General features: G+C 33.2%; 2 protein-coding genes and 1 long non-coding RNA gene across 5 annotated transcripts; 2 read left to right on the top strand and 1 right to left on the bottom strand.

Moving 5' to 3' along the window:
- Positions 1-33,139: 33,139 nt before the first annotated feature.
- On the top strand, positions 33,140-193,350 carry side-VII (sidestep VII). Its single transcript, XM_070638179.1, has 18 exons — positions 33,140-33,399; positions 43,129-43,366; positions 83,834-83,966; positions 95,266-95,402; positions 99,262-99,333; positions 133,930-134,247; positions 134,337-134,454; positions 137,022-137,061; positions 141,297-141,441; positions 152,461-152,591; positions 152,868-153,027; positions 154,642-154,743; positions 154,961-155,029; positions 156,322-156,444; positions 187,688-187,996; positions 188,145-188,327; positions 188,900-189,015; positions 191,571-193,350. The coding sequence occupies exons 2-18, from the start codon at positions 43,297-43,299 to the stop codon at positions 192,084-192,086; spliced, it is 2,742 nt and encodes a 913-aa protein (XP_070494280.1). The 5' UTR covers positions 33,140-33,399; positions 43,129-43,296; the 3' UTR covers positions 192,087-193,350.
- A 33,334-nt stretch (positions 193,351-226,684) lies between these two features.
- On the bottom strand, positions 226,685-253,270 carry verm (LDLa and CE4_CDA_like_1 domain-containing protein vermiform). 2 transcript variants are annotated; one of them, XM_070638229.1, is made up of 6 exons: positions 252,987-253,270; positions 243,995-244,130; positions 238,091-238,203; positions 228,916-229,065; positions 227,595-228,656; positions 226,685-227,084 (listed from the first exon to the last, which is right to left on the bottom strand). In XM_070638229.1, exons 1-6 carry the CDS (start codon positions 253,042-253,044, stop codon positions 226,993-226,995), a joined length of 1,611 nt encoding a protein of 536 aa, XP_070494330.1. In that variant the 5' UTR covers positions 253,045-253,270; the 3' UTR covers positions 226,685-226,992. The 2 variants fall into 2 exon arrangements, with proteins under 2 accessions (XP_070494330.1, XP_070494329.1); XM_070638228.1 differs by lacking the exon at positions 238,091-238,203 and adding an exon at positions 242,297-242,427 and having other exon boundaries at positions 252,987-253,265.
- Positions 253,271-263,026: 9,756 nt separating this feature from the next.
- Positions 263,027-272,038, top strand: LOC139088888 (uncharacterized). Of its 2 annotated transcripts, XR_011544261.1 has the most exons (3): positions 263,158-263,381; positions 271,020-271,281; positions 271,836-272,038. It is a non-coding gene; the product is annotated as an uncharacterized lncRNA (long non-coding RNA). The 2 variants fall into 2 exon arrangements; XR_011544260.1 differs by lacking the exon at positions 271,836-272,038 and having other exon boundaries at positions 263,027-263,381; positions 271,020-271,319.
- The last annotated feature ends 2,137 nt before the right edge of the window (positions 272,039-274,175 follow it).

Below are 274,175 nucleotides of genomic sequence, written 5' to 3'. Positions count from 1 at the left end.
CAAAAAGTTCTGAAATTTATAATAATTTATTCTAAAAAGATTAAAACAAAATTAAGTTATACTTTCAAAAAAATATAATTATTTATTTATTTATTCACTGATATGATAATGTAAAATATTCAAAAATCTAGTATGTAATACAAAAAATATATATTATTACAGTATACGCAAAAACACAACCTCAGAATTATGCAATTACAATTCACTATTTCTTATCATATTTTTTTAAATATTATTTTCAATTTAACCCAATTTACCACTTGTTTGTACAGACAAAATGACAAATGAAATATCCTGAGTTGAATAAAAATTTGCAAATAAAAAAAAACTGAATTGTAACTGTTAAGTGATGGGGAAAAAGAATTCATAACTGTACAAAAAAGAAAAAAATGCCGCTTTTTACGGTCATTAACGTTCCTCCGTATGTTCTTTAGAAATTTCTCTCATTCATTCATCTCCTCATCATCATCATCAACAACAATATTTTTCAGCAATACAAATAGAAATACATAACATTATTGTATAAATTCTAGTGGCCTTGACATGCGGGTTACACAGAGACATAGAATGAGAGAAATATAAAAAAAAAGAATGAATGGAACTCCTACTTTCATAAAAACGTCCGAGATTTTTAATGCACAATATGTTTACATGAGCACATTTACTTCCTCCACCCCGTATAAAAAGCAGCAGCACAAAAAGAAATTTGTAAGTGAGGTTTTCGGGGACCAGGAAATATCAAGCATTAAATCATTAAAGACCAGTAGAAAAAATTTTCATTCAATAATAATAAAAAGTAACAAAAAATTTTCTACATCCATTCCATAACAAGCATTCGGTCACTTATACATATACATTCATATTCTCTTAATTGTCAATTGACCCTAAATGTTCCCCAATTTGGTTTAATAAAATAAAAATACTTAACCCTTATTATTCAATGATGCTTTCTACTACATACTACTGGATATTATTGTACTCCATGTATGTATATTGTTGAAGTCATCACATTTTCACTGGTAAAGTAAATTTTTTTTTATTATACAGAGTTAATTGAAAACTGGTGGTTGTTCTGTGTGCAGTTTGATCGAGGTTGGGTGACTGGATTTGTGAGCTGTGTGATAGATTCAAGTGAATGCTGTATTCTATGATGAAGTGTGGCTAGATCAGTATTTTCCAAACACTTTTGCGTCACGGCACATCTTGTTGGCAAGACTCTAACAAAACTGCATACTACAACACTGAGCTAGATTCTTACTTACTTACTTACTTACTTACTTACTTACTTCGCTGGCCGTACAGATCAAGTGTGATCCATGGCCTACCTCAGTCAGCTCTTGAATCTGGTTCTATCGCTGGCTACCATTTGCCAATAACCAATTACAAGTGTGACACTATCTCTATTGATAGCTTCTTTCCATGTGTTCTTTGGTCTACCACGCGATCTCTTGCCATCTAAAAAGTCAGAGCTAACTTCATACTTATGATAATGTATCAAGAATGCAGTTATTAAAATGTAAGTTTGGAAATTTGGGATGATCATGATTCAGTTTTAAAATGTTATGTTTATAATTTAAATTTTCAAATAAATGTCAAGAATTAAATTTTTTTCTCAAATTTTTAAATTTTGGAAGAAATTCAAAAATTCAAATTATTTAAGTAAAGTATCTTAAAAAATTCAAATATTCAAAGATTGTTAAATTTTAAAATTTTTAAATAAACGTGAAGACTTTAATTTTCTTTTTTTTAAAAAAAGTCAAAATCATAAATTTTTAGAAACTCAAATTTTAAAAAACAATAGAAAATCAAATTTTAAAAGAAAGTCAAAATTTTAAATTTTTAAAAATCGTTGAAATTTCAAAATTTTAAGATTTAATTTAAAATTTCAAAATTTTAAGATTTATTTTAAAATTTCAAAATTTTAAGAGAACTCTTAAATTCCAAATTTTAGAAAGAAAGTCAAAAATTGAAAATTTAAATGAAATTTATGAATTAGAGCAATAAAAGGTCGTTAATTCTTTAATATTGTCTTAACAAATGGCAAAGTGCAGTCAGCGACAGAGCTAGCTTTAGATATCAATTGCAAGAAGCCATTGATCACAGTTGATCTGTAAGAACAGCAAAGGTAAGTAAAAATGTAAGTAGTTCAAGAAATAATTGTAAAATTTTATGGAAAATATAAAAATTTGATTCAAAATTGATTTCAAACACATTTATACAAACCAACTCATTCAGCTTAAGACTACATAAAATGCGCTTAACCCCCCCAATCAACAGCACAATGATTATTATTATATACATATACAGAATTTTTTCTTCATTTCATTTCATTTTGACTCTATCTGTGAACACATATCTGCGATATATATGAAATTTCTTTTCTCCGTTTCAGGCAACTCCTTCGATATTTTTTCCCATACAAATTCTCTCCTTTTCTTTACTGTTCTGCAATTGAGCACTATTATGTCCTCCTATTTTTATTGTGAGAAAAAGAAAGAAAAAAATAAATGTTTTTCTTATCGGAAAAAATTGGAGAGTTTATCAGGTTAAATGCAGTGAAATTGTTGGAATATAAAAATAGAAGGAATGGAAAGATTATTTACTGAAAATAGGAAAAAAGTATCAGAATTAAGGGCAAAAGAATTGAAAATAAAGATTACTAAAAGATTTAGATAGAGAAATTATTGGATTATTATTGCTTTAGGTAAATTAGAAATGAAATAATAAAAAAGTTATTTTTAGATATTTTCTACTTCCATTATTGGTTATTCTGCTAGTTGCTGCAATTGCAGTTAGTTGAGGGAAATTGATATTTAATATCGATTTGGATTTGATTGAATTTTTTTTATCGTTGATCTTTTTAATGCTCAATTTTTCCTTAAATCCACAATTTTAAAAACGTGAAAAATACGTCATTATTACTCAATTCTTTGATCTTCCTTTAAACCTTTAAAAATTGCTATTTTTAAATTTTGTCAAATGGTTCAAATTTCCTTTGAGTTTCAAGTCTAGACACTCGACAAAAGAGTAAATTTTATTTTAAAAAACATATATAAATTTAAAATTAGTCTTCAGAATTACCAATGTGTTATTGACACACAGTAGAACAAAGGAATCATTTGCAACCCGTGGCAAAACCAGCGAGTGGGAGTTTGAGGTTAGACAATTACCATTGAAGAAATAAAGTTCTTTTGAAAAGGTTTTGGAGAATAAGCAGCAGAGGCGAAGTGGTTGAGTGTCTTTAGAGGTTGAAACAAGAAAGCAATTGCTGCAAATATCATGAAAATGAATAAATAACGATATAAAAGGCTATGAAATGCTCAGTTTAAAAACAAGTGAGTTTCGGTCGACCGATCCGAGTTTGATTCTAAACAGTTCTGACTTTGAGCTGCCAACTCGGAATGTGAGAAGATATTGTCAAGATTTTGGGACGTAAAGAGAGGATATGCCAAAGTGCATTACGTAATTAGTAACGTTGGTCCAAAAAATGCGAGAAGGACCTTCGGTGATGCCTTACTTACTTACTTCACTGATCGTATAGATCAATTGTGATTCATGATCTCTTCATGTCATCTAAAACTAGATCTATTGCTGGCTATCGCTTACCAATTTTCGATTCAAGTGCAATACCGAAACAAGCAAAAGCTTGCTCTCAAGAGCAGAGTAAAGCAGAGCAACGCTCACGAGTATGCAAGAGAACTAGCTTAATTTGAAAAAAATTCCAATAATTCGATGGAAAATTTCACAAAAATTTTTATTATTTTGAATTTCAAATGACAATCCTTAAAATATTCACAAATATCCATAAATTTGTTGAACATTGAACCATAAATGTCATATGTGCTGTCACAAATTCAACCAAAATTGATACATTTGTTCACAAAAATCTATATTAATAAATTCATACACATCTTAAAATGAAATGTTGTCGAGTCAGGTATTGTTGTGTTATTGATAAAAATGAAAATATAATTCAGTATAAAAATTCATAGACGCAACAGTATCATTCAGAAAAAAAAAAAAATAATCATTAATTTATCACGTAGACTAAACCATTCAGAGAAAATAAATTATTCGTTTCGGAATTGGATAGAATATATCAAACCACATGTAATCTTTCGGTAGATTAAATGTTTTGTAATTTTTTTTTTTTTGCTTATTACATGTGAAAGGAATCAATAAATCTCTGCATATTATGCTGAGAGAAGCTATCATGTTCATAACTTTCAATACATCCGACAAAATTGTGATTGGATTAAATTTATGTGGAGATGAAATGGAAAATTTTTTGTTAAAGTTAAGGAGAAATTTCACATTTTGTAGAAGTCAAGGTAGAATATGAAAATGCATCAAATATCATACAAATTGACTGATTGGATGGTATTTTTGGTTTTTGGGTTTTGTCTAGGCAAATAGAATTTAATTCTCTTGTTCTTGAGCAATTAAGCATAAAAACCTCAACAAAGGATTTAAAATCATTCAAATTTTCATTGGAAATATTGATGATTTTTTGTTCAGGAACTGGAAAAGGAATCGGAAATTTGTTAGATAAACAGAATTTGAAGAGAATTAGGGATAGTTTTTAGTAAATAACTATGAAATGGAGTGGAACTCTTGTTTTAAGGAATTCAATTTAGAGTTTCATATCAACTTATTGAGGGTAAGACTTAGAATTTGATTTGAGAATATACAAATTCCGAGCGACACGATGTATTTTATATTAATAAAGCGACGTTATCTACTTACTTACTGGAACCATGCTCCGACTTGGAGCCTAGGCTGCTGCAAAATGCTTTCCATCTGACTTTATTGCTGGCTTAATCACATAGCTTGCATGAATTTTCAGATTTTGCGATCATATAGGCATTTCTACGCCGTGTTGGTTCGTTGCAACCTTGCCGTAGCTTAATGAACATGTTGTGCTGTTCAAAAATGTACAAAAAGTCAATTTTTCACATTACGTAATAAGTGAACAATCCCTTAGAGTTAATATAATATGATGAGCATAGCAACACAGACAAAATGTTATTAAATACTTCATCAAATGAGACAATCAAGTCAGACGTTGTAGATCATGTAGGCGGTTAAGAAATACTCATGGAAGGAAACTGTCAATTAAGATAGTATTATATTAGGCATAAGAAATTGGCTGAATTTAACTGACTAAATGCATTGTCTAAGTGAGATCATATAGAGTGAAATATGAAAGTACTACATATAAATCACACTTTAGGGTCTGAAACTTTCATAAAATTGAGATTTTTAGAATTGATTGAATGAAAAGTTTGATTTTTGAATTGAAAAAAATTGTGTAATTTATAATGAAATTCACAAATTCAACGATTTAACTTGATAGTTTCTAACCCTTGAACACACCATTTTCTGTGTTATATGTGAAAATTTGTACTTCAATGATGCAACGAATCATTTGATGGGCTTCAGTTTCGACGAGACCAAGACCTAGTTTCAACAGGCAAAGTCACCGCTTTTAGGTTTCGTAGTGGCCTCTTAGGGCCTCTTAAAGCATGATTCTTTGTTTAGGGATTGAGTCTGAATCCGATTCCAAGACTAAGATCGAGAACTAGATCAATTCTTAAAAGTCTCGTACTTGACAAATCCCGACTGTTTAATCTTATTCTCGGTGTCATGAATCCTTATTTGACTAAATTCTAGTTATGTCAATTTCAATACCCTTTACGTTTTTGTGCATCTCAACAGCATACACCCAACAGGTGACTCACCTGAAGCACATTTCAACTTCCCTCCCACAAATGGTTCTAAAAAACTTATTTTTTATTGAATTAACCCCAACAAATAAAGTAATACACAAAATATGATATAAATTTACTCTTATTTCTATTTGATTATTCCATTCAGCTAATCTTGCCCTCAAAAAATAAAATTTTCAAAATACATATTCCATCCCACATCTCAAAACTTCTTCAACTAATAAATATCTTTAATTTTTTTTACATTACATACCATCAATAATTTGTCTCTCGCTTCTCATGTAGAAATTCATTGAACTATAGACACTAAAGTTCAACAAAACTTATTCTACATACATTCTCGAATAATAAAAATATATTCTTTTAAAAGAAAATGATATAGACGAACTTTAGCAATGAACGAAAAATTTCAATGTGTCAGACTAGATCGAAGATATTAAAAATTCAAATTGAAATATTATGATAAATAAGATGTTGAATCAATTGATCAATTTAGATGAGAAAAATTTAAATTTTTAATCAAATTCAATTCAAATATTGAAAATTTTGAGTTTTGTGCAATTAGTCAAAAAAAACAGGAATATAAATTGATAGTTCGATGAAAATTATGTTAGACATTAGTGTGATAATCATGGTCAATTTTGAATTTAATGATTTTATTTTATTTTCGTGTTATTGGACTTCATTTAATTCAAGTTTTAAGTTTTTCTGGTCAATTTGAAGGCAATAGGCTTGAACACTATTGTTAAAACATTGTCCATGAGTTGATTAAACAGGGCTTAGCAACAAGCTGAATGCTGAATTTTGACTATATTTGGAGACTACCGAATCCGAGTCGAATTATACTGAATCCTACTTCAAGCTAAGACGCTTGAGAGACCGAGACTAAAGACCCGCAGAGCTCGAATTCGACTCAACTTTTGTACGAAAAACGCAATTTTATTCGACTCATCTTCATTTAAAATTCAAGTCGACTTCGAACTCGGTTTCTCATTTGAGACTTTGAAGTGTAGTTTCCTGGTAGTTTCGTCTCGAAAATTCGTCGAAACCGAGACATTCGGAAACCCTACTCCATCTCACAGTCACACCGACCTATCAACACTTTTTTTGGTTTTTAATACATCGTGAGCCTTTCGGGTTAACTGTTGACGTGACCATAATATGGTAAATATTTGAACATATTCTATGCAACAAGATGCAATTCTTGATAGCATTTAATCATAGACTCTAATATTCAGGAGGTTTTGTATCAATTTTCAGACTTTGTTTCAGAGTTCGAAGTTTTTACACTTGAAGTCGACTGGAACCGACTCGACTAGTTTCAAAACTTGAAGTCGACTTTGAGCTCTGCTTTACCTTGCCTTAAGAACAGAATATATTGAAAAAGCGCTCATCAACTGTGTAAAATTAATAAAAATGACACAAAAATTGATAATAACTGATTCAAAAGTTCCAAATTCTGATTCTTAGCTTATTAAATTTCAAAATCCTACAACTTGCCCTGCTGGCCTTTTTGATGAATCCAATTTGCAAGTTTCAATTACTCAAGTAATTATTTACAATGTCACTGAATTTAATCTGTTCACATTGACTACTCACATGCAATAATGCAACTTAATTGCAGCATATTCCTACTTTTTATATATCTTAATGACCTTAAATTGATATTCATGACTACATTTTTTTTTTTGGATGTACAAACATGAAAAAATTGTGATATTCTCTATTTGCACAACATCCTTGACATAATACGAAATATCATCGTAAATTACTGCATCCGCAAAGCATTAAGCAATAGGAATAGGCGAGATCTCAAGATAAATTTATTCTTTAGTATGTAGAGTCGCACATTGGCATCCAAAAATTCAGTAAATCACTACCCCAAATATTGATCTGACATTCGCTAGCCATTTCGACGCCATGGATGTATGCAATCGTTATTGATGGCCAGCATTTAAATACTCCTAAAACTTAGTCTCAAATTGAGATAAGAAAGATTCAAGTTCAGAAAATATTTTTTTTTTTGGGTGTATCTGTTGATTTAAATAATTATTCATCCGTAAAATCCTCATCAAAAGAATTTTATTTTCTCAAAAAATATCAAAAGTATATCCACAATGACTTTAATACAATTAACTTCAGAGAGTTTTTGAAAAAAAGGAATGAAGAAGAATAGACGATAGTTTTTTATAGCAATTTAAATTTATAATATATTCTACTCTCAATTGAAATGAAAAAGGAAGAGGAAGAAGAGAAATTGAGAAATGGAAATGAAAAAATTTTTTTTTTTTGTTTTCATTTTTTTTTCTCTTTCTTTAAATTCTTTGAATTTCAATTTTTTTTCCATTAAATTGATGAAAATTTTTCTGACTTTGTACTTATACTGATTGCGAAAGATGAAGGAAATAAAGAGAATGAGAGAATGATGAGGAAGGAGGAGGGGTTGGGTTGTAAATGATGTCCATTAATTGAGGTTTAGAATGTTGTCATAGAATAGTGACAGAGTGATGAACTGCTTAGTCAAATTTCAAGATTCTAAAGACTCGACTTCATATAAAATTCAAGACTACTTCGAGTTCTAGTCAAATCGAGTCATAAATTTAACGACTTTTTGAATTTTAAATTCTAACGGTTTTTAATAATGCAACACGTAGACTTTTCACGACTTTGGGAATTATGTGGAATCTACATATATGGATTTAAATAAGAATCTTTTTCATACTCTTAGTCGGTAGAATAACAATTTCATGCGACGTTAGGCACTTTTTGACATCTATTTTGAATCGAGTGTGTTCTCAAGAGCGAAGCCAGATGAGAGTAATGCTCGTGAGCATGCTTATTTGACATAAGGAGAGTAAGCACTCTAGAGATGTTCATTGTCTGTTAGGGTTCTATACGGGGTATTTTCCTATGTGTGTGCCTTTAAGATCATTATTCTCAAATATCAACCGCTTTTTACCTCGTTTTTCTTAACTTGTTGTATTTAAAATTTAACGGCTTTGAAAATTTTGAATTTTTTCAGCGTCCAAAATTTGAATTCTAACGCTAATGATTACTTAATTTCATAACCTCTTGGAATTTTAATTTTGGAAATATTAACTAGAAGCATTAGAAACCCTTAGATTCAGAAAATTAGGCACTAACAGGCACATTGGCTGCTTAGGTACCGTAGTGGTCTCTTTGAAACATGAAAGCATGCTCTTTACATATTAGGGAGGATTAATAAACCACACTTTATAATGGACACCATTCCCCAACCAACCCCAAAAACTGAAACTTTAGTTTTTTATGATTTCATTATACATTTTGTTGTCTTATGCCTGAATGTCATTTTATTCTATAGTGATACAGAAAAGAAATAAAAATAAAAAGAAAGTTGATGAATAAATAGAATAAACAATCAATATGAATCAAAAGCTACTCACAGTTCCTTTTACTTATTCTATCTTCTTATTGCTTCATTCACCATCACTAACATCATCATCATCATCATTTTCATCTTTTCATATCAAATCTAAAAAAGATGAAAATGAAAAATGATTTTGACATAACCTTTTTTCAGATAAAAGGAACCGACACAGGAGTGAAGTAAGACGTTCTTTTTTTTTGTGTATTATTTAGGATCCATAATTCTCGTACTTATTGCTGGTTGCGATGGCTTGAGGAAACACAAGATCATCCATTCGTAAGCACTCTAGCAGCAGGTGCTGGGTAAATGATAAAAATCTCCCTACGGCATGAGTACTTAGAAAAGAATGCTTGTCCATATCACTCGTACTGTGTACGTATATACGTCCATACGTATATGAATAAAATGTTATCATTTTGCGTTTGTACATTGACACTGGTCAATCTTCTCTTTCTCTCTCACTCACTCACTCTCCCCAAAGGCAATGTAAATGTGATGGCACAGCATTAAGCCATTTTCTATTACATGACTGTAATGTTGAGGCTTAATTTAATAATATTTTATATTATATTATGTATACACATATTATGTTATTTTTATTGACTACGTCAAAGATAACTGAAGCAATTTTTGTGCTGCTTTTTGCGGTTTCCTGAGAGGAATCAGAACTGAAAGTCGAGAGGAAGTGATGAGAACTTGATTAATACACGCGATTTTTTATTTTTTGTATTTTTAATCACTTTTTTTTGGTTTGCTCAGCTTTTTAATGACTTAATTGAGAGAATAAGATGTGGCTTGTTGGTATGCAACTGTCTATTTGGCAGTTTTGAGTGAGAAATTTAAAAAATGTTCAAAAAATTGAATTTTGTTGTAGCTGTATTGAGATGCTTGCTATCACTGATCACTATTTAGTATTAACTCCTCTATATTGACATTAAATGACTATAAATGCTCAAATAAACCAAAAACTTGTCACAAAACTCAAAATAAATCCACAAAAAATATTTAAAAAATTCTCAGGAACTGTAATACTGCACCATGTGATCACTATCACGGTCTGAGATGGAATAACTCACGAGAAACCAAAAAAAAATTATCACAAAAACTAATGTGAAGCAATTTAGATTTTTTTGGGAAATAATATGAGGGTTCAACGTCAATAACTGCAGTCACTTAATAATAATTTTGCTGTTGATGAGATGAAATTTATAAGGGTACTTATGTCGTTCCCCCACCCTTAAAATTACAACAAATGTGTGTTTTTTTGGTGCCAAAATGAAATTGTTTAGATTAAGTGATGAGTTTCTAGGGGTGTAGTTGGGAATTTTGTGAAGGGGAGGGGATTAAGTGATGTGTAATAAATAATAATTTTTGGTACTTTAATATGTGGAATGTCATCCGGGAAGGGACAATTGACAAAAATTCGGATATTAGGTCAGTTAAATGACACTTTAAAGTCGGTCTCTGTGAGATACTAGTTTCAAACTGTCTCAGAATATCTCAAAAGGCACTCAACATGTATAAATCGAAAAATAGTATCTTCAGACCTGCATATGCCGAATTTTGACAAATCCGACTCGAAGTTATAGTTAATCTTATCTCACTAAACTATTTTCATCCGGGTTAGGGAACGGATTTTGTCAAATTGATTTAACTGCCATATTTATTAACCGATTTTATATTTTTAAATGCTTAACCACTTGGAATTGGTTTTTGGCAAGCGGTAGCCAGCGATAGTGCTAGCTTCAGGAGCCGATTGAGGGAGACACACTTGATCTGTATGGCCAGCGAATTAAGTCCGTAAGAAGAATGCTTAATCGGACAACATAAGGCTAAATTAGGCAGCCATTTGGAAGCCACAATAAGTTTAGAGTCCATTTTGACTTTAACGTGAGTTGCTCAGTTAAGAATACTCTTGGAAAAAGACTGTACAGATACAGTATTGCATTAGTATTGGAAATTAGAAGACGTTCTAGAAATAGATTCGTTTTATGCGTCATCTAAAGCAGTCTATGGATTAAAGTCATGGAGCCATGCATTTACGATACAGCCTGACTCTTGCAAGCCACTAACTACACCCTTACAAGAATTTTTCATCATTTAATTTAACAAGTAAGAACACCAAAAAATGCGCTCTAACCACAAATCTCTCAAAAGTCTTCCCAACTTCCTCATTTCTCATTCTCAACTCCTCTCACATTCATCTCAATATCATAATTTTTTTTAATTACGTCATGAATGCAAAAAGTTACATCACAACACAAAATTTTTCATTATGTTAATTAATGAGCTGACTAAGTCTTATTTGCTCTCAAAACATTAAAATCTGCTGAAGCATCAAATGAGAGTAAAAAATAGGAAATAAATATGTTTATTTTGGAAGTACATGTGTGTGAATAAAAAAGCTATTAGTCATGATTTTAAAAGAGATTATGTTTCGCGCTCCTTTAAACAATATTAACGGTGAACCTGTGCCTTGAATTTAGAGCTTTTTACTAATTCAACGGTATTTTTTGGAAAAATCTCTCAGATTCATTTAATCAAAAGCCAAAAAAATCTCTGGAAGCGTTCACAATACATGAATTATTCATTCAATGTCTACAAATATTACTCTCTTTAGACAATCAAGTTCATTCTCGTATATATAACAAAAAAGATTTCACTAAATATTGAAATTCATGACTCCAAAAATAAGGCAGTATTCCTTCTATAGTGGGTTGTTTGTAAGTGACGGCTGTCAACGAGAATCAAAACTGGAAATGATACAATTTTTGTATGATTTCTAAGTTTTTACAATTTTTTCATGTGAAAATATCAAAACTGCAACTTTAATTTTCTAATTTATAAAAGTCTCGATATCTCATAGCTCTACAGCCTATTTTAATCTATAATATATTTCAAACTATTCCGTAGCTAATTTCGCCATACAAGTGGCAGGTATTCTGCTAAGGTTTCTGTGACCTAGTGGAGCTGTCTGTGATTAGCCGACATTCTATCTAGTTATAAAGATGCCAATTATGTAACTTACTTCTTTAATGTCAAGTTTATAACTAGATATACGGCCGACTAATCGAAGTTCTATTCTACTAGATTAAGACATTACCAAAGTCCTATTCTAATCGAGTACGAACATACTCGTAACACATGTAACTTATTATACGATTACCTTGGAAGTACCGAGAAATCGGCCCTTGATTGGGATCTGAATCTTTTGTGGGAGTTGAACTTTTGATAGGAATTGAACTGTCAACCCAATGCTAAAGTTTTCTCTCTAACCACTAGAACACAGAAAACTTTGCCCTAGTTCTAGCAATGACCCCTACATTTATGACCAAGAAGGTACTACTAAGTACTTTTACATAAAATATCTATATGACTATGTCTATAGCATCCTTGCCCGACCAGCACAAGACTTGATGGCAACCAGATGACGGCCACATGTCATCTAAGTGACAATTATTACGCCAATTAACATGAAAATTGTCAATGTTTAAGGTAGTTTACATAAGAATTGCGTAAACCACTTTATTGCCATGAATAATTTGTGCTGATCGGGTTGAGATCTTTCACTTATTATATGAATGAATAAGTCATGAATTATATATCACACATGGGTCGTTAACTTGTAATATTGCTTAACCTAACAACTGAACAGTCCCCTCATTTCCCTATCTAAATTTAAACATCATTTCTAAACAACCCCCAAAGGAAATTTGTGCAATGAGGCTTTATTAGAAAAAAGAGAGAGATTCAAAGTATTATCTCATATGAAAATCGAATCGCTGATATATCACGTTTTATATGAGGAATTCACTTTCATGTATATAATTTTTTTCTTTGCCAATTTTTTCAGTTGCCTTTTTTTTTGTTCCTTCCATTCATGTGTAAAGTCCTTGTATGTGTTATTTTAAAGCACATTTTCATCTTTTTTTTTTGCATGCCTACAACTCCCAATGCTTGAAAATTGACACACACACTTTCAATAAATATCCATATAAAGTGGCAAGTAGGAAAAAAAAAATACTTTTATATGCGAAATCTTTCGGGAGTAAGTGAGAGATATGATAACTTGCAGGCACAACACTGAGTTACAAGGCATTTTTCGAGCCCATATGCATAAATTACTGAATTTTTTTTCACTTTTTTTCCTCCTTTTTTTGAATAAAAAAAAAATATTCTTTTTTTTGAACATTTCACATTGTAATTCTAAGAGGATCAAGCAGCACAGCAGCAAAAAAAAAAAAATATAAAAAAAATCAAAATCAGAGCACGATATTCACTAGAAACGTGACCGTCAAACAGAAGTCTGAATGCATACTGATGAACTGATTAATATAGACTGTTTACACATTTTTTCCTCAATTGGACTTATATACTGAAAGATACATTTAAACCATATATTTTCATTAATTTAAGCACATTGATATAGTCAATTCCGTTGAGGAGAAAAAAAAAAATTTCATGTTTTTTTATCACAAAAGAACCAGCCAGTACAGTACAAGAGCATAAAGAATTTTATTTTATTAAAATTGACATTTGTATTTGTTTTGTCTCGTACTTACTTATGTGTACAGGCATTATATTTCATATTTTTATTATTATTATTATTATTGTTAGGATAGATAGATGTGTGTGCATTTTGATGTCACATAAAGTGAAAATTATTTACGAGATAATTCAGTTCGAGTTGGAGTTCAAGAGTTTATGACTCTCGAAAGCCCTTATCGTTCCTGCTTATTTTTTTTTTGTGTGTATTTCTCTCAAAAAATTGAATTTTTACTGACTGTTGTGTATTTTGCTAATGTATAATTGCCTTATTCACAGCACTAAGTATCTACATTTTTACATTCTTTCGCCTTTTTTTGTTGTTGTTGTTGTTGTTGTTCTCACTCATAGCCTATGGGCCACACATTCATTCATTCACATACCAGTATAATGTTGGCATGATTATTGGTATTGTTCATAATCTTTCTTTTTTTTTACATTTTTTCGGATTCCTTTGTCTCATTTGAGTGACTAATAAAATCTCTATTATTTGACTTTTTCGGCATGCATTCTTATGTTCTGGACAAAAATGCTTAATTTTCAAGAGATGGTGGTTGGTTGGATAGATTGGTGGGAGAATAAAAAGTAACTTTTGAAAAGATCGTCGATCTTTGTGTGCATGAGATGTGCTGTACTTATGGACAGTTATTACTTTTAAGTGATCTTTTCAAATTTTCTGATTAGGATGTCAGTTAAATTTATTTTTATCAATTTATCGTTTAGAGAGATATTTTTAGGAAAATAATGTATTACACACTTAATTCATGGACAATGATGACATATGATGAGCTTAATATTTGAAAACTGAATCATCTGATTCTATAGCTGACAACGAATGTCACAATGCATAATAATATGTATAACATGCAACGCAAATCAACCCTTAAAGGATGAGAATTATTCAAAAATAAAGGTAGATTTGCAGAGACATATGTAAGTAGAAGAAAAGGGAAGATAATCTAATCCGTAAGAATCTTCTCATACCTAAGCACAGATCTGCATAACTATGCAAAGTAAAAACTTTTTCCTTTTGGCGGCTCAGAAATTTCAGAAATTGGGGAATTGTTCGAAAAATTATATTTTCTGTGTATAATCGAATAAACTTCTTTGTTTTCTGGAAATGAAGGTAATAATGAGATAAGATTTCTGACGTTACGCGATAAGAATTCCAAAGCGCTGGCTGGATGGCATTGCGACCCCGAACGATGATCAAATATATTGTAGAATAGAATCGAATATAATGTAGGGTTTGCGAATAACAACGGCACTGCGATGAAAGAAACAGTTTTAAAGATTTTTAAAAGGTAAAGACAGCAATTCCCATGAAATGATCGAGAACATTGTGCGAATCCTTGCATTATCGACAATAGATGATTTAAAAAGCGATCTCTGTTGAGAATCGAACCATCGTATTCAGGAGATTTCTGTTGCTAATCCACTCGGCTACAGAGGCCTTTCTGTCGCATTGAAAATTTTTCCTATACATTGCTCGATGAACCAGATCACACCCTGTTCAGACACCACAGCCAGCTAACAAGTCATTCCGGCAAAAATTTAAACTGTGAATCTAGATTTTAAGTAAGATGGATTGGAGATTCTAACCTGTTGAACTATCATTAACCTTAACTAACATTAGCAGCTCGATGTGTCAAATTAATCATTTAAATAACCTGTAAAAATTTGGACAAAAAGTCATCATATTTCCGTTAAGACTCTTTCAAGTCTTGTCGACAACGCAGCATCAAAGGGACAATATAGATTTGATAAACACAATTGAGCTGCTCGGAGAACCACTAGACACCTAAGCTCAGCCATTAAAACTTCATTCAATCATTCATATTTGCAGCAAAGAAACTTGAAAATCCTCAAAAATTCTACAAAACAGTTTAATTGATTCTGAAATTGTCATTTAGTCACACAAAAAGAAAAGATCACATTCATATGCCCAAAAAATCAGCCTATCTTCACACAAGTGATAATTAATTTAAATACAAGAATTTTACATACTATCAAACTCTCATCATTCTACATATATATTTATTTCACATTTGTGTTTTCTCGCTTTGTCAAACAAAACTACTCTTCTTTACATGATTTTGCACTTTCACATCCTTGTCCGAGAACGGCAACAACAACAACAACAACAACAACAAAAAAAAAGAATCTTTTGTTTTTACTTTTGTGTCCTTTCGTATAATCATGTTATTGAGGGCAAATTTAGAAGGACAAGGATATAGAAAGAAATGAAATTAGATTTTGTTGCAAAATGCAATTTACCAAACAACAGCTTTATGCTCTTCTAATAGAACGTGTCCAAATTTACATCAATTTATTATTCATGTTCTGTACTGTTACTCATGCTTGTCTATCAGCTTAACTCCATATACTTATTCCTTATTCCTTTATATTGAAAGATTTTTCATTTCTCTCTCTCTCTCTCTCTCCACACATGTGATATGCTCTCACTTCCTCCCTTTTTTGGTTACTCTATTCATTTTAAATCATACTCTCATTTCATTTATACATTTCTGCCTTTTTTTTATTCTATACGAACTGACTTGACTGACTTGGTTGAAGCATCCAATTGAGAATAATCATTTCATGTTATTCAGAACTAATTTAATATAGTTATTTTGAATGATACCGGATATTTTAATCAAACTCATTGTTCAGACATTTATTTATTTAGTAATTTTTATTATTATTATTTTGAGGAATGAAACGAGTGTGGATGTGGTTGAATGTAAGAGGTGAGAGTGCATTTATCAGCAAAGAAGAAGAAAATAACGGTCAAAATATATTTGAAAATTAACGATTACAATGATTTTGAAATTTAGTTACTGCAATAGTGTAGCACTTGGCATTGCCAATTAGCAAAGAGCAGCCAGCGATAGAGTCAGTTTAAGACGTCAATTCGGAGAGGCTTTGAATCATAGCTGATATGTACGGCCGCTGAAGTAAGTAAAGTAGTTACTGCAACCATGATCTTTTGTTCAGCTTTAGTTACAAGAAAAGCCTTTCGATCTGACTTTACTGTTGGCTCTGGCACCCTTTAGACAATCAATGTTCTTTGGATAGGCTTTTGCTACATAATTTGATGTACTTCTTCCAGCATATAGCTTGGTCGTAAACAGTGTATTTAGCGATGTCAGAGAATATCATAAGAAGGTTTACACATGACATTCGGTCAGTTTCAGAGTCAGGCTTCGGCTTCTCTAATTCCCCTCTTACTTACTTCTTTCGCTGGCTGTATAGAAAACCGTAAATTGTATTGAAAACCGTTTGCCAATTACCGATTCCAAATGCATTAACATCTCTATCAACAGCATCTTTCCAATCTCCATAAAATTTTGAAAATTAATGATCATGAAAATTGGTTTTTTTGCATCTTCTAGTCTCATATTCTAAGATCCAGTAGCAAAACAGCATGTACTAAGGGTTCCAGATGCGGAGACCGAAACCAAAAACGAGACCAAGACTTTCCGGGTTGTCTCAGTCTCGTTTTCGGTTTCAAGAATTTGCCGAGACCAAGACTTCAGGAAGCCTTAATATGTATGCAAGCAGCAGACATAAAGACAAAATTCTACCATTCAACACGTCGCCATAAAAAATAGCTCTTAAAAAACACACATGAAACGTAAAAGAAAGAGAAATTGTGATTGTGTGACTATGAATGAGGAAAAGTGACTTAAATTGCTAACTTAATATGTTGACAAGTAGTTACTCTTAATAGAATATAATACAGAAAAATACGAACAGAAATAAGAAGAAAAATAATAATTAATGAGATTAACGACTGGCATTAGTTGGAAGTGAATTTTTTTCTACACAAGAGTCATTATGCTGACACATTCATGTGGGTACTGTGATATAGTGAGGGGTTAACTATGGTGGACATACTCATCTACGACCATTTATTATAACTACTTCTGTTGCTTGCAAAACTTTATTTCTGTTCTGTTGTTGTCATCGCATGCTTAACAATGATGGTTTTATAATTTTATGATGCTGATGCTGATGATGGTGGCGGTACGTTCTCAATAAAAGTGTCTCAATCTACACTTACAATACTCTGCTACACTACTTGCATTTTTAAATTTTTTTTTTTGTTTTTATTCTCTCACAAATATAACTTTTTTTTATTATATATGACAAGAATAATTGAGCTTCTGCCTTGTATAGAAATTTTACATATTCAACACGAAGATGAAGTTTTTCTGGTAGTTTATTACGATATAGAGTAGAAGAGGAAAAACATTTTATGCTTTTTCCTTTTTTTGGAGTGCTTTTTTCGGTAAATAACTGAAAATATGCTTTTGTATTGTCTGACTGCTTGGCAACTGATTTTTTTAGTTTGAGATTGTTGGAGATGCTTGAAAAAAATATGAAATCAAATTCTGAATGATGCAAAAGGATGGAAAATTACTACAGAATTTAGAACTCTTTGTAGTCTAATCATATTTACTATGAAGTAAACAATCTAATAGAAATAGAGAATTTAAATTGAAATTGATAGAATTTATCTCTACGAGGCAGCCATTTGAAAGGTATATGAACTTTAAAGTTATATGTAAGTAAATTTAGGAATTGATTAAACAGCAATTAACCCAGTTTCAAACGGTGTCAATATCGCTAATTTACAAAGACTATGAACATATTAAGTATGTTCATCTGAGTGACACAAAGAAAGAAGGCTCTGCAACAAAACATTTAAAGTTCTGCCGCGATTAACGCTAAACGGTGGCGGTTTCCATTTGGTGTTAATAAAACAGATTTAGGAAGGAGCCTTTTTCATTTGTGTCGTTCGGATCATTAATATACTTCGAATACTCTAATGTTTCATATCTTTAGCAACTTTGTTCATTTCCATTAAACCGTTACCAATGAGAACAAGATCAGCGAATACTGCAAGATCTTTTGTTAGAAAATGGATCACAACTGATTTGTACGATCAGCAAAACAAATAAGTAGACTCTGTATAAACTCCACAGAAGTAGGCTTATTTTACTTATTTTATGTACTACTTACTCTTTGTAGCTTCTTTATGAGATTAAAAAGCAACTCCTGTAGAGTTATTGGTAAGTTAATAGGTTAAAGTTTGTTGTGTTGACTTGAAAATCGTCGGTTTGAATCCTGTCATTTCCAAATTTGAGTTGTTTTCAGAAGTTTTAGACCCGAATAGCACAAATCGGTTAATCTATCTTTGATCAACCGTTTTATGCTGTGTGGGAGATGCATCAACTGTTTAACTTGTGAGATTAAGGCGGAAATAGAGGTGCTAGATGAAACATTCTACTAAATAACGAGTCTTGAACATAAAGAGCTACAGAAAAGAGCAACAATAATTATCCTTTGAATGCAATATTGATGAAATGGACTTGAGAGTTTCAAGCCTGGTATCACGTTATTTGAACATCATTTGATTAAAAAAGTAACAGTTAATTCAAATTTATACTCCTGAGTCTCTAGTCAATGATCGTTCAAGTGTTATAGTGTATTAAAATGCCTAGAACTTCTCATCATCGTGGCATCTCAAGACTATGCATGTTAGATGAAACTAGAGCTCAAAATGGACTCAGATTTTGTATAGAAATGTCTACTCAAGCCAATTCAACTTGATATCAAATTCTATTCGACAACGAGTACTAAATAGTCATGAAACCAATAAATTGCATTCCTTATTAGACTTGAAAAGTCCACAAAAAAATTCTCAATGCGCTTAAATCCAATCCAATCTCTAAAAAAAAATCCAGCAATCCTCATTTCACACAATTCCGTTATGCTTTTATATATTTTTTTTGTTCATCACAATCATGTGTATGAAAATAAAGAGAGCAAAGCGAGAAAAGAAGCACGAGACACGTCCTTTATTTGAATTCAAAAGACACGACTGAGTCATTACTTTCAAACTTGATTTCTTTGCCATAAATAAAAAGCTTTTAAATCTGCGATGAAAATGAATGCTACATATTTACATACAGCATATATAAAGTGCTACGCATTCGTTTAGCCGAGACAAGTTTTTTTAGAATTTCTTCTTTTCTATTAATTTTTACGAAACAACTTTTTTACTATATTAAATCTTACTAAAAATGCCAAATAACAAGCATAAGTTAAAGACTGTTAAGTTAGGATTTTCACGGAAAACTGAAAAAAATTGAAAATTACAACAACAACAATACGCATTCGTTTAGCCGAGCTCACAATTTTGTTAAATTTTGATGAAATTGCATAATCTAACTAACGTTTTATATTCTTAAACACTAACTATGAATACAACAATGCTTAATCATACTTAATACTATAGCAAAACTACATAGTTATGTTAAAAATTTAAATTTCAAAATGGCGGCAAGAACCTCATGATTTTTCAAGATTTTGGCACGATAACTATATATTTTCTTGAGTTTCTTCAATAAATCTTACTGCGTTTTCATTAATCTTTCAGATAATATATAACTTGTTACTATTTATGTAGATTAAAGGGAAAAATTTAACAAAAACTTTTAGTTACTTGAAGTTTTGTTCCAAAATTTTTTTCTTTATCTTAAATTTTTTGTTATATATCAGCATTATGCAATTAAAACTAGCTTTTTCATATAGTATTTTAACTAATAAATCAACTTCAATAAGTTAATCAATGATGTAATGAGGGATTTTTCAAAAAAAAAAAATTTATTTGATCTTTGTCTATACTTATGAAATTTAGTGAGTTTCCTATGAAAAAATTTTTTTTTCTTCCATGACACTAGAATTTTACTTTTTTTTTGAAAAATCCCTCATTACATCATTGATTAACTTATTGAAGTTGATTTATTAGTTAAAATACTATATGAAAAAGCTAGTTTTAATTGCATAATGCTGATATATAACAAAAAATTTAAGATAAAGAAAAAAATTTTGGAACAAAACTTCAAGTAACTAAAAGTTTTTCTTAAATTTTTCCCTTTAATCTACATAAATAGTAACAAGTTATATATTATCTGAAAGATTAATGAAAACGCAGTAAGATTTATTGAAGAAACTCAAGAAAATATATAGTTATCGTGCCAAAATCTTGAAAAATCATGAGGTTCTTGCCGCCATTTTGAAATTTAAATTTTTAACATAACTATGTAGTTTTGCTATAGTATTAAGTATGATTAAGCATTGTTGTATTCATAGTTAGTGTTTAAGAATATAAAACGTTAGTTAGATTATGCAATTTCATCAAAATTTAACAAAATTGTGAGCTCGGCTAAACGAATGCGTATTGTTGTTGTTGTAATTTTCAATTTTTTTCAGTTTTCCGTGAAAATCCTAACTTAACAGTCTTTAACTTATGCTTGTTATTTGGCATTTTTAGTAAGATTTAATATAGTAAAAAAGTTGTTTCGTTAAAATTAATAGAAAAGAAGAAATTCTAAAAAAACTTGTCTCGGCTAAACGAATGCGTAGCACTTTAGTATGATGTGTATGTGTGTGCTTAAAAACTGAGAAAATTTGTCTCTCATTCTTTGTTACATATGATAATCCTGCTTAATAAAAAATATGTGAAGAATATAGCACTTCTAGCATGAAGATAAAAAAAAGTGATTTTTTTTTTGTTCTGGTACACTCATGGAAAAAATTTGAAATTTTCATTTAAACCCTATGTATTTAAAAAAAATTTGAATTTTTAAAAACTGTTATAAAAATTAAAATTTTTTAAGAATAATGCTAGGAATGAAACTCATGTCCTCTTGGTTACTTGCCTATTAATTTCCCCTTTAAGCCAGTGTAGTCCTGTGCAGCGGAATACTTACTTACTACTTACTCCTTTGGCTGGGGTGCACGAAGGCTCAGAGTCGCGCATAGAGAATGTCTAAAGTCAGCTCTATCCTTCGAAACCGTCTGCCAGTTCGGTTGAACGAGTGTGGTTTCGGTCGAGGCTTACCTCTAAGGTGTGCTTTGCTTACTTACTCACTTCGCTGCTTGAACTGATCAACTGTTATCCATTTTCTCCCTTAGGTGGCGCTTAAAGCTGGCTCTATCGCTGGCTTCCATCTGTCAATTACCAATACCAAATACAATACTGTCTCTATCGACAGCTTCATTCTAAGAGTATCACTAAGGCCATTAAGGAGTGTCGTGGCTTGAAACAGTTCGAACAACTCTGTTCTAGTCCACAGAATCATTATTTTATTACAATTTAATCATCTTAAATCATGCGACAATGTTTTTCACGTTAAATCGCTACAAATCATGTGCATTTAAGTGACAATTCCTTAATTTAAATGATCGAGTTCAAGAAAATTTTGATACATTTTTTTAAATTTTTTCCCTGAGTGTTTTCACACAAGGTCTGGATGTTTAGAAGTTTCGAGGGGCAATAAAAAGCGCTGAAAAAGGATTAACTCAGATTTCGACATGATAACATTGACATTTTTATATATTTTTTTCGGATGTCACAGTCACAAATATATATATTAATACTATGAGTTATATCCAGCATAAAACTATTTTCTACAATTGACTAAAACTTTATTATATATGGTTTTTTTTAGAAAATTGAGGAAATGGATGTTTTGGAACATTTTATGTTACAACCTTACATATACCCTTGAGGATTTTTTTTTTGCCCGTAATATACAAGTTTCTCATAAATCAATGATACATTATTATTATCTGTAGCTTTTGAATATTCATTCATATTCATGTGTGAATGTGGGCATATTTTGGTTTTTGGCATTTGATAGGCTATTACATTGTAATAGACATTTAGAGATTTTTTTGTTTTCTGTTCCATATTTCCCTCTGGACTTTGAATTGCTTTTGAAATTTATTAATAACAGGAAGGAAAATAGCAATAAAATTTCTGAATTGGCACGTTTTAGTGACTTTATAACATAATTATTTAGGATCAATTTAGTCTTCTGGGAAAGATTTAAGAAGTTATAAAATATTTTCATGCCATTAGGATTTGGTGTATGCTGGAATTAGAGGAATTGTCATTTATCCAGTAAGCTGCACTAGTCTAGGCACTCTTTTCTGCATTATTGGTAAGAAAGTCATCTAGGCATTTGCTAATCTTTAAACCCTTGCGAACGAGATGCATACGAACAACTCTCAATGTCTTGGTCGATGAAATAGACAATAAGTAAATCTGAACAGCACAGCATGTGCGCCAGGTCATTGTTACGGAGTCGCATTATCCGTGGTGGTTAATGTCAACCCATTATACGGTGAAAAACGCGGATCGCCGAATTGAAACGCTCAAGCATTCGAGTCGTCAGTAAACGTCAAATGGCAGAATCAAGTGACAGCAACATGGCATAATTGGTTGTTTTTGCCAAGTACCAACTTAACTTTGTCGTTGAAGTCCAAAGAACTCATGGAAAGAATCTGTCGATATAGATAGTTCTGCACAAGAATCGGGAATTGGCAAGCGATATTACAGCGATATGAACATGATTTTCTACAAGATTTGTGATGTGGCCAGCAATAGAGTCAGATGAAAGACCTTTTGTGGTAACCTAGGCTTCAAGCATATTTACAGAGCATCTTTTCAGTAAGTAAATAAGGTAAATAAGAAAGGTAAGTAAGTAAGTAAGTAAGTAAGTAAGTAAGGTAAGTAAGTTAGTAAGTTAGCGACATGTACAGCCGACATGTACGCCGAAAAGGAAGTCAGAAACTCTGCTTTCAGTAAACAGCCACTTCCTCGCCGTAGCGGCAACATTTCAATATGCACCGATCAGGATACCTACAAATCCTCATCATATATGATCACATCCATCTCTAAAAGACACTTTTACCTCTAAACCTCTACTTCCAACGCAATTTGAAGCTTCTTCACTTAAAAAATATTACCACTAACATCGAGCACTCATTAAAATCACCTTCAATTCCTTTGAAAAGCTCTTTACGAGTACATTAAAGTTTAATCACATGTCCTCAACATGGAAATGTTCCTTTTAACATCATATCATCCTCGACTCGTTTTTTTTTCACACTTTTTACCGCTAGAAATACATTTTTTTTCTCTTCGTATTTTAGTTTAAAAAATCGCAAAGCAAATGAAATAAAATGAGGAAAAAAAAGAAGTATAAAGTGTAAAATGAATGAATACGTGAAAAACACACGTTTCAATATGTGTTCTATCTTCTCTTTTATGCAGAGAATAATTGCTTTCATTTGTCGATAAACACGTAGGTGATTTTAAAGCTACATATTAATGATTACTTACATGAATTGAATTCATAAAAAAATTCTTTTACTCTCTCAATTTTTATCAGTGTTACATGACGTATATTAATGTAAGTTGTGAGTATGTAGAGGCAGGTATGGATTTGGGGGTATGATTTAGGGTTAGAGTAACATCCCATTGATCGGGATAATAATTCGGGTATGTAAAATTTGTAAAAGAAGTACTAATAAAAAGTAGTAAATAAAAAAAAAAAAAAACTTAAAAAAATGTTCTAAAAAGTAGGAAATAAAAAAAATCACGCTTCTAAAATAAAACATAAAAATAATAAAAAAAAATTTGAAATTAAGAAAAGAAGCTAAAATATTTTTCCAAAATATTCTTGTGTAGTACAAGAACACTATGACTTAAAAGCGTGGGGCGTTCGAAAGAAGAAGTTAGTGTTAAATGCATAGTAATTTCGCCCCACGCTTTTAAGTCATAGTGTTCTTGTACTACACAAGAATATTTTGGAAAAATATTTTAGCTTCTTTTCTTAATTTCAAATTTTTTTTTATTATTTTTATGTTTTATTTTAGAAGCGTGATTTTTTTTATTTCCTACTTTTTAGAACATTTTTTTAAGTTTTTTTTTTTTTTTTTATTTACTACTTTTTAGAACACTTTTCTTTTAAAGTTTTTTAGTTTTTTTTAAAAGCGTGTTTTTTAAAAAGTTTTTTTTTAACTTTTTTTTTTATTAACTACTTTTTAGTCTCGTTAATCCAAGGAAAATTTTTATTAAACTATTTTTCTACAATCAACAGAAATGTTCAGTTTTCAAGCGTGTTGGAAAATTTTCACGCCTTCACTCGCTTCGCTCCGTTCAGGTCGCAAAAATTTGTGAGCTTCGCTCAACCAAGTCCGAACTTCGTTCGAACTACTTATATTCGAGCTTCGCTCGAACTATTTTACTACCGATGATGCATAGAGTTTTCTTACGTGTTGGAAAATTTTCACGCCTTCACTCGCTTCGCTCCGTTCAGTTCGCAAAAATTTGTGAGCTTCGCTCAACCAAGTCCGAACTTCGTTCGAACTACTTATATTCGAGCTTCGCTCGAACTATTTTTTTACTAACGATGATGCATAAAGTTTTCTTACGTGTTGGAAAATTTTCACGCCTTCACTCGCTTCGCTCCGTTCAGGTCGCAAAAATTTGTGAGCTTCGTTCAACCAAGTCCGAACTTCGTTCGAGCTACTTATATTCGAGCTTCGCTCGAACTATTTTTTTACTAACGATGATGCATAAAGTTTTCTTACGTGTTGGAAAATTTTCACGCCTTCACTCGCTTCGCTCCGTTCAGGTCGCAAAAATTTGTGAGCTTCGCTCAACCAAGTCCGAACTTCGTTCGAACTACTTATATTCGAGCTTCGCTCGAACTATTTTTTTACTAACGATGATGCATAAAGTTTTCTTACGTGTTGGAAAATTTTCACGCCTTCACTCGCTTCGCTCCGTTCAGGTCGCAAAAATTTGTGAGCTTCGTTCAACCAAGTCCGAACTTCGTTCGAGCTACTTATATTCGAGCTTCGCTCGAACTATTTTTACTAACGATGATGCATAAAGTTTTCTTACGTGTTGGAAAATTTTCACGCCTTCACTCGCTTCGCTCCGTTCAGGTCGCAAAAATTTGTGAGCTTCGCTCAACCAAGTCCGAACTTCGTTCGAACTACTTATATTCGAGCTTCGCTCGAACTATTTTTTTTACTAACGATGATGCATGGAGTTTTCTTACGTGTTGGAAAATTTTCACGCCTTCATTCGCTTCGCTTCGTTCGTCCGACTGTTATTAGGTCACAGGAGTGTCGGACTCCACTTCGCTTCGCTTCGTTCGCCCGACTGTTATTAGGTCACAGTAGTGTCGGACTCCACTTCGCTTCGCTTCGTTCGCCCGACTGTTATTAGGTCACAGGAGTGTCGGACTCCACTTCGCTTCGCTTCGTTCGCCCGACTGTTATTAGGTCACAGTAGTGTCGGACTCCACTTCGCTTCGCTTCGTTCGCCCGACTGTTATTAGGTCACAGTAGTGTCGGACTCCACTTCGCTTCGCTTCGTTCGCCCGACTGTTATTAGGTCACAGTAGTGTCGGACTCCACTTCGCTTCTCTTCGTTCGCCCGACTGTTATTTGGTCACAGTAGTGTCGGACTCCGTTATTATCTCTGTTATTAGAACACAGTAGTATATTTTTACACTCAGTTTACTCGTGATTTGCGTATATTTATAACGCTTTGCGTATATTTATAATGTTTGGATCGGGTTGGAATTTCGCTCGAAAGCAATATATAAAACTCCAAAACAACCTGCTTTGTCTTGTGAAGTATAATCAAATTTGTATTAAAACCGTACAACAGTCTTATACTTATTTCCATACTTGATATTTATACAGTATATTAAGATACAGTAACATCCAGGACCATATTTATGCAGTATATTAAGATCCAGTAACATCCAGGACCATATTTATACAGTATATCAAGATCCAGTAACATTCAGGACCATATTTATACAGTATATTAAGATCCAGTAACATCCAGGACCATATTTATACAGTATATTAAGATCCAGTAACATCCAGGACCATATTTATACAGTATATTAAGATCCAGTAACATCCAGGACCATATTTATACAGTATATCAAGATCTAGTAACATCCAGGACCATATTTGTACAGTATATTAAGATCCAGTAACATCCAGGACCATATTTTTACAGTACATTAAGATCCAGTAACATCCAGGACCATATTTATACAGTACATTAAGATCCAGTAACATCCAGGACCATATTTATACAGTATATCACGATCCAGTAACATCCAGGACCATATTTATACAGTATATCAAGATCAAGTAACATCCAGGACCATATTTATACAGTATATCAAGATCCAGTAACATCCAGGACCATATTTATACAGTATATTAAGATCCAGTAACATCCAGGACCATATTTGTACAGTATATTAAGATCCAGTAACATCCAGGACCATATTTTTACAGTACATTAAGATCCAGTAACATCCAGGACCATATTTATACAGTACATTAAGATCCAGTAACATCCAGGACCATATTTATACAGTATATCAAGATCAAGTAACATCCAGGACCATATTTATACAGTATATCAAGATCTAGTAACATTCAGGACCATATTTATACAGTATATCAAGATCCAGTAACATTCAGGACCATATTTATACAGTATATTAAGATCCAGTAACATCCAGGACCATATTTATACAGTATATCACGATCCAGTAACATCCAGGACCATATTTATACAGTATATCACGATCCAGTAACATCCAGGACCATATTTATACAGTATATTAAGATCCAGTAACATCCAGGACCATATTTATACAGTATATTAAGATCCAGTAACATCCAGGACCATATTTGTACAGTATATTAAGATCCAGTAACATCCAGGACCATATTTATACAGCACATTAAGATCCAGTAACATCCAGGACCATATTTATACAGTATATCACGATCCAGTAACATCCAGGACCATATTTATACAGTATATTAAGATCCAGTAACATCCAGGACCATATTTATACAGGATAGCAAGATCCAGTAACATCCAGGTTATTGAAATTGAACAAAATTAACGAATTTTTGAAGATTTGAATGTAACGGTTTTTTTGGAATTCAAATTTTTGCTAAGAATATCCGCGAGAAAATCACTTGTTATATTTTTTGTCTTACTTAAATATCCTGAACAGATTGATATTATAATATAATTAACAATTTATATTATTAATCGATGTTTAATTAATCATATGAATTATTTTCCAGTTTCATAAACAGTCTGGTTAATGTAAATTAAAAATATACATAATTGACAATGGATTTTTTCAAATTTTTTCCCATATAAAAATTTAAATTAATTAATTAAAATATTAGGAAGCGAGTTAGCGATTTAATGATGACAAAATATCAAATTGCTCTCCGGAACACATACGTATAAAAAAATTCAGCATTATTGGAGCAGTAGAAGTGGTCGAAAAAAGGGTCACAAATTTTGAACGTGACAGAAGGACAGACAGAGCAAGTCAAATAAAAGCGTGTAAATAAAAGCGTGTAAAAAATTATCCCATTTATCGGGATACTATTCGGGTATGTAAATGTGTACTAAAAGAAGTACTAAAAGAAGTACTAAAAGAAGTACTAAAAAATTATCCCATTGATCGGGATAATAATTCGGGTATACAAAATTTATAAAAGAAGTGCTAAAAACTACGACAAATGTCTTAATCTGTTTCTTTACTCCCTGAATGTATTAATCAACTTGTAATGCATTTTTAAACATCAATCCTCATTCCCAAAAAACGTAATCATCCCCAACAAAAATAATTGAACCATTCCCTGACTCCTCCGCTGTAAAAAAAAGTAAGAAGATATAAAATTCATGTGACATTTATTCTCAAATGCATAAAACTTCTGTTGTTATCGATATTTATTTGTTTAAAAAGGAAAATGAAACAAGTAAGAAGGGAGTGTGGGGGTGGGGGTATGATAAAGAGGAAGCAGCATTTGAGAAATCACAAAAGGGGATGATGAGTTGCTGCATGAAGATGGGATTTTTTGTATTTAAAAAATTAATGAGTATGAGTATGATGCTGTGGGGGATGCAAAATGAAGATAGGATAAAAAATACTTTTTCGGAATTTTCTTCACCTCGTTAAATTTAAATGTGCAATTAAAATAATTAAAAGTAGGAATTGAGAAGCACTTGGCAAATACGACAACTTCATTTAATCACTTTCTTTGTTGTTGTTGCTGTTTGATTTTAAAAATTGATAAGAACAATTTAGTAAAAGAATATAATCTGCTTCGATTTTTTATCCCTCCACTTAATAACGATTAAAGTCCCTCTGTCTGTGTACAACAGATTATCACTGAATAAGAAGCAGACATTTAAGTGCTTTTTTTGGTTTCTCGACATTTAACAATCTGTTTTGTTTTTGGGTATCTATAGCCTTTTGTTTTGATTAAATCATTATTAATTGCTATGATGAGGAATTTGTGGAATGTTTAAAATGGATTTAATTTTTTGGATGGTTTGCCTTTCCAATTGTGACAGTTATTTGTGGAATCGATCATCTGCTATAGAGTTTGATTTAGTGAAATTCCATATCTATCCCGAGTAGCACAAATGACATAGGGTCTATCTATTGTAGACATGTAGTCAGAGCAAGGCTAGACACGGAGCGAAGCTAGATACGGAGCGAGGCTAGATACGGAGCGAGGCTAGATACGGAGCGAGGCTAGATACGGAGCGAGGCTAGATACGGAGCGAGGCTAGACACGGAGCGAGGCTATATACGGAGCGAGGCCAGACACTGAGCGAGGCTAGACACGGAGCGAGGCTCGACACGGAGCGAGGCTAGACACGGAGCGAGGCCAGACACTGAGCGAGGCTAGACACGGAGCGAGGCCAGACACTGAGCGAGGCTAGACACGGAGCGAGGCTAGACACGGAGCGAGGCCAGACACTGAGCGAGGCTAGACACGGAGCGAGGCTAGACACGGAGCGAGGCTAGACACGGAGCGAGGCTAGACACGGAGCGAGGCTAGACACGGAGCGAGGCTAGACACGGAGCGAGGCCAGACACTGAGCGAGGCTAGACACGGAGCGAGGCCAGACACTGAGCGAGGCTAGACACGGAGCGAGGCTAGACACCGAGCGAGGTTTGAAACCGAGTGAGGCTAGACATGAAGTGAGACTAGACTCCCGGACTTGTATCACTCGGGACACAACTTAGAATGCTCAATAATTTTCATTTTCAAATTTCAAATGTTCATAAATCAATAAGTTCAGTCAATTTTATGAATTTATTTGTAAACATAAAGCCTCTGGATATAGTTCTATACACATTCAATCATAGATTTTACACCATGGTAATAGTTGCACTTTTGATGAATTTAAATGCTTATAAAAGTAGTCAAAGGTTTGAAAATCCACTTATGTAGGCAAATGCTAACAAAATGATGAAAATTTCTGATAAGCTATGTATATTTGTAGCTATATTCACACATCAATGCGCTCAAACATTTGCAAATGCAAAACATGTTGCGTGTCCTTTTTTATCATGACTTATTGGAATGGGAGTTTGAGATTTTGTTTTGTCTATTTTGGATTGCTGGGATTATTGGAGTGATTGGTGGAATTTGAAGAGATTTGAGGGGAATTTTTGAGATATGTGATGTCTCATTTGTAAGATATTTGATAGTTCAGACCCCATGCAGTCAGTTCAGACCCCGTGCAGTCAGTTCAGACCCTGTGCAGTCATTTCAGACCCCGTGCAGTCAGTTCAGACCCTGTGCAGTCAGTTCAGACCTTGTGCAGTCAGTTCAGACCCCGTGCAGTCAATTCAGACCTTGTGCAATCAGTTCAGACCCCATGCATTCAGTTCAGACCCCATTCAGTCAGTTCAGACCTTGTGCAGTCATTTCAGACCCCGTGCAGTCAGTTCAGACCCCTTGCAAATGAGTTGACTGATTCAAAATACTGCTAGGTCGACGTGGCTCTGAAATCATGTTAGATTCACTTAAATCCGTAACTAAATCAGAATAACGCCGGCTGTACAAGCTATTTTACATACTTGTACATAAATCCTAATTTATAATAATTCTGATTTTATCACCAATCTTGTACTCAAGTTGACATCAGAACATGCACATAAGCATTTATTAAAGTAAAAACAAGAATATTAACATAATTACAGTTTAATAAGGTTAAAGCAAGTTGTTGTCAAGGCTTAGACAACTATCAAAAAATTGTGAAAATTTCTGCAGCTTCCATAATTTCCAAATTTCTTACCCGAGCGATACAAACGAAGAAGCAACCTTTTTTGGCAGCCATTTGGACGTCAAACGGAGGCGGATTCCATTTGGTGTTAATAAAAGAGGTTTAATCGAGCCTTTGAGGTTCCGTGGCTGTGACTTCTTCATTTGTGTCGCTCGAGCTAGTTCTGACAGAATCACACAATTCCCAATTCTTACAACAGTGTCTCATCCTCAATTTATCCTTGAAAAGCAAGTCGAGTTCCGTTGATGATAAATTTTTGATAAAGGAATTTTATTCATCGCATTATAAAACCCCCCATGGATATTAATACAATTAAATATGAATGATTGTAAATATTTTAGTTAAAAGAAATTTTTGTGAAAATAAATGAAACATTTTTTGATAATTTTGAAAAGGAATTTCTTCCTGGAATTTGTTTCAAAAATATACAAATTTTTTTCAATCCATTAAGTAAATTTTAGGAGAGTTTTCTTTTCAGAAACTCAAACATAATTTTTGGAAATTGAAATAAAGGAGTTAGCTTTGCATGTTTTGATTAAATAATTAATTAGTTTGGTTTAACAAATGTGTTGATTTGTGTTTGGCTGACCAAGTATGTAGCAAAGGATCCAACAAGCAATGGAACCAAGAAGCATCTAGAAATCAAATCAATTTGCAACATTGTAAGCATAAATGTAAGAAAAATTCCCATGCTGAGTTTCAAATCGACTGTGTAAATAAAGCTGTGTGTGGTTTCTGAGCAGAGTGGAAGCTGAAGTAATGAGCCATGTATTGATGATTCTGTCAATGCTAGAGTAAGACCTCTATGGGCAATTGGTTGGATGGAAGGTCAGATATCTATATCAGTTGCTTTGCAATGTCGTTGGTTCGATTCTCATCTGAGACTGATCTTCTCAATCGTTTTATAGAGTTATATCGATATGTCAAGAGTTCGGGTCTTACTTTAGCCATTATTTATTAACTTTACTTACTTCCTTGGCTGAGATGCCTGTCGGCCTATTGCCAAGCCGAGATAAAATCTATAGCCGGCTCTATTCTTCAAAACCTTCTGTCAGTTTGGAATATTAAGGACTTTAGCGTTCTATTCTACACATTCAATCCAAGAACTCTTTGGTCTACCTTAAGATATTTTAGCTTAATGCATTACAAAATGTAATAAAGGACCAAAGCAGACCAAAGTACAAAGCCCTACTACAGCTTATTATCCAGGGTGGCATATTATTCTATTTAGCTTCCATTTGGAAGCAACATTGAACTCGGTGATCATTTGATATCCTTATGCCCGATTGCCACACATTGAATTATTGACACCACGTTCTAAATTTACCAATTGGCTGCTGCTTGATTCTAAAAAACAACATTCCAATTTGCATCGATCAGGATGGGCTCTATATAGAATCCTAAGGAAGTTTGTATCACTCAGTGCATCGCACTAAGTAAGCAAATAATCAAGAAGCTAATGTAGTTCACAAAGATGCACAATTCTAACCAAAAAGCAATCTAAATGCCAGTATATTCCATCATCACCACAAAACGACATTCAAACACTCCATTGCATTCAAAATAACACCAAAAAAAGGTAGGTGCATCAAACTTATTGACTCAAAATGTCACAAAAGATACAGTCAAAGTTTCAGACGACAACGATGCTAATTTTATTATTTTCACAAGACATTTTTGATGACATATTTGGAAGTAATATCAGTAAAATGCATATAAATATGTTTTTTTTGGATATATGTATAATAAAGCCATGACACGAAGCCATAAATTACAATATCTTTAGAAAAAAATAATCGTTAAAGAAATTATTTGATAGTAAAATATATATTTTCATGCATAAAAAAATATTTGTGTGACAAAAGACGTAGCTTAGTAGTAAAAAAACCAAAGTAATAATAACAATAATAATAAAAAAAAGGCAACATGTGGATGCATGGATGGATGGATATATAAAAATTACATAGTAGAAAATTGTTATTAGAATATTTAACCCATCACAGTTCACGGGGGTAGGAAGCACACCAAAAATTCCTGTGTATGGACATAACAACATATGTATAATAATATAATGTTACAACGGGCACAAGCAAATGTGTCAGAGTTCAAAATTCCATCACATTACTATTCCTACATACTTTCCCATAACCATCATCAGCATCATCCAGCATCATCATCATGTGACATTGCATTACAAACAAAACACACACATTTTTCGGCCACTTTTTTTTATTCCTTGCTCTCAATTTTCTCGCTCACGAAAAAAGGATTTCCCACGCGCAATGAGCAAGCGCATTGGAACATGATTGCATAATCTACCCACAAACATTCCTGGAAAGACTTCCATATTTTTACATCGGCAAGGTGGGGTTGTGACTCCCAATTGCATTATTTTCACTTAGTTTTAGTAGTACAATTTCGGTAATCAGACGTGTTACATAGTCGCGTCGTACGGATAACAAAAAAAAAAAGAAAAAAAATAATACACACAGAATTGAGAGCACACAGCATAAAAAAAAGGAGGAAGCAAATGAGAAGAAAAAAAAAATTTGTAAAGTTTTTTTGAATAAATTTGTGTGAAAAGAAATGGAAAATTAAAGTGTTTTGAGAAATGATTACACGTTTTATGGAGCACTATTTACATCATGCAAATGAATAATGAATGTGAAAAGTGGTAAATAAGGCTTAAAGTATGAATTGTCTTAGTTTTTATCTAAAAGATAACAAAAAAAATTGTTAAAAAAAAATAATAACAATTTGCAATTTTTCAAGTGAAAATTTATGTGGACAACAAGAAAATAAGAAATGTAAATTGCAGGAATAATAAAGGCATTGCAATTTCTCGGTGGAGCATCTTACTGGATTTGTGATATACTAATCCTTGTGAATTATGCATGTAAAATTTATCTGAAAAATGGAACAAGAAGAAGAATAATTTTTTTTTTTCGGGTATAATGTGTATTACCTCTCATATACACAAGAGAGAGACCTGATTGAGATTATATATATTTTTGTGTCTTGTGTCTCAAGTTTTTTTTTTTGTATATTCATCATAAGATATGTGTGTTGGGGTGTGGGTGGATGTCTCGAAGAATTTTACATTAAAAATTTAATTAAATCATGAATTTTTTAAGGAAGAAAAAATACAGAAAAAGCTCTTAATAACCTGTTTAACATTCTATATGGATTTTTTTGTGCTTCATACTTATCCTTTTTTTCTTCACTTTCACGTATTGTACATTATCTCATTGTATATAATTTCACTCTGTTTTTCTTTCACTCGTTATTGTATTTTTTTTTGTTTAAATTTAAGAACAGAGTTGTCAGAATGGTACATAGTTAAAGGAGATGGTAATGCTTGTGATTATGTTGGCATTGCCTTAAATAATAATGTACGTATCTAAGTGATGTGAAGTGCTTTTACATGATGTGAAAGGAAGAGGCATTGTTGATCTCGTTAAAAATCATTGTTTCAGTCTTATTAAACTAGACCGAATAGCACATGTCGACTAATTTATCCAAAATCAATCCAAAATTCGGCACCAGGCTGACGTGACTCTATCGCAGTGTTGTTCAAAATTTCTTTGCGCCAAGGCATAGATTTGGTGTTGATTCCTGACCGAAATGCATTCGGCATACGGTTCATGGTGTTTTTTGAGCCACAACTCACAGTTTGAACTAGACTGTTATGCTAAATTTGCTTTAAATCTGGCTCAATTCCAGAATTACACCGGCATCTACGTACTTTCTTTGTTTAAGCTTATTTGAGACAAATACGACAGATGCAACTTAGTCAAATAGTTGTTGAACAAAATTAACTCGGCATCTGTTCTCTACTTCCTTTAATGATCGTACCAACCAGTTTTGATTGAGGTTACCCGATACCGAGACTTTCTTGTAATCTCGATAGACCAGAACTAGGTCTCGATCTCATCACTGTTTAGTAGATAAAAGACACCCTTTCAACAACTTGTTTCGAACGAGAATCGAACTCGTGGCTTCCAATTTTCGGTAAGAGCTCAGCGGTTCAAATTACAAACCTATCAGGGTTGTTTGAAGTGTTTGACAGAATGTCAATTTAAACTATTATTCTACTCTGAAGGTTTTTAGACATATATCTTTACCGTTGATGATGATTTACATGATAATTATCAGCGCTCGAATCGACCCAAATATTATTTGGTCAAGTAGAATTTTCCATCCAAAATCCGAGTCGAGTTCAAGCTCTGGAAACTCCATTATAGTCCATTTGTATTAACATAAACCCCAGAGTTCGTTGCTTCTTCAAGGCCTATACTTACTTATTTACTTACTTACTTCGCTGATCGTACAGATCAGTTAAGATCCATCATCTCCCACAGGAGTCGCCTGAAGCTGGCTCTATTCTTTAATTTCCCACATCTTATTGACAGCTTCCTCAAAATCTCAATCCACAACTCTGTTCACAAATAAGCAAAGCGTAAATTTCTAAAAAAATATATATATAATTTTTTAATTTTTGAGAGCACAACCGACAAAGAATTTCATCCCTTTTTCTTCTCTTCTTATGCATACTCTTTGTATAATGAATTTTACTTGTTCTCACAACAACAATTATGATGATGATAATTTCCATACTTTTATCAACTTACGGCCAAGCGGAAATTTTCATATTCAATGTGGATTCTTTTTGGTACACAATCATAAGCTGCTGGACCATTCAAAATCTCCAAAATGAATTAATAATGTAAAGTTTTTTTGCAAATATTTTAATTTCTTTAATGGAAAGTGAAGTGCTAAAAAGGCTCGCAATTTAGGATTAAGGAATTTTCTTTGCATAAATGAGAATGAAAAGTTTTATATTTGTTAATGAGAATCTCATTTCAACTGGTTTGAAACTTATTTATGTTGAATATGACGAAAAAAAAAGGAAAAGGAATTTTCTGTTGAGTGAGAAAGAAAAAAAAGTGTTTTAAAAAGTTGTTTATCATTTGCCGGTTGAGGAAGGAAATTGAGGTGTTGCTAGTGATGGAGGTTTTTGGAATGTCTTGGACAACGATCTAAAATATGCAAATGCATGCTTTTAGCATGCTTTTAGGCTATAGAAGTTCTTCAACAATACCTAAAAGCGGTCTTTGTCTGTTGGGATGGTGCCTGTGGGATTGTGTCTAGGATTGTTCCTGTAGGGGATGGTTGGATAAAGTGTGTATTTAGAGGGGACTTGTGGGGTCAGAAGCACTCCAAGGTGATTTTCTTGAAGAATATTTTGTGAAAATGTCCATGAGCGTTGTCTAAAATCATCAAAATATACCGCAGATTTCTAGAATTTTTGACTAAATTCCCACTAGACTTCCACAATTTAACGATCCCCAAAGACTTTCGGCACTTAAGACGGTACCAAGACAGGAATTCCCACAAATGCTTATGTCTTTCAATCCTTGACAAGAGTAAGAAGTAGACTTAGATTTCATATGCAAAAATCGATTAGAATCCAAGTAAAAATTGAGTCAACTTCAAGATCTTACTTTCTAATTTACTTCACTCGCTTAACTGATCAATTTTGATTCATGTCCTGCTTCAGATGATTCCTGAAGCTGGCTCTATCACTGGCTTAAGTTTGTCAATTTCTAATACTAAGTGCAACACTGCTGAATAGCTTAAAAATAAATTAGCTTCTCAGACCTTAATCCATAGCTGCGATCGCGTTGAATAATAAATTGCCTAATAGAACATCAAGTTCCACCCCAAGTTAGAGTGATTCTGACTTAGAACCGGATTCATCTTGAATCAGGCAGCATGACAGAGCCACACCAACTTGATTCTAGATCTTATAACAATTAACCAAATTGTTGTTACTTACAGGACTGTTCCTTTCGCATCTTGCAGTCCCCATTCCAAGTCAATTTCCAACTCTACAACCATACCAAAAGGATTCCTACCTGCTTCAGTTATTTTAAAAATCATGGTCAAAATCACATCGACAAGCTATGATTTAATTTGTGGAGATGACGAAGGAATTTATCCTTGAAAAAAAAATTCCATCTAAATACCATTAAAATGTTCAAGAAAAAATATGAAGAATATTTCGGAAGCAACTCGTCAAAAAAAAAAAAAAAAAGTTCAAATCATTTCCCCAATAAGACATTAAACATCTAAATTAAGTCACAAGATACTATTTCATTAATAAATAATCGAACTCAATAGGCACGAGACATGAATAATGCAGTATCAATACGAAATTATTAATTTACATTTAAATTATTAATTAACATAAATTATTATAGCTCAAGTAATGACAACAAAATTCCTGCATTCAACGGAAATTGATTTTGAATTAGAAAATTTTTTACTATTCGACTATGCGGCAATTCGTGGAAATTTGAAACGATTGCAAATGAATGTGCAATTTTCAATTGACTTCTGTATGTCGTATCTGTAAATTTTTTAATAGAAATATTAAAATGTCCTTTAGAATTTCAAATTATATATGTCCAATATGCATGATATGTCTGGATTTTATGTCAGAAAATTGAATATATCAATTTAGTGCTTTTAAATTGATTTGATGTTTATTTGCAGTTGTTTTGTATGAATAATAATGAAGTTTTAATCAACGGAAAATTGAATTTGTAAAAATAATTCAGCTATGTGGATTGGTTATCGGATTTTTATTTTTTGGGAAAAGTTATGGACAAATTTTATTCATATTTGAAATTCATTTAAATTTTATTAAATTATTTTTTGATTTTCTGCATAATTTTAAACGAAATTTGATCTTATTTACTTTTTTAAATTGTTTTAAGTTAATTTACTTTTTTATTTTCTTCAATTATTTAAAATTCAATTTGTCTATATATCAATTTAAAAAAATAACACTCAAATTTTTTAATTTTCTTGGAGATTTAAAAAATTTTAATACAATTTTATTTCAAAGTTTTAAAATTTTTTCAAATTTCTTCTAAATTTTAAAATTATTCAAAATTTTAAAATTCTTCAAACTTTTAAATTCTTTTTTAAATTTTTCAAAAATTTAAATTTTCAATATTTTAAATTTGTTCAAATTTTTAAATTTGTTCAAATTTTAAATTTGTTCAAATTTTAAATTTTTCTTTTCAAAATTTTAAATTTTCAAATTTTAAATCTGATCAAACTTTAAATTCTTTCAAATTTCTAATTTCAAATTTTTGAAATTGTTTAATTTTTAAAATTTATTCAAATTTTAATTTTTCTTTGAATTTTCAATTTCAAACTTTTAAAAATTTCAAATTGTTCTCAAGATTTTTTCAAAAATTTATTTTTATTTTCTAAATTTCAAAACTTCAAAATAAACAATCCAACTTCCTCCCAGACATTAAAAATCACAACAAACCACTTCAAATTAATCGCATTTTCCCACCAAAAATTTACAAGCACATAAATTAACACAAAGTGAATCGACATTCAGTTATGCATTAATTAAGATATAAATATACCGAAAAATTAATGATTCGTTTACAAACCATGTCCTGACAAATGAATGTATTACGATAATGTTTCCGTTTCCAATCGAGCATTGGATATCCTTTCGGACAAAATTTAGCGCGAAAAGTAACGTAGAAAAGTCATTTTTCCTTTTTATATTTCCAAGGATGTGTCAAGGTTTTGGAGATATTGAGCTTCCTTATCGGCGGTGCTTCCTTTGTTGATGGGGGGTTGTGGGCTTATTTTGTGATAATTTAGTCGATTTTTGGGTGAATTTAGTGAATTTGAATTTAAATTAGGATTTTTTGTAGAAAGTTTGATATCAAAATGACCGGAAAAAGTCAAAGCTTTAAAAATAATGTTGAAATCAATGTTCGAAAGCTTCATAAAATTCAAAAATTATCGCAATAATATTGCAAATGAATAATCAAAAAATCCGATTCATTTTTAACAATTAATTCAGTTTTTCCGGTGTGACTCTGACTCGTTACCGGATTTTGGGTCGATTAACCGACTAGTGCTGTTCAAATTACATTTAAATACACAATATCATATTTATAATATGACGTACATCCATACGACATTCACAACATTCATTTATAATACGACAATCTCAAAATAAAACGAGACCGAAATTTCTTACATTATTTAAAAAGTAATTAAAATTAAATGAAAAGTAATAAACGTACATGCATGGTAACCAAAATGATATTTAAATCCATATGCCTCAATCCTTTACAAATTTTATTCAAACAATTTTGATTGCGAAAAATTTTGTAATCAACAAAGAATTCCTCAGAAATTTTCCATTTTGATGCTCACGGGGTGTTTTTTTGTGAAATTTTAGAACTTTAATTAAAATTTGTGATTTTAGCTTTGAGCCAAATTATGCTCAAGTTCTGTTGAAATCACGAAAAGTTAAAAAGGTGTTTAATTAATAGTTTTAAAATGAATATTGTGTGTGAAAGCTTATTTTGACAGTTTCGTGCATAACTTTATGACTTTTATATTTCCCCCACCCGACTGAGGAAATCATTACTCATTTATTTTATGTATTTTTAAAATTATCCACGAATTTCTTCATTTTAATGCACAATATACCGAGCGACGCAAATGAAAAAGGGTCCGCAACGAGCATTTAAAGCTACAGAGTTACCCCTAAATCTTTAATAATACAGTCTGTTTGGCAGCCATATGAACGTCATTTGACCTCCGTTTGGCAGCCATATGAACGCCATTTGGTCTTTTCGTTGGCAGCCATATGAACTTCCATTTGGTCTCCGTTTGGCAGCCATATGAACTTCCATTTGGTCTCCGTTTGGCAGCCATATGAACTTCCATTTGGTCTCCGTTTGGCAGCCATATGAACTTCCATTTGGTCTCCGTTTGGCAGCCATATGAACTTCCATTTGGTCTCCGTTTGGCAGTTATATGATCACGTCATTTGGAAGCCATGAACTCTGTTTGGCAGCCATATGAACGCCATTTGGCCTCCATATGAAAGCTACTTCCATTTGGTATAGTAAAAGAGGTCTTGAGGAGCCTTAAAACCTCCATGACGAACCCTTCTTCACTTGTGTCACTCGGGTTTTATATATTTTTTGCAATTTTTTCTTTCGCCGCTTTTTTCGCATACATAAAAAGAGTGAAAAAAAAATTAATGCAAATTTTCTGTTCCGATTTTTTTTTAATACTTTTTTAAGCATTTAGTAGAAAAAATTATTCATAAAAAAGAGGCAGGAAATGTTATTATTATTATTATTTTTTTTAAATTAAAAGAGACTTTCCATTAACTTTATTGCTTCAATTATAAAAATCATGACTCGGTCAAGTATGGAAATTTTTTTAATTAATTTTCCGATCAAGCGAGATGCACGAGTGAATGAAAAAATAAAAAATAAAGCAGCATACGAGGAACAAAAAAAAATAAAAAGTTGAATATAGTATTGTATATAGTGATGCGGAATGGATGAATGGAAAATGAGTAACATAAGCGCCGTCCCTCTCCCCAGAAATGATACACAGCAGCAGAAAGGCTATGTAGGATGGAAAAGAAAACATACAAAATGTTGCGAACAAGAGGTTCCATTTTTTTGGGGTGTGAGAAAAAAAGGAAGCACTGAAATTATTTTTTTGAAAAAGGATTCCGGTTAAGCTTTAAATTATTAATCAGGATTTTCATTTAATTGATGCTCATAAAATTGGTACAGAATACGTTTTGTACACATGCATGTTCACATATCCACAAAATAAAAAGTGATTTAGAGACACAGATACACAGACTTTTGTTTCTTCTTGAAGAGATAAATTGGCGTCGAGATTTGAAGAGATATATATTTTATTTTGCTGATTTTGCTACATGACTAACCCATTTTGATTGTATGTCGGGGTTGTCTCTGTGGAGCTATTTTTGGTTACTTCTAATCCACATTTATATATCTCATCCTCACTACGCTCATCTCGACTAATAAGTAGTAAAATATACAATAAACATACATATATATATGTATGGTTAGTTGAGAGCATTACGGTGCTTGAATGCTTCTGCATAAGTAGCTGACATTGCTTGATATTTCCCCATTCCATTCATGGTATAATATTGTTCTTCAATACCTCAAAATGCATGTATACTAAGTACTTCCATTTCTTCTTTTTCGTCATCGTATGTATATAGCTAGACTCTTAAATATACGTAAATATCTATGTCGGGGAAATAGATGGGTAGGAAAATAATTGAGCATGGAAAAATGACATATCTTCAATGCATCATCATAATAATAAGTATAATAATAACAGTAAAAATGATAAGAGTCCATGGGGGTGGAGTTTTGCATTGCAATGCATCTACATGACTTGATATTCATATCCAACTTGAATATCCCCCCACATCACATCACATCCCCGAGAAATTGAAATGAGTGTAAAAAGTGTGATAACGATAATAATAATGCTTTTAAAGTGAAAAATGCAATTTACATTTCATTTCATTCTTCCACTATGACTATTTTTTTTTGTGTGTGTATGTCACTTGGAAAAAAAAATGTATATAAAGCTATGCAGCATAAAAACTTTTCTTTTCGGATTAAGTGAAAAATGCTCTTTTTATGGTTCAATGTTGGATATTTTATTCAAGGAGATGAAACTCAATATAAATTATTCACGTATATTGATTCTTGTGCACTACAGGGGTTGCTATTAATATGTTAACAGATGAAATCTTGGTGTTTGGGAGGGTTTGACTCCTCTGTTGATGGAATTTCTTGTCATATGACTTCAATTTTATTCAAAAAATCCTCAATTGATTCAAAAAGTGGCATTGTCCATCTGTTTTTATAACTGTCTTTGTTCTAGGACAGTTACAACAAAGTGTGCTAATCCTTGTTGTATCAACAGCTCCAGAATTTTCTGGGACGTCCTAGGATAGTCTAGAATAGTCAATAAGAGTTGTGCTAATTATTGTTGTAATGCATTAAGGATTTTGATCTCAGGATCAGCATTTCCTGGAATCCCTGGATTGATCCTGGGATGATATACAATTTGATCTGTCCAGAGTTGCAAAACAGGAACCTGTGACAGGCAAAACTGTACAAATTCTTAATAATTCAAATTCTTAGAAATTCATTTTAAAGATTTGTACGAATATTGCCTGTCAAAGGTGCCTGTTTTGCAACTCTGGATCTGTCGATTGAAAACCCTTATGCAACACTCAATGTAAGAATTGAGAAATCAGGCCTATGGTGGGAATCGAACCCTTGTCCTTTCAATATAGGATTACAGATATTCGACCTTGTTGTCTAACCCTTCGACTACAGATGCCTTACAATTAAACCGGCAGAGTCGCTTACATATTGTTCGATTCCCAAGATTTCTCTTTAATCCGACTACATAGTCCTCTATTTCCTTAGTGATCAAAAATACGTTAGAGACATTTACTTGCCCTCAAATAGACATAACGTCTTGGGCTGAAATAGACATAACATCTTGGGTTTTTATCCAAAAAGCAGTCAAAATCACCAATTCTTTTGAGAATTCATGAATAATTTGCAACTAATTTGGTATAAAAAATTGAAAAGCACCTCTGAATATGTTTTAAGCTACAAGATCACATGACTAAGGGTTTTAAATGGATTAGCAGATTCTTTAGCTTGAAACGATCCTGAAGTATTCAAATCTAGTCTCAAGAACCTTTAAACATGACCCCATAAAAGCTTATTCTCCCCAAAAACAATAACTAGATCACATTCTTAATTTCTGGACACCACAAAATTCCTCGTCCTCAATTAACAATCCCTAGTGACTTGAAAAAATAATTAAAAAATATATTTCATTATTTTAATAATTGTAGAATTCAGCACATTGCCCTAAATTCATACACCACCATTCCCCCGTACTATTATGATAATTGTGATGTTTTGTTTTATTCAGATTATTTTTCGTCAAGACATTTGTATGTCAGATTTTTGCAACAAGACCATGCACAGATGCTTCTGGCAATTTTAAGCTTCGGATATATTCATGCTCTCAAGTACATTTAAAATTCATTGAATTTTTGAATGGAAGAAGTCAACTTCTGAAGAGTCATATCCAAAAAAAAGACGATAGCTATACAATTAAATCAGACAGTAAAGCTATCATATAGTTCCGTTACGGAATTGTTGGCAAACTATTAGGATACTCAAATATTGATCTTTCCATTAAATACACAAAATAGCTGAGTTGGAGCTTCATCTCCCTTGATAATTTTTCTTTTTTTTTTGCATTGCGACTATAACAGAGCACTTTCATTACTGTATAGCCAAAAATATATATACACACATTTTATTATCATATAATATCATCATTATTATTAATTTTAATTCCTGTTTCTCTTCCTCTATCTCTGCTGTGAAGTATAATGGGAAGGCGAGTAGTGGTGAAGATGAAGATGTTAAGAAATGTATTGTAATAATCATAATAATATCCTAAGAATTAAAAAAAAGAAAGTGATTACATTTGAGGAACTATAAAGAGAGTTTTAATAAAAAATAAAAAATAATAAAAAATTGTTAACAAAAAAAAAAAGGAGTAAAAAAATCAAGAAAAGTGTATGAAAGTTTAAGAAGTAAAAAAACAGATGTGAGGTCTGTTGGAGCAAACACATCAGGAATATGATGGGTTTTATTAGAGTGTACTATCTTTTTATGATTATTGTGGATATCTCGACAAGCGTTAAAGACGGTAAGCAATAATATTAGTTTAATAGTTTTGTAAATGTAGACACTGAGTGAATGTTTAAATGGATTTTTGAGAGTGGCTGGGGCTATTTTTGGGATACTGAAATTCACATGATTAATAATTGATATTCAAGCACTTGTGGGAAAAATGTTGAAAATTGTTTTTAAAAATTGTATGGAAAATTTTAAAAAATTTAATTAAAATTGTGAATTTAAAAGCTTTTTTAAATTTTTGAAAAATATTTTTAAATTTTTTGAATTTTTAAATACTGTTTGGAATGGTAATGAGTTTAAAAAAATAAAATTTATTTAAAAATTTAAAAAATTTGAGAACTTTTAAAAAATTGAAAATTTTACAAAAATTTAAAATTTTACAAAATTTGAAAATTTTTAAAAAAAAATGAAAAAAAAAGCACTGAAAAAAAAAACTGAAAATTTCAAAAAAAAAATGTAAACTATAAAAATGAAATGAAATTAAAAATTAAAATTAAAAAAAAATTGAAAAATTTAAAAAAAAAACTCGAAACTCAAACATTTCAAGAGCCTTGTATGTAATACAGTTGGTCGGAATGAGAATCGAACTCGTGTTTTCATAATCAATTTATACTTTGTCGTCTGGGCCATCGAACATTGCAAATTTGATTGACAAATTCTTTATTTAGATTATAAAAATGAATTAAATTTTTAAAATCAAGTTTTGAATTTTAAAATATTTTCCAAATTAAATTGATTTTAAAAATAGTTTTCAATTTGATTCTAAAAATATTTATCAAATAGATTTAAAATTGAACTTTAAAATATATTTCAAATTGAATTTTAAAAATATTTTTCAAATTGAATTTTAAACATATTTTGCAAGTTGATTTTAAAAATATTTTTCTAATTAAATTTTAAAAATATTTTTCAAATTGAATTTTAAAATCATTTTAAAGCATTTTTTCAAACTTTTTCCACGAGTGTTTAAAATCATGTACATTTTTATGTTCACAAATATTCCATTAATTTATTTATTTTGGCTTTCTGCCTTTATTCAGTCGAATAAATTCTTGGAATTTTCCTGCTGCTCATCATGAAAAAAAAGAGAGATTCTCTATCTATAAAATATGTATTATTTTTCGATCAATTTGGTAATAAAAAAAATGTAAAAAATAATTTTTTAATAGCACAGCATGAGATCAAAGGACTTTGAGTGAACTTTAATGTTCGAATGGAATGAGAATCATTTTTAAAAAATTGAATTGAAGCCAAAATGGATGTGAATTTTTTATTTTTAAAGTATCAAATTTCCTCATCATATGATAACCTTATGGATGGGGTTTATTTATTATGAATGAATTCAGTAAACGTGCTGATTTTGTGTGTTTGAAAATTAATTTAAATTATCAAGTTTCTACAAGCAATGAAAATTGGTTTGTAAAGTAAATATTAATTTTAGATTTTGAAAGTTTGTCTATAGACTGTCAAATATGGAAAATATTGGAGTGATTTGGAATTTTAGTGGGAATTTTTGGATTGAATTCGGGAAAACCACAAGTTGGGTAATCGATTTTGACTGAATGACTATGGCATGGTGCTGGATTTAAATTGATTTTGGCTCGAGACAGAGTCAACCTCGACCTTTGTCAAAGTCTGGATTTTTGATCAATTAACCCGATTTGTGCAATTCTGGATTATCATTTGATCTATGAAAATTGAAGAATATGGTAAATGAGTGCCTGATATGCTAAGTTGAACAAGTAAGAATCGAACCAAGCCTTACAATCTTCATTAACTCAAAGACTATCTTTGACTATCCAAACATCAAATTTCAACCTTATTTTACCTCAACAATCCAAAATTCCCATTTAAATCTATCCAAATATTGTCACTAAAAATTCAATAATTCCATTGAACTGACTAAACCAGACTAAACCATTTAAAAAATGCAAACAAAACTTTCCAATACCAACAAACTTCTTTGAAACTATTGAATTTTAAATTTGTAAAAGAAAAAAAGAAATCTGAATCACGTTTTATTCTCTTTACATTGATTTTATTATAAGCTCTTTCCATTCTAACTGCAATCTTATGTACACATTGAATATCATTATTCCAAATTACATAGCAATTGAGTGCATAATGCTTACTTTTAAGTTAGTAAAAAAAAGTTTTTAAATCTTTAATTTTTCACTTTGATTGATGACAAAATCATCGACTTTTTGATTTATTTAAAAGAGGAACTCCTTTAAACTGTGGATTTATCGCGACTTTTAGAATGTTTTTGGGGTTGGAAACTGAAAGTCGTTTCCGTATAAAGCGTTAAAAAGTCATTAGCAAGTGTATTGGGTGGGGATTGAGGGCCTTTTTGAAAATGTTCAATATTTTGCTTTAAATAAACACTTTAGTCGTGTCAAACATCGCTTTGAGCCTCAATCATTAAACTATCATTATTTGCTGTTCAATCAAGGAGCTCGAAAAAAAAAACTTTCACATGACAATTTTCCAATTTAAATAAATTATTTCGATGTTAACATGAAATTTATATAAATAGACTCATTATATGCTCAGTGGTGACGCTCATGAAATCTTATTATATTAAAAACATCACTGTTTATATTGTCTACGCTCTTATTATGAATTCATTGACTATCTTTTTTGATTTTTATCAGATAATTTTATAAGCGACTTATAATGAAATTTGCATTTTGATTTTCGATTTTCTCTTCGAAGAGGCGTTAGGCAGTGGTTCGTAAATGTTTTTTTGGATATTGGTCGATATTGAGTTTGAAGCTGGTCTGATGATTATAATAAGTATGAAACATCAATCTCCATTTTACTGAGTGGACAATTAACATAATGTCTAGTTAATAACTAGACCTAAGACCGACTAATGACATATTTTATGGAAATTTACGAAGAAAATATCGACTCAATGTCTATTTATTAACTGGACATTATGATGAGCTGTCCACAGGGTTTGGATTGTTTAGAATTTAACATATTGAAGGATAGCACTGATAAGTCAAGGGTCTGATCCTTGTGTCTATTCTAGGATATTGTTTTGGTACAGTAGGACTGTACCCAAAGTATGATTCATATATTCCTAGTTTAACTCAAATATATCACCGTATAGATTCGAGCTTTTCAAATTATGTTCCGAAATATGCAAGTTTAATGCTAAAATGTTTTAGAACAAGACAAATCGGCTAACTGATTCAAAAATGCACCACTAGATCGACTTTTGACTCTCACCAAGACTCTGGATTGGCTTAATCGTCAAAAACGTAACGCGACCCTACGATCGGAATTTGAAATTCAGTTCTGACATGTTTGTGTCTAATTAATCCTTCTAATCCTGTCTATATCACTTGTATTGTTCAAACTGGTCCAATTGTTTGAATAACACAAGAGGTTAAGCGATTCAAAATCTGGGACCTGTCCGTGATGACTCTGGCTTTGAACCATATTCGAATTTTGCATCAAGTATCAGAAGCACTGTGGTCTTGAATTGGATCCCTAGAAATGTGGTTTACTGTGCTTATCTGTGTGTATATCTAAGAAGATATGAGCACATTCTAATGTTCCACATTACACAGCATTAGAACCACTGCAAAATATGAATTTTTGAATATTTCCATACAAAATATTCTGTATTAAATTGACTCTTCACGAAATTTCTATATATAAGAAAAAAAGAAAGATATTCTGTATTGATATGAGTGGGCTTAATAATAATCATATGCATTCGAGAAACTGTCATAGCTGTCGTATCGTTAAATACGATACTGAATAATTTATAATAAAAATTGTTTCATGCAAAATATAAATGTGAGGGAAATAAATTCGTGTATTGTCCATTGTTGTGTACTAATGAAACCTAAATTTGCTCAAATTGTCACATAATTTTTCCCACAGTCGAGCTTATCATTATAAATTTTTCCATTAAAATATTCCTTTTGTCCGTAAATATTTTTTGACGTGGTTCTATAAAAAGAGAGAATTTTTTTTATATATTTTTAATATTGGAAATAATGAGAAGCACAAGCAATGACTGTAATTCCTTAGAAATCTATAAAAATATGTAGTCGCTCTTTATTATTTATTCAAGAATTTCAGTTTCAATTCAAACATTGTTATGAAGATATTTTTCAATCATACAATATGATTTGCCATTATTGTACATTGAATACATGATTATGTCAAGTATTACGGAATCAATTCTGAACAGCTTTTTTCTATATTGGATAATAATGGAAATATTTATATGAAAAACTATTTATAGGGACAGACAAATTGTATAACAATGCTAATATTCCTTCCTTTAAGAATATATTTATTGAATTTTTTTTACTCGTAGCTCTTTTTTATTGGAAACCGGGTTGGGTTGGATGTAATTTGTCAGGCTGTGATGTGAATTTATGGAATCATAAAATTTACTTGGTGGCTTATTGGAATTTAATATTGACGATAATGTCCTGAATAGCAGATATAGGATAATCGATCAAAATTCGGACGAGATCCTTCTGAATAGATGCTGAATTTGAATTTTAGTTGAAGCCAGAGTCACGTCAGCCTGGTGTCGGATTTTGGATCGCTTAACCTGCTCCTGTTATTCGGGAGATTGGGCCAGTTTGAACAATACAACTGAAGCAGAGTCAAAAGGAGTCAATAAGGAGTCATCTAAGAGAGGACAGTAATCTGATTTGATTTGCAAGGCTAGCGACTAGTAATAGGAATATAATTTGGACAGTAAAGGTTGCAAAAATGCTATAGAATGTGATGTTGAACTAGAATCATGTCAAATTCATACTAAAATCTGCTTAATGCTATTCTTTAGTCAGCAAGGTACTGAATTATTCAATTTATACATTCTGGGAAACGTGTTCATTATTTATCCAATAATGCGTCAGAATATTTAGACTTCTGATCTACTGACTTATTAAATAGACAAAAATACACTATAGGTAGTTAATTGCAAGTTATCGTTCACTTCATGTCTATCTAGTCATTAACTGGACATTAACCTGACTTTAACTGGATATAACGTATTTTTGTCTACTCGGAATTTTTATATCCGGATATTTTTCTTCAAATAGGTTACAATTTTCCTACAATTCATATAGGTTACAATTTTCCTACAATAACATAACAGATCAGTTGTGATCCATGATCTCCTTTAGATGCCATTTGAAGTTGGCTCTATTGTAGGCCATCAATTGAAAATTCCCAACATCAAATGCATTCCTTCTATGAGGTCTACAATACTAGTTTTTATTAGAATTTTTATAATTTTTTCACAAAATGCCTCTTGGCGGCAATGCTTGTGAGTAATCCTAAAGGTTGAACTCAGCCGACAATCCTATTTTGACCTCACAGTTGTGTTCACGTAAGCTAATACAAAGTAACACAAAATAATAATAATTTTCTATTTAAATAATAATACACTTGAGTGACTATAGACACCCTGTGCACATAATTCTCACATCCTATACCATAAAAAACGAAAAATTCTGATGACTCAAACGACATTCTCACAAGCTGAGTCAAGCCAGACCGAAAAAAGCATTCCGTCATGTGAAGCCTTTAAGATTTTTATGACAACATTAACATAACTCGAGGCCATTGTCACCAGCTTTTAATGGGTCTCAAACGATATTATTTTTTTTTGTATCATAATTCACACAATAAATTCATCAAATTCTCTGAATAGCAATGAAAATGCGTTTTTAGTGCTCAACATGCTTGCTTTCTTCTTCGAATACTTTCTCTGTCGTATTTATCGATGATTATCGCGGAACGGAAAACTTTTTATTGTTCTCACCTAAAAAAAATTGTGAAAAAATAGAAAAAAAGTTTTTAAGAATGAAAAATAAGATGAATGGATGGAACTACATGTTGCTTGCTCTTGCTCGTCCTTTCACTTAAGCTTAAAATCACAACTTCTTCTGTTCCACTGCCATTGACATCATTTTTTTCCTCGCTCAATCTACAAAAGTGGAAATTTTTCTTCTTTTTCGGATAATAACCTTATCATTTATTTATGAACAGAGGCTTACATTCATAAGGATGAAAATTAAGCGACAGATTTTCTTTAAGGAATGAAACACAAAAAACTTTATCTCTAGCGCATTTCTGGGGAATAAAATTAATATTATGAAATTTTATGCGGCACACAAAAACATAATGATAAAATGCTTTGAAGTTTTGAGTAATGAATGGAGCATGAATGGAGGTGTATTTAATCATTGTCAGCCATTTTCATTGGTGACTAAAATGGAGGCTTAAAGCTTGGAATGGAATTTTGTGTGCTTTAAGGTGTTTTTGGTATTTGAATGCTGTTTTTGGTGAAATCAAGGGAATGTGTCGTTGAAAATTTGAAGAAAATTGGATTTTTGGGAAGATTTTAGAGATTTAAGGAAGTGCAAGTTTTGAGGATCTGAATAAGAGGAAGTCAATCGGTTTAGTTTATAGCTCGGCCAAGAATCGCAATCTAGCATTTTCTGTGTCTAAGGCTGTAAGCCTGCATTTTCTGCATTTAAGACTGCAGGTCTGTCTTTTCTGTCTTTTCTGTCTTTCAGGCTTAAGCCTGCATTTGTTGTGAGCAGGCCGGAAATTTTTGACGATCGATTATGTATCTGGAACTCATCTTAAACGCAAAAAATTGACAAATTTTAAAATTCTTGATAAAGAGGAATCAGGGTTCCAAACTGTCTAGTTCAGTGCCTTTCAAACAATGCTTAACAATCTTGTGATTAACCCCAAATGTCACCAAATCCTCCAGATGAATCGCAAAATGGTGATTCAGTATGTTTAGTGCCGCTTTTGAAAAAATTTGAGAAACACGATTCTGATTGCAATCTTGAGTGAATAAAAATACATTAGAACCAGTCATCAACTGGACGTTAACTTGCCATCAACTAGTAATATCGTATTTTTGTCCAACTCGAGTATGAATAATGCTACAAATTATATTAAAATTTAAGAATAAAGCATGCCAGTCATTTAGCTTCTAATTCAAAAAGCCCATAAACTATCAATAGAATGAACCTGATTAATAGCTTTTGTGCAGATAAATTAGATCAAAACTTAGAGAATGTGTTCTAGTCCTACATAAAATCTATTAGAATCTCAACTAATAGCACTCAATTCCGTATGCTTGTCAAATTTATAGCATTCGAAAATGTTTTAAAATCTCTCATAGTCCTTAAAGCAAACACCTACACTCTATAATATCTCCCAAAAAATTGCTAAAGATAGACTTCAAACTTCAGCATAGACTCCCCGAACCAGTACTTTGTCAAAATGTATCATCATTGCTTATAATGACTACAAAGTGAATGCCGTAAATAAATTCTCATCCACAAGAGACTAATTACTTCAAAAGAAGCAACATGATGCACATAGACTGACAGACAAAGATGAAGACAAAAAATTCCTTTGAGAAAATGCGTTTACAGCATAAACAGTAACGATACTGTGAATGATATGGGCTTGGCTAAAATTTTTGAGATATGTTCTTTGAAGCTTTTTATTTCAGTTTTTGGAGAGAAAAAAGTTTTCGTTCCATTTTCTTCTTATAAAAAATTATATAAATACATAAGCATAGAAGGGAAATGGAATGGCAAAAAAAAACGAGAGAACTGCTTTTTCAATTAATTATTCTTTTTGAAATGAAATGGAATGAACAAGAAATTTATTTACATTCATTTTTTTTCTCTAGATTTAATTAATAATATTCCGCCATCTCCTGCTGTCTATCTCTTAGACAGTGGTGGGCAACATTTTATATTTCAAGGCACAAATCATGAGCTTCAACCAAAAATGCACAAGGCATACGGTTCATACTTACGGCATACTGCTCAGATCAGTTGTGATCCATGACTTCCCACAGGAGTCGCCTGAAGCTGGCTCTATCGCAGGCTTCCACTTGCCAATTTCCGATACCAAATGCAATACTATCTCTATCGACAGCTTCCTTCCAAGAGGGGTTCATGCTTCCTTAATTACTTCGCTGGCCGCACAGATCAAGTGTGGTCCATGACTTCCCTCAGTTGGCGCCTGAAGCTGGTCCTATGGCTGGCTACCGCTTAACAATATCCCATACCAAGTGCAATACTATCTCTATCGACAGCTTCCTTCCAAGAGGGGTTCATATTTACTTACTTAATTCGTTAGCTATACGGATCAAGTGTGATCCATGGCCTCCTCAGTTGGTGCCTCATGCCTGTTGGCTGGCTACCGCTTGTCAATTACGAGTCCCAAGTGTGATACTATCGCGTGGACGGCCAAAGAACTCATGGAAGGAAGCTGTCGATCGAGATAGTATCGCATTTGGAATCAGAAATTGGCAAGCGGTAGTCGGCGATAGAGCTAGTTTTAGGCGGCATCTGAGGGAGGTCATGGATCACAATTGATTTGTACAGCCAGCAAAGGAAGTAATCGTAATACTATATCTATCGACAGTATTATTCCATAAGCATACGGTTCCGAAAATTCCAAAGACACAGTTATGTGCCGCATCTTACAGCTTGTCCACCACTGCTCTAGGATGAACATTTTTTTTTCATAACATTTTCGGATATAAAATCAATAAGAGATGTTGAATAAGTAAATAAGAAAGAATATATTTCGTCCGTTTATATTTCGCTTGAGGACCTTCTGAATGTTACATAAGGGATGATAACTTCATCATATTGATAAGTAGCATGAAATAAATAAATAAATAAATGAGTCAATAATCATCAAAAGAAGAAGGTACTTTATATCCAAAAAAATTTATAATGCATACATTCTTGGCGCATAAATTATATTAAATTGAATTTGAAGCGGGGCCTCGGTGCTTAGTGAATTATGCGTTTGGATATGACATTTTAATATTTTTTTGGAGAGTTGTTGGATAGTCTATGGGGTCGTTTGCATATTATGTTCATGTATTAAAGGAAGGTGGGATTTGTGAGGTTATTTGATGGTTCAGAACAATAGTGGTCAATCTGTGTGCCGGTAACAATTTTATGCAATACCATGGATCGTATGTCGTATCCGTTTAGGTGTAACGTCCACATGTATTGAATGAACATGGCATCTCTTGCCATTAAGTTGCAATACGAGTAAATCATAGTATATCAGCGTTTTGGTGATGCCCGGAGCTAAACTTTCTCGAATTCCAGATACCTTATTTTTTTCGGGACGAGGATTGGGACGAGAACCGTTGTAGATTACCCTGAACATACAAGGTACATGCTAATGAGTATGTTCACATAATTGAACATTCTTAATCATATTGATACTTATGAGCACATTCATTTAGGTGAGTATGCTCACTGTCCGTCAGGACACTCACATCATAGCAAGTACCAAGCATCGGCTTGACCAAACGAACATTCCCAAATAACTTTACATAATTCAAATTCTCATATTTTTCCGAATTATGTAAATAAATATTTTCTGAGATGAACCTCCACAGTTTCAAGTGTTTTGATGTTGGCAATAATTTTATCGCTATTTACAGACACCCTCAAATTATTCTTGAAAATATGATTTGGAATTAAATTTAGAAATAAGCTTACTTTTTTGTTGATTTGAAATTTTATTAGGCTGATGGTGTTCCGAGTGACATAAATGAAGTGGGCTCGAATATGGAGCTTCTAAAGGTACTTGAAAGCTCTTGTCATGACATGTGGATGTCATGTTCAGTCATGGAGCTCTTAATTTGAATCCAAATTGGATCTGCCTCAATTTGGCAGCCATGTGGACGTCAAATGGAAGCAGCGTCTATTTGGTTCTACTAAATGACCTTTGACAGAGTCCTAAAAGCTCCTTGACAAGTCCTCCTTCACATTATGTCGCTCGGGGATGCTCAAGACACTTGTTTATCCTCAGATGTTATGTCTATCTAGATATGGGCCGCTTGACATTTTTTGTCAAACTTTTATTTCTTCTAGTTTGTCTAATATTTTTGTTGTTTGCAGCTCGTGTCTGACCTTTAGATAGTAAAGTTTATGATAACTGTTCAGAAGGACTATAAAATATTATTTTGATTTAAAACAACAGCAGATTTTGGTACCAAAACCATAGGCAGTCTTTAAGGTTAAGTCGACAGAGGCTGAAATGTAAACAAAAGTTGGAATCTGGTAGAAAAATTGTTTACAAATTCATTAAATCAGCATCAATAATCATTTTGTAATTTTTGAATTTTTTTAAGAATTTCCAAATTTATGTTCAACAATTTTGTGTCGATTACGTCATAGTATTATATAAGCTAATTTATTCACTTTTAAGGGTTGAAAAAAAAATCCTAAATATTATTTATAAATATTTTACAGCTATATTTATCCAGAATTTTACGCACACGCTTTGACATTTAAGATCATTTAATTTATTTTAAATTGTGTGTTTTTGAAAAGTTCAACCCTAAACAAAAAAAAAGTACCTTTGTTGAGGCTAATTACAGCTTTAACAAACAAAAAAAAGAGTCATAATTTTGATTGCCAGACTTGGCAACATGTTGAGTTGTGAATGGTTAAAGTGGAATTTGAGATTGTTGGAATTTAAATTGACACGGAAAGTATATGGCGTAGAAATGGCTGAAAATCGGATTTTAGGACGATTTGACAATGGTTATGGTAACCGAAGGCCAAATTTCATCGAATCCGTCAGTTCTGGATGATTAAGACTATATGCTTATTCTCTTTGCGTTTAATTAAGGAATTTTGAACGATAACAGCAGTGTACAACCGAGTTGAAAAGACGGCGATTAATCGACCGTGTGTTCAGTAAGAAACCACATATTTGTGGAATTTGCATGGGTATGCCATGTTAATAGCTTGTCAGATTGTCAACTGAATGTTGCCTGTCTCAAATGGACTACTGCTAGTTCTCTTACTGATTTTGATTCTGGGCTCTATTCCTGATTCTAATGACATGACTAGAACATAATAGATCACAAGACCAGCACCGAGAATTCGAGTAGTTCCTTAAAGTCTCAGCCTCGTCTTCAATTCACTCGTCTCGACAATCCACCCAAACCAAGACTTCACGCTAAACTCTTCATAATACACCAACTCTGATTCCGAACACTTTAACAACTATGAAACATTTTGAGTGATCTCATTTTGTGTGGGGAGTCAAAAAAGTAATTAAAGTTTTTGATGAATGAATAATTAATTTTTTTTTCTCTCTCATGGGTGGTAAATCAGGTATCATGTGTGAGAATGTAATTATGTATATTCAATTCTGGGTACTGTATTAGAATTACTTAATACCATGTAGAGTAAATAAATGATTTTTTTAAAATTAAAAGGGGATAATTTTTTGGAATTATTGTTAATTATGAATTTTAAATTAGTTGGTCTAAAGCCTTGCTAAAGCCTTTTTTGATGGGATTTGGAGTCAATTTCAGAGTTGTTAAATGTTATTTGTGCTTCGGGACACCTTGGTGATATTGTACGACAAAAATTGCACTTGTTATGTGTTTCATCGCATTTTCAAAGTATTAGGCAACACACTAGCGGACCGCGGCACATAATTTGGACAACACTGCTGTATTTTGATAGAAAATGTGTAAATGCAACTAAAAACTGATTAACAGAGCTAGAAGTCGAATGAAATTGACTACAGACTAAGGAAGTATTTAGAAGGGTTTCAGGGGTCAAACACCCTTTGCTTGCTAATTCCCTGCTTGGGTCGACTCAAAAAACACTAGAAAAGCTCCAAAATAAGTCGACTTCAAAAATGAATCAAACTTAATGAATCTAACCAAAAATGATTCTAAAATCAAAAACATGTCAAGAATGATAAATATTTGTAAACAAAATGCTTGAAAGAACCAAAATATTTGAATCCAAAACAGTATAAATATCATCTAAATATAATCTGACACACAATAAGGTATAAACAGAAATGAGTTAGATCTAATTTACCTAATATAGATCCTAAACAATTCATTCCACCTACCAACAACTGTCAACTGATGACGCAAGTACTACTTTAAGAATAAGAATAAGTAAAATTAAAAATAATTCCCAATCTCTTGTGCAGGCTCTTGTGCTTATTAATATATAAAAATATCCATAACAACATAATTTTCATGTAAGTAATAAACAAACACATCCTGCAACACTAGAATATAATTTAATTTCATGAAAAAGTAATAACAAAATAACGTCAACCATTATCGTCATCATCTAGAACTACATACATATATAGTTCTTGAAAATAAATTACATTTAATATCCGCTTGCGCTCATAACGTAATGTTACACAAAAAAACATAATTATCACCGCATCAAAGCATAAGCAGTAGCATAAAGTACCCCATCTAATATCATAATAATTTTTTTTTCTCTCTCGCACTGCTGTTTGTAACGTTATTAAGAGCTTTTAGTCTAATTAGGGTATGATGAAGAATTGTGCAAAAAAAAAAAAGTAAAAATGTGAAAATTATAAATAATAAAAATGAGAATATGAAATGAAAAATTAGTCGCTTTTCATTCTCAACTGAATGAGATGAAGAATGATGGAAAATTTCAAATTTTGTTTTGTAGTTTTTTGATGAATGGAGCGCCGTTAAAAGTTTAATTTGAGATTTTTTGGGGGTTTTTTGAGAATTTTAGGTATCTTTCAAAATTTGAATTTTCAACATTAATTTGTTAAATTTAAGAAAGACAATCCAAAAATAGAAGGTATGATTTTTTTTAACTTGAAGAAGCTCTTCCAAAAAATATTTTTTGAGAGGCGATTGAGCCCAAATCCCTTCCCTTCCACTAAATATACCACTGGTTTCAATAAATTCTTGCATTTAGATTATTGAATCATATCTTTGACATTTAAAAGTAGCGTAGGAAGGGGCATATAGAGCTGTAGTTTGACATTCCCTATGCGCGGCAATGTAATTAGGAAGGGGTACTAGTTGATTAGTAAATAGTTGATCGGTTAACAGTTTTTAATTTGAATTAATGTAAACAAATAATAATTTAGCATAAAAATGACTGTAATCTAGTTAAAATTAGATATACTTTAGAGATTATTTCCAAGTAATAGTAAGAGTTAGGATGCAGTTAGAAATAAAAGGTAAAAGACTGCCAAACCACGGCTTCCGTAGGTAACCCCTTCCATTTATTACCACCATCCTTTTTCGCAGGTTGCTGACATTTTTTGATGGCAACTGAGGGACTTTCACTGATATTGACAAAATCGACAAATGGTAATGATGGAAAATGGACTTGTAAGCGGCAAAACTTGCCCAATTCTAGTTCCAGTAAGGAGGATTTGACAGTTGTTTTGTGATAATGTCTTGTGGCTTGTTTCTCAAATATTTCTCTCTGATTTTGACAATAATACAGCCTTAAAAATTCAAAATTCCTACAAAAATTCATAATAATAATTCCAAAATATTTTTCAATCTAAATTCTCATGTCAAAAATCTAATATCTAACAAAAATAACTTGAGAATTACTCGAGAAGAACTACAATCACTTATCAAATCTCTCCCTAGTTTTGTGAGCAACATAACAACATCAATAAATCATAGATAAGAAGACAAAAGAGCATATTGTAGACAATAGAGCGTAATATTCAAGAAAATTGCTTCGAAATAAAAAAAAGTTGAAAAAATTGAAAAGAAAAAGCTCTTAAAACTTAAGAGTATATACACCACTTTTCTTGTTATTTATGAATTGAAAAGACGATAGCTCTTGTTCTTTCATTATTTCTATCATAAAAGGAGAGAAAATTTCATATTTTATGAGAAACTAATATTAAAAACTTTTTGGTTTTTTAACCGACAATTTATTGCCTTCAATTCAGCATAAGTTTTATAAATAAAGTGAAAAAAGATATCAACACTTGAGAATATAAATTAAATAATAGCTGTGTATGTGAAGAGGATGAACTGCCATGACAACTCACACTCCATTCATGCTCACTGTTATTTATATTAACATTTCTCACATAAAACTTGAAAAAACATAAAAAATTTCACTATTTTTTTTTTTATTTCGAGGCATTAATTTAACATAAATTAAAATTTTCAATTTCAATCAGTTAAGTGTTGCTATAATAACAATAACAATAATAATAATAAAAAGCATATTTAAATATCCATCGAGACAGTAGGATGATATTTATTTATTCGATTGGATGCTAATTTATCTGATATCGTGAAACACAAATTTTACAACTTTTTTAGCCGATTTTTTGAAAGGAATGGCGGTTATAATTTCACTTTGATCGGCTGGGTGGATGACTATCTGGCTGGTTGGCTTGCTGGTTTGCTGGCTTGCTGACTTGTTGTTTTGCTGAATTGATGGCTTGCTGATTTGCTTGAATTGATGGCTTGCTGGCTTGCTGGCTTGGTGGTTTGCTGGCTTGCCGTCTTGCTGGCTTACTGGCTTGCTGGCTTGCTGAATTGTTGACTTGCTGACTTGCTGAATTGTTGGCTTGCTGAATTGATGGCTAGCTGAATTGCTGGCTTGCTGAATTGTTGGCTCGCTGAATTGCTGGCTCGCTGAATTGCTGGCTTGCTGGTTTGCAGGCTGGCTGAGGCGCGATATTTCAGCAATGAGACAGCGTAGAGAGCTCTAGTTTGAAGCATTAGCTCTGTGCCATCAAGTAAATGGCTTATCGATTTGTTTGGTAGCTTAGAATCAGAGGTTCAGGAACTAATAATCATCATCATCAAATTCTGATCACTATGCAAAAAATGCGCTTAAGTCACTCAATCAATACCTCAACGACTTTTAACATTTTTTTTCTGTTTCACATTAAGCAGCCATTATTCTCATTCACATTGTTTGTAATAGCATAAAATTATTTTAAATTATGAAAAGATTGATAATTTGGTAATGAAAATAAAATACATTTTTTTGGTTCCCACTCCTCCATCGTTCCTGCTGTTTTACGAATTTAATTCATTTTAATTACTTTAAATGCATGATAATATAGTCAAATGGCAATAATTTACGTTCCTTTTTTTAAAAAAATAAAATAAAAATACAAAACTGTGTACAATGTTGTGAGGAAATGACGGTAAATTAGTTTCATTTGCACATTTAATTCGAATAATATTTTAGTGCATCTTCACGTTGGACATAAGCTATAATTTTTAGAATGACTGCAGTGAAAATTTATAGGTTAAATGTGCTGGCATGGAGAATTCTTGGTGATTTAGGAGGTATTGTTTGAATTGTTTAAATGAAGTCCAGAGAAATTAGTGCTATAAATTGAAAATTTAGTGAATTTTTTTGCATTTTTGTCATTGATGACCTAGTTGTATTGTGGAAATTATAGGATCAAAGCTACTACTTTAGATGAATTTCTAGTCTACATCTGCGAATTTCTTTCTCACTTACTTCCTTAGTCGAACTGTGCAAATGTGATCCATGGCCTTTCTCACTTGACGGCTGAAGCTTGCTCTATCGCTGGCTGCTCTCTGCCGATTGCCTCTCTTAATTGATGTTTGACGTTGACTCTATAGTTGTCTGTCCTCTTGCAAAGGCAATTGTTAGATCATAGGCAAGATTTTTTTAAAGGCACCTTTGTATCAACACTGCTTTAATTCTCAATATCAAATGGAGCACTTTCTCTATAAACAGTCTCTATACAAGAGTTCTTGAGAGATTTCAGAATCATTTTTGGTTTATTTTCCAATCAATTTTGGGCAGTTTAACGTCATTGATTCCTACATAAAGCACTAAAGGAAGCTATTTCGGCTTCATTTTTGGTAGATTAAGTGCTTATTGAGCCTGAAATTCACACATATCCTTAACAGACGAAGAGTATGTGCTCATGGTACAATATAGCTCCTACGGTACCTAAAAGCGTTCTCTTTGTCTCGTTGATATTCATAAGCTTTAATCGACACTTATGTCCTGATCTTCAATTCTTCAAAGGTTCTATAGAAAATGGACACTTTCCAACAACACAGATCAAGTGGGATTTGAACCCACGTCTTACGATTTCCAGTTGCATGCTCCTATCACTGAGCTATCGGGGGTTATTATGGAGCGTTACATGAAGCACACTTAAACCTTCTATTCTTATCCAGTGCTCATTACACAGCTCTTATTGTTACATTGAACCAACGCATAAATCCAACAACATATTTAATCAAACTTTCAATCGTTGGATTCAACACATGTGCTCCATCAAATACTCTAAACTAATAAACAAAGCAGCAATAATGCGTTTTATTAGGCTACAAAATTCACATTAAAATTTAAACCTTCTTCCATATCGCATCAAAAAAATCTGCTGGTATCACAGAAAGCTCCTCTTTATTATCATTAATAACAATTTGTCGTAAAATTTCTAATATCAATTATCGACTATCAGAAATCAAAAATCTCACACAAAACAAGCAGCACAGCATGAGAATATTGAAATTTTAATGATTCAGTGCGATATGATAATGAATGTAATGGCCATATTAATCATCAACAAAAATCGTATTATGCAAATTATCAACAGCGACATGAGCTGAATTGTTAATAATGAAATTGATGTTATGTTTTAATTCAAAATAATTATGCAGCAATTTGAAATAGAATTGGACTTAATTATCTGCTATTTTGGAAGTATGCGTTTTAATTAAAATAAAAAATCACAAAGGATTGAATGAACTTGATCGAAATTTTATGTTTTTTAACTCAAGGCTATTATGGTTACCAGTTGATGAAAAACAATAGCATGATGAGCTTGCAAATCCCAAATGTTTAGTAATCTCTGATAATTGCATGATAAAAAAATGAGAAAATTAAAATTTAATATATGTAGATTGTGACCGTAATTTTTTGAAACTATAAACGGGCTTATCATTTAGTATGAATTATTCTGGGGGAACGAGAATGACTGGCTGATTGGAAATGAGTATGGCAAACTTTTTTATTGGCAGTAAATGGTTAGGGAAGTGAATTTATGAATTAAAGTCATAATTTGTTGAAAAGTATGGGAATGAAACTGAGATTGGAAACGACACTGAGTCTGAGGTTGAGAGTGAGACTGAGACTCTGAGATACTGAGACACAGTGACACAAACACTGAGACACTGCGACACTGATACACAGAGACATTGAAACACTGAGACACTGATACACTGAGACACAGAGACACTGAGACAGGGTTTCTGAAACCGTTAGATACAGACCTAAAAATGACACTGAAAATACACTGTTACAGCATGAGACAAATAAGAGACACAGAGACACTTTCTGACACAGAGAATGCGATTTTGGATGAAAAGTGAGACAAAGATTGAACTTTTTTTCAAGACACTGAGATTAATTTCTTTACAGAGACACTGAGACACTGAAAAGACCTATCAATGAGACACTGAGACAATTGAGACACTGAGACACTGAGACACTGTTTTGACACCGAGACACAGAGACAATGAGACATTGAGGCATTGAGACACAGAGACACTGAGACACTGAGACACTGAGACACTGAGACTGAGACACTGAGACATTGAGACACTTTGAGACACTGAGACACTGTGACACTGAGACACATGAGACATTGAGACACAGAGACACAGAGACACTGAGAGACACAGAGACACAGTGAAACTAGGAACGAGACTATAAATGAATCCTTCAAAATCTCGATCTCGACAGATCTCGAGACCAGAAAGTCTCAATCTTGACAAATCACAAAACCGGAACCGAGAATGGAATTCTTCAAATCCTTACCCAGAAATTAATGATGAAGACTGCAAACAGACTCTTTCATAAATTACATAATCTTCTCCAAATTGCCAAGCCCGAACCATAACTACTGCTTACTTAGTGCCAATATTTTAACATTTTCCATTCCCCACCCCATCTCTTCATCATTATTCGAGTGAATACATAAATTCAAGTATGCATAGCACAAGTGAAGCTATGAAGTATAATATTATGATTTTTTTTCCGCTTCCTAACGAGTCATAAAAGTAAAATAGTACTACATGTCTGTAAAATGTTCAGTTAATTCAAAGTTAATTTGATAACGGAACAGCACAAAAAAAAAATTCTTTTGTGTCATTTCAAATGAAACAAGAAGAAGACGAGATAGAAAGCTTCACTAGAAACAGCTCAAAGCGCAACATCAAGAATTCTTATGTCAATTAGGGACGTATAGTCGTTAAAATCTGGGAAAATGTTGCTGCCGTTATTCAATTATGCGACATTTTTTTTCTCCTCTTTCTTTTCCTTCTTTTTTGCCTCTTCTTCATCCACAAGTAACTTTTTCTCTTCTTGTCTTGCCTCTATCTCTCCTTCGTCCTAATGGATATTTTTCTTTCTTTCTTTTTTATCACATAATGGACGAAACAACATTATCTTCGATTTTGTCTTTTTAAACATGAAAAGGTTTTATGGGTCATTTCATCGTTTACGCGATTTCATTTATGTACATCATGTTTAGCTGCTGTCAAATTAAGAGAAAAGAAAGAAAGCCAAAAAAAAAAAATTATTTTATGTGTGCTGTCTATATGTTGTGATTAGTCCTTTGAGGAGGCTTTATTCTAATCTTTCGACAAAATGCGAACGAGCATTTCAAGATTTTTATCAAGCGTACGTCATTTTGTTGGATATTGAAGTTGTTCTTTCTCTCGATGGAATTGTACTGTTGTAATTCCATTGTATCTACATTTTTATAGACCCCATTCACTCTCTTGTTTGTCTGAAGGACGGATAAGTTAAGGATCACTAAAGTCTATGATGAAATAATGTCATACATATTACCTTCATACATCAAAATCTAGAGTCGTTTAAAGATGACATCCAACGTCCAATTGACCATTCTCATGTTCACTTATATATAGGGTGGCCAGAGGATTTTCGCAAAATATCGGGTCACTTTTGGGTAAAATTGGAAAACTTCTAAGTTTGGCACTTTTTTGAACCATTTTAAGTCTTGTTATTCAAAGGTTTAGTTAAATTAAGTTAGGAACTTGCAAAAAAGTGAAGGAAATAATTGAAATTCCAATAAAAATATTTTCAGTCCTGGGCTTGAACCCGGACCTTCAAAACGAAAATGTTCAAAATTTGTCAAAAATTCCAAAATTTGTATGGAGTTTCCGACTTGTTGAAAAATCGGGACATTTTGTCGAGACACAGCAGCAAGGCTGAAAAGTACAGCAGCGTCCCGGAAAAAATACAGCAGATGGCCGCCCTACTTCTACAGCCTCAAACGTAAATTGTGAATTACTCCTGTGCAAAAGCACTCGAAGCATTCTTTTGAGAACTTCCTTTCAGCTTTTTTCTAATACCCAACATTGTTTACATAACATCCAACCATACATATTGCTCATTGTTTCCCAAACGCTCCTGAATGCTGATAAGTTATTTGCCTCTCGTGTCTCTCAAATTTTTGTTGTATTTTTCAACAAATATTTTGAAAGTCAAGTTTGCGTAGGTTTGACTTTGCTACATGGATGAATTTGGGGATTGTAAATTTTTTTTTGTTGATTTTCTGATGTTTTTCTCATCTTTAGCTTTGTGTACGTGTACTAATTTGTACATTTGTGATTAGAATTGTCAATATTTTCACCAATTTTCTTTGAGCTTCTGTCATTTTAAAAGGTTTTATTGGGAGAAGATTAAGGTATGATTGTTGTGCAGGCATGTCAAATGGATAAAGGATGAAGATATTGTATTTAGGTAGAAATGGAAAGACTTAATTAATTGATGTTGTTGTCAATTGTGTATCTATTGATCGGTTCCATACTTACTTACTGGAATTAAGCTTTGACTTAGAGTTAAGATTGCTACAAAAGGCTTTCCATCTGACATTTATTGCTATAAGCTTGTAAAATTCTCATTTTTGATCTAACTGGCATTGTACTTCTTTATACCTTAGCCATTTTTCTTCTTGAGTTTGAGGACTTGAATCCTTGAGTTTGAGCTTGAATTGTTGAGTTTGAGCTTAAATTAATGAGTTTAAGCTTGAATTCTTGAGTTTGAGCTTGAATTCTTGAGTTTGAGCTTGAATTCTTGAGTTTGAGCTTGAATTCTTGAGTTTGAGCTTGAATTCTTGAGTTTGAGCTTGAATTCTTAAGTTTGAGCTTGAATTCTTGATTGATGTCTTCCTGACCAGCTTCTCTCAACAGAACTTGCTGTTTTGATTCCGCTAACAGCTCCAGCATTTACGAACAAACGACAAATGCCCATTCATTCCATCATGTAATATTGGTCCACTTTACCTCAAAAAACTAAAACTTTATCATTGTCCAACAAATTTGTACTCTCCAAAACTTCCCATTATAATTTTTTACCAAACAACAAAAAATATTTCATTCAATTTATTTGACCAATAATTGACATTATTTCCATACAATGAACACCTGATGTCTCGATAGAAACCTTTTTTGCAAAAAAAAAACTTTTTTACTTGATTAATTGAAAGTTCACAAAGGATGGCAACCTAATGTATGTCGAAACAAATACATAATTGACTTTTTTTAAAGTCCAAACTTTAAAGTAGCATCCAAAATGGTCGAAAATTATGTAAAATGTTTAGGATCACTTTATTTGCTCGAGCAAGCCCCAAAACGATAAAAAAAGGCAAAAAACAAAGACTCAGCAACTATTCTTTATGCAACCTTCCGTACACAAATAAATTGAAAATCATTATCATCAGCTCATTTCACATTTTAATCAAATTATTTATTATAATAACCTTTAAAATTTATCTCCGTCGACTTTAAGATCGGATGACAATCTCCAATAAAAGAATCAGATGGGGAGAAACAATGTTAATAGGCGTGTCATTGCTGTCATGGAAATAAATTAGTTCTTTTACTTTACTTTAGCACATAAAAAAAAAGAAATCTTTTATCAATTAATAAATCAAAAGGAAAGAAAAACTTCAACCCACAATAAAGGGTTTTCTCAAGAGCTGAAAAAAGACTTTTGAAGCAAATTTAATTTAAAAACTATTGAGATTGAGGTTGTAACGTAGCAACAAAATATGTACTTTTTTGTGTCAGGAGTGAAAGCAGGAGTGGAAAATATTGATGCAGATGGGAATTATTCCTAATTAACAAAAAGAATGCTTTCGTGGTACAGAAATACCACTACGGTACCTAAAAGCAGTCTCTTTGCCTGTTAGGGTATCTAATTCGTTAAAAAAATCAAATTTTTTATGAATCCCAGGAAGGGTTTCCCAAGTCTGCACTTACTTACTTTGCTGGCTATACAAATGGTGTAATCCATGGCCTCCCTCAGATGACGCTTATAGCTGACTCTATTACTGGTTTCTGCCTACCAATTACCATTACCTAATGCAATACTGTCTCTATTGACAGCTTCTTTCCAGGACAAATTCTCAAGACTTAGACTGAGACCACAACTACCCGATAAGTCTTCTGCAACCTTTAGCAACAGTGATTAAGCCAAAAAACCTAATATTTTTGTTTCCAAAACCAATTCAAAATGAAGACTTCTCCCAAAATAAGCATAGGCTTCACTTCAATCAGTGCTAATACAGCTCTGAAAGACAAAATGTATTAAAAAGCAGCACGTTGCCTAGCAAAGTTTTATCTTTGAAAAGTCTAGAACAAGATTGCTTTTTTGCTTCAGATTGCCTATATCAGAACTTTTCTTTTTTAAGGTAGTTGATCAATATCACTAATGAAAAATGGTATGAATCAATGGAGGTTTCAATATGCTATATTAAGCAGTATTGTCCAATCTTTTTGTACCATCACATACCCTGGTAGTAAGCCAATACTGAGACCGACGTACCACAGTTTGGACAACACAGCCATATAGCATAACAATCTAGAACTTATAACTTGTAGTGTAGCTTGAAAAATCTCTTTTGATGACTTCTAAACCTAACAATCAAAGAGACTGCATTTAGGTACGGTAGTACCATAAAACCATGCTCTGTTAGGGTAACTAACAGAGAACGCTTTTGGAACCATAGCTGTATCATGAAAGCGTCTCTTTACTTTGCTTGTTAGTAGACATAGTCAGTCTGTTCCATTTTAATAATGAACACAATTTCCACGTATACAATGCCATGAGCCGGAGGCATTAATTGACTGAATTGTATCATTGTCATTGTTGTCTGGATGATTTCAGTTGTATTTTTAGAGTACAACGTGATAAATAATTAAATTATATGCAGAACTTTAAGTCGACTCAAATTTTGTATGGAACCGAGTCGATTTAGAGATCTGGCTAGTTCTGTTAATCCTTGAATCCAGGATTATTAGTTAGATGACTCAATTATCAAGGACAAACGCACTTGATTACTGTAGTAAAATAGTCACATATTCTCATTTAACCAAAAATGCTCTAAAATACAGAACAGCCATAATCATCTCCAAAACTTCCATACCCTCATATCCCCCTAACGTACAGCTCTGTACTGTATAAATTTCAAAATAAATTGTATGCACAAGTAAAGTTTCCATTCTTATTTGTTAATAAAGCTCCGGTAAAACTTTAATTGACTACTTGAAGTTATACATTCTTCATCTTGTTCCTTGTTTATGCTCATGTATTTTGATTTTTATGGTATGAACTGAAAAATAATGAAATTTAGCTCCGAGATAGTAGAAAAGTTTTATTTTTCTGTGTCTGTCTTTCAGATTTTTTTTAAATTTGTGGGAAATTTATGAGAATTTAATAATTTTTTAACAACTTTTCCATCAGTTTTTGTAGCTTATGTTAGCTATCATGTATTGTTATCTTTTGTAATCTGAGATCTGGATTTGTTTTTTGTTTGTTTTTTTGATTTCTCAGAAGGTGTGGAAATAAAGATGGATGTGATTATTTATAAACAATTTTTTCAATTTTTGCTCTTCTTCTTTTGTGAAAAAGAAGTGGAATTTTTGAGGAATTGTTCATTTATGGACCATGTTTGAGTGACTTTCCAGAACAGCACCAATCAGTTTATTGATTAAAAATCCGAATCCAGACCGACGTGACACTGACGTGGGTTTGGCTTAAATCCAGTACCATAACAGAGTCACGCCTGCCCGAAATGCTGGATTTTGGATCGCATTATGCTATTCAGGATGAAGTACAAAGGAAAATCCATTATTTATGCTATTTTTTACATCGTTTTTCTTAACTTGCTTTCTTGTCTGTTTGTCTGTCTGTTTGTCTTGTTCAAATCTTGCGATCGATTTTTCGACCACTTCTACTGCTCCAATCGAGCCGAAATTTTTTATGGATGTGTATTCTCGATGACAATACAATATTCAAGCATTTGTGAATCATAAAATTGCTTAGTTATGCTATAATTAATTAATTTTTAAAATAAGCTTACGTATTACGTACATTTTACGTACGTAATTTTTTCGTAGGCCTAAAAAATTTTATTTTTCAGAAAATTCCAATCCGGCCATGTGTTCAAGTCTCAAATTTTCCAACTTTTTTTGTCGTACTTTTTCAATTCTTTTTTGTACTTTTTTGATAGTTCATGCTATTTTATGATAAAAATTTCCATTTTCACACTTCTCTAAGCTATTTCCAATGTTTCCTTGGAGTTTAATATTTTTCATCTCGCATTTTCACAGAAAATTTTAATTTTTTGAAAAGTGTCGAAAAAACTATTCCTTAATTATTAGAAATCAAATTTATATTAAAGTTAATATATAAATTTCTTGATAATAATTATAATAATAATATCAAATAAATACTTTTTTATTAATATCATAAATTGCCATTCGTCAAATATTTATAATATGTCGTGGTGGCGAAATGGTCAGAGTGCAGGTTACAGTATACATTAGGTCATGAGTTCAAGCCTAGTCATGAGCAAACTTTTTTTTAGCATTTTCTTTTTTTGGATAATTTTGTGTTCTTTAATCATAAAATTCAAGCGAGGTGGAGTCCGACACTCCTGTGACCTAATAACAGTCGGGCGAACGAAGCGAAGCGAAGTGGAGTCCGACACCACTGTGACCTAATAACAGTCGGACGAACGAAGCGAAGCGAAGTGGAGTCCGACACTTCTGTGACCTAATAACAGTCGGGCGAACGAAGCGAAGCGAAGTGGAGTCCGACACTTCTGTGACCTAATAACAGTCGGGCGAACGAAGCGAAGCTAAGTGGAGTCCGACACCACTGTGACCTAATAACAGTCGGGCGAACGAAGCGAAGCGAAGTGGAGTCCGACATTACTGTGACCTAATAACAGTCGGGCGAACGAAGCGAAGCGAAGTGGAGTCCGACATTACTGTGACCTAATAACAGTTGGGCGAACGAAGCGAAGCGAAGTGGAGTCCGACATTACTGTGACCTAATAACAGTCGGGCGAACGAAGCGAAGCGAAGTGGAGTCCGACACCACTGTGACCTAATAACAGTCGGGCGAACGAAGCGAAGCGAAGTGGAGTCCGACACCACTGTGACCTAATAACAGTCGGGCGAACGAAGCGAAGCGAAGTGGAGTCCGACACTACTGTGACCTAATAACAGTCGGGCGAACGAAGCGAAGCGAAGTGGAGTCCGACACCACTGTGATCTAATTCGAGCGAAGCTCGAAATTAAATATTTCGAACGCAGCTCGGACTTGGTTGAGCAAAGCTCACAAATTTTTACGATCTGAACGATAATGCTAAACTAATCGAGCTAATCGTGAAAGGCTGAATGAAAAACAAAAAGACAAACAGATCGATATTTGGACTAAAAATTTGAAAATAAAATACTTTATAAAAAAAAACTTTTTAAAAAATCATCGTTTTTCGCGTGGACTAAAAAGTAAAAAATAACTTTTATTTTGTGATTTAGAGAAATTGGTTTGAAAGTTGAGACCACCCATGAATTACAAACATGCACCTTGACTTTATCGTATAGTTCTACAACAAAAAACGAGGGCGCCTGGTATCAGAACTTCATCAAAGATTCGCGCCCTCGTTTTTTGTTGTAGAACTATACGATAAAGTCAAGGTGCATGTTTGTAATTCATGGGTGGTCTCAACTTTCAAACCAATTTCTCTAAATCACAAAATAAAAGTTATTTTTACTTTTAGTCCACGCGAAAAACGATGATTTTTTAAAAAGTTTTTTTATAAAGTATTTTTTAACAACAACAATCCCAAACTCCCTAAAACAACAGAAAATTTCTGGAAAATTACATTTTTATAATATAAATTTTATTTACTTATCCAATGTTCATCCTCGTTGACGGCACTTCCGGTTTATTCTCTTCAACAATTTTAGTTCCATTTTGTGTAATTCACCTCAAGGGATGAATTTTGCTTCATTTCTAATCCATTCTGTGCTTCAACATTATCCATTCTTTTGGAATAAAAATTTAGGAAGAAGCAGTTATTGTTAAGGATTAGACTATGAGTGCAGTGTTGTGAGCTGAAATGGAGTGATTTTACTAAATTCTCCTACACGTCACATTTAAGCTTACCAAGGGACACTTAATTGATATTTTTTATGGCGTGTTCCTTTCTGGTGTGTATTTAAAGACATTTGGGAGAATCACACACTAAATTACATGCTGGTTTTTTCCTGATTCAATCAATTTCAGTTTCGTGCTGAGTTGTGGTCTGATTCAATTAAATTTAGCTCCAGATTTGACTTAAGCCGAATTTTGGTTAAAATTTTGTGTTTTTTATCTATTAATGCTTCAGAAATTCTAGTCTATTAGCTGTAAATGAAAGGCAGTCTTCCATCGAGGATCTGGAAACTAACTTGATGCTGATAGATTTTAATGTAATTAAACTGTCATCAAACAACCACAAACGACAATGAACAGCATCTTACTTCATATTATAGCTTCTCATGTGATAATTTACTAAAATCTGATATTTTTAAATCTGAAGCCACAACTCCATAGCGTCTATCCTTTCAAATTCTCAGAAACAACATAATTCCTTAAACACACTCCTTTTTTCCTTCTCGTCCGGAATGCCGGAAATATCCTTCAAAGTTTACATCAAATTTAGTCAGTAAATAAAGTCTTAAAGAACATATTTTTGAGTAGATACACGATATAGTCTTGACAATCCACAATTTCTATGTGAAGAAGAACTCCAGGTCTCTAATGATGAGAAAAAAAGTAGAAGAAATAAAGTTCAAGAATGACCAGAAAATTGCCATTTCATTAGAAATAAGGTACAAAAATAAAAAATTTTATTACTTTTTCCAAGGACACAAATTTGAGTAGATATTGTTGACTTTTGGCCTTTTTGTATTGAAAAGTTTGATATGAAATTAAATGACTGACTGTATACCAAATTCTATGAACAGAGTTGTAAGACAGGCACCTGTAACAGGCAAAAACTGTACAAATTCTTGATAATTTGTGTGGTTTTTCTTACAAAACCATACAAATTGAACAGTTTCTGCCTATGAAATGTGCCTGTTTTGCAACTCTGGTATTGAATTTTTCTCATGGGGTGAATCACGACCCAAAGAACAATTATACCAATTCCGCCCCACCCCTATCCAAAAATATTCCAATTTTCTTGATTATTCTGCAAAACTCAATCGAACATCATATGATGTGCTGCATTATTCATTTAAAATTCCAAACAACTGTCAAAGAAAGTCGTCAAGAAATGATTACAATAGCAAATTTGCATTACGATTGGAGCCTATTTCTTGCCAATCTCATCAGTATCTTAAAGATCTGCTCGGATATTTCATAAAATTTATTTCAAATATAAAACCATCACAGCATGATAATAAAAAAATTGAGCAGAACAGAACAAAAACCATTCACGATAATAATAAAAAAAAGTGGCTTTAACATTAAAGTCAATAAAAATCTCAAAATTCAATTGAGGAAGCTAGAAAAAAAAATTTGTTTTATAGATGCAGGGGTGTAGGTGGTATGGGGGGTGATGACTTGCGAGTTTATAGTGTTTTGAGATGCAGGATCAGTGCATGGGAACAGGGAAGGGTGCGATGCATGGAGACAGGGAAGGGGAGACTGTGCTAAGTTTGTGGGGATCCAGGAGTATAGTCAGGCATTTTTTTGGAATTTCTGTCTCAAATTAAACTAAATAAATGAAAAATGTGGTCTAAACCGGGGATAAGACGGATCTTGAGAGCCTGTGGATACGCCCCGGAGTAAATAATCCGTTTGGCAAACTAAAGCACATTTTAATTGCGCCTATTGCATGATATGGTGTTAATTTGATCCAGAAAACAAATTGATCGGAACAAAACGGAAAGAAGAGGGAGCTTGACAACCTCTGGATGCGCCAACGGGTAAATCCTCCAATTTAACAAACTAAAGCATATTCTAATGCAACTATTGCATGAATTGTTGTCGATTTGATCAAAAAAAGTCCAACAACTCACAACAACTCACGAACCCACTCCCATATCACCCCCACACCTCCCCCAACTCCCACCTTCCATTTTAAATAATCCCCCCCTACACTCCTGCAAAGACATATACATAACACAAAAAAAAGACGCTGATGCTGAAATGAGATGATGAAGAAAATGTATTGTGAATAAATGTCAATTCGTTGACTAAAGATGACATAAATTCGTTACATTACTTGACTTATAAGATAACATTAATGTGAAATGTGATAATTTTTATTGCTGCGTAAAAGTACATTATGATAATAAGATAACAATGATGATGGTAATAACTTTTTTTTTTTTTTCCCTATACTCTCATCTTACAATTTATCATGAATTACTCTTCATAATCGCTGATTGATCATCGTTGGGGAAATTTTTTGACAAATGACGCCAAATATTAGAAAGTTTTATAAGCACAAAAAATTGTCTGTTGTTTTACCGAGTGACACAATGTGGAGGTGTCGGGGGTGTTTTGCGTATTATTGGTAATATGTTAAGATACTGTTGCCCATTCTAAACAGACAAATAACATGCTCTTGAGGACTCAGCTTAAATATACTAGATTAACAAGCTATTGAATGTTTCTCTCAGCTTATTCTGCTCTTGAGACCATGCTCTTTGCCTGTTAGGGCATGCGAATACTTTGAACTGCTTGGGTTCATCACATAAAGTGAAGTCACGTCTTACGATTAACACAGCAACTGACTAATACTTATGTTAACACATTCTACTGCTCGGGTTCATTAATTAAAGTGACGTCAGTGAATTCAGCGCCACTTAATGTACCAATACCCATGGGTACATGTTCTTCTGCTCGGGCACATCACTTAAAGTGACATTTGTGAAGCCAACGCTATTTTACGTCATATTAATATCCGATGACGGATCAAGTGTCAAGCCCCGCGCGCGAAGTAAACAAAAAAAATTGTAGTTTAATAATTAAATTTACCGGTTAAAAAGGACTGTAGAAACTCAGCAAAGTTGATTCTGCTCTTGAGACCATGCTTACAATGCCGGTATCAGCCAGCCTTCTAGAAACAAGAAATTGCATCAAGGGAAATGAAGCAAACAAACAAACAAGTACGAAAAACTCAAACAAAATTCAAGATACCAACAATCTATCATATGACACAAGCAAGAAACTCTCAAATGATGTTGAAGGAGAGAAGTATCTTATCTTACATAGAACTGATGTTGGGCTTACGAAAGACATTAATTCTTCTTGCACAGCACTAAAAACGGTCACGACAATGAATACATGCAGAACACTTATGTATTAACACATTAGACAAGCAAAAAGTCTACTTGACACGAATCGGAAGTTCATCTGAATTAAAGTGACGTCAGTGAAATATGAAGACGAAGCGATGCTTGAGTATTTGAAACCACAAAATGTTACGAAAATCGACTTCCATATGAAGAAAGTAGGAAACGAGACAATCAAATCTGGTCTCGCCTTTGTGACTTTTGGCAAAAATGAGCCACCAGAGTATCTAACAATTGGTTATCTCAAACTGAAAGTACGGCCATATATACCGACACCAATGAGATGTTTTACATGTCACAAATTTGGGCACATTACGAAAACCTGTCCGAGTCAAAACACGCCAAAGTGCTACAATTGTAATGAAGACAAGCACCTCCTGACAAAAGAAGAAAAATGTACAAAACAATCATCGTGTGTAAATTGTGGCTCAAATGAACACAACAGCTACATGCAGCGAATTAACAATCCAAACAATAAAAGTCACACAGAAAGTTTCCTTTTCTGAGGCAGTCACGATCCAATTTAATAAGAAATACACGCTCAAGTCACATCAGATGGCACAACAAACGCATCAGAATGTCACTGTCCACGCTTGTTCCACAGAATAAGCCAAAAGCAACGAACAATAATTGATTTTGAATCATTGAAACGGATTCTCCTAATGAAGATAGATGAAGTACCTCCGGATCAACATGACCAGCACACCGACAATTCTTAATTGGAATATTCGTGGCTTTTTTGCCAATCGCAACGAATTAGAGGTATTAAGTAATGATATTAATCATCGTTTATTTGCTTGCAGGAAACCAAACTCAAAGTATAACTTTCAAAAACTATAAAGTATACAACAAAAATAAACAATGTAACAGTGGTTATAGTGGACTACTCGCGGATAAAAATATACATTCGAAGTAGTGACTTAAATACGACACTCCAAGCAATTGCTATATGTTTCTACTCTGTAACACTTAGACCATGGACTTAGAATTTGAAATACAGGACAAACTTGAACACTTAATACTGAACTGGGACCAAATTTCAACTGGGGATTTTAACGCTCAAACATAATCTGGGGATCACATAAAACAGACGGAAGAGGCAGGACAGTAGAAGAGATTATAGACAAGCATTTGCTAACAATCAAGAACGAAAACAGACCGACACACATAGCATCCTCTAACAGTAGACTTACTGCAATCGACTTAACACTCTGTTCCCAAACTTTTTTGAATGGACCATTACATGGCAGTTTTCCCAATATTTCCTTTCCACAATACTCATATAACATAAACAGCACGAACTGGACTGAGAATTCAATTTACAGCCTAAATAACACAAGCATAGACTTTAGCAGAGTCCTGGACGCAGCCAAAAACTCAATGAAAGTGTCTAAAGCTTTTCAAGGCAAAAAAAGCTTTATTGGAAACGAAATTAAGAACAAAATTCGAAAGGAAAAAATTCATCAGAGAATTTAAAAGAACTCTCGATCTAAATTTAAAAGGGATTTCTAAAATACACGAGCGTTGGAAAAATTCGTGGAATCAATTCACCTTTCCATCAACTTAAAGCGACATTCTTTTACGTACTTTTAATCAAGACATTATACGACGAAAACAGAAACCAAGTACACGACCAAACCAAAATAGCAAACATTCTAAAGAACACACTAGCAGAAACATACAAAGACAATACTAACAATCATGAGATATCACTACTTGAACTCGAACAGGCACTTGATAAATGTAGAGGCTCATCACCCGGAGAGTCAACACACTTTAAAATTTATTCAATTACTCTAGTTTTATTTTTGAGCCTGTGGCCTGAAGCATCTAGAAAAAAAATTTATCTAGGCTTGTGTGCTTTGGACCGACGTAGTTATTGCTTGCTTATTAAAATTGGGTTTTAAGGGGAAATTAGTTAATTATATACAAAGTTTCTTAATACATTCAATTAGGAGGGGTAAATTCTGACAAGGGAAAAATGGAAAAGGGATGCAGGGATTTATCTCGTGCAACTGTTTAACATAGTTTCAATGAGATACTGAACTGCATTGACGGACCGATCAAGCTTATGCTGATGACTTGGTGATTTTTTCAAAAGGAAAGACCACTTTGAAGCAAGCCTGAATTAAGGACTGAATGAAGAAGAAAGGTTTAGAAATTTCTAAAGACAAGACGAAGTTTTTCAATTTTATGCATCAATTCAACAGCTTTGAACAAGTTTGAATGTAAAAAAATTGGAATCATCTGTGTAAATTATGGAGCAATAGCATTGAACAACCTGACTAAAGAACAAGACAGAAAGCTGAATACCGTACACTACAGGAGCCTTAAATTTGCTATTGGAGCATTTATAACCTCCCCGAACAAAAGTGTAGAAGTAGAGGCAGGAGTGATACCAATTAAGCATCAAAGACAGTTGCAGAGAACATACGCTTGTAAAATTCTAACAAACATAAATCATCCCATATACAGCAGCCTTATTAACACAACCCAAGACCATTACTCATATGAGACAAGACCTACAAACCTTGAACATTAATAACAAAACTAACATCAATCAAACCCTACTAACTCGATTCCCACCATGGACAAAAACAAATCATAAATTCGACAGACACACCAAAAGAACTCTAAAAGTAAATAGACAAATACAAACAGGAAAATTACGAAATTTACTACACGGACGGATCAAAGACAGAAGATGGATATGGATGTGCTGTAATAGGTAATGGCAGCGCTCAGAAATATGGATGTCACACCTACAGCTCTGTGTATAGTACCGAACTCTATGCGATATATAGAGCTCAGAGATATAAAAAGACAAAAATAGTCATTGCAATCACTGAGCGCAGTATTGGGAATACAAGACAAACAGACAAAACACTCATTAGTACTCATACAAGGCTAACAAAAACCAACATGATAATAACTTTTATGTGGATCCCTAACATCGGCATTATCGGAAACGAGAAGGCTCGAAGCGAAACAAGCAACAAAAAAACCATGTTGCAGAAGTAGTTGACAGAACTATAAAAGAAAAGATTAAGGATAAGTGGCAGTCAGAATGGAATTTGGAAATAGGCAGCCAAAACAAGCTAGGAATCATTAAAAAGACTATTGACAAATGGAAAACAATCAACTCTCTGGATAGGAAGGACCAAACTGTAATTACTAGACTTAGACTTGGACATACAAGACTGACACACGGACACTTAATGGAACGGACGAGCATGCCGACTTGCAACTGTGGAGAGACGATCACAGTGCAACACATATTCAACTGTAGTCTGAGGACACCGCACTATAAGAAAAAATTGCAAAGAGTCGACTTCGTATAGATATCTTCGATAAAATTTAATCCACACTAGCTATCAACTGGATAAGAAAATTAAAAAGCACTGTACATAAAAAATGAATTGAAAAAAAAGGTTTTTTATGCCGTTTGAAACAGTTTAAGTACTTTTCAGACGGCTTTTTCCTTGAAATTGTGCTATTAAATTTTGAGTTGACTGGTACCTGAATATCACAAATCGATTAATCGATCAAAAGTTCGGTTTAAAGTCAGCATGATTCTGAATAGTTGCCGCATTCAGTTTAAATCTATCAGACACCATATCAGAGTCCTGATAGCTTGGTATCTGATTTTGAAACGATTAACCATGTTGTGCTTTTTTGAGTACCTATAACTCATCATATCATGCAAGAATCAATTGAAATTTGATACATTGTTCTATAATTATTATCAAAAGTGGCCTAATTTGAGCATTTATCAATCCCAAATCCAGATATTGAAGAATAATAAAACTGCATTTAACAGACTCTTTTCCATTTCCTCCATATTCCCACTTAGCATTTCAAATTCACAAAAACCAAAAAATCCATTTGAAATGAAACAAAAAATTCCCATTCAGTCATTCTTCCTTATTGACTCACTATATTCAGTTTACTGAACACTTCAAACATCCTCAAAATATTCTCATTCTACTTTCAAAATATAATTCAATATTTGAGATGAAACTTGAAAACATTTCCGAATATTAACTTTAAAATATAAAAAAGTCTTCATCTTATTAAGTTCCCTTTACCAATAACCAATTTATCATTCGTCAAAAATTATAATGGCAAATATAACGAAAATTGAATTTACAAACAGTTGCGGTAAAAGACAAAATTATTATGATTAATCTCAAATAATATTAAAATTTCGATAAAAGCTCTTTAAACAAAATAGGAATGAGGACATGACTGTTTGAGGGATTTTAGCGCATTTTTGGTTTGATTAGAATTTGATTCAAGATTCATATCGAGTCAAATCGACTTTTTCACACAAAATAGAGTTGAGTTCGAATTCGATCAAGAAATAACGGTTAATTTGGTTTTGAATTTTAACGGTAAATTTTTTTCAAAATTGCAAAGAGAAAATTTCACGTGTTTTTACATATTTAAGTTAAAAATCATGAATTAAGGCATTTAATCATGATTTTAAGCTACAAAACCAACAAATAAGTGAAAAACTCGATGGCACAGAGCTAATGCTTCAATTTTGAGCTGTCTACGATGTCTAATTGCTGGGATATCTTGTGTTACTCAGCTAGACAGCCCGCCAAACCAACCAAAGTGAATTTAACTCAACCAAATCTCCAAAAAATGCGCTAAAAATATTCAAAATCACTTTACATATTCCGTACAGAATATATATTATTTTTGGATGAATGAGGAGATAAGAGATGGAAATTTCATAAAAATAAAAGAAAGTCAAGATGAGAATAAGAACAGCAAAAAAAAAAAAAACCGAATCATGAGAGAAAATATTTGTAATAGCTTTTACGTGGATCAGGAATTTACAAATCGAAATTGCTGAATAAGTGATTTTTTTTTTGTGGAAGAGTGAAAGAACAGGCGGCAGTGAATGTTGGATGCTGAGTGTGATTCAGGCAGAATTGAATGGAAAGAAAATTTCATTTTCCAAAGTGTTTTTTTCCTTCTTATTTTTTTCACCATACATTGTTATTATTATTATAAATGTATCGTACCACAGCTACACACAAAAAAAAATATAACGCATGATGGTATATTGATTGTTCGAATATTGTTAAAGTGAGTGAATTGAGTAAGTAAAACAGGAATATGTTTAGATATACATTATATAAGATATATAATATTGCCTCCAAAAAGAAGATGGAGAAAAATATGTAAGAATAATGCGTTATTTGAGAGGAGGGAATGAAAAAAGGGGCAAATGAATAAAGATAGGGTGAGTGAGATAGAAAGTAATGTGTGCGGAAAATATATTGATCCGGAAAGCATCTTACATTATATCCATGATATTATAATGAGCCCATGAAATGTGTGTGTATACTTGCGTTCTACATTCAGTCAGTGGTTCTCAAACTGTGTGATTTTCACTAACTCATTTCCTTAGTAAGTAGACTGTGGATTGTTTTGTGACTTTTTTTGAGGAAACCTAACAATTTAACGATATTTTTCTAAAAGGGTGATTTGGGGGTTATCTCTTTCCTTTGAATACGCCCTTTTTCTAGGAATATATTTGAAATTAAGGAACTCGAATGATTAAAATGCTGTCCAAATGTCATGTTTATTCCTTCTTGTGGTTTTCTCAGATATCACTTAATAAACCACTGGTGACTAGGGTTTCCAAAAACGGAATTATCCCGAGAATTCCTCCGATTCCTGAAATTTCACGGGAATGGGAATTCTGGAATCCCTACTGGCGATCGAGCTATATACCGGGATAAATACATCAAGGCAAGCTTCAAATATGTCATGTTTTCACCAAAACTTAGGATCAGCTACTCTCAGCATGCTTCATTTGGGATTCCAACTATGAAATGTTCTAATGAACAGCTTAGCTAGTCACACGATTGTAGATGATGAGTCCATTCATACCAAGAGTTCTCGAGACCGACAATTTTGTAGTAATCCCTTGTTGTATTGGTATCAGTGCCTGTAAAAGCATCAATCTCGGTCTCGAAAATTTGTCGAATCCAAAACTTCGAGAATCCATTCTTCATACAATGTACAGTTAAATTAGAACTAAGCAATGCCCTGTGTGAACTGGCTGTATACAACATTCAAAGAGCCATAAGAAAATTTCAGCCTTAGGTGAGATAAAGCAAACAGGACGGAAAATTAAAACCAAAGGCTGGTGTCACTAGTTACAAACTAGTGTATATCCTTGGCGAAATATACTAACAACTTCTTAATTGCATTAACAAATTAGTCAAAAAAGTGATTTGCATCAAATTTGCATAATTTTAATTGAAAACTTACAAGTTTCATGCTAGCTTACATATCGAAATCAATTACACGACTGTAAGTAATTCAAAAAGTAAACATTTCTACCTTAAACTATGAATTTTACAAACTTTACACCACAACCAACGGAAAGCTTCTAAGTATGTATGTCTGCAAAAAAAAAGTTGTCCAGACATTGCACGAAGGCATGTGCAAAACAAGATATTTACATAAGCAATATGGGAAAGTAAACTTAACAGCATACTTCATGCAAGAAAGCGTATTGAAAAATTGCTAAATTGCCCTTACATTTCATTTAGCGCATTCTATAGCTGTAAGTGAATGAGACTACATATTTTTTTTGTTCATTCCTTTCTTCCTTCATTTCACCCCTAAAGCTTTTTACTATAACAAAAAACACACACACGCTAAGTTTAAAAGCATTTTTTTTTTAATGCTCGCGAAAAAAAATTTCCTTTTGTTAGCTGCACTTTGTCAAAATTCATTCAATTGTTAAGGATTATTTTGTTCATAGAAATAATTGAACTAAATAGTCGGAACAAGGCACTTTTGAATCATGATTACGCGCATTAGTGGGGAATTTATTTTTAGTTACGATGCTACATTTTTCTTGAATTTTATTATGTATGTATTACGTTTTTCTGGATAATTTATTAAATAATTTAGCTTAGTGAAAAGGGTGGAGTAGCTTGAATTTTAGATTTAAGAGTCTGAGAGGCACTAGTCGGTGATTCAAATTTATTGACATAAAATGGGTAGAAAACAGTCCTCATGGTGTCGTTAGTGCCACTTCGCGCATTACCATCAATATGTCTACTTAGTGATACCTCTAGCGGTGCCCCTAGTGAGCAACGCTTTGCTGTTTAGTAAAGTCAGGTGAATTTACGTTAAATCAGTGAATTTGAGCTCAATAACCCGATCGACACACATTGAAATGTTTCCAAATTTGGTTTTTTTTGCCAATGATCTGACAGTTGGTTCTAATCAAACTAACTTGAGGGCTGATTCACATACTGCGGTCATAACGGTCACTTAGTGGCTCCCTAACTGTGCCCATGAGCTCATGGAATTACTGTGTGAGATTACTGGGAATAAGAATCTCACAGTCGTTATCTAAAGACAAAGCCAGCTTTCGATGAACTCTAAATGCAACAAAGGGCTCTCGTGTGCCTTCTCTAAGGAAGTAGGCAATCGACTGTGCTATTGCGATTACATTTCAGTCACCCTGACAATTAAATTGTACTGCGTGCTCGAGCTCGTGCGTCTATTTTGCGAACATGTGGGTTCAATTCTCAAAAACAAATCTCTTTCAGTTATTACATCGATTGTTGTCATAGGATTCACAAAACTCTCAAGAAATTATGCAACCTAATCTATTTTCATATTAAGGATCGAAAAGCAGTTTGAGCAAAGCACCTACACGCATGTTAATATGTAAAAAAAATGAAAAATGATCTTAAATAACATTTTTTCTGATTCAAATAGTTCTAAAAATATATGAATAGCTTGAGGCGAATTCTCAGTCTTGAATTTACTTTCGATAGAAGCTATCAGGTACAGAAAAGAACATCCTACAGTATTTTTATGAGAATTCTAAAAATAATACTGACCAAAAAATTATATGCTTCGTTAGTCTGTTACTACATTATTATTTCAGTAAAAAAATATATATATGAACAATTTGACCAGATGATGGAGCTTAATTTATTGTAATAAATGATAGCACTATCCACTTTAAAACATATATATAGTGGAATAATACTGTGTTATACTAAGACAATGAATGATGTAGATAAAAATATAGTCTTGGGGATTGTTTGTAAGTTATGGTCAGGAGATAATGAGGATGTTGATCTTTTTTACTGGCAATATTGCTTGTAAGAATGTCTGTTTAGTTAGTTTCCTGGATGTATAGATCAAATATGATCCATGACGTCCTATAGATGTCACCTGATGCTGGTTCTATCGCTGGCTTCGACTTGCATATCCAAAATGCCAAGTTCAACACTATCTATATCAATAGCTTCCTTCCATGAGTTTATAGGCAACCTATGTGATTGCTCACAAGGATTCCTTACTTACTTCTTTGGTTGGGACGCAAGTGAGCCCATTGTCGAGCATAGAGAGCGTATAAAGGCTGCTCTACCCTTCTAAAACCTCTGTCAGTTCAGAATTTTAAGGAGTTTAATACAGAGCTTCAAATAAAATCCTAGTCGATTTCGAACTCTGCTTTACCATCCTTTTCCACACATCCAATCCAACCTCACGAGTATGAATACCTTAAAATCCCCAAAAATAAATCTCCATTTTCAATTAACATCATTAATTCACAACGCCCACACAATGTTTGTTCAAGTAACATTCCTAACTGTGGGATTTAATGCAGGTGCTATAACAAATATTTGCCATTAATTAATTAGTAACATCACTATACTATCATGGAAAACATGTTTTAACGTAATCTACGCTCTATTTTCTCATGGTTATATAAATTACACAAGATAGAAAATCTAAAGCTAAACCGTATATGCCGAGTGTTGATGAAGTAAAAATAAAAAAAAAGTTTAAAATAAAATTTACATTTTCAATAAAACATTCAACATTGACTTCCTTTCAATTAATTTAAACGAGCTGAAAAACAACGCATTGAATGTGAAGAAAGTAGATGAATAGAAAGAGAGGGGGAATAAAAAAAGGTTGAATGACAGCATAAGAGAAGTGAATGTGAGGAAAAATGCCAATTAAATTGTATTAAGTACTACACTTAATGGCTTTTATTATTCAAACATTCGCTTTTGTCATCAGAAAGTAAAGAGAGAGAATCACGTTGAATGGATGAGTAGACATCACGGATATATTTCAGATCAGTGGTTGTTCGTTAGTGATGTTCGTGTTTTAAGATATGTAGATGGATGGTGAATGAAGAGCTCTGGGTCGAGGGCATAATATGAATGTAGATGATTTCGATGACTTCGCTGAACAGTTTAAAGTGTTCGCTAGGCTATCGTATCAACGGTAAGATGTGAAGCTGCCCTGATGACACCATAATTAATTTAGAAGATCTCGATGACTTGCTAGAACAGCACAATGTGCTAGAGCATTGATGAGTAGATCATCTGGCAGAAACTAGTTATTAAATGGAATCCATAGTTTCTGCCAGATGATCCGGACTCAGAGCATTGCGTCGCTGTTGATATCAACGTAAAGACGCGAAGCTGCCTTAATGACACCCTAATGAGCTCAGAAAATCTCGTTGATTTACATGGACAGCACTACTTGTTCGGTAGGACATCGATATGCTGTCATATCCATGATAAGACTGAAAACTGCTTCGGTGGCACCGCAATGACTGATTTCTGCCTATTTATACTGCTAAAAATGCGGTTTGCAGCAGTCATTTTCATACAAAACCCTAATTCATGCTCTTTTTGAGAACGAGTTTTTGATGACTCAAGCATTTCTTGAACTCATACTCTTATCACATTTAGAACATCAATGGAGATGGAATCATGATAATGATGACCAAAATGCCTTTATATTGTATCAATTCGGCATCGAAGCCAGTTTCATGAGTTACATACTCTTGTCACATCCTGCTTAAGCTAACACATCGACTCCTACAATGGACATCACTTAAAAACAACTCCCATAAGAGAAAAATTGAATTTAAATATTTTTCCTCTTTTACTCTTTTATGTTACATTGTATGTTCGAGAGTTATAGAAACTTATATGCTGTGTGTACATTCCTGCTTTTTCATATTCGCGTTCAAACTTTTTGAATTTCATTCAATATTTTATGCTTGCAGTTATGTGACAAAAAAAAAGTATAAACTTTTGTACTGTTATTCAATTTTCCTAGAAAATTTTCATTATTTCATATTTTATAGCGAAATATTCAATAACACGCGAGATTCTTCAACAATTTTTGTGCATTGGATTTGAAAGTTTTATTGAATGATATTTGCAGTGGCTGTTTACAAATGAATATATAATATTAGAATTTCTATGAATGTTACGAGTTTGACTTTATAAATATGCAGCATATATGAATTTTATAAGAGCCTTTCTTGTTCCTGAACACATAAAAATGCTTCATTGTCCTAAGTTATATAATCGCATGACACGAGGCACAAGAAAAAAAATCATTGATGAGAGTAATAATTTATATTAACTTCTATCATCAATCTGGTATGCCTAGCATAAATTATTGCCTGGATCAGACGTTATATACACAATGTCATGACTTGAAGAATTTGACTTTTGCTTGAGATGATTCTCAATCATTACTTGAGTGATTTTGGTCATGTTGGGGAATGGAAATGGAAATTTTGTTGGATGAGGTATGTAAGGAAGTTTGAATTTTGTGTGTTTAAGCTATAGAACGTCTCACAGTTCAAAATTGAGTAGAATCGATTTGATTTTTTTCAATCAACTTCGAGTCGACTTCAAGTTTGTCGACTTTGAGTTCTAGAACGTCTTAAAATTACTTAGTTCACTAGTCGTGTAGATCTCCCATTGCTGATGCATATCCTCCCTAGACATCTCGTAATGCTGGTTCTATCCAATTGTAATCTGTCTAAAGCTTCTCACCATGAGTTCTTGAGCCTTCCTTGTGTTCATTTGACTTCTTATGGTGATGCAAAGTAGATAGCTCATTCTGTACAGCTTTTCCGAGTAAAGTAGCTTGTGATTAGTAGACAGTATGGCTTGACATTGCCACCACACTTAATACCGATCGAAATTCACAAAAATCAAAATCTGGAAGTGATAAACGCTCAAGATTCTATCACTTATCCATTCCTTTGTCCATAAGAGATATCCTCAAACACATCTCATCACATCTTCAACTACAAAGACCAAAATATAACCTAAATCCCATTCGACATTCAAAAAAATTAAGCATGAACATCTCCAGACATAATCTTGAAAGCATTCATTTGTAAAAGCACCTCAATATCACTAAAACTAATGACCTCATCCACAAAAAAACCCATCCTCGATTAAATTCATGTCATCCTTTAGACAAACGTTATAGTCCACCCCGGATATCGATCCGAAATGCACACACAATATTCTGTGTCTTTCAGACACTTTAAGCCACTTTACTGGATATGCTTACATATAATCATACATATTTCACTCGTAAAGTGGCAATAAAGTTCCTAACAAATGTGATGCATTAAATGAATATTACCCATTACATATTAAATGAATATTTTTTTGTTTTTTTTGTTCATCTTTTTGGCATGACTTGAAGAATGAATTACATATCATAGAAGTGATGTGACTTGACGAGGCTTTTCTAAGAATTCTCAATGAATATATATATCGTGTGTATGTATATCGATATACAAATAGTTGTTCATGGAAATGAAATGAATGGAAATGGATGGAAGAAGATGGTAAAGAGAATAAAAAATAACAAAAAAGTCACGTAAATGCTTGTAAGCGTAAAAAGATGTACGCATTTTGCTGAGATGTCGCGTCGCAAATAGGATATATTATGTAAATTGGAGGCATGTATGAGAGAAGCATTTTGAAACTAAATTACCTCTTGAGCAGCATAGCTCTTTTGTGTATGTGTGTGTGTATTTGGGAATGAGTGAGAATAAATTGAACTTAATATTGAACTTTATACATTAATTTAACATATATGCTTGTTATTTTCCAGTTCCTTCCTTTTCAATCGAGGCACTGATAGGCGAGACAGTGTATCTTCCATGTAATATAAGTACACAGGAAATAAATGATGATATTGAACTCATATTATGGTATCGAGAAGACAAAGGAACTCCAATATATAGGTGAGTCTTAATATGAAAAGTTTTTTTACATCGTATATTGATACTACATGTATTAATATAGTGAATGAAAACTTTTTTTCTGTTACTTTCTTTTATTGTTGTATATTTTTGTTATTCTCAGAAATAAATTTCGTATATATACACAGACATGAAGGGGGAATTATGGTTGAAATTTAAGGAATACTTACTTTGAATGAAATTTACAAAGCAATAAAGCTTTTTCAAAAACCGCGAAACCGCACTTTTTGACCCAAAAATTAAAAAACCGCGGTTTTTGAAAGAAAAAAGCGGTTTTACAACTTTGTAAAAAAGTTTTTTCAAAAAAAGTTTTTGAAGATAATTTTTCAAAAAAAAAAAAGTTTTTCAATTTAAAAATCTGAAAAATTTGCAAACTGGTAAAAGTTCAAATTTGAAAATTTTTTTAGACTATTTCATCAAGCAATTTGAATTTCTCAATTGGAGGAAAATAGCAATTTTTTTTATTCAAAAACTTTCAAATTTCAATTCAAATTTCAGTTCAAATTTCAATTCAAATTTCAATTCAAAATTCAATTCAAATTTCAATTCAAAATTCAATTCAAATTTCAAAATTCAATTCAAATTTCAAAATTCAATTCAAATTTCAAATTTCGATTCAAATTTCAATTCAAATTTCAATTCAAATTTCAATTCAAATTTCAATTCAAATTTCAATTCAAATTTCAATTCAAATTTCAATTCAGTTTTCAAATTTCAAATTTTGATTCATTTTCTAATTTCAATTCAATTTCAATTCAAATTTCAATTCAAATTTCAATTCAAATTTCAATTCAAATTTCAATTCAAATTTCAATTCAAATTTCAATTCAAATTTCAATTCAAATTTCAATTCAAATTTCAATTCAAATTCAAATTTCGATTCAATTCAAATTCAATTCATTTTTCAAATTTGAACTCAATTTTCAAATTTCAATTCAATTTCCAAATTTTAATTTAATTTTGAAGTTTCAATTCAATTTTCAGATTCAATTCAAATTTCAAATTAGAATTCAAATCTTAAATTTAAAGTTAAAATTCAAAATTTCAAAAAGCTAGTTTTTATCAAAGAAAGCTTGATTTCCACATATTTCCAATCTTATTCACCCCCTTGATAAACACACATTTACCTAACAAATATTTCGTTTATAAAAATGTACTTTTTTATTCCATCTCTTCGTTAGCTTCATTTCGTGAAACAAAGTTTATGTTTGTTGCTACAAATTGTTGACTTGAGATTTAAACGACTAAAAGATCCTCACAGCGATACGTGAATTTAATTTTTTTTGCATTTATTTTTTCAATTAAATATTTAAGTAGAACGACAGCAGAGTAACCTTCTTGATTACAATGACACTAATGGGTCTTTTCTTTATCGTTTTATTTCATGCTTGTTTTTCTGTTTTTTCTTAAAAAAATTATATTTTTTATTATAATTTTATTCAAAAATTTTGTGCTTCTGGAAAATGCAAATATAAAATGCAGGTGGGGGATGTTGATCTTTTTAATTAATTTTTTTGTTTTTGGCAATTAGAGTAGATGAAGAATTGTCGAATTCACCTACAATGTTGGCATTTTCAACCAACACATTGATTTAAGATAGAAGAACAATAATATTTTTATAATTAATTCAAGTGGCCATGCTGGTGATATAAGCTAATTAAGTTAAGTGTATCGTATATCTACAGAATCTACAGGATATTTTAAATACTAAAAAATATCAGTTTAAGACAAATTCATGCCAGTTTGGTGACTAATGGTAGTTTTCATAGCACAGGCTACAACAAAAGGGTTTCCACCTGACTCTGTTGCTTGCTCTGTCACCTAGTTTGTACAAATTCTAGTCCCCTCTAACATACCTAATAACCAAACGGCTCCTGACATATCAATGAAACCATGAACATAAAAAGATTCAAAGTAACTGAAGGAATATCTTCATTTCTAAGGAATACCAAACTTTTCAAAGTATTTTAAGGTTTCATGCTTCCAAGAACATATAATAACAAAATATCTTTCATTGTTACTCGATATCAAATTTTCGGAATCCAAATAAGTTCCATTCCATTACGTCACATATTATAAAAACAGCTTTTATCCTTCTGGGTTCATTGATGTCGTCACGAAATTGTTATGAAGTCTATTTTGATGGTTAACCTTTCAAAAAGTAGGAATTTTTGGATGTGTTGCGTGGGATTTAAAATAATAATGGATGATAAGTTGATGGTTTCTGAACTTTTCATCCCAGAATTTGAAAGCCTTCAAAGGGAGGCTGTGAGCCGCGTTTCCACTACATAATTATGTACCAAAGTACTAAACCATTCCGCAACCGAGCCACTTCGACTCATCCGAAGTTCAACCGCTTTATTAATGCGCTAAAATTCACAGTGGACTGGAACTAATCATCATCGCCAGCAGACAAAGAGCTTGCTCTCAAAGGTAGAGTAAATTGAGGGCACGAACGTGATCATGCTTTTCTAGTATATTTAAATAGAGCAAGCTCTTGACAGCATGCTCTTTGCCTATTCGTACATTCAAAATCAATCTTCGTATACAGTTTATTTTTAACTTTTATGCTGTACTACTCATTGTTGCAAAGAACATCATGTTCCTAATACGTGCAACCAATGGGCTGACTTAAGCCTTCTCAAGCCAAAGATCCGTTTCGGCGCTAAAGTAGCGACATTTGAACGTTCATCGACCGGGTTACCTAAAAATTGCGCTTTACATACCAATTACACATTAGCATTCCTCAACATACTTATTTCTACTAGAATAACTAGATAAAGAAACTCGCTTATTATCTCATTCAGTCTCTTTCTCCCGTCAACACACATAATACATACCTTTTAACATCATAACATTGCATCCTTCCCTCCCCACCTTCTTACATTCATTTCAGTGGAAAAACAAAAACAGTTTCTTTTACATTACAGCTTTAACTGCTGGTTTGTTATTCTTTCCTCACTTCTTTTACCCTACCTCATCATTCCCACTTCTTTTACATTATGAGTATATACACAACTTTTTTTTTTCAGTGGATAAAAAAGTATAAATTATGGTTTTAATTATTCCTGAAAAACAAAAGGTGAAAAATTCATGCACTTGCATTATATTCATAAAACGAGAAACGTGATTATGTTTCTATGCAACAATGAGTGAGTAAGGAAAAAAAAGGCACAAACACACAGTTAAAGAATATATATATTTTTGTCCCTGGCATAATCATTGTCGTTGTTCATAATAAAAAGCGACTTTTATGAATTTGAATGAACGGCAGATCCTCAAAAGAATCTCTCATCTCTCCCCTTTCTTTTTAGGTTTTTTTGTGTATGTTCAAGAGATGTGATGTTCTCCACCTTCGCCAGCCACAAAAGACAGTAGGAGCTGGTGCACATACATAGATAAAAACAATATAGCAATCAAAAAAAAAAATTTCATTTTCATTCACATGCAGAATACCATCCTACCTCGTACTATGCATGCATGCTTTACTTTATTGTCTCTGCTATGTGAATATTCGTTCCTTTCTTCCCTTACGTTTATTGTGCAATTATTTCAATCGCTGTTTTAATGATGATATTGTGGCTACATTGTCTATAGTCGTAATGTAATTTTGTCTGGATTTTTAATTGGTTTTGCAAGCAGAGCTTGAAATTTACTTGACTGATCTATACATATGAGCCGACTCTACAGAGCTCTGTTTGCAGGGAAGAGTAGATAGACTTGAAAGTTGGGAACTATTGAAATATTATGTGCCAAAGAAATGGAAAAGAGCTTCGTAAATCAGACCTGGGATTGAACTCCGGATCTTTGGCAAGTAAGGCCAACTATCTAGCATTTAGGCCACTAATGTCATTTCACTGCTTCGGAGTCATACTTTCCAATCATCAATTCCCAGATACTTATTTACTTACTTCTTTAGCAGAGCGCTCAGGGATTCATTGGTGCGTTCAGAGAACGTCTGTAGACAGCTCTATATTTCGATAACTCAAGCGTCCTTATCAAAACATCCAGTCCAGGAACTTTCCTGTTTTAATTCCCCATTACTAAGTCTTACTTAATTCGCTGGACTGATCAATATCAATGCATGAATTTCCTTAGATGCCTTCTAAAGCTGGCTTTCGATGTCTTTGGTCAACTAATTACCGATACTAAATGCAATGCTGTCTTTAAGTCTACAATACTTTACAGATGTTCTACTGGTTGAGTCCTGGTTAGGCTTATGCGAAGACTCGCTTGGCACCCCCACAAACAAGCTAGGGATAGCAGGCTTACAACTTGCTATCTATGAACATAACTTGTACAAAGAAAACTACAAAAGGATATTAGGGTTGGAACAAAAATGACAACCCAATTCAATCAAACTCAGCTTTCGACAAGCCTAGAAACCGAGAAGTTTTAGTACTGCTATTGCAGTCGTGACTGATAAATTATTTGATCTATGCAAAAGGAGGTATAACAGGCTAGAAGTGTTCATACATTGCAGAAATTGGCACATTGGCATTTACCTTATTAGCTAGTTAATGCAATAGTCTATGACTCTAAGGGTAAGCTCTTTGCATGGTATCTAGTCTAGTCAGGAGACTTGCTTAATAGATTCTATCAAAATGCGCTTCCTTACCCCACCGTCGCGAATAAAGCAACTATTTCATTGTATGTGCCATGAATCAAAAGAGAGTAAAAGACACACACAAAAGGAGACAGCTTCTTTGAATAAATATGTAGGAATATATATATAAAAAAACTTTTATTTTATTCAACATTCTTTTTATATTTATCGTGAACAAACATTTAACCTCTTGGCAATTATAATGTTGGTTTGCTTTCAATTAGAAACGAATAAAAAGAAAGAAAAAATAAAATAAAAAAAAAACTTTTCATTTTCAATTGGAAATAATTTAATTCAACATCATGAAAATTTCTCTATATATTTATGTTCTTGTTGGGGTGGCACACGAAGTAGAAGGAAAGAAAAAAAATCAATTGCAGAATGATGATGAAAATCAAGCAGTTCAAGCTTTATTAATTTTTCCTCCTTCTTCCTTTTCAATTTTTTTTTTTTTGTCTACATGTGATAATATCACGAACAGTGAAATAGATTATCTTTTATTATATTTCAGCTATTGAGGAATAAAAATGTAGTTAGTTAAATTCTATTTGTGTTTTCAATTTAATTCTCACAATGAGTATTGATAAATTAAATGTAGAATGATATTTGGGAATGAGGAATCACAGATACTCAAAGAGTGCAATTTATCGATTGATTAGAGCATTGCAACATTGTTGCTAGAGTATATTTACGTCGCGTGCTACCGGCAAGTCTTTATAAAGATATTAAGAGACTCTGATGTCTTCTTGAAGACTGTACGTCACTTTGTCTTTAGAAAATGAGTAAAACTCAATTAGTTGCTGAAATTTGATCTTCTTACTTCATTTTAGCAATATACAGCATAGCATAATTGTCTCTGATCCTAAAATATCTGTGTCTATTTGATGAATTTGGGTTTTTTTTGGTCGTTGACTCGTTCATTTCTTAAAGTTTAATTTCTGCTCTGGTTAACACACTGGATGTTGTCATATTGCCTCAACTGAGCCTCATTTGCCCTGTTCTTGGCCATAATATTATGTATTTCGTCCTGAACAGTGATTGCAATCATATTAACTACTATTGTCAATTGTAGAACCTTTGCTCACACACAAACCTTTACCCAATTCATTAATAGATTTTAATTAAAATTAACAAGCTTTTTTTCCTTAAAACTCAAATTTTGACTAACACACTAAGTAATTCCTACTCAAATAGACGCTTCTGTTGCATAGGATAGACAGAATAATTCTGCAGAATTAAACTGATGAGCAGAATAATTCTGAAGTATATATATTTTGAGAAATATACTTCACATAGAGCTAAATTTTTGTATATAGATTATATACTTCACTCAAGAGGATATTTTTACCTACATTTTGTAATGAGTATTATCATACTTCACAAGAGGATATCTTTTACGTAAAATTTTGTTATGAAACTTATATACTTCAAAAATTCAGGATATTTTTTGTACCTTTTAAATAAAAGAAATTTTGTAAAATTTTGACTTCTCAAAAGTAGTGAATGCGGAACACATGGAGCATAGTGCATCACTTAGATTAACACCACTAAGTATTAATCCCATCTTCTCGTGGTGAGAGGCTTTAATCCAAGCCACATAGTAATGAATCAGGATTTGTCAGCCCAGCAAGCCGCCATCTTTAAGTCAAAGCTACGAAACCCAAATAAAGGAATTACGAACTGGATTTAATTGGATAACGACCAAGGCTAAAATAACAGAAAAATTATCGTTAAATAATTTAATTGCTAAACTTCTCCAGGTGGCACTGAACTAGAGGCAGTTTTGGAACGGGATTCATTGTGAACCCGAAGTGGTCGAAACATGTAATCTACTAGAAATTTTTAAGGTTTTAAAAGTAATTTTTCTTTTAACAAACAATTCAAAAATAATACCCTCTTGTGAAGTATATAATTTCATACGAAATTTACGAAAAAATATCCTTTTGTGAAGTATATAATCTCACACAAAATGTACGAAATTATATCCTCTTGTGAAGTATATAATCTCATACAAAATATTTTAAAAAATTAAATATCCTGCTTGAGTGAAGTCATATAAATTTCATTTTTTACAAAAGCTGTTTTTAAATATGTCCTCTTGTGAATATTACGTCTAATTTCATACAAAATGTACGAAATTCAAATATCCTTTTGATGAAGTATTTATAAGCTCATACAAAATGTATTTAAAAATATAAAATTTTCTTGTTCAAGTATATGAATCTCATTACTTATTAAATTGTACGTATAGGATAATATCCTCTTGTGAAGTATATAATTTATACATGTAATTTGAGTCTCTTGTGAAGTATGTTTCTTAAAATTATGATACCAGAATTATTCTGCTCATCAGTTTAATTCTGCAGAATTATGTTGTTTAAAAGCTTTTTAAAATTTGTTGCATTTAAAATATTGTGACATTCATTTAGAATACCTTCTGCAAATAGTTCTATTGAAATAAAACAGAATAATTCTGCTAGTCCTAGAATTTTGAAGACCTAATTCTGCAGTTTATTGTAGTTTCAAAAAATTCTGCGCAACTGTGTTTCAGAATTCTGCAGAATTATTCTGTCTATCCTATGCAACACACCCAAATAGACACTTCAAATTTCATTCTAAATATAAATCAAGTCTCTATCTTCACCCTTTACGTCAAACAGAATCACTCAACCATCTGAAACACTTTCATGTTTTCTTCCTTTTAGAATTTTTCAATAAAAAGTATTTCAAAGTCAAATTACACCCATCCTCAACAATCGCATTCTCCAGTAGGCTGGAATATTCTCTTTTTTTTTGTAAAATTTTACAACCCCCGTTACTCAACACCCGCAAGCAAACTTGCTAATGACGGACGAATGATCCGATTTTTTCCAAGTAGATGACCCGAGCAGAAAACATTAGAGCCTCTGTTGTCAACCCCAAAAGAAAAGTCGCGATTGTATCCTCATCATTTACTTTGCTGTCGAAAATGTGGCACATTTTTTTTTCGGGGGGCCACGGATGAATAAGAAGATAAGGAACAAATTTAAATGACAATACAAAAACTGAAGATTAAAATAACTTTTTTAGGGTGATTTTAGGGATTTTTGGAAGGAATTTAGAGTCAAAAATATTGTCGTATTTCATATACAGTTCATGGAGTCAAGCCAAAGTTCATGATATTTTGTTAAGCTCACAAAAAGAAGGGGAAGTTGAGGTATTAAGTTTCATCAACATGGTCATATGTACGTCGGGAATACAAAGTTTTGGATAACAATATATAATAAAAATTCCTCATGGGGATCATCTTCAAATGACATTTATTTGAAATTGGATCAAAACTAAACAGTATGTAACTAGAACTTTCTATTTACATATGTACAATAAGTCCATACATTGAGTCCATAATCATGTCAAGAAAATCTCCAGAGTAGAATAATAGTTTTAGTTTATATTCTGTCAAGCACGTCAAAGAAACCCTAATAGCTCAGTGGTAAGAGCATACAACTGGAAAGAGTAGAACGTGAGTTCGATTCCCAGTTCAGACAAATTGGGAAAATGTTCTTTTTCTGCTAGATATGGTCAATATGAATCAGTCAATCTCAAGTTGATAGTACAATCATGTTTACACTCTGCTACTGCCCATGTTGGGATCGTAATTGGTAGATTGTAAATCTTACCATACCTATCAGTAATATTTATGGAATTGGCTGCCATTAATCCTCAGTACAGACTTAACAGGCAAAGAGGCTTCAAATCTATCCTTTCAAGTAAAACAAAAGCTTGTTAAGGGCCAACACAGAGCGTAGTCGACATCGGTGCAATTTAGTGGTGCAAAGACATACCACGAGAAGGGGTATGAACTTGAAATTTGGTCAGCTTTGAGTCAGACGTCGGTTTTCTCAATTCTCCCAAAGATTCCAATTATTTGAGTATCAAAATGAAGTTTCAACAGTTTTGGAGAGCGTTTAATTGAAAAAGCATGTACATGCTGGGTTTTTTAAGATCTTTGGGAATTTTCGGGAATTTCTTCAGTTTTTGGTGGCTCATTACCATTCTCTAGCTTAGTGTTACCAAAACTCTTTTGCACCACAGCACAAATTAGTGGACTCAAGGCATTGCCACGCGTTTCATCCGAATGAAAGATTGTATGGGCCGGATGAAAGCGAATGAACTAGTGTCAATGCTTTGGTGGTAATCCTTGACCAAAAACACATACGACATACGGTCTTACATACTAAAAAATTTCAGCAGCACTCAGTTTTCAAAGCACTGCTCTAGCTACTCACCTATCATGAATACACCACCATCACATCATTTACAAAACATTCCTTACAATGTTCCACTAATAAAAGTGTAAAAAATTCAAAGAATGAAAATCAATGTGGGATCATTGTCTATACATGTATGGCGAGAGAGAGATAAAAAAAAATAAAAAAACTTGAAAAACTACATGAGAATTCAACTGTTAAATCCAAAACATTGTGGGATATGGTAGTGTAGAGAGTACAAAAGCATTTTCAGCATTCACCAGTAAAAGCATGTAGGATGGTGGCACACAGCAAAAATAGGGAGAGAGATGAGAATAAAAAAAACACAGTTGTCATGTTCACGACTTCATTTAACGAAAAAAGAAAAATGCTATATCTGTGAAAAAGAATTTTTCCAGCAAGCATTTTTCATGTTTTAAATTGTTTTATAGAAAACTGAGCTTTTTTGAGGGTACGAGATACAAAATAGTTACACAGTATATACAGATTGAAATTAAGGCAATAAGAGAGTTAAAAATGAAATTAAAGACATAAAAAATACTAAATCCTTTTTGTGTGCATGTGTGGGGACAATTTTATTTTTTCAGTGATTTTTTTTTTCATCAACATGTTGCAGTACTGCAGAATATAAAATACATGTAATTACTTTCTCTAATGCTTTAACAAGCTCTTTCTATTTTATCATGTAATTTTCTGATGCATTTCCGGATTATCATTTTGAAAATCCGATGATCTGTCATTTTGTCTGAGTGTAGGCTATGTTATTATTTATGTGGTGGATGGATGTGGAATATGATGATTCATAATGGAGGTAGCTTAGCTTGGCATTCATCAGTATTCATTAAAAATGAATTTTATGTTTATTTGCTATTTTTTATGTGCTTTAAAACTGTAAATTATATAATTTACTGTCAAAGTTGTCAGGAGGGTTACTTTGGGATGTTGAACCTAAATTTAGGTGTGTCTGGAAAAATGATGTTCCTTACCATGGCTGCTACGTTCGAATGAAATTTCTACTTCCTTATTTCTTGGTCCATCTTGATCCATTTGACCCATGCTTCTCTAGACGTCTCCTAACGCTTGCTCAATCACCGACTTCCATCTCCCAATCCCCAACACCAGATCCAACCCTATCTCTACCTAAACCTATCTCTAAATGCGCATCAATATCTCCAAATACAATCTGTCAATGCATTGCTCCTTACTCTCTGCTACCAACTAAATTTGTATGTGACTAAAAATCTAATTCAAACTATTTCATGCACAAGAGTGAGCAATATATAATTTCCATAAATAAAATTACATGAAATTGGTTGAAACTTTTACAGTTCAGTCATGCAATGTGCTTAGATTTCCTTATAATACCTTATAATGTATGAGAATGCTTGTTTGTTAGTGGGATCATCTGGATATTATGGGTATGGTGTCTGATTGAAGATGATGTAGTGTAGGGAATTTAAATGTTGATCAGCGGTGCTAATTTGACCCAATGTGCCAAAGTTAATCTAGTGCTTGCCAAAAACTGTTAATCTAGCTTAAGAGCCTTATTAGGTGGCTTGGCGAAGATTCTAAGGTGTATAATAGCAAGTTAAACATTTTTCTAAGCATCATCTATGTTATCCTAGACATTTGCAAAATATGTTACAATTCTAGTAGATAACTTCGATACGAGGAAGGCACAATCCATATGAATTTGTTAAAATCCGACACCAAGCCGATTTTACTCATACCTGAGGCCTTGACTGACTGGTCTGACCCTAGACTGTCTATAATAGCTCTAGACTGACTAGACTGGCCCTAGACTGACCCTAGACTAACTAGACTGGCCATAGACTAACTAGACTGGCCATAGACTAACTAGACTGGCTCTAGACTGATCCTAGACAAACTTGACTGACCCTAAGCTAACTAGACTGGCTCTAGACTAACTAGACTGGCCCTAGACTAACTAAACTGGCCCTAGACTACCTAGACTGGTACAAGACTGACTAGACTGGCCCTAGACTGGCCCTTAATTTGACTAGACTCTGACATGAGGACAGATTTTCAATCATTTCTATACCATGTGCTTTCCGGGTTACTTAAGGATGTGCAAAAATTGAATTAGCCATTATCATCATCACATAACATCCAATCTACCCCCAGTAGTGTAAAATTGAAAAAAAAAGCAATACAGAATGAAAAAACTTTTTTCAGGAAGAAAAGTACCAAAAAATGGTAATAAGAAGAAGGAAATGAAGTAAGAGAGAAAAAAAAGTAGCAAAAAAAGTTAACTGCATATATGAAGCAATAGCAGACTAACCACTTAGATGCATGATTCCTTTACAACATATATAGATATACACACATATAATACATAAAAGAATAAATTTTCACTTACAATATAAATTTATATATCTTTTCTTTTCCTCTATTTCCATTTCAGCGTCGATATACGTGATCGAGATCCAAATGCAGCAAAAAGATGGTCCGATGAAACAGTGTTTTCCAATAGAGCATATTTTTTATTTGATAAGTTGCCTGGTGAATTAGCGGTACAGAATGCCAAAGATTCAGATACAGGTATAATAATTTATTATATCAATTACCACAATAAATGTTCATGTGAAATGAAAAATAATGCAGAGATGAGATGTGAAAAGAAGAAGTGCCTGCTCTTTTTTTTCGGGGGGGCAGGAGGATGTACGGAGAAATGAGATCGAAAAAAAAAGTGAATTTCATAAAAATTTCATTTACATTTTGAGGAAATAAAATTTATTGCCAGGAATTTGGATAGAGAGCGGGATATAGAGGAATGGAAATGGAAGGATGAAAAATTGCGAATATTTTTCAATTTTTTTTTTTTTATTTCATCCCCCAATTGCTATGTTGCTCAGGAATTTTAAACAATGCTGTTGAGTCACATAATGGAAACTTCTGCTTCTGTTGATTCCGGAATTCCATTATCTCGGCTCTTTTATTTCAATTTTTTGGGATGAGATTTAGGGGTGTAGTGAGGGGGTGCAACAGTGGATTTCCTATATCCTTGTCTGGCTTTGAACTGCGCAAAAATGGCGAACATCTGGACCATATTGCAACTCTATTTTCATCTTGGTCCTAATTTGAATCTTGGTTCTAAATCTTGGTGCTGATTTGGGTCATCTTGGTCCTAAATTTGATCATCTTGGTTCGTCTTAGGCCATTTTGGCACTAATTTGGGTCATCTTGGTTCTAATTTGGTCATCTTGATCCTCATTTTGTTCATCTTAGTGCCTAATTTGTGTCATCTTGTTCTTAATTTGGTCATCTTGGTCTTAATATGATAATAAAACTCAACAATGAGGACAATTTATACAAAAAATCACAAACTCAACTTCACACCCTCTAAATCTATTGATTCACACCCAATTCCTAGCTCCATGACTGCCTACACCTCCCACGAGACTCTCGCAACATTCAAATATTGAATTTTCTTCTTTTTTATATTAATTAATGATAAATATGCCAATTAAATTCACATTGTGAGCAATGTATAGCCAATTGGTTTCGTATAGAGATGAACATTATCGGAAATATTCTTTTTTTTTTTGTTTTCCTTTATCCGCACATATGCAGATAATGCTCGTTCATTATCTCTCGATATTTTTTTGTTGCTTTTCTGCATGGTCCGATAAATTAAGACAAACAACGAGCGAGAAAAAAAAAGTTCTTGGCAATTTATTACATAATGAATCCTTTCAATATTATTTTCTTTTTTATTTCATCGTTCCAATGAATGATGATCGAAATTACCTCGAGAATTGTGATAATTATTGTGCAAGTCATGAACATCCGACCTTGCTACTTGAAAGCATCTGCTAATTAGAATTGGATTAATTTGAACGAAATGAAGGAGAAATTGAGGTTTTTTGTTGCAATTTTAATTGGCTTGTCTAATTATCGTATTTATTGATGGTTTTGTGAAGATTGAAAGAGTCTTCAAAAATGATAAAAATGGAATCACAATGAGCTTAATTTTAGAAGATTGTTTGGGTTCATATTGATAGAAGAATCAAATTGTTGTTTATTTTTAATACTGCTTGAAAACTGCTTTAAAGTGCTGTTTAGTAGAGGTACCTTGTAACTATGTAACTCAGCATGCATATACGATGGGGTCACTGACTTTGTGAGCAATGTACGAACTTAGGGTTATCGATGCCGAGACAGAAACCTTGAAAAACCTTAGTTCGAATCTTTGTCATATAACAGTCTAAATAATATTTAAGAAATCGCCATTTTGATGGAAATCGAACCTCCTTCGTCGCACTTCGAACCTACTTCCTCGCTTTATTAAATGACTATAAAGACCTTACTCTAAATTGGCGGAATGGCATGCATGAGGTTCGAGTCTTTAAAGGCTGTTCTGCTCAGACATTACACCATCAAACCGAATCAAGCCATAAATTAAAGAAATATGCTGCCCAGCTTAAAAAACAGCTTAATCTACAATCATACGAATTCTAGAGCAATATAGAAGATTTTCGAGACTGAGACTAGGGTTTCTCAAAAACGGCATTTTTAAAAAACGGCCGTTTCCGTTTTTTTCTGACTGTTGCACAGAAGTCTCTAGCAAGATATGTAAACAATACTTATAATCTACAATCATATTAATTTTCGTTTAAATTATTATTTAAAAATTTTTTTGAGTCGAAAAATATCCAAAAATTCAGAGCAATCTGGAAAAACGGCTGATTTTCGAGACTTTAGATTTTCGAAAAAACGGGACCCGTTTTCCGTTTTCGTTAACGGCATTCAGAAAGCCTAGTCTTGACAGACTCATGATTGAGTCAATGGAAGCCTTCTTCCTAGCCTCAGTCTTGACAAATCTCATGATTGAATCAAGGAAGCCTTAGTTTCGGTATCAAGAACCTTTATTCTGAACTAATCAGCCATTCTAGCTTATAATCTAAATTCAGATCCATATTCTGTTCAGATCCATCCATCCTCCAACCACAGATTCATTCTCAACAACATCCAGCAATATTTATCACCCCAAAGCTCAATGACTTGATTACCATTTCAATGACCAAATCATTCCGTACCTAATAATCCATGACAACTTCATTCCAATAAATTTAAAACTTCACAACATAATTTAAAGTAAAGTTTATACATTAAACAAGTTCACAACGTTGTGTGGATATCCCATAAAAATTCACAATCATCACTTGCTTCCTCATTGAAATGAAAAATTGTAATCGAAAAAAAAAACTCAACTCATGGACAAGTAAAGCTCAAAATTTATTGCACGATCCTTGATGGTCCATTATGTGATTAAAAATTTTTTGTTTTCATGTAAGCACTTCATCCGGAGCGGATGTAGATCAAGTGCCTCAATCGCGAAGTTGTGAATATTGTTCAAAATTAATCATGCATTTATCATTTTTTGGAGAGGGCTTGAATTTTTTTTTCTAAATCGAGTTTTGAACTAGTCAAATGAATTTTTGTTTAGATTGACTTGCTGAATATTGTTGATTTTGAAGGAGTATTTTGAAGATTTTTGTATGGTCGAAAAAATATGAATTAAAAATTTTTTGTTTGTATTTAATGGAGGCAAATTCAATTCACATCTCATTTATGCGGAAACTGACTAAGAGTCGTTCATTTATGATTTAGAGCTGTATATGTGTAACTAGAGCAACTATTTGAAACCATGGATTAGATTGTTTATATTTATTACTGGCTTTAATCCTCATTTTCGTCATTGTGGTCAATAACCTCAGCAGCTAAGCTTTACCACAAAAAAGATGGCAAGATAGAAGGATTCTCAGGAATATATTAACCCTATTCTATAGTAAACCCAAGAGTTTAGAGTCTTTAAGGGTTCTAAAGCCAAACTTGAAAATAAGACTAGAATATACCTAAGAAACTAGGGTAAATGAAGGCTCTAAAGTTATTCAATAAGGAAATGCTAGTTTATTTTGTATGCATTGAGTTATAGGATAGCTATGGAGCTAAAGATCTGAATAGCTAAAGGTTTTTTTTTATGGAGCTTTGGTAGGCTAAAACTAGATTTTATGAGAGAAACTAGAGTCTGTGAAGACAACGAAGCAATACCATACCATAAAAAAAGATCATATACCAGATGTTGTAAAATATGAATGATTAAAAGCAGTTTTTTCTCAAATTTTTTTGATCATGGCACAGAAAACCACATCTCTAGTGTCAGCTTATTGAGATTTGATACTTATTAGTTCTGACACATACAAGAGTGCTGCATGTATATAAAAAGTCCGGTTTAAGTACAGTATAGGTATTTATGTACCATGAAAGCATGCTCTTTGCCTGTTAAGGTACCAAAGATATAGGTCAGCACACATCATAAGTCAACGACTTCTCTCTTACCCAATTATCAAAAAATCTATAACCAAACTAAAAAATTCTTATTTTTTTCACATTCCAGGTGTTTATAGATGCCGAGTAGATTTTAAAGTAGCTCAAACAAGAAATAGTATTGTTAATTTAACAATAATCGGTGAGTATGACTAGTTTAACTTTTATAATGCAAAAAAACTAAAATTTTCCAGGACGTTTAAAAAAGTTTTGGCTGCATACATATTTGCATCTACAGTTATGACAATACAGTGGCTTTATTCCATTGCTATACATGATGAGAAAAAAAAGCAATTTCAATCAAATAATTTGCCTTATTCCTCCTATACATTCAAATGTGGATATTTTTTTTATGTATAAATCGTATATATGCAATATGCTTATGCTATTCAATCGGAATTTTATGCCGGATATGAGAGAGTGAGAGAGAAAAACAACAAAAAAAAATGCAAAACGCAGAGAGTTTGAGGCCCACAAAAATATGGGGTTGGGGGGTTTGGGGATCCTGAAAGGGTTAAACATTTTTCAATTATCCCAAATAGCCGTTTATGTGAATTTTAGTATGTACTAAAACTTATTCATGAGGTATAAGTTTGAATAATTTTATATTTTTTTTTGTTGTTGTGTACATCTATACAGCATTCATTTCACATAGATACGAGTTGTTGTGTGAGAGAAAATGAAAAAAAAACCTCCGAAATGAAAAAAATGGCAATGAGATATACACGAGCTGTACACATCTATATGGAGTGAGTTAGGCTTGCAGAAAGGATTGTATTTAATTTGAATGAAAATTTGCGTGATTTGAATAGAATTCCTAAAAACTCTTTTTTGCTTCTCCTCTTTTTTACGGAGATTTTTTTTTGTATCTTTTTATCCTCGCATTTGCGCAGCCACACATTTTTTTGCAATTTTTTTTTTGTTGTTTCTTCTTTTGTTTCACACATTTTGATATAGCAATATTTTTTGTATACACATATATATTTATATATGTAATAAGAAATTTCCTTCAAGACTAGAATTTTTTATTCATTTATCCCGGGCTGTACAATGGAGTTGGCATGACCTTGTTACACAGTCTTGTCATGTTGATGAGAAGATATTATCCTTACTTACTTGGTTCGCTGGCCGTACAGATCAACTGTGATCCATGGTCTCCCTCAGATGTCGCCTATAACTGGTTCCATCGCCGGCTTCCGCCTGTAAATTGCCAATCCCAAATGCAATGCTGTGTCTATCGACACGAAGATATTACCCGAGCGATTCAAATGAAAACAGCTCTGCTAAGGAGCTTTTAGGCTCCACAAACCCTCCATTATTAACAAATGGGAGCCGCCTATTTTCGGCAGTCACGGACGTCAAACGTAGCAGTGAAAAAGTGCCAATGGTTTAGTTGGTTAGGAAGTCGGGCAGTCGACTCAAAGTTACCGGATGTTATCCCAGGGAAAGTTTTGCTATAATCGGGAGCTTTTTCGCTGTTCTAAATTCGGTTTGTGTGATTTGTTGAACAAATTGTGGTTAAGCATATTCCATTGATATATCCTGGGTCTTGCAGTGTGCAGAGTTGGGGAAAACTAAACCGTCATCACGACAGAGAATAATGAATGAGAGGCTAGACCATAGCTCGAATTCGTGTATAGTCTCGACCAGAAAAAACCGAGTCGACTTCGAGTCGACCCAAGTCGAGTCGACTTCAAGCTCTGGTTTAGACTAGAGTTTTTCATGAAAAATTCCTGAATCCTCCACAAAGTTGCCATAAAGCCACCACGAAGGCTAACTTCGCCACATTTACTACCAATGTTTCCCGGGCTATCCCTTCATGTATAAATATTATTTTTTTTTTGCGTACATTCTTATATCCGGTTATGCTGTTTTTTATACAGAACATCATTTTATCAGCACTGCAAGTATAACTTTTCCATTAATCATGAATACGTTTTTTATTTATTTTTTTTTTCTTAGTTACTTTTTACCACTTCTTGTACATTGTCGAGATGTGATTGGAAATGTGTGTGTGCCAATAGAATTTGATGAATTATTGATTAGACTGACATGTTATTGTAGGGCAGAGCTGGAAGATAATTAGGATTTGGAATAGAATCGAGTTAAGTTGAGTTGACTTTTCTATACGAATTCCAAGTCGCGAGTCAACGTTCTGTTGCAAACTTTAGCTGTTCAGATATTACCAGTAAGGCACACGGTATTGAAAAGGCCGAAAATCTTGCTCCAACTCGACATGACTCTGGCTTGATGCCGGATTTCATTGAATCTGGGTGCCATAAGTTATGCTGATTTGGTGCTAGAATTTCGGCCACTTCAATACCGTGTGCCTTCGAGGGCTTAGTCCAGATCTAAAGCTATGAGTGAAAGGGGACTAAAAAGTTGATTATTCTCGCTACCCAATAAGTGGACGGTCCAATCACGACACCGGAACAAGCAAGCCCTACATTTCAATATTATATCCTTTTTTAAGATTTGAACCCAGAATTGCTAGACTATTCATCACATTTTCACATAAAAACTCCAAACATCCCATTGACAAACCCCAAACATCCATAAATCCATCTAATTTAGTCTCTAACACCATAATGGGATCTATCGGCACATCCCTGATCCCTAACATTGTAACTTTATAACTCTATCTCAATATAACTCCATCTGTACAACATACCATATACGATGATGATAAAATGAACAGTGATGTAAAGGGAGGAGATGATGAAAATGATGGGATTGATAATAACATTTTATTACTGCTGTTCAAATAGTTTCTCTCTTCATCTTTCTTTCTCTTATTCTTTTTCGGATTCAATAATAACTGATAAACTTTCAGTTATGAAAATGGAAACACGTCGAACTTCCACAACGTCATTTTTATCCATCGCTTGTCCTTCATGTGTTTTCTAAGTTTTTTTTTCTTTCCTTTCTTTATTATGTGAGCTTGTTTTATTTATGTTACGATTTTCGTGTGTGACTTGTTCTGTAAGTAATGCTTGTGAAAAAAAAAATAGGATTAGATAACTTTTATATATTTTGAAGGTTAATGTTGTCATGGGATAGACATGAGCGTGAATATGATGAACTTTATTGCTAAACGATACGAAAATAGATGATGCTATGGTATGAAGCTTCCATTCCCATCCCCAATAAAAATCTTAAATTTCCATTATTAGAAATAATCTCAACTTTCTCAAAAAGTCATAGACAGCAGCAGCAGCCGCCATACATCGAGGTTTTTCTAAACTAATTAAACTTTAGTTTTCTAAATTTACATCCTCAAAAACTATTTTGGCTTCAGCATAACAGCAGCAAAATCTTACAACCACGATGATAACTTCTATGCTGTATAACATAAACCAATTCATGTTCCGTTAACGCTTTCGATGTTAATCATAAAATCATTAGGTAAACTTTAATGATGTTTTGAACTTTATGGGTTTCACGAATTCCTTCTTCTCCTTCTTCCTTCTCGTCATGCAAAAAATCGGAGTGCTTAGGAAAATAAATAATTTCTTGACGTTGGACTGTTAAACTTTTCATCATCATCTAAAGCAGCAGCAGAAGCATTTTGCAGTTTCTGTTCTCGACATTTTTTTTTTTCATCCATCCATCTCCCTCGTCATACATTTGCTTTGCTAAGCTTGATGCTATTATAGAAAGTATGAGCATATAAATCAAGTAATTATGGCGTTGAAGGATTGTGTTGGAAGCGCATTTTTGATGGATGTTTAAATTGATTAAGGGGTTGTTTAACTGTTGCATTTAATGACGAATTTTCCATAAAAGAATAGGACTAGAGTTGAAAAGGTTTCTAATGTCTAGTTAACAGCTTCACATTTAATGGTCTAGTACATGTCGTATTCCATTTTCTGCCTTGAAAATTAATCGAAATGCGTCGTCACGGTGTTGACAGGGCAACTTTCAGTCATTCCACTAGCCATGATGCAGTGAAGTCCTAGCGAGCAAGATGTTTTGAACGGATGTGGCCTTTTTGGAATTAATCGGGCTGTATTCGTTTAGTGACAATGGCAATAATTTAGTAGTCACTTTGGAGCTGTTGAAAGCTTCTACTAAATGGTTGTAGGCTCATTCTAATGATAATGCCCACCTGCCTTCCGTTTGTGTAACATTTACCTGTTCTGAGTGAACAAAAATACACAATTGACTTGTTTATGTCCAATGAATGTCTAATTCTAATGTTATTACTGTCCACTCGGGTATGTACCTGAGATCAGATATGATTCTCAGCATCTGCTGGATTAAAAACTCCAGAAATCAATCTGGTGTCGGATTATAAGCTCTAACAGTCAAAGAAACCTAATTTAGGTACCATAGTGGTATTTGTGCACCATGAAAGCATGTAATTTGCCAGTTATTGAAGGTTACCTTCTGTTAGGAAAGGTTAGCATCTGTAACAGACATCAGACAAATCCAAATCTCTGCATTACCTTTTTCTAATTCTCAAATGCACTGAAAAATCGTTTGAAAGCACATCTCACTGTGAAATGAAAAGGAAGAAATGTGAGAAGAAATTTTTAGACAGCTAAATATTTGTGTTTTATCATCGACACGTGCAGTATGCTTTCTTTCCTTTGACTAAGAAAGCAAGTAAAAAATATAACAGAGAATTAATAAGAAGAAAATTGTTTTAATGAAAATAAAGTATATGAAAAAGAAAAAAGGAACAAAAAAAAAAAGAATTTATTGCTTTTTCATGACATTATCGCTTGTCATTGGCTGTTCAAATCATTCTCTCATCCACTCTCCTCTTCCTTCACATATATAGATTGTATGCATTGTAAGTTAACATTGTTATATATAATTTTTTTTTTATTTGATGCTGACATCACTTATGTGGTTTGCGTCGTCGTCGATGTCGCCATACATTTTGCTTGACGTACACAAAAAAAAAAAAGAGAACAGCAAGCAGCATAGATAGGAAAGGAAAATTTGTGTTCTTTTCTTGTCATACTATTTACAGTTCAATAACATTCATGGATGGTACATACACCAAAAAAAAGAAGCTTTTTCCTCTCACTTCCATTCCTCTACATACCATTCCCTCTTTGTTGTCGTTACAATCCTTCTCACTCAATGTATATGTGTACATTTCCAATATTCTATTGCCATCGTTTTATGCTGTGTTCCGTTAGCCTATTTACTAATACTATTTGGCAGTTCTTTTTTTTTTAGAAATACTGAACGAGTTTTATGTTATACGCTTGATATAACAGCCATAACAGCAAATGGCAACAAAAAGTCTCTCTCCCTGATAGATATAAGATCGAGATGGAGTATGAGTAATGATGTTTGATTATGTTTAGGGAATAGAGCGCATAAGATAAGAAAAATTGAAATGAGTAGCTGACATAAAATAATAGAAGCTTGATACTCTTGAGAATATCCTTAACATAGAAAGCTATTCCTAGGTCAGTGATGTTTGCTTTTCGGTGCTTTTATCATAAAAGTGTCAGTGTTTGTTGAGTTAGTAGACTTGTGAGCTGGTTGATAAGATTTGGGGGGTCATTGACGTCCATGAATGAGCTTTCAGGAGACTAGAGAGTTACTTGATAAGTATGGAGGTCATTGACGTGTCTAAAAGGAGCTTTGAGGAGACTAGAGAGCTATTCGATCAGTTTTAGGAGTCATTGACTTCCAAAAATGACCTGCGAACAGCATATACCTCGTAGAATCTTATAGAGTTCCTCAACATCTCTATTCCTGGACGACACATCCAATCAACCCTTAATCAACCAGCCATCCATCCAAATAATCCAAAATAAATACAAACAGCACCAAAAGACGAATTAATGTAGTGTATTGAAGAGTATGAGGAACGACTAAACAACAGTATGAGAGAAATCACATGCAATTGGCAAAATATTTATTTTATGCTAGTAACGGAGCAGCACATTCCATCCATAGACAAATATAAACAATTTTTGTTGCTGGTTCTTCTTTTTGGCAGTTTTTCCCATCCTCAAACCCTTCTCTTTCTTTCTTCGTCCGCATCTAGTTTATCTTTTTCACTTTTTTGTTGTATGTATCTTGAATTTATGTTACGTTATTTTGTATGCTGGACACAGATATTTCGTTTTCGCCGCAAATTTATCACAATACCCCTCAATTTTTTTTTGTTGCTTTTTTCGGAAAGTGAGTGTATCGAAACAAAACATTGCTACATATACATAAACGTGCATTGGAAGACGAAATATTTATGTAATATATGGCAGATACCAGAAAGCTATATTTAAGTTCTTCTCATGCTCATCCCTTTGATTTTTGTGAACGAAAGTTTTAATTGATTGAATTTTAGTGTTTGATGTTAGTCTGACTGTCCTTTTGCCTTATTACTTCTAGTTGACTATCTGACTGCTTAATTTCGGGAATGTATGACAACCTGATTGTCAAGCTACTTAACTGCTCGACATTCTCACTTCTTAAATGCCCTATTGCCTGACATTTGACTTCCTAATAGTTTGGATGAATGCATTATTTCCTGAATGCTTAGCTACCTGATAACCATACGTCCTGACTACATGATTGTTCGATTCACTGACACTTGCCTTCTACCAGTTTGACTGCCTGACTGCTTTGTTGACTGCCTTGACTGACTAACAGCCTGATCTGGCTGTTTGATTGCCTAATGCCTGTCTGATTTTATGAATGTCCGGACTGTATGGCTATCTGACTGCCTAACTAACTGCCTGTTTAACCTGACTGCCTGATTTTCTGATTGAATGATCAGACTACCAGTCTTCCTGACTGCTGACTGTTTGCCTAACTTGCTTGAATTGCTTGATTTTCTAACTATCTAATTAATTGCCTTGACTGACTTTCTACTACTTGACAATCTGGTTACTTGACTGTCCAACTGCTGAACCGCTTTTATGTCAGAGTGCCAGGTTTTCAAACTGATGCTTGGGCTATTTGATTGCCGAAATACCTGAATGCCTGCTCGTATTAGTCACTCAATCTTACATTCTTGTTACATCAATTCTGACCAAAAAATATAAAATGCTTTTCTGCCATTCTCAAATAGTCTTTTATCCATACTTATCCCTCCTTTCTCTCATTCACTGCTGCTGCTGCTGCTTCTCATCACATGAAAAATCGCAATAAAATGTTGAGTTATTTGAGCAGCGTCTAAAAAGTATGGCACTTGATGAATAATTTAAGAAAATGAACTTGAGAAAGAAGAAAGAAGTGAGCATGAATGAGGATTGAGGAGCGAAAAAAAAAATCTTTGATATAAAATTTGAATTTGAAAGAAGAAAAGGATTTTTTTTAAAGAAAATTTAATAAGGAAAGTTTTTTATAAAGTAATGTTGAACATTTTCGTAATTTTGGAGGGGATGGAAATTCTGATTAAAAGCTTTTTGCAATTTCAATGATGGAATGGGAATGTTTTTTTGATGATTTTTTGTCGATAAAGTGTTGAAAGTTTTTAGTATCGATTGAAATTTTAAGATATTTTTATTGGAAAAGTTCAAATAATTCTTGAAAATTTTATAGCAATTTTATGGATTTGTTGAGCTGAAAAACTAAGAAAAAGAAATTAAAAAATTAATCGTAGATCTTAAAAAAGTATTTTTAATGATTGCAGTTTTAATCTGCAGACAGCTGACTAATTTATACTAGTTGAACTGCACAACGGGTCTGCTAGGGTTCTGATAAGTCGCCATATTAATGGTAAGACGCTAAGATGGGTTGGCTGCATCGTGATGACTGATTTTGAGTCATTTTTAAGGTGAAAATTGCATTTTGCCTCTTGGGGCTGTTAAGTGTCATTGTCAGAATGTTTCCGAGAAAGGCGTGGGAGGTGTAAAGAGGACGATTAGTTGGGAGAGAAGGAGGTGGAAGGGGGTGCATAATAAGTAGAGAAGGAGGCTAGATTTCGGAATTTTAGTCTCGAAAAGCCCCAGATAATTGACGAAATTTGGTTCCATAAGTAAAAATTGATCCAAAATACCCTTGTACAATCCCCTAAGACTAAGGAATACGCGAACAGCATTGAATTATATCAATCAATTTTATGACAATGTTACAAAGATCTGGTGATGGATTATAAGCCAATTTGAGCCAAAAAGCAATTGGTTAGAATGCTGTAATGTCACTGACATTCCTAAATTGTGGTTTGAAGCTTCTATATCGCTTGCTTCCATTTGCCAATTTCCAATGCCCAGCGCAATACTGTCTCTATCAACAGCTTCCTTCCAAGAGTTCTTTGGTCGTCCACGAGCTCTTCTATCGTCCGGAAATCATGGAATCTTGATTCATGATGTTGCCTCAAAATCAGAATTTATTTTCTGGTGCCAGAGGTGTCTTTACATATTTGAGAAATGGACCCTCAACTTAATATTGACTATACAAACTTCCAAAACAATACCAAATAAATACTAGCATCCATTAATTTTTAATGACTTTACTATACAAAAACCCACAATTTAATTTTCATAGTTTCAATTTCTAAAATATTCAGAAAATTAAGTGTAGGCCATAAAATATGTGGTTATGTTTTGTCAATCCAAATTTTCTTTTAAATAAACATTTCCTTAATTGACAGAAAGTCATTAAATATTAAACATATTTCAATTCCGATTGTAAAATTTAAAACTACAAACTCGTAAAAGCACTAAACAAATAGTCATCCTTCCATGAAATCCATTCCAAAAAAAAGAGAATTTTCACAACTTTAAACATTAAAAAAAGAATGTTCATTGAGAATTTATTCAAGGAATACATACTTGATGTGAAAATGACATCTTGTGAAACAAAGCACGAAACAAGTGTCTCGAAATGTGTTTTTTTTTTCTTCTGAAAATGAACACAAAGAATATTGTTCTTGGGAATTTTTTTTTTATCGCTTTATGTGATTCTGCTGAATACAAGCTCTACATTTCTGAATGAAAGTTAAATTTTAGGAAATTAAATTTAGGGTTTTTTTTGAGGATTTTTTGAATGTTTTCTTAAGGATTGCTCAAGAATTGTTTGAAAATGACGTTTAATTTCAATTATAAAAGAAGCTCTGAGCAGCACAGTGCAGTTAAGAAGGTTTCGCTATGTCATCATGTACATGACAAGGTATAAGGTAGCTCTTATGGTTTTGACGCGGCTGATTTTGGTCCATTTTTATGGTTAAAAATAAAATCTGAAGCAGTGTGCTGTTCGGGAGCAAATATTCGAACCATGTATCGGACCCAGAATGCACAAGTCAGTTTATCGATCAAAATCCACTCCAGACCGTCGTGACTCTAACTTGGTATCGGAATTCGATTTAAATGCCAGAGTCACATCAGCTTGGTGCCGAATTTTGGATCAATTAACTGATTTATGTGCTTCTTAGGGGATAATCTAGAATTTAAATTGCCATATCCTACAGGTCACTACTTTTAGTTTAATGTGGTTATAAATATAAATTGGTCCTTAAAGCTTAAATCATATGAGAATCTAAGAATGTGTTAGGTTGAATGAAGTTACGGTTCTTTATTAACGCCTTACGATTCACAGTGAATCAATAAGAAATAATAATCAAGTCATAGTTAGTAGGATCATAAGGGACAAATGAACTTTAAATTGCCATTTATTCGATTTCCTACGTTAATTTTCAACAATACCTTAAATTCTCTAAAACTAGAATTATAGTTGAACTTGTCTCGTTGTAGCTCAAATACATTTTAATTTAATCGACTTTCATCCAAATCAACTCGAGTCGACTTAAAGCTTTTCATATATTTTCACCGCATTTTTTCCCAAAATAGAACAACGCTTATGTCTGTACATTACCATCACATCTAATAGCTGTGGGTGTTCTGTTTTTTGAAAAAAATTTCAAAAATGCGCTAAAAAGTTCGTAGAACCTACATGTGTTGGTAATATTACAAGCGTGCTTCTCATCCAAAGCACCGCAAAATTAAATTTCATGTAAAAGTTAAAAAGACGAAGTTTGAAATTATACGAAAGAAATTAAAGTGATATTGCTAGACTAGAAATGATATTATAGGAAATTATTGCGTGTTATAGAATAATTTATGTCGATGTCTAAATTATTAACCAAGGTCTACTGACTAAGTGTTTGGGAGGAGCAAAGTTTTGGATATATATATTTGGAATAAATTAAATGTTGAATCTTGAAAAGTTTTTTGAATAATTCTATGGTTCATTACTCATGTGGAAGGTACTTATAGAGTTGTAAGTTGTGGTTTTCGATTTTTGAACAAGTAATAAATGGCGACTAATTGAGGTTGAAAGCGCATTTTTGCCAAACAACTAAGATTCAAAGTTTATATGCAGTATCTAACTGAACAATGCAGCAAATTTCAATTTTTGTTGTAAAAATTGACCGGAATCTGTTGTAGGGAAGTCGTCAAGATAACGCAATGATGGACAACCTTAGTGCCACGGTACTCTAGTGTGTCGTCAAACTCTTTGGAAAGGCCATATGAACCTTATGAAGTGAAATGTGATTAAGATCAAGTGCTTGAAAATAAAGGTGCTCATCATTGCTCTAATTGAACAATGAAATTTGATGTAAAAATTGACTGGATTTAACTGTTTGATAGTCGTCAGGAAACCATTACATCTAGTCATGAACACAGAGACATATTAGTCAATACGTTGCACTGCTAGGTTCCAAAATCTCTAAATTATACTAAAAAATAATGCTTCTTGCATCCTTAATATTATACTACTTACTTACTTCCTTGACTGGAGCGCACGAGGGCCTATTGCTACGCGTAGGGAATGTCTGAAGACAGCTCTATCCTTCGAAACCTTCTGCCAGTTCGGGATGTTGATGATTTATATCAAAACTTCTCCTTAATCAATCAGTAAGCCTAAAAAGCAGCACATTTTGAATTCCTTTTAATACCTCTTCTAAAAATCAACTCTAAAAACAGCCACAGACACTAAAATTTGTTCTGAAATCCAACAACAAACATCGTTATCGCAAGAAATCCATTCGAAAAAGGATGCTCATCCTCAATCCTCACACCCAACATAAATATATACAGAACATTATTTAATTTCAACTTATCAAGAAACATTTTTTTTTTTTCATCCTACTCGAATCTCATTTTCAAGGAAAAACGCGGTAGTAAAACAGACAAGGAAAATTAATGGTCGAGAAAAGTGGAACAAAAAGAAGAAGAAGCAAGCATGAATTAAAGATTCTATCCATGAAACATTGAGAAATGATACAGCGATTGAAATGAAATCTATTTGATGTCCTTCAAAGTATCTTTAGTATATTTTATGGCACATGGTACATGTATGCAAACATCCTTTTTTTTGTAAACTAGGTTACGGTTTTGCTATGTATATCCTCGATTATCCACTATTTTTTCATATTATAGAGAAACGATTGTGGTTTTTTTGGTTAGAGACGAGAAAATGAATCAAAAAAAAGACAGACGAATGATGAGGAGAGGATCTCTCGTTTTTATTATTGTATTTCATTATGATGAATATTCAGTCATGGCGAAATTGCTTTATTTGAAAAGATAAGAGGTATTTATGACCAAAGCTGGCCTCCGAATGAATAAAAGAGACTCACTATACATGCTTTCAAATTATTCTAATCTTTTTTAGTTATTTTATACTGGAAGCAATAGCCAAGCTTGATGTCATGTCTTGTTTGTCAAATGAACTTCCGGAATTGTAATTGGATTTTTTGACAAATTATGATGATGGTTTGGAGTTAAGAATTGAAGATTTAATGAATAGTTTGGGGGTTAGGTGTGTTGTTGGGTAATGTCGTGAGCATTGCTCGCGAATCCTTGTCATATCGAGATTGGTCCATGGGTGGGAATCGAACTCACTTACTTTCAACAGAGTGATAAAAATATCCGGTCTTTTGCTTAATCAATCGGTCAAAAAGGCATAAATCTCGCACTGATTTACAGATTCGTCTTCATATCGATACTCGATAATTCAGATTCCACTTTGCTCAGACATCATGGATATAAGGGTTTAGAAGAGAAAAATCAGGATGACTCTAACCTGAGCCAGATTCTGTTTACTATTTATCACAGCAATAGATAGGCTTGTCGATTTAGACTGTAGTTGCCCTCAGACTGTCTATATGTAGGTCTAGGTTATGTCTTGGCATAATCAAGAGCTACAATGATATATCTAGGCATTTTTTTTAAACTCTAATATCTGAGTCCTCTAGGTAAATGACCGTAGACAATAACTAGCCATAGCTAAACAGTAAAACAGATTTTTGTGTTTTAAAAAATGCGCTATAAACCATTCTAATCACTCAATCCCCATTCCATTCATCCTTATTCTAACTCTTCTCAATCCAATTCTCCCTTTCTTTTTCATCTCCCACCCCAAAACTAAACAGCATACAGAATACACAAAAAAAAAACTGAAATTTTATTTTCTTGATGCCAAGAACAAGTTAGACATGGCCAAAAACTAAATAAATATATAAATAAATAACAACAGCATACATTCATTTATTAAGCATTTATATATGTAGATATGTATGTAAGATATGTTGAGTTCTCGTAGAAACTAAACATGGTAAAGCTTCATGGCTAACCTAATAATATTAATATCGGCAGCAAAAAAAAGAACCTATCTATATATGCACGTAGAATGAAGAAGTTTGTGTATTTGAACGTAAAAGCAGCATAGTCGAGGCAATTAAATCAAAAATTAATCATCATAATTCCGTTCCTTGATAATAATACTAATTTATCATATTTATCAATTAATGACAAAATTACAAGGAAATAAAATGGACCATGTTTGTATGTTGGCAATAAATCATAGTAAGCTTAAAAACATTTATTGAGAAGATTTTCATAAAATGCACATACACAACACCACAGACTATATATTTCTATGCATCTATACAAAGACACAACCCGAGTTCATATGAGTACGAATGTATGTCATAAATTCAATTTGAAATGGTAATAAAACGACATAGAAAATGAAATGAGAAAGCAAAAAAAAAAAAATATTTTCGGAAGGTATAGCAGCAAAAAGCATTGGAAATATCATTTGTCCTCAAACAACTATAGTCCTTTATTTTCACATGATATTAATAGGCTTTCGTAAAATCTGAAAGCGAAAGCAATCAATTTACCTCATAATAGCTTTTTTTCCTACATCCCATATCCACCACCTCTATATTCTTACTTGGTGCTGCCACTTCAATCATTTTCACCATAATTTTCTTATTTATTATTACCTTTCCACCTTCTTATGCATTACTTATTCTTACTTATATTGTATGTGACCTCCCCTTACATTTTTTTGTTCCTTTTTTGGTTGCTGCCCTCCTCCTACAAAACAATTCCAAGGATTGATAAATTTACTTTTTATTTTCTGTGGATTAATGAAGTGTTGCTTCCTTTCCTTTCGTGAAATTAGTCTGCATGCTCATGGGTGAAAGTTTGATTTGACATGAATGAGTTTGTTGAGTGCTAGGTGTAAGTGGCTATTGCGTGGACAACATGCGGTGATGTTTTTATTAGGAATATTAAGAATTTAGTTATAAATACATAATTGGGTCACGAGAATTGGTGACATTTAATGTGACATTTTGAGTGATGCAAAGTAATACTTAATGATGTCTGGGAGAGCAGGAGACGGGGTTTAAATCGAGTTGCATGGTAATGAGAAGCAATCAAGGAGTTCAAATTGAGAGATATCATTATTGGTGCCCAAATACCTTGACATTAATTTAGATCAACTTCTTGTTTGTTGGCATAATGGAAATTCAAAACCAAAGATTTGAAGTCTTGGACAAACTATAAGCTCTAATGACACAAAACGATTAACGCAGATCAAAATTTCGGACTCAAGCTGACGTGACTGACTTGGTGTCAACTCAGTTTGAATACGGCACCTTGCCAAAGCTGAACCGACTGGATTTTATATCGATTATTCGACTTATAAGAGGTATGACAAAAATTGCAAACCTACCCTTCTAAAATACATGAAATTCCGTCTCATGGCTTTGGACTAAACCCTAAAAATTCAATTGCTTTCTTAAAAAATCCAGAAATTTGAAATCTGAGTAAACTTTGAATTTAATGCGAAAAAATTGTAATCAGAACATGTGTCACTCATCAATTTAAATTTCGTACTTAAATCATTTTTGATTAACTCAATTGCTGAAAAAATAAAGTGATTATTAGCAACACGCTGGAGCATTCGTAAACTACGAGTAATAAATTCTATTTTTAAACATTATTAAAGTGAATAATCTTGGAAAGATTTCAAATTTTGCAAATTTTTTTGAAAAATGCTAGATGTTTTGTTACTTACTTTATTTTACTGAGGTGTGGATTAATTGCGGTACAGTCAATAAGTTTCTACAGTAAGTATATATCAGCGACACTTTCTTGTATGTAACTGAGTAAGTAAATGTGCTCAGAAGATGTTGACCTCATCATTTTATATATCGCGTACTAACGACTCACTAGTCGGCAATACAAAGTAGCCCTATTAAACCATGATGACATCACAACAACATGTGAGCAAATTCACTGTCTTTTGAGCTAGAATACTGACAGTTTTCATAAATTTTCCATAGGAATCAAGACCTTTTCAAAACACTTTAAATCAAGCATAGAATAAAAATTCAAAAAATATCAAATAAATATTCCAAAGTCAACTCAAACTCATACAAAAATCCAAAGCATAATTCAAAAATTTCCTCTCAAAAAAACGTAAGTAAAATTAAACAATTCATCTTAATTTCTGTCATAATTTGCCTACGCCTTCTAATACTAAGTACGATTACTTCAAATAATTTATAATACCAATTTTCATTTCCATCTTCCAAGTATATCCAATTTCTCTCCTATGTCTCACATAAACGTAATTTTTTCCTCATTCAAAGCACAAACAGACAAAAATGAATGGGAAAAGCTCAAGCTATATTTACCATACCTTGCCTATGATGACATGTACACAAAAAAAAATATTTTTGTGATATATTTATGTAACCTACACATGCACACACAATGTAGTTAACAATGAATGAAATGTACGAATGAATGCCTATTGTTTATTGCTGAGCAGCAGCAACACAAAAAAAAAGGTTTTCATTGTCGAAATATGGAAAGACAGAACGAAGAAGGAATGAAGGAAAAGCAGCAAAGAAAAAGGGGGTAAAAAAATATTGTATTCTATATATTTTTATGTCTATAACATATTTCGATTCATAACTATTATGACGATATTCATAAGTACCTAAAGTGCCAAAAGATTAACAATCTTATAAGAATGTATGAATGCATAATAATAAAAACAAAAACACCAGCAAAAAAAAGGGAAACATATATAAAAAAGTTGTACAGCATAACATACAATACAGTAAGAATAAAAATAAATTTAGAAATGATAGAAATATACACACAATAGAATATGATAAAAAGAATGAAGAAGAATGAAAATAAATGTGAATAAGTGAGTAGGGAGGAGAAAGTTGATAATTTGAAAAACAATTCAGAGGATTTAACTTTCATCTTGTGTTGCCAAACTGTGAATTGTTGTATGATGAAGAGAAGATCTAGTAATAGATATCGCGAGTATTTGGAGTGAAGAAGCGCAATTTTTGTAGTCTTAGAATTATAAAGTTGATTTTTTGGATGTTAGTTCTTTAATATGCCGGACTGGATCAAGGTAGGAATTGGCAACCTTAAGCCGAACATAAGTTTAGTCATAAAATTGGCATTTCATAACAATTGTTACAAATGTCATGTTTATAATTAAATATCCTTTACTTAATTCTTCCTAGTCTGAGGCACAGTTCGTTGCCGTCTAAAGAGAATGTATAAAACTGACTCTATCCTTCGTGACCTTCTCCCCGCTTGGAACATTAAGCACATTATTGTCTTTTTCTACACATCTAATATAGGATTTTTTTGCCTTCCTCGAAATTTCTACCGTCTATAAATTAACTGTACATTGGATCTAATAATCGTAGCCAGTTTCACTTCAGTTGTAAGTTCCACTTGTTTCTGAATTCTGGGTGCTGTATAACAGAAGCTGAATTAACAATGAGCATTCTTAACTAAACTGATTGAGTACAACAATTAATATATTAATTTCGGCTGTTATGGGCATTGTCTGATTTTGAACTACATCGCTTTATGGTCGATTTTGTACTTAACGTGGACCTACTTTCTACTGGAACTAAGAGTTTGCAACACCCTCTCAAAACCCAAATTACCGTTTTTCTCTTTTGGACCGTTTCTTGGATACATTCTAGTGGAAACTCAGCTCTACTAGAAAATATGCTCATAAATTAAGTAGGAATATGATTTTGAAATAGGTCCTGAAAACATTAAGGAACTAGTCCTACTCAATTTAGAAGCTTTTTAGAGGTCAGCCCTCTTTATTAAGTAATTCAATAGCCAAACATCACCCAACAGACAGATATGTGGATCAAAAGATTCACGGACAAAAATGAAAGAAAACAAACGAACAATCAGATGAACAAGACTTACTGGCAGACAGATGTGTAAGCGAACGGAAGGATGAGTGAGCAGACAGATCAAATGATTGGTAGACGGACAGTTGAATGAGTTAAATGACTATCAAAAAAAGCCTCAAATGGTACAAAAAATGCTTAATTTGTGGCCTGTGGCTAGCATTGTACTAGCTTGAGGTTGGTTTTTCATAGAATTTGAGTTTAAACTCGTATTAAGTCAGTCTAGTGCAGAATTTTTGTAATGTGTGATTTCTGGGAATCTTTAGTATTCAATGTTTGGACGGCGAGAAAAAATCTTGCAGGCGTGTTGCTAATTGGTTTATGACGGATAATAGTCTCGCTGGCTTAAGTGGTTCAATGTGTTGTGATAGAGAAAGTTTGGGAGTCACTAGATATTAAGCATAGAGCATAGAACCGAATTAACATGGGGTATGCTTCCAAAATTAAGCATGATCAATTCTATTAATTGAATATTGTCATGTGTCATATTGTCATTTCAGTGATTGTCTGTAAGACTCACATGTAGAACTCCATAGAGTAAGACAGATAGACAGATAGACGGACAGACATAAAACACTCAATTTCTATCAAAAAATGTCGCTATAAAATTCATGGCAAGCATCAAAAAAACGACTTTAAGAATATTTTTTCTGTTCCCTTTTTGCTTTTCTTATTTTTTGTGTATGTGTGTGCCTCCATCCTCATTTTTATATCACTAGCATCGCAATGAAGTTATAATCGTATATAATATACTGAAGAAAGCATTTTCTCGTATGTGATCTTTCATTCCTTCATGCGACAAAACATTTTTCATCTTTTTTTTTTCTTCTCCTTTTTGCCATTCTTCTTATGCTTTATTACATACACACAAGCATAATATTTTACAGTTAAATAAATCGCTTTTCCTCGCTCTTGACATTTAAGACTCTGCAGTTAGCGAAAGATCATAGATATATTATATGTGAATGTTAGGGAATGGAATGGATAAAAAAAACTAACTTTTTTATGATTATATCGTTCGGTTCACATCTTTTGCCTCTTGGTTCATTTGTTTTGTATTATATACATTTTTTTTTGTTCTGTTAGCTGTAGCAGTAACGGCTGTTTTGACATACACAACAACAAAAAAAAAAGAACTGCTTCACATTTGCCAAAACATTCGATTCCTCTTCACCACCGAACAATGTTTGATTCGCAGCCGTTGCAGTTCATTTGATAGGAATGAGGATAAAGCACTACAAAAAAAAAAAAGAATATATAAAAGCTGGCATAAATGCAATAAAATTCAACATAAATTGCCATTGCATGCTTTTTTTTTTGAATAATAAACTATTTCATGATATATACATATACTGACTGTATGTTCTATGAATCGATGATGTATATGTGAAATGCTGCGAGGAGAGTTGAAAACATGATGAGTAAGAATGGCTAATAAAAATATATACGAGTTAATTGACGCATTTATTACGATTTTTATCTCGATTCGTGGTTTGATGTCGAAAGAAATTATGCTGCCATTTTCAGTAGATTAACATTATTCATGAACAATTTAATGAAATTTATGATTTTTTTTTGTTGTGGATGCTTTCGTATTCGAAAGATGATTCTACGAAAAAATATAATTCTTAGAAACATCTAAACCAAAAAAGAAAGCTATTTTAAGCATAGTGATGAGTCACAAGAATCATAAATATAATACAATTACTTAACGGTTGAAATGATGTAATATGGGTGGGAATTTGTGTGACTAGGGAAATTTATTTTTGGGTATGATTGAATGAATGTTTGTTTGATTTTCATGTTTAAGATGGTTTGAAGGCTGTTGAAGTTTATATATTTTACCTAGAAAAGACAAGTAAATATTACTTTGGCAACAAATCTGCTTGATGTTTTTGCTGAATTTTCTAGCATTTTAGTTCAATTTGCTTCCTTATTAGCTTACTTTGTAATTTTATACTGTAGTCAATTGAAAGCTACTGAATCTTAAAGTTTGTGTTTCTGTTTTTCGATATACGGCCTACATATTACATTGCCTAACTGCAGAGTTGGCAGAATTCGATTTTGGAGATTAAGCTACTCAAGTGCAGGCGCTATTGGAGTCCGAATTCCTAAAGTACTTACCAATTCTACGTAATGCTAGTTTCAGTCATTGTTAGTCAATTATTTTGAAAGCTCAGTTCAACAAGGAGTTTATAAGAGTTCTTGAGAAAGAGACTACCTAGTCTAGCCTTCCCTAACTTACACCTCTCCGGTCCAACACCCAGCCTCATGAACCCTTATTCACACCTTATTGACTCAGCTACCAAAGCACCCTGCAAGGCACTTTTGCAACCATTACTTACTTACTTCCTTGGCGAAGACGCACTGGAGCCCATTGCCACATTTAGAATTCGTCGAAAGCTGGATCTGTCTTTAGATAACTTTTGCCAGTTTTTAATTCCCAGCACTTTTGCATCGTTGCTCACACAACCCCCCTTTGCTTATCTAATTTTGCTACCTTATTCACAACAAATTTTCAATTTGGATGAATACATTTGTATTTAAGTTGACATCCTGTTTTACTTTGAGCCAATATTAAGGATTATAAATGGTTGGACTTTGAATCCTTGAGAAACCGATTGGAACTCGAGATCCATTTGTTAATACGAGAAAGTAGGATTTAGACATAGTTATGTGAAACTTAAATTCAGCTTTATGTTGCTTGTCAATTAAAAATAACAATTACAAACTAAAATAACTAAAAAGCCTAAAATCATTTAATTTATATCGATTTATACTTACCCTCCCTTCAAATTCTTCTTTAGAAAAATTTTCAATTTCTAACTTTTTCATATTCAAGTCAAGATGACTCATTCACTCAAAAAATTTTTAATCAAATTATATCAAAGAATACCACAATTAATTACGAAACATCAAAGAACATTAAAAAAAAGACTTCTTTTAGTCTCATTAAAATTTCCAGGAACAGAAATAAATATTTATTTACTTTCTAAATTGAACAGCAATTTGATATCACAAAGCAAAGACTTAATTTGATACATGAAAATCTAATTATTATTACAAAATCTATCGATTGTGAATCTTCATGCTTGAGATATTTTTAATTAATTGTATATCCCAAGAGAATCTTTTGTGTCCTTAAAATCCAATTTGACAAATATATTGTGTAGGTATGATTGGAGATGGATAATGTATTGTGTGAGTATGTGTGTTCGTTGTTAGAAATGTGGGTTGTAAGGTCCATTAATAATTGGTGTATTTTCCTGTTTGTAAGAGCTTTAGTTAAGATTAAGTCGTTCCTTAAGTGGTATTCTGTTAAAAAGTTAGCTTTATGCAAGATCTAAAACATTTGACATTGATTCAGCGTCAATGACACATCATAGTCGTTAGGGTGTCGCTAAGTCGTCGTATTGATGACAAAATAGATAGAACCGTGCTCTGACGACACTAAAATGGCTGTTTTAGGTCCATTTCGATGATTAACTCCTTAATATCCTCACAAGTCGTTTAAAATCAAAACAACATGACTTTTGCATAATGCCTAATGCCAATGCATAGACCAAATCGGAGTCACGTCGACCTGAAACTGGCTTTTTGATCATTACCGATTTGTTGTATTCGGGGACTTACTGCAGTTTTCTACTTGATTGTACAATGAGCAAAGTGACTAAGGACACTAATTCCTTAAGGCTATAATCATGAAATTTCTAAATTTAGGTCTCGGTCTTACTAAAAACATAAGCAGAACTCAGACTTCAAGTATGTCTGAGTGCTAATATCACACCAAGCGTTCAAACAATCCTACCTACATCTCTCGATATCCAAGCCTCATCTGTGCAAATATACCTGATATCACCCACTCCATAACAGCTTGAGAATCACAGACATATGAACAAGACACAATATCAAATTTCTAAGAACATATTTTGACTATAAATTCAATATAAAAGCCTACCAGACATTGTGTATAATTTCCAGTAGCCAAGACATTGACAAACAATTTTTTTATTTTTACCAAACCATAGCAACTAAATAACCAAATCCAATCCAAAATGATGTGATATTGCGTTGATACACATGTGTGCATGGGGATGTATATAGAGAAATATAAAAATAGTTAAAAAGTTAAATCAAATTAAAGTTTTTTTAAAAATGCAGCTCATATCGTTCCACTCGTCGGTCTCTTTTTCTCTCATGTGTGATGTGCATTTATTTCTTTTTTTTTTGATATAAAATACAAAAAAGTTTTATTTTATTTTCTGTATATTTTAACTGACTGAGTTATATTCGTTTCATTTCTGTGCTTATTTTTCATTTAACTTTATAAAAATAAATCTCTACGTAGAGTGCACTAAAAAAAAGCATACAGAATATATCTCTTGAAACAATATCTCTCATTGTATTATCCTTTATATGTGAAACATATTTTTTTTTGCACTATCTCCATCTTTTTCTCTCTCTCTCTCTTTTTTCAAAAAAATAGCGAAAAATAGTTTATCATCATTCTTCATCACATAATTCACATTATTAAATAGTCGGAAAATAAAATAAAAAAAACTTTTTCATTTCATATTTTCACAGTTATGGTTAAGTCCATGGATAGAAATGAAAAATGCTCGATTTACTTAAGTACCTTTGAGAAGATTAAATAGATTGTTTTAAGTTACAATTTTGTGATTTTAGGGTTTATTAGAAGTGTAAATATGAGAGAATTTGATATTTAATGTTGTTTTAAGGATATGATGATTGTTTTGAGGATGTATGGTAATATTCAATGATACATATGCTTTGCAGCTGGTGCAATAGCTTAGTAAGGGTAGATCTATAGCGGCTCCGAATCAAATATTCAGAGTCAGACACTCTAGTGGTACAGTACTGTACTTACTGTACATTTACACAAGTACAGTAAGTATTATAAGTATTGCTTTTTGGAGTGTCTGACCCTTGCCAAATATACAATTTATAGTTCCAAGCGATGAAACTGAAACTGGCTTTTCTGCGATTCATATAAGGCTCCATGATGAACATTTTATTGATGCTAAATTGACTCTGTGCGTCTTAAGCTCTCTAATGGCTACCGAAATACCTCTTAATACAGCCTTTTTAATTTATTTTCGGTTAAAGTCGGATTTGGACGATGAGCTTTTAAGTTCTTCTTCTTACTTACATCAAATTTAAAATCATACTTCTCAATTATGATTAATGACCTCCTGTCAATGTACCACTATGAGCTTTCATATGTCAATTGACAATGCCAAGTGCATTACTGTTTCTATCATCAGTCACTTTCTAAGTGTTCTAACAGAAGCTCAATGATGCCTTAGCTCCAAACATTCCATATATTATCTAATTGGCTCAGTCAGCTTTAGAATCCATTTTCTATATTCTAGTTCCAAATCGAAACATTTCATTTAGTTGCTTGTATAATTATTGTATGAGCTAATACTCAGAATTATAGTGTCTTTTGAACATCACTTCTGATTCTCCAAAACACTAGGATGGTACATGACAAAATCCAGCTCTACGCCATCCTAACTTTAACTTTGGCAAGATTCAATGAAATCGAGTACCATTGTACAGTCACGCTGACCTGTCTTCAAATCTTTCCAACTCCATGTGCTTTCCGGGACATAATATAGCCATCGTGGTACAACAGCTTTAATTATGACCTAATTTACAATCGATTTCCCAGAAATAATCAAAATATTTACAATAATGGTCGATAATTATCTCCTCAATCCCACAAAACAGGACATGTGATCAGATCGCATAATCATTCATCTAAAAACCACAAGCAAATACCTCAAATCTTACAATTCAACCATAATAACTCATAACGCATAACAAAATTATTCAAAAGAAATAATTTAAATTATCATACAAATTGAAAATATGATTCGGCCCGGAAATGATGTGGTAACGGGCTTATTAATGTATGTATGATAAATTTGCGGTTTTTCTGTGAGTTAAATGAATAACCTCTATAATGCAAAAAAGAAGGAAATGCGCCACAATCACTCACCTGCGTATAATCTTCCCTTTTGCTGCTTTTAAACAACGTCCAAATTACAAAAAAGTCCAGAAATGCTGTATACTTATATCATTTAGATTTCCCCAAGCTATAGCAAAACCTAAAATAAATGGAATGCATGAGATTGTAATTTATTCATAAGTGGATTGAAGATGGAGATGCAATATTTCTCATTATGGTTGATTTAATTTTACTGCAAAATTTTTTTTATCCCATTTTGTATGCTGTTTTTTTTTGGGGGGATATACTACTGCTGTTGGTCGTGGACGAGATGAGAAAAAATAACTTTTTTAATTTCATTTTTTATGGAACTAAATGTATAAAATTGTGTAGAGTTGGATTGGGGGTTGGGTTAAGGATGGGTTGGGGATTAAGTAAGGATGGATATGTGGCTGTCTACTTATTACAGTGAAAGTGGAGGAGAAGATGGGTAACCCTGATTTATATCATAGATATTCCGAGAATTATAGTCATATGAATCTATAAGTGTGAATCAATAAGGGTCAGAACAAGAGTTCGACTCAAGTCGACCTGCCCATACAAAACCCAAATCAACCTCAAACTCTGCCCTTCGCTAATCCCACCACAAGACCCATCCAGCTCCTCCAAGTCCATCAATTCAAATTCCACTCCCAATTTATGTCACTCTTGTTACCTGACATCCCAACAATCCCCTCCCCTCCCCAAAAACAGCAATTAAATTAGCTTTTTGCACAAAAATGAAAATTCATTTCATTGTTTCATTTTATGGCATTTAATCCTTAATTATTATCGGATTTCATACAGAGTAAAAGAGCAACATGCAAAAGACAGATTAGACTAGGAATTTCTATTCATCATGAAAATGGAATTTTCTTTGAAAATTCTTCTCTAATTATATATATATAAAGCATATTATAAGACTTTCATTATTCCTGATCACATAAATAACATACTTGAATTTTGATCCTAAAGTAAGAGCGATACTTTGATAAATTAATGTAATATTGTAATGAATGTGGATACTTAGAGATGGGGTCATACTAAGTGATGGGTATAATATAGTGAGATATTGCATATATTAGTTATATAGTGGATGTTCTAATCCATCTACAAAGATAATGCTGTGTAATTGATATAATTAGTTAGCCAATATTTAGCATGATACAGCTGCAAATTCTTGAATCTTTATTGAATCATCATTGAACATTCATTAGACGTATTATCTTGTATTGACTGACCCTGACAGACTATAAGCAGCCTCACATGTCACCGTGATGTGATTTTCAAATGACAATGAGTCGTGGTGTGGTCACAGTGCCATATAAGTGTTTCCAAAGCCTATAAGGATGAAAATACCGTTAGATAGTCATGGAAGCCATCTATACGTACAGTATAATGCGCCAAATTTCATCTCAATGGGTCTTAAACAGCTGACGTGTTGTCGTCTTCTCATATTCATGTTTAGTCATCAACGAGGTGACCTATCGACGCTCTAGAGTCTACATTGAGATGCTCGAGGTAAAACTAAGGCTTAGGTTGGTAATACCCGGGTATAGCTAAGGAATAGCTAAGACATACCCAATAAAAAGGCTCTTGATCGATATACTCACGACAATCCTTGAAAAACGCACTGACTCCACGTACCAATACTAAAATTCCAGTATCCACAACATCATTTGACCTTCCTAGCTATGCAATTCACAATAAAGTTAAACATCATAAATCTACAAACCCATTATAATGATGTTATATATACATATAAGCAATTATAGAATGATGGCATTTTGCATGACCATAATTATACCATAATACAATATAGACGAGCATGAATGTGTATCAATTTACCGCTCAGAAATTTAATAATAAACCACAAAACATTTTTTTATTATTTTATTTTCAATCATATCCCCTTCAGCTAAGACATATCAATGACTGATGGGGTAAATGTTATGCTATATGGTTTATTTGTACAGATGCGGGTTGAAATCATAATTTAGGTCGATTAAATTATGTAAAATAAATCATCCGTAAATTCTTTTGACGACATAAAATGAAAAATCCGCAGTAATTAGTCAAAAGATTAAATCTATTGAGGCATTTCGCCAGCATCAATCTTAATTCTATAAAAAATCTGAAATGAGAAAAAATCAAGATTTGTTATAATTTCATGACCTAATGAAATATTTACAGACATCATTCTCAGAATATTGAAAATTTATGAATATTTTATTATCTGACATTTTGAATTTTTTGACGACAGAAGTTTTTCTTTACTCTCGTGCCTGTTTTATGAAAATGAAAGGAAAAAAAATCAAGAGAAAAATCTTTTTTTGTTCTGTAAAAAGGAAATATGCTTTCAGTCAACATCAAGGACCTGAGAATGTGATCATGACATTTGGTTTATGAAACTTTAATGATGAATTTTATGAAAATAATATGGCTGAGAGTTGTTTCATGGAATTTTGCATTTAATAGGGATTCGTATTTATGAGCTGCTTAATTGTTATTTGCTGTGCTTGAAGATGAGAGAAGAAGAGGGGAAGAGGAAGGGAGGTGGAGCATGTTGATCTATATTTGCTGAACGGGCTTATATAAGAGGCATATTCTTGCAGAATATTCATAGAAAATTTTAGATTCTCAATCGAGAGTAAGATTAATACGATCTATATACAGTCAGTATAATCTATGTGACCGTGTTGTCTAAAATGTGTGCCGTGTCACGTCAGGGTGTAGCCGATTTTTTTTTTTGAAAATGCCATGAACCGCATGTCTTGTATGATTTCTCGTTATCGGGATATCTCGGGATATCGAGAAAGCATAACGTCTTGGAAGGTTTTTATGGTGTTTGTCCCGTGACACAACAAAGTTTGGACAATACTAATCAAAGAGAACATCTTCCAATCCCTAATTGGGAATCTCAACTAGTCTAATATTAAACCTTGACGTCAACTCCAATTTAAAATGAAACTGAGCGGACTTGAGTCAATTTCGATATCTGTCTAATACTTACTTACTTACTTCCTTGGCTGGGGCGCACGAGGACCCATTGCCGCGCGTAGGGAATGTCTGAAGACAGCTCTATCCTTCGAAACCTTCTGCCAATTCGGGATATTAAGGAAATATCTGTCTAATACTAAATTTAATATAAACTTCAATGTCTGCTCTAATGCTAAGTCTGATATACTAAAAAACGTTAGAATTAGACATTGACTAAAGTCTAGTGGCGGACAACTTGTCTGACTTGAGTCTAGTGGTCGCAACGCACTGTTGTACTGTCATAATCTCAAATGTGACTCGAAAGTTTTTCAAAAAACCCGAATTTAGACGATTATTACTTCAAAAAAAACCTTTAGCTATTCAGATCTTTAAGATCCAGAGCTGCGCTAGGGCGATTATATGAAGCAATCAATATGGTGTGACATCGTGATTAATTTTCTAGTGTTAAAGTGTGCTGTGTCTCAAACAAGACTGTCCATCACTGCACTAGGCAATATCTTGCCATTATATAGTCATAACGTAATTTTGTCTACTCAACAATACTAAATTAAATGGACACAAAGCTGAAACACAGCCAATTAACCCCACAACATCCACAAAATACGCTAAAAAAATACCATTAAAAAATAAAAATATATGAAAATTTATTCTCCGCTTAGCACCCACTCAGCCATTCATCAAGTTCAATTGCTACAATTGTTATGAGCATAAAAAAAAAATACAACATTGGTCATTTTTTATAAATATGGAAAAATTCTCACACGAAATACAGAAAATATAATTTTTCTCTTCTTTTTCCACGTGCATTTATCAACATTTCAATTTGACACACTTCAGTTCCATTACATTTTATTCTATTTTTTTCTTCATTTCCATTGCTTGTTTTCCTTATGGATATGATAAAAGAGTGTTCAAGATGAAAAAAAGAGAAGGAAAATTAATTTTCAGGATAAAAAATGAAATAGAGTAAATAAGGAAAAGAATATTCCAATCCATATCCATACACAGTCTGTCATGTACGGGGTGAAAAGCTGAAATCTCGTTTTTCTTTGAAGAAAATATGCGGTAACAAGAATAAAGATCTGGAAAGAAAGATGAATGTGGTGAAAATATTAATATTTTTTTTACTTCTCTCCCTCTCTCTCTCTCTCTCTTTCTATACTTCCTCTTCTTTAACCATAAAAGAGGAATTCTTTATGTTTCGTCATAAGCAGTTGTGCCAGCTACTACTAGCAACGGCAAAAGCAGCAATGTTGTATTTTATTGTATTGCTGCCATTGCTTGTTGGTGCTGATACTTTATACATAAGCTGCTGATGTGTATAATGGTGAATATATAATAATATGAGAGGAAGTTGGAAATGGGGATTGGTGATTGGGTATGGGTGGGTAAAAGGCGCATTTTCAGGGAGGAGATGTCTCGTGCAAGAGTTCATCTTACTTGAGCCACGTACGACTAGAGTCAATAGAGTAACAACATTCTGTGTCAATAGAGTCAATAGAGTTAATAGAGTAACATAACATACATGCTAATACTTTTAATTTAATCAAACAACTATCTCGAATAGCACAAGTAGGGTTAATCGGTCCAAAATCTGACACCAGGCTGGTGTGACTCTCACATGGCGTCAGATTTAAAGCGGATCAAGTATAAAATTTGGGCTCAAGTTTTAATATTTTATTGACTTAATGTGATAATTTCAGGTATAGTTATGACTATGGAGTCGCTTCCACATTGGAGTCCTGCCAACTCTGCTTTCAGGGTCGTTCTATCAATTTTCCATTACTAATGGTAATCTTGGTGCTTTCGTCCTAACTGTTCTCGCTATATTTCATGTTTCTGAGCCGTTCCTAAGTCTAGCCTTGCTCAAAACTCAAATTTCGTGTTTATGTCGTACTCTGCTCAGTTTTAGAATTTTAAAATTCTGAAAATGAAGAAATTTTGAAATATTTGTATTCGAACCGACAACATTCAAGTTTCCACAACCAAATTTGAGCCAAATATCTTGCCGATTACTCCATAACTTCACATAACTGCTTACGATGACCGCACCTATTATATTTATTTATAGCTGTGAAGTAATCGACAGCTTGTGCAATATCAATAAGATTTCTCAATAAATACTCCTTTATGCTCGATTGTCCTTCACAATGAATCATTATTCTGTCTGTATAGCATATTATTCCATGATTTAGAACGGTAATCGATGAATGACCTCTAGGCATCAATTCAGTAAAGGATAATACTTCAAAGAGTATCCATACAATTTTAAAAGATATTTTTATCGATCATGCCTGCCGAACAACTAGACAAACTGCAACTTCACACATCTCAATGTCCCTCAACTCTAGCCCACTAAAAAAAATCAGGAACAGTACATACAAATATATGATGAAATATAAAAAAAAAAAAATTTGCATCTAGCATTTCTCGCATTCTATACTTTATCATAGCGGATTCAATTAAATTTAATTTATTCACTCGCGAAACCTGTCTCATATCTCCTCTCATATATTTTTTGTTGCCATAAACATATATATATCCCATCCTCAGATGTCTTTTTCATCAATGCATCTTTAATGGTATCAAAATCTGTATAAGCTTTAGCTGATTAGATGAAACACCATATTGTCGCATTCTGAAGTACACACATTTTAAGTATTATATGCTATTCATCAAATGCGGATTATGTGTCGCATTTTGAGGGAAGTCGAATAAAGTCAAAAGGAAGGGTGAATGGATGGGGATGAATAAAAAAATATGAAAAATTTATGTTCTACATATTGTACGATCTTCATCTTGTTGTCTGTCTTTCTCCCTCGAATATCCTCATATGTGTATGTATAGAAACAGGATATAGGATATGTAATGATTTTGACATGTAGGAACGAAATAAGCGTTAAAAAATTATATCTATAAAATGGAAATCATTTGAAAATAGCATGAAAGTTTCATGATTGAAGATTATTTTTTGTATGCAAAATTGAGAGGTGCTGATGATGATTTTTTTTGGGGTAAAGATGGATTTAAAGCTCGTGGGAAATTGAAAGTTTTTTTTTCTTGCTTCTCTTCTTTAAGAATATTTGATGGAAAAGTTGGTGTCTCTTTAGGGGATTCCTTTACCTCTTCATGTTCTAACTGATTCTATTTTAGAAGTTTGGAGTTTGTGGAAAGTGAGTTACACAAAATGTAGAGTTAAGAGGGTTGAAGCAGCTCTTGTAACTGTGAAAATACCCAAGGGAAGGTTTATCTAGACATGTTATTGCTTTTAAAGTTTTGGGACAATGTAAGGAAGAATTGTATATTCATTTATACTAAAATACATCCTTAAAATTGGTATAAGAGTCCCAAAAATTCTTTAAGACTCCTAAACTTTTAAATCTAAAATTACTTTTGGAAGGGAATATTGATAATGTAGCGACCGGGTTCTATAGCATAGGCTGTTTAATTGATTTTGTTTGCGTTTAATAAACGACAATGTCTATTCACTATAACGAGCTCGAGAGCACGTGACTATGCGTCTTACTTCAAGTGCAGTGTAAACACGTTCATTGACTGCAAGTGTCCATATTTGCAAGCCAATGTTAGTCGCCCACGTCTTGCTTTAATGGAAGCGTACAATAGCATACAATAGTCATGGATACACATAGCTCGACAACTAAATACTACCAGAGCTGAAGTCGAGTCAAGTCGAATTGAGTCAACTTTCTTATATAAAATTTGAGTCGACTTCGAGCTCTATTCAATACAAATTTAGTTGAGTTCAAATAAACCCTAGCAAATAAAGAGCATTTTCTCATGAGCAAGCTGTACTTACATAGACAATTTAGTCATTCTCATCACCGTCCTCTCAGCTTATTTCAAATTTTATAGCGAGCTCTTTGTCTGCTTCGGCAAATATTCAGAAGTATGTCACCATTTGTTATCACAGATGAAAACTGTCCTGTAGTTTTATCAGTTAGAACTAGATTCAAATGTTAACCCGACCTTAAGCTGTCATTTCATCGGCTGCATGCCATATGAAACAGTCCACTCCACTTTAAATATCATTCTATCATTTATAAAGAAATCCCTTAATTAAACGGAAAATTTCATACAAAATTTTTTTACTATAAGTTTGTCTTATTTTTAATCAAAAGATTCATTTGACAAAATTTTTTATTGAAATATTTCAAAGAGAAAATTTACAAAAAAAAGAAGCTGAAAATAAACATTTACTTCAGAAAAGAAAATTTAATTAAAGAACCAAAAAAACGAATTTTTTTCATGAATGAAATGCTCTACAAAGGTTTCCAAGATACACAGTGTAGTTCAGTGGTGGTCAACTTGTGTGTCGCGGGACATTATTGACAGGCTGGCACAGAGACTGATTTTAGGTGCTTTCGTGGGCTTTGTGGACCATGAAAGCATATTATTTGGCTGTTAGGGTCGCTAAAAGGGGTTTGAGCCCCCAAAAAATGTTATAAATTCGATGGAACGTCTGCCGTGTATGGCTTCGGACGAGGCTCACCACCAAGATGTGACCGCGACAAATTAAAGGTTGCCCACCACTGCCTTAGTCATGAAAAAAAAATATATCAAAGATGAATGTGAATGAAAGTCACACAATAAATTCATGAGCATGCATAGTATAAGAAAGCAGACAGGATGTAAGGAATATGATGAAAATAATATTGAATGACAAACACATCGAAGATTTTGATTCAATTTTTATCTTCGTTCTATTGATAGAAAAAAGCAGCCTGACTGAAATGCGATCCGTAAAGGCAAAGAATTTTCCAATTTTCAATTTCTTTTTTTTCGGGGACTTTAATCTCTCTTGTTCACCTTAATCGCATCAATATATCCGCATTTAAAATCATTTCAGTTCTTTTTTGCCTCATCGACTCAAAATGGATCAGTTCCAACAAAAAAAATTAAAGAATGGCACAAAAAAAAAGTTCAAATGAAAATTCTGCTGTTAGTGCCGAGAACATTCATCCATTTCGAGTGGTTAGCTGACTGACTACTAAATTTTTATTCCTCAATATTTCAAGCAGACTGAAATATTTCAGCTCATTTCACAATAATGTTTTTTTGCTTAAAGCACTACCAAATTGCTCTCATTTATTCATCATTCTTAGTGTACTTCTTTTCATTTTAAGTGGATTCCTAAATTGTGGAACTGTTTTTACACAAATTTTTGGATGTCTGTTTGGCTTTTTTGTTTTTCGGTGAAAAGTTTCAGCTTGAATTATGTGAAAATTATTTTAGAAGCAGATGCTTCAGATACTTTTTAAACTTTTTCGTAGTTTAGCACTTGTTAAGCAATGCAATAATTAATCAGAAGAAGAATTCAGCACTTAGGTGGAGAAATTTTTTGACTTTTTAATGCAAAGTTGGTTGTTTTCTTGAGATTGTGTAGTAATGTACTTTGATACGTTCTTACTGGAGCTGATACTTACATCAAACCATTCTCAGTATGCTGCACCCTTAACAGGCAAAGAGACCACTTTTAAGTACCGTAGTGGGCTTTTTGAACTACGAAAGCATACTCTCGACCTGTTAGAGCACCAATAGTAATGTCTGAATAGGAAGCTAATACATTACAGTAACATTTGCAACTGCATTGCACTGACCATAATGTCATTAGTCTTTATCTGTTGGAGGTATGATTAATTCATGAATCTGATCACTAATTGGACAGTATTATACAATTTTGTATCCTAACTTTAGGAATCTAAGTGGAATCCAGCTTTTCTATCATCAAGATGCTCTTAAAAACCAACTATTCTTACATGAGCTTAGCTTGGTTCCAAAATAATGTCGAAATTGTAACTAACTTGCACCTTACTGAGTCGCTGAACTGCTTGTGTAATGCTAGACTGATACGATGACTACATTCTTCCTTATGTCATATGAATACACAGATGTAAGCAGTTTTGCTGAAAAACTGGTCATTATCCTCAGCATTGTGTTAATCCCAAGGGTCAGACACTCCAAAAGTGCAGTACTGTACTTACTGCACTTGTTGAATTTATATGAAAGTAGAGCTGGCTTCTCACCATGAGCTATGTAGTTACTAGCTCTAATGAGCGTTCTCTATAGCTATATCGTTATCTATCGTAGTGGACAAGCATACTATTTTTTAGAGTATAATCAGAAGCAGCATCTAGCACCTATGTCTCCTCCCTGTATTACTTTTAAGTAACAAATTGTTCATTGTCCAATCTGTAATGCGCTCAAAAATACTCAATCATGATCAATAAATCTCCCAAACTCTTTTATATTTATTTTAGTTCATCATCCTTAACTGTAAAGATAGTTTGATCGTTACATGAATGCATTGAAAATTGAAGAGGAATGTTGATTGATTGAAAATGCTATAAAACTACTTCTTTTCATTCTACTTCTCTTCTTCTTCTTCTTCTTTTTCATCATCATCTGCTTTTCATTGCCAATATACACAAAAATACAAATCGAGTGGATTGAAAGGAGAAAGAAATTGAAAATTAAATGCGATTGCAATTTTATTTTACCTCCTTTATTTCTTTCATCCTCCTCCTGAAATCCTTTCAACATGAATGGCACAAGAAAAGAGAAGAAAAAAATAAGTTTTTACAGTAAAATTTTTCAGTTTTCAAATTCAATATAGCTGAAAGTCATATCGTAATGCATTAAGAAACATTTCAAGCTTGTATGACATTTTCCATCGTTTCCATTTTTACTCACATAGTTTATACTTTTTTAGCGCATTTTTTGCTTCTGTCTTTGAAGTTCTTTGAAAAAAAAAAAGCAATTCTGTTGGGATTTTTTCTCTCTTGCATGCGTCTGTTCAGTCATAAGTTTTCATCTTGGATATAAATTGATTATTTTGCAGTACTCATATTCATAAAAATCATTAAAACTTATTCTGTGAACTTTTGTGTGCTAGCTATTTCACATGTCTTGTGCTTACATGTGGATTTTTTATATGGATGAAGATGGGAGAATGAGTAAGCAGAAATTATGATTGAAGTTACATTTGGGGAGAATATGTGGACTTCTATGGAGCTTCAGCTTTCTGAACAGTTTTTAGATGAAATTGAAAATATTTTTATGAAAATTCTCAATTTGAAAGCAATTGCTACTAAAACGCATATATTTTGTGGATGGAACAACTTAGATCAGTGCAGAGAGTATGGGGATACAGACGATTGACTTGAGTAGACGAGTGCTTTCTTATATTTTGTAAATATCCAGCTTTAAAGAACTATTTATCGGTATCTTAGCTTCCCAAACAAAAACTCGAGTTAGACCCGAACCCAACTTCTCCACAAAATAGTCCTTGTGGGGGACTCGAATCCATGCAAGCTTCCTAACAACGTAGCCCGAGTAGGACTCGATTCCAAACCAACTTCCTCACACTAGAACCTGAGCGGAACTCGAACTCACGCCCATTTAATTGCATGCCAAGTACGTTTACCTGCTAAGCTACCAGGAGTTGCTATAAAATTTGACACATTACTATCTTTTCTATACAATGCTCATTACACAGCTCTGATTGTTGTTTTGGACCAAGGCACAAAGTCCAACAAGTACAGAACTAGCTTTGTTTTACGTTCCTGTTGTTGCCAGTGATGGACAACTTGTATGCCGTAGTAAAATTTTGTTTAACATGACCAACTAGGCTATGTTAACTATGCTGGGGTATATCGTGCCTAAAAACAGGCACTCAGGAGGAGTACAAACAGGAGGAGGAATGGGCACTCAATTTAATGATTATGAGATTGCCTGTTTGATGTCCCAAAACATTCTAATTTGAACCAAAAATCATCATCCAACACATCTCAATCCAAATGTATCTCATCAAATCATCTCAATAATTGTACCATGTCTGAAATTTTCAACTGAAATAATCCAAACAAGAATTCAATGTAAAAGTCAAAAGGATGACATTTTCATCCAATAATCTCGTACACAAAATCCATTGTCAAATGATTATGAAACTTTTTTAATGGTTTCGCCTTAAATGATTTACTCTTTGACATTTTCAACTTGACTTGAAGCAAGAAACAAGCAAGAAAAAATTGTAAAGCTTGCAGTATGAAAGTTGGAGAATATAAGAATCTTAAACTATTTTTCTCTATACGGCAATAGGGTATGGTATGGTATAAGAAAATTTATAGATTTATACACAGAGCGTGAAAGTGTGTATGTGTGAAAGAGCTTTTGTAGTTTTATTTTTTAGAACTCTAAAGTCGTTCACATACCAAAAAAAGAAATAAGGAAGATGAAGGAATAAAAAGGGTTGAAATTTATTTATTTTTCGAGACAAAACTTTGTTCGTCTCCTCCTCAAAAAACACATTATACGACAAAAAATGCGATTTCATATACCGAATAAATATATGTATGGGGGTGACTTCTATAGAGCTGAGATGGAAAATATGCTTCTACCAATTAATCAAAAAAAAACTAAGTTTTTTATATGAAATTTCTATATCCAACTTTTATGTACATGTTCTTGATCTACGACCTAATGGATGGTATAAAAGTTTATAAATATACTTACTTAAGGTTTCGATTGAATTTTATGTTAAGCTCTTCCTCTCTCACACTCTTAGTGTTTACGTCGTATCAGCCAAAACTTTATTTAATGAGTAAAAATTACCGAGCAGCACAATGGAGTGGGTAAGGCTTTGTTATGTTGCATCGTGTTAACAGCCATACACGTAGGTGATCTAATGCTACAGTAATGCTTTATTTAGATCCAATTTTAAGATAAATCATGAAAATTGCTGGATGTAATGTCGAGAATATCGAATGAATCCTTGTCATGTTGTCAACACTTTATGACAGTGGTGGACAACCTAAGTGCATCCAAATTTCTGTTGACATTACTAAAGCTATCTTTTCTAGTCTTAGGTGTGTCTTGGCTCAAATAGGATCTTCATTCCTGTCCTGTTTAATAAATGAGAGGTCCAACTCATGATAGGAATCGAACCCACGTCTGAATAAAATAGCTATCGAGTTTGATGCCTAACTTCTCGACAATTAAGGCCTTGCCTTCAGCATTGGCAAGCTTGCATGTATTTGACTCGATATCCAAGAATCCACGGTCCTTGGTACCCATACTAAATTTCGCATTGACATATTTGCATTCATATGACTCGATATCCAGGAATTCATTCTTCTCAGTGCCCACACTACATCGTGCTGCTCGGAACTAACAATCATTTTTACACATTTTTAATTGACCTAGTTCTAATTTTTCTAATGTTTTAATTATTTTCTTCCTTCCAGTTCCCCCCGAACGCATAAGTATACGTGATGAATCAAACAGCGAACGTACCACTGTTGTGGGACCATACAGTGAAGGTGACACAATGAAGCTCAAGTGTGATGTAATTGGGGGAAAACCACAACCAAAATTGACATGGTATCGTGATGGATATCAGATTCAAAGTGAAACATTTATGGTGCCAAGTGGACGATATTTACGAAGTGAAATTGTAGTAGAACGTTTAAGTAGACAAGATTTAAATTCTAGATTTACGTGCAAAGCAATAAATCATCCTAGAGCGACCGCTATAGAATCCTCCGTCCAATTAGATATGAATTGTAAGTTCATTTATTGACATGTTTATCATACACATATTTTTTGGGAATATAGAACCTTTGTCATTTACAATTGTCATATTTTATTGCAGTTGCTCCACTTAATATACGACTATTGGGAGCCCATCAACATCAACCTCTTTCAGCCGGACGTCGATATGATTTGCTCTGTCAAAGTGCGGGATCTCGACCACCAGCGATTATCACATGGTGAGTTTTTTTGGTCTATCCCCAATGTAAATAATAATCATGTTTATAACATTTGATGTATTTGTGAATATAATGCCAAGTTTTTGGTCAGATTTTATTTTTTTTTTCACATATGAATAAATTTTTGAGAGTTCAAGGAAATTGAAAACATGTAAAGTAGCCATTGTTATTGATGTGTAGAAAATTGAAGAATCCTTTTTTTTTTTGTTGGCAGGGTTGAATGTTGAGAGTTTTGATAGAGAGGATGTTGATTGAGTAGGATACTTGTTTATTTGCATATAAGAGGTTTTTATGAATTCTTGGAAGGTTTTCTATTTTGTGAATTAAAGATTGACTTTGGAATGAATTGACTGGTAAATGACTGGGAATGTATATATCGCTGACAATACATAAATCTGTTTTTAAAGTATTCTTAAGATTTATTTAAATTCATTCAAAGTTTTTAATGGAAATCTGTATCTACAAAGAGAAGTAAAATGACTAGTAGCTTAAGCTAGGCAGGGTATAGTAGATAGTCTGTAGTTGAGTCGTTATCTTCCTTTACTTCTTTAAAATTGGTTACTGAAAAGACTATATCTCGATAAGTTGCAGCAGAATAAAACAAAATTGACCAGAATTTACTTAGAAATCTATCAAATTCCACCAATGTCGTGCAATTAAGGTCAATTTGCGGACTGTTATCCACACAAATTCGTTTCAAATTGCTGGGAAATATTAAGATTTTGTTTGAAAAGTACGAAAAACGTCATTTGAAATTTTAATTGATTCCTAACTCTTTGAACTGATTCAATATTATTTTGATCCATTACTCTGATTGATCAAAAGCTACCAGAGCCAAAAAACAGCCGTCACGGTATCACAGAGCATCTTCACGTCTTGCTGACAATGACGCAACGTATCAGTGACCCAACAATTTCATTGACTGCTCCAATATGTTAGAACTAGACATAAACATTGATATAACTTGTTATTGATTAATAAAATCATCTCCTCGGACACCAAACCGCTAACTCTGACAAAATCTAATACGGTCATTTGCAAGCGACATCAAACTTCTCTGTCATTCCAATATCAACGCTTTTGCAGCATTACCAGTCGTCCAAAATATTCCAAATATTCCTCAACAACCCCACAAGCCCTGTACAAATTCACATGAAAAGGATAGGCTAAATAAATTTCGTTAAATTGTCCATTATGCACAGGGATATGCTCGTTCATTATTCGTAGAATTCTTTGGGTTTGTTTCATTTCTTGACCCAGTCGTTCTAACCTTAATATAATATTATATTTTACTCAATCAAGCAGCAGGAAATGAAAGTATTTTGGAAATTACATGACAATCACATGTCAAATATTTACGTTTTAAATTTTATTTTTTTTGGGTCTTGAATCTTAAATGTATGTTTGAAACCTCTATTTGAAAGTCTGTCGGAATCAAGAAATAAATGGATTGTATGGTTTTTGGGTTAGGTTGTGGGTAGATGAAGTAATATAATAATAATGAAATGTTTTTTTTTTCTCATGTAAAACTTTTCCACAGGTTTACTTTAAAATGTTTGGTTGAAAGATTTCTCGAGTTATTGATTACCTCTTAAACTTTTTCGAGTAGAACAAATATATACAGATTCAAAATCTATAAAACTTTAAAGATGTTGTAAAGAACTCTTGTATATTTTTTTTTATTTGAGTCGTAAAATCAGAGATATATCGATGACTAATAAAAAAAAAATCACTTCTGTTGACCATTACTTGGCATTATATTACAAGCAACAAAATTATAAGCGATCTATGTACAGCAGAGTTGTCGTCTTGATTTCTTTAATGTTGAATCTTGTGAATTAAACCTGATTCTGCTTCGTTAAGCTTTTGTCTGGAAGTAACGGCATTTTGCATCTTATTTTGAGTTTGTTGGAGTTTCTAAGAAAAGCCGCATCAATGGTAATGCTCTATACACTATCTAGAAGCATTCAGGGGCCGATTTGTGGTAGTCAGCATTGTGTTATATGGTTGACCCATGTAACCGGAGAAATCGGCCATTTTATTGGCATTCTGCCAAGCACTTCAAACAATTCCACTAGTTTAAGAGCAAGCCGACCAGAAACAAGGACATGGAATGCTTCGGATCAACTATACACTATCTAGAAGCATTCATGGGCCAAAAAAAATGTGTGCTAAAAAGTACAATATTTTCTGTTCTTAAGCTTAATATATATTGTCAGTAGTCGGCATTATATTATAATTGGATTTGAGTGAATATTTGCCACTGCATTTCAGAACCTGGTATTTTAAATTTTGACCTGTTATGACCTATTCCGTTTATAAGAACATTTTTAAAAGCTGGTCCCGCGGGACCAGTCCCGCCTTAACCGGAGAAATTAAGGATCACATCAGCAAAGCCATAGTTTAAATTGACGTTACTACCCCTTACATTGAACTTCGAGCTTTAAACAATGAAATATCCTAGATAACACCAAGATGCACAACTCTGTTGTACAGATATATTTTATGTACGCATATAAAAGTCTCACACCCCAATTTTTATTATAATATTCATTCAATCATTGTAGGTATCGTGATGGTGAACGTTTAGATAGGACAACAGAAACCGTATGTATCTTATTTAAATATGATTGATAGAATGATTTGAATATTTTTTTTTGTATTTTTGGTACACATGGATATGTAACCGTGTCTCCTTTTTATTTTTTTTTTTCACTCGTATGGCTGGTTGGTTAACATATATTTTCATGGATTTATTTAAATAGCTTTTTTTTCGGCACTTCTTTTACTTCGAAACAAACTCTTTCATCGTACACACATATGTGCTTTGCGATATAATAATGATAAATTCCTCTATATCATGTTTTTTTTTTCAGCTATGCCATATGAACATGGTACAACGCATTTTTATATCAATTCCTTTTGTATTTTCACGCTATATTATTACATGAAAACCTTCTTGTTTGATTATAACACATCATAAAAATGGATTCTGTGCTCTTTTTCTTCTCAACCATATCGTATCATATATTTATAATATGTATTTATCCCCTAAAATCCCTATAGGTGTGTCATATATTTTCTCTTCGTTTTTTTCCGCACACTCATTCTGTTGTCGAGATATATCTATTATTTCGTATCTTTAAAGCTCATTTTCTACGTATCAAACTCTTTTTTTTCCTATTCTTTTGCTAATACTTCTGTTGCTATTATACCTTTCCATTTACATCTGACTCACATGATGATTTAAGTCTCCAATATTCAATTGTGGTACCCCGATTACTCTGAGGACATGAAATATTTAAATATTTTTGTGAAAATTTACCATCTTATAAAAATATGCGTGTATGTGTGTCAGTATTAAATGGAAAAAAGAGATAAATAAATGGAAAATTGTGTTTTTCACGTTTGCCCATCATAAAAAAAAGGCAAAAGTAATGCTAGCAACAGTGGCCAGGGATCAACATTTTTTTTCTCGGGCCGGATTTAAGAGCTTTTAGACTTTTCTTTGTCATTAACTTAGAAAAAGATCTCTTTTTTTTATGAATTATATGGAACTATTAATTTTGAGCTATAGTGGACGACACGTGGCAAATTCATATATTTTTCACAGAGAGGATGGACATTTTTATAATTTAGTGTGTTTTTTAATCCGAGTTGAATAGGCTGTGATTAGTCGACCGTATGTTTTGTTATGAATAAGCTTGTGCAACTTACCATGAAATGTAAAGCCTACCCGAATAGCACATGAGGTAGAAAGGTTGGAATATGGTGTATATAGACCGGGATGACTCTAGAATGGAGTCACAGTCGCACTCAGTAAGATCCTACTCTTCGTCCGAGCTATGTCAACTCAGGACACAATTGGATGCTGCATCTTCACTGTGAGCCTTTCGGGCTCTACTCCATAGCGGAATTGTAAGGCTCGCATCTCTCCCGCATCTCCTTTAATCGTTTCCATCGTCTTTAGTCGTTTCCGAACGTCCCCCTAGCTACAAACTCAATATTTCATGGCAACTTCCACAAGCCTAGTCACAAACTCGATATTTGCAGATCTTTTCATAAAATTCGAATATACAACTAGACACACTGTCGACATATCGCAGCAAATGCTCAATTCCGGTCGCAACATTGTAGCCATTTCATTTGTCATAGCCCAAAACTTTCCAGACATTGATATACAAAAATTTTACGGTTTATTCAGCACATTTCATACAAAATTCTTAGAATAAAGGATTGCAATCTGCAAATGTCTACTCCTCAATGTCTGTAGCCATGTTGATAGCCTTTATCAAATCTAGCATTATGACCTGCATCAATTTATGATGAATAATCAACCCTGTTTCAAGGAATCACAATCAAAGGATCTGTAATATTTTTAATTCACAAACAAATGTCAGAATTATGAGCAATAAGGTCGTAACCTTGTCATAGAAAAAGAGTTGATATTTTTTTTCTGATGAATTCATCACTTAGATACGTTCTTATGATAAACAATAATAAGCTTAGAAATGTCTTCAGGCTGTCCTTCAAATTTTATAAAATTTTAATAAATTTTTTCTTCAATTTTTCTTGGTATTGTTGACTAAAAATATTTAACTTTTCCTACGTTGATGGCTTTTTGTACTTCTAAGAAGAAGTCAATTGATGTTTACAAGAATACAATCTAGGTCTTGAATTGTAAATAATTAAGTCGAGTGTTTTATGGAAAACCTAAGTCGTATTTTAGTCAATTATTCAGTTTAAGAGCGACGGCAATGCTTAGGCTTGGCTCAAAGACTCATATTAACACTAAATGGAAGCTACCTTCATATGGCATCTGAATGGATGCCATATGTTATCCAAATAGCTGTCATAAGGCATCTAAATGACTGTCATATGTCAAACAGCTGCTAAAGAGATTTGGCTTTATTTTAGTGTCAATAACAGAGCTTTAGAGGATCTTTCTGCATTTGTGTCCCTCAAAATCCATCCCATAGTCAACCTCATGCCCCACCTAAACCTTCAAGTCCATAATCCTCAAAATTACCAACAATTATTTCCCTAACAAATAACAAACCTTCAATATCAAAGTAAATTACGACTGTAAACTTTAAATCTATTTACATCAAACTACTTCAACTGTTAATAATGATAGTTAAAAGTCGCGACAAACAACATCTAGATGACTGTAATTACATAATGAATCATGACACTGAAAAATCTTTAAAATAAAAAAAAGTTTTTCTCATGAAATATTCATTTAACATGCTAATTAGATATTGATGTGATTACATTAAATTGCTTAGTATCTCATTAATTAAAACTGAAAGAAAGATTTTGTTTCTTAATAAAGAGATGCTTTGATACTGGATTTAAGTGGCATATTGCGGTATAAATAAAAGGATTGAGTTGAGATTTTAGTTTGAAAAAGAAGTTGTCAATTTTTATTGTAAATTTTTGGTTGGGTGCATTTTGATTTGCAAATTTAGTTCAATGAGTTCCGATGTTGTTTTGAGGATTTAGATGAATTCATGACGTGATGGCCTTGTGCTTTTATATAGTTTGATAAAGCCAATAAGGATCTCATGGAAATAAAGCTGAGTTTGAGACTTAGTGAGGCAAATTGATGTTTTTACCATTAATTGTTTCTGTACAGGGTTTTTAGGCAACTAAACAGCATTTTTTCTCCATATTTTGACAAAATTCCTTAAAATACTGAGAGGTTTTCCTTAAAAAAATCTCAAATAAACCCTCTTTCCTAAATTTTTGAGATCTTATAAAAATTCGAAAATTTGTACAATTTACAGCATCATTAAAACATTTCAAAATTGCAAAATGTCTACAATTTTCTGATAAGTGTCTTAACATTGCTTTGGACTACAGAATTATCTCAAAAAGGTCAATTATCCAATATGGTGTAAGCTTGATGCGGCTTGATACCAATTCCACATCAATTCAGGCTTCTTGATAGTCTTGGCTATACAAAATTACTCCCGTAAGCCACATAGCACCAAAGAAGAGAATAATCCGGCATAAGTCTGAATTAGTATTAGAATTTTGGTGTTATTCTTGCACTATGTCAGTTATATTTGCCAATATGCCATTTTGGACTCTTTTTTGTATTTTTGTCATCATTTAAGTAACCCCTTGACTATCGTTCCATGTTCTCTTATACATTTAATTTCAAATACTTGAAAATGAATTTTTCGAATGGACAACTTGACACCATGTATAGTAAACAGCTAATGTCAATTTTTTGCGAATGTCTTATAAGATTATCATTAGTCGAACATATGTCTAGCTAACAGGTGGGCAAGCAAACAGTTTTTGATTTGGTAAGCTTCAACTTAAGCTGTCCATAGAGAAAGTGTCACACTCGGAGTAAGCTTCAATTTGGTATTTCCAAACGTGTTTGACGATACACTAAAGAGCCGCAGCACACAGGTGACCACCACTAGACTCTAGTTATTAACTAGACATTAAATCAAATTATCCACTGAAGTTGCTTAGCTTTAATCCACCAATAAGACAAATCTTGTTGAACCCTGAATAACAAAACCACCAAAGGCAGTTCGGATGATATAAGAAAAAAGAGTACATGCACGGGAGATAGAAAAAAAATAAGAAAGCCATGAAACACTTTTGTTCCGAGATAGAAAAAAAAAATTATGAGTGTGTAAAAAATTTGATTTATTATTAAACGCTGCTTTTCTTTTTTTGCTACAAGTTCTATTTTTTTCTTACATTCTATACTTTATATCTGTTCGAAGACACATACGTATCCTGTAAAATGTTATATATGTTAGCTAAAAAATATTATTTTTATATAAAAATATCTCATTTTTTTCTCATCGTATTAGACATCGAGTGATGGAAATCAGACCACAAGCACATTATCAATTACACTTAGTCGTTCCGATGCTGGAAAGTATTTGTCATGCAAAGCATACAATCATATGTCACCTTCAGAAGCACTTGAAGATGGCTGGAGATTAGACATTCAATGTGAGTATAATAGAAAAATTTTTCTTATTTTATCCCTCATTCTACCGCAGCACAATCCCATGTGCCCTCATGTGCGCTCTGTCTTGGTTGCTTTCTTTCCCCTCAAATTTTCATTCTTGCGAAATGACGAGGAGAAGACGACATACAAAAATTATACGTTTTTGAACTTCAGTACATACACAATTTAAACAATTTTCATCAAACAATGTGAGAAAAAAAGGAAATCTTGAGAGAAAATTGGGAATGAACATGGAAGACAGAAAAAGACTTTTTTTTTTATTTTCTTTGCTTTTGTTTAAAGAAATTAAATTACACAATGCGATTTTTATTTTTCCATTTTTTTTCTCCTCTATTGTACATACAGCAAACAAACAATTTTTCCCTTTTTTAGTCAATTTTCCTTCGTCTTACAATTTTAAGAGCACTTTTCGTTTCTGTTTTTATATCCCAGACAGAAATGTTTTGTTGCTAGCCGACAGTTGATCCTGAAATGAAGTTTTTCTGAGAAATTTGATATAGTGTTGGGGTGTGAGTTACTGGTAGGAGTAGGGATGTAATTAGGGGAAGTTATGGTATTAATGTATGTTGAGATCTCAAAACATATCCAGAGCTATGTGTAACATGGATCACATCGTTAGATTTATCAAGGACATAGACATTCTATAGATGCTTTGGGATTGAACAACAGATCATCGATTGTAGTACCAAATTGCTTTAAGTAAAGATAATTTAGTCCAGAACTCAAAATTGATTTGAACTGTGTATGGAGTTGTTCTTTGAGATTTTAAAGTGTTGACTTGCCCATACAAAATCCGATTCGACTCCGAGCTCCGGCTAAACGAGTGAGGAAACCCAATGCCACCATATTCAAACCTAGAGTTACAGATTAAAGTAGAACTCGAAACACTTCCTTTGATAACATTATTGTCTTTAGTCTTCAAATAGAAGCTATGCACCATATTTCCACAGTATTTTCACTGCATATACTTCGAAAAAGGACAAGTGAACAATTTCCAAATCTGAGTTTCGAACGGTGATGTGTAGGAATTATATCCCAAAGACATAGCGTCTATGTCACCGATCTTGTTTAATTCTCTCATTTAAACCTTACAAGGAGTTAAAAATGTATAATAAACAGTATGACTCAGGCATGAACCGCTGGCAAGTATGTCCGGCATTTTTGAAGCAAAGCCTTTCAGTTTTCGACTGAATCTTGAAATTTTTCTGAGGCTGCCGATCTGGATTTTTTTATTGTACACCTGCAATTTTAGACAAACTCTAATAAACACTGATTATATGAGTTGCATATGGATCATTTGGGCATAGTTTAGCTATTCATGTAAAGCTACTGCATCACCTTAGAAGTAGCTCCTTGAATATGGATAACAAATACGTCTCCTTCTCTATATTCGAATGCAACAGCCCATATCCCAAAAAATATCCAACTCCACCCCTGTCTATGACAAAAGACACACAGTATAAAAAGCACAATTTTTCCATCCAATTTAACATTCTCATTAAAAAAATGTAAATTAAATTTAGCAAACATTAATATAACAAGTAATGACTACATGTTATACAAAATACGTCAGGCACATGTTACACAAAAATCGTATATCCGTAAGGAAACATTTGATTAATGACACAGTTGTACTGTACAAGAAAAATATCGCAAAGGCTTTCGGGATCGAGAAGAGAAAAAAAAAATATGAAAAAAATCTGAAAAGAGCAAGAAAAGCATAAAATTTCATTGCTTCAAGTCACATAGTGAGCAAGAGATTTACTTTATGGTAATGTCGGCAAAGGAAAGGAATTTTCAATGCCAAAAATTTGTATGACTTACTTTATGACATTAACTTACAATGTAAATTTTCCAATCTCTTTCGTAAAACTGTTGACATAAAACTTCTTTAGCTTTATATTCAGTTTCTCTAAATTTCCCTTAAATTCCTTTTTCATTTTTCCCCAAACTGCTTTTTGTCGCTTTTTATTGACATAAAATTTCCTTTCTGGGTAATGTTTTACTTTCAAATAAATGAACGAAAAAAAAAAAATAAGAATGACAAAAAATGGTAGAATTGCGATTCCGAGGCGATACCAAAGAAATTTTTTTTTTTCTTTTTATTTAAGGAAAACAAAATTAATTTTGTCTTGTTCTTTTGCAGTGTCCATTGTGAAAATTCTCTTTTATTCAGCTTTTTATTATTTCTTCTTTACTCGACAGTCTTGTGAACACATGAATTAGAGAAGCATCTAGTAACTAGAAGGTCTAGTAGGTCAAGTAACTGCTCTGAATAATCAGTTTGAGTATAGTGCACTTGGTAATCTATTATCATCCACGATCTAGAATCTAAATTCTAGACTCTAGAGATTTTAGATTCAATTGAGAATCTAGAAAGTCTATATACACTCTAAAGGGATACTTGAGACTCTATAGAGAATCTAGAGACTCTAGATACTCTAGAATGTTCTAACTCTGATGGAAACCATTGAATTTACAGAATTTATAGAATTCTAACACTCTCCAAGCTAACAAGCTAGCTTAGATTAAAAAAAAATTGTGAAAATTGTGGCTCAAGTAGTGATAATTAAATGGTACTCGTTGAGCTTGTGCAGATCTCAGCTTCAGCAAACTACGAAGGTTAGACACTCCAGAAGGACAGTACTGTCTGTACTGTCCTTATTGAACTTATATGAATTTACATGAAACTTGAATATATTTGAAAGTGCATAGTATTGTACATTAGAGTATCTGATACTTACTTAGCAAAGTATTTGCTATAAATTAGGATTGACCCTTTTGGCTAATTGATCGAAACTCTATCTTACTTTGGATTAGGTTTAACCTCATGCTGAATTTCTCTCATAATTAGGTTTAAATCCGGAACCTTGCCAGAGTCACGCCGGCCTAGTGTTGGATTTTCGATTGATTAATCTACTTGTGCTCTCGGGGTTAGGTAATCATTTCATCCCTTATTTTAAAATATTTGGTAACCGTGTAATACTGACTATGATTATCTCATTGCTGATCGATGTCAATCTTCAAAATCCATTGATTTTTGACAAAATTTACAACAATGGTTCATTAGTTGCTCTTGCTTTATTGCAAACAATTATTTACTTTGCTGGTGATACATATCAATGGTCTATCCTCAAAAAGAGCTTAAAGCTTGCTCTATCACTGGCCCTGTCGCTAACTGAAGCATGCTAACTATAAATACCAATTGCTTCCAAATACAATACTCTCCTACTGCTTCCACAAAATCACCTTATATCCCCCAAAAATCCATTTGACCAAATCTTAGACAAACAACACTGTAACAAAGAAAGGCGAAGAGTCGAAAGATTTACTAAATTAAACCAAAACAAACAGCATGTTCGAAAAAAGAATTTTCACAGTTTTCAACATTGATTTGAGAAACGAAGCTTATTTTAGATATTTCTATCTGTTTCATACTGTGTATATATTTTTTTTCCATTATGGAACCGTCTTATCGATTTTATATTCTATTTTCTCCGGCTTTGCTCTGTTATTTTGCATTTATTTCATTCTTACATTACTTATATTCGTTGTGCGAAGGCTGAACACAAAAAAAAAAAACAGTTTATAAACAAATTATGTCGGTATATGCCGAGGCTCAAAGTCATTTTGAAGGAATAAGTAAGTCTTGATGTTCCTTTTCTTTCCTTTCTTCTCACTGGATTGAAATCAATATTACATTCTACATCCAGTCAGCTACGTAAAAAATAAAAGTATCGTAGAATAAAGTCAGGTAGAAGAATGATTGGAAGTGACATGAGAGTTGGAGGCGCATCAACAGAAAAAAAAAATTCTTGACAGCACATCCTCCGCCTACTATAGATGGATATTCGTGGAAAAAACAGTGGAATCTCTTTGAGATTGTGAATCCCTCCTGTTGTGTATCTCATGGGTAAATTTTGTGCAGAAAAATTAATGATTGATGAATAGTCTGTGAGGAATGAAATTGTTTCTTGGAACATGTTATTAATGAATAAGTGGAATTTAACTGAAAGGTAGTCCTAATATTAAAGAGAAATTGAAGTATTTTGAGTGCTCTTGTAAATGGCCTGAAGATTAAAGAAGTTAATGAGAAAATTTGATTTCTGGCCTTAATGCTGTGTATGCATTTTGGAGTAGAAGTGAGTTAGTGGAGCATTGGGTTCATTCTTTGGTACATAATGATTGTACACCGACCTAGCAATCATGGGTTCAATACACGGTATTGGTAATTTCTCATATGTCCTATTTCGAATTATATGCACTGAAATGCGGTTCGCAGCTTCCTTTGTAGACTACAGACAGCAATGAAGTTTCCTAGCAAACTAAGATCATACTTTCATAACACAATAATGTCATTACTTACTTTACTTCCTTGGTAAAGGCACACGAGGATCCAATGCCGCATTTAGAGTTTACGGAAGCTGGATTCGTTTTTAGATAACTTCAGCCAGTTTCTAATTCCCAGCACTTTTGGAAATAATACCATTACGGTACCTAAAAACACAATCTCATTGTTTATTAGGAGTCTGAAGGAGTGATTCAGATTCCACGATGCAATGCAGGTCTAGGTTTTGTGAACATTATTGTCATTATTTAGCCCTGAGACGCTTAAAACACGAATCATCTTGATCTTTTAGATCAGACATTTTCAATCACCTTAGTCTGTTGAATCTCTAACAGACTTAAAGCTTGCTCTGAGCACTATCGAGTAAGTCTAACAAATTAGCTTTTGGGTACAAAACTCTAAAATAGTATGGAAAATTACTAATTTATTCATTGACTGCCTCTGCTGTTCAATGAACTGAATCCTACAAATGTACATTCCTGGACAAACAGATCAATCATCATCCAAGTCCTCCCTCAGATGGCGCCTAAAGCTGACTCGATAGCTAGCTTTCGTCTGCCAATTATGAAGAACTTATAATGAAGAAAATTTATGAGTAAAAATAGAAATCAAAATACCCAAAGCGACTCCTACACCTAAAAGCAATTTTCTAAGAAACACCCGAACAGGTTTTAAAGATAATTCAATCTCAACATCCTGTTTTTCCTTTAAAAAGCTGTACAAGAATTGAGGGAAGAACAAAAAATCTTTATGTATGTAAAGAATACAAAAAAAAAATGTAAGAATCAATAACCAATAAATCACTTTGATTCTTAGAGCCTCCGGAAAGCTAGAAAGTGTAATGCGTAAATGTAGCTTGAGATAATGCCTTTTGATAAATATTTAATGGAAAATGCTACTTGCTCTTTACCAACCTTTTATACTGCTTCTTTTGTGTATATATACCTTAACACTCAATATGTATATATGTGCCAGAAAAAAAAGTTGTTCCTATATAATATATAGCATGTACTTATATACACATTCGGGTCAATCCTCACCCATCCGTACATTTCACCTTAAAAATTGCGATCAAATGTGTGTGCTCAATGTTCATCAAAAAATATGTAGCTACTTATTCCATTAAGGTTTGTTGCACGCATCTCTACCTTTTTTTTTTGCTGCCTGCCTGCCTGCCTGCCCTCTATCCATATCTTCATCCCATCTATCTTTAATACATCGAAATAATCCGAAGAGCAGGAAAAGAAAGAACGAAATATCATCCGTTAAGGAAGAAGAAACATCAACAATTGAGTGAGAGGATAAAAAAGGACTCAATTAAAAATTTAATAAAGAAATGTTAGAGAAAGATTGTGAAATGGAAATAACAAAAAAAAAAGGATAAAAGGTTTTAATATTTTCACAATCACTTCCGGTACCATTCTGTCGCTAGACGCAACGAATAAAAAAGTTGAAAATCATTCAGCAGATTTTTTTTTTCCCAATCCATTGAATTGTGCTTTGGTATCGTTTCATTCATTCTCATCCCATTTTGTGTATATCCCATTTTGTATATAAAGTACAAGTTCCTTTCGATCTTTTATCCCTTAAATATATATCCATACCTTTTGTGTCATATTTTATCACTTTTTTTCTCATCTTATTTCTATTTTAATGGACATTTAAATCTTGTGAATGTTATGGTGCAGGAGTGGTCAACCTTTATCTGGCCATGGCCCTTATTTGCTATAGACAGGCTTAGTGGCAGTCTGCCTTTGCTTGGATTTCGCTCGGTACCTTGAATTGTGTCCTTCCTAGCTTCTTGACATCCTTAAGTGTCTTCCTTAGCTTAGAATTCACTCGGTACCATGAATTGTGTCCTTCCTAGCTTCTAGACATCCTTAAGTGTCTTCCTTAGCTTAGAATTCACTCGGTACCATGAATTGTGTCCTTCCTAGCTTCTAGACATCCTTAAGTGTCTTCCTTAGCTTAGAATTCACTCGGTACCATGAATTGTGTCCTTCCTAGCTTCTAGACATCCTTAAGTGTCTTGCTTTGCATGGACTTCACTCGGTACCATGAACTGTGTCCTTGCTAGCTTTTAGACATCCTTACGTGTCTTCCTTTGCTTGGATTTCGCTCAATCACAAGAACAATGTCCTCCTTAGCTTCTAGACATTCTCAAGTGTCCCACGACGCACAGGTTCCCCACCCCTGGCAAAAAAGAGACATCAGGATAAAAAAAACATGCTATTAAATGGAAATCAATAGCCGAACACAAATTGGAAAATAATTGAAATAACTTTAATAGTCATGCACAAGGAGGAATGAACAAAAAAAAAAAGAATATCTTTCTGGTGACTTTTGGGTGGAGATATGAAGTGGGCTTAACAGACTCTCATACACACACACACACAAAATTTATGTTCAGTCTATGAACGTACACAGGGCAAATGACAGATTCATCACCATATGAATCACCATGGATACGGTCACCAAAAATGAAGATGAGACATCAATCGCCCTCTCATTAAAATGAATGTGACAGGCTGTGGCTAACAACAGCTCAGTCAGAAATTCTTTAATTTATTTTTGGTGCGATAAAAAATAGCTGTTGTGGGTGGATGACTAAGGTGTATCAGGCTAGATTTTCTAAAGAATAAGTAAAATCAATTAGGTAATGGATATGGCAGACTGCTGTTGTCTTATGCCATTTAATAGGAATCAACTATATTGATATAAGATTATTGTTATATTGTATGCAGTTTTTATTCATGATGCTGTAGTTTGAATATAGAGTTTAAGGAATTATGAGTTCAATTTTTAGTATGAATATTTTATGGTAAGTGTCGAATGGAGAATCGATTTATAGCTTGGAAAGAACAATAAACTAGAATCTAAAATGGATTTTTGAACATATTGTTGAGATTGTTGCAGAATAGATGTAGTTTAGAGATTAAGGAGATTTGTAGAGTTGTTTAAGAATGATATGCTATGCAGTTGACTCTGTGACCCTGGGTTCAACTCTTATTGGTTGAATTGAAGATTTTTAGAAGCAAATCTAGTGAAACTAGAGCTGAAGTCCTCATTTTAAGGCTGGAATTGGTCAATATTGTCAATAGTAAGGTTCAATGTAGGATTTATCCAAAATTACAAGCCTATAGCCTTGATGTCGAACTACAAGGTACAATCCAATGGGTATTCCTTATTTTGCGCTGGAATCCATTTTAGGTTTGAATCTTATGGACTAAATTGAAGGTTTTTAGAATCAAATTTAGTGAAGCTGTAGCTATTACCTCAAATTAAGGCTACAATGCATCAATACTGTCAAAATTTAGGTTTGAGGGTGCTCTGATTCCTTTTTAGCTCAGCAATCTTAGGTCCAAGTTTTACGGATTATACTGAAGCTTTTTAGAATCCGATCATCATATAACCACAGATTAATAGCTTATTCTAAGCCCTAAATGCATCAATACGGTCAAAAAACCATCTTTTCAAATTAATCAAATGAAGTCGTGTTTAATGCATCCTTAAGTAAATAATCCAAATATTCCAAAATCCATTAACAAAAAATTGAATCCACGCAGCACTATAGCTGCATGTAAAACTTCAAATTACTCTCTAAAAAATATTGAAGAAAAATCCATAATCACCTAAAATTTAATGTGTTCCTCAACTTCTTTATGTGCTCCAATTTATCATCAATTCCCATCCATCCACAACTACCAGCATCAGCAGTTTTAATGAAACCATAAAAAAAAGTTTTTTTTTCACTCAAACCACACCTTGATCTATGTACCGAGTGAAATTGACTGAAACTCGCATATAATTGCCATTGAAATTATTTATGGCAACGTACTTAATATTTAATCAAATTATAGAAACGACCGGAGATATTTTGTTCATTAAAATTTTCGTCTATCCCAAGAGGATTTTCGAGAGAACTGAATTGTATATATTGGGAATATTTTACTGAAACGTAGACACACATTAACATGTTGAAAATGAATTTTCAATGTAGATGATAAAATTTTTTAGAGGGGAATTTACGCTAATTTATATATTGAATATCTGTACATCATTATTTTATGTAGTCATTTCACTAAATTTGTCTTTTGAGTTGGAAATGGAGGGATATAGGAGTGATGTCAGGGTGTAAGTGGAACTTTTTAGATAGATTGTTGTACAATCATTATTGTGTTGTGTTAAATTCGAATTAAATGTGCGGTTTTTAGGCACATTTACTTCCTTTGCTAGCTAACTGACTCAATGGGATCCAGAATAGCACAAATCGATTGAATTCATCAAAAATCTGACCTTAATTCATATCCAGGTCAATAAATCTGACATGGTCGAGGATTTCAACCGATTGAACACCAAGTCAGAGTCTCACCAGTTTAATAGACCACCGTTTCGCAACATGTGCTAATCAGAGCATTGCTCGATTCCGACTAACAATGTGGTTTGGATAATGTGTGGTTGGGACATGACGATGTTTAGCTAGATTGCCTCATAAACTCAAATATACTGCGCGTTTATCACCATTAAGGAACCGTGTACTCAACTTTATGTTGATTAAACTGCCAGTTCGAGATTAAGGTCTTTATAAAGAGGTGACTTGACTATTAGAATCTCTTCTTTAATGAGAATATGGGTTCGGTTCAGATCAGAGTCCGATCTTCTAAATGAACTTGATTATAACAAGTTCTATAGGTGCCAAACTTGTATTTAGACATACGATTGACTAATTGCAGCCTGCTACACTCGTAAATCATTAGATAAAGTACTATCGCTTTCTAGGAACACGCTAAGTCTAACGACTACAATGATTTAGACTAACGTATTTTAGTATCCCCACAAAAGTAAGTCAGTCAGTTCCAACCATTCTCATTATCGTTTACAGATAGATTGTCAACTGGACATTATACCTGAACAAACCCCCCACTAAGACTTGAGGAAATTAATTTTGAGACTCACAAAAAAAAAAGATAATCAGCTTATAGACTTGCCTCAGAAGATTCGTTAAGGTTGCTAATCTCGATTCCCTTGAATTAATTTGAATATTAAATTAATTCTATCATGAAAGTCTTTAAGCTTTATTAAAGACTCAAGCAGTCAATAAGTATTTCAACATTAATTTCTATGCTTGAAGCATTCTCGGATGTTGATTTTTAATTCCGATTTGATAAGGGAATAATTGTTCAATGAAATAAGACATCAACAGCGCTGCTGACCGGCACAAAATTACATTGACCTCCGTAACTTGTTCATGTTATTTTTCTTCTGTCATCAGTACTTGTTTTTAAATCGAGTGGAATCACGAGCATACATGCTAGAGTGAGAGAGCAAAGAAGAAAATTATAGAAGAAAAATAAAAAAAAAGAGTTGAACGTGCTCGCCATGGGAAATAATCTTCTTTTTTTATATTCTGCTCTAGTATGAAGGACTACATGCACACAATCCTCTTCGATGTACACAAAACAGACTGCTGAACAGGGCGAATTTAGGATGGAATGAAGAAAAAAAAAATCATTCAACCTTCTTTTGATCCGATTTATTTTTGAACATAGGGCATAACATAGCTAATGGGGGGATTCTTTTGTGTATTATTTTGAAGTCATTATTTTGATACTTCTTTTTTTTTGGTGAATTTCTATAAAGTTTTACATCAATCAAATGATACTTAAAATGCATGGAAAAATTTTGATGGATATTTAAATGATTGGAAATGTGTCTGTTGCTATGAAACTGGAAGGGATTTATATAATTTGTAGAGATTTGTGGAGTGAGGTAATGATCAGTCTATAAGCAACAAAATTGTGGTAGAAAGCGAATTTTCCGGATGGACGCGTTTTTTCAAACTACACAGTGCGACGAACTGCATTTTTTGCTAAAAAAATGAGTCACTATCAGCCTACACAATGAGCCGTCAGTACAATTTTACGTTTTACCTTTTAAACGGCATATCGATGTCTTTGCAAGCAAATTGTGCTGTTCGTAAGCTCACTGGGAAACTATGATTGCTCTACTCAGTTCTCTAAATTAGTTATTGAATGCTTGAATTCATTTAGAAGCAATAAAGTCAGTGCTACTCACCTGATGGACACCTTGTGAAATGTCATTACTACGACGACGAGGAAGTCGTTTACGTAGAATTAAGAAGCTGCCAATTGACTAAAACGCCGTTCACAGCAGTCATCTGAGAAATTCCAAGAATTTCATTGTTCATTTTTGAGAAAAGTTCGTTGTTCTGTAACGTAATTAAGGAACGGCTCCTGATTTAAATTTGGTTGCTTTAGCCAAATGACTTACAGTTGTTTTTAAGCATCCTGTCACTGTGTCATGGTGGAAATTAGAGTTAAACCTGGATAAAAATTAAGATTAACCCCACAATTCAGTACAATTTAGTCCCAATATTGAAAACCCCAGCAGCATTTGTATCCTGAATGGGCTCTCCTTCCATTTTTACAATCCTCATTACAAATGTAAAACTCAAATGATACACAACCAAAGCATCTCATATCCTAAACCTGAATAATAACTCTATTAATCATCAAACACAAACATTCCTCCCATTTACATATGTACATCCACACAGAGCGCACAGAATACTCTAAAACCTTATTAATGTTAAAAATTTCATTTAATAATATTTTACATTGTCAATTAACAGATGTACCGGAAGCGACAGTTCGATTGGGCAGTTCACTGGATCCCGACAACATTCGGGAAGGAACCGATGTCTATTTCGATTGTATCATTACAGCACATCCTGGTGTATATAAAGTTGAATGGCGACATAATGTAAGTTTAATAAATAAATAATATGTATTAAAAAAATTCTAGCAGCTTTTCACCTTTTTTTTATTCTGGTCGGTCCTTACTGTACGGGAGGAAAAAAAAAGCCGGAAAAAAGGATTTTTTTCATTAATTTTTCATGATGTTTTCCTCATTTTTTTTTCTATTTTTCACATGCGATTTTCTCATATGTGTGTGATTTTTATACATGTTGCCACTGCTGATGCTGTTTTTTTACCATTTACATCGTTTAAACAACAACAACAAAATATGTATATATAGGGTCGTATGTTACCACATAATATCTCTCTGGGTGTTATAATCAGCAACCATTCGCTAGTGTTACAAAGTGTTTCACGTACAACGGCCGGAAATTATTCATGTGTTGGCTACAATAGCGAAGGCGATGGTGAAAGTTTACCATTTGAATTGAATGTGATGTGTAAGTAATTTTCTTTATTTTTTTTGCTTTTTTCCTATCCTCATTCTTATTCACTCATTCATTCTACTGTTTATATGCTCATTGAATAATTTTCTTTTTCTCTTGCTCTGGCTCTTCTGTCTTAAGCAATCGAGTTTGAAATTATTTTTTTTTTGTTCTCTTTTCCTTCATCAAATCAAATGAAAAAATAAATTCAAGTTGAAGGTGGACATGTCCATGATGAGAAATTGCGCAGTTTTTTTTTCCTTTATTCTTTTAATCATAATTGAAATTGACCTTATAAGCATTTCTCTCATGCCTTAAGTCCCGAGGGGCTTTTGTGGTCAAGGAATTTGATTCAGAGTAAATTTAATTTTCTTTATTTTTTTTTGTGGATCGTCTTGGGGCTGTAAGAGCTTTGAAGAAAAGTCTCTGGCAGATGTAATTTTTAAAAATCATTAATGGATTTGCTTACCTGTAGGTTGAATGGTTTATGTTCTGGGGTGTTGTTTGTGCAACTATATTAGAGTTGGAGGTTTGGAGATTAACATAAAAGTTGGAGTAGTCGTTGAGAGTTGGAATTGTAATTCAGAAGGCACATGGATTAGTAAAGACAATAATGTAGCCTCAGGGGCCGATTCCTCGGTATACATCTCCCCCTACACTTATACCAACCCATGGATGCATACTCTAAGGTTTGCCTAAGGGCATGGTTCACGATATTGGCAAGTGTAGGTGAAGATGTAGTTGTATACCAAAAGACTGATCTCAGGTTGGCGTGACTCTGAAATGGAACCGAATTCATTATAATCTGGCCTCATTTTTGAGTCATGTCAACTCAAAATTGACATAACTGACTTTAGCTCAAAACTCTCTGAATTTTATGAGTCCAAATGTCTAAATTTCAAGTATTTCTTACTATGTCGTTGACTTTTGTGTGACTAATTTCAATATAAAGTATGCAACTATTCCAAGTGCTACAACAAAGTCACTAGGTATTCGTTCCGTTGCCGCATTGACAACAATATGAAGAAACAATATGACCTTGACATAGATACCTTGACGGAACTGTGACTGCTGTAGTTCACTCAATTTACAGCCAAATTAAATTGACAGCAGCGTGCTACTTGAGTATCCAAACAATCAATAACCTTTAACTTTTTCTGAATTTACCCAACAATATTCCAACTCTACCGTCAGCATTCCAGACGAAAAAGTCATCATCGAACCTTCACAATGTGATTCAATCAGCAGGCATCAATGCAAACTGATTTTTTTCACAATAAAAGCCTACACAAACATTCAACAATTTCCATTTTTATGATTTTTATTGCAAATTAATAGGTCCGTTCATAAAAAGCAAGCTGATCAATAAATTTAATGACTGTCAAAATGCCCTTTCCGATTGCAGGACGTAAACCTTTTTTCCTATAAAAATATGCTAAAAATCTACATTTTCCCATGTTCTATGCCTTCTAATCCAATTGATTTGGTAATTTGTAACTAAAGAAATCTAGTGTGACCTTTTTTTTTGCATGTTGCTTTCCAATTTCCATCCAATTCCATATGATTTTGTTATTTTTTTTTTTTTGTTACCCGTTCTCATAAAAAAATATCAAATTTCCAATTCAACAGATGCTCCAACTTGTGCCCCACAACAGCCGAGAGTGTATGGGGTTGCAAAGCACGAAAATGCTCAAATCAAGTGTATAGTCGACGCAAATCCACCGGAAGTCGGTAAGTGTTTCTAACAATCAGAGCAAAATTTATGGTATTTCCATGCCTATTTCTATTCATTTATAAGTGGACAATTTGTGAGGCACGAGCGAGTGCTTTTAAACATTCAACAACTGGATATAAGAATTTATTTATGATTTATTTCATTAATTGATTTTTTTCATTAATTTTACTCTCTTTTCTACCCTCAATTAACGTAAAAAATGTTTGCGCATAGACTTCAAATGGACTTTTAATAATTCAGCGGAAAGTATCGATGTTGCAGCATCGCATGTATCAAGACACGGTAGGTGCAATTGCAAATATATACAAAAATGTGCTATTTTCGTAAAACTAGACGAGGCATACGAATTGGTTCAAGTGAGGAGTATGGCACAATGATCATCATATTGGTGCAATATGAATATGTGCATTAATAAACGGAGAAATTTTGAGTGTTTCAGCATAGTTTTACCTTTTCATATTTTCATTTATAATCGTACAAATACGCAACGTACACAAATGATTTTGCAGATGTGCAAATATTGGGTGAATCCATAGGAAGTTGGGGATGGGATTTTAATGAATTTTTCAGTAGTTCTCAACTTGAAATGCTAAAAATAATGCAATTTTAAACAGAATTTAACGGCTTAAGCAATTTCAAAAAATCCACATAATTGACTCTGGATTGAACGTCATTTTCCCACGCATTCGTCCACCTCGCACTTTCAAACCAAAAGTTTCACCATAAATTCGTCCAATTAACAAAATTTCTAAACAAATTACAATATAAAAAAGCGGAGCAAACAAGAATTCAATCACAAAACAAATAGAAACTTGAAGCTAAGATAAAAATCGATCTAAATATACCATCTAAAATGCCAATTTCAAAAAAGATAAGCAACATCCTACGATAAAAGGAAAGAAACAAAATTAAATTCAATTAGCGATCTAATTGTATTGTTTTGTAGCTTTTAAGGGCATGCTTTATCCACAAGTGAGGGGAGAAACAGCACCAAAAAAGAAGATCGTGGATAATTGTAATATTGCATAAAAGTAAAGTAACAGCAAAATTTAATTATGATTAAATGCCTTTTGCATTAAGCTCTATACTTTCTATGGATTTGCTTTTGTTCAAGCTCAAGTGAAAGGCACTGCCGCAAAAAAAAAAAAATAATAATAATAAAAATTCCCAAAACACTCCAATTACGCGTAAAATGGAAAATTTTAACTCAATTTGTTAGCGCTTCTGTTCTGTTATGTTACCTTAACTATATCCACATAATACCTTCATACTCATACAAATGAAATGTATGAGAATTATGAGATGATGTGGTACACGAGTTGAAACATTTAGATATATATGAATGAATTACTCAGAAAATTGGATAAAGTGTGTGAGGGAGGTTAATGCGCTCATACTGAATATTTTGTACTTAATATAACCAAAAAGCTTCACATCGCGTACTAAATGAGTTCGAGTGAGTAAATGAAAAAAAAAAAAAAGCGACGAGACGAAAATAGCACAAACAAATACACCAAAACGACTAAATTGCAAGATTTATAATTAAAATATTTCCCGCTGTTTCTTCATTACAGGAACATCATCGTTTGTTTCATACCGACCTGTAACTGAACTTGATTATGGTACATTACTGTGCTCGGCGACGAACAAAATTGGAAAACAAAAACACCCTTGTATATTTCACATTATAGCTGCAGGTAGGCGCTCAATAAAATAAAATAAGTGATTCTTAGTATGAATTAATATAATTTTTTTTTTATTTTCAACCTCTCTGTTTGGTTGTTGATGTTGCTGATATTATTATTATTTATTTTATATTCCGTCCTCTCCATTGTTATTGACGTGACTGTTGTTGTTTATTGTATGTGTCGGACGGATAATATTAATACATTTGCGGATGATTGAGTTTGAAATGTGTATGATGAAGGGATGAAAACATAATAATGTTGAAATGTGTACATAAATTTTTTAACAAATAAAAATAAATCGAGAAATATATAATAATGTCGACGTAGAAGGAGGTTGTGTACTGAGCTGAATGAGGATGTGAATGAATAAATAAAGCAAAGTTTCTTCATACTTTTAAAGCTGTTGCCACAACATTTTATTTTAAAAGATTTGTAATGTTAGACTTTCTTTAAAAAATAAGAAAATTTTTGACTTTAACAAGTTTTTGGTGCTGTCTGAAAGGAATGGAATGTAAAAAAGGGGTTGATTATGAATGACGTCTATAATTTCATTTACTGTTGAGTTTTCATGCTTGAAATTCTAAATTCTTGAAGTTTCATACAAGTCTTAATAAATGGCATGCAGATGCATATTCAGGGAGGTAGACTATGTCGGTTGGCCCTGGAAGGTAGTGGCATATTCATACTGATCCTCAATTTGTACTTCTCCATTTCTTCAGACAGTGTTCTTCAATTTGCTAGAGTTTTTGAGACCAAAATCCCAAACCCTTCTCATATTTGCGACTGATGAGATTCAAAATTCATCTGCAACCGGCTGCAAGCTACAGTAAATGTCTATAGAAGGATAGTTTGTTAAAAACTCTTTCAAAGTCCCTGAAATTAGCAGTTAAGGGTGAACTGTCGTTGACGATGACAATTGACAGATGGTATATACTTCCTCAAGAAGCTAACTGTACAAGAAAATCATCGATGATTGTCGGATCAACCTGATATATGCCTCATCAGTCATCAGAGGCTGTCGATTCTAAAGAACCCAAATTATCCAAAGACAGTCGATTCCATTTTATTCTTAACATGATACACCAGATGCCTCACAGAGTATCTAGAGATTTAAAATTGAAAATTCAACTCTTTATCTAAGATTAGATACCTTTTTACCATAAAATGTCTAAAGCCACCTCAACTCTTTCTCACAAAAATCAGCAAACAAACCCCAAAAAACAGATTTTCTCTACAAACAACACGAGCAATGATTTTTCTTTTTTTTTTTGTTTATCTGTAACTTGTGCTTACGTGAAAATTTTGAAATATGATATTTAAATAAATATAGCTTCCAGTTCCAGTTAAAAAAAAAATTATTTAAAATCCTTGCAATATCATTCCACGTGTATATTCTCATCCTAATTAATCAAATGTGGGCTTATTTGCTAATTACCGTGAGCCATTTATGTTCTAATTATGATAAAATCCAACATACTTTTGGATATATATTTTAACGCGCAAAAGACTGGATGACAGAATAATTCACAAACAATCAAATTCTCTGAATTTACATTTTATTTTTAGAAAAATTATCCAAATTGTGTCCTTCTGCTGTTTTTATCAAATAAAGTCTTTCCAATTTATGTAATATTGATTTTCTAGACATTTCCTTTCAACTTAATTTCAAATAAATGTTTTCGTCTTTTGTTTGTGTTTTCTAAAAGAATTCTAAACGTTTCTCTTTTAAAGCTTTAGGGGCGTTTTTACTTTAAAAAATATAAGAACTTTGAAGTTCAATTAATTTAATGTTTTTGACTTGCTTGTGTAGAGATGAAAATGTTGATGGGGCATAACAACGCATCAACTTGAATCAACTTGAAATTTAAAAGGATTTAACAAATTTTTTTTCAATAGAAATGTTGGAAAACTGCAGTTGATGTGTTTCAAGTAATTCGTAGAAAATGAATATGAGGTTGATGAAGCTTAACAGTAACGGTCATAAGAGACAGTTCACTATGTACGTCACGATTCAAATCATTTGAATCTTTGACCCTCCCTCAGCATTATTAAGAACAAAATTTTGGATTTTCATTGTTTGAAGTCAACGACTCTTAAGATTTAGCAAGGGCATTTAGCCTAGGAGGTCATAGCTAGACACAATAGCGTGAACTTGGTTTAAGTCATTGAAATTTGAATTACTAGCCCTTCATTTGAGAGGTCAGATCACTTCAGAGCACATTTGGAAATGCCGGATTTTGTCGCTGATCTGTCCACCTTCTGCAGATGACACCTTGCATTAGTTGTCACTTTACAACGTTTGCTCCTTTTCGTAGGTCGTCACCTTCCATCGGTAATGGTCTGTCGACAGGTCAAATCTGTCTATCTGCCATAGGCGCGACCTGTCATTGGTGTCACCTGTCACAGATGGCTCCTTCTGTAGTTTTCCGCCTTCCGTTGATAGACCTTTCTGAAGCTGGCCACCTTCTGCTGATGTCCCTGAATCACTCACTTGGATCCCTCATCTAATTTAAGACGTAATTTCCAAACATCCCCCATTGAAAAAAGTAGAAAATTCCATCAAAACCCACAACACACATCAATTTTTTAAAAACTATATAAAATGTTGCACAACACAAAATACATTGTTCCAAGAAATATTAATATAAATGCACAACATCCTCATATAAGCTGCATGTCTAGATCAAAATTCAATACAATTCTCACTACAAAGCAACAACAAAAGAGAATCTCATGTGCAGCATTTATCGAATCAATAAAGCATTCTCAGACAAAAACCCCAACTTTTTTTTTGATAAGTACACACGAGTGAGAGTATAAAGCAGCAAAACATCAAGTGTATAGGAGATGATAAACAATATGAACTTATTTTCAAGTACCAAATGTTGTCGGTAATTCGATATACAGAATTGTTGCATAAACATAAAGCACTTGATTCCAGTTACATAAAATTTACCTTTTTTTTTCACTATGAATGAGTCTATTGATGCCATTTCTACCGTAGTATATCCATCATATTCGCATATGAGCACATAATAAAAGCATTATCAACACTCGTCGTCCATTTTTTTTTGCCTACGCATCTTTACACGAAGTCTGACTCGTTTGGGAATGGTGAGGAAGTTAGGTAATGCTTTGGGGTAAGGGATGGGCTCAATCTGGTAGAAGGAATGCAAGGGATGGAGGGGATGAAGAGGATGAAGAGGATGAAATGGATGAAGAGGATGAAGAGGATGAAATGGATGAAGGGGATGAAGGGGATGAAGGAGATGAAGGGGATGGAGAGGATGGAGAGGATGGAGGAGATGGAGGGGATGGAGGGGATGGAGGGGATGGAGGGGATGGAGGGGATGGAGGGGATGGAGGGGATGGAGGGGATGGAGGGGATGGAGGGGATGGAGGGGATGGAGGGGATGGAGGGGATGGAGGGGATGGAGGGGATCGAGGGGATCGAGGGGATCGAGGGGATGAAGGGGATGAAGGGGATGAAGAGGATGAAGGGGATGAAGAGGATGAACGGGATGAACGGGATGAACGGGATGAAGGGGATGGAGGGGATGAAGGGGATGAAGAGGATGAACGGGATGAACGGGATGAACGGGATGAAGGGGATGGAGGGGATGAAGGGGATGGAGGGGATGGAGGGGATGGAGGGGATGGAGGGGATGAAGGGGATGAAGGGGATGGAGGGATGAGGGGCTAAGTTAAGCGTTACCAAATGTCCAAACGTCCCCTTCCTGATAAATTGTAAAGGCTTTTTTTTGCCTCTCTCCTTTTCATCCAAAACACTCATCATGATGACGATGACGATGATGATGATGTACGAGTTGCAAACACGCACATATGGATATGCCTTGCAAAAAAAAAAAGAAAATATTCACGTTCACAATGGGAAAGAAATGAAAGGATGGTTTAATGTTATGTTTCTGGAGAAAAACATGTTATGTTTATTTTTCTTAGACATCCTTTACGTACGGCATAAAAGAAAGTAAAGGCACATAAAGAAGTAAATTTCATCTTCTCCTCTTTTTGAAAAATTATTTTTCATGATGATGATGAGAGAGGCAAAAAAAAAGATGATATGAAGTGGAGAGGCTTCTCTTCAAGTTTCATCTCCCTCCTTTTACTTGATATGTATGCATACAAAATTTCCTTTCTTTATTTGCTACATACATGCATATGGGTTACTTAGAAATTGCCTTCTGAGACGGGATGATTTTGTGCTGTATTCTTATGGGTGAAGTTGAATCGTCATTGTGAAATTGACGCATTTTCATGTACTTTTCAGGGTTAAAATGAAGAATAGAAATTTTTGGGTGTCTTTGCATGACCTAAGACATATCGTAGGTAGTTGACAAGGGTGTTGAACTGTTCAGTCATCTTTTGATCATTTTTGACGATTTATTGATGAATTTTAGTCGATTTTGATCAATTTGAGCAATTTCAAGGCAGTTAATCGATGCAAAAACCAACATCAGACAAGCGTTGCTTTACTATGGTGCCATATACGGTGCAAATCGTTTAATTGACCAAAGTCAAGCTAGCCTGGTGTCTAATTATGATCTTACTTATTTCATTGATCGTACAGATCAATTGTGATCCATGGCATCCCTCAGATGACTCATAAAGCTGGCTCTCTCCCTGCCTTCTGTATACCAATACTGTCTCTATCAACAGCTTCCTTCCAGAAGTTCTATTGATCAAATTATGATTGATCAACTAGTATTGTGGTTTTTAAGTCCATTCTCAACCTAATTTGACATCAATTCCAACGTCAATGCCCGAATCAACTCCAATATCACTTAAAATAGTACAACTCAAATCAAACTCCATAGCTCAATCTCCAACAAAACCAAAAAATCTCATTAATATGCGCCTTCAATCTCATTTGCCAACAATCCCAACTGATTCTATACCGATTAGCACCACAGAATGACATGGATTAATACCAAAAGAAGAAAAAAAAAACCTCCTCGTCATCAGCATAAAGTAGTGATTTAAAGATGTCAATGGCCATGATGGACCGAAGGAAATGATGATGGAGAAACCACATCTCAGATGCTTATTTCTTTTTTTCCCTCACACCCCAGAGAAGAATAATGAATGTTCATCATTCATTCACGTTATTTACCCAAAAAAAAGAGAGTAAAAGAAAATTGAAAATTCTTCAAATTTTTTAACATTTTCACGAGTAGCAAGTTTAAAACCATTAAGCTCATTTTTCAAGAAACAAGAGTAATTGGTTAAAAAAGAGAAAAGCATCTCAAATGTACGAGATATTGATTTTAAGCAGCTAACGTGATTCATTAACCTTTCATACTAAATTACTTGTGATTAATCACAAAATGAGACTGACAAATGCTTGTAGACAAAGTAGACAGAACTGAGTATGAAGGAATAAGAAAGAAAAATTTGCTAAAAAAAATCATTAATTGTATGCACATATAGCAGGGGTATAGTCAAACCCCAGTTTCCCCTGAATACACTAGGGTTTCCCGACGTGTTGGTCTGGCCGACGTGTTGGTCTACCCGGCAAGTCACTGTCTACTAAGCAAGTCTCGATCTACTAGGCAAGTTTCGGTCTACTAGGCAAGTCTCGGTCTACTAGGCAAGTCTCGGTTTATAAGGCAAGTTTCGGTCTACTAGGCAAGTTTCGGTCTTCTAGGCAAGTCTCGGTCTACTAAGCAAGTCTCGGTCAACTAGGCAAGTCTCGGTCTACTAGGCAAGTCTCGGTCTACTAAGCAAGTCTCGGTCAACTAGGCAAGTCTCGGTCTACTGGGCAAGTCTCGATCTTCTAGGCAAGTCTCGGTCTTCTAAGCAAGTCTCAATCTACTAGGTAAGTTTCGGTCTTCTAGACAAGTCTCAGTCAACTAGGCAAGTCTCGGTCTACTAAGCAAGTCTCGGTCAACTAGGCAAGTCTCGGTCAAATAGGCAAGTCTCGGTCTACTAGGCAAGTTTCGGTCTACTAGGCAAGTCTCGGTCTTCTTGGCAATTCTCGGTCTACCCGGGAAGTCTCAGTTTTGGTCCTGACATCGAGAATCCTTAGAATACACCCCTGACGCATGCATAAAAGTATATCGAATTTGAGTTCATTTTTTATCGTCAAAAGAGAGCCATTTATATCAACAATACCACAACAAAAAAAAAAAAAAAACATAACCTCAAGATATTTTATGTACATACACACAAGTATGGGATGTGCATTATAGACATTGTAGAGTGAAATCGAAGAGTATCTAAAATGGAAGTGGTCTACAAAGTTCGGTCACACACATTAAAATAGAAAATTTATTTAATTTTAATTGATATCAAATTTATAGACCGAACATGAGTATGCCTTGCCATTTTCTGTTCTTTGATGTTGAGGCTTTAGGGATGTTTTCGTCATGTATGCTCAAATATCTGTATTTGATTATAATACTATAGGCTATCTATAGATCTTTGTTTGTTTGAGCTGCTCTTGAGTTTATATTTCAAAGAACGTTGCCAATGTCATTGAATTGAATTTTATTGCTGGAATGGAAAAATGGTTGTAGGGTAGGAATTTTCAGCAAAAAAGGGAATGTTGGAAATTGAAGATTGAGAAATTTTTTTGTTAAGTTAAATTTATGCTATTGGGTTAATTATAATTAATATTTGAGATTTTGATACTTGGGAATCTGATGATTTTGATGCTTATTAAAATTTGGATGTGTTTATGGTATCCTGCCATCTGCAGTTGACTTATTATGAGTTTAATGACCAGTTGCTGGAATAGAAGCTGTTCATTAGATTCTAGTTTTAGATATTTATCTGATAAATGTCTTTGGAGTCCATTTGCAGTCCATTTGAAGTCGGACTCCAGGAAGTCCTGTCAACTCTGTGTGAAAAATTCCCAAATAGTTTTAAAACATTCCCCAAAACTTAAAATTCCAAAATATTCCTAGAAAAGCCCAAGAAATTAATTACAGCTCAAAATTCCCGAACACAATTCCCAAAAATTTTCAAACGCAAAATTAATTTCCCAGAAGAAAAATTCACCAAAAAAAAAAAACTTCATACATATTTTGAAAACACTTTCCCACAAAAAAGCATAAATTTACCATATTTGATCAAAAGTTTTGTTCCCATACAATAAGTATGCACACAGTAGAATGAGGATGGAAGAAAATAATATTTTTTGGCAGAGAAGCCAAAAGCTCAAAAAAAATTTGTGTGTGTGTGTGTGTGTAAATGAGGGAATCCTTTTTTGGGGGATATAAAATGATATTTCTGGTGCTGTAAACTCTATGCTTGCTTTGTACACACAATATTTTTTGGAAAATTTAGCATCATTATTTTTTTTACTATGGCACTTCTTATTCATGCTCCTTTGCCTTCAACTTTTATGCAATCTCTTCTCTCTCTCTCTCACTGTCAGTTCGAGTAGGAAGGAACATATTCACTAAAATTATATTTTTTTTTAACCATATCCAACATCAGTTGAAGTACAAACAAAATCCCAGCAGCAATGATAAACAAAATTTGATCCTTAATGGGAAATCTTGTTTGCACTGTATGATGTTGTACATATTTCGCTTTGGTTTCTTTGCTTTCTATTTTTTTTTGCTGTTGTTTGTTGGATGTGTATGCTTAATCCATATCCTATTACGTAATGACTGCATCTATAAAACTTGGGAAAAGTCTTCTCATCGTTGAAATTTTCCTATTTTTCTTTTCATTCATATGTGAAATTTTTGCAATGAAAATTGTGTTAATCCTTATAAGCTTTACTTCCTCGACTATTTTGGAATGCTCTGCTGTAGATGATACTCGAAAAATACATAATTGCCGTTGAGGAGGATTTTAAAATTTCCCGAGAAGAAATTGACAATTTAAAGCTTTTTTGGAGACACTCGAAACATGAATAAAATAATAAAATTCAGCTTTTGTCTTCTTCTTATTGTTCTGGTGAAATTGATAAATTATTATTCATTAAAATTAATTTCTGTGGATCATTAAAGAACTGTCAAGAAAAATAGTCTTTAAGAAATTTCAAAGCAACAGATTTTTTAGAGCACGAAAAAGAGTTCTTTTGCTACTTAATATCCTATTTTACTTTAACTAGTTGTGCGTGATGTAATTATTATTTGTATTTTATGAGAGAAATTAGGTCGTTTGAAAAATGATATTATTCAGTCTGGTTGAGTTTATATACCTTTTGAAATTAAGGGAAATATTAGTTGCTATGCGATGGAGTCGTGCGTTAATAATGGGATTCATAAGCTTATGATTTGAATTTGTAACGGGTTTTTGGCATTTTGAATTGCTGTTTTACGTTTTTATAATATTCAAAATTCCAGAATAGTCCAAAAATTGAAGTTTAACGATTTTATAGAATTCAAAGTTAAGCAAAAGTTCAAAATTCAAACATTTGACGGTTTGAACTCAATTTAAATTCAAATTTTGGACTTTTAACGGTTTTTCACCATTCTTAATTTACTTGAAGTTCAAAATTTGAACTTTCGAGAGTATTCTAGAATTCAAAATTGAACAAAAGTTGAAAATATGAATTTTTAACGACTTGTAGAGTTCAAATTATAAGAGAAGTTCAAAATTTGAACTTTTAACAGTTTTGTAGAGTTCAAAATTCAACTAAGTTCAAAATTTGAATTTTTAATGACTTTTTAGAATTCAAAATTCTACAGAAAATCGAAAATTGAACTTTTGACAGTTTTTTAGAATTCAAAAACGACTCGAAGTTCAAAATTTGAATTTTTAACAATTTTATGAAGTTCAAATATTCAAAGACCTAATCTCAAACTTGACATCACATCCAAATCCACCCCAAAAACCATCTCGAAGAATTATTAATAGACTACTGCGCATAATATCTTCGACTGCTCTACAAGGCATCAGCTGTCGGCACAATACAATCAATACTATGAATTGCAAATTTATAAACGACTTAATGAGGCATCCTCATTTCCATAACATAAACGGATCTACTCAATTTTCATTACAAATTCCATCCACTAGTGTGTATAATAAACATTTTGAGATTTTTTTTCAAATGACGCCATAGCTATCTATTCCCATACATATATTTAAATGTATGAATATCGTACATAAAAAAATGATATTTTTTGACTTGAGTTGAAGTGAAAACGAACGCCAGGCAAATATGAAATTGAGATACAGTATACATCATATCCAACATATTTTTCATCTTTTTATCATGAAAGAAATGCAAATTCATGTAATTAAATTTTTTTTTTGCATATTCCTCCACTTCCTTATTTCTCAATATTGATTTTCTGTCTCTCTCTGGTGTCTTTATGGGCTAAAATTGCAATCGGAAGTTCCTCTAATAATTTTTTGTTGTTTCTCCTCTTGATGCTCATCCCATTCCCATTTCACATCCCATCACGAGCCCCTCATATTCCGTTTTTTAACGCATTTTGGAAGAAAATGACGCTTTTTAACTCACTTTGATCGGTTGACTGACCTGTTGGCTGGTTGGCTGACTGGCTGATTAGCTGGTTGGCTGGTTGGCTGACTGGTTGATTGGCTAGATGACTGTCTGGCTTGCAAACTGTCTGGCTGGCTAACTGGCTGGTTAACTGGCTGGTTTGCTGACTGACTGGCTGGTTTGTTGGTTAGTTGACTGACTTGTTGATTAGTTGGCTGGTTGGCTAGTTGTTTGACTGACAGGCTGGCTGGCTGACTGGCTGATTAGGTGGCTGGTTGGATGGTTAGTTGACTGGATTGTTGATTAATTTGCTGATTAGCTGGTTGGCTGGCTGACTGGTTAACTGGCTAACTATCTGGTTGACAAGCTGGTTGGCTGGTTAGCTGGTTTGCAGGTTGACTGGTTGGCTTATTTGCTGGTTGGCTAGTTGGTTTGTTTGGTTGTTTAGCTGGTTGGTTGATTGGTTGGTTGACTGACTGGATGGCTTGAAGGCTGGCTGAAAAAAATGCGCTTAAGTCCCTCAATCAATACCACAAGGACTTTAAACATTATTTTTTTATTATATTTCTTTGAGCACTGAACTTTTAGTCATAACTCTTGTCTCTGTCACTTTTATTACGTCTAAAAGTCGTCGTACTAATGGCGAGGCAATCAAGTGGAAAAAAAAATGTTATATAAAAAAAAGTCACACAAAAACGGAGAGGAAAATGGAAAGATTGAATTTATAGTGATTAAACATTGAGCGTATTTTTGCAATTTGAAAACATAATTTATTCATTAGCCAGAAATTATTTGATTTTATATTCGGCGTGCGGTTCTATGTTTGCCATAAGCGATCATTGGTGGGGGAAAAAAAGCACAAAAAAAATTATTTTTTTTTTTCGAAAGTGATTTTAATTTAAATTGATAATCAATAGCCCGGTCGCCTATCTGTTCTACCTTACCCTCCGACTTTTTTTTTTTGTCTATTGCTATCGTTCTACAGTGATTGATCGATAAATAAATAAATATATTTATCCCCTCCATTAATGTCAATAATAATAATAACTTTTTACAGTTTTTTATGTTGAAAATGAAAATTTTTGAGGTTATTTTGGGGAGGATGGGTGGATTCGGACCGTGCTGAGAGGTTCTTTTGTATTGAATGTGGGTTTGTTTGGTTGGCGTCCATTTTTATGGATTTAATTAGGCTAAATGGATACAAATGATAACAACAGAGGTTCCTAAAGCTGACATTTTGGAGACTATACTTGGATTGTCTCAAAAACTATATCAAATTGAGGAATATGGTTCCTAAAAGTGGCTTTTGAGTCCAAACGCACTTCCATCGTCCGCTCGTCTCATGTTGTGGCTACATCCCTTCAATGGTGAAACCAGTCCGTGCCAAAGCACGAGGTCCTATGATAGCTGAATGATGAAATAACTTGCAGGCTTGAAGATATCTATCATATCAGTCTGAAAACAGTTGTTTCAAAGAAGTTAATAAAATTATCCGGAATGTGTAACTAGCATAAGTATTGAGGATCAAAAATTACAAGAAGGAATGTTAGACAAGACAGAATGTCCTAGAATTAAGAGTTTTCAAGACTAAAACCAAGACTTCATAATCTCGGTCTCCAAATTGGAGGCATTCCCTTTTAGTCTTGGTTTTGGTTCTCGTTTTTGTCTCGATCTCGATTTTGGTCCATTCTCTAAGACAGAGATCAATTCTAAAGAGACATTAAGAACCCCAATTCAGAATACAGCATTTAAAAGTCCTTACTCATTCAACTCTAATCCCAACACCAAATCAACACAATACTAATCCCATCGGTGCGACTATATAAAAATAATTTTTATTCCGGATCTTCTTTATTTTCCATTAAAAAAAACAAATACACGCAACAACAGAGCTTTCAAGCTTTATTGTTTTTATAAATTTCTGTCCGTCTGTTGATGCTTATTGAAAATTTTTAATAGATTTTAAAATGGCATTTAAATAAAAATGAGTATTGTCATTAAATGACATTTGTTATGACATAATTTTTTGAGCGGGTGAATTTGTATGCGGAAAAATTTGTGTAATTCGAAATGGAATTAAAAGCCTTTTACAGAACTGTGCATTTGAACCTTTTTTTTCGGTCGCGCACATTTTATATTCTTTTTTTTTCATGAATAAAGGTATTCAGGGTAAATTTTTGCATTATTCAGAGCTAGAATTCTGATCCCAACATGATCCATCCTTTGAGTATTTTAATATTTACCTAGGAAACTGAAAGAATCTTAAAATAACTTTTTTTTTTGGGATGTGAGGAAGTTTGAAGTTGTTTTGTGGAGGGTTGAGACGCATTTTTATGAGGAATTTTTGGAGGTTTTTGGGTAGATTTTGAGAATTTTTTGTATGTTTTGAGAATTTTTTGTGTATTTTGGGAACTAGAGTGTCTAGAACTGTGGAATGGTTGGTAGAATGCAGCTTGGACGACATCCTCAAGAAGTTTCTATATTAAAGCTTATAAATGAGTTGAAAACAGCAATCACGGTACTTTGAGGGCAGCTTCATGTCTTGTAGTCATTGAGGTAGTCAATGAGCAAATCCGAGCAGCACAGGCCCGTCGCTAATGCATTGCTACGTCACCATGTCAGTAACATGACTTACAGGAGCATTGATGGCTATTTTTGACCCATTTTTGTAGGTGAAAAATGAAATTTGCCTCAATAAGTTGCTCTAGTATCCCAGTGATACCTTAGACAATCCTCCAAAAAATTCAACAGAATTCCTAGTTCTTCTATACCCACCTAAACTCAAAACTTTAAACAAACCAGAACTTTCCCTCTAAAAATTCCAAAATCCAAAAGAAGCCATCCATTCACATCAGCAACAAGTTTTAATTCCAACTCCATTCATTAAGCCCACGCCAACCAAATTCAAGAATGTTCTTATCTCAATCTCCAGCCAATCTGTACACGCCATAGTGAGGAAAACCGCAAATAATTTTATAAATTAAAAGAAAATTCCCGCAACAATCCGTAAATACCATTTTTTTATATAAAGTTTCCAATTTTGTTCTCAAAACCCACACAACCTTTTTTTTGTGTGTGCCTTAAAATAAATGAAAAGCTTCTGCATTAATTGAATAACCAGCAATTCATCATCAATATTGCTTGCCCAGTGTGCGTCAACGAGTAAAATTATAATTAGGATTATTTTTAATGTAATGAGACAAATGCATCTAATGAGTCACTGGCAAATGATAAATGCTCTTCAATCTCATACCAAAACTGTGAGAATATTTTATTTTTCTAACTTGGCCATTATTCTTTTACGTATCGTGTGGATATTTCTTTTTATTTAATGTGAGTGTATTTCAAAAGCAATGGAAATTTATACTCATTAAGATGCCTATCTATGGCTCTATAGGAGGGTGAAGATGTAAAATATATGGAGCACCCCGAAGACCTCAATATAAAATCATTTAAGAATGACTGAATGAATATAAGAGAATTTATAGAGGAACTTCCATTTTTTTTCTTCTGATGCCGGTTGGAGAATGGGAGTTGTTTGGATGTTATGGGATGGTTAATGACCTAATATACTCTAACAGGCAAAGAGCATGCTTAAATGTTTCAGAAAGACCTTTATGGTACCTGAAAGTGGTCTCTTGTTATTTTAGGGATATGCAATTTAGGAAGGGCTTGTGTTGAGAATTGGAGACATTAAACTCTGGTATGATGCTGGATTTCAACGAGTCTTGTTCCAGACTAAAGTCACGCCAGTTTAGAGCTATATTTCTGACTTTATTTAAGTCACGTGCCTTTTGGAGATAGTCTTATAGACCTGAAAGACACTATATCTGATCAAAAGTCAGTTTGTATTGAATCTGATGAGTAGAAAAGGACGTAATAGCTCTTAATATCCTTGATACATAAACAGTCGTCACATAGCCGTCAGGACAACCTTGAAGTTATAAGTTGGTAAGCTAGCATTGTTGTCATTCAACACTGTGACGTGGTTAAGTCCTAAATCGACTTTGGATTGTTTCGTTCACTTGGATATCTAGAACAGTCATTAGGTTTCAAAGAATATAGGCTGCTTTCGACTATTCTAAATATGCAGGAATGAGCATTTCATGATCTCAACAACAAGGAAAGCATTCTTAGAATTAAGGCATCAAATATTAACTAAAACGATCTAGATCTTTGTTAATTAGGACGAAAATATAGAAAATCGATACTTTTGAGAATGCATATTGAGAATCGAACCTATAATATCTTTACAATTAAATGCCTATAATATATCACTGAAGGCTATTCATGAACTAACCTTCTCTGAATAGATCGACTTTAACACAAGACGTAATTAAATTTTAAAATTCCAGAATATTTATGAATATCCAACTTCCTCATAATCCACATTAGAATCACTCAATATCCATTCATCCCCACAATATTAATATTTAAACTCATACTTACTGTTATACAAATACATGCATACATTCACGTACAATGATTTAACTTTATAGTCTCGGCAATTAACGTTTATGGAAAAAAATGAAATTTTTTTCTTTTTAGGTGTGGAATGAGTGAGTGAGAAAAAAAAAATTGTATAAAACATTTTGCTCTTAAAAGGCATAAAAATTGTTCTAACGATGTTATAAATAAGACCAATTTTATTTTTTTCAATTTTTTTATTTTCCTGCCTCCATCTCCTCCTCGCTTTTTTTTCTGTAAAGTATGGAAAAAAAAAGTCCCAAAAAAAAAAAGTTTTTACGCTCCTTTTTTTGTACTGCCGTTACTACTGTTTCAGCCATTACCATCATCATCATCATCGTCGCTCGCTTTTCTCACTCTATCTATGTTTCTTATTCCCACAGCTCCCTTTTTTTATTTCCATTGCGCTTCTCCCAAACCACATTTAAGCTTCCATCGTCGTCTCACTGAATGACGACCACCGAGTGTGAAGTGTGGGATGTGCAAAAAAAAAGAAGGAAATAAAAAAAGGAAGAAAGTAAAAGAAGTAAAAAAAATGAAGGTTAGAATTATTCTATATCTACATGATGAGGAATGTAAAGCAGGCAACAAAAAAGGAAAAGTTTGGGAATTTTTTTGGGGATGAGACAGGTTTTTGGAACGCATTTTGGGAATGCTTTACTCTCTTAATTAGCTAATTTAAATAAAGCATTAATGCGTCAGATCGCAGATAGGTCAATGTATAGTCAGATTTGACTTGTAACTAGAGCCAAGTTGACGCGAAGGTGTCCAGGTGTCACATGTTTAGCTTCATAACCCAATATGCTATTTGAGTAAAAACAGACCATGGATTGTTCCTTCTACAACCAGTTTCTTGGGGATACCTAAATGAATAGTCAAGCTTTAGTAAAGAATATAAATGCGACGAGTTGTTGCCGGCTGAAGTTTGACTGAAATTCAATCGAATCTTGTCTAATCTCACGAATTACAACCGAACACAGCTACAGTTTAGAGTATACCTTACAAGCTGATTAAACGATAATTTACTATTGACTACAATCCCATTCCACTCCCTTAATATTAAGACATGCATCTATAATTTATCTAATCCAACAATTCATCATTAAAATCAAATTAAGCTCTATTTATGGATGAACAGGGAATCAAATTCGAAACATTATTAGTTTCGTAAATTGTGCAATTAAGACAAAGTATTAGTTTCAAAATTAATCAGTAATCATGAACTGATTAATGTTGAATAAGAAGATTAGATTTGAATGTTGGAAATTCTCTTATTGTCTAGCCATGTATTGATAAGTGGATAAAATTTAGTTCCGCTTGGTTTTTAATGTTGGGAATTTTGGGTGAAAATGCGTTTGAGAACCATTGGGAATATTAAATAATTTTGAAAGCCCTTATTGTTGAGGCAGCTCACTCTGATCAATGGGGATTTTTGATAATTCAAAAATGTCTGAACAGCTATGAGATGGCCAATTTCTAAAAGTAACCATCAGTTCTGACTACAATTCAAGTCCAAATTCCCCAAACCATCTCAAATCTTAAACTTTATCTTTAAAAAAAATGTCCATCCTTAAATTACAACAGCTTAAAAGCCCAAAAAAAATTTACCATAAAAACCAAATTTCTAATGTATCCTTCGTGAATGCCATAAATGACTTTTAAGCACGTGCCTCCACCAATAATATTTAAACAAATTTTCGCAATAAATTTCACCTTAATTCGATGCCCCCCAAAATTTAATCCTCATAAATCCCAGCTTCAATATAAAAAAGGACATCATAATCATAACTTAAAGTCAAAGTATATACACTGTTGCTTTGCTACTTATCCTTTGCTGTCTACCCTTTGTATAAAAAACTGGTTATAAAGAACATTTCAAAAGGTTTTAAGCTTTACACTGGGTATTACAATACAATACTCAGACATAAAATGTATATTGGATATTATTGACCTTTAATATTGACTCTATTGACATATTTTGAGTACGGATTGCATGTGGTGTCCGAAAAAACTTGAATAATCAAATGAGAAAAAAAATTTTTACTGGGCGCCAGATTTATTTTTCAAGAATAGTTCAATGGCTGCTCTAAATTCAATGCATGATATATGGTTTTGGATAGGATTATTGGATTAATGAATTATTACCTATGATTTTTGTTTCATTTAAATTTATACTATCGAGATTAGAATTTTTGAATTATTAAAATTGTGGTTTTCAAAATTGAACAGTTTTAAAATTATTATTCTAATATTCAAAATCCAATTTTTGTGGAACACTACATAGATACATAGATAATTTGTTGGATATAAATGGAAAGATATTGTGATTAAAGGGCTGTTTGTTGCACATCCTGATTGTTTTGGGAATAATATTTGGTTAATATGGAATTTTTTGAAGCGGATGTAATAATCAAAATTTTAAGGATTGATGCCACATTAGTTCCGGTAATTGCAATTAGAATAATGGATGCTAAAAGGTTGTAGGTTATGTGATATGAATTGAATTTTATGGGATTATAATTGATTATTATGATTTTTTTAATTATCAAGTAATTGAGACCAGTCAAAGTTGACAGGATTTCACTGTGGAGGCGACTCCAATGAACTTTTAGAATCGGGACTCCCAAAGTCCAACCAGCTCTGATTGAGGCTGATTATGCTTGAAGCTCTTCAAGTAAACCTATAATTCAATGCAAATTATTATTTGACTAGTTGTATGCCTTGTTTTAAACACAAGTAATCACCTCTAACAGGTAAAGAGCATGCTTACATGATACAAAACGGCACTTAAAAGCGGTTAGTTCGCTTGCTAGGACGGGATTAGATCGTTACTCCTGAATGGACAGAAAACCATTAAAACTAGCCGTTAATCAGTCAATAACTTTCATTTAATTAGTTATTATGAAGAAATGGCGTAGAAATGACCGAACATTCGACCTCAGGCCGACTTGGCCCTAGCCTAAGGACGAATTTCATCAAATATGACCTGAAGTCTTAGTCTAGCTGAGTCTGAGCTGAATTTATGACCATTTTTATGTCGTTTAACTGCCAAATCGGGAACTTAAAAAGGTTTCATATCTACTTAGCTGCCACCTCCACTACGTGGGTTACTTTCACTGTGTCTGTCGTGAAGCATTAATGCTGCCTTTTCTACTATGTTGCTCGTTTATATATCATAAAATCCGCATAGCACCCATCGCGAAGCCTTAACAGACCCTTTTTCTATTGTGTATCTCGGTTGTCCTTCATAAAATCAACACAGCATCCACAATTCCAGACAAAATGCCACCTTAACCACTAATAAGATCTTAAAAAGTAAGCAAAAAAGTTGTAAATTTCCTCTTAGGTAGGTAAAAAGACATAAAGCACAGTAAAAATGGCTTAATTCTTTAAAACACATTCCATTGCCTCTTCAACTAACTCAGTTCTCGACCAAGGTAAGAAGGCAAAAAACGAAAATATATAAAAAAGTATAAACAGCGTGTCGAAACAGCAGTAACACATTTCAGTTGAGGCAAAATCGAGTCACACAACTCACAAGTCGAGTGAAAAAAAAAAAAAGTTTTATTATTTCAATTTACGTAAGGGAAAGGAAAAGTGGGGATATAAGAAGAAGACATAGTAGGAGTAAAAATGAAAAAGTTCCATAGCTGTGTGTTCTCAAGATGTATAAGAGGAGCAAAAGTAGCAAGTAGCAAAAAAATATTATTAAATAATATTATCATAAACGAGAGAAAAAGGATGCAAAACATTTTTTTACTTTTTTTCTTGTACTGTCTTCCTTACTGCTTGATTTTATTTCTACTTTTTTCTCATTCATTCATGTTAAAGCGCTCGCAAAAATTGCTACGGGTGTTAGCAACAGAGCATAACAGCAGCAACAAAAAAAGACTCTTTTTTTAGAGTTTTTAATAGAGTTTCATTATATTGCTGTAAAAATGTTGAAGAAAGTTGTAAGGATGAAAAGTTTTAGGATCATAAAAAGTTATTTATTTTCCATGGGAAATTTGCTGGAATTAACACACAAGAAAAAATGCGGCTAACTAGCTTGGAAATGGTTTTGAATGATGATTATGGAAATAAAAATGAATTAAGTTTTAATTAGGGATGTTATTAGGGGGGATGTTCAGTTATGATGTGTCGAGGTTAGAGTGAGAGGATTCTTTCATGTCGTATCAAGTCTTGCCAGACTAAGCTGATGACTCTCAAAGGCAGAGTAAGCTGAACAAAGCGCTCTAGAGCATGCTAATCTAGTTTTTTTGAGGTAAGCAAGCTCTCGAGAGCATGTCCTTTAACTGTTAAAAAAGAGGACCCAGGAAGCCTCCCAGTGAAGTCTACAACCTTTATAACAAACTTTTCCATCCAAACTTAACCATTTACCAACTCAACCATATAATCCGAGCAGCTTAATGCGACGAAGTCTGCAGTCAAGACAACCCCATGCTACCGTCCATGTTACAGAGCCTTAGCGAACCCTGAGAGCTGTTCAAGTAGACTAAGTCCAATATACAATTCAGTGACAAATCCAAAAAGTCCCATTTCCCTACAATCCTCATCTACTCACATTTCCTGACCCCCCAAAGAGAACCCTCAAAAAACTGAAACTCCACCGCACGCTTACACATCCCCACCCTCCAAAAAAGCATATGAACAAAAATTGGGTTTTCACACATACACATTGGCTGTGTGTGTTTAGATTTTTAAATAAGCATTAAATTTCTAGATTAAATCCACCAGATGAGAAGAACGAGTAAATAAATTATCATTGAATTAACATTTACATAATATTATGGGGATATGACATAAACATTATAATAACTTTTGCGGCGTAGGAAATAGAAGTTATGCTGATCTCTTTTATTTTATAAAAAAAAAACATGAAAGAGAAAAAATATGTTGAATAAATTTTGATTAAAACATTTGATTGGTTTCGAGGGCAGATGAGTAGGATTAGTGGGTTATTTTTGAATAAATTGTAAGGCTTGTTCTTTGAATTTGCCTTTCATATTTGTAAGATTGAATAATGACGTAATATTTGGGTTAGAGAGCCATTCAAGAATTGTGAACAAATATTTTTGGTAGATCGAACCCTTCAACACCTGGAAGTCCTCAAATAAACAATTCTATTTCTGAGTGGATTCGACCCTCTTTTCACCTGGAAGTATTCACAATAAGGATTTTCATTCATAAAACCAATCAATTTGTTCCTATATGGTATAGCCCTTTACCACCTGGAAGTATTCACTTAATTAAACACCCCTGTGTAGTTCGAACCCCTAACCACCAGGAAGTATTCACAATAAGGATTCTTAAAACCAATTAATCAGATTCCTTAATAGATCGAGCCCTTTGCCACCTGGAAGTACTCACCAAACCAAACAATCCTATGAGGATCAAACCACTAACCACCTGGAAGTACTCACCATTAGAAAAGTGTCCGCATACAACACCATCCAATCCTCATGTCCCAAAAAACTCAAAGTGATTGAACAATCTATAAATGTCACAACATTTGCGTTGGTGTATTGTTGTGTTTATGGTTGTCATGAATAAACATGCTGTAACCCAAACAAAAAAAAGCCGCGAGGCTCAACATCTTATGTATCATTAGCAACCATAAAATGATTTCCGTGTGTTTTAAGGTTTCGAATTTCAGCGTTGCTAAGTTGATCTTAAAGATCCAAAAATTGTTCAATTTTCATTGTAAATCCAAAACAAATTATTTTATTGAATTTCCATTGTTAAGGATTGTTGATCCATAGATTTGTCCACGTGTACAATGGAATTAAAATATTATGTTTCTGAAAAAAATCAGTGAGATGAGTGCGAAAAGTGCGAATTTTGAATGAAATTGGAAATTGGTGACAAGGAAGTTCAGAAATATTTGTAACTTGATATCTAATCGAGTATCTGAGATGGCTAGGCTTGAAGATATAGGTTAATAAATATTATTGGTTATTGTATGAATTCCAAAGCTTATTTGAGTGGCACATAGTGGCGAACCGCATTTGGGTAACAATGCCATCAGGTAAGGGTGTATCCAAAGGGAGAGAAAGGAAGGTGTTAGTTGTCAAGCATAGGGTTGCCTTTCTATTAGAGCAACTTTGCGTCTAAACGTTTATGCGATGTCATTGTGAACAATATTTGTGTTAAGGTGCCGTCATGCAGAAGCCTATTCGAGGGTATGGGTTAGAGATCAGGCAGGAAGTTACCCTTATGGCAATCCAATGTAATACGATGTCATGGCGAACCATATTTGTGTCAAGATGCCGTCATGTAGAAGTTTTTTCGAGAGAAAGAGTAAGGGATTAGGCAGGGGATTGCCCTAATGTCATAGTGACTTCGCTTATTAATGTTAATACTATGACTTACCGATACATTAGCAAACATGATGTGCTGTTTGGATTAGAGTCCTACTCAGAGTCAGCTAAGGTTGCTATCTTATTCAACTAAATAGAAACTCTGACTAAACACCTGTAAATGATCATATGACTCACTTCACATCAACCTAACTACACACTCGTGAGTGATTATGGCAAGAAATGAAATAAAATCTGATTAAATATTCGAATATTTTCACACCTTTAAAGTATATTCAGTCTCTATCTCTAAGATAAAGTGAAGCTCTAGCAAACGTCTGAGTCTGAATGAATAAGAGAATTATAAGACTAAAAAGAAGTAAGAAAAAGAAGCATTAACAAGAAAAAAATCAAACAACCAAAGTTTCGATCTCACTCATTTGCCACAACGGTAATTAAAACTTTATAATTTTTCTTCTCTCCATTTTAATCTGATTTTTACGTAATTATAAGGAAATTGGAAGCAATTTTCAGGCTGTTTTAGTTTTTTCCTCTCTTATTTCTCGTTTCTTTTACTTTTTATCACTGCAACTATATCTATCGCTTTCTTGTCTACTTTTATTATATGTATACATAACACTTTTGAGAGGAAACTTTTTTCTATCGAGGAAATACTCGTACCTTACATATAATACAAAATATACTTATTCGTGCAGTATATAGATATAAGCTGTCGACAATTGTTTCACAACCTTTCACTTCCTTGTATCATTTCATCTATCTAATGCTATTTTCTTCTTCATTTCTGCTTAAAACAAAACTTTTCTTTCGCTTCGACTTTTTTTTTTGACTTTTATAGACGCTTGTATACATGCATGTTGATGCCCTTGGAGAAATTTTATCTGATTTACTCAATTCTTTTTGAATTTAATTTGATTCTTGTTTGATATTGTCAGATGTAGGATCTGTTGTGCGTATGTGTCTTTTATGGATGGAAAAATGGGGGCTTATGGATGTCATTTGAAGGACATTCTTCCATATTTTATTGTAATGAAGTTTGTTGATATGATAATGTTGTTTTACATTGAATTAAGGATGGGATATGGGATTAAATCATGTCTTGTTATAGTTTAGAGTTACTTTGAGTGTATAGGCTTTGATATGAGAATGTAAAATGATTATTCTAGTTCAGCTTCAGCTTTAAAATTGAATCTTAAATCTTGATTAGCAGGTAACAGTCATTTGTCAGACATGTGATGTCCGATTGGTCATCCTGTGGACAAAATTAGAAGGTTCTCAATCGAAAATGAGCTGGAAAATGAGATTTTTAAGTTCATCAAGCCCTTAACCACCTGGAAGTTCAAGTTTCAGATTTCTGAATATTGATCAAATTATGATGAATCGAAATCTTCACCAAGAATTTCAAGTTTCAGATTTCTGAATATTGATCAATTTCCTGTGTGGATCAAACCCTTAACCACCTGGAAGTTCAGGTTTCAGTTGTCTAAATCTAGAAATGATAGAACAATCTGTGTTGATGTCCGTGTGGTTCGGGGTTCGATAAAATCCTGAATGTCTGGTCCCAAAGCCTATTTCGCTGCACTCCTGATCCTTATTCTGCATCTAGACACTCTGTTCCTGCGATATCTATGATATTCCGCACAATATAACTCTTAAATCAACAAAAATCAATGTCACAACCTCAACATGACAGCAATACTTCAAAATAAATAAATTTCAATCACTTTCTTCCAAATTCTCCCAGTTTGAACTTCATAAATCCATCAAAAAAATGCGAATAATCTTTCCCAAAGGACCATCTACACTCACTTAACTTCAACAATCTCATCTCATCTGTAATAATGAAACATAAAAAGGAAATTTAATTTTTACTTCTATACTATTGTTTGTACAACTTGCTTATACAATATTTTACTTCCTTCAGAGATGATAATGATGATAACTAGAAAATGAGACACAGAAAAATTCATTTAATTTAAAGGAAAAACAACAAACATTTTTGTCCTATATTTTTTGGGATATAGCATGAAAAAAAGAAGAAAAACAACTTTTTTTTGAGGCTTTTAGTGTTAATGAATAAAATAAGGGAGGTGACAGGAGCACAATGAGTGTAGCAAAATTACATAAGATAAGGTTGCAATTGGATGATGATGATTATGATTATGTTGAGGATGATGAAGTCTCATTATAGAAATGTTGTTGTGTTATTGTGGATGTTCTCAGAAAAAAGAGAAAAAATCATTATAAAGTTTCGTATATCTGACGATAGAATCTAATAATCTGTTCTATGAAGGGATGAGCTTTTGCTGTCATTTGATTGTTAGCTTATGTTTTTGAGATGCTTTGAAGGGAAATTGAATTTTTTTTTTTCGAGAGGAGTTTTTGGCAAGGTTTGGGATAATGTTTGAGGATTGTAGTTCAGGGAGATGTTGTACTAAGAGAGATAGAGATTGAAGTTCCCCATATCTGGATTCTGACTAGGTTGAAGTCAGATGAAGAACCCTTTTTCTAAGAATAGGGGTCTCGTCCCAAAATCCTACCTTAATGCGTCCTCGATCTCAGAGACTCCCGTCTCGTTCTCAGGTAAGTCTTGGACGTCGACAATCTCAGTTTCCCATCACAGAATCTCAGGTTCCCGTCTCGATCTCAGGTTCCCGTCTCAATCTCAGGTTCCCGTCTCGATCTCAGGTTCCCGTCTCGATCTCAGGTTCCCGTCTCAATCTCAAGTTCCCTTCTCAATCTCAGGTTCCCGTCTCGATCTCAGGTTCCCGTCTCAATCTCAGGTTCCCGTCTCGATCTCAGGTTCCTATCTCAATCTCAGGTTCCCGTCTCAATCTCAGGTTCCCGTCTCAATCTCAGGTTCCCGTCTCAATCTCAGGTTCCCATCTCGATCTCAGGTTCTTGTCTCAATCTCAAGTTCCTGTCTTGATCTCAAGTTCCCGTCTCGATCTCAAGTTTCTGTCTCAATCTCCGCTCTCGTTTCGATCTCAGATCGGGATCTGATCCACTAGATTGAAGTCAACTAAGTTTTTGCTTAGAAAACTCGACTCAATGCTAAAAACTATGAGAAATATGGAATCTCAACTCCAAATCTGTGTGGATTGAGAAACTTGATTTAACTTCATATAAAATTCAAGTCATCTTTAAATCCTGTCAAAATCCAAACCAAAACAGCTCCAAAATCACCCACAACAGTCCATTCATCCCACAACGACAATCTAACTTCTCCCAAAATGAACATTCAGCTTAATTCCCCGAAGAAACTAACTTTTTTTTGTCAAATCGACTCGATATTACTTAAGACGATTATGGGGTAGCAGTAAGGATAATGACATTTTCTAATAAATTTTAACGACAGTAATTCTTCGTTCATTTTACTCGAAAGCATGACAACATTATTAAATTTTCTCGACTAGACATGTTTTCTGTTGTTGTTGTTGGGGCATTGACAAGAAATTGTTATTCTGACGTAATTTACTTTAAAGTTCGTAAAGAGATGAAAAAAAAAAAAATTTAGAAATAAAATAAATAAATAAATAAAGCGAACGACGGAAGCGGACATGAAGTAAGCAGGAAGGGGATTGTAATGAACTTACAAGATTTTTTTTTATATATTTAAGAAATCGCATTATGCTTAAGAATTTACTCAACGGATTCGAATGTAGGGGAGTTGTGACTGTAACCGTATCATCATTTATTCTTCTTAATAAGCTGTAAATGATGGCAACGGAAATATCAAAAAAAGACTTTTTCCACATGCCGAAAACAAAAAAAAAAATCTTTAAGTATTTTCATTATTTATTCACAAGAAATCATCATTTTGTGTTTATTTTTAGTGCCTGAACATTTCAAGTGGGTGTATCCATATTTTTTCGAAAAAAAAGAAGCTATTTCTGACACTTTGAAGTTAGCTGTCTACATTTCATAAACAAACATTAGTGGTGGAAATTTGATAGTTAGTTTTTGATGCTTTCAACATTTATTTCTCATGAATGCTTTCTTCCTGTTTATCTTCGTCTTTTTTATTAGTTTTGATGGATTTTTATTGAAATTGTTTTTGACGAAAAGTTTATTTACAAGATTTTTGCTGTCTGTTTAATGTTGGAAAAAAGTTTTGAAAGATTTTTTTGTATATTTTGAAGTGTCGGACTGGTTTTAAATTGTAATGAGGATGTAATTTAGGGAAAATTTACTATTCCTGTTGGAAGGGGATTTCTGTAAATGAGGGCTGTAAATGATATATCATTGGAATTAAGAAGAGTTAGATATGAACAGAAATGTTAAATCTATATAAAGCATTTTGTCATATAGTCGAGTAACCTCAATAACTCAGAGGTAGAAGCATGTATGAATGAATTGTGGGATGTGAGTTTGAGTCCCAGAATCCGTTATTCGGAATCAAATCTTTTCTGTCAAAACAAATCTTAAAACATCTTAAATCTGTTCCCTAAGATTGTCGTGACTCTGGCCTGGGACAAGAGTCAGATTTGGTGAAATCGTGCTTCAGGCCTGACTCATTTCATTAAGAAGCATTTTTATAGATGTATGCTTTCTGGATGCATGTAGAATTCTGAATGCACATGGAATTTTAAATCATATTTGATGGATCATTTTACTATTTTATGGATTAAATACTTAATCAGTGAATTTTGATCCCTGGATTGAAATCCTCAGTAGAGACATTAAGCAACAAAGCACCAACATAAATTCATTACACTGATAATTCACATTTTGTTTAACATTGATCAATTTTGATCATATCTGATTATTTTTGATCATTTTTGAATTATTCTACAAATTTGGTTAATTCAGTACATCTTGAGTTTAAATTTATAGATTTTTTGGAACTAAAAAGCATAAAAATGAATTTTTAACTCTCAAAGATGACCTAATTTAAAGCTACAAGCTTGCTTTTAAAGTGTTTATCGTACCTCATTTTTAAAGTAATGTCACGACGTACATATTCACACTAGTACTAGTACACTAGTAAAGAGCTTTACAAAAACAATAAAAAGCAGAAATTTTCTGGAAAAGATTCAAATTTCAAAATAAGAAAGGAAATCCATTTGTGCCAGAGAAAGAGAAGAAGGGAATGAAATTGCAGCCATATTTGATTTACAATTCAGCACAAGTCAACACAATTGTATCATTGAATTCTCTTTTTTTTGTTTTTCTATAGCTTCACATGAATTCATCTGAATGCTTCCCTATAAATATTCAAAAAAAGCACACCCTCACAGCCATATAGCAGTCAATTTTATATATTTTGACAAAACAATGTTTATTCACATATATTCAAGCACATCAAATTCTACCGCAACTTTTCCATACCTAAAGATTAAATTTGGCATATTAATATTCATACACATTGTTCTTTAGAAACAGCAAAGTAAACAGCACAAGAGAATTTTCCCCAAAATTTTTTTTTACAATGTTAAGAATGAGAACAAATAAAAACAATGAGAAGCTTCGACTGTTGATAAATTCCCACCTCACGCTAACGTAATCTTACATGAGATGGTGAAACAAACAAATGAAATCATAATTTCTTGACATAAACATACATACAAATCCCATCTTATAATGTCAGTTATATTTATAAGAAGACTCTTGAATTTCTCTTCGCTTGCTTGCTGTACATGAGGCATGTATGCGGATGTGAGTGTATGGATGGTACATACGAGATAAAAAGGTAATCTTGGAAAGTACATTTATGTGCAAGGCTTGGCATATGGATGGTGCAATATTGAGGTCAGTTTCTTGCTCATACCTTAGGCTTTAGTTCGATGGCCATGCACGTTGATTGTGATCTATCGACTTACGTGGGATGATGCATGAAACTGAAACAATTACTGTGATCATTTGTAAATTCCAAATGTCAAGTTCAATACTGTCTCTATGAACAATTTCTTTCCAAGAGTTATTGGACCGCCTACATACTCATATTATGCTCTATTTATTATTCATAGCTATTTACTTAAGGCAATACTTTGTCGATATAGCATCAGGAATAGCTTCAGTTTGCATGTCATTTGAACGTAATAAGTGCTGGTTAAGGGCTTTTGGTACTAGTATCCCGGGATTGAGCTTTTGATAACATTTAATTCAATTCCGGGATTCAAAATCTGCTGTAGTGCTGTTAGTGCTTAATATCTTAAAATTCCAAAAATCAACTTTTTTGTTCGGTAACAATTTAAGGTTTTTATGCCGTTTGAATAGTTTATATACTGTTCTGGTGGCTATTCCTTAAATAGTAAAGCAAATAATAATAATTATACTAATTTTGTCAGTCAAATCTTTGTTCCAAAAATGAGCAATTCTAAGAACAATTCAATAATTTTACATTTAAAGCATTAGACACGAATTGAGGCAAAGCCTAGTTTGTTGCTATAACAAGCAACAATATACCATTAGTGTTTTAGTGCTTATTTTGTAACAAATTGTCAGTCTACAAAATAGCAGCTTTTGCGCAGCAATGTAGATTTTCTACGCTAACGACCTGGGTTCAATTCTAAGAAATATTTATTCGAGTTCGAGTAATTACTCGCTGATTTGTAATTAAATTCTTAGAAGGAGACTGTTGATAGAGTAGTGTTGCACTTGACATTGAAAATTGACAAGCGGAAGGCAGCTTCAGGCGACAACTAAAGAATGTAATGAATCACGTTTGATTTGTATGGCCAGTAAAGTTTGAAAATTGACAAATTGACAGTGTTAGAAGATCGAATTTTGATTACTTACTTACTTACTTACATTTCGGGCCGTACAAATCAAGTCTGATCAATGGCGTCCCTCGCTTCGGCTAGCTTGCTGAAGCTGGGACATATCTCTGTCGACGGTTTCTTTCCAGCGTTCTTTGACCTACCCCGCGATCACTTGCCATCTAAAAAGTCGGATTTTAATTGATTTGAATGATGAATTGTTGCCAGCACAATTTCATACCAGTTAAACCACTTTCCCGCGCAAGCTACAACCCTAAATTGTGCCTTTCAGGAGCAAGCAAGGGTATGTTAATGGTTGTAAAAGTGAAATATTATTCAATTAATTAACATTAAAATTGAGAAAAAGAAAGAAATGAAAATAAAAAAAAATCACCGCAAATTTAAAATTGAAATTCTTTTCATTTTGTGTAATTTTTAAATAACAAGTAACAAGAAGAAAGAGAAGCAAGCAAGAATAAAAAAAAACGAGAATTCAAATTGAAATTAAACAAATTAATTATTCATAATTGTAAGGAATAAATTTCCTTTTTTTGCCATAAACTACAAAAACAAGAAATACAAACTAATTGCTTACCCTTGGAACAACAGTGAAAGAAAGAAAAAAAAGCACAAGAAATAATTTATGGATGCTTCTGAATGATGTTGCTAGTGGGGTTGTTTTATATTCGCTCTCATTCACTCATTTTTACTGGCTGAGAAAAGGCGAAATAAATTAAATTATGATGGTTTTTTTTTGTTCATTCTTCCTTCTCCGAATCATAAAAGTTTTTTTTTTGTTCCTCATTCCACGTTGTGTACTATGAAATTTTCTTCAACGCAGCATGTAAGGTATACAAGCGATGCTGAATATATAAAAAAAAAAGTTTATTCTGTTCACTGTTTACTGATGTAATGGGGAATCTTACTCACAGCCATTTTACATTCTTAGCATATTTTAAAATTTCGTTAGTCCATCTATCCATCTGTCTGTCAGGCAGGTAATCCTTTAATTGATTTATTCACTTTTTTTTACTGTGCTATGTGGAATAGGTTATCATTTGCTCCTATATAGTGTGTGTCTGTAGATGTAACGAGGAATGCTGGCAATACAGATATGGAAGTGATAAATGTCTTTTCAATAAGCTACTTTGTCATGTGTGTACATATTTAAATTTATGTACTGAAAATTTATCTGGATTTATGATATCATGCTGTTTCATGTCGTCTTAGATTGTTTCTTGGGAATTTTAAATTGATGATTAATTTTCGTAATGATTTTTGAAAGGAATTGAAATCTTAAATTGGAGAAATGTTTTTGAGGTTAGGATTTTGGACTCAATGCTGAATTTCTTGAAAATGGTGTTTAATTTATTGGATAAATTGCCATTTGTGAAACCATGAAATATTGTGTTGAATGTAAAAGCCAAGTATGACACGTGCAATGGAGAATCTGAACATAATGCAATAGTGCTATGACAACTTAATACTGTAAAAGTTGTAAGTTTAACGTTGACAGAGAAATTTTCTGATTTATTGAATCTGTTAAAATAGAAATGAAGTTCGCGAATAGAACAAATCGTTTAATCGATCATAAATCCGGCTTTAAGACTCTATCTTGGTGCCTGATTTGGTTTAAATTCAGTACTATCCCAGATTCACGTCGGTTGAATGGCGGATTTGGGATCGACTAATCAATCTGTGCTATTCGTGGTTCAATTTCGTATATATGAAGCTAAATTCAGAAAAATCATTGAAACTGTTCCGAACTGAACTTTCATAGGCTGTTTAGAAATAAGATTGAGTGCTTAAGCATTATATCTTACTTAAAATGAGATATACTTGGGAATACTTACTTGATTGGCTCAGTATGATCACTAGGACTTCACAAACTGAAGTAGAGGTCCACTCAAGATTGATTTTTATCAATTTTAAAAGCCTGGTAATGCTATTGAAATACGTGACTAAATTCTTTAGATCCAGGATTGGTACTACGTTGATCCTATTAAGAGAACTCACTTACATAACACGTCTGGCGTTTGGAGCAGGATTCAATAATAGATTGGATGGTTGTAGCTTCACAATGAACCACAAAATTCGTGATCTTATAGAAATATTATAGCTATGCCTTTAAAGTTTTTATTAAATGTCTCAACAGGATGAATGTCGTCAACAACTCTATTTCACCTCGTATTTTAATAAACATCCTCAAAATGCGTTCCCACACTCCAAACTCCTCCTTTAAATTTCCTACCTAAATTTACATTCTGACTTGTTGTTATCATTTTTAAAAAAGCGCAATTTTTTTCGTTTCTTTTTTTCCCAACCATTCCTTTTTTCTCCCTCATCCACAGTCAATCTCCCACTGTCGCCCCACTCATGCTACATGTAGCTCTTCTGTTCTCGCTGTTACTGAACAAACACTGTGTTTATTTTTTTGCCTTCAATGTTTTTCTCAGCATTTTTCGCACATTTGAAATTTAAATTAAAAAATAATAAACCAAATAATGGTAAATTGAAATGAAATTTATGATGAAGATTATGTAAAGTCGTTTTTCCAATTTTTAATGCTACGGTTCCTTCTTCATCAACAACATTCTCACACTGTATCTCTTTTTTTCACATTCAGTTTTACGCTCGAGTTTGCTTTTGCATTATTTGATGGTAATGGCAATGATGTGATGCGAGTGAATGAACGAATGAATGTTATTTGCTATGCGAATGAGGAATGAGTCACTTAACAAATTTTTTTTTTATGACTTCGTTTACTTCAACTAAACTTATTCTATTTCTTATATTTTTTTGTGTGATGAAAATGAGCAGTTTATTGTGCAATTTAAATATGATTATGTATTCACTTTGTCAGACATTTACTGTATCGTATAAGTACTTTATTGCTTTATGAACAAACGAAATGAATTTTTATGTATGAAAAGTTCTCTCAATTGAGGTGGAAAATTCTATGGTAACATCATGTTTTTTTGCAACACTATTGCTTGACTACAGACAGTACATAGTTTTGGAATTTTACTTCGATTGACATTTAGTAAGACATGGATGTTATCTAGTAGAGATGATGTGTAGTCCATGATTATTTGGATTAAATTATTTGAACTTTAATCAAATTTACGCAGAGCAAAACACCTGATTCAATTGCTAAGTAAGAGTTTTCGATGTGTGGATCAGGATTTACGTCGTGATTTACTAAAAGAATGTAACAATCATGGGAATGTTAGCCCAATAACTTAGGGACCATTCACTCATTATGTTACATAAGTAGTATGAAAATGAACAATGGGAATCTGAGAATTTCAATTGTAAAAATCACAATCTCCCTCACCCCCTCAATGTATTTGCAAGGGTACTGCTAGGTCTCCGTGTCAATGGCAAGACGAAAATTTGCCATTACGGCTGATTTCAACGGCATGACAGTCGATGAGGTAAAAAATGCGATTTGCCGCATCTTGTAGCTCGTGCAGAGAGCGAATGAACAGCTTCGGTGTCGAAAACTTGCCAATTTTAACCCAAATCAAGCTTAACACCGACTAAATGATTCATTGATTCATGTGCTGCCCTAATTTAATTCAAATTTATACATGATTTACTAACATACTTAAACTGACAGCAGTGTAATGAACTAACAGTGTTGTTCTGTGCTGTATCCATGCAACTAACTAGATAATCAGTTTCTAAGTGACGATTTCCAATGCAAAACTTCACTCGTATTAATTCTTTTGATTTCATTCACCGAGACAATTAAACTGTCTCAATAATAAGCTACACACATTGATGATGTGCAAAAAAATAGATTTTCTAGGAGAAATTCATTGAAATCAGCAGACAAAGTTTCATAATATCAAGTTTCACATGCTGATTAAAATTCATGCGTTACGTGTTCCTATAACAACCTCTTTTAATTTTATAATCATAATTTCCTCAATCGTACTGATTACAATCTCATATGATTTTACCATAGAAACACACCTTCAATAGATGTGATAATAATCAGTCATCCCAAAAAATTTCATTATTAGCTTCACATACGTTACAATTCTCATATTACATATATAGCTAATAATGAAATTATGTAAAGCATACACAAATTCAAAAGTACAGCTGAGAATATTTTATCAAACAATTGTTTAAGCTGTATGGATTAGCAATATTACTGATTATGTTACAAACTGCGCAATGTCTACAAATTTTATATGTGCTTTCATCATAAAATAATATATTTAATTTCTATATCTGTTCTCTTTTTTTCTGCTTCCATCATCATCACTCGACTTGCTGTATGGAATGAAATGAAAAAAAACCAAAATATATGATGATTGTAGGGCGTCCGGATCAAGTTCACAATTGTACCGTGACAAATATATCCATGACATCCATGAGTGTTCGTTGTTCGGAAGGCTTTAATGGCGGTTTACAACAGCAGTTTATGCTGGAAGTGAGAGATTTACAAACGAATGAATTACGGGCCAATTATTCATCCCCAGTTCCGCGATTTACCGTCAACAGCTTAATGCCAAGCGCAATTTATTTAGCTTCCGTTTATGCATTCAATGCAAAAGGACGTTCTGATCCGACGGTTGTGCAAGCAGCCATGCTTCGAATGCCCGAAAAGCAGCCAACTGGAGAAAAGGGTAAGTACAAATGTGAAAAATTTTTTCGACTTTCTTCCACAATTCCTCCTGTTTTTTTTGTGATTTTTTTGTGGAAATGAGAACGAAAAAAAAAGAAAGCGACAACTGTTAAGGAATCTGATTGCCATACGACATTTTATATTTTCAGTTTTGAATTTCAAAGTTGAGCAACGACCACGTTCTACCTTCTCCTTAAATCCTCTCATTTCAATTGCCATTGGCATTGGTGCTGCCATATTAGTTGGCAGCTGTATTTTAATGATAATTTTAAGAATAGTTTGTGGGAAGCGGAATCAGAGGAAAGACGTACATCACAATACGACAGTGAGAGGTGAGTTGAAGCTTGATTTTAATACTATGTAAATATTCTAGTCGGGATGATGTAAGTGAATGGGTATGGTCTTGTGTAAAGTTAATCTACCGAGTGGAAGAGGTTGTGATTAGTCAGGCAAGTTGCACAAATGTCAAATTTGCGACTGTTCTACTTGAGTTTAGTATATATTTATGAATACAACTTCACTGGCTAGCAATAGGCTAGAGTCACGCGAATCTGATTTAAACCCGACAACAGGTCAGAGTCAACGCCTGTTATACTCGAATCTAGAAAAAATCCATGAAACCAGCTTTACTGGCTAAAAATGGCCAAATTCAAGCTAATCTGATTTAAATCCGCAACCAGGACAGAGTCACGCCGGCCTCGAACTGGATTTAAGAACGACTAGCCGACCAGACCTAGATAAAACGACTGCATCATCAATTTAGCATTTCTTACAGCTAGAATGATGAAAAAAGTTACCAAAACTTAATACATATCTGTACATTCCTTACTGCATCCCCTAACACTCCATATTGACTATCCAAATTTATTACACATAACTAACTAATCTTCTCATTCCCATCCAGTGGCATCGCCTGGTCCAAGCATCAAAAGCTGTGGAAGTCGAGAATACGATGGAAACGAGAGCGATGAGAAAAATCCTGATGTCATTCCCGAAACCATCGAATCAGATCAAGATCAAGTATGACATAATCTCCTTAAATCATTCAATTGTTCACATCTCTTCCCCCTATTTCTAGCTTTTTTCATGCTTTATTCACATCTACACAAGTTTGAAAAAAAAAAATAAAACTTTTTTTTTTTATTTTGTCTTCCGTAACGAAATTTAATTTTAAAGTTATTCAGCATAAAAGGAAATGAATACAAAAAAAATTGTTTTATTCAGTTTATGTGCAGCCTTACAAAGCTGCGAGGTTTTTTTCCAACTTGTAAATTTCATTAGTTCAAAATAAGATTACTTAAGTGAATCTCAGCTTGAACACAATTTTGCCCATAAAAAAGAGGCAGAGGTTGAGATGTAAAACTCGATAACAATGTGATTCAGGCATTATTTTTTGATACAATTGTAAGTTTCAAGCAGACACACACAAAAAAATGCCTTTAAAAATAAAGTAAATGAAAATTTATGACCGTCCAAATTATCTTCTATGGAATAAATTTTGATGGATATTGAAAAAGTCATAAAATCTATTTTATGGGCAATTTTACAAGATGTTTTCATGATATTCAATATTCTGGTATTGTGTGTCGTGTATTATGAGTTAGAGGAATTGGAATGTGGATGAGATTGCTTATTTCATGCAGATTAGCTGCTTAAAAGATTATATTTGAGTCTTGTATGTCAAAAGTCATATTTAAGTCATAGATGCTTATTTAAAAAGCAACAGAAATAATTTTACTTACTTCGCTGGCCGAACAGATCAAGTGAGATTCATGGCCTCCATTAGTCTGCTCCTGAAGCAGACTCAATCGTTGGCTACCTCTTGCCAGTTACCAATTCTAAATGTGACACTATCTCTATCGACAGCTTCTTTCCATGAGTTTTTTGGAATTAATTATTATGTTTGCAAAAGATGAACTGACTGCTCCAAGACTGCTCTAAATATTTGAGAGTAAGCCTTAGCCCTGCATTACTATTAATTCATGTCTCAGGAATAAAGCCTGAATCTTCAATGATACAGTCTTAGAGTGGCCGAGTTGCTAGACATACTTACTTTGACTAGACAAACTATTCAGTACTAGATATACTTAGATCACTTGTGATTCATGGCCTCCTTTAGATGGTATCGAAAGCTGACTGTCAATTACCAATACCAAATTCAATATTGTCTGTATCGACAGCTTCTTTTCAAGAGTTCTTTGGCCATCCATGAGTTAATAGACATAAAATCGATAATTCGCAGCCTATAGTTCTAGTGATGTCCAATAGATACAGCTAAATTGAACTTACTTACTTGCTTCTTCACTGTCATAGCTATGGAAAATGTTGGTCGATTGATACTAAGTTCTCGGAAAACTAGCTAACGTTCAGTCCTTTTGAAACGTTGCCGACACAGTTGTTCCAAGAATCAATTAAGGCCTCTTTTAGATGTCTGCTTTTATTTTCCATCCATTTAACCCCATTTACAAGAATTATATTTTCTATGTAAGCATCCGGGAAAAGCTTTTGGAGACCATAAACTGTCCTTAATATATATAGTGTATCCCAGTTATTCCCTGGGGGCTTATCGAACATTCAATCACAGACACAAGGTTGAATTGGTTGATTGTTTTGTAATTTGGCTGTTTTGAATTTACTCAGCAACTTAACCTTGAATTAACAACCATAACAAGGGATTTTGATCATTGATGACTTTTTCAGACAATAAATCCAATAAAAACCCTTATTTCATCATTTTTCAAATTTCGAAAGTCATAGTAATTTAACACCATTTTCATTCCAAGAAGGCCTTTAGCCTCAAACTTATAAAAATAAGAAATTTGATTTAAATCACCTCAATTCCTAGTAACAAACTTCAATTCCTAGTTACAAGACAGCAACAATCTTCAAAAAAATCTCAAAATATACCAAAAAAATAAAGGCAGAATTAATGTCTCTCATTAATATCCTCATAGAAACTAAACTAATTTATTAAAGAAAAAATATATATTCAACATTAAATAAACATTCCGCATTCCATTCACCTTATGACAGCAAATTGATCATCGAAATACAATTACCGAATGAGAATATATAAGACACAAAAATTTAATTGATGATAGTGAAAAGAATGCCAATCTTTCAGGTTATTAATTTGACTATAAACAGAAAATATAATTTATGAAGCAATAACTCATATTATAAACAGATAGATCAATCATATCTCTCGTTTATTGATTACCGACAAAAACAATATCCTTTAAATATAGACAGGCAGACATGCAAGAAGCACATAGTAATCACTAATGAGATAAAACTGCGCCGTTCCAACAATGATGAAATATTTCCTCTTATGATCATTATCGATATATGTGTCTCTCTTATCTCATTCTTTCTTCTTCATTTCATTCTTTATGGACTGTTGGACTTTACTGTACGGAATAAAAAATTTCCAATTGAATGCATCCCCATGTCCATGTCGTTTATAATTTTCTTTCTTTTTTTTCATTCCATTTGTTCATCTTCAATGTATGTTATTTAATGTAATGTCGATATAATTCATTCTATAAATTCTCTATTTCCATTTCAACTCACAGGTGGAATTCATAAGACGTCGTCAACAACAACACATATCAACAATAGACACAAGCAGTCCTAGTCGTTTATTATTAGCATCAAATGCTTCATCGAATAGCAGTTTTGTACCAAACAGCAACATACAAATTCATAAGACACATAATGCAATAGGTTATTGTACATTAAGGAATGGCTCATTGCATGGTCAAAATCAAATGCGTGATCATGGTGGTAATAGTATATCAATGAGTCCTGTGCCAAAATCATTTCAAAATCCATCAAATACATGTACATTACCACGTCATCATAATAATCATTGGCCATCATATGCTGGTACAATTGCTGGTACAGCAGTAAGAAATATGTCACAAACAATAACAATATCGCAATCACAACCACCGCCACCATCGTGTATAGCGATGCAAAGTCTCGGACCAAATGCACGACCGAGAGTATGTATAGGACTTGGACTTAATCCCGAGGACGATGTCGAGACACCATTAATGCTAAAAAGGGAAAGTAGTGTGGTGTTATAGCAGGATAATAGAGCCGTTATTGATGATACGGCACTTTAAAAGTGTATTTGAAATATTTGTACAGAAGAAGTGAGTGAGTGAGAGAGAGAGAGAGAATAACGATAGATAGAAAATGTGAAGACCAAGATGTACTTACTTCCATTACTTATTTATTAACTTACTTACAATTGAAACATTTATTACAAAAAGAACAAATCGAGCTAGCAAAACGACAATTGTGCTAGTTTATAACTACTTATTAAATCAATGAACTGATGATCTTATATCCACAATAACACATTGTACATATGTATCGATTGGCACACAGGACACACATCTGCTATATATATCGATCTTCTCTTCTCCATAACCACTTTTCTTCTTTATCACTACACAATTATGTTACAAAAAAACTTACTTTTTTTTATATTCATCGTTCCTTATTTTTTCCCACTTACTTTGTTTCCTTTTTAATAGCATAAAAAAGAAATTGCATTTGATGATGATAATGATAATGTGAAAAAAAAACCATTCGTATATAGGAAAAAATTTATATATAATGTATGAAGGAACATTGGGGAAAAAATATGAAAAATGGATTTGTCAAAATTTGCTGACATACAAGCACATCTGCATGCAGGCATACTTACACATTCACACACACATTCTATTGCGTCTTTTTGGGGTGGGGATTGTTCATGATTGGTGTTTAGGAAAGCTTGAAGTCTACTTGAATTTTGTATTGACTTCAAGCTCTGATGTTTAGTCAATTTTTAGGAGTAAATTAAAGGGTTATACGAGGTTTTAGGCTCAAAATGAGATGAAATTGATGCTTAATGCATCTTTTTGAAGGTTACATCCCTAACACTGAGAATACTCACCTAAATTAGCGTACTCATGAGTAAATTCTGTCAATATAGTTAAACATGTTCAATATCGTGAGTATTCACATTAAGATGATCCTTGTCGATTCGGGCCTATAGAAATGTAATTAATTAATAGCTCAAAATCTAGTCCAAATTTTAGATCTATTTTTGAATAAAAGGTTTGAGTACAGGGTTCATCAGATAAGCTGTAATAAGCCTTGTAATGCATATAATCTGTAGCTACAGATATTATGGTCTAAGCAGCTAAAATAGGGTTTATTTCTTAGTAAGCTAGGAGAATGTTCATTCGATTGATCATAAAAGTGACTTCATTCGATTATATCTGAAGACTGACTTAATTATGAAATATTGTTCAAAAATGATACATAATTGATCACAATATTTAATTCTTTGTTAAAATGAGTCCACAGCAGCGTAATGTGTCTAAAGATCGATGTCCCTAAAGACGATTTGAAGGTTCTCAATACCGAGACTTCAAGAAATTTCAGTTCTGGTCTCGGTCTCGCTCTCAAGTATTTCTCAAACCCGAGACTTTGGGAATTCGTATGATTTTGGATCAGAAATTGCAAATTTAGGAACCTAAATGCTTAAATGAACAAGATAAGACTAAATTTGTCGATTCTAAGTGCATTTAACCTCAACTACCTAAACCCTATTGCTAGATGATATTCAAGCAAACATCACTTATGAACAACCCCCATACAAAAATATCCCAAACATTCAATTTTTCATTTTTTTTTTTCACACAAGCAAAAAGAAAAAAATTTTGGTCATCAATTTTTAATTCATTTTATTTCTTTCTCTCACTTACTTTATACATTATACACATAATTTTAGGATAGACGATAAAAAAAACATACAAACCCGAGTGAGATAGAGAGATAAATGATGAGAAAATGATTAGTATTAATCTATCGATAAATAAAAAAAAAATGAATTTTTTTTCTTTCCTTTAAAAATGAAAATTGTGATAGATAAAATAAAAAGTTATAAATAATATAAAAAAATAGGAATTTGAAGAATGAAAAATTGTTTAGCTGTTAATTGAACTCTCTCGATCCTCTACATAAAAAAAAACGATGGTTTTGGGGTAAATTTTGTTGAGCGAAATTTTTAATGGAGAAAAGTTGTTGTTGGTGTGTTTATTATATTGTTTTGTTGAGTTTTTAGTTTTTTTGTGGGAAATGGGAAAAAGGGTTTTGTTGGAGTTTTTTGGAATCATAGATGATTTTGATAGTTTGGAATCGTGTTTAAATTTGATGAATTTTCATGCAAAAAATTTAAAGTTCAATTGAAATTGGGGCAAGAATATAGGGTAATTGACCTTTAAACTACCAAATGGTACATATCTGATGTACCTAGAGCAATGGTGGACAGCCCGTATGCCTCCAAATATTTTTGGGAATGCAATGAACCGTAAGACGTGTGCGGTCTCAATCGACACTAACCATCAAGGTGTCCCATAAAAATAAATGATCTTCCACGACAAACCTATAGTAAATTTTGAGTATATTGGTAAGAATACCATGAGTATTCTTATGATCTTCTTGACCAAAGGTAGAGCTTGAAGTTGACTCGAATTGACTCCACTTGGGAGAATTGCATGGACTCGACACATTATATGCACATTATATGCATATTATCTGCATATTATCTGTATATTATCTGCATATTATATGCATATTTGTGCATATTATATACATATTATGTGCATATTTTGTGTATATAATATGCATATAATATGCACAATTTTGCACATAATATACACATTTGTCTTTCAAAATTTCCAAAAAAAAATCAAAATAGGTGGATGATCTTAACTGGATGTTATGATGAGAGTGACTTTTTACGTCGACAGAAGTTCTGTAGAAAATTTTTCATAATTTATCAAAAAAAAAGTTCGCACATGCCCAGACTTGAACCCATGACCTGAACCCATGACCCTATATCACAATAACATTAACTTTAACCGTTGCGCCATTAAGACTTAACAATTCATATTTGAATGATGGCAAATTTTCATATATATAGATATATAAATATTTATTTAATATTTTATTTTAATTATAATAAATATCAAGAAATTTTACTTTTTTATTTTTTCACAAGATTAAAGAATAGATTTTAAGTTAATATTCATTATTACATCAAAAAATTTGTATGAGACTATATACTTCACAGGAAGAAATTTTAAAGTCTTCACTTTAATTTTTCCTTTTACAAAACATTAACGAAGAAATATCTTCTTGTGAAATATATATTTTCATTAAAAAATTTCTAAGAAATCGCGCATAAAATATGCGGGTCCAGAAAAGTATATATATAATGACTGACTACAGTTTATAGTGGGATCCGAACCACTTGCAAGCTCTGCACATTGCAAAGACACGAGTACGTCATAAGACCTGATGTACCCTGCAATGTACCTAGTTACAATTCGTGTGCGCAAGATTTCGTAATGAAAGTCATCCAAATACTAGTATATCCTTGTATACCTAGCAGTGGAGACACATTGTGTGCCAAAGACCTCAAAACTCCACCCAACACACGAACCGAGCTTCATAACTAGAACGGTGAAATGGAAAAAGAGCTTCGAAAATTAGACATGGCCTGGGATTGAACCCAGGACCTTTGGCACGTGAGGCCAACGCTCTACCATTTAGGCCACTGATGCCATTTCACCGCCAACTATACCAGAAAAGTATAGTTTAGCCCAAAGTTCGTACATATAATGTGCATATTTCGTACATTTAATGTGCATATTTTGTGTATATAATATGCATATAATATGCACAAATATGCATATAATATGCAGATAATATACAGATAATATGCAGATAATATGCATATAATGTGCATATAATGTGTCGAGTCCATGCAAGACAATCCTTGCGTTACATTAGTGAAGCTTAGGTAATAGCCAAAGGCTCTGAATCTATTGCTGGCTCTGGTATTGTAGCTAGTTCTGATTCTGTTGCTAGATCTGACTCTGTTGCTGGCTCTGACTTTGTTGATAGCTGTGACTCTGTTGCTCAATTTGTACAACTTTGTCACCCAGTATTTAGAAATTCTCTGTTCGCAGATTTACCCAAATCTAATCAATTCCCTTTAAACCCTTCAAAAATGCGCTTCAAGCCACACCACCCAGTGACTTTTCAAACTTGTCATCTTCTACACTTAATATATGTTTCTTTTTTTCTGAATTGCCAATTATGTGTAGAAGAAAAAATATATATATATTTATTTAAGTGATAAATCTTCGTTACTGTTTCCGTTTCAGCGATGAAAAATGAAAATTTGATGAAAAAAAAGTCATTAAAAAAATTTTTTTTCAAGTAATTTTCCAAGAGAATTAAGTTTTACAAGAAATTTAATTTAATGATTTGAAGACTTAATAATTACCAAGAACGAAAAAACGAGAATTATTTTTAAGCATCGCCACTAATTAGACGATGGAAAAAATATTGAAGTCATTGGGATAAATCTTGTAAAATTAGGACGTAAATTCGTCAGTAATTCTGTTAAATTAATTTTTGGAATAATTATAATGATGATTATTATGGCTTAAAAGTTTCGTCAAAAAAAAATTGTTATTAAATGAGGATTATTGTCATTAAGCTTTTTAAGGATAATCATTTTAAAGCTTCACATTGAAGTGTTCACATTTATTTTGATATATTTTGAGGAACTTTTGTACTTATTGATGGAATTGTAAAGGCTTATGACTTATTTCCGAATAAATCCAGAATGTATTCAATCCCGAGAAACACAATGCAGTCGATATGGTGAAGCTATGTCGCTATGTTGACTGTTTGACTTGACTTTTTGGGTAATTTATCAATTGTTTATTCATGCTCTATTTGTGTTCCAATAATTTTAAATTGATGGTATTTTTGAATAAGTCGTCAATAAGGTTTCATAGCCGAACAATACAACATGTTCACCAGGGTGCCGAAACGTCGACGTTTTATCAGAATGACGTTAAGTTGCCCTGATGACACCACGAGGACCAGTCGACTGATCGACATTATTATGGAAAACTAGTGGTTCGAAGCTTGTGTCAATCATGAGAGCTTAATCCCGAGCTACACAAATGATAAAGGCTCCGGTCATGGTTGCTTTTCATAACAGGCTTTTTATTGCAAAGTCAGAAATATCTTGACAATCAGCTAGAGTTTGTACATTTTTAGAATGCAAGAATGAACCCTAATACACTCTACCGCTCAAATTTCAACTCAACAGTTTACAGGGGGGATTCGAACCATCTTTATGATGTCAGTACTGCCTATAGGATTCAAACAAAGTCTGTGAGCCGCTTATTCACTACATATGATTCGAAAAGGTCTACAGAATCATTAATCCAACCGAGTCTCTAACTCATGATCGCTGGGTCGGTGTGGCAATAAAAATGTACCACAGTACTAAACCATTCGGCCATAGAGCCACTTCGACTCACATAAGCTCTCAATCTGTCCATATCTTAGCATAATAATCCATATCAAAAGTCAATCTCTCAACCATCCTTCAATCCATTCCTTAAATATATTTAAAAATCATTTACCAATTCTCTACAATGAGAAGCTTTTATGGCTACAAAATCTGCTACAAATTTCTTAATGTTTACTTCCATTCTAACCCAAAAAGAAAAAGGCTTTTAATAAAACTCTCGAATGGCCACATTTTCAACATTTTCGTAAAAAGACAAATCATTTGTCAATTTGCTAAAAAAGAAAATTTTCCTTCAGTCTCTAATTAATTTTCAATTAGTTCCTTAACAGACTCACGCAAACAAGTCTAAATGTGTTTTTTGCCATTCCTTTTTTTCTCCTTTTCTTTGAAAAACTTCAAAGCTTCTCCATTTATTTGGTATTCCATAAAGTTTATAAACACAAAGAATGTTTTCGTATTTTTGCTTCTTACTCAAATAAAGCAACCCCACTTCCCCCTCTCTCTTTATTTTGGATCGAAATAACAAAGAAATGGAAAAAGAGTAAGGGGAAAAGTGAAATTTATCCCATAACATTACAACAACAAAAGGAATGAGAGAAGGAAAATATGTAAAAATAAATACTTATTTATATAAAAATTGATTGGAAAACTTTTATGTAGAACAGAAAAAAAATATAGGCAAGTTGAATGGTCACTGGAAAGTGGGTTAGGATGTGTAGTTTGATTATTGAGGATTTTGTTGAAATGTAGCAAAATTTTGAGGTTTTTTGGAATTTTTAAAGAATATTTTATATCCTGCTATAAAAAGGATCTAGTTACAAATTTGGCCAGCAATAGAGTCAGGTGGAAGGAGTTTTGTAATAATCTAGGCTCGAAGCCGAAGCATGGTTCCAGTAAATAAGTAAGCTACACATTAAAATTAAAGGATTTCATCTACTTACAACTGGATTAAGAGTTGATGTTGATCTAAAAAAGACTTATAAAGAGTCTAAGCCAGAACCTAGATACTTGAATGAGCCGAATTTGGGCCTAGTTGTAATAAAGGCAATAATTTAATTGCCAAACTCAATTAGGGACTAATATCTTAACTTAAATAGTCCTAGAAACCATAATATGCAAGAAAAGATGCTGCCGGTACTAATAGTCAATACTACATCACTGTGGAGTTTAATCAGAGTGTAATTTGGGGTACCGAACCATTTAAAGGCAATTCTGCCAATGCGAGAGTTAAGTGTCTATGATCGATTGAAAAACAACATTTATATTGAACACCTGTATCATTCTTTCTGAGTGCAAGTGTGTTCGAATCCCATCAGAAGCTGATCTGTCTTAAATTATGTAGATTGTTGTCGCTATGATCCAGGATTCGAATAATTCAATTACAATAATTCCGTAACAGACAATGAGCAAACTCACTAAAATTAGTGTGCTCAGTTTTATTAGCGCATAGTCATAAGTTTGTCTGTCGAGATTACAATCACAAAAAAAGAGACTTTGCGTTTCGCAACACACAAGTTGAGTTGTCATGGCCAGAATAGTCAAAAAATATCCAAAATTCGACTTTAATTCTTTGTGGTCGAGCTCGAGCCATTTCCGAGTGGACAAAAAATACTTTAGAACTAGTCATCAACTGGACATTAACTTGTCATCTGCTAGTTATAACGTATTTTTGTTCATAGAGGATTATGATAGGTTGGCCGACATTCTAACCACTTCACCACTGCTGCATTTTGGCAACTAATATTCCAAAACCACAAGAATAACGATAATTCAGACATACTGTCAAATTTACCCCCAAAAAACAATCTAATGCATCTCCAAAAAAACTAAGTTCAAAAAATATCGAGAAAAAAATCAGAAGAGAGACATGCGAAAACTTTTTTTTTCCTTCCACATAATGTTTATTTAATTTGATTTTTGGTGATTGAAGGTCTTTAATGGTCTGCAAAAAAAAAAAAAGATGAACGGAAACAAAAACAATAATAGAAACATCAATAGCAGACGAGAAAAAAGGAACAAAAAGCATGAAAATTTCTACAATTAAACACGATGATTCCACACAAAAAAAGAGAGAATATAGCAAATGAATTTGAAGGCGGGAAAGAGAGAGTGAGAGAGATATAGCAGCAAATTATTGTAAAAATTTCAGCACAGATTGTGTAAATATATATAAATATACAGAGAATGACAAAAAAAAACAAATGTTGTTGTACATAGAATAAAAAAGTAATTTTCCTTCTCATACTCATCCGAAAATACGCTCAAAATTTTCATTTTTATACGTGCCAAATTAGAATTTGGTTAATGGTTTTCTTACTGACTTAGACATTCATTCCTTTTCATACACACACATACACACAAAAAAAATCCCAAACTTTATCCATAATTTAATTTATTTTGATCAAAAAAATTCTTAATTTTGTTAGGCTCGGTAAGCAAATGTACTTTATAAAGTGCGTTTTAAGCACCATAGACATTTCAAAATAATGATGATGAAGTCTCATCGCCTCTTGCTGATGGTTCTGTTAACGTTGTGGTGTGACTTGGAAATTGAATAAATGATAAGCAATGCCGACACCCTACACCAAAAATGATGGCTGTTTTTTTTTCGGAAACTCATTTTTGGATGGAAAAACATTTATTTAATGACGATAAAATTTATTTGAAATTTTATGGTTTTTGTGGCCGAGCAGCACATACTTATTTACTGGAACCATGCTCCGACCTTTGAGCACCTGGACACCAAGTGGGTCCAACCAAGGGCAGTATAGCAAGCTTGTGTTTCTCCCCCCGCCAGAACACTCTTCTGTTTTCAAAGTGTGTGGCCTATCCAGCCATATTTACGAGCAGCACATGGTAGTCACTTGCTCTTGGGTGCAGGTATGTCAATTTGTTCCCGAGTGACACAATTGAAGAACGCTACGTCACGGATACTTCTAGTTTTCCTTGCGGATACAGTTATTGACATCATATGGAAGGTGCCGTCATTTGGCTTCCTCAAGGAGTCATTTGGAGCTTCCTTGATGGAGTCATTTGGCTTGTCCAACGAAAGCGGCTTCTATTTGGTGGTAATCAATGTATCAATGCCTAAGACTTAAAGGATCTATGCTGAAGCTCCCGTCATTTGTGTCATTGTGCCCATGAAAATACGAAAAGATGCCATAAGTGCATTTTGACAGTTTGACAGCAAACAAGAAAATTTGCCACATCGTGCTGTTCGGGACATGTTAAACTGCATAAATTGTCTATAGGATGTGCTCCAGTTATTCCTACACATTCTATAACGTTCACTTACAGGCATTTCAAAGCAACAATTCCAAATATTGCATCAATTAGTCACAAAATTCCAATATCCCTTACTTAAAACCCACATCCATAAATACCTGACAATCAAATCCAATCCCTTCCGATTGAAAAAATTCTTCATCAATAACCAACAAGCAATCCCTTTGTTGTCATTTCCAAGAAAACTTTTTTTTTCCATCCACAAATCCCTAAAAAACTTTGCAATTACAAACTGCGGATATCAAGGAGCAAATACTTCATTTCCTCAACGGAAATTCACTGTCAGTAAAATTTACACAATGATGTTGAAATAATGATCGACACGAGCACGGCACCGAGTTTGCTTACTTTAATTTTCATATTTTTTTATACATTCGACTAACGCACACCTGACAAAAATACAATATTCATCAGTCTTTATAGACTCGCAATGAAAACTTCATCATCATTAAGCTGGATTGGGGGAGAGAGAGAGAAAAAAAATTGTGTACAAAAAGAATGCGAGAATTTCATTTTTTTCAATCACCACGCACATTTATGATTGTGGCTCAGTCGTTATCAACACATTGTAATTACAAAGAACCATGCTTATTATGGTGATTATCTGCGGAAAAAGTGTGTATGGATGTCGAGGGATGTTGAATGATGATTGAGGCTGAAGCTGCAAGAAGGTGCAAGATCCAGAGGAGGTCTGATTTGGTCAATTTCAAAATGAAGACAGATCAAAACTAGAGTGTGAAACTGATCAAAATGAACAAAAAATCGATCAAAAATCATCAAAATTGATTAAATTGTGAATTGTCAGTTCTTCACCCTTGGATAAAAATCAAGACAATCTCGCCATACCTAAGTTAGAGTATCCAATCCCTTGAGTTCGACAAGATCAAAATCTAGACATTCCGAGATTGTTCTTTTCCTACTAAATTGAAAAAAGGGGTCTTTTCTGATTAAGTTATGAATTAAGTGTCTAAGAGCTTTGATCTTACATACTAAAGGCCCTAGGTAAAATTTTCAATCGTGTTAAGGTACTAGCGGAGTTACTAGGGTTAGTGTGACTAGAAACAGCGAAAAAGCACTCAAATCCGACCAGACTTTCTTTGATATCAAACCCGATTCATTAGAGGCAGTAGGCCGACACTCTAACCTTTATGCCACTTCATGCTTTTTCCCTACCCTAACAGCCTCCATTTGGCTTCCAAGAAGGCCTATCAATACTGGTTCCAAGGGTACAACATATCCTATTTCCTGTGTAGTCGAGTCGACTTTAGTCGACCTTTTTGTGCAAAATTTTAGTCGACTTTGTGTTCTAGCAACGTCCTAAAAACACGGCCTAAAATCAAATCGCACAAAAAAAACTGAAAATTCTCAATTTTCGTCCCCAGCACAACCTCGTTCACCTCCAATAATCTTCAAATCTCCAATTTTATTACACATCCAAAAATGTCCCCCTTCCTCACAAAAATCGATTAAAACGTCGATCAGATTAAATTCAGGTCTACATTCGATTGCGATCAAAAAAGTTTACGTCCCTTGACCTCCTTTTTCCTTTTCAATTTTTATCTCAACAATTTCCGACACTTGAAGATTTTTTTTTTCTGTTCCTTTTTGCTGCACAATCGTCTTACAATATTTTTTTTTATCCATCTCGATTGAATTCAGTTTGTAAGAAAGGACTAATTTTTTTCTTCTCTGTATTTATTGGAAGTACAAAGCACAAAGGGAATAAACTGCTCAATAATGATGAGGAAAAAGAGAGAATTTTTTATAACAAGAACTGAAAAGCTGAATTGAATTGTATGAAAAAAAATTGAATGAACTATTATTAAATAATTGCTCACATTTCAGTTTTGTCGACTGGGGTTGATTGGAAGTGATGTCATGTTTTAGGAATGAATAGCTCGAAGTTGAATTGGATTTTATATGAAAAAGTCGACTAAAATCGACTCAATTTCATATATAATCTGAATTGACTTCGAACTCTGTTGAAATGGCTAGAACTCTGTTGAAATGGCTAGAATTTCAAGTTTCAAGAGAAAATTGTGATTAATTTGCAATTATTACAAGATTCATGAATTTCTAAATGCCACAAATTAGTTAATCGATCCAAAAACCCGATACCAAGATATGGTAACTGTAGCATGTCACCAAGTGTGAATCATACCGACTTGAAGCCGTGATTTTTGATCTATAAACCAACTTGTGCAATATGGGACTATCAGTAAGTTATCCGGAAAGCACACAGAGTAGAATTGTCCAAAAATCCGGACCCAGACAAACTTGACTCTGGCCTCAAGTCAGATTCAATGAAACTTGACTTCAAGTCAGAGTCATGTCAATCTGGACCTGGATTTTTGATCGATTAACCCACTCTTTATATTCGGGATAGTGAGTTATATACCCTGAAGGTATATACCCTGAAGGTATATAACGTTGATATATTCAAAAATTCAGACTCAAGTCAGTATGATTTTGGTTTCAAGTCAGATTCAATGAAATCAGCTCTCAGATCAAAGTCAATGCAATCTGGGGTCAGGTTTTCAACCATTTTCATGATGTATGCTTTTTAGAATATTTTTAAAAGTTCCATAATCTAACCCCGAATGGCAATGATACCGCTAGTGGCATTTCTGTATCATGAAAGCATGATTTTTGTCTGTTAGGGTAATAGACATCACTACCGAATGACTCCCAGTTCGAAAAAATCCTTTTTTATCCGTTCTCGTCATATTCTGACATATTAATGTATTCAAAGCCACAAAAAACACATTTTTGCTCTTTTCATGCATGTATAATTTAAAACACCATGTGTTTTTGTTATAATTCAACATTAAAATTATACTTTTTTTAACCCACACCCACTCATCATCATAATTCTCGTTCTATTAAATTCCAATTTCCTCTCCCCTATTTCCCCACTCTCTCCAGTTTAACCCACAACTCCTAGTTGAAAGACTGATTGATTTGCATACATTATGAAATATATGATTTATGACACCATCCATACCAGTCCATTGTTATATTTTAATTTAATTTAAATGCATTAAATGGTCGTGTTTTTCAGCTGATATCTTATTTTTAAATGAATTTATCAGCATAATGTCATTCACTTATATGTAAATATGACACATACATATACATATATAGGATGATAACGTTGATAGAAAATAATAAAAAAAAATAATGAAACAAAATTATAAATTTAAAAAAAAAATGAGAAAAAACGTAAAAAAAACATAAATTTTTTTCTGAAAACACAAAAAAGAATTCATTACAATAAAGATGAGGAAGAAATTTATTTAAAAATGTGAAAAAAGTATATGAAAAAAAAGAGTTGTGGAATTAATTTTTCATCATTAATGCTTAAGTCTTGTGACATTTTTTTTGTTATTTCAGGTGAATTGTAATTTTTCAGGTTGGTGTTGGTTGTTCTTGTTGTGTCTTATTGTCTGGATTCTGATTGAACTGCGTTACTGAGTTATAAACCTGATGAAGACAAATCGGATAATCGATCAAAAATCCGGCTCCAACCAGGCATAACTCTGGCTAATCCTGTAAGGCAAATAGACCACTTTCAGGGAGGATAGCGGTCTTTCTGTTGCATAAAAGCATGATATTTGCCTGTTAGGGTTGAGATTCAGATTAAACCCGGCACCATTCCAATGTCACGTCGATTTATTTTCAGATTTTGAATCAATTAACCAACTTGTTAGAAATAAAAGAGTCTCTTGTCTGTTAATCAATTTCTAAGAAGGTACAGAACGTAAAATAAGCAAGAAACTCAGATCCAGATTTACACGATTCAAGTCTTAGAGCTGAATTTCACTTAATTTGGTTCCAAATTAGCGCCACGCAGGCTTAGGCTCTTATTCTTTGCACTTTCTACACCACATACTTTCAACTTCGACTCCAGAGTTTGAGGTTGACTTGAATTATACATTAGGACACAAAATTACTATTTAATGCAAAATCCAGGTCGAATTCAAGCTCTACTGGATTCTTAGTAATCAATATCCATCAAAATCTATCAATTTTCACAATTTTCAGCATTTTTGATTATTTTAAGTTCAAGTTTATCATGAAAACTAAAAACTGCATCAAAATGTAACTATTTATCTACTTTGTGGGAATCTAAAGCTTCCCTCACATCACAACTTAGCAAATTTCATCTTTTCCCGTTCAAATGAATCAAAATCAGACTCCATATAACTCTCGGGGCATCATTAAGTCTTATCGTTAACATGACAACGCATGTGGAGTTGTTCCTTATCCATCCATCCAAGCTATCACTTCAAACAGCTTTAAATCATGTAAAATCACAAATAAAATCCACTTTAACTGAATATTTCAACAAAAATCTCTCTCATAAAAGTCATCATATACCCATAACTGCTCATAATGACTGCTCAAATTCCAATAATAATCTACAAAAGCCGATAATATCATCCATACGTAAAAAAATCGACCCCCCTCGAACGTATAAAACTTTCAATCCTCTTTGTCGGTGCTTAAAGTTACGGAATGAAAAAAAAAAAGAAAATTTTAAATTGGAGGGGATTGAAGCATTCAACTTTATACATATTTTTGCCTACGAAGGACATCAGAGATTAAACCATCATAGAAATTATCTCAGATTTCTACCTTACAATATTTTTTTAGGTCAAAAACGTCAAGCGATTAACTTTTCACTCCTCTATGCTTCTCCGTACTTTTTTTTTACTCACAATCAGCAAAAGGTCAGTGATTTTTGGATGCCAACGCTTTGTTGAATATTTTATGATGTGCCTTTAAATGAAAATTGAGACATAAGAGTCTTTGTGCATTGATATTGGATGCAAATTCAACAAGTCTGCAAAATTATTGCTGTCAAAATGCGCAACGACAAATTTTTGACGTCTTCATAACTTTCTATTGTTGCTACATTTTTTGTTATCATAAAAAATATATATAAATTACAGATAATGTAGCTGGATATAAGGCAAGGATTTATCTCTTGAGAATTATTATTCAGGTCTGTATGTGAACATGTGAAATATTTTTTTTATTTCTCTATATGAATCTCTCATTTTGTCCTCAACAACCTTAGCTTATACCTCATCATTCTCTTGTTCTTTTCATTAATATCTGTGTGGGGTTGATTTGTGAGTGACGTCTGCTTTAAGGTACTTGGTGTAGAACAGTGATGAAAGGATGTCAGTTCAGTATGTGGACAAAGAATTTTTACAAACTAAGTGACAAAGCTAGCACCAAAGTCAGGTGGACAGCATCCACATAGGAACACTTGCATAGGATCAATGTTGCAGTAAGTAAATAAGTCTGCATTAAAAAGAAAATTTTGTAAACTAGTACTTAGTTAGTTTCAGTATCTTGGTAGAGTAGTCTTTTCGTTCTTGGGAACTTATTTATTAGACACTGACCCAACGATCAAGGGTTCGAAACTCAGCAGGAGCCTTGTTCCTTTTTCTAATCAATATGTATTGGGAACGTAAATCACAGCCTTCTTTTGTTAGCTATAAACAATAATGTCATCATAATGAGTGATTCCCTGGACATACTGAATGCAGAGGTTTGACGCATCCATCCTCAGATCACGAAAATCCTTACTAATCTACTACTCTGACTCATATACTCTCATCGTGTATGCCATGGACGTATCAAGAGAGGAAAAGGTTTGAAGGTCAACATACTTGCCCATCCTCCTATTTAGAAACAATTTGTCAATTTTTCGAGATAAAAATCAAACAGCTATCTAAATTTTTGCGTTCATTACAACAAGTTCATTCCCTTACAAAGTTTCCGGTTATGATCCTGTTAAGGTTTCCTAAAGTCTCGATCTCGACAAATTCTCGGATACTCGGGAAGTCTCGGTCTCGGTCTTAACATCGGGAACCTTTAGCAACTAAGTATACAAAAAACAGCAAACCTTCATAACCATCACTGCCAAACAACCCCCATGTACCTTTTCCTATTCACCAAAAAAAAGCATGTGAGTCGCATCGTTTACCCCTTTTTATTCTTGTACAACCTAAATCATCATGCGTAAAGTTTCATGCAAAATTAAAGAACTGCTCATATTTATCTACACACATATGCTGTTGTACAACATGAGATGAAATTCTTTTAAAGTACTCCCAAAGGCAGAATCTGCGCCAAAAGGCAAATATATTTCATTCGATGGTTTACTTTATAATTTATGCATGATATGTTAAGGCTTTTCCTTATGTTTTTTGCCTCCCTTTTTCTCAAGTGCGAGCCTTTTAGTCTCTTTCAAAAAAAAAAGAATTTTTTATAGCTCAACAAGCATTAAACATTGATGAAAAAAGTTTCCTCAAAATGAACAACAACAAGAAGTTTTGTTAGTTTGGTAAGGAAATGCTCAATTTTTTGGTAAGCTACTCGAAGAGATGAAAAAAAGAAGAAAAATCGTTATTTGTGAAATTTTTTTTTGTGTAAAGTGATATTCCATAAAATCATCATCATCATCACCATCATCATATGTAGATGCATCATTCGATGGCACTCTAAAACCGATATACCCAATAACGCAGCTGTATCGATTGCTCTCAACAATTTTTCATTGCTACAATGACATATTAAGTTGAAAGCTTTTTAAAGCTCTCGTTTTTTTTTTCACTCCCTTGGTGGATGTTGATGCTTTGGCATATTTTGAACATATTGTTGGAAGATAAATTGAATTTAAAGACAACAAAGTAGGACATGGCGAATGGTTTTGTGGTGATATTTTAGTTTTTTTTTTTGTCGCTACATAGTGTAATGATGTGATGCTTATTTAATAGAATGTGTGTTGTAGATGGGGAATTAATAATGGAGCATTTATGATATGATGGAGTAGCCCGAATAGCACAAGTCGGATATTTGATCAAAAATCCAGCATTACTTACTTACTTACTGGAACCATGCTCCGAATTGGAGCCTAGGTTGTTACAAAATGCTTTCCATCTGACTCTGTTGCTGGCTGTATCACGGGTCGCAAGCTGACATAACTCTAACGTGGTGTCGAAATTAGAACTCAAAGTCGACTCCACTTTTATATGGAATCAAATTGACTTGAGTTGACTTTTCCATACATAATCCATGACGACTTCGAGTTCTGGCTGAATTTAAATCCAATCCTTCTCCAAGTCAGACTCACCCAATGTCATCATGCTATCCACTTTTCGCCAAACTAAAGCTACATCACAAAAATTCTGATTTTATGTTTGCATTTTTCCCTTTTGTGTTATTTGATAGGGTTTAATGCAGTATAAACTTTAACCTATTATTCCGGAAATTAATATCGAACTTTTGAATCATTTAATTTAAATTTTTTCATACAACAAAGCATATGAAGTTGAGTTGAAATCAATCTAGAATTAACAATTTAATATTAAATTGCATGCCAAAGGTCTTGGGTTCAATATGAGGTCATGTTTTATTTTTGATAAATTTCCCATTTCGCCGATTCAATTACTATGCTTGGTTTGAGTGAAGTTTTGAGCCATTTGTATATCATGTGTCTGTATTGATAGGTATATCCACAGGATTGCTGATATAATAGGTCGGAAACTGATTCTTCGAGTATTTTCCTGTCATTGCCCTTATGTTGGCAAACAAATAATTAAGAAGGACTAGATTCTACACAAAATAATGCAAAACTGCTGAAATTTGTTACTAGATTGCATTTCAATTTACAGAATAACATCATTTTTATGGATCAGATTCTATCATATTCATAATGTCAAAATTGTATAACTGCCAATCCAGAGTATTTGATTTTGCTTACTGATGCCCAAAAGGAGTATGAGATTATATGAAGCTGAATAGCCCTAGTGACACAAATGGTAAAGGCTTCGCTATGGAACATGGAACTTCAATGACTCCGTTAAATCTCTTTTATTAACACCAAATGAAAGCCGAATTCGTTTGGTGTCCATATGATTGCCTAAAATAGGTCGTTTGGCATTCATATGGCTGCCAAAAAAAGGTAGCTTCCATTTGGTGCACAACTCGAGCGCCACAAATGAAGAAGTTCTGCCACAGAGCTTCTAAGGCTCCGCTAAATAATCTTTTATAAACACCTCCGTTAGGATGGAAGCCGTTCCATTTAGTAACCATATTTAGCCTCCACATGGAGGAGGCTTCCATTTTGTATTAGTAAAAAAGTTTGAGCGGAGCCTTTAAAGGTCCATGTCGTAGCTCTATATTCAATTGCGTCGCTTAGAAAGACATTGTAAGAAATCAGTTCTTCAAAAATCATTACATCAACAAAAAAACAATGTTCATTACTTTGAAACATCATAAGTTTAACATTAAAGTAAATTTCTCAAAAATCTCATTAATTATGTTAATAACTTCCTCCATCATCCAACAAATGTTAATTAAAATTTTCCAAACGAATGAATTCTACCTTAAAAAAATTTTAAACAAAAAGTTGTTCCTTTTTTTAATAAAAACACAGAAAAAAGCTTTATTACATTGAAACTAAAGCAGCACTACGCCTAAATGAATGTCAACATTAAGATCTCGTGAAAAACTTAAAATACATTCACAGAACTAGTACTTTGGATAATTAAGAGAGCGACTATACGTTGAACAATTTTAATCAACTTTTATACATTATCTTTAGAATTTTTTTTTTTTTCATTAAATGTCTGCATTTTAACAGCATTCGCAGCTGTTCCACACCTTTCTACCTTCTCGAACAGCAGAAGAACAAAAAAAAAATTAATAAATATGTAAGAGTACAGTGGGAACTGCTGGTTGAGTCTTTTTTCTCCCCTTTTTTTTGTCTTGATTGTTTGCTCTGTTTATTGTTTGTAGATGAAATTGAAAAACAGCAGAGACAATCTTTTTTTTTTGTCTCGAGAATGTAAGACGAAACTAATTGCAATGTTATTCTTTATGTGGAACACTAAGCTACTGCACTTGTCGTAAATAAAAGCAATTTTCAAATTACAGCTTTAAATTTATAATTTTTTTTTTTTTTTCACTTTAATTTCCACAATTTAATTTAAAAATAATTAATTGGATATTCCCATTGATGATTAGGATTAGGTATTAGCTGAATATTTACTAATTAGGACAGATCTATGGAAACCTGTAATTAATTCCAGCTAAAAATAATTAGTGAAAATTAAATTGAATATTTTCTGGTTAATTGTTCAAATTCTGATGCGTGATTGCTATTTCTGTGCTGTCTGGTATGTAATTAAAGTTGTTTTTGCTATAACAAAAGTATTTGCGGAAATTACTATTTTTTGCCATAGGTTCTGAATTTGTGTAGAAGCAAAAACAGAGTTGTTAATTCAATAGAAATTCAATTTTTATCAGGAGGACGATGAAATTGTCAGTAATGTTGAAGAACATGACAGTATTGTATTTGGTATTAGGAATTGGCAAGATTCAGGGGACATCTTAGGGAGACCAAAGATCAGAGTTGCTATAGACATAATTGATATTTACGATCCTGGGGTTGGAAAATGGTTGGTCATCGCCAAAACGGCCGTTATCGCCAGCAGCAAGTGACTATCAGCAGCCGTTGTCCCTGGCGTCGATGGTAGGTACCGACATGCCAAATCACGTACGACCAACGAAGTAAGTAAGTATTGCAGAACATTGTACGTTCGAATCAAACTCTAATTTGTACCGATCATTCAATGATTAAGGAAATCCATGTTCGGTGGGAATTGAACCCATGTTTACATCAGTTTACATTCATTAGCATACAGTAATTAACACACAAATTGCACAAATCGCTTAAACGATCTAAATTCCCAATTTTAACCTAACTCAGCTCAAAGTCATAAATGAGGGTGCTGATATGGTGTACCGCATTAAAAAATTCCAGAGTTAATATGTGCCCTGACTCAAAAGAGGTCTCTCACCTCGGATCTAATCAAAATTTACATCTGGTCGACAAATTTTAATCGGTTTTACATTTAAAATCTTAATCAATTTTGAACTACGCTTTGTCTTGACTAGACTATCAACATGAATACCAAATGCACAACACTGAATTTCGATTAACATTGTAAATTCATCCAGTACATCCTTCTTTACAAATTTCATTTACAAAAGAATTATTTCGTCATTTTTGCCTATCAACGAGAAAGTTTTACTCTTATAGAAACTGACCCTCAAACCCAACCGTAAATCCTTTGAGATATCAAAAAGGATTATGTAGTCTATTATCTTATGAATGACATACTATCCAAAAGGATTACACTCATGGACGATGGATTACAGGTCAAATCATGCATAAAATATAAGAAAAAATTAAGGATTTTTTCTACGAAAAATCTTACTAAGGTGCTTACTTCGAGAGGATTAACGGTAAAACTAGTGAATGGTAAAACTAGTGACGTTTGAAAATAGAGAGGAAAATGGAAAAAAAGAGGAATTACTTATAGCGATTGTAAAACAAAAGTTTTTCCATTAACTCTTTTCAGGGATGTTCTGTAAGATTAATTTTTTACGATCTCTTTTCTTCTCAAAAAAAGAATCTACACGAAAAGTCTATTGAAAAAGACGAAAGGAACTAAATAATTTTGTGATGCGCATCATAACACCTTTTTCGTCCTTCTTCTTCTTCATCCTTGATTCTGCAAATTTTTCATTCAATAATAAAAGAATAACAAGGATTTAAAAAAAAGGAAGAATAAGAAGAAGTTAGCTAGACATGGAATAAGGAGAAGAATAATAGAACAAGTTTTGAGTGATTAAATTTGATGGGGGCACTTCCATTCAGTCGTAATAATAATAATAATTGGACTTTTTTTTAACAATGTGTACTGACTGCTCATGTACGGATATTGCTTTTTCGGAGTTTTTCAAAAGAAAATTTTATTTTGAAGTTTTTCAAAAGAAATTTTATAAAGGAAGACAAATATTGGCAAGTTATGAAACTTCCTGGGTCATGTTTGACTTAAAAAATTCATTCAATTTTCTTTCTTATTGTATTGTGCAGCATAGAAAAGGAATCCTGTTTGCATCTTATGCTTGTTTATTTACTTTGCTGTCAAGATAAATTGTGAAGCAGTTAAGTGCCTTTGTAGAGTAAACAGGAAGAAGCTAGGATTAATTTGATGTAAAGTAACTCGAATTCAGGATCATGGATCACAACTGATCTGTACGACCAGCGAAGTAAGTAGTAAAGTAACTCGAAGGTAGTCGGTTCGAATCCTGCAATAACTAATTTATGCATTTAAAGGAGCTTAGGTGCTTCAATTGCTTAATATACGAGATCAAAGAAAACTTGGAGATTTGGTCAACGATGAATTAAAGAAAGGATTAAGAATTTGAAGGTGTACAGCATGAATAAATTTACATGAGCAAGTTTGCATTACGAATTGAATATTGATGCACCAGACCTGAAAGCAATAACTTCCTTAATTAGCATAAAATAAAAATTAAAGCCTAAATTTATTCAAGAATTTTGTTTAATATTGTATTCTTGATCGTAGATAAGTGGTGGATAGTCTTTTCTACATCCTGGTGATAAGCCTTGACCATAACTACACACAGCACACAGTCAATTCATTTGTCATTTGACACAGGTTGTCCATCACTGTGCTAGTCTAATGAACATTTAAATCAGAAATATAGAAATATTCATATAGACAGCTTGGTTGAATAATGCATGCATGCATATGTACTGTCCATGACTTGCCGTAGATGTCATCTTAAGCTAAATATGTAACTTCATCGAAGGCAATTAAGGCTCAATTGTTCAAAAGACCGGGAAATGGCATCAGTGGCCTAAATGGTAAAGCGATTTCCTTACGTATCAAAGGTCGTGGGTTCAATCCCAAGTCATGTCTAATTTTTGAAGCTCTTTTTCCATTTCAGTTCTTTATGAAGCTCGGTTCGTGTGCTGGGTGAAGTTTTGCGGTCTTTGCACATAATGGATCAGCTTGACTATACTCAATCAGTTTATTTGAGCATACTCAACTTTATGATCATACTCATAATTAGGCTCATTGTCTTTGAATGTATACTTTAGCTTCAGCTCTAAAAGTGCAATATAACAGCTTTTGCATCGCAACAGAACAATCTCACCAAAATTATTCAATATCCAGCTATTTAATTATGATTTATACAGAATATTCACAACAATACAAGCCCCACATTCAAGCACATACATCACAAAATAATTGAAAACTTTTTTTTCCTTGAATCATCACAATCAAAATAATTACTTACCACCAAAATGCCATCTTTTGTATCAAAAAATGATTAATTATCATCGTCATTGTTAATTTTAGGCACTCGTCATCATTAATTAATATGTTCCTATATTTATCATTCATCACGTTAGTGATATTTAACGTTGATCCATTGCGACATATTTTCTAATCATGTTGAATTGATAACACATTGTTTAGACAATCGGAAAGACACAAAAAAATGTATTAAAGACTCAATGTGAAATGAAGCTATTGTGCTATTTGTACCCAAAAAAAATATTTAAGAATCTCCATCCATTTATTCGTTAATTTGAGTTTGAAATGGAAAATTATCAAAATAATTATGTACTTTGACAGTAAAAAAAGAAGAAGAAAGAAAAAATTCTTGTGGTTTGAACATTAAAGAAAATTACACAAGAATAAATTTTGATGCTAAGGAAATGTTATGGCATTAAATGTGTAGGATGGCACCGAGTGATACGTGATTGTTTTGGACTGAAATAGACAACACAGCGATGTGTTGAAAGGGTTGGATTTGAGATTAAAGTGAAAGAGTGTAGCTTGTGAAGAAGATGGACAGATGGAGAGTTAGTCATCAGGAGTATGAAGTGAAGAGTGTCGGGTATGAGGTTCTCGAGACCATGAGTCTTGAAGTCAAACTTGTTGGTTCCCTTGTTGAATAAATTTCCAGATTTGTGAAGGAATGTCATAAAATCTCGGTCTAACTCTCTGTCCTGGTTCAGTTGTCAGTTAATTTCTCGGTTCCGGTCTCAGACTCGGTCTCGGTCTCGGTCTCGGTTTCAGTCTCTGCCTCGATCCCGTTATTGGTCCCGGTCTTAGTCTAGATCAGATTGGCAACATATGAGCCACAATGCACTATTATGCTGAAAAAAATACTCATATGAGCTCTGATCATCCAACTAGGATCAAGAAAGCCAATGATAGATCCAAATTCAAATAGTATCTAAAGCAGTGGTTCTCAAACTAAACTCCACGACACACTGTTGCATCGCTATGTCATTAGAGATATGTCTTAAGATATATTAAGCATACAATTGTCTTGATGTCATTGTCAATGCTTCAGAACCATTTAAAGAGATCCCAAAAACTATATAATAATTGTCATATTCTTACAGCACTTCCATTTAAGTATATCACGTATTATACAATGCATTTTAAGTGACTGACCCTTGTAATTTACTACATCATTGAGTTAATCTCAGGGTTAATCATTTAATTGATTCAAAATCCATGTCCTACTCGGGCTATAAGCACACATTTCTAAATAGACACAAGAAAAAAAGAAGAAGTTTTGAAGAACAAAAGGAGGAGATGATAAGAAGATAATATAAAAACTCTGTATTTCTCAATCTATCTCACTCACTCTCCCCCGACTGACCCTTTTTTTCCAATTCTGTGCGTTTTGTAACGCTTTTGTGAAAGTAAGTCTATTGCAAAAACATGGCCATAATGGATATGGAATGGGGAGTGAAACAATAAAGGCAAACGAGAAAAGAAAAACAGAAGGAGAAGAAGGAAGAAAAAAAAGTTTCATATTCATGAAAATGAAGATTTTTTTTGAGTGTTTAAACAGAACAAGTTCCTTTAATATTTTTTTGTGTGTGCCTTAGTTCCCTGTAATTTTGTACTTTAATTTTTTTCATCGATTTAATTCTGCACAAATATTTGTATTGACTGTTAATTAGCTCCAAAAAAATGTTCAGCATTTCCAATTAAAAGTTACGCAATCAAATTTGATTATTCATTGAAAATCAAAAATAATATTTTTTTTTTCATCACTTTAATAATACTAAAAGGTTGATGGATATAATGCTGGGATAAGCTATATGTGATGAAATTCATGTTAAATAGAATCAATTTGCTGATTACGTTGGAAAAATGTTAATTAAGAAAGAATAATAATTAAAACAGTAATTTTAATAAACTAAAATTATTCTCTCTCTTCTCTCTCTTCTCTCTTCTCTCTCTCTCTTCTCTCTCTCTTCTCTCTCTTCTCCCTCTTCTTCTCTCTCATTCTCTCTCTCTCTCTCTCTCTTCTCTCTCTTCTCTCTCTCTCTCTCTCCTTCTCTCTCTCTCTTCTCTCTTCTCTTTCTCTCTCTCTCTCTCTCTCTCTTCTCTCTCTCTCTTCTTCTCTCCTTCTCTTTCGTTTTCTTCATCTCTTTCAATCCATTCTCTCCCTTCTCTCCATCCTTCTCTCTCCTCTCCTTTTCTCTCTCTTCTCTCTCCCCATCTCTCCTATCTCTCTCTCTTTCTCCTTTCCTTTCTCTCTCTTTTCTCTCCATTCTCCCAACTCTCTCCCTTTCTCCCTCCCATCTCTCCTTCTCTCCCTCTTTCTCCTCTTTCTCTCCCTTCTCTCCTTTCTCTCCATTCTCTCAATTCTCTCCATTCTCTCCCTTCCCTCCCTTCTCTCCATTCTATACCTTCTCTCTTCTTCTTCTCTTTTGCAAAATGTCAGATTTCACGTTTTTCAAAACAATTATAACTTGAACTTTCTCTCTTGATACATCCTCAAGCTTGCTTATTCAATATACGCAAAAAAAATGAATTTTAAATCTTTTGCAACAACAACAACAACCATGATTTTTATTATGTCTATTTACTTCTTCCACATTATAACATCTTTGTGATCCCATTTGATTTGACGAGATAAGAGATTTAACAGACTTAGCAACCAAACATTTATGATATAAATAGAGCATCCGTTTGATTTATTTGGCTTTTTTATGAACATTCAACAAAAAAGGCACTTTTAAATCTTCACAAAAATGTTATCAGCATGACAACAATGCTTTTTATTGCCAAAGGTGCTGTCAATTCCATAACATCATCAAAGCTCTAATGTTGCGTGCATAAAGAGAGCGAGTTAAGTTAAATAAATCAAAAAGATTGAAGCAATTGAGAGGCTTTTGGTTATCAAAATAAATTCAAAAAAAAAATCCCAAAGTGTAGTCGACGTTAAAGCTTCTGTGAAGCTACATTGGAATTTTAAAAAAATAATAATTTGCTCTCATCTGGCAAATAATACATAATCAAACTCGCTGCGTAATTGAGTAGGAATAAAAAAAAAAATCAACAAGAATTTCAAAAATTTACACACATTTCGTACCCAAATGCCAAATTGTTTCCATCAGAATTTTAGCAAACTTTTTGAGAAATTTTATAGCTCCCCCCCACCCTCGTTGTCATGAAAAATTGTTCGCTTTAATCAAGTTTTGATTAAAAATTCCAGTATTGAAAAAAAAAAGTTTCAGATTTAATGTAGTTCAACAAAAAATTCTTTATACAATGATTAAAATTCGGTTAGCGGCAATCGTTAGTCGAGAAAATAAGAAATAACAATTAAAAATTATTTTTGTAAACGATGAAAATTCACCAGAAAAGTAAATGAGCAGGCGTTAAAGTTGAACATTAATGATTTAATTAAAGCGCGGATGTTTTGGAACAACTGAAAGGATTTTGGATTTTTTCAGAAATGTTTCAAACTTTATGATCGAATCCCAAAGCCACTTGAGTTTGAATCTTCTTTGAGGATGAACCATTTCATTGAAATTGGCATGGATTGACTCCAATTCAACACAGTCAATAACTTTAATTGATTAGCAACACATCATAAAGATGACATTGTGAATGCATTCATCATGTTGTCTTAGCGCATCGTGATGATTTTTTTCCGTCATATGACAGTAATTTGACGTCGTAAAGATGTCATGGTAAATGAATTTACAGCGTCATAGTCATCATATGTCGCTCGTAAGTGTAGTAATTTAAGAATTGATGAACAATAGAAAAGAAGAGATTAAGGATACTACTCCGATGACCTAAAACTTCAGTTTTAAAGTACAGTTGGTTTTCTAATCGGCAAAAATTGACCTGAGCAGCACGACACGAAAAATGTAAAAATTAAATGGACCAATTAGCTTAAAAAATGGAGCCGCTATCAGTGCATCATTAGATCTTGTCGTTAAAATGGCGATGTAGTGACACCAATTGAAGAGATTACTTTGTGATTTGGGTACGATACAGGCAACGCACATATTGCAACTCGGCAGCAATACACTAAGAAGTAACAGTTTACCAAGTGACCCCAAATTGGTTAATAAATACGACCTAACTCGTGAGCTCGTTCAAAGTATTTTGTGCATATTTAGCACCGGGATTACACCATTTCAATATATATTGATTTTTTGTCAATTTTCCAAGAATTTTCAGAATACACATTTTGCATAATACCTGAAATGACTGTATCTTAAAATCGAAGAGCTTAATATCAGGCTCGGACTTTGTATGGAAATGTAGGCTTAGAATTCTAATTAATCGTCCTGTTGTACTAACCTATTTTCTAAGAATTTAAGTGATGATTAATGGGATTCGAACCCATTATTCTACGATTTTCAGCCATATTATCATACATGAGCTACTTTCCCCCGAGTTTACAAAATTACGATTTAACCAGTTATTGGCAAGTTAATGACCATATTTTGATATATTATACTAATGCAGTGGCATGCAGCCTATACAACCGCCAAAAATTTTGAGAAATGCCATGAGTTGTATGCCGTGTGCGGTTTCAGTGCACAAACATATTTTTGTCCACTCGGCTATTACATATCCGACTTACTAGCATAAATAAAATTACAAATTGATTTGAATTTACTTTTACTATCTTTTACGTTTTCCAGGTTGCATTCACAAGATCTACTTAGGAGTTCAAAATTCTCAACCTCTATGTAGACATAAATGAACCTTTTTCCGCTCCATAAAAACGCGTTTATTTAAACACATAAGAAAAAGAAGAATCAAAAAATTGAAAAAGAAGCTGAATAATTTCAAAAAGAATCTTTTACGAATCACAAAATGAGAAACCAAATGAGTTGAGAAATGGAAGTAAGTAAAAAAAAACTTCTAATTTGCTTCATTGATTTTGCTCATTAAACCTTTAAAGAAGATTTTTTGGGGAACTTTAAATAAAATTTGATAAATAATTAAAAGCAGTTCCTTAACATTTGTTTTTAATCCAATTAAATATTCTTCAAAGAATTTAATGACTTATTTCTGTACCAAAAATAAAAAAAGGGGTTGAAAGGTGAATCCATCGTCATGCTAAATAACCACCTTTTTTATTAAGGTTCATTCACATTAATTGAACTAACGTAATTAAAAGATTTTACTCTGATCTTACACGTGTCATTGAATATTTTACAGTCAACTTGCCATGAGCATGTATATTCCAATTTTTTGTTACAAATCATGTTATGTATGGGTTTTATGGAATGTAGAATGGCAAAATTGAATGAATTAAGCATGGTAACAGGAATTTGAGAATAAATTCAATTTATATGTAATTTCAGGTAATTATTAAAAGCTACATGAATGTTCCTGTTACCTCGGTAACCACAATTGAGACAACAAGTTGAAAAAGTTATTGAATTTCAAGATTTTAATCGTATAAAACGCATAAATTTGATTGTACAAAATGTAATTCGAAAAATTTGCATCATATCTATAACATACCAGGTTTGAAATGCTTCCATATGTGTATGTTCTGATAATACGAATGTAATTTCAGGCTTTCAGGTCTTTCTGAGAAAAGAAGATATACATGTGCTTCATCATTTGCTGAAAATTGGAGCATGTCGATATGAAATACATGAAATATGGTTTCAGGTTTACATGTGTAAAAGAGTTCTAAGTATTTATATTTAAATTAGCTGAATTATCCATCACGGAATTGCTTTTTATGATAAAAATGATGCTTGGATTCAATTTCATAATATATTATTGAATTTTTCAGATTAGATCTACTATGATTAACAATACTATGGTTAGAGTTATTTACAATCCCCCCTGCTCCATTAGGAACAGATTCATGGGTGCCATTAAACATTCAGACAGATTTGTAATGGAGAACATATGGATATTTTCTTGATGGCACACCAGAAAAGCATACGACATAGAAATGGTTAAGTTTCCAGCCCCAAGTTAACCTTGGTCCCGAGGCAGATTCGATAAAATCTGGCCTCAAGTCAGCGTCACGTCGGATCACAATTTACATACATTGTCCCTAGTAATACACTCGAGACCGAGATTTCAAAGAATTTTGTTGTAGTCTTAGTCTAAGTCCCGGTCCTGATCTCCGTAAAAAAATATTGTTGAAACCGAGACTTCAGGCAACCCTGACAACCCTTTGCACCACAGACCCTTGGTTCATTTCTAAGTATAATTTTCAGACATACCTCGAATCAGTTTGGAACAGAGCTCGAATTCGACTCAGGTTTTGTATGGAAAAGACGAATCAGGTCAACTGGACTCCGAGTTGATCTCAAGCTTTAGTTTGGAATTAATTCTGAAGGAAATATAATTTTCAATTCCAAAATCGCAAAAATTCATGATTTTGACAATTTTAAGTAAAAAAAAAGTCATTGAAATTAGAATTTTTACAATTTTTAATTAGAACGGAAGTGAATAGCACGTCCTTAAATTGAAATCAAACTCAATACCAGCATCCTGTAACTCTCAAAAATTTCTCATAATTTATCATCATTTACATAAGAAATCAAGCTTCAAATTCCATCCAAACATTCCAAACAGTCAAAATGCATCTTACCATACTGCATCCCAATTTATCAAAGAAAAAGTCAAAGTCACAAATTGTGAATCATCTAAAGCATTTTCTTAATCATATCATCGTCATCGTCATATGTACAAAATTTTGTGATCACATAAAAGTCATGCAAGTTAGTTAGATGAACTTTCTGAAACTTAATTGCCTCATTCCCATCATTCTTTCCATCATCGTCTTCAGTATTTTTGTTTAACATTTCATAAAGCATGAAATTTGAAGCAACATCATACATCATCATCGGTAAAAATTCCTTCACATTCCTTAAAACACAAAATTTATGTATGGAAACTTTTTCCTCATTCTCATAGCATCAAAATTTATTTATATCATATAAAGCATAACCATTTTTGCTATATATGTAACAAAGACAAATCTCTCCCTTTCTCTAATGATTTCCTTTATATTTGTTCTTGTCGTTTTCTTGTATTTCGCTTCATTAGCAAATCTTTCCATATTTACTTTTCATTTTCAACATATAAATATGTATGAAATTAACTTTTTTTTTGTGCTTATATCTTACATATACAAGAGTTTTCTTTTTCTTCTCTTTCATGCTTATTTAGTTCCATGCTTGTATTATATTTTTTTTTCATCCCTTGGTTTAATTTATGGAATTATTAGTTTATTGCTTACGAGTTTTGTACTTTTGTGTTGTATCAATTTGGGGGATGTTGTGAGTGTGAGGATATATTTTTGGAAATATGAAGAAGTTTTTGGACGACTGTTGATCGCAAATGACATCCATTAACTCACTTTAATGAAATTCTTAGAATGCTAAATCCCTAAGTGTTAATAAATACAATAAAAATAGACGACTTTGTTCCAGTTACAGTATATTATCTTTATAATGACCTGATTTCTTTCTTTCTGTCAATCAGTGAAATTACGTCAATGACCTAAGTGGAAGAAAGTTGGTCATTCGTCCCAAAGGTCCTGGGTTCAATCCCAGTCGTATATTTGAGACTCTTTTTCAATTCGTCATTCTAGTTACGGAGCTTGAGTTGGGTGCAGTTTTGAGACCTTTCGCACATGATGTATCTCCAATGCTCGGGCTAACAACACAATCTATCCGCTAGAGCACACCTAACTATTGCCTAACCACTAGAGCACCCCACGCTAAGCTGCTCCTGAATACAGCAAGACACGAAAAAGCCCTTATGGCACTATTGCGACATATTTCGAGACCGCATTTTGCTTCTTCAGTAGGTATATACAGCAGGATTTACTGGTAATTAAACGATTTTCTTGGCGAAGTCCTTGTGCACATATATTTAAACTAAGTACATTGTAGGAGAATTTCTGGATTAGATGTGTAAAAAAAGACACTAAAGGCCTTAACATTTTTAACTGGCAGAAGTTATCGAAGTTATTTATATTCTGTTCTATCAAAGAATAAAGCTGGATTTAGATGTTTTCCTCGCGCAGCGATTGGAACACGTGCGCCTCAGCCAAAGAAGTAAGAAGAAGTAATTACATTGTAGAATACATGAGGTTTTATGTCGTACTCATGTTCTTAGAATGTGCAAAGCTTTCGAGCGATTTGTCACTAAAAACTGTAGGTTTTGACAAAATTTAGAGCAGTATTGTTGTTCAAACTGTGTCCAGACTAGTGTGTCGTTGAAATTTATGGACAACACTGGTCTAAAGGATTTGGTACAATAGATTAATAATCACAGTTCCTGTGAAGTTAAATTAAGCAAAACATAGAAATATTCCAAAAATATGGAAATATTCCAAAAATTAAGGACCTGCGCCTACAATTGAAATATAGAACATCCAAAATTAAATCAGTAAATTCATTGAAGCTCCACATAATCAGTATCAACAATCTTCTAACAAGAATCTTATTCGATTCCACCTACACCTCTACGAATCACCCACATTCCCAAAAAAGCCTTGACCACAACAATTTCTGACACACAAAAAAACAGAAAAACTTTTCACAAAAAAAAGTTGATCTTTTAACGTCCCAAAATCTCTTAACATGATCCAGCAGTCATAAAGTAAATAAAAAGCTTTTAACATAATGAAAGAATGTTCGAGAGCAAGCGAAAAATTCTTAGAAAAAAGCAAAGAAAATCCACAAGAAAAAAGAAGATCTTGCAAAAATATTCCCAAGGGTGTCGTACATCGGTACGGAAAGAGTTTTGCGATTGAAATTCGAAAGTAGCAGAAAAAAAAAATATGAAGGAAAGGTAAAGGAAGAAGAAGAAGTAAATACTTATAAAGGAGAAAGCATACACTAAAAATTATTAAGACATTTTTTTATGTTTTGTAAATTGCTCCTCGTAAGCTCACAGATGTTGTACAATCTTAAAAACTTAATGTCATCCTTTTGTATAAAGTTAAAGGCAAGGAACAAGGAACAAAAAAATGAGTTGTAACGAGTCAAGGAAATGCGATGAAGCGAAGATTGAATGAATGAAAAAAGGCAAAATGTTGCCACACACTCATTCAGTCTTTAAAAATTACTTGTAATATTGAAGAAGCAACCAGCATGCTTAATACGCTTCAAAATTATGAAATGTTCGTACTAAATTCAGACAAGGATCCCTTTTTTTTAGTTCAATAGCCTTTTTAAGATTAAATTTTCCCTCTCTATCGCATCTTTTTAATTTAACTTATGCCAAAAACTCGTTCGTTTCTGTAGAATTTTCTTGTGTCTACTTCCACGATTACTTGAATGGATGAAATGAAATATCAAGGATTATTTTGGATACTGGCTTATTCATTTTATCGATGTATGTATGTGTTTTATTAAGACAAAGAGAATATGATTAAATGAGGGTGGGGCAGGGGTGTAATGGGAATTTTATTATAGGGGAGGAAGGGGATCCTTCGATATTTTGTGTATGAATCGCAAAAAGTTGGGGATTTTTGCAGAAACCCAATCAAATTGGATATTATTTTCCAAGCCCTAAATAAGGGTTGGGCAAATATTCATATGCAACTTTACCCAACGCTGATAAAGACTCTGGGGTCCAGATCTAAAATCAGCATTTACTCAAATTGTTAACACACATTTTGCATGAAAACAATTTGTCGATTTGCAAGTACAACCGGGGTCATTCCATTAACATTCAATTATGCCATTTTCACTTCTGAGCTGTGACAAAGCGGTAAATTGCATTTCTTGCTTTAAAAATGAGCTAATATTTGCCGTCACGATGTCATTAAGACAAGTTGACGTCTATCCGTTAATATGGCGACTTAGTGATGCCCTATTGAATATGACAAGCTGTTTGGGACTTAGCATTAAAATACTACTTACGATTTGTAGAATACTTTTGTTCACTCGGGTACTTAGAGTAAGTAAGTAAGTATTTAGCAATCTAGGTAAATACTCGCTAGATACCGTACGATGCTCATTGAGTTTACTCGAATGTTTGGGTAAGTTATCTCAAATACATAATTTATATATCTTTATTAAAGTTCCAAAATTCCAAATCCATCGACTCCTCCATCAAGCCATCCTAACCTTCTTAACACAACCTCTACATCATCCCATCCTAATCTTCTCAACACATCCTACAAAAAAACCAACAAAATCCTAACCAACAATTTGTGTCAATTCCTAGAATAACCCAGAAGTTCTAAACAATCTTTCATCCTTTCATCTTTATTTTATGCTACTTTTCCCATCCATTGAGATTCAATGTTCTACCCGTAAAGACATGAAATTTAAAGATTGCCGTCACACGGGAATTTAATGTCCGTCACACAAACTAGAGGAATGAACAACAGCATTAGTTGAAGAGAGAGAGAGAAAAAAGTTAAGCATAGAGAAACAAAATAAAGTTTTAACGACACAAGAAACTTTTCTTTCTTAACACGAGTAACTCCTCCGTGCTCATTAAGCAATAAAAAGGAATTTTTTCCTTCTTCTCCATCCGTTTTCATGCGATTTCTGTGCGTCATTATATCTCTTTAATTTAGCATTTATGTGATAAAAAAAAACTTTACTTTTTTTCTCTCGACTTACAGCATGGAAAATTGTTATAATTAACATCATTGAATTAAGATTTGCTTTAACTAGGGAATATGAAAGTAGTACAAGTGAGTGTCATTCTTGAACTTTTTTAAAACCACTTACCGAGTGACACAATGCAGTTGTCTGGGTGTTGTAAGATTTAGGTGATAATTGCAATGAATCACAGAGATGTAGGCAGAGGATGTAGCCAGGAATTTGCGGTCGGGTTGTAATAATTCAAATGTTCTCGAGTGGTTAAGGCAATCAACCTTATACTTATGAATTTTGATCTTATGTTGAATTTTGAAACACTTTAGAACTTGTTTGGCCTGTTAGACATCCATAAGTTTACGTTTGGACCTCATTTAACATCTGCGACATTCATGTATTATTTACGTTCTTCATGGACCTTCTTTGATCTTATAAGACTCTCGAACTTATTTTTGACTCCTTCCTGACTCCTTAATACCTCTTTAACTTCGATCAATCACATTTAATCTTATTTGACTACGTTTGAAACCTCATTTGACTTCCTTGAACTTTCTTGAACATCTTAGGAACTTCTTGGAATTCTTTGAAGCCTTTTTGATTTTTCTGAATCTTTTTGGACCTTCTTTTAGTATGCTGCACCATCTTGGTACCATATTTTACGATTTCAAACACTTTTCGACTTACTTGAGCTTTTATTGACTTTCTTGAACCTTTATTGACTTCCTTGAACCTTTATTGACTTCCTTGAACCTTTATTGACTTTCTTGAACCTTTATTGACTTCCATTGATTTTTTGAGTCTCTTAAACTTTGAATTTCTTGACTCTCCTGAAGCCTGTAAAGCCTTCTCTGACTTCATAAGGTCTTGTGGAAACTTTTTTTTAATTCCAAACCCCATTTGGAAGTCCTTTAATCTCTTACGACTTAATTTGATACCCATCAGTCACCTTATCCCCCATTAGACCCTCTCACAACTACAACTAAGAATTTCATAGCAAAATGGTTGATGTCGGTGCAACCATGTTCCTATGTGGAGCTTAGGTTACAACAGAAGGCTTTCCATCTGACTCTGTTGCTGGCTCTGTCACCTAGTTTGTACAAATTCTCTGTCCGCACGTTGAGCTGACATTCTTCATAGCAATATGTCGCTCGGATTTTAACTCCATAAATACAATTTATTTCATCATGTGGACTCTTTGTGGCAATAGACTTGAAAATTTATGATTACCATAATGTACGGCACACAAATTTAATAATTAGACGACTCGAAGATTATGCTCGAGACAATTAATTGCATAAAAATTTGAAAATAATGAAGCAAAAGTACCAATTAGATTTTCTATATTTTTTGGGGAGGAAAGAGGATTGTGCTTAAATGTGAAATGAAAAATTTTTTAATGAAAAATATGAAAATAAAATTTTCTTTTTTTGTTTTGCAGTCAAAAAAAAAGGCTGATGGAAAATGTTTTAACAAAATTAATTGCTTGCTAATTAAAGGTAAAAAAACTTTGTTCTGATTCAAAATTTTTTCAATGGGATTTAAAAATTATTTTGCATTTTCGCTAATTAGCATTTTTTTAAATAAGTTGGATTTAGGCAAAATTATAATAATTAATGTGGAAATTTAAAATTAAACAAGCTTTAAAACCATTAAAGTCACACTTTTGTTTTCACATATTTAGGCTATGAGGGGTAATTAGATGGATTTAATGGAATTATGGCTTTGTTATTGCATTTTGATATGATTGTTATTGTTCAGCCATTTTCAATGATTGATGTGCATGTCAGTGCTAGTATTTTGTTGTTTTGTGTTGCTCATTTAAATTAAAATTTTGTCACATGACTTCACATAGGTCGTTGGTCTAAAGTTAAAATTCTAGGCAAGAAGCCCAAAGAACATGGGTTCGAGTCTCACTACGATTTTCCGAGAAAGACCATGAATCACACTTGTTCTATATGGTCAGTAAAGTAAATAAGTACTTCGCTGATGGGTACAAATCAATTATGATCTATGAGCTTCCCATAGGTGTCGCATGTGGCTAACTCTAACGCTGGCTTCCACTTGCCAATTCCCAATCTAAAGGACAACACAATCTCTATTAACAGATTTCCACCAATTTTTCTACGGTCATCCACGAGCACTTTTACCATCCAAAAATTCATATTTGAAAATCTTAATTGAGTATTTCATGAGTTTGGGACGAAAGGCTTTCTAAAGGTGGTGAACGCGTAATACATGTTGCATTAACTGCTCTCACTTACTTTCTTACTGGAACCATGCTCAGACTTGGAGACTTGGTTATTATAAAAGGCCTTCCATCTGACTCTGTTACTGGCCTCATAAAGCTTGACATCACAAAGCTTGTACAGATTCTCTGTTTTGTCATCTAATTGGCATTATCGCTTTAACTGCTCTTATATGTAGCTTAACCTCACCATGTACCGGCCTCACCTTCTCGGGATGAATGTCGTCAATTCAAGCCACATGGTTTAGCGGAGTTGAACAAAGCTCTGATTAATACAGTGCGTTAGCTTAGCAAGCCGCAATCCTTAAATTGAAGCAAGGAGAACCAAAGAGAGAGCTGGCAAAAAGTCACTTGGGCGGCCAAAGAACTCATGGAAAGAAGCTGTCGATCGAGATAGTATTTGCATTTAGAATCGGAAATTGGCAAACGTTAGCCATATTTAGTGCTTATTTTAGGCGACATCTGAAAGAGGTCATGGATCACAACTGATCTGAACAGCCAGCAAAGTAGAAGTAAAGTAAGGGATGGAGAAGGGTCTTATACAACCTCTTGTAAGTAATTTGAGAACGACACCAAAATTCCTGGAAATAATATTTGTTGAATATCTACTTTTCGTAGAAGTTTAATGATGATCTGCCCACTCCTATAAACGCACAAGCAGGACATAAAAGCCTACAAAAACTCATTTTCATTACTGCAAATGTCTAGTATCAGCACAAAAAGCAACAGTAGCTTAATTCACATCACAAAATGAGGTAAAAACCCTTTTGTAAAGTCACTCACCTGTTCAAAATTTCTTAAATTTTTCCACTTCACTGTTCATTCTCTTCCTTAATACACCAAAAAAAAGAAAAAAAATTGGTCAATGACCGGAAAAACAAGTTTCAATTATTTTTAATGAAAAATCTGAAAATAAGAAGTTTTTGGCACTTGAACTCGATATTTTTAATTGAAACACAATTTGAAGTATTTTATCAACATTTTTTCTTTTATTTTTGATTTTATTTCATAACAAAAAAATCGTTTTTTTTTTTTCAATATTCTTCAATCTCATCATTAATTTATAGACTTTCTTGTGCTTGAATTACAAAAATTACATTTTTTGTCAGTACGGAATAATAAAAAGAATTTTTTTCTGAATCTCAAAATAGCATAAAATAACTACAAGAACTCTACATGGAATTAAACAAAATAAAAAAGGGGTATAAAGACAATGTAAAATTGTGTGGGAAAAAGTTTTCTATTTTCTAAAATTGTTAAAAAATAACATTCTTTTTATTTAGCTACAAAACCATCTCCTGTTGGATTGAGTAACCATGGGTATGTATCAGGACATTCCATACATGTGAATAAACGTAATGTCTCGCCTGAAAGCAAATAAAGAAGCATAAAATATAGTCATTGTTAAATAGAAAATTAAATATTGAATTTTAAATTGTGAAAATAGTCAACAGTCACTGCTGTTGCTGCTACTGTGGTGCCTTACTCTCATGTAATTGAAAAGCATCAACAGCAGCATAGCAAAGCAAGTAAAGAGATTGTTTTGTATTAACATCAGGCTATGTCAGTGTTGTTCAACCTGTTTTGTGGCATGGCACACATGATGCACGTGACATATGTCACATGTCATATGTAACATGTTATGTCACATGTCATATGTCACATGTCACATGCCACATGTCATAATGTCACATGATGACATATGACATTTCCAGAAAATGTCAGCAAGACAATAGTGCACCATGACACACAGTCTGTCACACACATGTGACACATGAAAGCATCAGCAACACAATGACGTGTCACAACACACAGTATGAACAACACTGGACTATATAATAACAACCATAGAATATTGCATTATTCAATTCTCTCACCTGGGAGTTCTCTTGTTGTTAGTGGGCAGGCATTAGGAAGTGAGCAATAGGGTTGACCCTTAACATCACACTTTTCTTTCCATTCTTGGAAATCTCTAAGTGAATTCAATTCAGTTGGATTTTGCATCCATTGAATGACTTGTAACATTGTAACAAAGAAGACATCATTACGTCCCAACATTTCTTCGATAAAGTTAATCAATTCTTCACGATATTCTTTCTTGGATTTAAGCCATGATGCATGGAAATGTAAACCTAATGGAGCACGGTTGGTATTGTAGTGACGATTGAAGTTGTGACGTAAAAGTCTACCGAATTGTTCACCGCTTTGAATATTTGAGCAAGAATCAACCATATGACAACCAGGCAATGATTCATCAAATGTTGGATCATCTCGTCTATCCAATTCATTCATAACCATTTCCCATACTGGATGACTACGAGATGGACAATTATGTGCATTTCCGTTACACTTATGTGGCATACGGAAGTAGAGTGTATATGGCCAAATTGGAACACGTCCCAATGATGCAGTGATGGATGCATCATAAACAAAGAACTGATCTGCCATCATTTCAAATTGTTTATTGCCACCAACGCGTAAATAAGGAGCACGAACGCCAATAATACTACCATCAGTAATGTTGGCAAAACGTTCGACAATCAAACGGGCGCCAGCCATCTCTGCCAACCAATCATCGTATGTACCCTGAGTCCAATATTTTGGATCATCTTTATGTGTTAACGAAAATACAGAAATTTCATGACCACGACGATGTAAATCTTGTACAGCTGAATAATTGGTATATTTATGTGATGTAAAGAATGTACCACGAATTTGACATCCATTTGGATTGTTACGTTGTCCATTGAAAATATCTTCATATAAATCAATATTGTCAACATTAACAGCACCATTAAATGTGATTGTAATCATTTGTGGCACTTGTGATGGTTCAATATTGCCTGGAATACGTGTACCATCGGCTGAACAGAAGCAATCAGGTAATACACACTGTGTTGGATCACAATCAGGTGCACGATTTGGATCTAAATCAACAGCTATAGAATGAAGATGTAATTGGTTAGTATAAATTTTACAAATAAACACAAGTGTATACAGTCGTCTAATCATCCATAGATCTTCAATACAATAATTTTATATTCCGTCTCGTCTCGACCAGACGATACGATATATTATATCAAGTATTGTGGCTTTAATCGATTCCGAAGTAGATATATAAAAACTACTGTACAATAGGGAAGGTATGGAATGAATAGACAGGTATTAACAATACGTTATGTGTACAGTTATACTTACTACAAGCATTTTCATCAGACTCATCCTTACAATCAGGCTTGTCATTACAGAACAGCTCTTTCTCTATACATTCACCATTACCACATGACAATTTTCCTTCCGGACAAATGGGCTCATCTGTCTTCAAAATGGGCAATACTTTTCTTGGTTCTGGCAAATAATAACAATAATAATAATATATAAATAAAATAGATAAATATAGAAATGAGAATGGATGGATTAATGAAACAAAACGAAAATGAGGAGATGAAAAACAATAGACTGGATGAATGACGTGGGACTGGATTGGTTGGACACCCTTGTATGAGAATTTTACATGCTTTTATATACTCGATTGGTACATGTTGTAGTGTTGTATTTATTGGCAGGAAGGTTAGGATTGTAGATGAAATCATGAGATGACATGTAGTGACTATGTGGTAACTACGTGGTGGCTACATTGCAATGCAACGTGTAGTGGCTACATGCAGTGGTAAATACGTGGCGGTTGCAACTACGTAGTGGTCATGTGGCAACTACGTAGTGGTCATGTTGCAACTACGTAGTGATAATGTGGCAACTACGTAGTGGTCATGTGGCAACTACGTAGTGGTCATGTGGCAACTACGTAGTGGTCATGTGGCAACTACGTAGTGGTCATGTTGCAACTACGTAGTGGTAATGTGGCAACTTCATTGATACCATGTGGCAACTATGTGGTGGCTACATGTCAACTACGTAGCTGGCAACTATGTTGAGGCTTTGTGGCAACTACGTTGTGACTATGTGGCAAATGCGACAACATTCTACATGTCCCAATCGGATTATACTCCAAAAGTATCATAATTTCGTAATTTTGATCAGAAGGTCAATCCACTACCCAAAGTAATGAGCTACCCTCTTTAATCTTGTCTCATCTAACGCAGCACCAACAAGCACAAAAAAGTATCTGATTTCGACTAGAAAGTCTGATACTTTCATCACCAAAATGCCTCCAGGAGAGGCTTATATTTTCAGCATAAAATTTCATACAAGGACGGGTAAGCGAAATAAAATTAGCAGCAGCAAAAACAAAAAAAGACATTATAAAATAACCATTTACCATATCAATGCTGATGTGAGAAAATTATGTTAGTTGCTTTTTGCTATTATTATATTTTTTTGTGTATGTGTGTTAGGACTTGTTATCTTTTTTTCATGTTTATTGTACAAGATTTATGGTTATATATGTATTGTGTATAGCTTTCATACATAAAAAAAGGGGAAAAAAAGAAAAGAAAAATGTCATGTTAGTCATTGAAAATACGTAAAGTATGTATATATATACACAATAAAATTGTGCTGAGAAAAAAAAAAGAATGAGATTTTTTTTTATGTCTTGCGAAGGTGTATAAATTCCCTTAATACCACTGCCTTCTATACTTATTTTCTTTCAGCGCCCGCTGTTCTGAATCTCTTTCATTCGTAATGTATATACATATAAAAATATATCTTATGTACATTTTAATAGCACAGAGAGTAAAAAAAATGAAATTATTTTTAATGAATTTCAATATCAATAGTCCCTCGCATTACTGTGAGAATTTTTCATATTCCTTTGCTTGTGTATGCAACAGAGGTGGGGCTGGGTATGTGAAAATTGCTAGCTTATAGGTTAGGATAGAGTAGAGCTTGATGTTGATCATGATTTTGTAACTAATTTAAGTCGAATTGACTCAACTTGCTCATACAAGACTCAAATTGAGATTAAGCTCTAAATGAAAAGGTTCGAAACCTATCAAGTGGGCTGCTAGCATTCAGGAAGATATATATTAGACTTTGAAGCCTATGTATGGTTTAGATACAATTTCTGAAAGACACATTGATGCCATTCAAGATGTTAAGAGTCTATCAAACTCTCTACTTTGGATATACTATTGTCTAATTGCCAATAATCTCCTAATTCAGTAATTTTCGTCAATTTGTTGTCATAAGACGCTAAGGATGCTGCCATATCAGTCCTGTAATGTTAACAATTCAATGTGTTTTGATTAGGAAAGTTATATTATTCCTGAGCAGCACATTAGCTTAGCTCTATGTGAATGTATTGACAACAAGACACATGGATGTCCTGACAGCTACATCACAACTGATTTTGGTACATTTTTAAGGCAATAATTGAAATTTACTACCTCAAGCTTAGCTCTAATGTTGTAAGGATGCAGCCTATTGTCGCAGCCTCAAGTTCCAGCATTCCAATCCAGAGTTGACAGGACTTTGGGAGTCTGGACTCCAAAAGCTCGAAAAGTCCGGACTGCATGGAATCGATTCCTATCCCCCAGCACCACCCCTGACCCTGATCTACAGCAACCATAGTCAATTGTGTATATTTATATAAAATAGCATACAAAACTTTGGATACTGTCACACAAGATGATTTATGGGCTTTATAATGTTGCAACTGAATGCTGACGGAAACGATACGAATGGAAGTTTTCAACTTTTCAATTCTATTAACATATTATAGCCTAAAGAACCGAATAGCGAGCACTTTTCCATCTTTTCAGCATTTTATTTGTGTCTTCTCAATGACTTTGTATGTAAATCATGTTGAGGTCAGTACCGAATGACGTAAAAATAGGCAGAAACATTGATAAAGAAATAATAATAAGAAGAAAGAGATATATTGACTTAAATTAGCTTGTAGTCGGGGAGAGAGGGTGACATTTAAATATTGCTATTGCCCAATATACCACTGACTTAAAGTGGCTTTTTGCTTTCAACATATTGTATCAATATAAAAGTGACACAGAAAAAAAAAGAAGCCAGAGAGACCGTTTTTAAAAAGAAAAACATAAAAAAAATGCTGATTTTGCTCGTTCAGTACGGCAAGTCGCGTGTAGCAATAAATTTAAATGGATAGACGTAGAAGGTTCAAGGCTGATAACAAAGGAGAAAAAAAGTTTTTGAAGGGCTTTGAAGGGAAATCCTCTAAGTTTAAGAGTGTTCTTCGTAAATACTCGAAGAAGACCGTCAAAGTTGCGTACGCGTATGTTAAGTTCAAATCTCGAGTGCTTAAGTCCACAGAAAAAAATTTCATTTAATTCCAAAAAGTAAACTTCACTCGAAAATTCAATCAAACATTTTTGTAGACTAAATTAAATTTCAATTCAATAATCTCGCATTAGCTTAATTTAATTATGCAAGCTAGTCGGCCATAATGTTAATTAACATTGACTCTATTCACAGTTAATTATCAGAAAGTATTCATCAATTTGCTGATTTTTTTGTGCAGATTATATAATTCTTCAGTTTTTAATAAGCACTAATAAAAATGATATTTTTATGTAAATTTTGTTATTCTCGTGGTGGGGGCATTTATGAGTAACGTATCCTGGACCTCAACTGGAGATTTGAGTATTTTGGGTATTGCTAGTCTTACTAGCTATATTATTAGGTATAATCGAAGATATCCCTCTAATATACTCACTCAAATTCTCAATACCCAGCTTCTACTCACTTTCTTGAGAATTCAGACATCACTTCCAAATGACCCCCAAACACCATTTCAAGAGAAAGAGAAATAAAATTAAAAAAGATTTCAAAAACAAGCCCAACAAAATGTTTCGTAATTATGCAAATTTTTTTTTACATTTTACAACACGAAAATCACTAAATGACTGTGTATGGCAGTTAACATATACAAATGTAAAGTTGGATGCTGTATATGAGTCAACAATTTTATATTGAAAGTGAAAGTTTATCGATATTCACACATTTGACATTCATTATAGTCGAACAATATCGTTTAAAAAAAAACAACACAGCAATGCACTTTTTTTACGGATTATATCTACATTGTTATTTTAATGGATATAAAATGGGAATGTTTAGCACTCCCCTGTGTGATTTTGAGCGACTTTCATAAAACACCTCCTTTTGTTCACTATTTTCTTTCTAATTCTCACAAATGTATATAAATTTACATAAATTTATGGGAAGAAGGAGTGAAAAGTTTACTTTTTTTTGTGTGTCTGCTCCAACCACATGTTGTATGAATTTTTGAGTACAGTCAAAAAACCATTATTAGCATTGTTGGTGCAAATTCTGAACTTCTTTTTTTGTGTACAGTGTCAATGATTTAACTTTTAAATTAAGTTTTGGGTGTTGAATTTACAAGGAATTAGGTTAATTCTGGGAATCTTTTTTATGGAGGGGATTTCGTGTTTTGATTTATTTATATTATTTGGTGATACTTGTTTATGAATTATTTATTTACATAAAGTTGATTCTTTTTGTAGAAGGGTACATAATTTTATGAATTATTTTGCAAATTTGGCAACAACTTCTTCAATATTGAAATTTTCTTCAATTTTTTTGGTTAAAATATCAAAATTTGCCATTTTTAGATTATTCAAGGCAATTTCCTATGATAAATTGATGTTTACTGCTTTGCTCACACTTTATTTACAGTTTGCTATCATTTAAACTACTTTTAGGGCTCAAATGAATCTAAAATTGAGATTCAAAAAGCTGAGGTGAGAATGTCAACAAATCATTTTCGAATTCGAATTTTTTCGAAATCAAACTACTAAGAAATCTACAAATATCTACATATGATCTAAAATCATTGATGAATGTGATCAGAACATGCAATTCACAGTTCAATCCTCAATTATTTACAAAAATTTCTACAAATTTCATGCACACTTAATTACATTTTTCACTCCTTCTCAGAAGTTCACTTAATTCTAAACCTGAATATTTTACAAACAATTTACAGTTCCCTCACCTCAAGCTATAAAAGCTCCACAATTAATTCCGTTCGTATCTCTTTAAAAAGACTGCTGATGAATAACTCATCAACAAGTCTAGTCTATCTCTGCATTGATGTACATCCCACATATATACATTACATCAATTTCATTTTTTATTCAATCAATAAATCAATTCGAAATTCACATTTTTTTATCGATACAAGCACCTCCTTAAAATTGCAACATAAAATTCCGATGTTATGTATAATCAGAAAATAAAGTCACATAAAATTGTTAACAGGGTTGTCAACCAAAAAAAGAAAACGATTAATAAATCTTTCAACATGTTTTCTAAGTATGTATAAAAAAAGTTTGAAGTCATAAAATATTAAAAATTTGTCATCAATGAAGAAAGGATAACAACTTTTGTGTCAAAGTACTGACCCCAAACAAACAAAAACAAAAAAAAAAGAGACTAAAGTTAAGGAAAAAGTTCTGATCGAGTTCATTCACGTCAACTCTGAGGACTTGCTATTAATTTTTAATATTCAAGGAGTTACTGACTTTTTGACGTGAGACGAATGAAAGTAATAAATGGAATCAAAAATTTATATGCATATAATATGGAGGTGTCTGTACATAGGGGGAATTTAGAAGGGAATGGGATGATCTGGAGTTGGTCTAGGATGAGTTATTGAGGACATTGCAATAATATCATCAAGATTGCATCACAGTAAATTGGGTTTGGTTCAGTTTCATTTGCAAATCAATTTCTGAACAGCCCGGTTCTGCAAATTTTATTTTTTACAGTAAAAATGGACATAAGTTAGTCACCAGAGCATTTCCAGATCATGTCGTCAACACGACAACGTAGAAGCGCCCTAGCGACTAGACTCATGACTTAGGAATAAGCAATCATCCCAAACTACTGCAATGTCCCTCACAAGCCATCACCAACTCATCAAATCCCCCCAACTCCACTCCTGTCCACACTAAACTATGTGACTTTATTAACCCTTAATAACGTGAGAATTGATATTTTCTCAAAAAAATGTGCCAAAAAAATTAAGCTTGATTTCATATCATTTAACCGAAAGAGAGATTTACGACTATAGCAATCTAGTCTGTTAAGCTCATTTGAGTATCTATCTCTTATAAAAAAAAAATTGTTCAACAATCAAAATAAAACCCGAAAATTATTTCGCAATCTATTATCATTGCCATTATTTCCACTCCATTTTGCCTCATCTAAACATGCAACAAACATCTAATATTTTATATCGTTTTAAAACTGTTTAGGCAAGTACTTTAAAACTTATTATACACATTCAGACTGTACAGGACAGGAGAAAGGATGATAAAAAAAAACATAACATAATGAAGCATGAATAGGATTTTATTTACATAGAGATTAAGCATCAATTATTTTCAAATTGTATGTATGAGCTTTATAGTGTATGTGAATGTGGATCTCCGGAGCTTAATTCTTTATATGTCAGTATGAGCACATAGAGATGCACAAATTTTCTCCCATTCAATTATCATGTTTTTTGGTGTGTCTCCAGCACACAAAACTATTGCATTTGACTACAATATTCCATGAGCCAAAAAAGAAGTAGTCATGAGATGCACACAAACCCGTGTTTTTAGTTTTCTCTAGCTCTCATGTCATTGTCGGAATAATGCTTTTTAGGTAGATAGGAAGCTATTAGAATTCTAATCAATTGACATGACATGAAAATGTTACGTGTCTTACAAAACTTATCCTAACTGTCTATGTAGCATCTCTTCTGTACTTTTTTCAAGCAAAATTAAATTTTTAAGTGCTATTTGCGTTCACTATTCAAGTAATTCACAACATTATGTTTGCCTCATAAAATCTCTTTCGTCTTTTTTTTTTTTTTTTTGTACACAAACACGTTGAGTACTTTTATATATGCTTGTACTTTTTCTATTATTCTACATCTCTAGTTTGATGAAGAGTTGGAATCTTGATGGGTGTAGTAATGGAATAGAGATTGATCTTAGGGTATTGAGGTATATTGTTGGATGCAGTATCGGAATAGAATTTAATCTTGGGTTCTGAGCTATATGTTGAGTAGTCTGTTATATTGAGAATAAGATCTCGTTAGCTTAGTGGTTAAGCAACAGATCAGAAAATTGAAAGCTATCATTCTTGTGAAGATGAGGTTCGAATCCTACCAGAAGGGCAATTTCCCAATCAATCATGTAACCCAGAAACCACACGACGTAGAAATGTCCGAATTTCCGACCACATCGAGTTAACTCTGGATTAAGATGAGATTTCATAGAATCCTTGCCTGAGGCCAGAAGACACGCCTAGCCTGAGATCGAATTTTCGAGCATTTCTAAGAAATTGGGAATTTGATACTGAATATCTAAGCCACATAAAGGAGAGGGAAGAGTCCATATAGAGTCCAAATAGACAATGAACTACATCCCAAGCGGCAAAAATACGTTGGAACTAGTCGTCAACTAGACATTCACTTGCCATCAACTAGTTTTAATGTATTTTTGTCCACACAGCCATGTAGCTTGTAAATAAAGCTAGGCATGTTGCTTTAGAGAAGCTAGGCAATTTTTAGATTCTGGACAATATAACCTCTAGTCCAATTAAGCTCATATGATCCATTGCTCTCTATAATAACTCCCCAAATCAATCTAAGACACTCATATCCAACAGATATCCCATTCCAAAAAATCCCAAAGACCCCAACTCTCCATCTTAGAGTAAATAGATTTCATTCTCATCTATCAAAAAAAAAAAAACTAAAAAGGAGAAACAACTACTCCACTTCAAAATCAGCACAAAGTATTTTTATGCTTTTGCTACTGTATGTATTTTTTTTTCCCCAAACGTTTCATTTTCTATGTTATGAACAAATTTTTGTACATTTTAGTGAGCAGAATATCTAAAATAAATCGTACATGGTGAAAAATATGTGTGCATGAGCGTACATATGAGTGTTTACAGAGGAATTAAATTAATTTTTTTCTTTTTTTTTTTGATGAATGAGGAAGAAAAGAGGTTAGCTGCGAGAAACTGGGAAGTTTTTTAATGTATTTGATTTTCATTGTTTGTTCTATAATTGGATTTAAGAGGAATTGTAAACTAGTTTTTAAGGGATTTTTTTGGTTTTTGGGAAATGATACTAATGTGGAGTAAATTTAGCGGAACTAGAAGTTGTGCTTTATGAAAAAGTGGGAAAAATTATGGAATGTGGATCTAGAGGCAGTGGTACTCAAGCTATTAAGAGGTGGATTGACTAGATCAATTGCTGTAGCTAAGCTTTTGGTGGTATACTAGTCTTAGTGACACAAAGGGTAAAGAAGAGGCCACATGGAGTCCATACAGATTCTAAATGGGTTCTGAACTGCGTATGGCTTCCAATTAGAGCCTTATGTCGCTCGAGTAGTGTATCAATATAAATGAATTAAAAAATAATTATGTGCAATTTTGAAATTTATATTTACAGATCTGATATTTAATTATATGAGGTATTGCTTCTTAGTGGCGCAATAGTCAAGGAGTTGGAGACTTAAAAATTATTATTTCCGACTCAGCGAGCCTGGCTTTGAGCCTCAGATTAGGGTATGCTTACAAAATGTTAATGCTTCTTTTTGACTCCAAATTGTCGAATTTTAAATCAAAATTGTCGAATTTCAAGAACTAAAATCGACAAATTTTAGGAATTCTTAAAGTTAAAATTCCATTAAAACTCTCAAAAATATTTACACAAATTCTCAAAATGAGCAGCACAAAAAATTCTTTAAAATAAATTTCCAACAAAAATAGCAAAATTATTTTAAAATGTGCACAAAAGAGAGAGTGAGTGAGATAGACTCATTTAAATCTATGCTAATATCTACAGCTTCAATGAATATTTATCATTAAAATACAGAAAATTTTATAGCGCACCCAAAAAAAACTCCAGAACAACTTAAATACTTAACAAGCACTGCTAAATTTCATCCGGAGTTAAATATTAGCTTTTTTTTAGTTTTCATTCCATTCAATTCTCTTTTTTTCGAGTATATATCTCTGTACAAATTTCAAGTACAATTGTAGATTATAAGAGTATGATAATTATTGCAAGCATTAGTATGAACGTAGCTATTGTTATGTCAACCTTGAATATTTAAAAAGTTGCTTTTTCTATGTACAAAATCGACTTTCTTTTTTTGTCTCATTTCTTTGTCTTTCAATTTCCTCGTTGTACTTTTTTGTTGATTTATTGGAAATTGAGTTGTCACTTATAATATAATCGGGTGTGGATGTGTATTTTAGTAATTATGTAAATTTTAAAAATCAATAAAATATTTGTCAAATAATAAATATCTTACAGCTATAAAGCAGCTTATATGATGAATAAATATAAATATATATACAACTTATAAAACTACTCTAATGTCGTGATTTGAATTCATTTTCAACTTACTTTCCTTTCTATCGCAATTATCTACTTTTGCTTTCCAATCGCAAGTCTGTTTTTCAATGTCAAATGCCAAGCCGGAAGGACAGGTAATTTGTTTCAAACCGGCACCAGTACATCTGTATTGTGCATTTAAGAAATTTTTTTATATATTTTTTTTACGTAACATCAACCAGTTCCATATACAGAGTATAATAGCACCACCAGCATTATAGTCGTCGTCATCATCATTACCATCATCATCAGTACACACAATGATATCATGTTTATATTATATTTTTTATATATATTTGAGATGAGTGAAATTAGTTTTTCATTCGTTCGTTGGCCATGCATTAACAAACATAAGACATCGTAAGAAAAAGGAAAGAAGAAGAAGATGAAATTAAATAGAAAGAAAAATTAGTAAGTTTTGGAGATATTTTCTTTAAATAATCTGTAATAAAAATAAAAAAAAGAAGTTTTAAAAATAAAAAGACTTGGTCTTGGTGTAATTCCATTCAAGTTCCACAAGAGTAAAAATCGCTACAATCCAAAAGACATTAAATATTAATTGAATTTTACTGCTGCAGAGCCGTGGTATAAGCAACAGCATTGCACAACAACTAAACACAGAAGATTAAAAATTAACAACAAACTATTATTAACATTCTGATAATTTTTTTCGCAGTTTACAAGCTCTTACATTTAAATAACAGCATTCTGACATTTTTGAATTGCTGTAAACTTTTGCTAGATGCTTGGTCTGTTGCTTGATACCATGGTTTGGTCATGACAAAATCGTATTTAAAAATTTATGTTCATTTTGACATTTAAAACCATTTTATTATTATGAAAGCTGATTGTGGATAGCTTTCTGATATCATTTACGTCTTACATAAGATATCGTGAGAAATTAAACATAAATTTCTCCAAAAAAAATTACAGTTTCTTTATAGCTGTGTGTAAGTTACAGCGTTATATCTTATGAAAGCAAGCTCTGTGCAATTATTTATGCAATTTATTGATTCATGTCTTTGGGTCACGTTCACAGAAATGTAAAAATCTGAAAAATTGTTTACGAAACTTTTTACGTTGTTGTTGGATTTAATTTTAAGTAGGAATTGCGGAATTTTTCCGAGAATTTTTGCGATGTTTCTTGAAAATTTGCTGAGAAGGTATTGAAAACATGAACTAGAGTGTAGGAAGATTAGTCTAAAGAAATTACAATAATCTTCGACATGACAACAATGGGGATTGAATTTCGTAACCCACATGACTTTTTGCATAAAATTTGAGTCGACTTGAATTGACCTTATCATTAAGAATTGGGTAAAATTAGGACAATATGTGGAGTATGTCTCAGATAATCTAATAAATATCCAAATTATTCACCAAAATGATCAATTATTGAATAAAGAAGTAGAATTTGAAGTTATTCGACTCAAATCAATTCAATTATTCGCATAAAATTCAATCAGAGCTCGGATTTTGTATGAAAAAGTCAAACAAAGTCGCCTCGACTCCGCATAAAGTCCGACTCGAGTCGACTCCACATAAAACTTGATTCGAGTCGATTCATACTTACAAAATAATCATTGAAATTGACTAAAAATCAACATTTATGAGCTTTATATAATAAGCTTAGATATTGCACAATTTTAAACTCTTAATTTATAAGAAATAGACAGTAATAGAGTTAGTTTCAAAGACAAGTTCCTCGATATTCTTACAAAATCTAGAGCAAATACGCAAATAACAAACTCTGAGTTTACTTATGTTGAAATCCAATACAAAAATACTAACCAGAGCTGGTTATTAAATAAATACAATAGCTATGAACAACATATGAACCGGAGGTCCAAACGATTCAAACATAAAAGTAGGATCTCATTTTGGACGAATTCTCGAGACCATGACCAAAAGGGAATTCTTCGAAATATCGGTCTCCACAAATCTCGAGACCGAGACTTGGAAGTCTTGATCTTGGTCTCGAAAACCCATATTAATTTCATAATATAGTCAGATATTGAATAAATCGATTATCTAGCAATGTACAAATTCAAATCTCTTTTAGAATCTACAAAATATCCTCAAATTGATTAAAATAAGAGAGTTACTCTTATGAGGACTTCTTCAAACAACAATATACAAAGGGTTAATAATCCAAATATGAAAATACAATGAATTATTTTAAAAATGCAAAATCTGAACCCAAATACCAAATAAGCAAAAAAAGTCTTCCTTAGTCCCTATCAAAATGTCCAAAAAATTATCAACACTAGATTAGTCAAACTGATATCTCTAAATCCAACAAAAAACAGTCATCAAGTTCAATAAAATAATGAAACCTCAAATAATCAACACATCTAATGCCACCATCAATATCGATAACTTAATCCTTCCAGACAACACATAGAACGGGATATTTACCAAATGGATTATGACAATTGGCTACATATCGAAAAATATGAATATAATAGTATCGGTTACAGTAAGTAAACAAAACTATTTAAGCATAGTGGATAATATGCAACTGTCCGAAGCATGCAACATCTCATCTCTACTTTATTGAAGATGAAAACTTTGCTTACTGTTTGCTTCTTAAACGAGCAATTTAGCTCTTTTATACCAGAAAAATTCTTTGCCTGAAGGACTTTTTAAAAGAAATAAAAAAATGAAATTCAATAGAAGTGAAAAAGTAGCAACTTGAGGATGGTGGCAAAATAAGTAAAGAATGAGACACGAGAAGCGACAAAAGTTCTTCCAATGAAATGCCATTTTGAACGAAAAAAATATAATTCTGTAACTGAAGAAAACTTTCATGTCATTAAATTACATTTTCCAGTCAATAGAAATGTTTTACATTTTTTTTCTTCTTACTCGTTCATTCTTCTGTGTGTCTGTACGCTAAGGAAATGCATTAAGTACTCAACTCGATATTCACAATGCGTGAAGATAGGGTGAAGAATAAGAGGAGCCAACAAAAAAAAATACGGCGGAAAGGAAAATTTACACAAAAAAAAGGTTTTTTTTTTGTAATTTTCGAATTCGTGTGCAAATGTATGAAAAAATATGGAGTGGATTGAGGCAGGGGTGTGTTCAGGGGGATCATATTGCTCTAATAGACAAGTAACATGCTTACAAAATTGATCATGCTCAAATATATTCTACATTGACTTAGTATACTCGAGAGCAGGCTCATTTAGGTGAGTATTTTCACTGTCTGCAGAAGTTGATGGAATTTGACAATTTTAAGAAGGGAATTTAGTCAATTCCGCTAAAATTCTGTCCAAATAGAGAGGAAGTTGTGCTTGAATTCACAGAAGCGACCAATATTGAATCACTAAAGCCATGTTGTCCAAACTATGAGCCTCTGCACACTAGTGAAGCATTCCGTGTAAGGTTTCGGTCGTGGCTTGCCACAAGTGTGTGTCTTGGCACATCAAAGTTCTGACAACGCTGTATTAGAGTCAATTGAAGGCACAAGAGTCAAATTTGAAAGGTTCAAAATCAGCTTTTAACACCAATTCGTTGCATTTTTGCTTGGAATTTAAACGAAAATCTAGTAGAAAATTATCAATTAAGAAGCTAGGTACTGCATATTAGACTCCATTATGCTAAACCTCTTTTGAAAAGCATTCAAACATGTGAAATAAGTTTGACCCTCTTGGACACTTTCAATCTAAAATCCGAATTTCAAGAAGTCTCAACCTTAATGGGATTAGACACCCCTGAATCCCCTAAATTCCTAAATCCCTAAATCCACTCCTTACTTTACACATTTACACAACCAGCAAAAAAATAAAGACGGAATCTGAGTGAATTCTAAAATAAGTAAGGAAAAAAGGAAAAATGAAAAGGAAGAAGGAAAAAAGACTTAACGAGTAGGAAAATTAATAACAGTAAATTAGTTAAACATACACACAATAAATGCTTATGAACGAGTTATACATACACACATGCATGTGTATGTCTTATTATATTTTTTTCTTATGTAAATTAAATATTAAATAGAAGCATTTAAGGAAGTAGACAAGTTAAAAAGGAAGGCTGTAAATCAGTCAAATTAGATCTAATTTGAAAATGAAAACGTAGTATTAAGTCGCTAAATGTAGCGTTGTTGGGGGTTGGAGGAGGAAGGAAAAGACAAACAAAAAAATTTATGAGATGATTCATGTTGTGCATTTTATGATATTTATGCACATGATGAAAGTATTATTTATGACTTACTTTCGACACTTTTACAATTTTTAACATTTGTCTTCCAATCACATGTTTGACGTTCAACGTCGAACGCTAAGCCGCTCGGACATCGAATAGGCGCCAAACGAAAAACGTTCGTCTCACCAGAATTATCACACCTAAATTAATTAATTTTTTTAGCATTTACTATAACATTTCTTGGTCGTCGGATATGAATTTAAAATATTTACTCGTTGTATACAAATAAGCGAGCAAGTCGAGTCCGTAAGTAAGTGAATAAATAAATATATTAATATTTATATACACATGCAGACGGAGGGCGAGAATGGGGGTAGACGGGGAGGAAGAAAGATCAATATTGACAAAGTAATAAAAATAAAATAAAAAAACATCATACTTTAAAATCAGTAAGCAAATATGTATGGGCAAATCTATATGAGGAGGTAGGAATGAATCTGAATCTGTGGTAATCGGTTTAAAGAAAAAAAAAAAGTTTTATTTCTATTTATTCTGGGGTTCTCTCTTTTTTTGCCTGTAATGACGAAGTTTTGAAAATGCTTTTAGCAAATAGAGAAATAAGGAAGGAAAAAAGAACTGCTTTGAAATTTTTTTTTTTTTTTTGCTTTAACAGCTTGAAAAAGCCACAGAATTATTGAACAGCTTATTGAACGATTATGAAAAGATGTTAGGAATTTTAGAAGGTTATTTGAAAGTTACTACAGGAACTTAGTTTTGGATTTATGCTTGTTGCTGTAGAGTTGGAGATTTTTAAAACTGATTTTGAGAGCTTTATTAATATTGGATGAAGTTGGGAGTCTATCTGAAGAGTTTAAGTGAAGTTAGTCATATTTGGGTGTAAATGCTATGAAGGGGGTGTCGACTGTCAGCAATTTGGATGCATTTTAGGGTGTTGATCCACCTTCTTTACTATAATTTAGGGAAATATGTACTTATCTACTCTAAGATGCATCTAGATGGCATCTTAATCTATTCTAGGCTCTCAAAATGAACGTACAGTCGACTCAAATCAACTTTTTCATACATAAATCCAAATCAACGTCATGAAAATCTATTAGGACACTAATAAGGGAGTCTAAATCAGCCTCAGGCTAACTTCGCGTCTAACTGTTAATGCAGCTATGTAGCGTACCCTAATGAAGGTGCTGTTCCATTCATTTCATCAAATAACCTAGCAATAGATCTAGAAGATCTCAATGACTTTTCCTCCATCTTAGATTCGCCCATAACACCAATGTTTCCTCACATAATACCATCCGTTTCGTGTACCATACAACATCAACCAAAGCGATACGAGCAGCACCAAAAAAAAAATATATATGTATAAGGAACGACAGCGAGAAAAATAGATTTGGAAATCATTAAAAAAAAGTGAAACATATGGCACACGCGAGCGAATATAATGGCGAATGGATGTGGATGTAAGTATGTGTATGTGTGTATTTTATAGGCAAAAAAAAATCCTAATAGTATTTCAAAACTCGTTCCAAATGTCACACATTGAGGAGCTTAAAAAAGATTCTTTTTGTTCCTTCACGACAGCAAAAAAGAAGGAACAGCAAACTTTGAATAAAAAGCGGTAATTTTTTTTTGGATTGTAAGTAACGGAGTAGCTACCAAGTGAGATATCTCATCGTCTTTAGATTTTAAAATAATCATAAAAATTCAAATTTTTTTTTCGTCATTTTTGGAATAAAATTTTCTTACCTGACAACATCACGACAGTCACCGTCTGCAGATAATCGGAAATATTCATCGCCGGCTCTATCTTGGCACAATTCTTCGATATTTTGCTCAGCATTATCATCATCGTCTTGTCTTTTAACTCTAACATCAGCGCTCACTATCAGTTGCCATAAAAAGAAAAAATAAGGAAAAAAAGAGAGTCAGTGGTTATTGTTGTGTACTTTTCATTGTTATGCTTTTTTTGCCTTTTTTTATTTCCACTTCTAGATTTCTTTTTATAATGCTTGAGCAATAAAAAGGCAAAGTTCATAATTCAGATTTTAATCTGTGTGGCATTTTTGCTCCAAAAAAAAATATCTTCGCTTTTATGTTCGGAATTCTTATTTCTTCTTCCATTTTCCTACATTTATTTAAAGAGTGCAAATTTGTATGCCGCAAGTTCTTCCTCTTGTTCCTCATAATATAATTGCGCATGCAGTTTAATGAGTTGTAAGAAAATTGCGCAAACCATCAATAAAATTTATTTATTTCTTCTTCTGTTTGTGGACCGACTTAAAAAAATATTGACTTTTTTTCTCTTGACTCGTGTCGCGACATAAAGGGTAAAACTCAATTTGTCGATGAGATGAACAATTTATTAGACATAAAAAGAAGTTGAACATGGGAAAATTTTTTCTAAATCATTTGTTTTGTTCTGTTATTAAATTGTTATTTCAGATGAAAAATTAATGGAAGTGGTTGTGGATGTGATGGGTTTTGGACGCATTTTGTGCATCTAGAATATCGTAAATGCTTTTTTGAGGGACACTAAGGAATCTAAGGGAGTTATTTGAAGTCTAAACTCTGCATAGTTTGTAAATGACACTTGAATAGCAACTTCTGTTGATCAGGATAGGCCAGTGATGTCTAAACTATGCCGTGGCACTCTAATGTACCAAGACATCGCTCTTGGCTTATCATCAAAGTTTGCTATGGCATAAAATAATGTGGACAATACTGGGCTAGACAGTAACACTTTTACACTGATTTTTAATGACTACAGTGTGCCAACAATAGTAAACCAGGTAAGCTTACTGCGTAGAAATGGCCAAAAATCCATCCCCAATGCCAGTATGACTCTGGACTCAAACTAGAGTCAAGTCAGTTTTCAGATTGAAATCCAGTCTCAGACTGACTTGATTCTGCCCTAGACTCAGAGTCACGATGGTCTGTGAACGGATTCTGGGTCGTTTTAACACCGAGTGCCTTCCGAGAAAGTTTTTAATTGTGTCTCTTTAATTTGTAAAAGATCACGAATTAGGAGACTCTACTTCATATAAAATTCATGATATCTCAGTCTCAAGAATCATTACTACAGAATATGGATACAAACTACAGTGAGCCAGCCATCTGGTCTTCTGTTTTCTGCAATTTGATTAAGGACAAACAGACCATCAGCCCAGCCACTCTCTTACAAAAAACACAAGCCATCCAAAGAAATGAAAGATGGATGTTAAAGAAAATGAAGAAAAATTTTCACAAAATTGGATAATAATGAAAGGATCTCAAAGCTCATAAGTCTTCTGAGAGTTACTTCTTTTTGAGAAAGTTCATAAAAAGTTGATGAGATGTAAAATAATGTCTAACGATATCAAGTTGATTTACAGTCAAGGTCAAACTATCTAAAATGTTTGAACTTGACTCTTTGTCAACGTCTAAAAAGAAACAATTTTTTTAAATAAAAAATTTCACATTTAAAGGTATCAAATGCCTCAAGAGCATTTCCAAGAAAGTAAAAAAAGAGAAAATTTCCCCTTCATTAACTCATCGAATTACATAATCATGTCATACATCTCTCCGATACTCAAATGGGAATTTAATAACAATAAATATCATTATAAATGTTGAAATTCGTGCGTTACCATATTAATAAGCCCCTGACATGATGTGACGCGTTGCGTAGGAAAAAAAAAATCATCTTACAGTGTCGAACGAAATGACATGAAATATGGATAAAAGAGAATTTCTTTTCTCTGTTACTGTTGTTTACCTTGAATACTTTTTTTTTTACGACACATCATCATAATCATAATGCAATAAAAAGATCGAAACACACCGAAATGAAAATGAAAGTGCCTGAATTTTTTTTTTTTATCTTTTCTTCTCTCGCTCTCTCATTTTTATTTTACTTTTTTTTTGTGTGAGCAGTATCAATGGCACGTCTTCGTACGCTATTATTATTGCTGTTATTCATTTCTCATGTGTACAAAGCTCTTGTTCAAGATAAATTTATTTTGTATATAAAAAAAGGAATGTATATATAAATAATAAAAAAAGAAGAAGAAGGTACGAGCGAGTGGGGTATGAAGGTGAAGATGAAGATGATGTATATGTATCCTATCATCATTCTTTATTGGATAAATTTAACAAACTTATATGAGATGAGATGAAATGAGTGAAAGCAAATACTAAAGCTTCTTTTTTTTTGTGTGTTTGGCCCCGGCAAAGAAGCAGCAAGCAACAACAACATAAATAAATAAATACATATGTACGCACTCGGTGTAGGGTTTGGGTAAATCTTATATTAGAAAAGAGAAAAAAAAATCTCTTTTTACTAATGCTGTTCAAATCAGAAGATTGAATTTACTGCATACCCTGTTTAGGAATTTTTATACCCCTCCTAACAATGATTGGGGTTGTTTATAAATTATGTCTGATGATGATAGGAATTTTTTTTTTGTGGTTGTTGGGATTTATAGGAGAGAACAACGGCATTAGATCTGGAGAGGAAAACGTTAATCAAGCTTGTCTTGAAATTTTATGATAGACTAATATGACACTCAAGTGTTACTGAAGAAAGGTGCAACAACAGTGTTAAAGATTCACATTGAAGTGAGGACACTCTCAAAAGGCGAGTACCCGGACGGAATGACTCTAGTTTTATGCTATATTGCATTTAATACAGCTTCATGCCAGCCAAGGAACAACTTTTTTGTCTTTTGTTTGTCTAGTGTCTTTTGGGAACTGTATGAAATATTGGAAGCTGGTTTCTAAGGTGACCCCTAAGCCATACTAAGCCAAAAGGTACATGACGTAGGAATGTAGAAAAATATGGACTCAAGCCGACGAGAATTTTGCCCGAGGCCAGAATTTACGGAAAACGAAATCCAGAATAAGGAATTCAGTAAAATCCAGCCTCTGGCTATTCCCACGATAGTCATTAGCTAGCTACTTCCCCAATACTAGTTCGTATGCCTTCCTAATGATGGTTAACTTTAATCTCTGTAATACAATCAACTTGAATTCCTCCCAACTTTATTACTGAAGATACTCAGCAAACAAGTCCAAGTTCCATCTAAATCATCACAAAATCCAAAAATTTCTGTACTAACCCTGCCTCTTTAACCTCAACAAAGTGTCTATTCCCACTTACAAAACCTTCTTTAACACCAAAAAACATCACAAATAAACAACCCATCACTGGTTATTTTGAACTAAACAAGATTGTCCGTATCTAGTCTTCTTCATATGTCTTTTGATGTTCTTTTTTTCACTGACGTTACATACACTCACTTCACATTTACCATCCGACTCTAATGTCTTATAAAAAAGAGGAAAAATGGAATTACAATAACAAACAACATCAACATCATCGACATGAAATAAAATAAAAAAAAAGGAATCGTAATGTTAAGACTAAAAATAAAGAGAAGGTTGGGGGAAATAAAAGATTTCTCAAGTTTCTGACAGTTTTCATCAAATGAAAAGGAAAAAAAAAATCGAGCAAGAAAGAAAATCGGCAATTAATTAGGGAAACTTTTATTGCCCTGAAAGCAAACTCCACACAAATTTTTGTGCTCTTTCTTTTGGTTTGCTGAAATCAAAGTCACAATAAATCAATCTCGACAAAAATTTATTTCTGTATTATATTTTTTTTACTTCCCTGCCTTACTACTCTCTCCGGCATACTCATTTCTATTCTTTTTTGGAATATATCTTTATCGCCTCTTACTTTAGTCTTTCCTCTCAAAATCATAGTGCCTTTTGTATATATTTGGAATCGGCTGGCGGCGCCTCAGCCCTTCAATCGACGCTTTTCAATCAAACGAAGGAAATGAAAGAAATTATTTGCAGTAAACAAGAAAATATTTCGAGTTGTGGAAATTTGAGTGACGTTGATTATAGGGCGAATTTTGACTCAGGTTGTCAATATTAAGTGCTTCTTAATTTGACGAAAATTATCTCAAGTTTATTGAACAAGAGAATCTTCAAAGTTTTTTATGATCAAACTAATTAATTAGTTATTAGTTTTTAGACTTATTGTTCGATGCTTCATTTATATGTTCAATTATTTATTGACGTATAAATGAAAGGTGAGCATGAAGTTTTTGTGATTTTGACAACAAATTTTGTTTGTGGTTTGAAGTAAGAAAATTCTTTTGAAAGTATTTTGTTCAATTATTCATGGAATTTCTCATATCGAGACTTTCTTTGTTGATTATTCATCTAATTGATTAAATTGATTGGGTTTTCTAGGAAAATATTGTGGAAAATTGAGGAGCAAGCATGGATTTTATCATTAAAATCCTTTATAGGTTGCCAAATATCAAAAAAATTCAACATCATTGACATTGGATCAATTGCTCATTTTCTCATCGACATCTCCACTTCGACTTATACCAAGCTAATATCTCTTCAAATAAGCATTCAATTAACATAAAACTTTCAAAATATCAAACTACAGACCGGAGCACGCTTGATCATCTCCAAAATGAGTTTCTAAAACCTCAAGAAATCGCTAATAAAACAAAAATTTGACATTATCATACTTTCACATCACGAATATATAACTCAACTCATCAGACAAAACGAGAGTTACAATCGATTATATCATTAGAAATTTTTCGCTAGGAATAAAACGAAGAAAAATCATAATGGATCGACCCACTGCTTCATGCCGCATATAATAAAAAAAAAATCGTATAAAACGATTTGCACGTAATAGGAGAACGAAAAAAAATTGTGCTTTGGCTTATGCTCATGAAATGTTATCGGAACAGGGAATAAAAAGAAAGAAAAGAAATTGGAACGAGTAAGAGAACGTAGTAAAAAAGCAATAGATGAAGGAGGAAGGTTTGGATGAGGAAAAGCAAATGTATGAAATCGATTAATTATATCATTACATTCACATAAAAAGAAATAACATTGAAAGCGAGTTGCAACGTTATCAAATAATAAAATGAAATTTTAATTAATAAAAGCGCTTCAAACCGGTTTTTTCAATTTCTATGTCTCCATCTCACTCATATGCTTCAAGTCAATATGCAATGAAATTCAATACAAGCTTGATATTCGATAAATTTAATATAAAAATATGTGGAAGTTGACAATGTCATACAAAAAAAAACTATTGAGTCGTTGTCGGAAAGAGGAAGTCTTACATAAAAAGACTTTAGTTTAGTTTTCTATTGGCTTTTTAGCTAAGATAAATGAGTGTTTGTGCTTCTTATTAAGTTAATTGTGCGGCTGACCATTTGGACGTCTGTAAAAGGGGTGATTATGTGGCATATTAACTGTGAAATTAGCCGAAACAACTAATTTACGGCTTTTTTATGATGAGCCGGTTAAATGGATGTTTACAGATGCGATCACGGAACTATTTGGAGATATTTTTTCGATTTTTTTTGATAATTTCATTAGCATTGTTATGTGAATTTTGTAAATATTTATTAGAAATTCGGTATTTTGAGTTAGGGTCGGTCGTAAATGATGTCTATGGCATTACTAATAGCCAACATCACTAACAATCTCCCCCAAAGTGATTTCAGCTTGAACAATTCACAAGAAATGATTTTGCATATTTAATAATCTTAGAAAATGTTCAATTCACGTGGAATTTCAAATGCCAAAGGCAAAATGCTCAAGAATTTCTCGAATATCCAATTCAAATGCACTCCTGAGATACGAAAAAAATTCCAACAATGTTCATATCCATTTGGCATATTGACTTCCATTCAACAAAAACCACAATTCCAGTTATTCTCATACTAATTGTGGGGACATGTTCTTAATGTTTACTTAACGGGCCTGAGACACACAAACACGAACGAGAGATGTAGACGGAGAGACGAAAAAAAATAAAATTGCAACACGTTACGTAAATAATATTTATGAAAAAAAAAAAATAAAAAAATTCATTTTCATTCAAAACCAGTTTTCATCTTGTTGACTTAATAATACTTTTTCGCCTTCTAGATATGTCTGGCTAGGCATAAAGTCTCTTTTTTTTAAATGTCAACACTGTATAAATAAACTATATTTGTGTGCTGCTTAACTTTCTCCTTTCTCAGTTCGCACATAAAGCATCTCATCATGCATATTATGTATATCAAAAATGAGAAGCCACGAAATTATTTTTAATAAATACAAAAAAAGCCACAAACAAATCTCACTCTCGAAATAAGAAGCAATTTCTGACAGTTTTCAAATATAAATTTCATCTTCTGGTACGGGCAATGAAGTGTTTGAATGGTTTTTGATGGGGTTTGTGAGACAATGATGGCTGGTGGAAGTGAGGGTAAGGAATATGGACGTTTATTGAGTTGTGTGGCACTTAATAGGATTGAGAGCATTTTTGAGGACCTAAGCAGAGAATGAAGGAGACATTATAGAATTGTCAGTAACTGAGGTACCCTGAAGTGCACATGAGGATGCTCTGAATGCCACATGACACCTATTTTCGCCCTAATCTCGCATTATGACATTCAAAAGACAAGCTCATACTCCAATAAATATTAGAAAGTATCCCAACAAAATACCAACCCATTCACATCATCTCCATTCGCCCCCCAAAAAAGCTGAAGACGAAACCATTTTAGTCACAAAAAAAAGAAAATTATTTTAAATAAATTATGCAAATATTTCAGTCGACAACTTCAAAATTCATTGAATTCCTTACCCATTAACATAAAATAACTGTCAAGGATAGTTTCTTGGTTTTAACTTGAGCTTCTTGTTTTTTGTTGCTACCAGAATAGATTTGTAGAATATAAAATAAAGTATTCAGGAGGCACTATCATAACTATTTATGGTTTTCTACCCGAAAGTAAAGCTTGAAAAACGAACATCGTCAGCAATACAAAAAAAAAAGAAATCTTTTGGGTAAGGCTGTACATGGATAGATAATTTTGCAGTCTTTGCACTTTCCATGCTTGATATTTTTCAATTCACAATTTTGTCCTATATCGAATCGTATCGTTAATTAATTAACAGCTATAGCAATTTAATTAGCAGTAAATAAGCAATTAATTTTTCGAGTCTCTTGTGGGAGTTTCTCATAAATTCTCATGACTTTAACATTTTTTTGGAAAGGGGAAGTTCAATCACGGAGGTAGGAATTGCCTGATTATGGATATTAGCTCAATAAAATATCGACTAACTTCAGATTTCGTAACAAAAAAAATTTCACTTTCGATTTTATTTGAGGGTTTTTAAAAGTCAAGACTGTAGAGAGCAGGAACTGTGTCGTAACATCGACCGGTTCACACATTTCACCGGAAGAAATTATTTGCATTTTTTTTTTTGCTTCGATGACCTTTAATCGAAAATTTATGTAAAAGTTGTTTTTCGACAACTTAAATTGGCACTAATGAGGTAGGTAATGAAATTGGACTTGTTTTGTGGATTGAGACATTGAATTAATGGATGATTTAAATAGATTGATATAATTTTTGGGGTCGATTGACAGTTCCGACTATCTAAAACTTGGATTTTTGAGGACTTTTTCCCTTCTAAGTTTCGCATTGTCTTAAAGCTTTCTAAACAAAACAGCAGACATCATTTTCGCACAAACCCCACTTCAAGGTGTGTCTACGCCCTTCAAAAAATGCAATTCCTACCCAGAAAACTTTCTAGAAATTTGTATAACAAGTCTTTTTTTAAATAAATGCAAATCACATCCAACAACTTTGAATCAACATAAATCAAAAGCCGTAAGATTTCTCTTAAACACAGCATTACATAACATTTACAGATATTTTCATAAGAAATGACAATGAAATCGGATTGGACATAATTTATGAAGCTAAACTTGCTGAGGCAGGCAATTGAGTCGGTAAAATTGAAGATTTCTATTTTTTATATTTTAAATAGGTGTTGAGAGTTTTGGTTCGTAATTTGCGGTTTTTAATTTATTATTAAAAATTGATATGGTATTAGGAAGGTTTAAAATGCCGTCTATAAGATTGTTATTCGGTTTTTGAGTGTCTGGAGATTGTCTTTAGACTCTTTATAGTCTTGAGTCGACTAAAGTCTTTAGTGTGACCATCTCTAGTCAACTAGAGTTCCTAATCATGTCCTTTCTAGTCAACTATACTCCCTAGTCAAGCCCTTACTAGTCAACTAGAGTCTATAGTCAATCCTTTATCAGTCAACTATAGACAAACCCACTATACTCAACTAAAGTCAACTGACTTATCATTAGTAGTCAACTAAAGCCTTTAAAGTCTCCTAAAGTCATCTAAAGTCTACAGACAAGTCCATTTTAGTCAACTACAGCTTCTGGTACACTTCAGTCAACTAGTCCAGTCATTTATAATCAACAGTTACCCCCTTCCTACTCAACCATAGTCCACAGTCATCAAAATTCTATCCTCAAACCATCTCAAACCAACAAATTACAAATTATATCCCTTACTATCTCACAGATTTGCCCCCAAAGCAATCTATAGCAAAAATAACCTCTCAAATTGAAAAAAATTGAAAAGGAATAAGCTAAAGTATTAAAAGACAAGACACATTGAATGTATATGCTGTATTTTTTGTCGAATTGAATCGAATATTCCTGACTCCAGAAATGAATATACATAAACACACAACATTATTATTATTTTTATCATCATCATCAACTTTATTATGTATGTTGGACACGTATTGTCGTTAGACTCAAGAGTCATTGCCACTTTATATATCCACACGATAAAGTTCTGAACTTTTTGTTGTTTTTTAATAAAAATAATTTTTTTTTTTCACTTACCAAAGAGCACAAGTATTGACAAAATTAGAAATGCATTTAATTGCTTTACACGCGCCATGATTGTGGCTTGTGTTTCCTATCACACTAATGGAACACAGTGACTATAAAGTGCACCGCTGTTAATCACTCGTCAAAGAAATGACTATTTCCGCGAGTAATTTTCAGTATTTTTAATATTTTTTAATTTCCTCTATAGGTGCAAAAACTTCATTTATAGCTTTTTGTAGATATTCACACTCGCAGGCACGCAATCCAACTAAATGATCGTCGTCTACGATGAGGGTCTATTTATTAAGACTTTCTCTAAGCGAGTGGGGCATGTTGTGCCGCTAACATTTCTTCTTTTCGCTTGTGTATGTCTGACGTCAAAGTTTGGTGGGAACGATTAAGCAGCAAAGTGGGATTAAAAAATGATATTTTTTTATTTCTTTATGTTTATAGTCGTATTGTAATGTCATGGTTGTATGCAGCCGCAAAGCAACAAAGGGGAATCAGACAGTTGTTTGGTGACTTTATGAGTCAACACTTTAACATTAACGCTCGACCAAGATGAACAATATTATTTTTTTTTTTTGTTGCTTATAGTTCTGTGGAAATTCTTGAAAAATTAAAATATTTATTATGTAGACAGGGTTGGGGTTGAGGTAGAGTTTGGCACAATACATTTGCAGCTGTTGAGTCGTGACTTAAAAAAGGAGAAAATGCTGTAAATTTGCAAGTTATGAAGTTTATTGTGATATAATCAGTAGACTGTCATCTTTATAATCTGTTGATAATTTCGACTGGCTTTCTCGATTCGTACTTTCTCAAAAAATCATCGTCTTCATAATGTGACTTTTAGTTTTTTTTTTTTTTTGGATATTCAACAGCTCTAAAATAAATTTTAATTGGTTGCTTGTAGGATTGAGCTTAATTGTCACTTTAAGTGTTGAATTGGAACATGATAAGGCGTAAAGATGCATTCACTTTGAAGCCTTACGTGTAGTGCTTGCGCTTGTCATTATTTGATATTAAGTTATGGCACTATAGCTTAATTTGAAGTCAATAGTTCGTTCATCTATGATTTTGCATTTTCGAAAGTCGTGGGGTTTTTGCTGCAATCATCAAGTCTACACGGATCGCCGAGAAAAAGGGTTCACATCAAAGACGTGGTGCGTAGAGTTGCTATATCCATCTAAATAGCTAAGGTGTAACTGCCACTGTCGCAAATAAAGTAGCTGATGCCGGATTATCAAGTATACCTAACTCATAATAGGTGTAATTGTCAAGATACCCAAGATACAGGTTTCAAAGTTATATAAAAATCGGTGAAATTTAATTGAAACTTGCAAGTTGTAGGTCAGTTACATAACGGGATTTCACTAGCATTCCCACAGAATCCTGAAGGATTTTAAATTTTGTGAGTGTGCATATGAGCATGTTTTGGTTCTTTCACATTGTTGATACTCAATTACTTCTAAATAACTCCAAAAGAATCCCCAACCCTGCTTTTATCGTCCGATGTGTGCCAATAGATAATAGACAACACGAATACTACAAGTTGAAACTATAACGGTAACAGGTTTAAAACTCACCACATTAAGTAAAGTAAAAATTAGAAACAATAAAAAAAACCGGAACTTTCAAGGATCTTTTGCCGAACGAAAAAGTAAAGAAAATGAAATTAGTTTTAAAAATCTAATATGCAAAAAAGTAACGGCAACGGCAACAGTGCCGAAACATCCAAAAAGAGAATTATTCATCATTGTCTCGCCTGTCTATCCTAATTGTAAGTTTAATAGCTTGAGGCAAATAAATAACTTTTGAATTTTAATTTTTTTTTTATGAAATTTTTATATGAAATAAATTTTGCATAATCTCGTTGGTAACTTCAACTGTAATAGACAAAATTGGTCTGTGAATAAACTCATCTACCATTACTGACTTTGCCCGAGTGACACGATAAGAAGGGAATTTGGTTTTTTGTCATAAATACACTAGAGAGCTGAGATGGCGGTGTAAAGGCAGTGGTGAGCAAACTGTGTGCCGCGACACTTTAGTTTTACACCATCATTTTTGGAAAGCCATAAACCACACGTTTGATCTTTTTTCAGTCGAGGCACACTTAAAAGATTGACCACCACTGTGTTAGGATGCCAAGTCTTCCTGTTAACACGAAGCTCTACCCGAGTGACACATTATGAAACAGGCTCTTCCTTGACTCCTTTAAGTCTCTGTTACTGACACATTGACTAAGCCCAAATGGCATTTGCCTCCATTTGACGGTCATATCACTTTCACTCTCAATCCTAACAGCACAAGGTGTTCATTAGGTCACCGGTACGTCGTCGTATTTACGGTTAGATGCAAAGTTGCTCTGAAGGCACTGACGGCTAATTTGGACCAATTTTAATGCAAAATATGCAGTTTGGTATTACTCCGTGCTAACAGCAAGACAAGAAACCCAAACCACAGCGTCTCGGCTACATTTAGTCAACTTTTATGACAAAAAATTTAATTCCTTGAATGTCGTGCAACTCGGCTAAGTATCCGCCATTCAGCACCATCCAACGACATTCCCTCTCATTGTACAGCTCGGATTGCTTTCCTCGAAGATGAATTTTTTATTTTTATTCAACAAATGATGATGCTGATGCTTTCCACAGCTACATTTAGCTTCTGAAAACATTTTCATTTGAGAGCAAATATTTTTCAAACGTTAAAATAATATTATCTTTATGGAGAGCTTTCTTCTTTCAGCCCAACTGCTACATCTCCACTCTATAGCTCCATCTCTCTCTCTCTCTTACTCACTCTCACAATTCTTCATCTTTTTTTTTAACATTTCATTTTCGTTATGTGTTTTTGTACTAAGTACAATCAACATTACATTTATTTTAATTCATTCATGAATGGATGGAAAATGGTAAATCCATAGAATATTACAAAAAACTAACACTTTTTATTCGCTCGAGTTGCCTTTACTCGACAACCTTTTTGTCGACTTGTTTTACACTTTAATGCTTTTTTTAAAAACTTCCATCATTTGTAAGAGTAAAGTTTGAATGTTTGACTAGAAAAAAGAGATTTTATAATTGAGGTAAAAAAGTCCTAGAATTTTTTTGTAAGATCATCAAAAAAGGGGTTCGGACTTTTTTTGTGTGTGAAAAAAAAAAAAAGTGGGTCAAGTTTTATTTTCTATTAGAACAGGTTTTGGTATGAACAAAATATTCGTTGATTTAGGAAGCTTGAAATATTTTTAATAACTTAATTTGTTGGCTATGCAGATCAATTAAGATCCATGGACATATTTAGAAGACAGCTGAAACTTGCTTTGTCAATGGCTAACGCTTGCTAATTAGTAATTTCATTTGGAGTATCCAGGATGTACTTCAACAGGACTTATTATCAACTTCATAAATACTGGTACAGGATGTTACTGGATGCATGATACTGTGTTATGGTCCTGGATCTTACTGGAATCTTGTTATACTGTAAAATGGTCCTGGATGTTACTGGATCTTGATAAACTGTATAAATATGGTACTGGATCTTAGCGTGGATCTTGTTATCGACATGCATAAAATATTGTCCTGGATGTTAAGGATGCTTGATAAACTGTATACCATATGGTCCTGGATCTTACTGAATCTTGTTATACTTTAAATATGTCCTGGATATTATAGCCATGAATACTGTATAAATATGGTCCTGGATCTTACTAATTTGTTATACTGTCATAAATTAATCAATTTACTGGAATAATACTCTATAACATATGGTCCTGGATCTTACTGGATCTTGTTATACTGCATAAATATGTCCTGGATGTTAATCTTGAAAACTTAGAAAAATGGTCCTGGATCTTACTGGATCATATACTATAAACTGGTCCTGGATCTTGATATACTGTACATATGAAGCAATTTCCTGGATGTTACTGGATTTTGACAAAGCATATATGTTCACTGTTTTAATTCTGCATTATGGTCCTGGTATGTTACTGGCATCTTGATCAAGGAAATAAATAAATATGTGTCCTAGAAACTGGATCTTGTTATACTGTATAAATATGGTCTAATATACTGTATAAATATGGTGCCTTCTTACTGGATCTTGTTATACTGCATAATTAGTCCTGGATGTTACTGGATCTTGATAAACTGCATAAATATGGTCCTGGATCAAGCTGGATCTTGTTATACTGCATAAATATGGTCCTGCATGTTACTGGACCTTGATAAACATAAATATGGTCCTGGATCTTACTGGATCAGATATACTGTATAAATATGAATGGATTTATGGATCTTGTTATACTGTAAAATATGGTCCTGGAACTGAATCTTGATATACTGAGTAAATATGGTCCTGGAACTGGATCTAACTGAATCTTACTATTCTGTATAATTATGGTCATGGATAACATAATCATGCTGTACCTAAAATATCAGTGATGTATAGTTTTCAATGAGAAAACTTACAATTTGATATTGATTTAAGATGTATGGAAATATTATAGAATGTTGTATGGTTTCAATACAAATTTATTATACTTCACAAGACATAGCAGTAAGTTGTTTAATTTTATATATTGCTTTCGAGCAGAATTCCAGTTGATTTAACATTATATACATCATGAAAAACTCGAGAATGTAGCACATATGAAAATATGTTGTCAATTACTGTAAAAGTTACAACTATGATCTTATAACAGTCGGACGAATCGGAAGCGAAGTCAGTCCGACACTACTGTGACCTAATAACAGTCGGAAACGAAGCGATTGGAGTCCGACACTACTGTGACCTAATTTCAACGAAGCGAAGCGAAGTGGAGTCCGACACTACTGTGACAAATGAAACGAAGCGAAGCGAAGTGGAGTCCGACACTACTGTGACCTAATAACAGTCGGGCGAACGAAGTCGAAGCGAGTGGATTCCGACACTACTGTGACCTTTAATAAGTTTAGCCTTCGAAGCGATAGCGAAGTGGAGTCTGACACTCAATAATAACAGTCGGGCGAACGAAGCAAGCGAAAAGTCCGATTCTACTGTGACCTAATAACAGTGGACTAACGAAGCTAAGCGAAGTGGATTTACACTACTGTGACCTAATAACAGTCGGGCGAACGAAGCGAAGCGAAGTTCAGTCCGACACTCTGTGAAATAACAGTCGGGCGAACGAAGCGAAGCGAAGTGGAGTCCGACACTACTGTTAATAACTAGTCGGGCGAACGAAAAGCGAAGTAAGTCCGACACTACTGTGACCTAATTTTGTCGGGCGAACGAAGCGAAGCGAAGTGGAGTCCGACACTACTGTGACCTAATAACAGTCGAACGAAGCGAAGCGAGTGAACGTGAAAATTTTCCAACACATAAGAAAACTATGGACATCGTAAGTAAAAAAATAGTTCGAGCGCTCGAACTGACTGTTCGAACGCAGTTCCGACTTGGTTGAGCGAAGCTTCTAGAATTTTGCGACCTGAACGGAGCGAAGCGAGTGAAGGCGTGAAAATTTTCCTACACGGAAGAAAACTACATGGATCATCGTAGTAAAAGATAGTTTGAGCGAACTCGAACTTAAGCAGTTCGAGCGTAGTTCGGACTTGGTTGAGCGAAGCTCACATTTTTGCGACCTGAACTGAGAAGCGAGTGAAGGCGTGAAATTTTCCCAAACGTAAGAAAACTACCATGATCATCTAAGTAAAAAAATAGTTCGAGCGAAGCTCGAACCATATGCAGTTCGAACGTAGTTCGGACTTGTTGAGCGAAGCTGACCTGAACGGAGCGAAGCGAGTGAAGGCGTGAAAATTCTCCCAAACTAAGAAAACTACATGGATCATCGTAAGTAAAAAAATAGTTCGAGCAAAGCTCGAACTTAAGCAGTTCGAACTAGTTCGGACTTGGTTGAGCGAAGCTCACAAATTTTTGCGACCTGAACGGAGCGAAGCGAGTCGTGAAAATTTTCCTACACGTAAGAAAACTACATAGATCATCGTAAGTAAAAATAGTTTGAGCGAAGCTCGAACTTAAGCAGTCGAGCGTAGCTCGACTCTAGTTGAGCGAAGCTCACAAATTTTTGCGACCTGAGGAGCGAAGCGAAAGGCGTGAAAATTTTCCCAAACGTCTACATGGATCATCTATAGTTCGAGCGAAGCTCGATTCGAACGTAGTTCGGACTTGGTTGAGCGAAGCTCACAAATTTTGCGACCTGAACGGAGCGAAGCGAGTGAAGGCGTGAAAATTTTCCCAGCTCTGTCATCGTAAGTAAAAAAATAGTTCGAGCGAAGCTCGAACTTGAGTTCGACTAGTCGGACTAGCAAGCTCACAAATTTTGCGACCTGAACGGAGCGAAGCGAGTGAAGGCGTGAAAATTTTCAAGAAAACTAATGGATCATCGTAAGTAAAAAAATATTCGAAATCAACTAGTTCGAACGTGTTCGGACATTTTTGCGACCTGATGAAGGCGTGAAAATTTCCTACACGTAAAAAACTACATGGATCATCGTAAATTCGAGCGAAGCTCGAATTTTCCAACACCAAAGAAAACTGTACAAGAAAAATAGTTTTTATCCTTGGATTAACAAGACTAAATTAATAAATAAAAAAAAACGTTAAAAAAAACAAAAAGCTTTATTGATAAAAAACTTTAAAGAAAAAGGCTCTAAAAAGTCATAAATAAAAAAAAACGTTTTTTTCCTTCACGCTTTTAAAAAAAACTAAAAAACTTAAAAAAAAGTTCTAAAAAGTAAAATAAAAAAAAATCACGCTTCTTAAATAAAACATTTAAAAAAAAATTGAAATTAAGAAAATAAGCTAAAATTTTTTCCAAAATATTCTTGTGTAGTACAAGAACACTATGACTTAAAAGCGTGGGGCGTTCGAAAGAAGAAGTTAGTGTTAAATGCATAGTAATTTCGCCCCACGCTTTTAATCATAGTGTTCTTGTACTACACAAGATATTTTGGAAAAATCGTTTAGCTTCTTTCTTATAAATTTTTTTCAATATTTTTTATGTTTTATTTAAGAACGCGATTTTTTTTTATTTCACAACCAAAAGCAATAGAATTTCGTGCCAAAAAAATATTTTTAACGTTTTTTTTTCTTCCTTTTTAGAGCCTCATTGTATTCGGGTTGCCTTTACTCGACAACCTTTTTGTCGACTTGTTTTGCACTTTAATGCTTTTTTTAAAAACTTCCATCATTTGTAAGAGTAAAGTTTGAATGTTTGACTGGAAAAAAAAGATTTTATAATTGATAAAAAAGTCCTAGAATTTTTTGTAAGATCTCAAAAAAGGGGTTCGGACTTTTTTTGTGTTTAAAAAAAAAAAGTGGGTCAAGTTTTATTTTCTATTAGAACAGGTTTTGGTATGAACAAAATATTCGTTGATTTAGGAAGCTTGAAATATTTTTAATAACTTAATTTGTTGGCTATGCAGATCAATTAAGATCCATGGACAAATTTAGAAGGCAACTCAAACTGGCTTAATCAATGGCTATGCTTGCTAATTAGTAAATTCATTTGTACACTAACATAGGACTTATTATTCCAACTACAATACTATGGAGGACAAATACCGAATGCAATATGTCTAATGATAACCAATGAATAGGGAATCACTCTATCCAAAATGCAACCTTGCACCAGTAACCTTGTCTCTGCACATTATTGTTCTGCCCAAAATTCTTTGAAATGCCATGAATCCTAAGTCGTGTGTAGTTTTTATCGAGTTTTACCACTATGATGTGCCGCTAATCCACTACTTGTCTAAACTATTTCGAGCAGATTTTGAGGTCAACTATGATGCGAGTTGACACAAGGTGTGAAAGCCTGTGGGGTTATCTTCCTGGTATTGAAAACGCTAGACTTGTACGTGCCGTGATTACTGGATTTGGCTCATTTTTACGGTGAAAATAAAAATTTGCTGCATCATGCCGATGGGTTTCATTATCCACATCACTCATTAAAAGGAATCACTCTATGCAAGATGTAACCCTACACGATGCATATGAGCACTGCCATCCTGATCAACTCCTGCCAATAAACAAAAGTATAATTTCTGACATTATAATTTTTCGTCAGAAATTAATCAATTTATCAATAATATCTATTACAAGGCCAACAAACAAAAGTTTTAACACATTAAAAATTAGAAAAAGTCACGACATCTAAAACTGACGCAGAGCTGACATTGAAGCAATTTAGCACAGATTTTGCACAAAGCATATATGTTCACTGTTTTAATTCTATTTTGGTAACGGCACGCATCAAGGAAATAAAAAATTGTGTATAGAAACCGGTAAATTCTAATAGCTGAGTATGTTGCCTTCCTGATAGACTCTAATTCAGTTAGAGTCTAGTTTGAGATTTGCATAAAATTCATCAGACCAAGCAGAATTCCACCTGCAATCAACCTGCATTGTTCACCCTAAAAACACCATAATCAGCATAAAATGAATGATTATCATTCTAAACTGCCCTAAACCCCCTTTAACCTCCCCTAAACGATAACAATCTACATCTTTTTATCAAATAACATTTAAATTGAACCTCTATCATGATGATCACTTACTCTTCAACTAGATAAAAATAAAAACTTTTCAAATAGAATAAAAAGCATTAAAAAATGTTAATTAGCACCAATTATTCAGCAAAAAACACTCTGAATAATTTTTCTGTCTGGTCTAACATTCTGTTGATTTTTTAAGTGTGTAGAATAAAAAAAGTTTCAATTTTTTTTTCGTTCCACTTATACAAGAATCGGAATCTTATCATAATTTAATAGCCTAGAACAAGATTTTTGTATCTCATTTCACGTGGCATCAAATGAAAGAGAATCTTAAGAGCTTAGCATCAAAATGTCACAGATTCTTATTGACCTTTATTAAGTTTAGCCTTCGCATAAAATCTGCATTCAATAAAAATTAAAATGAATCACTAAAAGCAGATTCTAGATTCCTGACTAAAGCTATTTATGGATTTACTATGAAGTCCTTAATATCCAATAAATAACAATTTCATAGCCTCGGAATGTTGCCGATTGGAATTTCGTCTCGAACATTTAAGAACTATCGAAGTAAACAAGTAATCCATAATCCATTTTTGTTGACATTCGACGATTAATTTGGAAATATTTACATAAATGAAAGCAGAGGTAACTGGAAGTTCCAGTCTGGAATTATCGACGACGTTTTGGTGCTGGTGACTGTGGGTGCTTTTTTGGAATTTTCTAGACATTTACTAACGCATTCAATTTCTTACCCGGAAGACATGCAGCATAGAAAAGATGGAAATATAGCTTCAGGCGAATTGAGTGAAAGCTTGCATACTGTCTGTGATAGTGAAGTAGGAGCATCTGCGTCGAAATGCATAAGCCTAGTCTGACCTCTAGTGAGCTTGAATAATCAAGCTCAATAAAGAGTTAGGAGCATAGGGACAGAGGAGCTCGAGTCAAGTAGTCGAGTCTAGTCGAGCTCTAGTCGAGTCTAGTCGAGCTCTAGTCTAGCTCTAGAGTCTAGTCGAGCTCTAGTCTAGTCGAGGTCTAGTTGAGCTCTAGTCGAGCTCTAGTCGAACTCTAGTCGAGCTCAAGTCGAGCTCAAGTCGAGTCTAGTCGAGCTCTAGTCGAGTCTAGTCGAAGTCTAGTCGAGCTCTAGTCGAGTCTAGTCGAGCTCTAGTCGAGCTCAGAGTCGAGCTCTAGAGTCTAGGTCTAGCTCTAGAGCTCTAGTCGAGGCTCAAGTCGAGCTCTAGTCGAGCTCTAGTCGAGCTCAAGTCGAGCTCAAGTCGGGCTCAAGTCGAGCTCTAGTCGAGCTCTAGAGCTCTAGTCTAGACAATCAAGCTCTAGTCGAGAGTCGAGCTCAGTCAGGCTCTAGATCGGGACTCTAGTCGAACTCAGTCGAGAGCCTAATCTACTCTGGTCGACACAAGAAACTTAAAATGCAGAATCTTCAAGAACTTGAAAAAAATTACAAATTCAATATCCAAATGTCCCAAGACATTGACCATCCTTGATCTACATACAGCATTTTAAATTCCATTCTTTTTCTTAGAATGATAATCTTTTTATCCATTTAAAAATGTAAATTATTCACTCTCCATTAAGTTTATTGATCAATAAAGAAAACACGCTGAAGTCATTTTTTTTTCCTTCTTTCGTTTTAAAATTTACTTCATACTTTGCTATATAAGCTTTTTGTGGATTCACAAAATGTTATTCTTCCACTTCCTCGAATTATATAGATATAAATGTAATACTTAGTAGATATCGTCGGTTATAAGGTTGAACGCGACATCACAACCAAAAGCAATAGAATTTCGTGCCAAAAAAATATACTTTTTTTTTCTTCTCTGCTCATTGTATTGGGGGCCTCTTCCGATATAAAGCAACACACAAAAAAAGGAATAACAATGGATGAAATGTGAGTAGGAAAATATTTTTAGTGCTGTGATAATAGCGAACTTATGACAGTGCTAATATTGAGTATTTATGGGGGTTATGTAATTAGAAGTTGAGGGATAGCAAGGGTATGAAGCTTCGATAGATCCAAATTATTGGTTCCGAGTGGAACTCAAAGCCACGTCCTACGATTTTTGGTCAAATAATTGTACCACTAGGCTATCATTCCAACAAGCGAGCGGGTCAAATTTCGAGCGGCACAATGCGTTCTCCCAAGCGAGTAACACATCGAGCGGCACAGTACGCCGCTCACCCGAGCTAGTCAAATTTCGAGCTGCAAATCCGAGCGAAAATCTTGAGAGGCTCAAACGGTCAAATGAGTCAATCTCGAGCAACAATCCGAGCGAGTCATCTTAAGCGGCTCATTACGGTCACCCGAATGAGTCCAATCTCGAGCGGCACAGTGCGCTCATCCGAGCGAGTTCTTCATTACGGTCAATGATTTATCTCGAGCGGCACAATGCGTTCACTGAGCCGAGTCAATTCCAAGCACTATAAGTGAATCAAATCGAGCGAGTCAAGCAAATCTCGATCGGCACAGTGCAGTCACCCGAGCGGGCCAAATCTCGAGCGTTACTAGATTGATAGTTTTGTATTGTTTGACTCAAAATGAGACGAATCCTTTGATTGTCTTGATCTCGATCTCATCTAGAATCCAAGAATTTGCAAAAATCAATCCATCAAGATCTCCTAATTCTCCCCCATTGTTACCTCACTAAACACTAAGCATCTAAATACGACGTCTATTGAACTTGAAATGTCAACATTAACTTCCATCAGCCTTAACAACCAAACAACATCTCACATAAATTAACATTCTTCTAAGTAAAAATATAAATAGCTTTTTTTTCACCAGAAGTTTAATGACCACATCAAGTTGATTTTGAAATCGAAACGAAAACATTGAAACACAAAAAATTAATGCACAAACTGATCGAATGTAAACATCAACATTACGTCATTCTTTGCCAATGAGGGGAAAAACCAGCAACAAAATTTAATTGTTTACTCTTTCATATCTACATGATTCAATCCAAAACTTAATTGATTAGTTAGTCATATTCTTGTGAGAAAGATTGAGTCTAAGTAAGGTCATAAGAATTATTTAAATAAAATGTGACTGTCTATATGTATTAAGGCAGTGCTGAGCTGAATTAATCATAGATTGAAATTGTTATAGAACTAATTTCTCATGAATTTTAGAAAGTTCTAGAACAATCTAGAGGATTCAAGTGACGTACTTTTGGCATTGGCTTTGAAGCAGCTAGTAAGTGATTACTAAGTTACCAAGTTGCCGATACAGTCAAATGGACATAGGTGTTTAGAATAGTAACAAGAAGAGATAGTGAATGATGGACTCAGGTAGATTTAGGGCAATAGGAGACCCTCAACACCGAAGAGCAGAGCTCTGAAAGTCGACTCGGATTCTAGATGGAAGAGGTATCCGAGGGACAAGTCAGACGGGCACGAGGGACATATAACAGAGTCAGATTTCCAGTTTAGCCGAAGAGGGAAAGACAGAAGGACAGAGGGACAGAGGGACAGAGGGACAGAGGGACAGAGGGACAGAGGGACAGAGGGACAGAGGGAAGAGGGACAGAGGGAATTGAGGGACAGAGGGACAGAGGGACAGAGGGACAGAGGGACAGAGGGACAGAGGGACAGAGGGACAGAGGGACAGAGGGACAGAGGGACAGAGGGACAGAGGGACAGAGGGACAGAGGGACAGAGGGACAGAAGGACAGAGGGACAGAGGGACAGAGGAATAGCATTTTAGAGCCCGGAACAGAGGCTCAAACTAAAGTGACGTACAGGCATAAAAACAGTCAATTGAGCAATAAGACAAGCTTATAAACAATATTTCCCCTATATAGCCTTACAATTCCAACATGTACTACCACCAACTAGACAAAACACATCGAAAGAACATCAAAAAGCAACATAATCAGCTCATGAAAATCGCGGCAGTTATAAAATAAAGAGAGAGAAAAAGAACCAAAAATGAAACTATAAAATGCTTGTTTATCGCAAATGCAAATGCAGATTGCACAGAGAATTATTTAAATGCATTTCACAGATTGTAAAGAATTGATTGTTGTTGAATTAAAATTACGTGTGAAACATTCGGTGCCATTAACCATTGCTGCCGTTCAAGTTAAAAGAATGAGTAAATGAGGTGTCGAAAAAGTATAGGTGGAAGGGGGGAACTGAGAGAGCGACTGCAAAAATAATAAATAAATGCAAAAAAAAATATCTTGTAGCAAGAGCAGCAACAACATGATGATGAAGAATGAGTTTTAACTCACAAATATTGATTATTCATTGAATATTTTTTTTTACCAAATTTCCTGATACCGATAAAAAAATATAAAATATATATAGAGGAGTCAAGCAAGGAGGAACAGAAAATGAGGAGAGGAAAAATAATTTTTTTGTTGTTGGCGATGATTTATTGCTTTGAGGCAAAAATTCGTTTAAAATTTGTTTCATTTTTCATTCACAAAAAAAAAAAAATAGCAGAGGAATTTGATTTTTTAAAACCACCAGCTTGTCTTGTGCGCATGATGGTTGAAAAGTATATATTATAAGTATTAAAAATGGGATTATTCATAAATTATGGGTATTGAGAATTTGAATTAGAATGCAGAAAGGAGTTTAGTGAGAGAACTGTGCATATAAAATATTCATAAATTCTAGCATGTCTCATGACTTGTTGGTTAGGGTCAGGATTATTAACACTATATTCTATTTTGCATTAAGATTCATGCAAAACACATCAGATGCTTTTTTTTTAGAAATCACAACCCTGATTAAGGTCTTTAATTATCCTAACATGGTGTCTCTTAGATTCGAGGCTTAACGTCCCCTTGGTTCGGAAACCATGTAACGTTTAGGGGGAGAAAGAGCGGGTTAGCAATTTTGCTACCGAACTACAAATTTAAGTTCATGATTTTGTTACAAATCGTTCACAGTGGAGAAATTGGGTCTAAAAATACTATTTTTAACGTTACGTAGCTCCCTAACGTCCCCTTTCGGTTACGCAGTTACATAGTTACTCATTACAGCTGTCAGATAGGGGGAAGAATTCGTTGTAAGTTATTTATTAAACCCCAAAGTCCTCAAAGAAAGTATGTAAGTAAGCAATGCAGCAATATATAATAATTAATAGTTCTCAAGACAAGAACTAAGTCGAGAACCTCAACAATAAGAAAGTTTACAATATAGAATTCAGAATTTGTTGAAGTAAGGAGTCACTCGAAAAACCCCTTTTAATTTATTTGTCTGTCTTACATAGTAGAGTATACCAGATGCTCTTTACATCATTTTTCACCTGTCAAGATTGAGAAGAACTAAGCAAATTTTCTATGGTAAAATTTAAAATTCTTGACAATAAAATCGAGTTTCAAATCGCTCGAAAAGTGAAGAAAAAACGATTCGGTTTCAAGCGACTTGAACACGAAAAAATCAATTCGGTTCCGGACTAAAGTGTAACCCTCGAACAAAAAAACGGATAGTCGGTTTCCTCGGTTAAAGTGAACACGTTTTTTTCGTGTTCACTCGAGCTGACTTGAAACCGATTGAAATTTTAGCGAAGTGAAGTGAAGTGATATCGACTTCACTTCACCAACTTCGACCTCTGGTATTTTTAAGTATAACAAGCTCTTTAATGTATTATTTTTATGGAAAACTGCACACAGCATACGGTTTATGGCATTTCTAAAAACATTTGACTACACACAGGTTGCACACCACTGCCCTAAATAGATTTGACCTTGGCTTTCCCCTCTTTTATAAGTCACTTCTAGTTCAACACCGATTTTCACATCTCCCTCGAGATTTCCTGCAAAATCTTCATTTATTCCTTCACTCACTCCACCTCCCTCCATCATCAACACAATACATAATTTCCATACAACTCCCGTCAAATCTTTTGAAAAAGCATTTGGGGTCGAGCTTATTGATGAACATGAATTAAAATAAAAGGCAATGAAAATCGTTGATTTATTTTCCAAAAACTCCGAAAATGAAAGACTAATAACTAAGTAACTAGAGGATTGAAATGATGAAGATAAGCTTTAGGGATGGATGACATGGGAAATCTGTCAAAAAAAAAGAAAATTTATTAATAATATAGTGATTGAGAAAATTTTCACACTCATCAACGTTGATATGTTTGCTTACACATTAAATAAATAAAGACAGACAGCTAGTTTTCAATTTAGGCCTCGTCTGTTGATGCTGATATCGTTCCTTTATCCCCACATAATGTATATATGTGTATACTTTGTGTTGTAATTTGTTTTACTGCTGTTAGTCAAGAGATTATGAAGGGAGGATTTAGAAGTTTAGACTTTCTATGAACTTCATTGTGCTGAATAAAATTGGGAATTTTTAGGGAGAATTTCAGTGATTTTTTAACAGAAATCTAGTATATTAAAGGAATTCTTTTTCCTATTTAAACTTTTCATGAAGTCAGTGAATATTCTGAATATTAAACCCAGAAATATCATAAATCAATTCAGCAGATGCGATGGATATTGTAGCTTATTGTGATATATCGAGTATCTTTATTGTGTCAAAGAATTAAATCGCGTAAAAAAAGATTTAAATACAGCTCTAAGGTTACAACTTTTTTTTGCATTGTAGAAACACGTTTGAAGTGTCGTTGACTTTAGCTTGTGAACTTTATTTTTCAGATTTAACCTTTAAAGATATTGGAAAAAGAAGTATGAATTGAGATTTAATAATGGTTATGCAAGAACATGCCTATGTACATTGGTGCAGGAGATGATCTGAGTTTGGATTAGACTTTGACTTTATATTCGTAAGTTATACGGCGTAGAAATGACTTCAAAATTATAAAAAAATTGACGTTAAACCAGCGATACTTAGACTTGAGGCGAGATTCAGTATGATCTGGTGTCAGGTCATGCTCAATAAGCTGTTATGTGCTTTCCGGGATAATATCTACATCAAGAATCTTTCTAACGAACCTTTACAAGCAAAAATACTGCTTTTTTATAGTATGGTCGCAAATAACACAAATTTGACGAATCAATCCATATGAATTCCAGAGAAAATCTATATTTAATTCAAAATTGCATGACTCCCAATTGGAACCTTGTGTGGCCCTGAATAGACATCAAAGACAAAATCGATTCTGCTAATTTCAATTAAAAGTTTCAAATGCTATCAAATTATTTTCAGTGATCCAAAAAATGTTAAAACTATTCAAATACATCACCAATTCTCCGAACGACGCAAAGCTTTAAGTAACAGCAATTTCAAAGCCAAATAGAGTGCTGAGTCTAGTTTAAATTCTAAAAAACCATTTAAACTATTCAAGTGAATTGCTAATTCCTAAATCCATAATTCTAAGCTCACAATTCATGAATATTAAGCCCGAGCGACACAAATGTAGATGACTTCGCACACGGAGATTTGAAAGCTTCGCAACGGATCTTTGAAGGCTCTGCCGTGGAGCTTTGAAGGCTCCGCTAAACTTATTTAACCACAAATTTTATTTAACACCAAATATAAGCCGATTCCCTGTAATTTCTTACTAACTTCATTGCTTACTTGCTTACTTACTTACTTTGCTGGCCGCAAGATCAATTAGGATCCACCGTCTCTCTGCCCATAGATGCCACTTGACAGCCTTCTTCATATGCATCGCTCGGTAACATCACGCAAAGATTTCGTGATTCGAAAACAATTAACAATTCACAAAACGAGGGCATTCGATAGTGAAACCAGGAGAAATTTTCGAAAGTTCCTTTCTATTAAAATCAAAATTATTCAGCTTGTTTCTAATGAGTCACTATATAAATAATTCAATTTCAATTTACCATGTTGTTCATGTTTGATATATATTTTTGAAAAAGTTTAACATAAAATAGGTACTTAAAACTTTTAATTGAAAGATTTTTAATCACCTCCTCAAAATTTCATGACAATATTGTACATTTTTTTTATTAAACAAAAAATATTTAACATAAAAGTTGTCAAAAACTTCTTCAATTATTCATATTTTTTGTTAAAATATTTTTACACATGTCAGTTCTGACAAAAATAATTGGCTTCATTTAGGTGATTTTTAATATTATTTTCATGATATTTATTGAGTTGAGGAGTTTATAGCATATAGTTGAATTTTATGAAATTAATCAAAAACTTTTTGATTGCACTCTGATGAGAGGATTTAGAGCTATGCAGCAATTTTAAACTGTGTGATTAGAATGACATTGTCTCGGAGGCAGAAGACAGTGTGTTAGGCTGGTGTCAAAATATAAGTTTGGCTTGAAGGCGGATTATACTGACTTTCGACTAATCGTTGCCTGTTTTAATAGAGCAATGGTGAGAAACTTTTTATTTTTAGTGGCACACCATGAACAGAAACCTGATTAACTGCTTTATTAATGCCCTACAATTTACATCGGATCAATTGGAACTATTCATCACACCAGAGTTGCAAAATAGCACCTGTGACAGACAAAAACTGTACAAATTCTTACAAAACCATATAAATATTCAATAATTTGTACGATTTTTGTCTGTTACAGGTGCCTATTTTGCAGCTCTGCATCACACACCTTAGTGGTTATCCTCAACTGGTACCACAAACAAAATAAGGTTCATAATAATTCCAAACAATTTTAGTAACACACTAGTATTACGCGGTATACAAGTTGTCTAACACTGTACTATAGCTTTTATACACTGAAATGTATTATTACGGAAAACTGATTCCTGAATGGTCATGAACCTTCAAAAAGAGGTAATTTTTGGGATGAATCTGAAGGAATTAGTTCACGTTTTCCATTTCTAGATTCTTTCAAGGCTCAAGACCCATCACTGTCCTCTTTACCCTCAAATACAGGCATTGACTAGTGCAGTGGTTTGTAATCTGTGTATCGCGGCGCACTAGTATGCCGCCAAAAATGATTGGAAACGCCATAAGCCATGTGCAGTTTTGTACGAAGTCTAGTACTAACGTTACAGCTTTCCTCTCCATCCTTAATGCTTTACAACAGCATCAAAAGCCGCCAGAAATTAAATCTCTTAATTCTTTAACTTTTAGCACTTGATATTAGAAATTTCAACGATAGAGCCAGCTTAAGGTGCCATTTAAGAGAAGGTATCACAATTGGTCAGTACGGTCAGCAAAGTATGCAACCAAATCGTAATTTAACTTATTTTTCACATTTTCAATATTTTAAAAGCTAAATGTCAGTTAAATGAATTTAAATCGCAAAATATCAAAAGTCCACTCAATGAATTAACAACAAATTGACATAAAATGGTATATAAAATGTCAAAATACTCTCCTATTTGTTTAAGAGAGGATTTTCAGTATGTTAAAATAATACACAATATTCACCCTTAATTCCACTTCCCTCATTTCTCCTGATTTAATCGTTATCGGATTGATTTGACAAATAAGATAGAGAATCCGAGTCAATAAATTTTGTTTTTATCAGCAAAAAGCATTCAATTTCACTTTGGACCAGGAATTATGTTAATGAGTCCTATAGTAGTGGATATAAAAGACTATAAATATACAATAATTTTTTTTTTTATTTTCATTTTATATCGATAGATCGATGGATAGATATTTTGGAATTGAATGGAAGAGCATCAACATCCAAAAAAACAACAACAACAACGAAAGATTCAGACTGGATTCAAATAAATGAGTAAGTGAGATGAGATGAGTGGAAACATCAGAGATTGATGCATAACCGAAAGCGTACAAATATAAAATATATATAATTATGTTATTTCGATGGACGAAGCAGGCAATGTTCAATTTGCTTAACCACAGAATTTTGGTCAGAAAATGAATCAATGTTTTTTCATACGTACGTAATAAATATATATGTTATTTTTTTTATATCTATCCATTTCACTTCCACTTACCCTTATGCCTCGGCTCGATCTCTATCTCTACCCATTCCCCCCGTTTGTGCATTTATATCCCCATTATGTTCATTATATTTACATACATATATGTATAGAGATAGATGTGATACATCACATATATACATAATATGAACACCGACGCAAATGAACACAGATGCTGAAAATTGAAAATATGATGTATCGCTATTGAAAATTTATTCGATATTTAGACGATTACAGAATCATGATAAAGCCCTTTTTTCGCTCTCTCTCACTCACTCCTCCAATTCAGCTTATACATTTTTTTGGGATACGGATAAAAAAAGCTCACATGATTCGCAATATAATGTGCAAAAATGGAAAAAAAGAAGAAGAATTGGAAGAGCAGTGATGATGTTGCCTCTATAATGCCTTCTGGCATTGAGGGTATTGTCATGGTTATTGTGAATATTCATACATGTATAAATACATTTCCACTCAGTTCTCATATATTTTTTTTTTTTTTCATCAACAGTAACAACAATAATGGTTTATGGGAATGAACAACACAAAAAAAAAATCTCACACATTAAATTGCTCAAAAGCATCACATTTAATTTTTCAATTAATATTGCTTTGGGAGTTGTTAATGGATGACGTTCATTAGCTAATGAAAATTGTTAAATTCTGAGTAGATGAGGTTGGTTGATCAGAATGATTCATGGGTATAGAGGTGGTAGGATAGTGGAATCTAGGCTTGAGGTATCGAGTCATGTGTAAGAGAATCTGTCAATGCAAGGTTATGGCCTCTGTGTCCGAGTGTTGAGAAAACCAGCAGAAACTACATTTTACGAGGTCACTGGTTCGATTCCTATTAGCAGTGTATCTCTTATTCTTATATCAACAGCTTATTTAGCTCCTTTGCCAATTGAACAGATAAATTACAATTCATGGCCATCATCTCAAAGATGTCAACTAAAACTGGTTCTATCTGTTGACTTTTACGCAAATTCCTTATTCCAGTTGCAATACTATTTCAATTGATAGCTTCTTTCAATGAGTTCTTAATTAATAGAGCTCCCACAGTTCTCTTAACATAACATGTCTAGCCCATCTTTCAAATACACAAACTGCAAGTACGTTCATAGCATTCATGTTCCATGACTCCGATCCATATGGTGCAGATTAAAATTTAGTCGTCAATAGGGATTTCAATTCCGGGGCAAAATTTCAATCCCGAATTCTCAATCCAGTAATACCGGGATTAAGACTTCTACAATTCCGGGATTGCGGAACCAGAAAAAGGTCTGAAATCCCGGGATGAGGGATTCAGATATTGAAATCCTTAGTCGACAATGAAGTTTCACTCTTTTAGGTGACGCTTGAAGCTAGGTTTATCCTCTATACTTCTCATCAATTGTCAGTAGCAATTCTTTTATCAAGAGACACTCCTTTATCATCTTAATCAGGCTCATCTTTATCTTACAATTTTGTGACACCAGTCCTTCTTCTTAATCCGTGAAACCTACCTTGAAGGTAGTCAAATTCTTCCCAAAAAAAGCCCTATTTATGCTCTTGCATTTGCTTTCTACACCTTTCCATGTACCTCAAGCTAAATACATCTCCATCCACAAAACATTGAACCATAACATTACGACAATCCCACTTTTGCACTTGAAAATTGTGCTCATTTAATAAAACTACGAATGGTTAACATGTTAAAATATTTATGGATTTTGCATGATATAAATGATGGTGGTATTTGAGGCGATTCTTTATGGTCATTCAATTTGTGTGTATATATGCTTTAAAGTAATCATGCTGAAAATTATTCATCTCGTTTCACAAGAATTTCACTCATATCATGTTTGAATCAATGAACTTACTTTTTTTTTTTCATATTTGTTTGATGCCATTGACCGAAATGATTAAATTTTTGTTAAAATTTAATTGATTTTATTATGAAAACCGCAATGGATATGGCTTTATGGGTGATTTGATTACAATATCTTGAGAATTTAATATTGTCGAAATATAATATGATTATGATATATTAATAATCATGTGAATTTGTGCATAATAATGCGTAAAATTGGAGATGGATGAAGAATAAGCCAAAATATCAGAACTTTGAGGTCATGCTAGTTGATTTTGCACGTATAAATTTGTTCAGTTATGCTTTTTAATTGGAATTCGTCTAGAATTTCAGTTTGTGATTGCGTAGCCTTTTGAATTTGCGTTCCTGCAAATGTTTCTAATTGAGAGGTTGGTAGAAGATTTTTGGTAATTTGAGATTAGACTCATGTAGTGTATGAAAGTTGTTTTGTGGATGTGTAGCCATTTGGGTTTGATTTTGGGATAATGAGGCTAATGTGACTCTAGTCTGAGACCGAATATCATTGAATCTGGTCAAATGACAGAGTCCTGCTGCCCTAGAGCCCAATTATCAACCATTTCTATGACATGTGCCCTTAGGGTATGCAATCTGAATTACTAGACTTAATTAAGACATTTAAACATTTAAAATCAGTCCTATTAACAACATTTTTTGCATTTATGCACTGTTAAACTGTTTCACACTCAACTGATTAACCACACATTTTTTGTAGCACCCCCCATGTCCGTGGTGTGCCAAATTGAGTACCAAACTAAAACGTGCTTTAAAAAATTAAATCATTCAGAAAAACGATAACGATTTGGTGAAAATTCAGCCACTAACGCAGAAAAAGGTATGCAAAAAACATATTTTTGAGTGAATTTTTGCCACCTACACGAGAGTCACAATGGACATTTATTCCTAGAAGCAATCCCATTGTACAACAAATGTATAACAATTTTTTTATCATTTTTATTTTTTTTTTGGTCATTCAAAATC

This window comes from Chironomus tepperi, unplaced genomic scaffold (genome assembly GCF_022539635.2).
Source record: "Chironomus tepperi strain 1889 unplaced genomic scaffold, CSIRO-AGI_Ctep_v1 contig_171, whole genome shotgun sequence".
In the NCBI taxonomy this organism is placed as follows: Eukaryota; Metazoa; Arthropoda; class Insecta; order Diptera; family Chironomidae; genus Chironomus; species Chironomus tepperi.
The sequence above is the reverse complement of the archived record's forward strand: the minus strand, read 5'-3'. Positions and strand labels throughout refer to the sequence as shown.

Coding starts and splice junctions, on each gene's coding strand:
- side-VII (XM_070638179.1), top strand. CDS start 43,297: ATGATGGGTTTTATTAGAGTGTACTATCTTTTTATGATTATTGTGGAT. Junction 99,334..133,929: donor TGTTAATTTAACAATAATCG/GTGAGTATGACT, acceptor TCTTCCTTCCAG/TTCCCCCCGAACGCATAAGT. Junction 141,442..152,460: donor CTGGAGATTAGACATTCAAT/GTGAGTATAATA, acceptor GTCAATTAACAG/ATGTACCGGAAGCGACAGTT.
- verm (XM_070638228.1), bottom strand. CDS start 253,044: ATGGCGCGTGTAAAGCAATTAAATGCATTTCTAATTTTGTCAATACTT. Junction 242,428..243,994: donor GACTGTCGTGATGTTGTCAG/GTAAGAAAATTT, acceptor TAATTAATTTAG/GTGTGATAATTCTGGTGAGA. Junction 228,657..228,915: donor GTCTGATGAAAATGCTTGTA/GTAAGTATAACT, acceptor TTCATTCTATAG/CTGTTGATTTAGATCCAAAT.